General features: G+C 51.7%; 5 protein-coding genes, 5 non-coding genes and 2 pseudogenes across 18 annotated transcripts; 7 read left to right on the top strand and 5 right to left on the bottom strand.

The window, feature by feature from the left end:
* Positions 1-34506: 34506 nt before the first annotated feature.
* Positions 34507-80608, bottom strand: AACS (acetoacetyl-CoA synthetase). Of its 6 annotated transcripts, XR_009534811.1 has the most exons (19): positions 80340-80607; positions 75779-75882; positions 73804-73924; positions 73135-73248; positions 68544-68641; positions 65546-65660; positions 65280-65361; positions 61485-61632; positions 56384-56464; positions 52570-52694; positions 48369-48433; positions 48111-48233; positions 46144-46257; positions 45316-45441; positions 40720-40789; positions 40093-40151; positions 39064-39266; positions 38017-38187; positions 36236-36374 (listed from the first exon to the last, which is right to left on the bottom strand). XR_009534811.1 is itself a non-coding variant. In XM_060121471.1 (18 exons), exons 1-18 carry the CDS (start codon positions 80470-80472, stop codon positions 36237-36239), a joined length of 2019 nt encoding a protein of 672 aa, XP_059977454.1. In that variant the 5' UTR covers positions 80473-80602; the 3' UTR covers positions 34507-36236. The 6 variants fall into 6 exon arrangements, 5 of the variants coding, with proteins under 5 accessions (XP_059977454.1, XP_059977456.1, XP_059977458.1 ...); XM_060121471.1 differs by lacking the exon at positions 38017-38187 and having other exon boundaries at positions 34507-36374; positions 80340-80602; XM_060121473.1 differs by lacking the exons at positions 38017-38187; positions 39064-39266 and having other exon boundaries at positions 34507-36374; positions 80340-80606.
* A 19198-nt stretch (positions 80609-99806) lies between these two features.
* On the bottom strand, positions 99807-118169 carry BRI3BP (BRI3 binding protein). The gene is made up of 3 exons (XM_060121477.1): positions 117843-118169; positions 105937-106039; positions 99807-100560 (listed from the first exon to the last, which is right to left on the bottom strand). The coding sequence occupies exons 1-3, from the start codon at positions 118041-118043 to the stop codon at positions 100139-100141; spliced, it is 726 nt and encodes a 241-aa protein (XP_059977460.1). The 5' UTR covers positions 118044-118169; the 3' UTR covers positions 99807-100138.
* Positions 118170-121027: 2858 nt separating this feature from the next.
* Positions 121028-151482, top strand: DHX37 (DEAH-box helicase 37). 2 transcript variants are annotated; one of them, XM_060170620.1, is made up of 27 exons: positions 121028-121227; positions 124929-125098; positions 127922-128034; positions 129620-129950; positions 132071-132219; positions 133388-133480; positions 135490-135586; positions 136475-136588; positions 139269-139370; positions 139593-139707; positions 140293-140388; positions 140593-140675; positions 141240-141372; positions 141827-141903; positions 142226-142458; positions 144290-144401; positions 145765-145871; positions 146024-146212; positions 146629-146753; positions 146848-146964; positions 148229-148401; positions 149189-149303; positions 149427-149564; positions 149764-149858; positions 149951-150024; positions 150673-150770; positions 150925-151482. In XM_060170620.1, the coding sequence occupies exons 1-27, from the start codon at positions 121122-121124 to the stop codon at positions 151008-151010; spliced, it is 3441 nt and encodes a 1146-aa protein (XP_060026603.1). In that variant the 5' UTR covers positions 121028-121121; the 3' UTR covers positions 151011-151482. The 2 variants fall into 2 exon arrangements, 1 of the variants encoding a protein (XP_060026603.1); XR_009544357.1 differs by lacking the exon at positions 149189-149303 and having other exon boundaries at positions 150925-150965.
* A 1435-nt stretch (positions 151483-152917) lies between these two features.
* TRNAA-UGC (transfer RNA alanine (anticodon UGC)) lies at positions 152918-152989 on the bottom strand. The gene has a single exon. It is a non-coding gene; the product is annotated as a tRNA-Ala (tRNA).
* A 248-nt stretch (positions 152990-153237) lies between these two features.
* On the top strand, positions 153238-153309 carry TRNAD-GUC (transfer RNA aspartic acid (anticodon GUC)). The gene has a single exon. It is a non-coding gene; the product is annotated as a tRNA-Asp (tRNA).
* A 1985-nt stretch (positions 153310-155294) lies between these two features.
* Positions 155295-155367, top strand: TRNAF-GAA (transfer RNA phenylalanine (anticodon GAA)). Its single transcript has one exon. It is a non-coding gene; the product is annotated as a tRNA-Phe (tRNA).
* A 463-nt stretch (positions 155368-155830) lies between these two features.
* TRNAD-GUC (transfer RNA aspartic acid (anticodon GUC)) lies at positions 155831-155902 on the top strand. The gene has a single exon. It is a non-coding gene; the product is annotated as a tRNA-Asp (tRNA).
* Positions 155903-159040: 3138 nt separating this feature from the next.
* TRNAA-UGC (transfer RNA alanine (anticodon UGC)) lies at positions 159041-159112 on the top strand. The gene has a single exon. It is a non-coding gene; the product is annotated as a tRNA-Ala (tRNA).
* A 6140-nt stretch (positions 159113-165252) lies between these two features.
* On the top strand, positions 165253-167689 carry UBC (ubiquitin C). Its single transcript, XM_060170576.1, has 2 exons — positions 165253-165422; positions 166243-167689. The coding sequence occupies exon 2, from the start codon at positions 166246-166248 to the stop codon at positions 167617-167619; it is 1374 nt and encodes a 457-aa protein (XP_060026559.1). The 5' UTR covers positions 165253-165422; positions 166243-166245; the 3' UTR covers positions 167620-167689.
* Positions 167690-172560: 4871 nt separating this feature from the next.
* Positions 172561-183737, bottom strand: LOC132532255 (large ribosomal subunit protein uL11-like; annotated as a pseudogene).
* On the bottom strand, positions 173019-173129 carry LOC132504565 (U6atac minor spliceosomal RNA; annotated as a pseudogene).
* An 18051-nt stretch (positions 183738-201788) lies between the features above and the next one.
* Positions 201789-281163, top strand: SCARB1 (scavenger receptor class B member 1). Of its 3 annotated transcripts, XM_060170206.1 has the most exons (13): positions 201789-202062; positions 244139-244296; positions 246782-246923; positions 250292-250495; positions 252871-252966; positions 254830-254945; positions 256881-257047; positions 263401-263519; positions 268266-268339; positions 271794-271845; positions 272746-272892; positions 276010-276138; positions 280191-281163. In XM_060170206.1, exons 1-12 carry the CDS (start codon positions 201937-201939, stop codon positions 276136-276138), a joined length of 1530 nt encoding a protein of 509 aa, XP_060026189.1. In that variant the 5' UTR covers positions 201789-201936; the 3' UTR covers positions 280191-281163. The 3 variants fall into 3 exon arrangements, with proteins under 3 accessions (XP_060026189.1, XP_060026188.1, XP_060026187.1); XM_060170205.1 differs by lacking the exon at positions 280191-281163 and having other exon boundaries at positions 201790-202062; positions 274078-276105; XM_060170204.1 differs by lacking the exon at positions 276010-276138 and having other exon boundaries at positions 201791-202062.
* Positions 281164-282492: the final 1329 nt, after the last annotated feature.

Here is a 282492-nt window from a genome sequence, read left to right as displayed (position 1 = left end):
TGGGATTAGCAGATACACACTCCTATATATAAAACAGATAACCAACAAGGACCTACTGTAGAGCAGAGGGAACTATGCTCAATATTTTGTAATAACCTGTAAGGGAAAAGAATCTGAAAAAGAATATACATATATACACCATATACATATATGGTATAACTTTGCTGTACATCTGAAACAAACACAACACTGTAAATCAACTATACTTCAATTTAAAATTTAAATTTTAAAAAATTATGTAATACTGGGGCTTCCCTGGTGGCGCAGTGGTTAAGAATCAGCCTGCCAAAGCAGGGGACACAGGTTTGAGCCCTGGTCCGGGAAGATCCCACATGTTGCAAAGCAACTAAGCCCGTGCACCACAACTACTAAGCCTGTGCTCTAGAGCCCGCGAGCCACAACTACTGAGCCCACGTGCTGCAACTACTGAAGCCCACGTGCCTAGAGCCCATGCTCCGCAACGAGAAGCCACCGCAATGAGAAGCCCGTGCACTGCAAGGAAGAGTAGCCCCCAATCGCTGCACTAGAGAAAGTCCGCACGCAGCAACGAAGACGCAATGCAGCCAAAAATAAATAAATAAATTTTCAAAAATAATTTAAAAATAAACTTTTAAATCCTAGAAAACATCAAGTGTTAATAAAACAATATTTTGGACCAAAAAAAACACCAAACCCCTCCTTGTCGATGCACCCCTGGACTCTAAGCCGACTTTAGAGGGGACAAAATTCCCCAGAACGGTTTCTCAAAAAAGACCCAGCTCTGCCCACAACTTGAAACACATCCCTGGACCCAAATTAGTCTCAGAATCCATAAGCTGCCCACGAAACTCAGTGCCTACAAACGCAGAGAAGGTAGCAGCAAAGAGCCCCGACTCTGAGAAGGTTACACTGTGGGTTCACATCCACGGCCCATCCCTTTGCGGCTGTGTGACCCTGACAGGTCACGGCACCTCTCTGGGCCTCAGTTTCCTCATCTGTAAAATGGGGCAAACACAAGTCCTTACCCCACGGGAGCCACTGAGGACTCAATGAAGTAAAATCAGCAAAGGGCTTAGAACGCACAGTATGTGTAGATCGGGGTTAGTTGCAGTGTTGCTTCTGATTCTGAGCCTCACTGACGCGGGAGAACCAGCGCAGGAGACCAAATGGCAAGGAGGGGGGTGTCTGCCTGCCAAAGTCCCACCCTTTAACGTAACCGTCTAATCCCTCGAGGGCACAGAACTCAAAGGACTCCTAGTTGCCTGCAGAGCTGACTCCAATCTGTTTGATTTCTATGGCTGGAAACCTTAGCTCGCGTTTATAGGTGTATCTGTTGCAAAGAGAGAGCAGAAAGGAAGTGAAAGGGACTCCATAACCACCCACCATCTTGGAATGTCAGTCTGGCTTGTCCAGGAGTCTGTCCACACAGTTCTGTGCAAGGCTGTGGAGGGGAATCTGGCTGTGAGGTGGTGCGTAAGGCACAGACCAGCACCTGGGCTGGAATCCTGACCCTGTGTGACCTCAGACAAGTTATTTGGCATCTCTGGACCTCAATATCCTCATCTGTAAACTGTGAATAGTGAGGGTGTCCATTTGCCAGAGTGGTGAGTATTTCACCCTGTTCATACAAGGAAATGCCTGGGATGGTGCCCACAACACACGGAGTGACTTCAGAAGCATGCGTGTCCATCATCACCCCATCATCCCATCACCATCAACATCACATCACCATCATCATCATCACCATCATCATCATCACCATCATCACCACCATCATCATCACCATCAAATCACCATCATCATCACCATCATCATCATCACCATCATCACCACCATCATCATCACCATCAAATCACCATCATCATCACCATCACATCACCATCATCATCACCATCACATCACCATCATCATCATCACCATCATCATCACATCACCATCATCACCATCACATCACCATCATCACCATCACATCACCATCACATCACCATCATCATCACCATCAAATCACCATCATCACCATCACATCACCATCATCATCACATCACCATCATCACCATCGCATCATCATCACATCACCACCATCATCACCATCACCATCACATCACCACCACCATCATCACCACCATCATCACATCACATCACCATCATCACCATCATCACCATCATCATCACCATCATCATCACCATCAAATCACCATCATCATCACCATCACATCACCATCATCACATCACCATCACATCACCACCACCATCACCATCACCACCATCACCATCACATCACCATCACCATCATCACCACCATCATCACATCACATCACCATCATCATCGCCACCATCACATCACCACCGTCATCATCACATCGCCATCATCACCATCAATCATCACCATCATCATCATCACCATCACATCACCATCATCACCATCATCACCATCACCATCACATCACCACCATCATCACCATCACCATCATCATCACCATCACATCACCATCATCACCATCACCATCATCATCATCATCACCATCACATCACCATCATCACCATCATATCACCATCATCATCACCATCACATCACCACCATCATCACCATCACTATCATCATCATCATCGTGATGATTTGCTACCTGCCTTTCTGAGTTGACATTTGCTATTTTAGCCACCTCCCAGTGGCTGCCTGTCTCTTGACCTTGGGCTCCTTAAATGAAGTCACAGTCCTCTAAAGGACCAGACAGTAGAACTCCTTGACCAGAAAGGCTCCACTGTGTAGGGTGGGAAAGTCCTGGGCAAGCAGTTTTTAAAAAACGGAGAAATTGTGAGAGCCACGAGCCCTAGTCTGACACCAGTTCACCGTGTGACCCTGAGCGAGTCACTTCCCATGCCCAAGTCTCCTCTGCCACCTGCAGGGGGAGCTGTTGGAGGAGATGCTTTAAGACACTTCTTGCTCTCCAAGTCCACTCATTTACTCTGGGGAAGAGGTGGTGGTACCACGACCACCCCATCATGCTGCCTCTCGTGCCAGGGTGCCTCCGTCTCCCCACTGTGATGGGAGGCGATGCATCTGCTGAATCCCGTCGCTTCAAAGGGAACTGCACCCTCTCCATCCCCATTCAATTTCTGAGCCAGGAGAGAAGAAAGGAGGTGCCCATCCGCACACAACGCAGGGGGCACAAGGCCGCTGCAAGGGCTTTGCTGACCCAGAGACCACCCTCCCCGACTTCACACCCACCCACAAGCGAGGGCTTTCTTGTGCTCCCTTGGACCATGGCAACCACCACGCTCATTACTGGCTTCAAGCATCGCAGCTCATGCAGAAGCCTCATGCCTCCCAAGTTCCCTGCATCCAGGGCAGGGGCGGGGCAGGGACGAAATGATTTACTCTGGGAACCTCCACGGTCCGGCCATTAAATCACCCAGGGGGAGGCGACAGCATTGGTACACGGCTCCCCGCCAACCCCAGTGCCACCTCTCTGAAAAGAAACACCACCCATGGGCACCCCACACACACATCACTGTTGCAACGAGAAAGAAATATACCACACACCACGCCAAGGTGCCAGGAACGGCTAAGAGCATCTCTGCCTTGAAGCCAAAGTCTCACCGCTCCCTCCAACTAGCAGGCTCTGTCGCTCACAAGGACCCTCTGTCGGGGGCTCTCCACCCACCCTGACTTTATAGACCTTGAGCATAATGGGTCAATGGAGCAAGGCGCGTCCATTTTCCCCAGCAGGGACAGTAACAGCGCTGCTGATTTGCAAAGCCATAGCAGGCACAAAAGTGGCTTGAATAATAGGGGCCCCCTGGTCGCCAAGCTGAGGGATTTGTGCTGACTCTTACCAAGTACAGTTCCATATGTTTAAGCGCTTGCAAGGCTGAAAGAAATACACCCACCACACTCTTTACCATGGCAGCTACCCACGCGGGAGGGGGGAGGGGGCACAAAGCAGACAGTCCCTGTGTGTGATGGGGGACAGATCGCGTCCTTCCTCGCCTCTGAACTCTTCCAGCCCCTCTCCGGGAGCCTCAGCCAGACGTGGTCGGGAAATCATGGCAGAAATTATCCAGAAAATCCAACCAGCTCTGAAGGATGCTCTAGCTAATTCCTCCGAACCTTTCAACCAACGGCAGGCAGTTAAGTACCTTTCAGGAATTTCAGCCCTGTTTTTTTTTTCCCCCAGCTCTCCTAACTGGTGCTAAATATAGAGTTATCAAACTGTCGTCTCTTTGTGTCCCTGGTGGGGGCCGGTGAAAGGCTTCCATGTGCTCGCAAGGACCTGGCGACGGCACTGGGGACTCTGCTCTAGCAGCACCTGCCAGAAGGAGCTGCCCAGCTGAGACCCTCCCGGGGAGACTCTGGAGCCGGGCCAGCACCAGGTTTCCGGGGTGGCATACCTTCCCAACCAGGACTGGGCCGCCCAGAGCCAGGCACAAGCTCTTCTGTTGCTAGGGAAGGGGGGAACGGAGGGTTCAAATGTTCCAACAAAGCACGAGGCAGGCAGCTTCTCTGAGAGATTTCCGATATTCACTTAGGAGCACTGACCCCCGTGCAGGGACAAAATCAAGACAAAACTGCAATTTTCCAGTCCAAGGGACTGTGCACTATGGGGAACGGGCTCCAGGGCTTCAGCTAAGAGGAAACAGCCTCGGCTCCAGCAACGCGGAGAGCAAAACAGCTATCAGAGCTGCTTATTAGACAAGCAGATTAAAGATTCATCCACGTCAAGCCCAGCACCGCTCTCTACGTTGAGCCAAAGCTGAATGCCGATGGATGCCTCTGACAAAAGGCTTTCTCCGAGGGGAAGGCTTTATTAAGTATTTTGGGTCACTTAAGGGCATCTGGAAGGAAGACAGTATTTACTTTTTCCACGCAAATACGTCACACATTAAGTTGGCATACGAGGCTTGCTCCTAACTGCAACCCTCCAAGACAGTTAAAGCTGAAAAGTTACAGTTGTATTCTGCTGCTGCGTTCTGGGTGGCTGTGTGGTTTGTTTATTAAGAAGATGAGAAGAATCTTCTCAAGCAAAAGCTACCTGCTCCCAAATCACGGGTCCTGATGTTAACAGGTTTGGAGAACTGAGCTCTCCAAATGCACATGAATGGTGCTGGTGACTGTTCCCGGTTCCTCTGAGCCTTTAGAATTTTCTCCGCGGCTTGGGGTGGGAGGCAGGGAGGAATTGGCATTTTAGGATAAACGGCCTCTAGGACCAACGTGTAGCCACACCAAGGTGGTAGAAAGCTTTCCAAACTCCAGCGGAGACCCAAACTACCTGACTGTTTTGCCTTTCCCACTCGCTAGGTTTCGGCGACAGCTGCGCCGGTGCCAGCGAGGAGCCCGGCTCCACGGCACCCAAGCAATGGCTCTGGCCAGTACCACGTTCCAGGCGGCCCTGCGCGCCCTGAACTGCCTGGCCGCCCTGGGGTCAGGGCGCTGGGGCAGCCCGCGTTTCCAGGAGGCGAGCAGCGGGCTACGCAGCAGCCGAGGGGAGGCCACTTGGGGAGGGGGCACCTTCGGCAGGGATGTAAAAGCAGGAGGGTGGGGAGGGGCTGCGGACCAGCCAGACGGCTCCGACCGAGGCGACCTCAAGGTGGGGCCCCGCAGGTGTCCTGGGAAAGCCGGCGGTGCGTCCGCGGGCATCAGGAAACCGGCAGAAGGGGCCCACCGACTCCCTGCCACCGCAAAACCGCCGCGGGAACCGGGTCCTGGGGGGACGCTGCCCCAAGGCGGGGCGGGGAGGGGACTCGGTTTCTGGAACCCGCCTGGTGAGGCTGAGCGCACCCGGCCGGTTGCCCCCCTTGCGCCCTGAACGGATCCGCAGGGGAGCTGGAGGTTTGGGGAGGAAGGCGGGCGGGCTCTCGCGTTGGGCAAAGGGGTACGGGCTGGAGACCCCTGGGTTCCCAGAGTCTCCCCAGATTTGTGCAAGTCCGGGAGACGCAAGCTACCGGGGACTTGAGAAGGAGGTGGCCGCCCCTTGCGGGAGCCAACTTTATGCGCGGCGACCGGGGTCGGGGATGGGGTCCGGGGACGCGCGTTACCTGGGCACTGGAGCGCCGTCAGCGCCAGCAGGAGCCCGAGCGGCGGCGCCCGGCCCGGGGGCGGCATGGTCCTCGGCGCGCGGTGGGCCCGGCCCGCGGCTCCCGGGAGCGGCCCCCGCGGCTACGCTCGGGCGCCGGGCATGGCTCGCTCCCAGGGCGCCGCTCTTCCCCAGACGCAGGCGGCCGGCGCTGGCGGCGCTTCCCGGGCTGCGCCTCAGCGCGCTCTCTCGGGCTCGGCCGTGCGCGGCCGGGGAGCCGGGGGCCGCGGGGGCTCAGCGCCTGGCGCCCTGGCTGGCGGCCCCGCACTTGGCCCGACTTGCTCGGCCCCCGCCGCGGCCGCCGCCGCGGCTCCCGCGCCCGGGCGCCCGTCCCATCCCGGTCGCGCCGCCGCCGCCTCTGCCCGCGCCAGCTGCTGGCCGCCCCTCGAGCCAGCGAGAGAGTGAGCGAGCGCGCGAGCGCCTGGGAGGAGGGAGGCGAGGCGGGAGGGGGGAGGGGCCGGGGAGGCCGGGGGAGGGGCCCGCCGCCGGGAGACGGGGCACCAGGCGGCCGCCCGGCGATAGGCGGCGGGACGTGCCACTTCCCGGCGTCCCCGGGGGAGGGCGCCTGGCCGCAGAGGCCTGGGGAGCCCTGCGGGGGTGGTCAGGGCGTTGGCGGGGACCGGGACCGCCGGACGGATGACCTACTGGGCAAAGTGCGGACAGATCCGGGCGCGTTCGGGCCGTAGGCGGGAGTTCCCAAGGTCGCGGGATGAGGGAGACGGGGAGGGTCCTCGGAATGGGGCAGCGACGTCTGGAGGGGCGGTGTCTGCGGGGGACGGACTGGGAGACGGAGCGCAGCCCAGAGGTCCTGGGGTACATCTGGCACAGCTTGGGGGTGCCTGTGGGGAGGGGAGGACAGGGGTGGCCTCCGGGAGTCGGGGGCTACCTGAGGAGTTCCTACAGAGCCCTAGGATCGGGGCTGGGTGCGTTGGCTGGGCGCGGTCAGGGGTCCTGAGCGAGACCGATGGCGCCTCAGGGATGGCGCCCCACGGGTGGCGAGAAGCGGAGACCCTCGGGGGCCCTTCTTTACCCGAGCGAGAGGCCACGCCTGCCCATTTCTCGCAGGCCCTAAGAGCGCGCGGAGGGAGGGGCGCGGGCCAGAGCGGTCCCCGGAACGAGTTCCCGGCGGCGCGGGGTCAAACAACGACCGCGCGGGGGTGTAGCAGAGGCGGGGGTGGGGACCGGGTGATCGGATTCCTCCAGCCCGTGGGCAGGGCCTCGGCGGGGGCCACAGTACCCGTTTTCCGGAAGTCCTAGATTCCCCCCCTCCCCCGGGCGTCCCAACCCCCAACCCGAGCTAGGCCACGGGGGCGAAACAAAATTGATGAAGCAGAAGCATGCTGGGCGCACGTGCGGACACCGCCCGCAGGCCTCAGATGCCTTGAAAGTTGCCCCACAGCCAGAAGAGCGGGGGCCTGGCGGGGGGGGTGGGGGGGGGAGGGGTCCACCTGCGTCGGAGTCTTTGCTCTGCCCCCAGCCCCATCATAACAGCCACTGGCTCCAGAGTCTCGGTCCTCCGTGAAAACAGTGGGTCCAACTCTTTGGAAACAGTCAATAAGGCAGCGTACGGAGGGTGAGGCAAAGACGAATTTGGGGAAGACTTCAGAGTCATGGAGTCCTGGCAGAGAATCCCGGCTCTGCCACTCTAGCTGTGCCCTGGAGGGAGTCATTGAACCTCCCCAGCCTCAGTCTCCCCATCTGAGAAATGGAAGCCATTGCAGCATCTGCCTGGTGTCCCAGATCACGTATGTAAAGCCCCTGACCTATGAAGTAAGAGCTCATGTCAAGGGATCCGCTGTCCACATTATCATTCTCATCATGATGGTCATTATTATTATGTATCTGGTTTTTCTCTGTGGGCCCAGGGCGCACATCAGAACAATCCTCTGCCCCTCCCAGCTGGCAAGGAGAGATTGGAGTGGGGGGGGGGCGGACAGGGCATCTGCTTCATTAGTACAGACAAGCTCATTAGCAGAGGCAGTACTCAGCTCTTCCTAAATAAAAGAACGAAGAAAGAACTCGGGGCAGGTGGCCAGTCGCAGGCCCAGGTTGATTGCGAGACATAAAGGGATTTTCCCCATAAGCTAATAGACTCCCTATGCAAGGAACCCATGCCCTGGCTGAGCCCCCTTTGGGCTCAGAGCCTGGGATGCAGGGAGAGCCACATGACAGGCTGGACGGTGGGCGGTCTCCTTGGGACTGGGGTGGCCTTGCATGGGGCCCGCCTGTCCCCTCTCTGTGACCATCTCCCCTGAGACACTGGCAGACCTTTCTTGGGATCCTGCGTGCCCAGCTGCCAAAGCCACCTCTTCTCTTTCCCACTTATTCGTTCATAAGTATTTGCCGAGTGAGCACCTACTGCGTGCCAGGCCTGTGTGCGGTGATGGCAGGGGTGAGTTCTCTAGCTCATAAGAGGGGAAAACCCAAACTCAAGGGATCTCGAGGGACAGCCACCGCAGGGGCATAAAGTAGGAGTGACCCACGGTGTGGACGTCAAGATGCCCCAGGCATCTTGACTAGGCAGCAGGGTTGGGGGAGGGGCTGTGGCCAAGGAGGAGAAGTCATTTTCTAGCAGGGGTGCATGGGGAGGGGTTGAATGGGTCCAGTGAGTCCCCAGGCCAAGGGTCACATGGTATCCCAGCGATGACAGACAGTGATCGCCTGCCTCCGCCCACTCAGGACCACCCTGTCGCACCCCACAGAGCCACCCGCTGCGTCTGCACCCCAGCCGGCCCCACCTCTCTAAGGATCCTGGGCTCGCCCTCTTCCCACCTCTACGCCTTTGCTCTCGCTGTCTCCTACTCTTGGCCCAGCCTTCTGGGGTCTTCCCGCCGCGGCCTCTTCTCCCTTCAGATCTCAGCTCAAATGTCGCCTCCTCAGAAAGGCCTTTCCAGACCACACCACCTAAAACAGACTCCTCCACACAGCCCACTCCCTCTGGAGCCCCGCTCACGTATTGTTCTAAGTCCTGCTGTTCAGGAGCTGAGGTAGACACGGTTCCCCCACTCCCTGATCCAGGCTGACGATGGTGGAACCAGAGGCTGAGAAGAAGGATCTGGTTTTGAAGGTGGCTTTTCCATGCCCGGGCTGTGTGACTTTGGACAAGCCCCTAACCCTCTCTGAGCTCATACGTCAGTAGAGATGAGAACTCCATCCCTGCCTCAGCCTATCCCGCGGTTGGGTGAGAATTTCTGCATATTAATCAGGCCCCTGAGTCTCTATCTAATGGGAGTATTTCAGGGGTTATTCTGAGCAGAAAAGGCCTTCCTGGATCCTGAAGGTGCGCGGGCAAGGCGGGAGGGACTGGCAGTAGCGACCTAGGAGATCCCAGGCCTCCCACCCCATCCCCCCACCCAGCAAATCCCGGAATCTCACCCCCAGCCTGCTGGCCTCAGAGCTTGGGGCAGGATCATAAGAATTACACAGTTCAAACTCTCCCCTTGTGTACAGATGGGGAAACTGAGGCCAGGAATGGTCCTGCCCTACGTTCTGTAAATGTGGGGAGGCAGATCCAACTAGGAGCCAGCCTCGGCCCCCGGCCCAAGGCCCTCTCCTCCGGGCTAGGCTCCCCCAGGCCCCACCACCGCCTACCTACCCGGCAGCCGCACCCAACGCGGGCCCTCTGGCGCCCTTCCCCGCCCCGCCGCTCTGCTCCAGCTCAGCCCACGCGCCCGCCGGGCAACAAGCGTAGAGCGACATTGCCATCTCGTGGCTGTCGCTGGCACTACGGGCCTGGCCTGAGCAGCGGAAAAAAGACTGCGGAGAGGTCGGGGGCAATGGGGGCACTAAGCAGAGAGATTTCCCCACCACCCCCAACTCGGAGAAGCTTTAAAAGACCCCGTATCCTCTGCACCTCCAACGTTTCCAACCCGCGGGCGGCGATCCCCATCGTGACTCACTAGTCAAGATGTTCTTTGCAAAGAGTGACTGTCTTTGTTTTCCAATGCAAATGCTCACGGTTACCTGAACCGTCGCTGGCATTCTCTCCAGGGAACAGAATCGACTCAATCACTACTCCGCCATCCCGTAAATGGTGGGGCAGGGGAGCGTCTCAAAAAAGCGATCGGGGCTTCCCTGGTGGCGCAGTGATTAAGAATCCGCCTCCCAATGCAGGGTATACTGGTTCGAGCCCTGGTCCAGGAAGATCCCACATGCCGTGGAGCAGCTAAGCCCGAGAGCCACAACTACTGAGCCTGCGCTCTAGAGCCCGTGAGCCACAACTACTGAAGCCTGTGTACCTAGAGCCCGTGCTCCGCAACAAGAGAAGCCACCGCAATGAGAAGGCCGCAAACCGCAACAAAGAGTAGCCCTGGCTCGCCACAACTAGAGAAAGCCCGCGCAGCGACGAAGACCCAATGCAGACAAAAATAATAAAATAAAATAAAAAAGCTATCAAACTCACTTATATAGGAAATCAAGAATGATACCATTCCTGGATATCTGGACCAGTGATGGAAGGAAGGGCGCCCGTTTCTGACAACCTTTCTGGGGACCCAGGACCTCAAGTACCCCATCTCTCTCTGTCCCCTTTCCCCACTTAATTTTTCTGCATAACAGTTACTACTGGCATCATGTGTACAGGAAGTAACTTCTTGACTGCTGGTCTCTTCCACTGCCCCTGTCTTTTTCACCAAATGGCTGGTGTCAAGAACAGTGCTGAGCGCAAGGGGAATGTCCAATAAATAGTGGTCAAGGGGCTTCCCTGGTGGCGCAGTGGTTGAGAGTCCGCCTGCCGATGCAGGGGACACGGGTTCGTGCCCCGGTCTGGAAGGATCCCACATGCCACGGAGCGGCGGGGCCCGTGAGCCGTGGCCACTGAGCCTGCACGTCCGGAGCCTGTGCTCTGCAACGGGAGAGGCCACCAACAGTGAGAGGCCTGCGTATCGCAAAAAAATAAAAATAAAAATAATAGTGGTCAAATGAGCAAATGAATGAAGGACAGTTGATTAAGGGCTGAACCCAGGGAGGCTGCAGAAGCCCTGATGAGCATGTGAAAATGGAGAACAGACGGGCCTGGAGTTCACTTTCAGGTAGTGCCCCAGAGGGTGGGGAGACCCCCGGGGAGCATCCTAGAGTGTTTATGCAGAAAGCACCATAAACAGCTCGCCCTGTAACTTCCAGCACGGCCTGGAAGCAATAGAAAGTTCCCTGGATGCCCAGGAGCAGTGGGGGGAGTGGGTGTGAGAAAGGTACCAGAGGGGTGGGAATTTTTAGCAAGATTAAAGATGCTAGGGTAGGGACTTCCCTGGTGGTCCAGTGGCTAAGGCTCTGAGCTCCCAATGTAGGGGGCCGGGGTTCCAGCCCTAGTCAGGGAACGAGATCCCATATGCCGCAACTAAGAGTTCACATGCTGCAACTAAAGGATCCCGTGTGCTGCAACTAAGACCCTGTGCAGCCAAATAAATAAATATTTTTTTTAATTTTTGAAAAATAAAGATGCTAGGGCAGAACAAAGACTCATCAGGAGCAAGAACATGGTATTTAACACCTGCCAGGCAGGGACTGCTCAGAGTGCTTTGCATGGTTTGTTTTAATTGTCGTAAAATATACATAAAATTTACCATTTTAACTATTTTAAAGTGTCCAATTAAGTGGCATTTAGTACATTTACGATGCTGTGCAGTCATCACTTATATTCAGTTCCAGAACTTTTTCATCACCCAAAGCAAACACCCTGTACCCAGCTACTCTCCCCTCTCTCAGCCCCTGGCAACCACCTGCTCTCTGTCTCTAGGGATTGACCTATTCTGGACATTTTACATGAAAGGGAGCACACGACATGTGATCTTCCGTGTCTGGCTTTCTGCACTTGTTTTCAAGGTCCATCCACATTGTAATATGGATCAGTACTTCATTCCTTTTTATAGCTGAATAATATTCCATTGTGTGGATATGACACCTTTGTTTACCCCTTCAGCTGTTATTGGATATTTGGGTTGTTTCCACCTTTTGGCTGTTATGAATAGTGCTGCTGTAAACACTTGTGTCTAAGTTCTTGTTGTAACACCTGTTGTCCATTTTGGGGGCTGACATGTTTTAACTCACAACCATGCATTTGTTTTCTGATCGAAGAAACTGAGGCACAGAGGGATTAAACAATTTGCCTACGGTCACACTGCCAGCAGGGAGTGGCCGAATCAGATTTGACCCCAGGCAGTCTGACTCCAGGATCCATTAGCCCCCGAGAAGGATGGGTTTCACCTCCTCCACCCACTGTTGCCCCAGCACAATCCAGGACCCCCAGAAACTCAGCATAGCCCTATCTTCCTTCTCAACAGACTCCCAGTTGGTTTGAGTGGCAGTGTGTCCAGCCCTGGGAGCAGGGGTATGGATTCTCATAGGTCTCAACCAACCACAAAGCCTCACACCACGGACTCTTCTGACTGAGGCATATGACCCAGTGTTGACCAATGAGATGTAAAGCAGAGTTGTGGCAAGATTGCTCTCCCTGATCGGATGAAAGAGGCAAAGGGCCCTTCTTCCTCTACACTTCCTTCCTTCTTCTTGGTGTCTTGTAGAGTGAAGGTGTGATAGGAGGGCTCTGGCAGCCTCTTTTGACCTTGAGGAACTGCAGGACCCACCACCAACTACAGATGGCAGAGCAGAAAGACAGAGAGCTCCTGACGACCCTTGAGCCACAGTGTCAGCCCCAGAAGAGCTACCTGCAGGCTTCCAGTGCGTTGAGATGATGTGATAAACTGGGTCGTTTAAGAACTGCCATTTGGACATCCATTACTTGCAGCCGAAAGCAGCCTAATTGGTAAAGTCAGGAAAAACCCAAATAGACTGATATGCACTTACCACTCAACAAAATAACTTAAGTCAAATGGTAGAAAAAATACAGAAAATTGTATTTCCCTTATGCTGACTTTGTGAGGGTTAAATTATTTTTCAAATTATGTGTTCCTGGCAGAAACTCAAAAGATACGAGGATTGAAAAATCATAACCCCCCCCCAGAGATAACCACTCCTAATATCTTAATGTTTTTCCCACTAATTTATTTAAAATGGGCTCACATGGCAAGTATTGTTTTAACTTGCTCTTTGCACTTAATTATACATTACGAACATCTTTCCACGCCATTTAAACATTTTTCTACATGACAGTTTTAACGTGTGCAATCCTATCATTGGAAATGCCATCATTTGTTTAACCAATTTTCACGTGGCTAACATTTGAGGTCATTTACAATTTTTCACTGTTCAAAAGCAACAGTCCCATTCCTACACCTTTATACATGCTCATAATTACCTCTTCAGGGTGTAATCCTAAAAAACAAATTGTCAATGAAAATCTGTGCAGTCGAGGGATTTTCACATCAAGTGCCTCTCGGGAAAGTTGCACCCATTGAAATTCCTATGAGTTCACGGCAGTGCCCATTTGCTCACATCTGGATTTGAGGTCTACAAATTCAACCTTGTTTGTTTTATTTAATTCATTTTTAATATACATTCTCTGGTGTATGCAATTAATGAAAGATTCCCCCTTCAGATTAGTTCTTTATACATTATGAATTTGTAAATACCCAGGAGATGGTGGCCATGAAATTTAGAAATTTAATGAAATCATCACTAGTTGCAATGTTATCATCACTCATTATCATATTTTAAGCCACTCCTCTTTGGTCGAATCTGTGTGGGAGGGAAGATATGGTACCAATGTCAGGAAAATACTGGGCTTGTCCTGTCTGTGTAGCTCTTTCTCCTGACCACGTATGCCTGTGTACACTTTTAAATACTTTTTGTTTCTCTCACAAATTATATTTAGTCTTTGTTTAGGGGAGCTTCCTGTGGGAAAAGTAGAGAGCATTTAGAACCACACCAGGATTAATGTTAATTAGCTTCTCGGGTTTTCAAAGCACAGCAGGTCCGCAAAGGTACAGTAAATGATTCAACACAGGACAGGCTGTGTGTCCTTCAACACAGGACAGGCTGGGGTGGAACTGTGGAAACATCAATGGAAAAACGAGACCAGTGCTTGGTGGACGTGGTCCTACCCTTAGAGAAACCAAGTTGGAATTGATTGTCTTGTCAAATCACTGCATTTAGCCTGCAAAGGGCCAAGAGATTTCTTGTCTGAGACCGTAGGGCTCAGAGCAGTGTTACATTTTACAATGACACAAGCTTAAGTTAAAAGCGATTTATTGGCTCACACAAAGCGTCCATGGCTTCAGGCTTGGCTGGTTCCAGGATTCTAGGTCAGCATAATGGCAGGAAAGGAGTATCATTGACCACAGCGAGGTCACATGCCTATTTCTGGACCGGTCACTGTGCCCAAGGGGATGGGATATGCTAATTGGTTAATTGTGCCCAAGGGGAGGGGATATGCTAATTGGCCAGGCCTGAGTCATGTGTCCAACTGTGGAGCTGGGAGGGGCCTCAGCTTGCCCAAACCGCACCCCCATGGTGGGGAGAGGTGAGTGTCCCTAGAAGAGCCAAGGTGCTTTTTCAGGAGATGGATACATAGAGAATCAAAGGACAGATGTCCACTGCAGGTGGATTCCATGTGAAAAACAGACCTGGAAAGGACACTGCTCTGTTGATGAGGGAGCTTCCGCCTCACGCTTACAATCCCCAAATGCCCGTTCATTCAGCAGGCGGAAGACGGAGGTGAAGGCATGCTTATGCTCTTAAATGCGTAAAAACAGAATTTTAAATGTGGTTGCATTTCCTTAAGCATATTTGCGTTGAGCAAGTCCTGCACTTTGAACCCTAGAGCTGGAGTACCCCAAGTTTTCACAGCAACACCTGTTAGTAAGGCAGGAGGTCTTGGTTAAACATACAAGCAGAGAAAAACGCAAACCAGAGCATCATTAATGAAATTTTCAGCATGTTCGGGTCCAGTCATTACCCTACCCCAGAGGAGGAAACCCGCCGTTATGAGCTCAAGTGCCCAGGTATGCGTGCCCTTTAATATCTGATCAGTTGAATATGATCATCTTTGTCTTACTGTTTGTTAAGACCTTCCAATGTAACAAACCGTTTAACCATCCCAGTAAAGTCAGAGGGGGGGTTTATCCCCATTTTACAGATCAAGAAACTGAGGCTCAGGGGTTTAATCAGTTTGCTCCAAGTCATTCAGAAAGCAGAGCTGGGGTTTGAACCAAGACCCAGCTGTCCCCAGAGTCCTGTCTTAGGCACCGCAGTGCGCTTCCTCTGTCTCGTCAGAAAGCTACCCCTGATGTCAAGACGCAGAGTTGCCTGCCAGAGGGATAAAGCACTATCTCTGGGTCACATCCACCCCTCAGAAGAACTGCCTCGCTAGCTTGGTCACACAGTTAACTACTGAGAACTGCTTAAACTTTTCCACCACGTTGAACTTGAACAGGAAATAACAACCGGCGCTATTAGGACTGATGTTGGAACCTCACATACAAAAACCGATTGGCTGGGAAAGCAGGGACCTGGCATGAAAATTCATGTGCGTTAGAGATGCCAAAGTACTAAGCTCCGCGGTGGCCTCAGGCAGACCCAGCACCTGTTCTGGGGCAGGGGAGGCCACCGAGTTTATTAAATGCAGCTGCGGAAGTCCCCCTGGGTATGGCATCCTTGGAACCACACCATCTAAATTTCACGGCAATCATCTCCTTGATAGTCACAAATTCATAATGTATAATGAACTAATCTGAAGTGGAAATCTTTTATTAATTGCATAAAACAGAGCGTGTATATTAAAAATGAATATATGAAACAAATGAGGTTGAGTCTGTAGATCTCCGATAAACTGGCCGTGGAAGGAACCTTCATACACATGACTCCTTGGGATTTGAGGAGTGGGCCACTGGCTGAGAAGGCTCTCGAAGAGGCTTATGCCTTCCGCTGTCGTTGGGTAGGTCCCCAGGCAGGGTGTGAGCGCTCCCGCCAGGACAGTGGGCACTGTTTTGTGTCCTGGCTTTTGCTAATGTCTGCTGCACGTTTCAGAAACACAAGTGAGTCTCCGAGTTGGAGATGCTGTGTTGCCTGAATCCACAGAGACGTTGGGATATCTGAGGGCACTCAAGGACACACAGCTAACAAGTGGCAGAGCTTAGATTGGACCCCCATCACTCTCTTTCCACGCTGGCCCTCGGCTTCTCCTATCTTTGTGATTTACAGAACAGAACTCGCCTTCCATCCCTAGAGGTGGAGGCTCTGAGCATGACACTGGCCATGGGCTGATCTTGAGGTCAGGGCTGCTGGGCCACCACCACCCACAAGCCCCCCGTCAGCCCCCAGGGCCACCTTGCCTGGTGCCAGGAGCCCTCTCTCCCTGCTGAAGCAAGGCCTAATTTCTGAGGCTCCTCGGGAGAGCTCATGCAGCTGAAATGGGAGGCTGGAAACGCTAAGTATAACCGCTTGAAGCAGTGCTGACAGCTTCTTGCAGAACGAAGGTCCTGATTATATAACAGGCTGCCTGGGGAAGGAGGACTTGTGCCTGTTCAGGTTTTGCCAAAAAAAGGAAAAGGAAAAGGAAAAACAAATGAAGAAAGTCAAAACTGTCCTCCTTAACCCTCACTCACTCATTCTTTGGACAAATATTTATTGAGCCCCTACTCTGTGCCAGGCACTGTTGTGGGCATTGGGGACAGGACAGAGAATCAGACCAATTTCCCTGCTCAGGGGAAGCTGACCTTCTAGCGTGGGGAGAGAGACTATAAACCAAATAAACTGGCAAAATATATAGCAGGTCAGATGAAAATAAGTGCAAAGAAGAGAAATAAAACAGGTAAAGAAGTATTTTTAGAGTGGACGGGAAGGGAGTCAGAAAAAGCTTCACTACAAAGACAACATCTGAGCAAATATTTAAAAGAGTGAGACACGGGTGCTGTGGGGTGAGCCTTTCAGGAAGTGGGAACAGGGAGTGCAAAGGCCCTGGGGTTGGATGGTGCTGCTATTAAAAAGGCACAAATGGAGACCCATAGCCCAGATTGGGGCCTTTGCAGACACCATGGACCAAAGAAGGTGACTCCCAGCAACCAGAAAACAAAAGGTGCCGCTGCCAACGAGGACACGTGGTTGGGCCGGAAATGGCTTCCGATGCGGGCGGAAGAGTGAGGGATGGGGGGTGGGGGGTGGATTCATTCATGCGTTCTTTGGTAGGCAGAATTCTAAGATTTGGGCCCTGTAAAATCCCCAGCACTGTGAATATGATGGATTTGAGTCCTGGATTATTCCTGTGATTAGGTTATGTTATATGGTCCAGTTGACTTTAAGAAAGGGAGGTTATCCGGGACTTCCCTGGTGGCGCAGTGGTTAAGAATCCTCCTGCCAATGCAGGGCACACGGGTTTGAGCCCTGGTCTGGGAAGATCCCACATGCCGTGGAGCAACTAGGCCCGTGAGCCACAACTACTGAAGCCTGAGCACCTAGAGCCCGTGCTCTGCAACAAGGGAAGCCACTGCAATGAGAAGCCCGCGCACCGCAGCGAAGAGCAGCCCCCACTCGCCACAACTAGGGAATGCCCGCGCACAGCAACGAAGACCCAACGCAGCCAAAAATAAATAATTTAAAAAAAAAAAAGAAAGAAAGGGAGGTTATCTCAGGTGACCCCTTAAAAGCAACTGGAAGTGGGACTTCCCTGGTGGCACAGTGGTTAAGAATCCACCTGCCAATGCAGGGGACAGGGGTTCAAGCCCTGGTCCGGGAAGATCCCACACGCCCCGGAGCAGCTAAGCCCCTGCACCACAACTACTGAGCCTGTGCTCTAGACCCTGCGAGCCACAACTACTGAAGCCCGCGCACCTGGAACCCATGCTCCACAACAAGAGAAGCCACCGCAATGAGAAGCCCGCGCACCGCAACGAAGACCCAATGCAGCCAAAAATAAATAAATAAGAAATCGTAATTTTTAAAAAAAAGTGACTGGAAGTGAGATTCTCCACTGCTGGCTTTGAAGCCTCCCAAGCCTCTGCAGCCCCGTCTCCTACTGTGCTCTTCCCCTCTCTGTGTGCTGGCCAGCTGGCTCTCCTTCCCTTCCTAAACACACCAAAAGCTCGCTCACCTCAGGGCCTTTGCACTTGCTGATTTCTCTGCCCCAGATCATCACATGCCTGGCCTCTTCTCATCTTTCCAGTGTCTCCTGAAATATCACCTCCTCAGAGACCTTTGCCAGCCAGCCCATCTGAAGAAGCCCTGCCCACCCGCAAATCTATTTACTCGCCTAGCTTTACCTCTTCATAGCATGTATCATTCTCATATGTTATCTGATTTATTAATTCGCTTGTTGCTTATCTTTTCCACTGGAATATAAGCTCCAGCACTGCAGAAAGCATGTCTTCCTCTATTTCAAAGAGTTTAGAACAGCTCTTGGGGCACAGAAGACACTCAGTAAATATCCATTGACTGAATGATTGGAAAATTCCTCTGATTAGTCAGTGGTTGTTTTTATTTCTTCCAAGGGGTGGGGGGAAAAGCACTGAATAAGGAATAATTCATGGAAAAATGAAAATCCTAAGCTACAGCAAGACAGTCATTTGCATAATGACAAGCTTCTGATTTTTTAATAAAATTCCACCTCCAAAGTAAAATGTTAGCTATTCAAATGAAGCCAGGCCCCATGAAAGGGCTCAAATAAACAGGAGCGGGAATCACAAGGGTGGAAATCAAAATCCTTCTGTGGTTGTTTCCCCTCCATCACAGAACGATTTTAGTTTTTGCCGTCTAGAACTTGCCAGCTTTTCCAAGCACTGTTAGCTATCTAACCCAGCGTCCATTCCCAACTTCTTTCTCTCTTTCCTCCTCACTCTCTTAGAGATGAGAAAGCTGAATAGTCATTTTCCCAGACTCTCTTGAAGATCTACTTCTATCCAGTAAGATGGAATGGAAGAGATCTAGAGATAGTCTGGGAATGCCTTCACCTCCCAGAAATAGGAACAGAGGTACCTGACCAGGCCCTAGCCCTTCTTCCTGCTTTAAATGTCACCATGATGGCTGGAGTTGCAGCAGCCATCTTGTGACCATGAGGAGAAGGCCAAGAGAATCAGAGATTAGCCCTTAAATTACTGAGCAGCTTTATCATCATCCAAAGATAACCACCTCTAGAATTCTTGATATATGAGAAAAGTAAATCCTTATTAAGACACAATAGTGAGGTTTCCTGTTACCTCCAAGCAAAAATCATTTCCTAGGGCTTCCCTGGTGGTGCACTGGTTGAGAGTCTGCCTGCCGATACAGGGGACACAGGTTCGGGCCCCGGGTCGGGAAGATCCCACATGCCGCGGAGCAGCTGGGCCCATGAGCCATGGCCGCTGAGCCTGTGCGTCCCGAGCCTGTGCTCTGCAACGGGAGAGGCCACAACAGTGAGAGGCTCACGTACCGCAAAAAAAAAAAATAATAACAAGCTGTGTGGTTACAGACAACTCCCTGTAAGTGAATAAAATTTTGTCAAAGCAGTTTCATACCCATGATCTCATCTTACCATCACAACACCCCTCAGAGTTTGAGTGAACAGACTCTAGTCTCCCCATCTGGTAGATTAGAAACTCTGAGATTCAGAGAGGTGAAGCGACTTGCCAGGCATCACACAGCTACGTGGTGAAACCTGAGACTCAGAACTACAACCTGGGCTTCCAAATTCCTACTCCAACACATGGAAAGACAAGAACCCATCATATCAAATAGGATCCCTTAGAAGAAAACCTTCATCATAAACCTATGTTTTATGGTTTTAGACCAACAGAAAACTGTCATAAGCCATTCAGAAACCCAGGACCCAAGTGGTCCAGTCTCAGAAGAGTAGTTGGCCCTCCAGATCCACAGATTTCGCCTCCCCAGATTCAACCAACCATGAATCCGTGGATGCCAAACCAGTGAACGCGAGGGCAGGCTATTCACTGTACTAGGTCACTTTATACACAGGACTTGAACGTCCAAGGATTTTCGTATCTGCAGGCGCTCTAGGAAGCGAGCTCCCCTGGACACTGCATTGTGGGATGACTACACTGTGGCCAGATTAACACTGCCCATCAATCATAAAGAAATTCCAAGATAACCCAAGGTCCTTTTTTTTTTTTTTTTTTTTTTTTAGTAACAACCTCCTGGTCTCTTTTTTCTTTCGGCTGCACCAAACGGCATGCGGGATCTTAGTTCCCCCACCAGGGATTTAACCACTGGACCGCCAGGGAAGTCCCAGGGTCCTTATTTACATTTGCAGTTACTTTACCATAAAGGACACTCCACAGAAAAATATTTCTTAAAATTCTCCTTTCCCTGGTCCACATCCCTCCTACTTCATGCCTCCTCTCCTTCCTCCAGACCTTCCTGAAACCTTCTCTCCCAGACTCCCAGGTCTTTCTCCCTGAGCCAGTTGTCACATGATTATCTCTTAGTCCCAAACCCACCCTTCTTTGCCCTGCTTCAGGACACTGGAGCTGGCCCCATGAGCATTTCTCCTCTGCCAGCTGGTAGAATGTGGGGCTCTGTCCATAGAGGCATTAGGTGGGCAGTCCCTGCTCTTTTATTCAGAGCAGAAGCCCAGCTGCTCTCACACAGGAGTTTCAGCAGCGCTGCAGGTCCTCCTCTCCTCACCTGGCAGCCCGAAGTACACCCTCAGGCCACACTCTCCCCAGCCTGTGGGCCACTCCCAGAGAGCAGCTCACACCCTCCAGCAGTGGAGGACCGTATATACGGACCAGCTGCAGCCTTCACCTTCTGACACGCTTCCTCACTCCAGCAGCCTGCGTGGGGTTTTGTTTGCTTGTTGTTGGTTTTTTTCGCCGCACCACACAGCATGCAGCATCTCAGTTCCCAGAGCAGGGATTGAACCCACGCCCCCTCCAGTGGAAGCGCAGAGTCTTAACTACTGGACCGCCAGGGAAGTCCCAGACTGCGTGTTCCTGTGGTCGCTGTGCCCTCTTCAAAGAATCTCAGCCTCAGGAAGGAGGGAGGGGCTGTGGTCCGTTCATTACCCTCTTTCCTCCAGCTGTTCTTTTGTACCTGCTGCTTCTGGACCCCTCAGGGTCTTCTTTTACCCCCCCCCCACTTTCTTTTTCAATTTGGCAGTGCCGTGTGGCATGCAGGATCTTAGTTCCCCCACCAGGGATTGAACCCGAGGCCACTGCAGTGGAAGCGCGGAGTCCTAACCACTGGACCGCCAGGGAAGTCCGTTCTTTTACCCCTTTAGTTAGTTAACCACCTCTTCAGAGCTAATGATTCTTTGTAGCCAGCATTTCCTGTTCAAATTACTGATGTCATTTCTGTCTCCTAGTTGGATCTTGACTGATACAGAACTCGCTGTGGGAATGATTCCAGGACACAGACCCTGAAAGATGGGATTTTGAGCTTATGTTGTTCGTCTCCTTGGGGTTGAGGGCAGTACAGAGATTTTGGCAATGTGTAATATATATACCCATATAGGGCTGGATAATATTGTGTACTCGTTTTATCCTCTTCCTCCTATCTAACAGGTGACAGACACTGGCTTATTATCTCAAGGAGGGGATGTGGCGTCCATGAAAGTAGATACAAAAGCCTTTAGGTTTTATCCTTTTGTCTTCCAAAACCCCCAGCTCTTTAGTGCTAGGATGCTAAATTCAAATGCCCACAGGAATCGAGCTAAGTAACATAAATGAGTGAAACAGCGCAGTTGCAGAGCAATAGGGAGTGGTATGGACTGTGGTAAACTGGAGGATGCGTGATCTGCTTAACGGCATTCACATTTCATTGTTAAGGAGCAACCCTGGGGAACAGGTAGGCATGTCCCCGGATTGACTGAGAAATCAGGAAAGCACAGGGGAATCGGGGCTCAAAATAGAAATACATTTGAGCAGTAGAGAAAGGAAAGGGAATTATTATGGGAAACATCTGTCACATGGATCATCCTTTCTACATGTGGGAAATTCCCCACCGTCCGAGTCTTCATGAGAACAGCAGCTGCCTTTCATCATCAATGACAACTGATAAATTTAAAAGCATAATAGTAATACCTCAAACTCAGAATGCTTGCTCAGTTACTTCTTCGACCTACTCCACGTATATTCTGTCATTTAATTCGCACACTCCTGGGGGGTAGGCACAGTTATCATCCCCATTTTGCAGATGAGCAAACTGAGGCATACATGGCACCCAGGGTCACACAGATAAGTGGCAGAGCCTAGATTTGAACCCACCCAGTCTGTCTCCAGAGTCTGTGTGCTTAACGCCTGACCTGCCTTTCAGCAAGGCCGCGAGTGTGTGACAGAGCCTGGCTGACTCGACTTTGAATTGAGAACTCCTGACCTGAAGAAGCAGAGACATGGAGAAGCTATTCTGGTGGCCGCAGCCATGTCCAGTGTCCGGGGGCATCCAGGTCCAGCAGCAGTGGCCTCATCAGACTCTGTGGCGTGCTTCTCTCTGTCTGGACATCCTCGTTCTATGTATCCGGGGAGTATATTTTTGCAGCTTCTCAACAACCCTGTGAGCTCCCCTGGCATGGTTACAATAAATTCCTCTTCAGCTTGAAGCAGCTGGACTCTGTACCCGGCTCACTCACATCCGGGTACCCTGACAGGTACGACTCTATCTGATGCACACCTGTGCTCTGGGGACGCTGCACTTACAGTAAGCTCCCTCGGGACCTGAGCCTCTTTAAGAGATATTCTGGTCTTTGCAACTCACCAGTCCTGGATTCAGATGACCCTGGCTTTCCAAACTCTGAGGCCGTACCAGGAAGGGACCGAGACTGCAAGGTAAGCTCTGCTCCAGAATGATCACAGCTGTCCTGGTGACAGCGGCCAGGACCGCAGTGGAGTGTGTGGTTTGGAGCTGATCCAGATGAGGTACCTCGAGCTGATCCAGATGAGGTTTTTATCGCAGTTCATCATTATTAAGAATTAGCTCTGTGTCATTAGCACACCAAGCTATCGACTCAAATCCATCCCACCATCTGGAAGGGGCTTCTGCAAACAGCATGGGGCTCAGATGGATTTGTTAGGAGAGCCGTGAGCGGAGATCAGCTGAGAGGGAGGGACAGACAGAGCGAGAAAGGGAAATAAAGCGAGAGACAGAGAGAGAGACAGAGAGTGAGAAACAGGAACAGGGTGGGATCCGCTTGCCATCTGCCCATGTCATAGATGCGGCTGCTGAGTCCCAGAAGAGGTGATGTGACAGGCTGGCTGAAGGCCAGGCCTTCTGATTCCACAGCCTTCCAAGGCAGACCTGATGTTTGTGCCTGACCGGCAATGATCCCCCTTCTATTCTGGCAAGAGGACCCGGATTTTCCTTTGGGGGACTACAGCTCTCTTCTTTGGGTCAAGTTGTTTAGACATGGATGACCCCGCCCACAAGTGGCCACATGACCCAAGTCTGGCCAATCAGATTCACAGGGAGGGTTCCAGGATAAGCACGTAACCCAACTTCAACCAACAGAAGCAAGGCCTGAGAATTGTGCTGTAGCTCTTGGTAAAGTTGTGTTCCTTGTCCCTGGGAAGTCCAACCTCTTAGAAAATGACCCTGGTGTGTTAGTTGGGTGGTCTGGGACGCAGACACTGAGATGAGGTTAGGAGAGAAAGAGACTTATTGGAGGTGACACCTGTGAAAGATATTGAATAGAAGTGGGGGGGAGGGAAGCAGGAGTGGGCAGAAGCTTTCAGACCATCATGCAGATCTGACCACACAATGCAACAGCATAAGCACTGAGCAGAAACGACCAAGCCCTCATCCCACCACCATTGGCTGGGGTCACCTGGGATCAGCAAGGCCGGGCCTCAAAAGCTCAGGCAGACCCTGAGGGAGCTACAGCAGGAGGCTGTCAGCAAACTGCACTCCTGGTGCTGATGGCAGACTCCTCCTCGAAAGGAGATCCAGCCGCACGCCTCCTGGTGGGGACACATGGAACTGCGGGTGGCCTTCTTGCCCGACAGTGACTCCAATGCTGAGGACAGCAGACCCTTGGTGAGATGGACGGAGAGCACTGGAACATTGTTGGAGCTCCTGGATCCAGCCACGCTTGAAATCCGTTCTCGGACTTCAGTCGTATTAACCAATAAAGTCTTCCCTTTTCCTTAAGCCAGATGTGTCAAGTTTCTGTCACTTGCCCTCCAAGCATCTGACTAACATTCTTAGTCAAGTCAGCTTCTTTAAGTTCAACAAGTGAATATTTTAGTTAGTGGAATCCCGTCAAAACATCTTCACAGATCAAACTGTCTGAGCAGGAGACCATAGCCTGTTGTGTCAACACATTCTATCCCCTCAGCCCTAGCGACTGGGTCAAGCACGGCCATGTGACACAGTGTTGTGATCTAGCTCTACAACAAATGTTAGGAAGTTACATTCACATTTCTGCCTCTGAAAGACATTCAGATATTAACAATTAAGTGACTAAAATGAAACTACCTCATTGATAGTCTTTTATGGGATAAAGTAGGTAATCACATTTTTCTCTGAGATCCAATAATAAATTCAAAGTGGTGGCCCAGAGTACAGACCCTGGGGCCAGCCCACCTGGGTTTGAGCCCAGCTCCAGAACTTTCGGGCTGCGTGACCTCAGGCAAGTCACTCAGACTTTGTGCCTAGATTTCTTCATCTGTAAAATGGGGGAAATGATAGCACCCACCCCAGGGACCTGGCAGGAAGATTAAATGCGTTACTCCGTGTAAGTGTGCCTAGGACAGTGACTGCTGTGTAATAAGTGTTACATATAACCGTCATCATCTAAAACGTTTCCAGCGCCACCCTTACACATTTCCGTTTTCCCGAACTTGACCTTTGTACAAAAGCAAAGGCTGCTCCCCACCCCCACCCCCCCAGATTGGAGGGAGCCGGTGGGCAGAGCGAGCGCCAGCCACCACCTTCTGTCTGTCTTCCTCTGAGGAAGAAAACATGCAAGCAAAGATGAGGCTCTGTAACCCATCTGAGTGTCTCATTACAATTATCTAATGCTATTGCAGGCTTTGTGTTCTATTTGGCAACTTGTTAAAGTAATTGAACAAATTATAACTAAGGAACAATTATAATGAAGTTTGTAATTAAGTCCTTAAAACAATTAATATGGAAAATATTTCAGATGCTTTTTCAAAAACGGTACTCAAGTGAGGTGAGGCAGATTCAGAAATCAGAGAAAGCTAAGGATGCTTTCTCTGGTTTCTAACGAATAAAGTCCCCCCCAAATCATTATCTGGCATCAATAGGCTAATTTGAATGAGACAGTGGATGTGAGTGTGTAACCCAAGGCATGGCACATAGTAGGTGTACAAGAAATATTAGTTCCTTCCCTCCCATTGGCAGGAAGGTCAATGAGGGAAGACAATGTCATCTATTGCTGTCTGCGGTTTTTTATTTCTTTTTTCAATTTTTATTTTATTCTGGAGTATAGTTGATCTACTATGTTCTGTTTGTTTTAGGTGTACAGCAATGTGATTCAGTTATACACAGACATATATCTATTCTTTTTTGGGTTATTTCCCCATATAGGTTATGATAGTGTTGAGTAGAGTTCCCTGGGGTCTACAGTAGGTCCTTGTTGATTATCTAATTTATATATATTAGTGTGTACATGTTCATCCCAACCTCCAAATTTATCCCTCTTCCCCCGCCATTTCCCCTTTGGTAACCAGATGTTTGTTTTCTAAGTCTGAGTCTGTTTCTGTTTTGTAAATTAGTTCATTTGTATCAATTTTTAGATTCCACATAGAAGTGATATCAAATGGTATTTGTCTTTCTCTGTCTGACTCACTTCACTTAGTATGATCATCTCTAGGTCCATCCATGTTGCTGCCAATGGCACGATTTCACTTTTTGTCCTGTCATCTGTGTTATATGGGGCCTCGCAGGGAGCTCTACAGTGGAGAACCCTGTCAGACCCCACCTCGGCCAAGGGATCACTCTGCATCATGTTTCCAACGTTTACCCATGTTGTAGCATGTATCAGAATTTTATTCCCTTTTATAGCTAAATAATATTCCACTGTATGGAGAGACCACGTTTTGTTCATCCATTCATCTGTTGATGGACATTTGGGTTGTTTCTACCTTTTGACTACTGGGAGTAATGCTGCTATGAACATGGGTGTACAAATATCTGTTTTGAGTCTTGGCATTCAGTTCTTTTGGGTACATACGTAGGAGCAGAATTGCTGGGTCACATGGTAACTCTGTGTTTAACTTTTTGAGGAACACTGCCAAACGGTTTTCCAAGCAGCTGCAGCATTTTATATCCCACCAGCAATGCAAAGGGTTGATTTTTCCACATCCTCACCAAAGCTCAATTTTTGCACACACATAGATAAGCTCAAGTAACTACCACAGGGATCAAGATATAGAACATTTCCTGCACCCCAGAGGCCAACCTCGTGGGCATGCGTATTGGTGAAAAGCTCCCCAGCAACCGGGTCCGAGAACCACGCCCTTAAGTCTTTGCGGCTGACTCTCTGGGAAGGCTGGCTGATTCCCAACCTAAAAATAAACCTCAGGTCTGAAGATGGAATATTAAAAATGACATTGTCACCTTGACAGAGTGGCTAATAATGCCACAGTGGGCAGAAGCCCGTCGATCATGGGCTGCCGCCTTCCTCTGGAGAGCTGAGGAAGACCCGGGGGTGCAAGGGGTTGCGGGACGGATGCAGGACTCACCCGAGTGGATGGCCGGCTGTCCATGCCCTGCACAGAAATCTCCGCCTGCAGCTCCCCAGGCCTCTCCCCAAACTGTGAACGTGAAATCTAGCAGCCAGGCAGAAGGGCTCACCTCCCCAAATTCAATTTGCAAGGTCAACCATGCAAGAACCCAGGCCTAATGGAATTGTCACATCTGTGTCGCAGCCATTTACAACATGCTCTTGCGGGGTCTGAACATGAAAGCAATTATGTGATACATACTTTGGCAAGAGCCTGAGGTCCCCATCTGGGGGAGAGAGACACTGCCGAGTGAGGTTATTTAAAAAGAAAGAAAGAAAAGAAAAGAAAAGGAAAAAAGCCACAAAAACACAATCATTATGAAAATTTGAAAATTTCCGCTTCCCCAGAAATCACATGTGAAGACCCAAGAATCAGAATCCTTTTAAAAGCTCCATTGTATTAAGAGTATAAATAGCATGCTGTGAACAAGCCACAACTTCAATCAAGCTGGAATAACGGGAAGGACCATTCATGGAACGTCGTCTTTTAACATTTCATGACACATGAATTGATTCTCCTCCAAATCTAATTAGAGGCTCAAACATATGAGAGGGTTTGTGACGGCGTCAAAGTGACTTGGAAACCGTATGTGGCAACTGATCCTCCTCACTGAGGTGTGATTTTTTTTTTAATCAATCTAGACACGCAAGAACTACCCACCCCACCCCCCAAAAAAGAACTACCCAAAAAAAGGACCACACAATGAGGTTTTGATTATCAAGAAGGGGATTCTCTCCACTCTGCAAGCCCTTTCCAAAAGGTTCAAGAGGAAGGTCAGGACCAGCGCCTGGCATCCAGCCCTGAGTGACCTCGGGCGAGTTCCTTGAACTTGGTGCCTTATTCCCCATCTGCAAAATGGGGATAATGATGACACTGACCTCCCAGGCTCACAGTCAGGATCACGCCCTTGCAACAGTGCCCAGCACATGGGCGATGTTGGCTATCATTAGCACCAGCCAGCCTAAGGCCCAGACAAATGGCTCCAGGCACTGAAGCTGTGGTCCCGAGCCCCACATCCGTTATAGAAGGACAGCTAAACAGACAACCCCGCAGGCGCTACAGCCCTTGGCCACCGGGACAGCCCAGACTGACGAGAAACAAGCTCGCTGCCTTTGGCACCTGCCACCTGGTTCAGATGTCGGCGCACAGAGGGGACCCAGGCCGTCATTATCAGCACGTTAGGCCCACCGTCTGCCTGATGCGGTGTGACGTTCATCAGCTCCTTCCAGCGCAGCCTGGGTGGGAAACGAGCACCAGCTGCACCCTCCGGCAAACACCTTTGCTGTTTCCTGTTCCCACCAGTGGTCCTTAATCATCGCGGCAGGTTGAGGACCCCTGCTCACGGCGACCCAGGCCTTCCTTCCTACATGGGGACCACACTCCAGCAGGTGTGGCCAATCAGAACCTTCCATTCCCCTGGTCACAGTGACTGTGCACATGACCTCGGCCAGACCGGGCCTTTTGTTGGAACTTAGGCAATAAGTCAAAGATTAACACCTATGCAGAAGAAAGTAGGGACAAGATTTTACAGCAGTAGATGATGTTTATTGAGTGCCTACTATATGCCTGGCACTATCTATAGGCAATGTGCTTACTTCACTCTCACCACAACTCTGTGAGTGCATAGTCTTTTAAATCCTCACTTTTATAGATGGGGAAATGAGGCTCAGAGAGGGTAAGTAAATTCTCTATGGTCACACAGACAGTGGAAGAGCCATAATTCAGATCTAGGCAGCTGGTTCCAGGGTAAAGGCGACAGACTTAGTGAAACAGAATGCTCAGTTAAGTTTGAATTTCAGATAAACAATGAATATTTTTTTGGTATAAATATGTCCTATGTAATATTGGGGACATACTTACACTAAAAAGCTATTCACTGTGTATCTAAAATTCAAATTTAACCGAGTTTCCTGTATTCTATCTGGCAACCGAATTCCAGAGCCCACGCTCTTAACCACTACACCCTACTGCCCTTACAAGATGCCATGAGAGCATGACGCTGAAAGCTGATCACATTATCCCAGCTCCTGGATCCCGCTGTACCTGAAGCCTGTGTTAAGAGATGGCTTTTTGTCACAGTGCCAGTCCCAGTTCAAACGAGCATTTTATTGAAGGCTTACTCTGTGGTTGGGACTGAGGGGTGGACATACAGAGGAGGAGGAAGAGTCCCATCTTCGAGGGCCTGAGGGAGGCTGAGGAGACAGGTCTCACACACAGAGAGGTGGTAAGTGGGGTGTGATCACACCTGCTGAGGCCCGGGCCATTGAGAGGGTGTATTTGTTTTCTATTGCTTCATAATAGATTATCACAAACTTAAAAGGTTTAAAACAAGACACACAGGGCTTCCCTGGAGGCACAATGGTTAAGAATCCTCCTGCCAATTCAGGGGACACGGGTTCGACCCCTTGTCCGGGAAGATCCCACATGCCACGGAGCAACTAAGCCCGTGCGCCACAACTACTGAGCCTGCGCTCTAGAGCCCGTGAGCTACAACTACTGAGCCCGCGAGCCGCAACTACTGAAGCCCATGCGCCTAGAGCCCGTGCTCCGCAACAAGAGAAGCCACCGCCATGAGAAGCCCGCGCACCACAATGAAGAGCAGCCCCTGCTCACCGCAACTACAGAAAGCCCACGCACAGCAACGAAGACCCAACGCAGCCAAAAATAAATAAATAAAATGAATAAATTTATTAAAACACACACACACACACACACAATCTTACCATTTTCATTGGCCAGAAGTCCAGGCACTGCTTAGCTGGTTCACAGCTCATGGTCTCACAAGGCTCCATCAAGGTCCAGGAGGTCCAGGGGAAGTCCCTGGTGGTCCAGTGGTTGCGACTCTGAGCTTCCACTGCAGGGGCACAGGTTCAATTCCTGGTCGGGAAACTAAGATCTCGCATGCTACGTGGCGCAGCCAGGAAAAAAAGGAGGAGGTCCAGCTGTGTTCTGTCTGGAGGCCTGATTCGAGAAGGCTCTCCTGCCCAGCTCTCTCAGATGCTGGCAGAATTCACTTCCTGTGGCTGTAGAGTACATGGTAGCTTCCTTTTTTAAAGCCAGAAATTTCTGCTACTTGGAGTCTCTGACTTCAGGGAAGGCCTGGAACTTCTTTTAAAGGACTCATGTCATGATTTCAGGCCCACCTGGATAGACTTCTTTTTGATTAATGCAAAGTCAACTGATTATGGACCTTAACTGCATCTGCAAAATCTCTTCACCTTTGCCATATCCTATTGGTTAGACTCAGGTCACAGGTCCCACTCACATCAAGAGGGGTGGGTAACACACAAGTGTGGGTGCTAAGGGTGGGAATTATGGGGCCATTGTAGGGTGTGTCCACTACAGATGGGACATGTCAGCCCAGACTGGTACAGCAGGACAGGCTTCCCAGGGAGAGGGGAGGTGAGTCTGTTTCAGGCGTGGTGGTCTGAGGAGTGAAGAACTTCAGGCAGGTGCAGGGTTTGACCTGAGTGATTCTGGTGCCTTTGTTTATAGTGATTTCTATCTCTGGCCTCACTGCAGCCTCTCCCAGCCATAGCAGGTGGTTGTTTCTTATCATCCCACCTCTTGAGTGAGGAAACTGAGGCACAGAGAGGGAAAGTGATTGGTCTAAAGTCAAGAGATAGGAGGGGTGGGGAGAGAAGGGGGAAGAGGGGGAGGGGAAGGGGGAGGGGAGGAGGAGAGAGGAGGAAGGAGAGGGGAGGGGAGGGGAGGGGAGGGGAGGGGAGGGGAGGGGAGGGGAGGGGAGGGGAGCAGGGGCCCCAGGTGTGGGCAGGAGGAAGAGTGGCACTGCGTCAGCCCCCCAGGCGGGCTGAGCCCACCTGCCCACACCGCAGCCCCTGGCCCAGCACCTGGGCTGCAGAGGCCTCAGAGGGGGGGCAGCTAAATGTTAACCCAGAGTCTCACAGACTTTTAAAGGCAAACATAAGATTTCAGAGCTTTACTTTGCAGAGTTTAGTTTATGCAAAAAACAGAGCACATTTCTCCCCAGCCCACCCCTATTTTCTTAATCTGGAAATCCATTCTAAGTCACCAGGACCCAGCTCGCTTTCCAAGCAACCTGAGATTCTGTCGAGCTGGGGAGGGGCCCAGGAGCAGGGAGAGAGACACAGGTGAGAGGGAGTCTCTCCTAGAGAAAGAAGGAACCCGGGAGGAAAGAAGAGAAGGGCTGACACCTAAGAAAAGATGAAAAGAAACAGAGGGGCTGGTTGCCGCCTCTGCTGCTTTTTTTTTTTTTTTTGGCCGTGCCCACCCGGCTTGGGAGAGCTTCGTTCCCCGACCAGGGATCCAACCCGCTCCCTGCGCAGTGGAAGTGCTGAGTCTTCCTCGGAGTCTTAACCACTGGACCACCAGGGAAGTCCCTGCCTCTGCTTCTTAAAGCAAAGCCACACGCTCCTCCAGGACCCACCTCCCTCACCCTCAGTCCCGCTTACTGGAAGGAGCCGGCTCCACGCCTGCCGGGGAGTCATGTGACCCAGGCTTAGCCAATCAGCATAGTCTCTCCTCCTGGCCACAGTGATTGGCTCAGGTTTGGGCACGTGATCCAAACAGTCCAATGAGCTTCAACATGGCCACTCACGTTGGAACTGCTAGGGGAAAAAAATGCTTCTCCCCTCTCAGCCCTGTGAGGACATAGCCTGGAGCTGTAAGTATTCACCTTGCTCTCCTGAGAGGAGAAGCCAACTGAGAATGTGATCAACACAGAGGAGGGCAGAGCTGATATGGGGGCAGAGAACACTGATGACATCACGGAGCCCCTGGATCCTGCCACACTTGAAGCTAGTCGCAGCACTTGAGTTTTCAGAACTGTGGGCCAATAATACCCTTTTTTCGCCTGAGCCAGTTTGGATCGGGGTTTCTGTTACACGTAGCCAGGAAAATCCTGAGTCACGATTGAAAAATGCAAGCGGACACCAAAAGGAGTGAGACCACGCTCAGCAGGTAAATGGTGAGCAGGACTGATGAGAGCGGCAAGCTCGAAGCCCATAAAATGAAAACTGGGTCCAGGCTGTCCCTTTTCCTCTCCCCAAAACCTAGCCTGACTCATGAGTTACAGTTCGAGCCAGGGAAAGAAAGAGTAGGAGGAAGCACAGGGAGGGCGTCCCAAGATGAAAAAGTTTGGAAATTGTTCCAGAGCGTAATGAATTGACTTAACAGCGGTTTCTCCCCTGGAAGTCATCTAATGAAATTATAAAACCGTCCACTTACTGCTGGGACGGCCAAGGGCACGCTCCAAGATGATCAGCCGTGACAAGGAGCCAGCACGTAGCTCACAGTGCATTTTAAACATCATCTAAGCGGGCCTTTTCTTTTCCATTTATGACAGCCTTCAAGGCCTGGGGACATGATGGCAACAGGCTTTTAGAATGAGTTTGTGTTGATGTAAACGGCAACTCGGCTCATCAACGCCAGCTTGGGCTTCCCGGCGGCATCCGACAGGCTCCCCATCACCTTGGCTGTGTGTTCAACACCTATTTGCTTGATGAACCCGAACCGTTCTTGTGTTTTGTGCACGATGGTGCTCGGGGTGACAGGGTGGCGCTGGGGGAGGGCGGGGGCGGCAGGGAGGGTCTGGATCGGGCGCCGGGTGGATGGAAGAATTTTCCAGAAGTCAGCTTGCCCGTTTTCTCCTTCCCTACTCTCCTCTGTCACCCGTGGGAGGCGACCAGGGGCACAGAACTTCACAGCCCCGGCCAGGCCGCGCTGCAGGTCCTAAGGCTCCCTGGAGCTGCTGCTGGGACACGGGTGGTGTGGGAACGGGAAGGACAGGAGCAGGGAGGAAGGCTCAGTGCAGCTGGCCGGCAGGTGCCGGGGTTTTGAAGAGCGATGCTGGGGCCAAGGCACTCCACGGGAGAGCTGGCTCCGCGGGCGATGGAGTGGGCTGTTGTTCAGCCCATCTGTCTCTCGTTAATGAAGTTGTCCACCGCGGCTTATTAATAAGGACGCGTGAGCTCAGCCGGCCCGGGACGTCTTGCCAGAACTAAAGGGCAGGGCGAGTAAGCCCTAACGACTCCTCAGGCACAGCCAATATGAAGTGGCTTCCAAGCACCCGGCCGGAGAAGAGGGCCGGGGGTCCCGGGTCTGACCTTAGCCCTGGGAAGGAGGCTGGCAGGCCGGTCACACGGGGAGGATGAGCCCCGCCCGGGGGCAGTCAGCAACCAGGGGTCCCGACTGTTCACTCCCCCGGCTCGGGGCTCACGCCTTCCTGACCACCACTCTTCCCTCTTTCTGCCCTACAGCACCTGGCGGAGTTTGCAAAGCCAGGTAGGAAGAATAATCCCACTCCCACCCCCAGAAGGATGCCCACATCCCAATCCCTGGAACCTGTGAAAACGTTAGGTTATGTGGCCAGGGGCATTTAAGGCTGCAGACAGAATTAAGCTTGCTAATCAGTAGGTGTTAAAATAGGGGATTATCCTGGACTATTTGAGTGAGGTCTCTGAGTGAGGGTAATCACAGAGGTCCTTGTACGTGGAAGAGGGAGGCGGGGGTGTTAGACTGCTGCAGCCTTTGAGGATGAGGGATGAGCCACCAGCCGAGGAGGGAGGTGCCTCCAGAAGCTGGACGGCAAGGAACGGGCGCCCCCTAGAGCCCACAGAAGGAACACCACCTGCCGGCGCTCTGATTTTAGCCCAGCGAAACCTGCGTCACACTTCCGACCCCCCAGAACTATAATAAATTCATGCTGGTTGAAGTTTGTGGTAATTTGTTACAGCAGCAGCAGGAAACTAATACAGGCATACTTGGGAGACATGGCCGGTTCTGTCCCGACCACCGCAATAGAGCGAGTCACACGAAGTTTTTGGTTTCCCAGCGCGCATAAAGGTTGTTTATACTATACTGTAGTCTATTAACTATGCGATGGCATTGTATCTAAAACAAAAATGTACGTTCCTTAACTAAAAAATACTTTATGGCTAAAAACTTCTGTCTGAGCCTTCTTGCAGGTGGAGGGTTCGAAATATTGCGAGAATTGCCAAAATGTGACACGAGGACACGAAGTGAGCAGACAACACCAACAGATTTGCACAGGGTTGTCACAAACCTTCAACTGGTAAAAAAAAAACCAAAACACAATATCTGCGAAGCACAATAAAGCGAAGTGCAATAAAATGAGGTATGCCTGTACACAAAGGTAACAGGCCCGGTTTAAAAACACTTAGCTGTCCAGCCTCCCCCGCAGGGAGAGGTGGCCTGTGGCCAGTTCTGGCCTCTGAGGCATAAGCAGATGTGCACTGGGTGGGCTTTCCAGAAAAGCCATTGTTTTGCTGATACAAACGGGGCATGCTGAGGAGGGACAGGCTCTTTGCCTCTCGCCCGGCCCTGGTCACGTCCTCCTTCCTGCCTGGGACGCGGGCGGGGTGAGCAGCCCCACGCGAGCACGGCGGAGCCCAGGGCACAGGAGCCGGGCACCTATCGCCCCTACACCCACCCTACAGCGGCCTCTAACCTGCCATGACGTGAGAAAAATGAGCCCTGCCGGGGGCAGCCCGGATGCTACGACACAGAGCCAGGCACAACCCAAGTGGCCCCCGGCTCCTGCAATGATGAGAAAGTGCTGTCCAGAACCCCGGCGGCCCTGAGCCCTGGGGGAGCCCAGGGTGAGGAAAGTCCTCGTCCTCTGGGGGGTGGCTTCACACTGAGAAGGGTTCTGGGGCCATTCGGTCACCAGGCACGGCCGCTAACTCGCAGGGACCCAGGACATGCCCCTGCCACCTGGGCCAAACATCTCCCAGCGGGTTGCGGCTCCTGGCTGCCCCATCTGCACCAGCTTTAGGCCCTCAGATCCAGCCCTGGCTTCAGAGAAAACACGCAGCACACCGCTCGCACGGGGGTGTGCACATATACGTATATGCTTACTGTATTAAATGCCTCATAGCACCTGCCCCGTTTTTTTTAGGAAGTTTGAAATAGTTTATTAAACATTGTGTGTCTGCCTTTAAGTTGGCAGAGCCCTATCCAATCTCTTACAATACCCAGTTTATACTTGACGTTCACACTTGACAAGAAGCAATCCATCATTTAGCCATGACGGACACTGCTGGCCAATCCTGATGCATTTCTTTTCAGCTGAGATTTGGCTTCAGAGTCCTTCTGAATGGGACACTCTGCCTATCACCAGTTTATCAGAGCTGCCACCTGAGGGGAAACCTCTTTACTATCCCGGGATAGAATCACTTTTCCGGACTTTACTCTGCATTTAAAATGTGGTCATAAATTAACTCCAGTAAACTCAGTGCTGCCCCTTTTCTATAATCCATGAGAAAAAGGGTTCAAGAAAGCTTTCCACTGTACTCGGTTTCAAAAAATACAGAAATGAACATTATGATGACAGGAGTGTGTTAAGAGCCTGAACTGAACAGTACATTCAAAAGTACATACAGCTGCTGGCGGCAAGCTTTTGATGTGCAGGTCCCGGCCCCCTGTGCAGTGAGGCCACGTCCCCTGAGGCCCAGCGGCTCTGCTTCAGCAGGACCCGTGGCCTGGGGGCTCGTCCGCATCCCTGAGTGACACTCCCCACGGCGTGGACATCACCCACGCCTTCAAACACCCACACACCACACACTTAATTAACATTAAAAAAATTTCAAACCACTCAAAGCCCGTGAAATTAAGAGATCCTATTAAAACGTGAAACCCACTCATTCTCCAAAGGGAACTGGAACTCTATCTGCTGGGGAGCACCGGTGGCTGGGTGTGACACACGGTTCCCCCAGGAGCTGCCCAGATTCTGTCCGTGACACACAGAGAGCAGGAGCGGTCGGCCCGGGGTCCTGAGAATCTGCCGTGAGATGCTGTAAAGTCACCCTGGGACGGGCGCCGTGACAGGTAACGTGCCACAGCAGACAGATGGGCCCTGAAGGGTGGCAGCCAGAGCCGGGAGACGAAAACAAAGGGAAGAAAGAGATCTGGGCCTTAAGAGAGGGAAATGGAACCACAGTACAAGGCTGCAGGCTGGTCACTGCCCTGGGGTGAGCCGTCACCAAGATGCCTGCGGGCCCTGGATGGAGACCAGGAGTCGGCCATGCCAGTGCACGCACAGGAGACCCCAGCTCCTCCCTGCGAGTATGCAAAAACATACACTCTCCAGACTGCCACACACACAACCCAAACCCTCCCTTTCGGCCCCTGAAGGTCAGGATCCCCCTGTGGCGGGTGGAAGACTCAGGGATCCACCAGACGAAACCGCAGAGCAGAGAATCGTTCTTCCCCAGGCCTACAGACTTGGTGCAAACTCCTTTTCTAAGAGCCGTAGGTTTCTAAGTCATTTCTTTTTTTTTTTGTTTTTTTTATTCATTTATTTATTTTTGGCTGCGTTGGGTCTTCCTTGCTGCCCCCAGGCTTTCTCTAGTTGCGGCGAGCGGGCTTCTCATTGCGGTGGCTTCTCTCGTCGCAGAGCACAGGCTCTAGAGCACAGGCTTCAGTAGTTGTGGCGCACGGGCTTCGCTGCTCCGCGGCATGTGGGATCCTCCCGGACCAGGGCTGGAACCCGTGTCCCGTGCATTGGCAGGCGGATTGCTAACCACTGCGCCACCAGGGAAGCCCCTCTAAGTAACTTCTTGAACGCACAGAAGTGACAGTACAGACGTGTGTGGCTCAGGGACATGCCAGCTGGCCTGGTTCAAAAGTCCTGCAGCTCGGGGACGTCCCGGTACAAATCCAGGGTCTCGGGGTTCGAGAAGGCTTTGTGGTGCTCCACGGTTTTCCCAGCGATGATCTGCTTCACGGCCATTTCCACTTTCTTGCCGTTGAGGGTGTACTGCCAGGGGAGGGGAGGAAGCAGACAGGAAGAGCGTTTAGACCCGAAGGGGAAAGAAGTCCCTCAGCTCTGACATCTGGGCACGTCCAAGCCGAAACGACCATCGTGACCTGGGGCGACCAGAGCGAGCGATTCTCGGTGGGTGACCGTGAGCGAGTTCCTTAACCTGGGTTTGTCCCCTGGAACATCACCTGGGGACCAGAGCATCACCCCGAGGCTGTGGGCAAGCTGATGAGTGAAGGCACACACAGCTCTCGGACGTGCCTCGCTGTTACGCTGCCTCTTTCTTACTTACATTTACCTTCTTACACTGTTTATTATATTAGAAAGACTAGCTTATTTCAGGAGTGGGCTGGCTTCCTGTGACTGTCCCTGACCACCGGAAAGTGAGCTACGTCCAAGAGCCTCGCCAAACTTCTGGCAAATCTTCCCCCAGAACCGTCATCTGAATGAGATGGGGCACTGCTTTTCCCATAGTCGGACTCTGTCCAAATGCTCAGAGGCCCCTCTAAAATTCATAGCACGCGTTTCATCTTTAACCCCAATGGTCATTTGGCGGCTGTGCTGGCGTGTTTAGGGACCAGGAAAATTCTGGAACAAACAGAGAGCCCTTTAATGAACCGCCAGTGCCCTGATCTCTCCTCACACTGGCATTTTTTTTTTTTTTATCCTGAGATGTAATTAAAATTCATTCATTGAAAACCTCGGTCTACGTGTGAACTAATTAAGGATCTGAGCACCGGCTTCTGAAGGACCACCTGTCACTGGGGTGTTGTCAGCCCCTCTTGCCCTGAAATGCAAACGTCTCACGTGCTTTCTGTGCTTTAAAGCCCCAAGAACAGCCTGCATCAGCTGACAAAACAAACAAGACATCGTTTTAGAAGAAATCCTTCCCCTGGGCTTCCCTGGTGGCGCAGTGGTTGAGAGTCCGCCTGCCGATGCAGGGGACACAGGTTCGTGCCCCAGTCCGGGAAGATCCCACATGCCGCGGAGCGGCTGGGCCCATGAGCCATGGCTGCTAGGCCTGCGCGCCCGGAGCCTGTGCTCCGCAACGGGAGAGGCCGCAACAGTGAGAGGCCCGCGTACCGCAAAAAAAAAAAAAGAAAAAAAGAAATCCTTCTCCTGCTTCTTGGTGAGAAGGGCTGGGGTGGGGCAGAAGGTCCTTGGACTCCTGCTTGGCCCCCTCCCTACCCCCCTACCCAGGAGATAAGGCACAGCCTCCCGTCAGGATGGGCCAGCACATCAGCTGTGACCAGTGACAAAGACCTGCTGAGATCAGGGCAGTCATGGCCGCCGGGCCCTCCAGCCTGGCAGGGCCTCAGATGCCCGTTTGTGTTCCCCTTGGTGTGACCAGACGCCCGGCCGTGACCTTGGCCGTGTCCAGCCCCGAGCCCCTGTGGCTGGGCCAGACCCCCCACCCCCCAGCCTGGTGGCACAGGGCGAATCCTCTCCGAAGTGCTCCATTAGTTTGGACCACAGGGATCTGAGAACACGAGGGCGCTTGAAAAAGCCCCGGGAACCCTCGAAACGACTTCACAGGTCAAGCGGACGGAGGAGGAGAGAGCTGAACTGAGTGCCCGGAAGTCAGGGGACAAGAGCCAGGCTGAGGACAGAAAGAAAGACAGGCCGGGGTGTTCCTAACCTTCCAGCAAATCGCTCCACTCTTCTTGTGAGCAGATACAGTTTGGGAATCACCATTTCGGCAGCAAAGGACACAGATTCATTCTCAACAAGATAAAGCCAAGGGGACTCTCACATCCTAGTTCCCCAAACTGTTCCAGATCCAGACAGAACTGACCCACTGAAGGGAAGCCTCAGACCCTCACCAGGGAAAAGACAGTGAGTGTCACTGACTCAGGAAGCCCCTTCTCTCCCTGAGCCACTGTCTGCACAGCGTCACCCGGAGTCACCCGCCCGCCGAGTGAGACAAGAGAACTCCCAGGCCGCAGGGGCCCTTCCTACGCGTAACCAAAGTGGAAAGGAAATATGTGGACGGTATAAAAAGCCCTGGTTCTAACTGCACCTCACATGCCCGCCCCTGCTCGGGGAGCGACATCCAGACTCTCCTTCCCCTGGTGGCCCGGTTAACCCGTTCCCGTCCCCGCCTCTGTGAACAGCTACTCTGCGGGCTTGGCTCGGCTGTGCCCTTACACTGCTGTGTGCGCACACGCGTGTACACGCAGAGGCCTTCTCGGCTGACAGAGGCCTTTGTTTTGTAAGCGGCCGCAGGTTAAAGCCGCGATCCGACCTGAGCGCATCTCCTCCCGCACTGAGAACCTAAACAAAGTATTGGGCGGGGGGGGGGCAGCTTTCTGGAGCTGCGCCTCTAAATAGATTCACATTTTCTTTCTGCAGGCAGAACTTAAGATTAAAAGGCAAGAGGAACGGCACCCCAGCGACTCTTTAAAAAGTTAAAACTAATTTTTGCATTAATAATGTGAGCACATGCTAAAACCACACAGAGGAAAAGCCAGCTGGACGTGCCGGGTGGGGCCTGCTCACCCTCTGAAGACTGGTATTTAGCAGAAGTTGCTTTACATGCAATTTAGGAAGAGTAAAAAAAAAGAGAAAGGGAGATGGCCGAAAACAGGATGGGGTTGCCAGGCAACGGGGACCAACTATATATAAAGCCTGAGCAAGCGTCTAGATGAGAGCTCCGGAAGCATGCGGGCTCATGGGGGGGCCGTACCGGGATGCCCTGGGTCTCCAGGACGAGGCTGGGCACGTGCCGGGCAGACAGGCCCAGGCGGATGGCGCTGCAGATCCTCTTCACCAGGTCGGGCCGGAAGGTGTGGCCGGAAGCCATCTTCAGGAAGAGGATCACCCTCTCCTGCCCGTCCTTGTTGTACTGGGGGACACACAGGCTGTCCAGGACCTCCTTGAAGGCCTCCACTGCAGAGACAGGGCCAGGGCCTCGCTCTCACACCATCCCACCTTGATGGGGACTGCCGTGGCTCCCCTGCCCCCGCTGGCAGGAGCCCCGGGGAATAGGCAGAAGGACACCTATCACCAGCAGAGTCAGAGAGCCGTAGCTCGCGCTGGAAGGGCTGACGTCTTACAAGGAGCCGGGCACCCGCCTTACTTACTCAATTACAAATTTAAAAATAAGAAAAGGAATCAAGTGCCGCGAGGGTACTCCAGTGCTGGGAGGAAGAAAGGCTGGAATCACATGGATCGAGATTCCACCCTGATTACACAACCCTGACATGACTTTGGGACTCTGTCATCCGCATGAGGCCGCCTCCCCGGGAGGCTGATTTCGTGGCCCCGGTGGGACATTTTAAGGCTCACAGGTGACTCTACTGTGCACCCATAAGGCCCACTGTCTTTATTCGGCGTCCTGGATGGTGGTGCTGTGTGACTGCCAGCAATCACACAACCTCTCTGTGTGTCTTTCTCCACCCATAAAGAGTAGACACAGTTGACCAACCTGATGGAGCTCACCATGAGCTCCATGAGGATGAGATGTAACGGAATGGGGATGGGCCACGGGACCTTAAGGATCCTGTCCTGAGGTTTTTTGAGCTACAAGCAGTGTGGACAAGGATGTTCTAGAAAGAAGGACACCCTCATACATGTCTATTCTCACGCCCGGAGGCCAAGGGGCAAGAGTTATGCCAAAAGGTGGCATCTTTGGAAAGCAGGTCCCCGCTGAGACACTCCTTGCGCCGCTCCTGGATGACTTGAGAATAATGCCGGGACAGAGGAGAACGCTCACCGATGTTATAGATTTCCGAGCTGCCGAATCGCACTCCGTTGGGGTTGAGTGTGCTGTCGCTGGAGAGAGAGACGAGGTTGTGGACACGTGGCGGCTCCAGAGTGAGGCCCGTCGCGGGGGCCCCAGGGACAGTCACCCCGTTTCCACGACCACGTGCCGTCAGCACCGGCGCCTCCCCAGCTCCTAGTCCCAACCACCCCCTTTCTCCCTCTAAACTCAAAGCTAGCTATCAAGGGGGTCCCCTCTGTGTGGGGACATCGGCCACCTCCCTGCCCCTCCCCCCGCACAGGTGCCCCCTCCCGGGTGCGGGCACCCCTCCCCCCTTCACTCCAGGAAGGGCCGTAGCGACGGCAGACAAGACGTGGGGCGCACGTCGGCCGCAGGCCTCCCACCCCAAAGCCCCCCGACCCACCACTGCAGGGCACAGAAATGTGGGTCAGGCCCAGACCCACCCCTGGGAAGCTGACACAGGAAGAACCCAGGAAAGGCCCCAAATGGGGCAGCCAACCCACCCCGCAGGCCGAGCAGATGGAAGGGTCCAGGACACGGGAAGCGCCCCCCTCTCCCTGCCCGGATGCCTCGGGAAGCGGGGCCCCAGGGAAGAGAAGCCAAGTCCGCGGCCCTCACCTTCGGCCCAGCATGATGACGCCCCTGGTCTTGGGGTTGATTCTGCAGTAGTCGCCGTGCACCCAGACACCTGCCGGGGGCGGGCAGAGGGACTCGGTCACCCCAAGGGGACAGGATCCTGACCGGCTGCCTGGACAGACGCCCTCGGAAGGCATGACACCAACGTAACTCTCGTCAACAGACACACCCGAGGCCCAGAAGCAGGTGTGATGTGGGGCTGGGGGCGGAAGTGAACCAGACAGCTCCCACCCCCAAGGGCACACCTTCTAGTGGGGTCCGCCCTACACCCAGGTCTGAGATGCGGTAGCGCGCAAGAAACACCCCTCCCGCAGGTACCAACGAGGGTTGCGGGAATTCACGGGGCCTGAGAGCAACCCCAGCAGTGAGGATGTGAAGGGGGGGACTGGGGAGATCAATGGAGCTTTGAGGGGGGCCTCTGAATGGAGGATGGGAAAGTACAAGCCCCGCTTGGGAAGAGAGGGTGGTCTGGGGCGGCTGAGGGAGCAGGTCCGGAGGGGTTGGGGCCCACCTTGTAACAGAATACACAGAAGGAGCATGACCAGGCGGGAGGCTACTGCAACAGTCCCAGTAACCTAAGCCTGAACTAGGGCACCAGCCACGGGGACAGAGGCTTAACGAGCAGCTAAAACCCGGGGCACGTGGAGGGCGGAGACAGAGGCAAGAATCAGGTGACACTGACTCCGCGCGCCCTGAGCCACCCCGACGTGGCCCGCAGCGTGCAGCTGGGCCCTTGGGCTGGTGTCGTTCATGGGGAGGCCCCCGTCCTGGATGCCCCAAAGCAACAGATCCAAGGGATCAGGCCCCAGCTTTGGACACATCCTCCACCCGACACGGAGCAGCAGAGAGGAGCCACACCTCACAGGGGAACTGCCTGGAGGCCTCCTCCCTTGGCAGGTCCCACAAATAGAGAAGGCACCCCGGGGGAGGGAGCGGTCAAGAGCACAGCTCTGCCGGCTCTGCGCAACTCGGAACTCATTTGCCTGGCCTCCTGGAATAAGCCCCAGAGCCCCTGCGATCCAGCCAGGGGAAAATGGCAGACCAAGCCAGCGCAGGGTCCTCACGGACGCCATCTCTTCCTTCCGCGTTCTTGACACACGTTCCAACTGTGAGTGCTAACAACCCAGTCAGCCCGTGACTCTGAGCTGCTACCCCTCCAATGACAACATACTCCGTTGAGGCCCTCATCCCAACACGTGGCTACAAGCCACGACCAAGGCTTCTCCGGAGATGAAGCCCAGGTCCCCCGCCTGCAGGGAGCGTGCAGTGCGTGGGAGGCCATGGAAGAGACGGAAAGGCCTCATGAGCTCATTTATTCTGAGCAAAGAGGACGGGAGGCCTCGAGGGCCTTCTTCCCTCCTCCCCGAGCTAAAAAATAAAACCTTTTCTTTTTTTTCCCCACTAGGTATTTTATTCTTTTCGGTGCAGCTCTAAAGGAATTGTTTTCTTGCTTTCTCTTTCCGATAGTTCATTATTAGTGTACAGGAAAACAACACATTTCTGTATCTTAACCTTGTGTCCTACAACTTTACTAAATTCATTTATTAGTTCTAATAGCTTTTTGGTGGAGACTTTAGGGTTTTCTACATATAGCATCATGTCATCTGCAAACAGTGACAGTTTTACTTCTTCCCTTCCGATATGGACGCATTTTCTTTCTTTTTCTTGTCTGATTGCTGTGGCTGAAACCTCTCCTTTCTAATTGGATATTTAAAGGGTTCCCCTACACAAACGGGTGGAAAAGTCATTCCTAGGCTTGCAAATGACATGCCAAAGTTTTGCAGAAGCACATCTGTATGGCTACACAGAAAACCAGGCTTATACACGGTGGTCCCAGGAGACAGCAAGCTGCAGACAGAGCAGCAGGGCCTGTCCCACCCACCTCCCGGGAATCCTTGTTCATTTTGGAACTTGGGTGCCAAGATCCACACACAGTCTGGCTCATATGGAGTCAGATCTCCCATGAGTCTGATCCTTACTGAAGCCCTGGAAATGCAAAGAAAAAGGAAGATGCAAATCTCCCAGAAGAAGTTTTCATTTGTGAAAATGAAATGACATGCTTCAACCTCTTGCAAAACCAAAGCTGAGGGGATGAATCCACAAGTGGCTGGAGGCTCTGGTGCCCGGTTGCCACGTCAGAGAAATTGAGGGTTTCCTTCTAGGTTTCCATGCCCCTGGGCCTGCAGTTCAAACTCTCTAGTTTTCATGGCAGGTGATTTTGCTTCACTCTGATTTTCCTCGTGTTCTCCCATTTCGGTGATGGAACCCGTGAACAAATACACCAGGATCAATGGGCAAACCCAGCCTTTCTCCTGCTTTTAATTCCTGGAGGTCTACTGCCTGAAATCTTTTTAGAGTGAGCATGTATACCTGTACATTCAAAAAAAAAAAAAGATGGCCCAGCCTTCCATGTACATAAATGTAAATATAAATAAACAACACATTGCACATACACGCTTCTCTTATTAAAGGACCTGTGACCACTGGACCTGTTTAGCTAACGAGGGCCAATGGAAGCTCTGCCTGCTCCATCTCATCAAGCTCAAAATCTTGATGGCTCATGGGCAGGCCTGGTCTCCTATTCGGAATTTACTATCTTCAGTCACCTGTACCCATCATACTTCCATTTTTGCCTTGGCTACCAGGAAACTCAGAGCTGAAATCATTGCTTTGAAGGATCAGAATGATCTAAATCTTTCTAAAGTCTGCTTTTAATTTCCTTTTAAATTTTTATTAGGTTTTTAAAGATAATTAAAAGTCACAAAGAAAATCAAAATGGCTCATATTATTCACACACATACATTTCCTTTTAAAAACTCACACAGAAGGCATACAACGCCCTCGGTTCCACACTCCTATTTGTCACTTAATAAATTCTTGGATACTTCTCCATATCGGCACCTTGTCAGTTTACATTTTCACTGGCCTAATTTTTCAGGGTAGTGATGTCTGTAAGTCGGATGCCTGTTGCAGAAAGGAAGACCTTGCTTCTTTGTTGTTTTCTTTTATCATCGAGCCATGTCCTATACAGTCCAAGAATCTCTCAGTGCTGGGCCTGGAGAAGTGGTCTAAGTTCAGCCTGTGTCCACCCTGACCATGACCAACAGCTTCAGATCCCATTATCTTATCTGCCCTTATTTCTCCGTATTTATTCGTATGTCACACCTACTTCCAGAAAGTATTTGAGGAAGCTACCTATAAAGCCAACTATATGATAGGATTATTGAAAGGATCAGAAACTCTGCACTGGGGTGAGAGGACTGCTACAACAAAGCAATGATGGCAGCTCTGAGCTTCCTGGCAGCCAAGGCAAAAATGGAAAATATAACAGGTCACCAAGTATTTGTTTCCTCCAAGAAGGAATATCAGAGCTTTGGAAATAAAGACTTTTTCTGAAATTAATCCTGAGAGACATTTATCATGCGAACCCTTGCATATATAACAAAAAATGACAGAAAAGAGTTTTCAAAGAGCAGTGCTGCAGAAGATGAAGAGATGTCATTTCTTAGATGGATCTTCAAGCTGAGGTTCTAATCCCATCCTAGGACAGGAGCCCCGACTCCTCTTCAAGGTCATTTGAGGAACTTCTCTCTCTCTCTAGTCTGCTTTAGTCTGTCTGAACAGCTACACACTGGCAGGACCCAAGGTGGGGCTTAAATGCAGAGGCATCCAATGGAGGCCAGGCCACATGGCGGGGAGGGATGCTCCCACTACCCTCAAATGCGACGTGCTATGCCAGGTACGATGGCTTTTACGTGGGACATTACACGGGAACACGCAAGGCCGAGTAGAGAAACGGGACGGACCCGTGGCACCTTCTACCCCCGATGGTCACCTGCCGCTTTCTGATTCACCACGTGATTTATGCAAAATAGAAGTACCTTTCTAGAGGTTGAAGACAGCAAGTGCTTAGGTGTAAATAACTCTGGAGCAGAAGGCTCGCTACATTATGAGTTACATAGCTGCGATCACTCGAGGTTGCTTATGAAATAAAATAAGGAGGCAGGAATCAGAGCTTTAAATAAAGAGACTTTCCAGCTCTGGGGCAAGACACCACTCCGAAGATGAACGGAGGGTGGCAGCCTGAGTGAGTGACGGCCTGGAATTAATCATCCCACTGCAAAAGCTCTCTTCTCCCATCACCTCCACAAGGACTGGTTGATGGGGTGTGAAACAGAGGAGACCCCAGCCAGACACCTCTCGCACACGCATCTCTCCCCGAACAGGCAGACGAGCCTGGGTAAGCGAGCGGGCCTCCCGCCCCTACGCAGCCAAACCAGCGGGTTGTGCCGGCGGCCAGGAGCAGGGCTCCGGGCCAAGGGGCTCCGGGCACAGAGGGTGGTTAAGAGTAATCTACACCCAGATTAGGGTTTCATAAGATGGCTTCAAGCTGACAGTGACCAGATACTGATCAAAAATTCATCATTGCCCCCCTGGCGGAATGAGCTGCGAGCAGCCTCACCAGGCTTTGCGGGGGGGGGGGGGGGGGGCCGGCAGGGGGCAGGCGCATCCAGAATTAGACACCGAAGGCCCAGCCCAGGCGGGAATCTGGGCAGCTCCACCTGCATCCCGACCCACCTGGGAATTTGGAGAAATACGCCTTCCGGTACTTGCTGCCGTTCTCATCGTTCCAAAAGTGCGTGGGCTGACAGGGGAGCGGCTTGGTACACACCAGTTCACCGCTCTCCCCCCAGACTGCCTTTCCTGGCCGGGGAAAAAAGAGAGCTAAACTGAGCACACGCCACAGCCAAACGCCCCGGCTCTCTTTCTCTCCTTCTCTCCTTTTTTAAGCTATGAGCTATCACAGAGTATTTCAGACACATCCAAAGCCATGCAGCCGGCCCCGCCCACATGCCCATCAGCCCGGCGTCACCAAAAGCCATGCTACTGCTCCCCACCACGCTCCCCCCGCTCTCGCTCAACTTCAATCCTGTACCGTTCCCTTATGTGGATTAATAATTTTACCACACCTACATACACCTGAATAACATGTCATTTTGCGTGTTTCTAAACACCGCACAAACGGTATTGCGCTGCCCCTCGGGTCCTGCATCTCGCTCTGGGTCCTCGCCAGGGTCAGGGCACGAGGCTGCTGAGGCAGTGGGGTGGCCTCAGCAGCGTCCCCAAAGTTTGCATGCCTGCCTGGCGTTACAAGCACGTGGCCCTCCGTCTGTGCTGCAGGCCAACACCTACTCCCCTCAGCCGGACGGGCTGCAGGAGGCCGGGGAGCCCGGCGGGCGTTCAGCCAGGCTCGGGGGCCGTCAGTCTGCGAGCGGTGGCAGGGGCCGGCCCCTCAGATGGGGCAGTTTTGGAGAACTGGCCCCAAGCAGTTACATACACATCCAAGCGTATCCAAGTTACCACTCACACCTCGTCACAGAGAGAGAAAGGGTTTGGAGCCATCACCTTCCTCGTTCCACACCTCCACAGCCATGCCCAGGTTCCGGGCCTGAATTTCCCCTTTGTACACAGGAATTGAAGGATTCTGGCCCACGAAGCAAGACATGATGTCGGTGCCACCTGCAAACAAAAGGAGATTCAAGATTCGAAGACCGGGACTTCCCTGGCGGTCCAGTGGTTAGGGCTCCAGGCTTTCACTGCCGAGGGCCTGGGTTCGATCCCTGGTTGGGGAAGTAGGATCCCACAAGCCACACGGCACAGCCAAAAAAAAAAGAAAAAAATTTCAGAAGACTGAGACAAACTGTCCATGTTTTTTATTAATGAACAATATAGGAGAAAGACCCTGGAGGACAAATATATACTACTCTTTCTCCAAATACAGAAAAATTCCCAGAGAGCTGAGCTTCTCTTCAGGAAGGGAGCGGGGAGGTGACTTAGAAACTGGACTGAACCTCCCGTGTCCGGGTGATTTATCGTTCTGACCAGGGATACATGCTGAAGGAGACACCAAATAAATGACCTCTTGTGGTCGCACGGAAATCCTAGACTCAGGTTCACGAAAGTGGAAGCTTCGCCCCATCAGGCCTGTCTGCAGGAACTGCCGCGGCAGACGGGTCCCGTGCACAGTCTCTTTGCTGTGGTTTATGTTCACTTAATCATTGGAGAAGCAGAAACCCTGTGGTCCCTGGAGTGCGAGTCTCCCGCACTAGGGCACGTGCTGGATGCGAATCACTCCGTTTCAGGGAGGGGCTCGAAGAAGAGTCGGACCCCAGGTGTCATCAAGAGGGAGTGGCATTAACGCCTGAACCTGGGCCCAGCCGGTGACAACTGCCCCCTCGCACGTGCCCGCGGTGCGGGATGCTCTGTGGGCACAGGGACACGCACGGAGCCCACCGGGGTGCACAGGGGTGGGAGACGGCAGCCCAGGGAGGAAAGGGGGGGAGGCTGTGGGCAGAGGGCACACACGGAGCCCCGACTTGGTCCCTTCCTAGACTCGGCGATCCGGACACTGGTGTCCGTGCTCCCCTTTACACCTGTTTGTACACCTAAAAAGACAGCCTTGTGATTTAAGAAGGGTCTTCTCCCTGCTCATGCTCTGTGTATGTGAACGGGGTGGGGCAGGGTGATTGAAACCCACATAAAATGCTTCGACGCTTCAACAACTGGCAGGATTAATTCCGGGCAGAATCGAAGCGTGCTGACCTGCCTCCCTCCTCCAGACACCTCGAGGTACCGGCTGGCACGTCCCATGAAGACGGGAGAATTGCGTTCATGGCCGTGACCAGCAAGCTCGGGGCAGTCTCGCGCCCCAACGAAGCACAGCGCTGGGAGCAGAAGTGCTGCTTCCGCTGCTTCCGGATTGGAGCTGGGGCGCTTGGGACAGCGGCAGGAGGACAGGCCGAGAGCCTAACAGACGTGGCTGCCCCGAGATGAGCTGGGCCGGCCCGGCAGACAGCCCCACGCCCATCCGACAGCAGCACCCCTGCCCACCAGGCGGGCTCTGGGGAGGACCAAGGGATGCACTGGGCGGGCGGGAAGCTCGGCTCTGAGGCGGCAGGACTGGGTTTGAATCCCACTCTGTACCCAGCTAGTGGGTGGCCTCAGGCCAGTCACTTGGCACGTGCGGACCTTGTTTTCTCTTTTGTAAAGAAAATAGAATCTACCAGGATGAGCTGTTTAGGATCTAAGGTTACGATCAGGGTGCGGAGTGTATGTACGTTCTCCACCCCCGGCAAAGGTTCAGCAATGGCTAACTCAGTGTTTGTAGCCTCTCCCTAGAACATAACTACCGGGAATAAGGAACATCGACCGTGCAAACGCGCATGCCCTGCTGACTGTTCACACAGATAAATTCAAGCCGGTGGACTCGCTGGGCCACAGGGGAAGCACGCTTAACGGCCAAGCCTGGTCCCCAAGTCCTCTGGCTCTTCCAGAACCTTCTCCACGGCACAGGCACATGGCGGGGGCCGTACCTGAGATGGAGCCCAGGAGGACGCTGCTCTTGACGCACCTGTAGACATAGTCGTAGCTCTGGGTGCTCAGGGGGGAGCCGGTGGACAGGATCGTGCGCAGCGTCTGCAGACTGTGAGTTTCCACTAGAACCAGAATCACGGAGAGATTAGAGCCAGACCCCACACCCTCTGCCTGGCTTGCAGGAACCAGGTAACAGAGTGGATCTGACTTCCGCGGCTGGCGAGACAGGGAACGGACACCCTGGGAGGCACGCTTACCTGGCTTCACGTCTTTCTCTTCCAGCACTGACAGCCACTTCGCACCCGTTCCAAGGATGGTGATGCTGGAGTTAAGAAGACACCGGAAACTCGTCAAGGCTCCTGCATATTCCAGGCACCGAAGCTTTCTCAAATTAGTGACCCATTTCGGACGAGGTTGCAAAATCCAAGACACGTCATTTTTCTGGGTTGAATTAACGCTTAATATGTAGTTGAAAGCCAATTACAACACCTGCGTTACTCTGAGGCCAGCACTGACACGTCTGCAGAGCACCCGGGCTCCCTTTAACCTTTGGCTCTACTTAAAACAACTGTCTGCACATAAACCCACCATCTTCCCAGCTGCAGGATGTTTTCTCTCGGGGGGACCAAAGGAGGACACAGAATCAAGACCCCCCAAGTTCTGAGCGCCTGCGATCGTTTCCCAGCGAAGTGGAGAGGCCGTGGGAGCTTCTGTTAGGACAGGTGCCATGCCTGGGATTCCTGACCCATCTCCCTTTCTTAGATAAGCTCACATTTTTATGAAACTTAGAAAACCACTCTTCTTCTCTTTTTGAACATTTAGAATCTAGTCCTTTATCCCCAAGTTTGCATTGAGAACAACACGTTATGCTGAGTATAAGTCATTGTGTTTTCAAGGGGAGAGTGTTTCTTCATGTTCTGTTTCCTTCCTAGAAAGCTCTACCTTCCTAACTAATGGCTGTTTTCTCCTGGGGGCTGAAGGAGGCCATAAAATCCAGGTCCCTCCTGCCCCTCTGGGCGGCAAAACCCATCCCTTCGCACCTGGCTGGCGAGATTCATTCCAGGGAGACAGCCCTGTGCTATCTGGCGCTTGACAGAGCTCAGAGGCACAGACACACAGAACCAGGGCCGGCTGGGCTGGGAGGGGCAGAATCCACGGCTCAAAACTACTGTCCTTCATGCCTCCAGTCCCTTTCTTTTCTTCACTTCACCGGGACACCCTGCAACCACTAAAACCGCGGACACTTCCTGGGTCGCTGTGTCCTTGGTGAAGGCTGTTTTGGGAGCTGGGAGGTCGTGGGGACCAGGAAACGTATACAGTCCCCACCCCCTCCTCACTTACTCCATAAACTCAGGTAGTCTGATTAGCTGATTCCAGATCCTCTGAGAATGAAGGCGTCACCCGTATTTCAGCAGGAGACCAGGGACCCATCACATGCTGACGGACAGCAGGGACAGCCTCAGCCACAGGTAGAGATCTCCAGCCACCAGCCACACAGCGCAGCACGCGGATTTCTGCTCAGCCCCCATCCGCCCCCCCTCCCCAAGTCGCAGGTGTCTGTCTGCAAACTGCACCCTCGGCGATGTGTAAAGACTGCCACGGTGTCCCCGGGGCTGGGCCCCAGGCCTGCTTGTGTGAAGGAACGGCCAGGCCTCCCCGTCTGTCTCCAGGCTTGGGTAAGGCAGTTTAAAAAACACAGAGCTCATGAAGCGCAGGCGCCCGTGCCTGTGTGCTCGTCACGGTGCCTTTTTCGCGAGTGCTGCTGGGAAGCACCCCACGAGGGACGAGGCAGCTCCCCGGCTCGCCCCAGCCCGGAGCCCTGCAAGGAGCCACCTGCAGACGCGGCTCCTCCACGGCTCCGCCAGCCTGAGCCCCGGTCTCCCCGGTCTGCCCTCGACCCCGCAGTTCGCGGGGGGATCGTGTAGCGCCCCCAAGTTCAACGCCCCAACGGGGTGCCACGTCACACGGAAGACACCCACCCCGAGGCACAGCCCCGAAATCCCTGGGGGACCCTGCCCTCCCCCCTCATCCAGCTCCACCGCCTGAATCGACTGCCCACATGCAGCCACGAGGGCCTCCTCCCAGCCTCCGCACCACCCCCATCTCGGTCCCCTTGGGGCCTCAGCACCCGCCGCTGCCCTGGCCTGCAACACGCGTCCCGCAGTCCTAAACGTGAACTGCCTGCCCAGTTGCAAACCCGGACAAAGACCCCAGAGTTCTTCCCTGACCCCAACCAGAATGTTCCCCAGCCCAGACCTGGAGAGCCCAGAAACACACCCAAAACAAAGAGGACAATCCGTCCTTTAACCTTGTTCACGTCTGCAAAATAACTGCTCAGTTACGAAACGTGTTAGTAAGCCCGTGCGCTGACACGATGACAATCAACGAGGATTTCGTCCCTAAGCGCATCAACGTTATTTTAAACATGAGGCCCTTAAATCGCACTGCGAGGCCCCTGCCCGCCCTGCCAGCGCTGAAGCGTCGCTCCTCCTGCACAAACCCGCAGAATTTTAGGTGAAAGCACGTTTGATTTGGTGTCACTTCAGCGTCGGGAGGTGGCAGAGCTGGAATGAAGGCATCCCGCCCCGTCTGACCTGCCCCCTCTCCTGTCACCCGCATGGACGGCTGGAGCGCCGTGCTGCCCTTCGGGCGCCCCTCACAGGCCAACGAGTGGCACCTGCCTCGCTGACCTCAGCAGATGAGCCCCCCAGCCGGGCGAAGGGCCAGGCCAGAGGGGCCCTGAGGACGGCCAAGGCCACGGCTCAGCTGGCATCCGGGGCACAGGCCAAACCGGGATGTAAGGCGGAGGCCCAGCACATGCGTTCTACACAGACCCAAACCACAGGGCTGCGAACGCACTCCCACATGCACGCTTGCACACACACCTGCACACAATCACATGCATGCACACACACTCATCCACAGGCATGGGTGTTCTCACACCCACGTGTGCACATACTCTCACACACCCACTTTCCTGTGCACATAAGTGTGTGTGCACCTGCATATACACACGTGCGCACATGCACATACACATGTGTGCACACGCACACCTGCACACATTCACAGGCATGCGTGCTCACATTCGTGCACCTGTGCACATGCACATACACACTCACACGTTCGCACTCAGGTGCATCCACACTCACACATGTGCACGTACACACACGCAAAGCTGGGTCTGCCTGGGCCTTCCATCCTTCAACTTCATTAGCTCTAAGCCCCGGGGATGTACCTCTCTCTCTCCATCCCTCCTCCCGTGGCACAGGCATACGCGTCCAGAGTGTCTCCTCCTGAGCGCGGCTGACAGGCATTCAGGGCAGAGATCTTCCCAGGGATTTGATTAACCCTTCACTGGCAACAAGCTCATTAGGAAATAAATTTCCTCGCTAATACTGTGAGCCAAATGTCAGGATTTAAATATCACCCAGGCCAACGTTATACTTCAAATATTAATGCCCAAGGATTTAAGAACATTAGCGGCTCCTCCTGTTTCCCCAATGTAAATGGACTCAAAGGTAACGTAATTAGAACATTTCAGAGCGTGGCTAACTTCTGGGCCACAGGAGCCCTGCCAACTTCCGTGTTCTCGTTCTTGGAAACACGATCATTAGGCCAATGGCGACCACCAGCTGCAGTGGCGAGAATGCGTCAGCCGCCTATGATTAATTCATCAGCAAAGAAAGTGCCGACGGAACAGGGTCTCTGGACGGTTCCTGACGATGGCAATGAGGGGCTGGGGGAGAAGAGGGGCCACTCCACCCTTCCCCCGACGCTGCCCCTTAGCTGGCCGCTGCCTCTGCCATCAGAATGCCCGCTTGCCGTCCTGTTCACAGGACTGCGGGGAGGCCCTTCTGCAGTACCGGCAGCGGGGCATCTGGAAGCACCCTGCTGAGTCTTGGGAGACCCTCGAGGTGCTGGCCAGCCCTGAGGGCTCGCAGAAAGGCGGGTGGGAAGGCCAAACGCTGGGAACACCCCAGAGACAGACCTGCCCTCCCCTAGATGAGCATCTCCACACCGTCCCCCGAACAGGTACGTATGTTCAGCCTGGGTCATTCTCTATCACCCTTGCGGCCACGGGCCCCGCGTGAAACAAAGCTCTCATCAGCCCTCAGTCTGCCTCTCTCCTGGGTCGCAGCTCTGCAAGTTCTTAGAATCCAGAGTTACAAAAAAAAGACCACGTTCCCTCTCCCGGTGCCCAAGGTTTCAGAGCTCACCCCTGGGCCCTGAGGGGCGGGGCAGCCCCCTCCGCACTACATGGGTCTCCATGGTCGGTCCCTGTCAGGGGCGCCCGCCCCTTCCCACCCTCCTTGACAGCTTCACCTACTCCTGGCACCTCCGCACCCTCACACAGCCACCCCCACCAAGAGGGGGACATCGAGGGTGGCAAAGCGTTCCAGAGACGGCACCCAGATCCTCAGAGCGGCCGCCCTGTGTCTGAGTGTCCCGGGTACCTACCCGATCCTGTCGACCAGGTCCCAGAGCACATTGGGGGTGGGCACCAGCGGGGAGCCGTCGTATAGGACCACGGCCGCCCCCGTGGCGAGAGCAGACACCATCCAGTTCCACATCATCCAGCCGACCTGGAGCAGACAGAAGGGAACACGTGTCAACCCAGCGCCGGGCCAGCTCCCCTCGGCCCCGTCACGCAGCCTCTCATCCCTAGAAAACCACCCGATGCTGAGCCAAAGTAGCCAGGAACTGCCCGGCCCAAACGCACAATGCTCTGCCCCAGCAATTCCCCGTCAACAGTTTACGGTAAGGGGCTTCCCTGGTGGCATAGAGGCTAAGAATCCGCCTGCCAATGCGGGGGACACGGGTTCAATCTCTGGTCTGGGGAGATCCCACGTGCTGCGGAGCAACTGAGCCCGCGTGCCACAACTACTGAGCCCGCGTGCCACAACTACTGAGCCCGCATGCCACAACTACTGAAGCCCGCGCGCCTAGAGCCCCTGCTTCGCAACAAGAGAAGCTACCGTAATGAAAAGCCCACGCGTCGCAGCAAAGAGTAGCCCCCACTCGCAGCAACTAGAGAAAGCCCGCGCGCAGCAACAAAGACCCAATGAAGCCAAAATAAAAATAAAAATTAAAAGAGTTCATGGCAGGGATCAACGCACACGTGTGCACTAAGACATGTCGGAGAATGTTTCCTGCAGCCTCACTGATGACAACAAGGGACCGAAGGCAACAGAGATGCCCGTTGCGTGGTCACGTGGTGCACACGTGCAGGGAACCCTGGGCGCTGCAGCGCAACCCAGGTCGGACGTGGGAAACGGCGCCTGGCACCCAGCAAGCACTCAGGAGTTAGCCACTGCGCAGCCATCAAAAAGAACGAGGCCTGGCTCTGTGCAGAACAGTCTCGATGACAGACCGTAAAGGGGCAGGGCCAGCCCGGCAGAGGGTGTGCAGCGCCCCATTCGTACACAGAACCCCCAGCCCCACCCCTGGGCCTGCAAAGGGGCCCGAGGGGCAGGGCAGTGAGCAGGGCGGACGTGGCTGCCTCTGGGCCCTGGAAGACGCCAACCTCTCACCAAGTTCCCATGTGTTGCATGAAATGCTTACCACGTGTAAGTACAGCATTTTTTTTTTTAATTAAAAAAATTTTCACAGCCAAAGAGTGTGCTCATAGCCCCACTGACAATGGCACTCCCATCCACGCTGGGAGAATCTGTAGGCGATTCCGGCCTAAAGCAATATAGCGACAGAACAAGGAAGCAGGAATCTCTGTCCAGAGGGCAAAACAACCCAATTCCACCCCGTAAGCAACGAGGGCAGGCAGATGCCCATCCATGAGCCTGGAGCAGATGCGGCCCAGTGTCCCAGGTCACCCGGTGTCCCCAGGTCAGAATCCCGCCATCGGGGACCAGGCGGCCACGTGAGGTGGCACCCAAGTGGCAGTTAAGAATCCCCAGACAGGTCACAACAGTGTGAGTGACGCAGATAAAAGCACAATGACCAACCTATGCTCCCCCTTTGGCACCATGGAAACAGCAAAGGGAACCAGGGGGTCTCACGAGAACCTCCATTTAGTTGAGTTGCCTTTTTTTTTTAAGGGTTTTAACATCCTAAGTTGAGTTTCTTCTAATAAGGAATCTTTTTTACTTTTCTTTTTTTTTTGGCCTCACAGCACGGCTTGTGGGATCTTAGTTCCCCAACCAGGGATTGAACCCGGGCCCTCGGCAGTGAAGCTGTGGAGTCCTAACCACTGGACCGCCGGGGAGTTCCCAAGGAATTACTGTAATAGGCAGCACTGCATCCCGGCCACCTCACTGTCCAGCTGTTAAAGTGAGTCAGCAAGCGACAGCACAGGCCTGGCTGGGGCCGGCTGGGGGCACCCGAGGCTGCTATGGCACCTGGCATCCTCCACCGAAAAATGCAACGGCCCCGTCCTTCGTGGGCAGGATGCTTCCCAGAAAAGTGAACTGCTTTCGAGAGAACTGCTCTGGATCCTTGAGTCCTTCCATTGTCCCCTCAGCGTGTCCCAGGGAGGCAGCTGAGTTGGAGGTCGGCGTAGCTGTGCCTGCCCCGGGGGTGGGGTTCTGCAATTCAAAACGCTGCTCCATTAACGCCCCAGGGCTGGGCTTCCTGTCTGGAAGGGCCGGAGCCTGGCAGAGCCTGGCGGGGACCCAGCACCACTCACTGTTCACGATGGTGGAGGGGGATAGAAGGAAAGCCTGCAGCTGAAAGAAACCCAAATCATTTGGCCCAAAGCCCTGGATTTACGGCTGGGCACACAGGGCGACCTGCGCCTGGTCGCACGTCAGTGCTCCCTCCCGTGTCTGCATCGGGTCCTGGGGCCCTGGCACCAGGGAAGCAGCAGGGCCTGGGCCTCGACCTCCCAGGTTAGGAAGATGCCTCAGCGTTCTGCTTCCTTGAGAACTCGGACCGGAAATGGGAGCCAAATCACTCTGGAGCCCCTGGACATCTGCGGTCTTGGAAAAAGCTGACTTTGAGTTTTCTTCCCTTGGGACAAACAGCACTTCCTTCGGCTTGTTAACCTTTCACCGTCCAGGGTTCAGCGGCGTCGGGAACAGCTCCAGCGCCTTGAGCGCAAGCTCTGGTTCGATGACGCCCGCTCCACACTAACCCACGGGAAGGGCTGGAAGCAGGGCCACCTCCGTCCTGGGGGCAGGACCGCGGGCCGCCCGCAGGCGCTGCAGTACAGCGGCGGCTCTCGGCTGCACGCGCAGGCCCGCAGGCCCCGCCTGGTCTCACGCCTGGATCCCCAGCCATGGAAGTAACTGCTCGAGCCAGCCTGCATGCCCTTCCTCTGGCTGCTGTAAACAACGGCCACAAACCCAGTGGCCTAAATGTACTGTCTGAGGGCCCTGAAGGTCGGGTGTCCAAGCTCAGGTGTCAGCGGGGCTGGGAGTTCCTTCTGGAGGCTCCAGGGGAGGGTCTTTCTTTGCCTTTTCCAGCTTCAAGGGGCCCCCGCGCTCCTTGGTTCATGGACCCACTGCGCTCTGGCCTCTGCTCTGTCGTCCGCCCCCTCTGGCTCCACCGCTCCTGCCTCCCTCTTGTAAGGACCCTGGTGATCACCCTGGGCCCCGGATAATGCAGGACACTCTCCTGGTCTCCGGAGCCGCAGCCGAATCACATCTGCAGAGCCCCTTTGCCACATCAGGTGACACGCACAGGCTCCAGGAGCGAGGACATGGGAACCTTTGGGGCCATTATTCTGCCTCTCAGCACGCCACCCCACGGCCTTCCAGTCAATTCCTTTTCCACCTCAACTGGTCAGAGTCCCTTTACTATTGCACACGACTAAGAACTGACTGCCCTCATGGCATCTCTGGTAAGTTCCTGTCCCCCAGGTTGAGCCACAGATTTCGTCACGTGACACTCATCCCCACCTCCACAGGCTCAAGAGACTGAATTAACAGTCTCCTCGGTTTCTCTAGATTTCCCCAGAGCTCCAGGGCTCCCAGTGGCAACCGAGGTCAACACAGGGGGACGGGCCAGGCTGGTGCTCGACCTTGGTCCCGAGATTCAAGTGGGCAGTCGCCAGGAGGGAGAGAAAGAGAGCAAGAGCGAAGGATCCCGCAGGAGGGGCTGCTCGCACGCGGCCCGGGGTCTGACGCACGCGGCCCGGGGTCTCGCGCACGCTGCCTGCGGCTCGAGCTGCGCTTCTGGCTCCTGACATGTGCAAAGGTGGAGAGGCAAAAAGAAGAGTAAAGATAAAGTCCTCCCTACCTGAATGAACCAAAGCCCGTCCTGGGAGGGGCGCGGAGGAGGGGGAGGGCACCCGTCTCAGCACAGCACCCGCACTCACCGTGGTGTAATACAGGATGATGTCACTGCTGGTCATGTTGCCGTGAAGAATGTGCTCCTTCAGGTGCTGGATGAGGGTCCCCTGGGGAGAAGCGGGGGAATTCCGCGTGAACCAGGCTGCTTCCTCCGAGGGCACAGAGGCGCGCGCAGCCCAGACGCTCGGCCTTGGGGCAGGAGAGGTCAAGGAAGAGGCAGAGCTCTGAGCACCCTCACCATGACGAGCAATGCTCCCGTCCCTCTGCCACCTGACCCCTAAGACTCGCTGGGGACACGAGAAGAAACCCTGACCCGACCCTGCCGGCCTGCAGGCTCTGGGCGCCAGGTGATCAGAAGCACAGGGGACCCACCAACCTCAGGCAGAGAGAAGTGAAGATCACGGAGCGGAGAGTCACGAAGATGAAGGTAAAAGGCTGGGTGCAGGGACACCTGCCCCCCCCAGACCAAGGCACTACAGGCCAGCCTTGCTCCCTCGTGGTGGACGGGGAAGACTGGATGCCTGAGCAGGACTGTCCCCGGGGTGCACAGCCGCTGCTGGGTCTGCAGCTCCAAGAGCCTCGGATCAGAGCTCAGGGACTCCTTGGCCGAGGGGTAGCTCAAGACCCTGCTTTCAGCGCAAACGCCCAGTCAGACCCCTCTCTCCCAACCCCGACATGTGATCTATTACTTTTTATTTTAATGTTCACTGGGCAGTATATTCGCTTGGACCGAAACTCGAAAGCATACACCATGACAAGCCCCCGTCCCCTCCTGCAACCAGTAACCGTATGTTTCCCGCATACATTTCCAGGTACGTTTCTTGCCTATCTGCATGTATTTATTTATGCTGGTTTTTTATTTGGACGCACTGTCCTGCAGTTTGCTTTTTCCATTTATCAACACAGGGAGTTTCCCTCATGGTTTTTCGTACAGCTGTATAGTATTCCACTGCCCAGACCCCACTTGTTCCAAATGACTCTGTGTCGCCTGTGACTCACAGGGAGGACAGGAAGCTTCCCAGCCCCAAGCACAATGCAGAGAGCAGAGCAAGGGGACCCTGAACCAGCTGTTTCATCTCTCGGTTTTCCCATCCTTTCAATGGATCTCACACAAGATCCTAAGGCTAGAGCAGGGACGCGGCCCCTCTGAAGCCCCTGGAAAGGCCAACCACTGCGCTCAGTCTGGCCACAGACGGGAGCCGCCAGCTGACGGCAACGGTGGCCCTGGTTGTTTAGGGACTATCGGGACCCACGTATTAAAACCAGCCTTGATGACCCTCATTGTACCCAAGGGAAATAAAAAACAAGCCAGGGCTTCCCTGGTGGCGCAGTGGTGAGAGTCCGCCTGCTGATGCAGGGGACACGGGTTCGTGCCCCGGTCCAGGAAGATCCCACGTGCCGCGGAGCGGCTGGGCCCGTGAGCCATGGCCGCTGAGCCTGCGCGTCTGGAGCCTGTGCTCCACAACGGGAGAGGCCACGATGGTGAGAGGCCCGCATCCCACAAAAAAAAAAAACACAAGCCAGTAAGAGGAGATGATCCCTTTCAAAGCTCAACAGAAACAATCCTACCTAGCAAATTCCCTGACTCCAGAGCCAGCGCCCCTATTCCCAAGTCTGTCCCGGACGGCACCCCGTCACCAGGCCCGCAGCGGGGACGCCTGCCCTGGGGACGGACCACACAGGGCTCGGAGAGACAGCGGTAGAAAGGCTGCTGGGAGGGAGAGCCCGTTCTGAGGGCTCCCCGAGGCCACCCTGGGTCTGCACGCGGGAGCCAAGAGCCCGGTGGCTTCACCGTGCGTGCGCTGCAGGGTCAGGGACAGCACACCCGCGCCCACCCAGGACAGTCACAGGCTTCCTCAGAAAGTCCCTCAACACACGCTGCTCTCACTCAGAGGAGGCGGGCGACCACGTGGGGACAACAAACATTTCAGGAACCCTTTCGATGAAGGCTAAGTGTTCACGTGGCAAATCCACAGAAAGGACTGGGAGCTCCTGGATTACAGGAACCCGTGGCAGATCCCCCTCGACTTCCCTTTTCACTTAGATTGCCTTTAAAGGGCATCTTCGCCCGTACGGTCTGCCTCTATGAGCCCGGCCTATTCATAACCCACCACGTGCTCACCGGCTCAGCAACCTCACTCTCTCGACAGCACAAAACCCTCCTTTGCTTCTCTCTGTGTGAACCTTAACGAGTCGCGTCAACAGCTCGGCCCTTAATTTCTAAATATTTATGGCAAGTCTGAATGCTCTCCCTGAGCGTCAGGAAGTATCAGCAGCGTGGTTTCTGAATCTCAAGCAAGAAGAGTAATTTAAAAGAAGGCAGAGGGAAGCCGTTTTCTGGGCTCTTTTGTGGGCTTAGAAAGCACAAAACAGCAAACGGGGATCACAACGTCCCAGCCCAACCCTGACCCTGCTGCCAGCCCCAGGGGCACTGTCGGCGGTCCCACCGCGCTGTTTCCAAGTTTCCGCTCGAGATAACGCTTGAAAACAGGCAAGGTGCTTAGTCACTTCTCTGGAGATGCAAGAGCCCAGCGAAGCCAGAATTAATATAATTTTTCCTGACTTTTCCATATTCTGAATATACCAAGCACAATGATTTTATGAGCAAACTACATTTCATCTAATACATTTTTATGTTCCACTCCCAAAAAAGGGACATTCGCTAGGCAAAGAGCACTGAAAATAAAAGTACAGTCGGGCACGGCAGGTTTTCCTAAAATGTGCTGTTTTCCCACACACACCCCCCGCAACGCCCTCGCCTGCCAGGTTTCTAAAAACACTCATCTCTGTGGCCGGATATCGGGCCTCCGACCAGGCACACCAGGGGTCCCCCTCCAGGCAAAACGCGATGCCAGCAGCTACACCTTAGGCTCTGAACACGCCCGACTCAGTGTGATAAAACAGGCTGGTAAGCAACAAGCACTCGCTCCTACAAAGAGGCCACTCTTCCAGAAATCAAGGCTTTGGCCCCCGATGTCCCCTCCCTCCCACTCCGTGGTTCCTGAGAAGTCACCCACTGTCTGTGAACACTGAGAAGTCACCCACTGTCTGTGAACAGGCGCGTGTGTACCTGGCGGTTATCATTCCTAACCTGCCATCGGATCTTCCTTGGATGCAAATCCAGGTGATGACAAAGTTGTGTTAACCTCTTTCCACGTTCTCATGAGAACACGGTGTAAAGAGCTGTATGAAGACGTTAGAGTGATTCTACGGCAGGGGTTCAAACAGCTTCTAGATGTTCTAGCAGAGAACAGCTGTAAAAAGCTGAATGAGCTGGAATAAGAGAAATTCTGTATTTCATGTTCAAATACCGCCATCTGACCAAGCGATGGCTAGAAGGCTCTTAGACAACGTGAGGTTTCTCCACTCAGATAATCCTCGGGCCTCCTAGAGGGGAGGAGGTTAAAACGAGGCCGATAGGGTGGGCGCTCGTCCACCGCGATGGATGTCCTTACGAAGAGAGGAAAATTAGACCCCAAAGAGACGCCGGGAATGTGCGTGCAGAGAGGAAAGAGCACGTGAGGACAGAGCGAGAAGGCAGCCCCCTGCGAGCCGACGACAGAGGCTCAGAGGGAACCAACCCTGCCCACACCCCGGTCTTGGACACCCAGCCTCCAGAGCCGCAAGGAAGTAAACCTTCGCTGTTTAAGACCCGCCTCAGCCCGTGCTATTTTGCTACGGCAGCCCAAGCTGACTCACACAGCACGGTAAGTCCTCCCTCGGTTAACCGCACTTTATAACATAACCCGGCGGCTTTCAAACTTTTTGACCCCAGCCCACGGTCAGACAGAAGTTTGGCGACGCTGCCTGGCACGTGCACCGTCCGTACCCACGCTTACATGACAGCTTTGAGAAAACACACCAACACCTCTTAGGACCCTTGATGAGCTGATATCTTCTCTTCTCACCTAACCTGTTTCCTTCTGTTTAAAATGCCGGCAGATGGCCAAAAAACACATGAAAAGATGTTCACCATCACTAATTAGAGAAAAGCAAATCAAAACTACAATGAGGTATCAGCTCACATGGTCATAATGGCGATCACCACAATCTACAAACAATAAATGCTGGAGAGGGTGTGGAGAAAAGGGAACCCTCTTGCACTGTTGGTGGGAATGTAAATTGATACAGCCACTATGGAGAACAGTGTGGAGGTTCCTTAAAAAACTAAAAATAGAACTACCATACGACCCAGCAATCCCACTACTGGGCATATACCCAGCGAAAGCCATAATTCAAAAAGACACATGCACCCCAATGTTCACTGCAGCACTATTTACAATAGCCCGGACATGGAAGCAACCTAAGTGTCCATCGACAGAGGAATGGATAAAGAAGAAATGGTACATGTATACCATGGAATATTACTAGGCCATAAAAAGGAACGAAATCAGGTCATTTGTAGAGACGTGGATGGACCTAGAGACTGTTATACAGAGTGAAGTGAGGCACAAAGAGAAAAACAAACATCGTATATTAACGCACAAATGTGGAATCTAGAAAAATGGTACAGATGATCTTGTTCGCAAAGCAGAAATAGAGACACAGACACAGAGAACAAACGTATGGACACCAAGGGGGAAAAGGGGGCGGGGGGGGGAGGAATTGGGAGATTGGAACTGACACACATACACTATTGATACTATGTATAAAATAGGTCACTGATGAGAACCTACTGTAGAGCACAGGGAACTCTACTCAGTGCACTGTGGTGACCTAAATGGGAAGGAAATCCAAAAGAGAGGGGATATATGTATAACTGATTTACTTTGCTGTACAGCAGAAACTAACACAACATTGTAAAGCAATTCTACTCCAAGAAAAATTAATTTAAAAATAAATAAATACAATAAAATGCGGGCAGGGCCCACCTGTTGGACTCACAATACCCTAAGGGGTCATGACGTATAGCATGACTGTCACCGGCTCGCCCAGCGCAGGCCTTGCCCTGGTGGCGCTGTGGAGTCCCGGGACCCCGTGGCGACGGGGCCACGGCAGCTGGGGCAGCAGCCCCCCACCGCCTGGCTCGAGGTCGGATCTCGGCGCAGCACCCCACCTGGAGAGCGGGGACGGGGTGCCGCCCTAGCCAGCAGGAAGCCCCCAGGCAGGGACGGGGTGCAGACCTACCCCGGCCGAGTGCACCATGCACTTGGGCGCTCCGGTCGTGCCCGACGAAAACATGATGAAGAGCGGGTGGCTGAAGGGCAGCTGCTCGAACTCCAGCTGAGGGGCTTGCGCACCTTGCCCAGTGGCCAGGAAGTCCTCCAGGAACACGCTGTGGGCAAAAAGGCGTAGGACACAAACGGTGAAGGTTCTAGAACGCCTGGCAGGGCGGGGGTGCAGAAATCTGTCGAGTTCGCCCGTTCACCCCCCCGCCACGTCTACCTGGGTGACGACCTAGATTCCAGGGACCTGCCTTGTCTGGAAGCTCCCCAAGAGAGAAGGGAGAAGTCGGGGCTCAAGGATTCATGCTAATTGAATAAAAAGTAACTGAGTGAAAATTTCCAGTTGCTTTTTTTTTCTTAATATTTACTTATTTATTTTGGCTGCTCTGGGTCTTAGTCGCGGCAGGCATGCGGGATCTAGTTCCCGACCAGGAATCGAACCCGGGCCCCCTGCATTAGGAGCTCGGAGTCTTAGCCACCGGACCACCAGGGAAGTCCCGAAAATTTCCGGTTGCTTTATTAGCACCGCTGATGGGGCCAAGGGCTGTCTCTCCAGAGAATCTAAGCGCTTTAATAAACGCTGTGGAGAAGGACCCCTTGCATTTAACACGTTGGCTGCTTGTATGCAAACTCCGCGGAGCGGCTCTGAAGTGATGCTCAAGTCCCTGGAGCCCAGGCGCACCTCCTGTTCGCTACTAACCGTCTGATTAGCAGATGCCTGGTTTCCCCAGGTTCCCCAAAGGCAAGCTAGAGCCCAGGGTGTCTGAGTCCTTCCCTTTCCCCCCAGGAGAAGCGGGGGAGGCGGTTCCGGGTTGTAAGCTCTTCTGACACCTGAAGGGCACAGCCAGAAAGCGGTGCCAACCTGCGGGGCAACTGTTCTCACTGCTTCCCTGTATCCTGAGGTTTACGATGGCCAGATGCAAGTATCTGTCCAGGAACAAACACAATTCAGCCCAGCTACCGGCTCCAGCCCGAACAGCCTGCCCTGCCCTGCCCCCAGAGCTGCCGTAAAGCGCACTGCACGTCACCAAGAACCGCCGAAGGGGCTGTTTTCTGAGCAGAAACAGGGTAGCGGAAGCCACAAAGCCACCTTGGGAGAGAGGTGGTTTCTCTATTTTGAGATCGGCGGAAACATGGATTCCAAAACCCCGGCCCTGTTCCTCCACTGGTTTAGAAGGGAGAAGAAAGGGGAAAAATCGAAACTACTGCTTTGTCAAATGGAACTTTCTTTCAAGGAAGGGGGAGAAGTCAGTTAAACGCGGCCTGCAGCCAACTGCCAAGGAGAATTACTCTGAAATACAAACGGATGCACACGAAAGTGAAGAAGTGTGCTGTCTTGCATGGAAAGGCCCCCTTAAAGATGAGGATGTGGGACTTCCCTGGTGGTCCAGTGGGTAAGACTCCGCACTCCCAATGCAGGGGGCCTGCGTTCGATCCCTGGTCGGGGAACTAGATCCCGCATGCATGCCGCAACTGAAAGACCCCAAATGCCTCAACGAAGATCCCACACGCTGCATCTAAGACGCAGCGCAGCCAAAATAAATAAATAAACACATAAAAATAAATCTTTAAACAAAAGAAAAGATGAGGATGTCTCCTGGGGGAGGTGCGGCCATTTGAAATGGGCACCCCAAATAATTCTGAGCGGTAAACAAGCAGACCCTTCCTCTCCAGGGCGTCAGGAAGATTATTCACTGTGGAGCCTTCCAGCCAATGAAGCCCCAGTCCGCCTCCACCTCCCATCCGAGTCCCATTTACACAAAGGGCCCAATCGAGACGAATGCGCCACACAGAGAAAAACGTTTTCTTTCCATCGGTGTATAAATCACAGTAAACAGCAATTACTTTTGTTGCTTTTTCTAGAAAGGAAAAACCCAAAGGGCAGTCCCCCCACAGACGCGCAGAGGCGCTCTCGGTTTATCTGCGGCACCCAGGAATCAAAAGCTGGAGAGCACTGGGGGCCTGCTTCCCCGGGAGGGGGGGACCGGGGCTGCAGAGCTTTCCGCACTGCCTGAAGCTAAACGAAGTGGTTAACGTTACTTCTGGATGCTCTCGCTTTCTATCAATCACCAATAAACACATTCAGAAAAATAAAAGCCGGGCCACCGCGGGGCCAGCAAACCGTCCTGTTTTCCTCCTGGCCTTTGTGCGTACGGCCCCATCAATAAAACCAGGGGAGCTACATTCACGGCAGGGGTGTAACTTATCAAGGTCGGCAGGGTTCCCACAGTCTAGGGGACAGGCCACGCCCCCGGACCTGCCGGTAAGGACCTGCACACCCTGGCCCGGATGCTCCAGAGGACACAGCGCACTCGGGCCTGCAGCTGTCATCTGCCCATAACGACAGACGACGTTACTGAGAGCTAACTCCATGCACACTGCTGGGCCTGCGGGGAACGCACTGGTGTCCCCGTTCTACAGATGGGGAAAACAAGGGGCAGAGAGGTTGAGCACTGGCCCAGAGCCACACAGCTGAGATCTGACCCCGAGCAGTGTGGCTCGAGACCATGGCCTTAGAGGGACAGTCACTTTGCTGCAGCTCCCTTCAGCCTCTGGAGCCCTGGTACTGCAGCTGTCCCCAGACCCTGCTCACCTCTCAAGGTCCCTCGGGTGTCACCTCCCCCAGGCCCCACAGAGAAGCAACCACGCCCCTCTCTCACCTCCTGGGCACTTCCTGTCCCCAACTCAGTGAGCATGGCTGTGTCTACTGGGCCGAGCGGTCACAGCTCCCCCTTCCTGCAGGCGTGTCTTGTCCCCCCAGCTCGACTGTAAACGTGGGGGACAGCACATGAGCTTTAGCCCCCTCAGTGCCCCCCAGAGGGCGCCTGCACAGCGCCGCTCAGCCACGCGTCCACCCCGTCTGCCTGAGTAGCAAGGCCTCCTCGCCGCCTCCCTCCCCACCACGGCACACCCAGGATCCCCACCTGCGGCTCTGCCGCCGCTTCTCATGGGGCCTGGGGCCACTCAGAGACTCCTGCCTGCAGCCCAGACGCAAGGCTAAATGGACGGGTTTACCTGCGCAGGTAAACACGCCCGACCTCAGAACTCGTTCCTCTATGATGGCTTACAGAGAGATGAAAGGTGTATAACAAGAACTTTGGGAAGAATCTCAACTTGGACCGAATCATGATCCATTTTCTTAACTTCTGTTCAGAATTAAGGTGCTCACCATTCTGTTCCACGTCAAGGCCTGTGGTCTACCGGCTTATAAACGTCAGAAAAGCAAAGGAAGATGCCATGAGCAATGGCAACAAAAAATAGGTTGTAAAATCAAAGAAAAACCCCACATATTACGTATGTGTATACCTTTGTGTGGCTGCGTGTGTATACATACATGCATACAAATACACATACGTATGAACCACGTACACAGAGGTGTACGTGTGTGTGTGCACATACGCACATCCACACACATACGCACCTGTGGATACACATGAGTCACTGTTCAGAACTGCTGTGGCCAATCCGGGGAGCCAGCCTGGCCCCATCCAAGCCCACCACTTCCAAGGGACACGAGACAGGAAGAGTTAGGATGCCTGGGACAGTCTCTGTTCTGCCACTAAGTTACCACGTGGCCCCAAGGGATTCCCCCTGGGGCCCTCGGGTCCCCATCTACAGAATGACGATTTTTAACCAAGACATCTTGCACCTCTGAAACACTCCAACCCCAAGTGCAAAGATGCACAGAACCTGCAGCCCGGCTGGGACTCTGAGTGGGTTTCACATGCAACCAGGGATCAGCATGCGGCTGGCTTACCTATTTGGAATCTTGGAAATGTCTATCTTCTCTCTGGAGGAAACGTAAGGAATCACCACCACTTTTTTCAGGTCTGCTAGTCCTGAAAGCGGCGGGGAGGAGAAAACACAAGCTTACAGGACACAACATACCAGCCGCTAATCTTTTTCTTTTTTGCTGAAACGTAACACGACCTAGGACTGAGACTACTCCATTTTTGCAGGGCTCTTGGGACCCCTGGGGGGGCTCTCGCCGCTGCCCCCTGCCCCCCACGCCAGCCCACGCACCTCTAACGACCTGCTGCAGCTTGTCCACGTGGTCGTGCTCCTTGCCATTGTACACGACGGCCTCCACGGAGAAGATGAGCTTTGGCTGAATCTGAGAAAACCGGTCCAGAACGCCCTAGAGTGGAAGGAAAGAGTCGTCATTGTTCATCCAAAAGGCAAAATCCTCCAGCAGCCAAGGGCACGGCTGCATCTCCAGGGATGCACGTGAGCAAGCGCCGTGCCTCGTGACCCGGACCAGGGCTTCCCGGCCAGGAGGGCTCAGCCCTGGGAGCTGGCAGGTGGTACCAGCAGCCGGGGGCCCTCAAGTCACCAGGCTGATGCGCTAACCGTCATTCACTGCTCAACAATCACTCCAAAGGATCGCGCACACGGCTACCTGCCTCTGGCTCTACACCAGGGTCCCGGCGAAACGAGGACCGCTTCCCAGAACTCAGGGCAGAGCGAAGCATCTTAGTAGAACGGCGTTTGGCCCTGTCACTTTCTGACTGAATAGAGGGCTCTCCTGAGGCCCAGGCCATCACGCCCTCAAAGATCTCCCGCAAGCAACTGTGCTGAAGGCCGTGGCCAGGGCGGAGCCAGGCTGCCATCTAGTGCGTGTGCGCTTCCAACGAGAGCCGCCACCCCGGAAAACCCGAACCAGCCTCAAACCAGGGAAGGAACGCCAGGGATGCCGCTCCAGGGCCACCACTGGCCGCATCCTCTGCACAACAGGACCTGGGGCCAGAGTCAGCCAGAGTGGCCTGCGGTGGTGACATTTTGCATAAGACAGACCCACAAGGATGGGCGCAGGGTCAAGGCCAGCTGCTGATGCTACAGGCAAGCAGGAGGCGGCTGGGCCCCAGCCCGTCCCCTAAGCCTCCCGCCCTGCACCAGGTGGCTCAGACCCACCACCCGAGGCCAACCCAGGAGCTCTGCTCTCTGTGAAGCACGCAGGCAGGGGCTTCGTTCGGGCCCTAGAAGCCACGCCCACGCCCCCATGCTGCACAATGCTTCTCCAACATCACAACTGCTTCCAAGTTCCAATTCACTCAAAAACACCCACTCCCTCCTCATTAGGAGCAGCTGACGTTCACCGAGCTTGGGGGGTAGGTCTGAGCGCTGCCCAACCCCAGATGGGTGTCGATGGTGTTGCCCTCACAAGCCCTCCTACGGTGTGTCCCCGAGGACACAGAGACAGGAAGCGGCAGAGGCGGATTCAAACCCAGGCGAGAGCCTGCCTGCTGGTAACCTCCACGCCACATGCCTTCTCCAGCCCCAAGGCTCCTTCACCGCCTCCCGGCAGCGCAGCTCAAGGCCTGCTGAGGGATCCAAGGACAACAGCGCCCAGGGACGGGGTCCCAACCCTCCAGGACCCGCCCCCCCCCCCCGAGGATGGCCTGGTCCCAAGCAGCTCACACGGCCTCACAGAGGGCCTTGGGGACCAAGAGGCCCCCTGGAGCTCCAGGCTCAGGTCAGTCCTGCCTGCCCTGGGTGGTCAGGGGTGGAGGCGATCTGGGAGAGGCCCAGCAAAGCCCCAGGAGGCACAACCACGGCCACCAGCAGTGAGGTCTGGGGTGACCACCCCCTCCCCGAACTCAGCAGGGCCCAGTCCTCAACCCATGGGGCCAGGGCCGGCCTCAGCCAATCGCCTCACTGCTCCAGGCCTCTGTGTTGCAGAAGCACGTCTGTCCCTCCTCCGCACGGTGTGGGAGGAGATGAGAGATACCTTGAGAGACCTCCCTGGTGGTCCAGCAGTTAAGACTTCGCGTTCCCAATGCAGGGGGCCCAGGTTTGATCACTGGTCAGGGAACTAGATCCCGCCTGCCGCAACTAAAAAGATCCCGCGTGCCGCAACGAAGATCCCGCGTGCCACAACTAAGACCCGGTGCAGCCAAATAAATAAATAAATATTTTAAAAAAGCAAAGAAATACCTTGAAAACCTTTTCCAGAAGAGCAAGCCTCAAGGCAGAGGTTGAGTATCAAGCTCACACCCAAAATGCCCAGCCTGTGGACAAGGCACATGGACCGCAGAGCACGGAGCCGGAACAGCGCCGTCCCTGCACCTGTATCCTAAGTGTACCAATCCTCCCGCGTCAATCACAGGCCCACGCAGTCTACGCTCGTATCATGAGACTCTCTCTTCCTGATGCCCCTGCTTCGCACGTGAGGATAAGTAAGTCACCCAGGGATGCACGGCCAGCAAAGCCAGGCCAGCCCTTAGACCCTGGGCTGCACTGACCAGTGCCCAGAGCAGAGGAAGAACGGTCGGGGACGTGGATGCCCGGCATGTCCTCTAACAGGCCCGGCCTCGTGGCTCCTGAGGGTCCCTCATCCCCGAGGTTCTGCAACCAGGAAAGGTCGCTGATCAGGAAGTGGGGGCCCCAGTAAGTCCTGCTCTGCTGCTTCTTCCTTCCCCACGGTGGGGCTCAGTGCGTGCTTTCTGCCTTGCCTGGGCCACGCCGCAGCTGGTGCACCCTGGTCCCTGGTGCCCCTGGGGCTTACGGGGACAAAGAGGCCCGCCGCCCTCCCGCACAGAGCACAAAGCTCAGCCCCAAAGGAAGGGATCAGAAACGGCAATTACGGAGCAAACTCTCCGTAAGCAAACCTTCCACGAGCAAACCTGCAGACGACGGACATCGGAAAACCTCACGTGGTCGTGAAGTCACAAGAGCCGGGACCGGCGTCTCCTGCTGGATACTCGCAACACCGCCTGTCGCACGTAACACACACTAACGCACAACGCACACGGCTGGGTGTGGGGAACATTGGAAAGGAAGCCAGGATCGTTCACTTTTACACTTAGAGAGAGATCCCACTACTTCTGGCTCCTTCTCTCCTGCTGATTGCGAGTCACCAGCCGGGGAGACGGGAGGCCATCGTGACACCGTTTCCTCCCAGCCTGGCTGGTCCTGCCCCGCAGCTGCCCACACCCCGACCCAAGATGTCATGGGGAAATCACACGGAATGTTCCCCTGCGGGGGCCGCACACCCAGGGCACTTGAGGGGACCCCGACTCACGTTCACGCCGAAGTCTGGGGACGTGGAGCTCCAGATGGCGCCAATGCTCGTGGCCGCCAGCATGGCTTCCACGGCGTGTGCACTGTTGGGTAAATAACCTGTGGGGGGGACACAGGGAGAAAGCTTGGCTCAGGGTGTGAGGATGCCGCGGACTTCCAGAAGCACCTCCCGGAGTCATGGTGGGAGTGGGGAGAAGGGCTGGCTGTGAGCGGCTCACAGAGCAGGGCGAGGCCCAACCCAACCACCTTGACATCTGCTCGGATGACCCGATCACTGCCGCCAGCCTGACCGCTTCCTGTCATCACCCCCTCCGACGCATTCTGATCAGGGATCCCTACACGATCCTGGCCTCTTCTCGCTCCGTTCCACCTCCCACCGTGGGCTCGGTCACAACAGCCTCCCTTCAGTTCTAAGCTCCCCCTGCCTCAGGGCCTTTGCACAAGCTGCCTGCGTTGCCTGGACACTTCCACCCACACCAGCACCCCCTACTCATCCTTCAGCTCCAAAGGCAAATGGAACTCCCTCAGGGAAGCCTTCTCCAAGGCCACCCCAAGAACACAGGTCCCCATGCCAGTCACCCAAAAAGCACACCGTATTTCTCCCTCACCAGATCTAGCATAATAATCACCTAAGTATAATCATAACTGGCAACTTCATATCTGGTTCTCTCGTGAGGGCAGGGGCGTTGCCTGTCTCGCTCCCTGCTTTACCAAATGCCATTTGGTATGCCCTGCAGATCAAGGTCCGCAGATATTGGTCTACTGGCCGGCTGGTGGGAGGATGCTTGGATGGAGGGAGGGAAGGAGAGGCTGCAGGGGAATGAAGACTGAGCAGACCAGTCAAGACATATACAGTCCTGCAAGGGACTCAGCCTTCCATCTAGTAGGAAGCTGAGTTTGGTTTGGTTTGGTTTTTTGGCCGCACCACTTGGCCTGCGACCAGGGATCGAACCCAGGCCCCCTGCAGTGGAAGCGTGGAGCCTTCACCACTGGACCCCCAGGGAAGTCCTCTGGGCTTTTATGATAATACAGGCAGAGACTCTTTATGGACGAAAAGACTGCGATCGGTTACACAGACCGTCCTAAATGCTCCAGAGGGAAAAGGATTTGTGCACAAGGCACCAGGGAGCAGGTCCAGGGCCTGCCCTGAGCACGGCTCCCTCCCTGGGCGACACGAAAGCCCTCTGGGCTCCAGCACCCCGCGGTGCCCTGAACAGCTCTCCCGCTGCCCCTCCTCCCACGGCTCTGGACGGCCTACTCGGCCACAGCGGTGGGGACTTCGTTTCTTTGGGTTCACGGCATCTTCCCTGCTGGGTGTCCCGCGGGGCAGGGCCACGCATCGCTCCCACGGCCCGGGCCCCGCCCAGCCCTGGCACACAGCAGGCCCGCTGACGGACGCCGGCTGCCGAGAAGAGACCTGGCTGTGAGCGCACTGCGGTGTCTCCACGGTGCCACCGCCCCAGGCAGGGCGGGACTCACCACCCAGGGAGGCTGGGTGACCTGCTGGCTGTGGGGACTGACACGCAGCCAGGAGATGCCCGCTTCGCAGACGAGGAACAGCGCCGTGAGCAGCGAGCAGTTGCAACCGCATCTCTGAAGGCCTCCAAGCGCCTCCCCGTTCAATCCCCCTCTGCACTCTTCCCTAGCGCTCTCTTCTGGGAAACACAGTCCCCTGTCCTAGTAACTGTGATCAGGTCAAATTAGAATCCAAGATGTGGCACTCAAGAAGGGGGTGTCACCAAGCACCAGCCTGATTCTGAGGAGTGAAGGGCAACGGAGCAGGCGTCCCCCACGTAAGCACGGCCGAGCGGCAGCCCCAGGATGTCCTGTTCTCCGTTTCTCCTTCTCAGGAAACGTTTGCTTCAAAGGGAGATTTTTAAAAATGAAAATTGGAGGGAAGAAAAATTACTGGAAGGTAGAACCTTTTGAATTCCTTTTCTAGACAAATTAAATTGGACCACGAAGAACCCAAGATATTGAGGTTTCAACCACAAAAATGCCTGCTCTGACCCAGCACTCTCATGCATTCATCCAATAAACACCCGTTATACACCTACTATGCGCCAGGTACCCACAGACTGAGATGCAGCAGTGAACAGAAGACAAAGCCCCATCCTCTGGTACTGGAGGACAGACAGACGTGCACACACACACGCACACACACACGCATAATCCTGTGCTTTCAAGGAGGCAGCAGGCGACAAAGGAAAATAAAGCGGGGTGCAGAGAGAGTGGTGATGGATTTTTCCACAGGACAGCACGGACAGCTTCTGAGCAGAGACCTCAATGAACCAGGGTGAACCCTTGGATCTGTAGAACATTCCATCCAGGGCCGAGACAGGCGATCATGCGGCACATCCCCTACCCATCCTTTACTATTCATTCCTCTCCAGTCAAGTAACACAGTGAGCGGTGGCTCCATGCCCAGCTCCATCATCTGAGAAGGACACTCGGGGTCTGGCCCCTTCACATGGTTTACACAGGGTAAGGCTGCCCTCTGCAAACACACGCCGAGCGCCCACTTGCAGTGAGTCCCACGGGAGAGGCACGGTCACGCCAACATGCCGGTGGCTTCTCCTGCTGACGGCCCGGCCTGCAGCCCTGGTCCCATGGCCCCCGGAGGTGGGGAGGGCAGCCCAGCAGCCAGACCCCCAGGCCTCATGGGTTTTAGAGCCAAACAAAGGAGACTGATGCTCAAATAATCACAAAACCAAACAGGTAACTACCAATGACGCATCCTTTGAAGAATGAAAACGAGATGCCGACAGAGGGTCCAACAGGAGGGCCTGGCTCAGGGGCAACCAGGGGGCTTCCCTGAGTGAGGCCATCTGGGGACAGAGCTGGGGGCAGGCGGGGCGGAGGCCGGCTTCCCAACAAAGGCTCTGCCGGACCCTCTTAGGAGGACAGGGGCCGGGAGGGGAGTGCAGAGGCAGGAAGGAAGCGAGCGCGCGGGGCCGCCGACCCAACTGCAGGTTCTCATCCCCACCCTGGAGGCAGCGGGGGTCAGCAAGCCTCCAAGCAGGGGACGGACACCATCGATGCCACTGGGGTTGATGCCACGAGTGAAGTCGTGCAGCCAGAGGACAGAGAAGCCCTCTTCTTTGGTTTAAGAATTAGATCTGATGCCTGATCCCGGAAGGAGCAATTTAAACTCTGACCCCAGCACTGCAGCAAAAAGCACACAGAACTCCAGCCGGACCCAGACTGGGAACCGCCTCTGGACACCTCCGTCATTGTCACCAGCCCCTCCCGGGGTGTGTGTGGATGGGCGGGGCCGAGAAAGCCCACCTAACTTCTCTGCCCACGGGAGACTCTGCATAACAAGCCCCTCAGCCTCTCTGCTGCCCTGTTTAAAGATGCAGAAGCTCGAGGTCCAGGGAGGAGAAAGTCACCCAAACCCACAGGCCCACAGGCAGCGCCAGGCACCGAGGGAAGGTCTCCTGACTCCAGAGAGTGGATGCTGCTAAACAAGTTCTCACCAGGAAGAACTAAGTGGAAGAAGCCGCACTGAGTGAGGAGGCCCAGGTGGGGGTCCCAAGGAACAGTGTGGCCTAGGGCCACCAGCCGGGCACCAGGACACTCGGGCCCAGGCGCACGCTGCCGTATCGCGGCCCCAAATAATTACAACCCATCATCCAACAGACGTGCGATGAAGTGTCCCGCTATCAAATTTCATGCCTCACTAACTCTCAGGGAACTTCCTGGCAGTCGAGTGGTTAGGACTCTGCGCTTTCACTGCCGAGGGCCCAAGTTCAATCCCTGGTCGGGGAACTGAGATCCCACAAGTGGCTCGGCCAAGAAAAAGTAACTATTTATTATCTCCAGAGGCTGAGTATATCCACATACCTTCAGTTAACGACCTTATGAACTGAAATTGTCTATACTGTTTAAATCAACACCCGTTTTTTTTAATAAAGTTCTTTCCAAGTTTAAAAAAAAAAAATGATTAGTTTACTTTTCTCTTCTGGGCCTCAGTTTTTCATCTGGGAAACAAGCAGGCTGGTGGCACCTGCCCTGGCGTCTATGGGTCAGAGGAAATCAGTCTAGTGAGTCTCTCCACTGATAAAACTCCCTCTGCTGGGTTTTGGGGGTTAGGAATCAATCTACAATCATGTCAGCACAGATGGCGAAAATCACAGAATGGAAACCAGCCCTCAGGAATTCCTCAGGAAAGCATCGAGTTGGAGGCGGGCAGACCCAGAAAACGCAGCAGCTTCTCCCGACCCTGGAAGGGGTCCTGGCTTTGTCATCAAGGACCTGATGAACTTTCTGGTTTGTGTTTAGTTTAAGGACCACACTTCATTAAAAAAAAATAATAACTAATTCATTAAAAAAATTATTATTAATAATAATGTAGACGTCTGTGAGCACTGGCTCAGGAGGACGTGCCCACATGGAGGCCGGGAGGCGGGGACCCTCACAGCCCAGCTCACTCTGGCTGGGCCGCACTTGCAACGATCGTCCCTCTTCGTCTGGTTTGTGCCGCACGTGTACACACGCGAAGCCGTGTGCGTGCAACCTGACCCGACGCCACCTCATTCCTTCCAAGCCACTCCCCTGCCCCCACTGTGACAGGCACCAGAAGTACCCACCGACGACCCGGTCTCCTCTCCTCACGCCCATCTGCCTCATCGCCGCGGCGTACAAAGCCACCTGTCGCCGCAGCTCTTCAAAACTCACCTTCACGATCTCCTCCCTGCCTTCCCCTGGGAAGAGAAAAAGGACAGGTCATCCTCGGACCATCCTAAAAAGAGAGGTTCTGAGTCACAGACACGGGTGAAAACTCACACCTGTTCAAACACAGGTTAGAGATACGCGCCCAGGAGACGCTACACAGGTGCACGGGATGCAAACCAGATGCAGGTTTACCCGACGTTCCAGAAAAGAAAGGCTTGGGAAAGGGCATCCTTGAGACGCATGCCCAGAATCCTTTGATTTGGTTGTGATTTTTTTAATATAATTTTCCAAGGGCTGGGGGAGGAGATGGGGAAATCAGTGTTTAGTGGGTACAGAGCTTCAGTGAAAAAGTTCCAGGGCTACTGCACAACAATGTGAACATACTTAACACCACTGAATTGTACATTTAAAAGTGGTTAAGATGGTAAAGTTAGTATTTTGTGTTTTTCACCACAAAAAAAAAAAAAAGTGCCAAGCTATTGTTTGGAATCATATACTGCAGGTTCTGAGTGCTTCAGAGCCTCTCGGAACACGTGGCCCCGTCACACTAAGAGAGGAAAATCCGAGTAGCTGTCGGGACTCACGTGCCACGTAAAGGGCCACTCCGTCATTTTCCCTGTGTTGCAGGAGGTTTTCCGCGTAGTTGAGGCGACTGCCTTTGAACCACTCGGGGACGTCCGCAATCCCTTTGGACGTGTCCACGACCTACAGAGGACAACAGCAAACCAAGACACACACGTGTGTGAGAGCAACATCAGATGCAGAGAAGGGATTCCGCATCACAGGAGGCCAGCTAACTCGCCGGCCCAAGGCATCACTAGATCGCTGTACAGACTGAACGCTGACCTGGCCCAAAGGCTTGAAACTGAAAACAGAAATGAATGCGGTATTGTGTACCTGACACTTGTTGAGAGTAGATCTCAAGCATTCTCACCACAAAAAAAAAAAAAAAGAAAAAGGTAACTGTGTGAGGTGACAGATGTGTCAGTTAACTTGGTACTCATTCTGCAAGGCATATGTATATCAAATCATTCACGTGTACCCTTGAAATAGATACAATTATATGTATCAGGACCTCCCTGGTGGTGCAGTGGTTAAGACTCCGTGCTCCCTAGGCGGGGGCCCCGGGTTCAATCTCAGGGAACTGGATCCCACACGCATGCCGCAACTAAGAGTTCGCATGCTGCAACTAAGGAGCACACCTGCCGTTACTAAGACCCAGCGCAACCAAATAAAAAAAACAAATTAGATGTACCAATTATTCCTCACTAAAGTTAAAAAAAATTAATGCCAAGGGAAAACTCCGCCCCACTAGTTTAGTCTGTTAATTATTAAGCACCTACTTTATGAGTGATGCTGATGACAAAAGGACAGACAGACAGACACGGCAGCTACCACACGTTCCAGGGCTGACCAGAGCATGGAAACCAGGAGATCAAAGGGCACGGCCCACCGGACACCCCGCCACAGTTTTTAGGAAGTTGGATCCGTGCCTCCTCCATCAGGGCTGGAACCTTGGTTTCTTCTTCAGGTGAACCTTTCAGAATGGCTCACCCCATAATCAAACCAAACATACAACAGACTTCTTATTCCCCAGATATTTATTGAGGGAATAAATAAAAATCTCTAAAATCCAGGTAAATAACAAAACTACTAATAGTTTAAAAAGCAATTACAGGGGGCTTCCCTGGTGGTGCAGTGGTTGAGAATCCGCCTGCCAATGCAGAGGACACGGGTTCGAGCCCTGGTCCGGGAAGATCCCACATGCCGCAGAGCAACTAAGCCTGTGCACCACAACTACTGAGCCTGAGCTCTAGAGCACGTGAGCCACAACTACTGAGCTCACGTGCCACAACTACTGAAGCCCACATGCCTAGAGCCCGTGCTCTGCAACAAGAGAAGCCATGAGAAGCCCGCGCACCGCAACAAAGAGTAGTTCCCACTCGCTGCAACTAGAGAAAGCCCACGCGCAGCAATGAAGACCCAACGCAGCCAAAAATAAATAAATAAATAAATTTTATAAAGGAAAAACCACTACAGTATGAGGACTTCCCTGGTGGTCCAGTGGTTGAGACTCCACACATCCACGGCGGGGGGCCCAGGTTCCATCCCTGGCTGGGGAACTAAGATCCCGCAGGCCGCACAGTGCGGCCAAAAATAAATAAATAAAACAAATAAATTTTTAAAATGTGAGTGTATGGAACATCACTGAACTGTACACTTTAAAATGGATAAAATGGTAAATTTTGTATTATGTGTATTTTACCGCAATTCTGAAAAATTTTAATAAAATAAAAATACAGCGATACCCTACTCATTGGATCACTCAGATTCCCAGGACAAGGCCTGGGTCCACACACATCGGGGGGCCCGGAGCCTGCAGAGTCCCCATGAGGTCCGTGACCCCAACACAATTTCCTGCCAACTCTCTAGGGCAATGATTTTTTCCCGCTGATGTGGGGATTTAAAAGAAGATATGATTTAGTCTTCCTCAAAATTAACACTTCATTTTGGATCAGAACCACGAAAAGATAACGTGTAAGCACAATCTCTTCTTACCTCATCATACGTGCGTGAGAAGACAATTCCACTGAATTTCCAGAACTCTGCCCAGAAGTCCGAATATGACTCAACTGACCAATGATATAAGTCATCATAATTTTCTGAAACCAAAAAGAAAGAAAAAAAAGGCACATGACTCCAACAAATCTTAGGAGGAAAGTCTTGGTTCAGTGATAAGATGGATACACCTGAGGAGTTGTGTGTGTCTGAGGGGTTCGAAGGCACCTGATGAGAGAGGGTCTTGGGAGCGCAGGGCATCTTAGTTTCTGTTAAAGCAAACCCACCACCGCTACTCCCCAAATGAATAAAAGTCACGAGGCGGTGATTTTATACCTTAACCACCATGCCTAAAAACCATGGACTCTGGACCCAGAAGGCCTGGGTTCAAATCCTGGCTTGGCCATGTATTAGCTGTGAGGCCTCAGGCAATCTATGTAAGTGCTTTTTAAGTCATCTTGGTCCTCACAAATTGCAAAGAGCTCCAGCACCAAAAACTCCTCCGGGCTGACACGAGAGATGGCGCAGGGCCTCCCCTGAAGACCTGGAAAGCCCATCATCACCAAGGGCGCCACCACAGCATCCGCGAGGGCGGAGGATGTAACCAGCCTGCCAACCCGGGGAGCGAGCAGTCGCAGCAGCATCTCAGCACCGCGAGGACCCCCGTGGACGGCGGAGGAGTGGGTGGGCTTTGAGCGGAAACTTTCCCACCGTCCACGACGCAGCCAAGGGATCGACACGATTCTCCAGTCGAGCAGGGGCTCCCGGGGCTTCTGCCCACACGTGTCCCCCGCCGTCCCCCGCCCAGCGCAGAGGCTGCGATCTGGAAGCCTGGGGGACGGACCACCGGCGCGTTTAGTTCAGTCTGCGCGAAGCTCAGGAAATGAATGGGCTGACGTTAAATTCGGTTTCCAAATAAAGTGCAGGATTTCTGGCTTCTCCTGAGAGGGCAGGACATCTGGCCATGGAAGCCGGCCAACGAGTGTCACCTCCTGGTATTTACATCCCTGTGTCGTCCCCTCCCCCCGCTGAGCCCGGCCGGGTCACAAAGTCCTAAGGACACCGCAGCTTCCGCCTTGATCACCTGCTCTGCAGGAAGCCAGTGGCCATGTTGTGAGGACACTCAAGCAGTCCTAGGCGGCGTGAGACGGAGGCCTCCCGCCCACGACCAGCACTGACTCACTGCCACGTGAGCCGGCCCCTGGGAAGTGGGCCTCCAGCCCCAGCCCACGGGTGGATGCAGCCATGGGAGCCCCAGAGCCAGAACCACCAGCTAAGCCACTCCCAGAAGCCTGGCCGGCGGAAACTGAGAAATACTAAACATTTACCGTCGTTTTATGTCACTAAGTCTTGGGGTGGTTTGCAACGCAGCAATAGATAGCTGGTGCCCTGTCACTGCACACGGTGACAGTCAGCTGAAGCAGCTAACAGCTGCCCCACCTGGCCCTTCACACCCACGCGAGAGGCAACCTAACCCGGCGGTGACGAGCACCGAGCCCAGCTCCACGGCTCACAGCTGCGAGATCTCAACCAAGACTCTGAGCTTCCACTTTCTCAGCTGGGAAACGAGATCAAAGCTGCAGCTACTTGGCCAGGTTACTGAGGATTGAGTGAGTTAATCCGTGTAAAGTTCCCGAATGGGGCCTGGCGTGCAGGAAGCGCTCACTAAACATTAGCTGTTATTAATACCCCGTCACCTGCCTGGTCCCCGCAGGCATCCGCGTTTGTAAGCCTCGCTTGCCACTTCACCTGCTCCTTCCTCTCCATCTGTGAGAATTCTGACCAGCCTACACCTTCAAGTCTCAGCTCAAGATCCTGCCAGCCCTCTTCAACAGCATCCTGATAGACCCGGAGCTCAGAAGGCGGACAGCACGCACCCCTACTCCCGCTGCTCAGCGCTGCTACCTTTGCACGAGGCTTCTCCCCACAAGTACACCTGAGCTGGAGAACTGCTGCTGGAGAACAGAGACCAAGCCTTCTGTTTGTTGGCCAGCTCTGTCCCAGATGCTGGCATGCAGAGGCGAGTTGCAGTTTGTGGTATAAAGACACTTGAGGACTTCCCTGGCGGTCCAGTGGTTAAGACTCCACGCTTCCACTGCAGGGGGCACAGGCTCGATCCCCGGTCAGGGAACTAAGATCCCACATGCTGCGCAGCCAAAAAAAAAAAAAAAAAAGCTCACAAATAAATGAACAGGCAAGACAGGCTGAACGTCCGAATTCCATGCACTCGGAGAGCAGAGGAGAGGAGAAAACGGTCAGAGAGAATAATCAGACAGAAGGCAGCATTTGAGTTGGCTCTTAAAGCAAAGACCAAAACGTCCGGGGCCAGGCCCACGGAAAGGAGAGAAGCAGGGTGGGTTAACCACCAGGCGTGGGAGAGGAGGAAAGAAAAACACCAAGGTCTAAGTCACCCCCAGACCAAGAGAGGAGCCCCACTCAGCTCAGCTGATGCCCTCACGTGAGCACACAGACCCAGCAGCACGGGCCTTTGGGTTTTCAAAAGAAGCTGCAAATCTTACTTTTCCTATGCGGTCTTTCGGTGTGTGAGCCGCCCGAACTAAGTCTGCAGGCCCGACACGGCCCGCAGGCCACCAGTCCCAGCCTTGAAGGGCAGAGAGGAGCTGGGCAGGCAGACGGGGAGCTACTGGTGCCTCTGCCAGTGTCTACTCAGCAAACCCCAGAGGCCAGGTGCGGGCGGGCACTCCGCCCGATCATCTGTCACCCAGCGATACGGGTCCTCTCATTATGCCCATTTTACAGGTGAGGAAACCAAGGCTCGGGAGATCGGGTGACTTCCTTCTGATCACACAGCTAGTAAGTGGTGGAGCCACTTCAAAATCCCGGCAGTCAGATTACAGCTCAGTCTCACGCACCTCACAGGACTGCCCTTCTGTGAAATCATTCTGTAAAGCAGCAGGCGGAACAGCTGGCAGAGGAAAGAGAGACGGAACCACGGCACGGTAACACAGAAGAATGCAGTTCCACTCCTGGCTCTTCTTAGGAATCAAGTCTGTCCCCCAGGGAATTCCCTGGTGGCCCAGTGGTTAGGACTCCGTGCTCTCACTGCCGAGGGCCTGGGTTCAATCCCTGGTCGGGGAACTAAGATGCCACAAGCCGTGCGGCGCGGCAAAAAAAAAACAAAAAAAAAACAGTCTATCCCCCAATCCAACACACATTACCAACTACTACCTGAAAGAAGGCCCGGCGAGTAATAAGCCACACCTGTCTACAGGGGTTCACCGTCCAGGGGGCAGGAGGGCGGGAGAGGGGTGCAGCTGGGCTAGCCAAAGGAAGGGGCTCCGTGGAGGCTACGACACCCACCGTGCTGTGGAGGACTTGGAAGCCGCCAGGCGGCAGGGTTTGCAAATCCTCAGTCAACAAGGAGCCGCTGTGAGCCCTGGAGCCCAGGCGTGACAGAGTCGGGCCTGTGCATCAAGGCTGCTCAGTGAGGGCAGAGGGAGGAAAAGCAGGAAGCAGGGAAACCAGCCAGCTCAGGGCAGAGGAAACGAGGGCCCCAGGGGAGATGCTGGCGCTGGGCTGGAAAGGGGACGAGGTAAGAAGTCAGACGGCCCACGCCTCCATTTCTGTGAGGCTCCCTGAGAACTGTGATACCACCAACAGAAACACAGGGGTCCCTGCAGCCAGCGGAGGGGCCCGAAGAGGAGAGAAAGGGCCATAATGAGTTGCAAACCCCTGAGGCGGGGAGGGTGAAGAAGATATAGGTAGACCAGCCAGGTGGATGCGGGGGGGAAAGCGTCTCATCCGGAAAAGGGCCTCCTCGCCCAGGTCCACACCCAGCCAGGTGGCTCCCGAGGCCAGGGCGGCAGCTGGAAGGGGGGCCCTTGACTAGGTCCGGTTCGGGGCTGGGAGTGTAAACACGTGAGGGGACGGAGTTCGGCCCCAATCCCAGAGGCAGACTCCTACCTGACCACCCTTCTCCCCAGTGCCCAGAATCCATGCTGGCCTCTAGCAGGGTCAGCCTGGGGAGGGGATGAGGGGGCAGCACGAGGTACTGTTGGCTGACAAGTGACTCCCCACCAACAGAAGGGAAGAGCTAAAAGCCAGAAAGGCCCTGGGTCGGGGAGGAAGCCCCCAAGGCTCGACGGCAGGACCCCAGGGAGCACACCTCACAGGTAGGAACGCCTAGCAAGGGACCTCTCTCAGTCCACAGGGGTTCCAAGACCAGATGGGGAACACTCTCAGGGAGACGGATGCTGCAGTGAAGAGGGGACCGGCTCCCTGAAAGCAGAGGAGGTGACAACCCGCACAGATAAGGGGGCAAAACCGCACAGTCAGAAGATGTCCCACCCCTGGGGAGGGGCCCCCAGTCCAGCGGCTCGTCCAACCCCCAGAGGAGGGAGACTGGAAATCAGGAGACCATTCCAACAACTAGAAAGGACCCTGACACCAACGCCCTGGAAAAGGGGGAGCCCGGGACCCCAGGAGGAGGGTCCCTCTGTCAGGTGGTCCCTCGGACCCCCAAGGGGGGCGCCCGATTTCTGGAAGCTCCTGGCCCCGGGAGGTGGCCGGGGAGCCCCCAGGACGCGCGCCCCGCACTCACCCAGCGCCAGGCCGTAGGCAGCGCCCACGACCGCCCGGAAGCGGTCCATCTGCGTGTTCTTCTTGCTGTCAGGCTCCCACATCACCTGGCACTCCAGGATCTCCTCCCGCCCACCCCGCGGCTCCTTGGACATGGCTGCGACGGGGACGACCGGCGGAAAGGCCGGGGCTGCGCGGGGATGGGGACCGGGCCGCGGGACACGGGGCTGAGCGGAGCGCCCGACGTGGATCAACTTTTAGAGGAGATGCAGCCCTAACTGGGCTCTCAGCAAGCCCCGCCCCCGAAGGTCCCGCCGTTCGGCTGTGCGGCCCCGCCCCGAATGTAACCCTCCGCGGGAGCCGCGCCTCGCAAAGGAGTGCTGCCGCCGCCGGGACTAGAGCCTGAGCCCGCCGACCCGGTGGGGCTGCGCAGGCGCGTTGGGCCAGGGCTCCCCGACCTCACCTGGAGAGCGAAGGGGTTAAAGCAGCGCCGGAGGGCAAGAGCCAGAGGCCGCAGGCTCGTTCATGTGTTCATTCATTCACGATTGATTTATTCTTCCTGCCCTTATTTACCGAGCGCCTGCTGGGTACCGGACACTGTGCGGGCTTTGCAGATACAACACAGAGCGAGGCAAAATTCCTGCCCTCTGTCAACAAGAGATAAGGGGTGGGGGACAGGTGTGGGGAGAAGCGGAGTCAATCAACAAATATTATACATTATATACATGTCATACATCGTATAATATATACAATAAAAAACAGTATACCAAGGAGTATCATAACATACATAATAGAGTAATATGTAGATTATCACTCATATAATAAAAGGTAATAACTGCTATGAAAAATCAGGGGAGGGTAGAAAACATGGGAGGAGTGTTTCTATTTAAAAAAGGTTGTCAGGGAAGGTTCCCATTAAAAAGGGTACTTCTATCAATAACTTGAAGAAGGAGTGAGCTATTTAGTATCAGGGAGAAAATTTTCCAGGCAGAGGGAACAGCAGGTGCTAGGGTCCTGAGGCAGGAGAGTGTTGGACGTGGTTAGTGAACTAGCAGGGAGGCCAATGTCTTTCACTAGAGAGACCTAGAGTAGAGAACAAGGTCAATAAAGGAAGAGGTGGAAGCTCAGGTGCGTCCTGGAGACTGTTGAAGACTTTGGTTTTACCCTGGGTGACATGAGAACACTGGAAGGTGGTGAACAGAAGGACATGCTCTGACTATAGCTGTCATAGGAATCCCTCCAGCTGCTGTGTTGAGAATAGCCTTCAGGAAGTAAGGACATAAGCAGGGGGGCTGGTTACGATGATGTTGCAAGAGATGATGGTGGCTGTGGAGAAGGAGAGAAAAATGGGATGGGATGTATTTTGAAGTTTTATTTACTGTAATCTTACTGCACGCTGGCACTGTGCTAGGGACCTTCCCATATTCCTCATCGTTCTTTATTCTAACAGCAACCCAATCAGCTTCCCCCAATACAGTTTTTCGCAGTGTTGGAGTTTTAGGAAGCCACCCCCTACCTCCACCACTTAATCCTAAATAGTGTCCATCTCCCAGTCACGACAAAGAAACATAGATTCTAACTTAAGACAGGGTGCTTCCAGAATATCCCCCTCCCCTGACCTCCAAGTTCTGGACCAATTCTAGCTCCGTCTGCAAGTCATCTCCTTTGTGAAAGCATGAGTCCATCTCAACCCAGAAGAAGACTCATCTGTGAGGGATTCATGTATGTATGTTCATCCCTTTAACACTGGAATGCACATTCCACGGGAGCAAAATCCCTGTCTAACTGGTCACCACAAGGTCCCCAGAGCCCGATCCATAGTAGGTTTCTTTCTCCCCACCTGCCCTGCCCTAGGACCCTCCCAAACATGCGTGTGCAACTTCTTTCCAACATGGATTACAGCCCAGACGCTTATACGACGACCTTAGCATCACATATTATGGGGTGGTGTCCCCTCCTTTTTGACCCCCAAGGAGCTTTTCTGCGCATGTGCAATGTCTCCCTTGCCCCAAGGATCAGAGATGTATGACCTCTTGATCTTTTAACAGGATTTAGTCCCACTCTGTTCCTGCCATAAAAATGTCCAATGTCCGGTTATTTACCCTATTTCTCTTACTGGTTTTTATATCAAGGTGCAGATCTCAAAATATAGACAGGAGTCCAGTCATAAATATGTACTCCTAGAGTCCGTTTATCTCTTGCTTCAGGAAATGTAAACAGGGGACTGGTAATGAATGTCTGGCCTGGAGCCCATCTTCTTCTCCCCTCAGGAAGTGTGAACAGGAGGCCAGTTGTAAACGTCTAGCCTGGAGCCCATCTACCTCCTGCCTCAGTGTGATCTCCTATGAAAGCGCCAAATAAGTACTTTTCTCATGATTTCGTTCAGAACTGAGAGCTTTCATGGATATGCTGAATTTGACATACGCTTTGATGAAGGTCAAATACATATAAAAGAAATGAAAGGTGGGTGAATATTTTCTGTGGCATACAGAGGCATGAGCTGAGGCATGGGAAAATGCAAGGCTCATTTGGTTACAAAAAGCATGAGTAGGAGAATGGGATGAAATTTTATCAGTGGTTTTCACATAAAACCTGCTTTTTGATAAATTGGTAAATCTGGCCAATTCTGCTGACCCAGTGAATTGCTTATTTGGCACATTGGTTCTGGATGAATTGGACCACTTCTGGTATCACCTGACATAGACATTTGTTATTAGTTCAACTGTCATCCCCTCCCTTAGGCCCTCCCCAGCCAGCCAACAATTAGATACACCTTCCTTCCCCTTCCCCAAGCTACAAGTATTTCGCTCTGCTTCCTTCATAGTCTAAGTCTAAATCATTCTGCTTATTAATTGCTTTACTTTTTTCTATTCTGTCTTCTCCCACTGCCATGAAATTCCATGAAAGCAGGGTCCCTTCTCCTTGTGGTGGCACATGGCAGGCAGGAAATATGTGTCACATGAATGCAAATGTCCCCTACAGCTCACTGATCTCTACCACTTGATAAATGGAATATTTATAAATGGAATATTTCCTGCCATATCAATAAACAAAGGATGTCACAGTCACCAAAGAGTGCAACCCTCTAACGTGAGCCCGTGAGCCCTGAGGAAACTCAGGATGTGAAAATACAGGATACTGGCCCCAGAGAGCTGAAGTGCATCTCAAAGGAATGATTTCAGTGAGCCCAGACTCTTGCATCTTCCCATACATAGAAAAGCCCTAAATCCCTTAACTTGAGATGTCTGGTTTTCTTTAATTAACAAGAATCTTTTGACATTCCCGGCTACCCGCCCTTTGTTGCAAAACTCCTATATATCCTGGCTCCCCCCTCACCTCCTTGGAGCAGGTTCTCAGAGTTATCTGAAGCGCTGTCTCCCGGGCTGCAGTCCTCATTTTGCCCCAAATAAAACTTAACTCGCAACTCTTAACGTTGTTCATTTTTTTAAGGCAAACACCCAGAGGGCACAGGCCACTTTCTTGTGTTTTCTGTATGACACTCAGCCACTCAAGATCACGCACAACTCAGCGATACACTATGTACTGGGTGTTAAGACAGCCCTAATCCTCCTGAGCCAAGTGCTTCTGGTGAAAGAGGTATTCCTGCAAGCAGAGGCCTCATTTAATCCTACAGATTTAAAACAGCCGTACAAGTCCTCTAAGTCTTGCCATGGTTTCCTCTCTATACTCTCTCTTTTCTGTTGTTGTTGTTGTTGTACGCGGGCCTGTCGCTGTTGCGGCCTCTCCCGTTGCGGAGCACAGGCTCCGGACGCGCAGGCCCAGCGGCCATGGCTCACGGGCCCAGACGCTCTGCGGCACGTGGGATCTTCCCGGACCGGGGCACGAACCCGTGGCCCCTGCATCGGCAGGCGAACTCCCAACCACTGCGCCACCAGGGAAGCCCTCTATATTGTTTTCAACAGGGCAAGACACGAGGACCAGATGAGGTGATTTGCCACCCTCTGGCTCGATTTGGCTTCTTATGTATTTGCAAAGTTCATTCTTCACGAGCCAGGCTCCCAGGAGAAAGATTGTATTTCCTGAAAACTTGTCTCTAGTCAGGGGGCACAAATGGTGAAGGGGGGGATAGATGGTGTAATAAGATGCAGGGAAATCTTATTTACACACACAGACACACACACGCACAGACACACAGAGACACACACACACACACACGCTTCCCCCACCATCTCATTGTAGGTGGTTACAATTCAAAATACTGCCCAGACTCTCCACCCTAATGGCCGTTTTTTCTCACCCACCGCGCTAATCACCATCTGAAACTAAGTCCTTGGTGTGCTTCCAGGGCAGCACGGTTGCCGGGACAAAGTAGCTGTTCAATAAATACTTATGGGGCGATGAAAGATACTGAGGGTTCAGAATTTGGCTGTCTGTATCATAAGTCTCTACTGGGCATTTCTTTTGGAAATTTCGGGCAATTGAAATCTTTTATTTTTATTAGCGTTCTTTTACTTATTGTGTGCATTTGTACTCGAGATTCTTTTGTTTTTGTTTTTTAAACTTTTAGAATGCCACGAAAGAGTCTGAATTTGCAGGAGGGGGTCCTTAGAAGGAGGGAAAGCGCCCTCTGGACAAAGCCGCCGGCCTCCGTCCCTTTCTCCTCCAGCTAGCACGACGGCACTCTCTACGCCCTCTCCCAAGATACCGGACCCCGCCCCGACCCTAACAGAAGCCTAACCGGGTGCAACCAGCCCCGCCAGGAGGCCGCGCCCGCGGCGGCGGCGGCGGCGGCGGCGGCGGCGGAGGGATCCGAGTCGCACGGTCGAACCACACTCAGGTCGCACACTGATTGGCTGGCAGAGACCTGGCCTCGCATCAGCCCAGTACGTCGCACCGAGGAAGGCGGGCCAGAGCGCCACCAATCGCAAGGCGTTGCGGTGCATCGAGGCCGCGCCTCTCAGCCAATCGAAAAGGGGATTCGGAAAAAGCCGTGCGCAATTGGCGCTGGGCCGCGGGGCGGGGTCCTACTTCGACCTCTGAGGCGGAGTGCTGTCACCTTGATACCTCAGTCCTGCAGCAACTGTTTGTCTCCCCCAATGCCAGAATATTCACCGTTCAGTCGAGCCCCGAGCCGATCCTGTGGGGCTAAAGGGGGGATTTGCGTCTGAAGTGTCTGAGACATGCTTAGTCCTTCATGTAGATGTTCAGATGTGTATAGTGGGCTCCTAGTATGTGCGAGACTCAATGCGCTGGGGGAATCAGAGGGAACCCGACAAAGTCCGGTGGGAAGAAAGTGAACAAATTCATCAGATCACTCAAGTTAGTGAGAGGTGCCCGAAGATAATAAAGTCACAGATTAGAGAGTGGCGGGGGGTGGAGGTGAGGAGGGGGCTACTTTTGATGTGGGCATGGTCTGAGTTAACCTTTGGGCTCTTCAGAATTACAGATGTGATCCGTGCCGGAGGCATTTGAAGCTTTCCCTGCCCCAATTGGTCCGCCCACACTCATTCCCCCTCCTGAAGACAAAATGAGCTTGAGAAGCTAGCAGCTTGCCTCTTTAGGGCAGGACCAGGATATGTTTGTGTTTCGTACACGCACATATCGTAGGTCTCCAAGGTTGTGCTGCCTTGGGGTGAGGTCTGAGGAGCTGAGGGATCTTGCAAGGGTGACTGCGGTCGGATCCCATGACACGACTAAGCGATGCAGGCATTTCAAGGCAGGCCTGTGTCTTGTTGGAGACTTAGATCTTCACTATCTTGCGGAATGTCCCACCGCCCCAAGGACAAAACCTTAGAAAAATGACTCTGCTTTTCCTTACAGGAATTCAATCTTTCAACATTTATGGAGCATTTCTTCTCTAAATAGTAATACACTACCTACCCAAACTCAGAGGCTGAGAAAGAGGACCAAGCCACTTACATTTTTTTGTGTATAGGATAAAAAAAGTGAAGAAATGCTGGAACTGGGTTATGAGTTAAATGTCTCTCTTTTTTTCTTTTTGCCACCCAGCTCGTGGGATCTCAGTCCGCTGACCAGCGATTGAACCCATGCGAGGGCAGTGAAAGCACTGAATCTTAACCACTAGACCACAAGGGAACTCCCAGAAATGCCTATTTTAAATGTTTATATTGAATAAAGTAATGCTTTCAATTAATGCTAATTATTTTAATACAATGTTGGAATATATACACAGTGCAATGCTTTGTGCTATTCGGGGGGAATTTTTAGGATTTATTAAAGATTTTGATTATTGTGTACTTACAACAGAGGGTGTGTTTAAAGTCGTGTGATGAAAATGGTATACTTGCAAAACAGTGAATCTGTGACTGTAGAAATAATCACTCTTAGAGATAAGTTCACAGGCTAACTTGAGACTTTTGTGAAGGTGGTAGCTAGAGCCAAATTAAAATAAATATATACATGTGACTGAAAATACTAAAGTAGAAGGAGTAAAGTGACACTCCAGTCATATAACTCTAGAAATAAAAAGATAATTTAACCTGAGTTCAGAGCTTCTAGCTCTGGTAAGGCTCCATAATGATCTGTTTCCTTTTCTGTTATTTTCTCCAGTTCTGTTCTTTGTCTTTTTTTTTTTTTTCCATTTTTTGGCCATGCCGCGCCACTTGCAGGATCTCAGTTCCCCGACCAGGGATTGAACCCAGGCCCTTGGCAGTTAGAGCACCGAGTCCTAACCGCTGGACCACCGGGGAATTCCCATCCAGTTCTGTTCTTTGAAACATTTTCTAAACATACAGATATGTATAGAATATGTATGTATAGCTTATATTTGCATTCTCAGATTTTTAAAATCAGCACTTTTTAATGGTGGTATTATTTTCTGACCAGCCTTATAAACAGAGACTTGCAATCACTGAAATAAAACACTTCCAGAAGAATTTCGACACAGAAAAACAAATGTAAGAGAGGAGAGAATTCATTGTCATAATGCAGGGCAAAGTGTAGGCACTCAATACGTATTTATTCACAGATACATTTTTACCCATAATCTGATAGGGGCCTTTCTGACCTTTGTCTAGACCTGAACAGGTTTCATCATTAATCCTTTCTTTAGATTCCTTTTCTTTCTCCAATTGGTTGACACTTAAATGTTGATTTCATTCTCTTCTATGAGATAACTTTTTTTTAATAAATTTATTTATTTTATATATTTATTTTTGGCTGCATTGGGTCTTCGTTGCTGCACGGGCTTCCTCTAGTTGTGGCGAGGGGGGCTACTCTTTGTTGAGGTGCGTGGGCTTCTCATTGCGGTGGCTTCTCTTGTTGCGGAGTGCGGGCTCCAGGTGTGTGGGCTTCAGTAGTTGTGGCACACGGGCTCAGTAGTTGTGGCTCGTGGGCTCCAGAGCGCAGGCTCAGTAGTTGTGGCGCACGGGCTTAGTTGGTCCACAGCACACAGAACACACAAAATCTTAGTGCATATACACCACTGAAGAATAACCCCAAATCCCTGGGCCCTGAATGAAACTGGCCTGCCTTAAGGAGCCCTGGGATTAAATACTACCACTCTTCATTTCACTCTGGTTAATAATGCTAAGCCTCACTGTGTTGCAACTGGAATAGATGGGACAAATGACATGTTTGGGGGGAAAAAGAAAGCAAGCTTATCCATTAGACCAGGGTCCCCAACCCCTGGGCCATGGACCGGTACTTGTCCTCGGCCTGTTAGGAACCGGGCCGCACAGCAGGAGGTGAGCGGAGAGCGAGTGGAGCTTCACCTGCCGCTCCCCGGTGCTCCCCATGGCTCGCATTACCACCTAAGCCATCTCTCCACTCCCTTGCCTTTTGTGGAAAAATTGTCTTCGATGAAACCGGTCTCTTGTGACAAAAAGGTTGGGGACAGCTGCATTAGACTAATGATGTAAATGCACCTTTTTGTTCGATCACCACAGATTGGTTTCCGATTTTCTGCACCAAGGGAAAGATGGGTAAAATGAAATTAACAGCCTAGTTTCTAGAAGACTACCGGCAAAACTAAACACTCAATAACAATATATTGTGTTAGGTCATATAAGTGTTACATTGTGTCATATAATAATGTTACATAGTTTTATATTTGCACTAAGTGCAGCCACTTGCATAAAAATCACAGAAACACAATGGGCACATAAGGTAAATAAGTCAATTTAGGAAGTGCAGCCATTGATCAGAACAAATTTACTAATATCCTTAATAAAGGAATAAAGGAATGGTTAAATACATTGTGGTATATCCATAAAATGGGGTACTGTCAGCCAAAGAATGGTACAGCAAACTGAGGGGTATGTACAAAAAAACAAACAAAAAACAGGGACCAGAAAAGTGTGTATAATATACTATTATTTGTTAAATAATGGTATACGCATATCTACTACTGCAGGCATTTGTCACCCCTAGCAGGAGTCATAAGAAACTGATGAAGGGGTCGCCTTGGGGAGGAGAATGTGGTGGTCGGGGGCAGGGCAGGAGCAAGACCTGGTGTTCACCCAACACCCTTTTGTTCCTCTGAACTGTGTACTATGTGATCGCTTAACTTTGCCAGCAGGTCTTGAACTTTCTGGTTTCAGGACTGCTATAGATGGAATGTCTGTGTTCCCCCAAATTCACATATTGCAACCCAACCCCCAATGTGATTGTATTTGGCAATGAAGCCTTTGGGAGGTGAATTGGTCATGTACGTGGAGCCCTCATTAATGGGATTAATGCCCTTATAAGAAAAACTAGCTCTCTTTTTCTGCTATATGAAGACACAGAAAGAGGACAGCTGCCTCCGAAGCAGGAAACGGGTCCTCACCAGACAGCAAATCCGAGGCTGCCTTGATCGTGGACTTCCCAGCCTCCAGAACTGTGAGAAATAAATCTTGAAGCCACCGAACTGATGGTATTTTCGTTATAGAAGCCCAAACAGATTAAGGTGAGGAACTTTATATATTCTTTGACTGACTGAAGACCCCAAAAGCTTTTGTTTCTGTGCCTATCAATTAGAATTCGAATCTGTCAATTAGAATTAACAGTCAAGTTAGAAATAATTACCAAATTAGAAATAAAAACTGAGAACCAATATATAGGTATGTGTATATATATATATATATATATTCATTTAAAAATAATAAAAAGTTCATTACATGGTACCATAAATAACATATTTTTGGAAAAATAACTATACTTTTCAAAACAAAAAAAAATTAGTGAGAAGAGTGTCATCGTTTTCCGTTTTTACAAATCTCTAATATCTCCCTTAACGAAAACAGCTGAATCTTCATCTCAGATGCAGCGGTCTATCTATTATGATATCACACGTCTTGCAGCCTCTGGAAAACTCCACTGTACATTTGTGAGAAAATGAGGGTGAAAAATGCAAACAACTTACGACTAATAGCATTTTATGTAATTAGAACCCAGACCACACTCTGAGAACCGCAGGCCTAGGTCAATGAATGAATAAGGGAATAAAAGAGTGAACACTTCTTCCCCCTCCACCGCCCACCCAGCCACACCGCGCAGCTCGTGGGATCGACCCCAGGCCCCCTGCTTTGGGAGCATGGAGTTTTAACCACTGGACCAGCAAGGAAGTCCCTTCTTTTTTGTTGATTTTTTTTGAACATTTTTAAGCATCCAAGTCTTCCTCCATGTGAGAAAAAATATATATGTGTCTATATATACACATATATTATGTATCTATACATATACACACACACACATATATATATACACATGCTTGTGGGATAACATTCAAATGATTTTACGTAATTCACACAGGGTGTTCTAAGCAATATAAGGAAAGGATTTAAAAACTAAGTCAAGGCAAGGGAAAAGCAACAAATAACATACAAGGGAATCCCCATAAGGTTAACAGCTGATCTTTCAGCTGCAGAAACTCTGCAAGCCAGAAGGGAGTGGCAGGACATATTTAAAGTGCTGAAAGGGAAAAACCTACAACCAACATTACTATACCCAACAAGGATCTCATTCAGATTCAATGGAGAAATTAAAACCTTTACAGATAAGCAAAAGTTAAGACAATTCAGCACCAGCAAGCCAGCTTTACAACAAATGCTAAAGGAACTTCTCTAGGCAGGAAACACAAGAGAAGGAAAAGACCTACAAAAACAAACCCAAAACAATTAAGAAAATAGTAATAGGAACATACATATCGATAATTACCTTAAATGTAAATGGATTAAATGCTCCAACCAAAAGACATAGACTGGCTGAACGGATACAAAAACAAGAACTGTGCATATGCTGTCTACAAGAGACCCACTTCAGACCTAGGGACACAAACAGACTGAAAGTGAGGGGATGGAAAAAGATATTCCATGCAAATGGAAATTGAAAGAAAGCTGGAGTAGCAATTCTCATATCAGACAAAATAGACTTTAAAATAAAGACTATCACAACAGACAAAGAAGGACACTACATAATGATCAAGGGATCAATCCAAGAAGATATAAAAATTGTAAATATTTATGCACCCAGCATAGGAGCACCTCAATACATAAGGCAAATACTAACAGCCATAAAAGGGGAAATCGACAGTAACAGATTCATAGTAGGGGACTTTAACACCCCACTTTCACCAATGGACACATCATCCAAAATGAAAATAAATAAGGAAACACAAGCTTTAAACGATACATTAAACAAGATGGACTTAATTGATATTTATAGGACACTCCATCCGAAAACAACAGAACACACTTTCTTCTCAAGTGTTCATGGAACATTCTCCAGGATAGATCATATCTTGGGTCACAAATCAAGCCTTGGTAAATTTAAGAAAATTGAAATCGTATCAAGTATCTCTTCTGACCACAACGCTATGAGACTACGTATCAATTACAGGAAAAAAAACTGTAGAAAATACAAACACATGGCAGCTAAACAATATGCTACTAAATAACCAAGAAATCCAAGAGGAAATCAAAAAGCACCAGAGACAAATGACAATGAAAACAGGACGACCCAGAACCTACGGGATGCAGCAAAAGCAGCTCTAAGAGGGAAGTTTATGGAGGGAGAATGACCAAATGCATGCATTTATACGTTCTCCAACTGTCAGGAGAAAAGCTTGTTATACGTAAACTTTGATGATACAGAGGACACACTCTATGCCTCCGCACACTCCATCCAGTGGAAAACTGGACGTGGAGTCTGCAGTGCTGAGTTTCGGTCCTGGCTCCCCACACTTCTTTTCTTTTTTTAAATTTTATTGGAGCATAGTTGATTTACAATGTTGTGTTAATTTCAGGTGTACAGCAAAGTGAATCAGATATATATATATATATATCTCCACTGTATCGTCAACATGAATCAGTTATACATATATCCACTCTTTTTTAGATTCTTTTTCCATATAGGTTATTACAGAATATTGAGTAGAGTTCCCTGTGCTCTACAGTAGGTCCTTGTTGGTTATCTGTCTTATGTCTAGTCGTGTGTGTATGTTCATCCCAAGCTCCTAATTTATCTGACCTCTCCACCACGTTTCCCTTTTGGTAACCATAAGTTAGTTTTCGAAATCTGTGAGTCTGTTTCTGCTTTGTAAATAAGTTTATTTATATCACTTTTTTAAAAAAATTAGATTCCACATGAGCGATAGCATATGAGATTTGTCTTTCTCTGTCTGACTTAACTTCACTTAGCATGACAATCTCTAGGTCCATCCATGTTGCTGCAAATGGCATTATTTCGTTCTTTTTTTATGGCTAAGTAATATCCTCCCCACACTTCTTATTAGCTGTGCCATTTTGTCCAAGGAGCTTAACCTCTCTGAGCTACATACGAAACAAGAATTTGTTGTAAGTCTTAAATTTTCTCAGAAAATGGTAAACTGTAAAACAACAAAAACTATCTATCATTATGCCCAGCCGCCACTCTTCAGCACAGAGAAGATGGTTATTATTTGAGGTTTTCTGGTTGTCATCTTTTATAGTCATTGTTTTGGTGACTAATGAATATCTTTACTGATACAAGTTTGGAAAAAAAACCTCGAAAGCCACAACTTCACCAGGAGAGAGACCATAAAGGGTATAATGACTTCTGCCATTTGATGTTGGACAGTATTCCTCAACATCTCTGAGCCTGGGTTTTCTCGTTTGTATTACAGAGATAATCCCTTCTTGGCAAAGAGAGTGGGTAGCTTCAACAAGCCAGGGCAGGTAGAGCAGAGCTGACACACAGAAGGCTCTGTGTATGAGAATTACTGCTGTCACTTACAGGGACCATGTAATCACCAACCCTCTCCTCCTGTTACCTTTCTTTTCTTTCTTTTTTTTTTTTGGCCACGTGTGAGGCTGTGAGGCTTGCAGAATCTTAGTTCCCTGACCAGGGATGGAACCCACGCCCTCGGCAGTTGAGTGTGGAGTCCTAACCACTGGACCACCGGGGCAGTCCCTCCTGTTACCTTTCACGTCAACCTGTGGGATCCTTGGTCTTAAAACTCATCTAAGAGAAAACTATTGAACACTCTGACCACCAAATGCGTGGAGTTTTCCCTCACATTAAGTATTCCTGACACCAGCTACCAGAAGTTAGTGCAGACCCCACCGGTTAAAGGGTCAGTCCCACAAGACTGTCCCCCCCTAACTTCAGATGCAGATCAAACGTAGGTGGGTCCCCAGGTTGCCCACACTTCTGTCCAGCCTGGCTACGAATCAGAGTTTCCATGACACCCTCCTCAGGTTCAATAATTCGCTAGAACGGCTCAGAGTACTCGGGGAAACAGTTTTATTTACTATCACTAGTTTATTACGGAGGATGTGACAAAGGATAAAGATGAACAGCCAGCAGTAGATAGGGCGAGGTCTGGAAGGGTCCCAAGTATAGGAGCTCTTGTCCAAGTGGAGATGGGGGTGCGCCATCCTCCCGGTACAAGGATGCCTTCCCCAACCTGGAAGCTAGGGGCTGGGGAGCTGAAAATTCCAATCCCCTAATTGCACTGTTGGTTCTTGTGGCAGCCAGCCCCCATCCTGGGGCCTGCCGAGAGCCACGTCATTAGCATAAACTCCAGTAAGGTTGAAAGGGCGTGTTACGAATAGCAAAAGACACCCCTTTCGCCCCCATCACTCAGGAAATTCCAAGGATTTTAGGAGCTCTGGGTCAGGAACCAGGAATGAAGACCAAATATATATTTCTTATTATATCATAAAATCACATCATCGCTCCCTAGGACCACTCCCCGCATTTCTCTAATTCCAGCTCGATAACTGGAAATCCTCCAGCCTCATCTTTGTCTGATGCTCTGGCCATTCCACGATGGTGTGCAGGACAGAGGACCACTGTCAAGCTGGAATTGATTAACCTGAGGGTTATCAGGGTAGATTATCCTAGGATGAGACAATTTCTAGGCCCAGACTCAAGTATACTTTGTATTGTGCAGATGCATTACTGTCCTGAGTTACAAGATTCATTTGTTTCCCAACAAATATGCATTGAGCCCCTGCTGGGCATAAAGATCCCTGAAGTCATACTTCTTCCCTCCCCAGGGGCCACATAAGCCCGCAGAGCCAGGTATTACCACCGCTATGCTTCAGGGTAATGAGCACCTGAGTGATTGAAGTTGGCCCTGTTCCAGCGCTGTTTATATAATTCAGTGAGGTCTGGGGAAAATACAATGAAAGCCACAAATGCAAACCACGTGTGTAATTTAAAATTTCCTAGTAGGGACTTCCCTGGCGGTCCAGTGGCTAAGACTCCGCACTTCCACTGCAGGGGGTACCAGTTCTATCCCTGGTCTGGGAACTAAGATCCCACATGCTGTGCGGCAGGGCCAAAAAAAAATACGTAAATAAAATTTCCTAGTAGCCACATTTTATTATTATTTTTTTAAAAATTTTATTGGTGTCTCGCTGACGCACACTGCTGTGTTAGTTTCAGGTGCACAGCAAAGTGAATCAGCCATACACATGCTCATATCCGTCCTTTTTCAGATTCTTTTCCCATATAGGTTACTACAGAATATTGAGTAGAGTGCCCTGTGCTATATGGTAGGTCCTTATTAGTTATCTATTTTATTTTTTGGCCACCGCCGCAAGGCATGTGGGATCTCAGTTCCCCCACCAGGGATTGAACCCTGGCCACAGCAGTGAGAGAAAGCACCAAATCCTAACCACTCCCTATCTATTTTATATACAGTAGTGTGTATATGTTATTCCCGACCTACTAATTTATCACTTCCCACCCCCGTTTCCCCTTTGGTAACCATGTTTGATTTCAAGATCTGTGAGTCTGTTCTGTTTTGTAAATAAGTTCATCTGTATAATTTTTTACTAGATTCCACATATAAGTGACATGAATCATATTTGTCTCTGACTTACTTAGTATGATCATCTCTAGGTCCATCCATGTAGCTGCAAATGGCATTATTTCATTCCTTTTTATGGCTGAGCTATATTCCATTGTATATATGTACCACATCTTCTTTATCCATTCATCTGTCGATGGACAGTTAGGTTGTTTCCGTGTCTTGGCTATCCCAAGTAGTGCTGCTAAGAACACTGGGGTCCGCGGATATGTCTTCTTTAATGTACTCTTGCAAGATGATTAATCAGATGTATTTAACTCACTCAAATGGGCAATGTTGTCATTCCTCCTTCCCGTCCCCACTTTCTCACCCAGCACTGATGCTGTGACTCACTGCTGCGTTGTCCTCCATGGTGTGAGGTCCCTGCTGTTCGCTCTCCCAGTGCTGGGCCAGCCAGGGGGCCTCCAGATAACGTCACCATGACTGGCCTCAAACTGTCCCCTGGAGACCCCTGTGAGATTTTCTTGGCAACATAAATATTCCCAGGAGCAATACTCTCAGGTCAAAAGTGTATTTAACGTCTCCGTTCTCCTCTTACATTTGTTCCTGAATGTTTGCTAAGGCTAGGGAACAATTTTTAGTACCCACAAAAGCATTCCAGTTCAGGGTGGGGTGGAGGTGTGTACATCAGTTGCTATATCCTGCTAGGATTGCCTGAATGAGCAAATAAAAATATACAATGCCCAGCTGAATTGCAGATAAGCAACAACTCTTTTTTGTTTTTCCTTTGGTGTAAGCGTGTCCCAAATATTGCACAGGACATACTTACATTAAACAAGCATTTGTTGTTTATCTGAAACTCAGATTTAACTGGGTGTCCTGTATTTTATGTGGCAACACTACCTCCAATCAAACAATTAAATTCAAGATTGTATGACTCTCCTTGGACTGGGGAACAGAATCATGGAATCAGCATTACAGGTCAAGATTGGGAAAACTCCACAAGTGCTTGGTTGGAAGTAATGAAATACATTTAGGAAGTCTGTACAACAAAATTACCATAAACATTTATTAAGCTGTAATTTTCACAATATTTTAATTCTGTTCTGAAATCAGTCTACAAATATCTCTACATAACACCAAAGCCAGTGATTTAATAAATAAGAGGGATGTACGGATCGCTCTGCCAAAAAAATAAGCCTTATACATTTATGTCTATTTATGATATTTGTAGAATCAGTTTCCCAAGGCTCATGAAACTAAAGTGCGCACACGCCACATACGCACACACACACACCACTATATTCAAATCAAGTGGATTTATAGTATCAAATTAAATGCTACGTAAAATTTATAACCAGATACACAAAATACAAATTTGACTCATGAATACACTGTGGATGATGGGTACCATACCTCACAAATGTGATTTCCAGTTAAGAGGGAAATAATTGCTTCGCTGGATTTTAAGTGAGAGCTAATCACCACCACAAGAAATCAAGTTAATTACAGTATTCAAAGATTTAACACACATGCGGATATTAAACTGACACTACAATAAAACCTTTAAGTATGCAAAAAGACATTAGAACATATGGTTCATAATAACATTAGCTGCCGCAGATCTTCAGTAGACGGTGCAAAGGACGATCGGCTTTTTATGCCACCACCAGGGAAAAACTGGTCCTGGGGTATCTCCTACCTATCAAGGAATCAATGAAGAGCAGAGCACAGAATCGAGTACGCTGGACAAGGTTTGTTTATCCCCGATACTATACATCATATTGCTGGTCATCCAATACTAATTTGAAGGGTACTGTATTAGATCCTGCAAAAATATATACTTCTCTTATTCACAAGTGAGGAGGAAAGGTTCAACTACTCAAATGGCCATGAACAAAAATGATGATGTCTTATTTTAAAAAGCTGGGGGAGCAGGTTGACACCTTTAGGACCTTAAAGAATTCCTTTTATTTTTAATTTTCTTTGGCCGCGCCGAGCAGCTTGCAGGATCTTAGTTCCCCAACCAGGGATGGAACTCGGGCCACGGCAGTGAGAGCACCGAGTCCTAACCACTGGACCGCCAGGGAAGTCCCAGGCATTCCTTTTAAAGTGAGCTGGCTGGATGGGAGAGCTGGTTTTTGGATTAAATCAGCCAATTCAAAACCCATCAGGGAGAAGTGCTCAGGTGTCACGTTGTAAGGCAGGTATCGTTCCTCAAAAGCATCTTAAGAAGCAGCCGGAAGCACGGAGATGAAGTAAAGCGGGATTCCCACTAGTGAGAAGGGATTCCTCACTAGTGGGAATCAGATTCTGCACTGGACATCTGACATGTTATTCCTAACCAGAAGGCTGCTGAATCACAGGGCCAGACTAACGACCAAAGTGATTTGCATCTTTCCTGCAAGTCAGCCCTCGTGGGTGTGCAAAAGTCCTATTATAACCCTCCCAAGCACTGACCGCATCCTACATGTTCACCCTTAGTTCCAACAGGTGATGTCCCCAGCTAGCTACTTCCCACCACAGTCAGAAGAGCACAGACCCAGTTCCCCTCCGTCTGCTTCCTGACCCTGCGCGTATCAGGCTTCCTGTGGTCCCACGTGGCATGGTATGCTTGTTGTCTCCAGGAACCTGTGGGTATTAAAAGCCTTCTTTCAACGGCACTAACCTCTCTCGGTGCTGTCACTCGGTCACCTTCATAAGTTAAGACCCCTGGCATAAGTCACAAGGCTAGCTTTCAGGAAATTCTGTTGCTGCACTTTGTTACCAGAAATGATGTGGGGTACAAAAACAAAAACGAGCAAACCAAAAAACCCGGAAGGCAGGTAACGCGGATTGGTACTGGAAAATATATTTACAGAAGGCTGATTTGCCAGGAAAGCATCTTTGCTAGGATGTCAAGGAAGAGATTGCTCCAAATATTATCCCCAAACACCCACAGAAATCCAGCAATCTGGAGGTAGCTGGTCCTTTTTCTCTTCTGGACTATTTTCTGTTCTCGGTATTTACTGTGATACTGAAGCACTGGGCAATTAACATTGATGACTTGAAGGTATCTAAAAAACTGAATCTTAACTAAAACAGAGATCCACAGTAGTTTTCGTCAGGATGTTTACATACCACGTTGAAGGATGTGTTACACTAATATATACTACAGCCCTGAAGATATAAAAAAGGTTTCTCTTCAAGGTATGAGATATGGTACAAAAATACATTTCTCCATGTACAAAAGAGAGAAAAAAGGAAGAGATGAGGAAGGAAGCTTACCCTACAAGCTTCCATGGAATGGAGAAAGCAAAAAAAATAAAAAACCCGAATTATTTGGGGTTAAGAACACACCCAAGCAAAAGTCAAATTTACGCATTAAAAAGCAGGCGTTATTCAGATCGAACATCCATGATTTCTATCAGAATTTCAAGGACTGTTCTACCCTGAAGTGATACCTCTAGTGAACTGATTAACTATTTAACTTTTGTTAAAAATAAAGACATCATTCCATCCCTTTGAGTGTACTGAGCTATAAAACTGGCTTCACAGCCTACACTTGGCCAATCTGGAAAACAAGGTGCATATTCTCGACAGCAATCTCCAGTTGATGCTGTGGCCTCAGTCCACCAGCACCTAGACACGTGAGCCTCCCTCGATCTACTAGAAGTTAAAATGGTTTTCCTGTCTGGATCTCAGTACAGCACAGTGCCCGTCAGGTTTCCATGTGTGAGGGTGGGTGAGAGAACAGAGTGGATGTTAGACCCGGACCCGTAATTTAAGACTTAAAAGCTTTGCGCAGAGAATGTCAATTTCCCTTCTGGCTAACAGGAGCAAATACCTAAATATGCCAGATACACAGAAGCTAAATGCACAAAAGGAAGGAAGGCAAAGATGACCTCCCTGGAGTTCTTCACACCCTGCGCTAAAATAGATTTGTCCGTAAATATCTAACTGACAAAACTGGAACGGTTCCAATGCAAAAAACACGGGGGTCAAATGCCCATGGGTAAAGATTTGCCCAAGCAAATTCTAGAGAACGTGCGTTTCAGGAAGCGAACTGAATGCAGGAGAGTTTGGGTCCCGTTATTGTGCACCTCAATAACAGAAGTTTCATAAACATCCTCAGAAAACATTTGCTTCCGTTTTCCAGGTACTTGTAACCCCAAGTAAAACGTCACAGAAAGGCGGCACAGGAGGAGTTGGCAGGCAGCTGAGTTTTCCCCCAAATGATACCTGGACCAAAAGGTCTTGGTCTTACCTGATCTGACAGGGGTGTCTGCAAACCTGCGTAGGGGGGCTCCTGTGAGGGGGCTGCCAGGGCACGACGCAGGTAGGCAGGGAAAGACAGTCACGACCCCCGGCAGCATCCTTTCCTTGCTCTCCTGTGCTTGTTGGTACCCAGAAAGGGGCATCTCCACTAGCCCCTGATCCAAGCCTTGTAAAGCCCCCTCTGTCCAGGACCCCACAGCTGTCTGCCCTGCACATACCTCTCTCTGCCCCTAGGGACCAGCTAAAAATGAGGTCACCCCAGACTCCAGGCAAAAAGCACCTAACACATGTACCGTAAAAATTTCAGGAAAAATAATTCAGATCTTCTCCAAGTCTGGCTTATTCCTGCTTCCTGTTCCTGAGAATGCGTTATAAGCAGCAACAGACTCGAAAATGTTATTAGCTGCTATTGGTTTTCCTTCTAAGGTCCTGAGTCACCCAAAACCGAGATGAAACAGATAAACAAAAAACCCCAGAGAGTGTATCTTTCCTGTATCAACCTAGCTGGCAAATGGCGAAATTAGGACATCAAATAGATTCCTGAATGAGCTTACCCAGGCGGCTCCCGGCATCAAACCCCAAAGACATTTCTTTGCCCGGTCCTTGAATTTCCCTTTACAAAATGTTGAGGTTAAGATACATCAAAGTACAGAAGGGGGAAAAAAATCTTAGGTTTTCTACAAATAGTGATTTCTTCATTTAGAAATAGGATTGAAGGGGGCTTGGCTGGGGTCACTAGGATCCAAAAGATGTTTAGTTTCATCCTTGAAACCCAATGGCCCACATTCAGAAGCGACAACATTCATGAAATCGACATCCACGAAAAACAACGTGAAATGAAGGTCACAGCTTTGGAACCTGAAAAGACTGCACACAGACCTCACCCACCAATCCCTACGCTGCAAAAACAAATGCTTGCCTTGAAACTCTTCCAAAAGGTCGAATTAGCAATTTCTTCCCCTCCATGTAAAGTTTTAAGTTATTAAAACTTAACTCCATCTGCCTGTGTTAAAAAACCTTACAAAAGGTGTATTTAAATGCTTGAAAAAATTAACTTTATGCTCTATGCACAGATAAACTTCTCTTCCTGTACAGCTAATATGGTTATATCCTTTGTTTAAAAAAGATTTTTTTCCACTAATGACACTTGGTGGGTAGTTCTACACCAACGATCTTGTCCCATTCTTCTCGGAAGATGTCCTAAGAGTTGACACGTGGCTGGAAACACCCTCGCAAAGCGCCACTCTCCTGCTCAGACATGTTTATTAAGATTGTTTGGGGTTTGGCGTTCTTTTTTTTCTTCTTCTTTTTTGTTTCCGGAGAGAGGGCGCTGGGAGGAGGGGACCCGGCCGGCTGGCTGGTTGTCACTTGCCGTTGGAGCGGTCAAGACTCTCCAGCACTCGGTTGAGACGGATGTTGAGCAGTCTGACCTGGTTCTCCAGCTGTTCCAGCTTCTCCTCCACACTGGGGCCACTGGGGCTGCTGCGCCAGTAGAAACCCATGGGCCCGGTCACGAAGTAGATGGCCACCACGAAGCACAGCGGCAGCACGGCGTTCTCGGGCTCACCCTCGTACTTGTGCAAGATGTACACGCACGACATGGAGAACAGGATGACCCGCACCACCCAGAAGAAGCGGCCGAACACCACGTGCAGGACGCTGAAGGTGAAGCCCAGGGTCAGAGACAAGAACCAGTAGGCCAGGAGGACGACGCCCACCAGCAGGAGGGCACGTGTGGGGCTGTTGGCCACTGAGCTTGGATTGAAGTACTGGGACAGGTTCGAGACTGCAGGACAGAACAGAGGGACAGCGGCCGGTTACATGGGGTCAGGGGGTTCTCTGCAAGCTGGGGGTGGGCAGCTCAGCTCACTGGCTGCGCCTCTGCTACACCCAAGGAATTAAAGTTGGCTGCCTCATTAGCCTTTATACCAAGTCCTGGGAAAAGACAAGGCAACGCGGTCATATCGTGGGTTTGAAACACCTTTCAGGTGGGGCGGAGCCTGAAAACTGGCCTTCAATTTCCTTTCTTCCTGTCTTCCATAGTAATAAATGCCCAGCATTAGGCTGGGCACACGGCTGCCTAGGATAAGGGCGTTTCCCAGCCTCCCTTGCAGCTACATAACTAAGCTTTGGTCAAGGAGAGGTAAGCAGAAATGTTTTGGGGTGGCTTCCTAGAAGTAGTGGGAATATGCCCTTTACCTCTTCTTCTTCTGCCTGCTGGAATGTGGATGTGATGGCTGGAATAGAAGCAGCTGTCTTGTGTCATGAGGGAAGGGAGGTCACATATTGGGGAGCAATAAGATGGGAGGGGCCTCGGACCCGAGGAGAATGTGCTACAAAGCCACCTACCTGCCTAACCACCTACCTGTGAACTTTCACATAAGAGAAATAAGCTTCCATCTTGTTTAAGCTGCTGTTATTTGGGGTCTCTGTTACTCACAGTCAAACCTAATTGTAACTGGTACCCACACATGAAGTTCCATCTTAAGAATGGAGTGAGGGCTTCCCTGGTGGCGCAGTGGTTGGGAGTCCGCCTGCCGATGCGGGGGACATGGGTTCGTGCCCTCATCCGGGAGGGTCCCACATGCCACGGAGCGGCTGGGCTCGTGGGCCGTGGCCGCTGGGCCTGCGCGTCTGGAGCCTGTGCTCCGCAATGGGAGAGGCCACAGCAGTGAGAGGCCCGCGTACCGCCAAAAAAAAAAAAAAAAAGCATGGAGTGAAATGGAAGACTTGCATCTTCTGTGTGCCTGACTTAAGAAAATTTTCAAATAGAAAATTTCAAAGGATAGTAAAATAAATACTCCTATCAAAACCACCTAGGTTTAACAATGGTTAACATTTTGCTCCATCTCTAGTCACATATCTTTTTTTTTTTTTTACCAAACCATTTGAAAGAGGCACACATCCTACTTCAGCATGCAGCTTTCTTTCCTAGTTTTACTGAGATATAACTGACATACAGCACTATATAAGTTCAAAGTGTACAGCATGACTTGACTTACATATATTGCGAGATGACCACAAGTTTAGTTACTATCCATCACCTCATATAGATACAAAAAAAAAAAAAAGTTTCTTCCTTTTCCTGAGAACATTTAGGATCTACTAACTCTCCTGATAACTTTCAACTATACGGTACATAACTTTCAACTATAACGGTACAACTATACTACACATCATGTTGTACATGACATCCCCAGGACTTACCTACCCTAAAACTGCAAATTTGTACCTTTTGACCATCTTCCCCCAATTCCCCTGCCTCCCACTTGCTGTCTCTGGCAACCACAAATCTGATCTCTCATTTTATGAGGTTTTGTTTTTTTTAAATTCCACATATAAGTGAGATCCTACAGTATTTGCCTTTCTCTGACTTATTTCACTTAGCTTAATGTCCTCCAGGTCCATCCATGTTGTTTCAAATGGCAGGATTTCCTTCGTTTTATGGTTGAATAATACTCCATTGTATATATACACACACCAAAAATTCGTTGTTTTTGTTTTTTTTTATTTATTTTTGGCTGCGTTGGGTCTTCGTTGCTGCCCACGGGCTTTCTCTAGTTGCGGCAAGAGGGGGCTCCTCTTCGTTGTGGTGCACGGGCTTCTCATTGCAGTGGCTTCTCTTGTGGAGCACGGGCTCTGGGCGCACGGGCTTCAGTAGTTGTGGCTCGCAGGTTCTAGAGCGCAGGCTCAGTAGTTGTGGCGCACAGGCTTAGTTGCTCCGCAGCATGTGGGATCTTCCCGGACCAGGGATCGAACCTGTGTCCCCTCAACCGGCAGACAGATTCTTAACCGCTGTGCCACCAGGGAAGCCCACACCAAAATTTCTTTATCCATTCACCTGTCAATGAACACTTAGGTTGTTCCCACATCTTGGCTATTGTAAATAGTGCTGCAATGAACATGGGTGTGTAGTTATCTCTGTGACAGGGTGTTTTTGTTTCCTTCAGATATATTCACAGGAGTGGAATTGCTGGATCATATGGTAGCTCTATTTTTAATTTTTTTTTTTTTTTTTTTGGCCACACTGCATGGCTTTTGGGATATTAGTTCCCAGACCAGGGACTGAACCCGTGTCCTTGGCAGTGAAAGCGTGAAGTCCTAACCACTGGACTGCCAGGGAATTCCCTATTTTTAGTTTTTTGAGGAACCTCCATACTGTTTTCCGTAGTGGCTGCACCAATTTACATTCCCACCAACAGTGTACAAGGGGTTCCAATTTCCCCACACCCTCACCAACATTTGTTATCTCTTATCTTTTTGATAATAGCCATGCTAATAGGCATGAGGTAATTAATATCTCATTGTGATTTTTTGTTTGTTTTTTTTTTGTTGCAGTACGCAGGCCTCTCACTACTGTGGCCTCTCCCGTTGCGGAGCACAGGCTCCAGACGCGCAGGCTCAGTGGCCATGGCTCACGGGCCCAGCCGCTCCGCGGCACGTGGGATCTTCCCAGACTGGGACACAAACCCGTGTCCGCTGCATCGGCAGGCGGACTCTCAACCACTGCGCCACCAGGGAAGCCCTCATTGTGGTTTTGATTTGCATTTCACTAATGACTAGTAATGTTGAACCACTAGTAATGTAGTATCGATACATTTTCTTGTACCTGTTGGCCGTTCATATATCTTTTTTAAAAATTAATTAATTAATTAATTTTTGGCTGCATTGTGTCTTTGTTGCTACGCCTGGGCCTTCTCTAGTTGCGGCGAGCAGGGGCTACTCTCTGTTGCGGTGTGCGGGCTTCTCATTGCGGTGGCTTCTCTTGTTGCAGAGCATGGGCTCTAGGCGTGCGGGCTTCAGTAGTTGTGGCACGCAGCCTCAGTAGTTGTGGCTCATGGGCTTAGCTGCTCCGCGGCATGTGGTATCCTCCCGGACCAGGGCTCGAACCCATGTCCCCTGCATTGGCAGGCAGATTCTTAACCACTGCACCACCAGGGAAGCCCAGGCCTCCGATTCTTATTAACGATGGGCCCCTTTGTGCCAAGGCAGAGCCAGGTCCGAGGTTGCAGCCTGGAGGAGGTGGGCAAGACCCCACTCATGGGATCTCAGAAGGGAGATGTGTAACACACGCACACGGAAAGGAGATGTTACAGCTGAGGGTGAGAACTGAGGACCAGGTTCCTCACACAGGGTAGTCAGGAGGGGCCTCTTGAAGGAGGTGTCACGTACCAGAGACCCAAGCATGGGAAAGATGGGATCAGGCAAAGGGCTGGGAGGATCACCCCCAGCAGGGAACACCTGGAGGGACTAGAAGGTACCAAAGACCCCAGCGTGTCCAAGAACAGGATGTCCTTGCTGCTTGCAGTGTCCTTGGTGTGAACCTGGTCGATTCCAAGTGCAGCAAGAAGTCGCTGGGCAGCTTTAAGGACAGTGACCTGACCTGCCTTCTTTGTTTTTTTTTTAAATCACTACTATAAAAGCAGTAATAAAAAAAATTGCTCTGGCTGATTTGCTGAGAAGGGACCCTAGTTAGGAGCTGTGCAGGGAAGAGCTCACCCAGCAGGCCTGAGGCCACTCTTTAGAAACACCTGCTGGCAAGGGGGGCCCTTGGCTGGCATCTGGGAACTAGGGTTTGTGGAGTGTGAGGCTGTGGCGCATTAAGACACGTGTATTTGGTGTCCATCCCCATTTCTGGCACAGACCCCTAAGACCCTTGGAATTCCCTAAGTGACGAGGGCAATAAAAGTATCTTGATAATTCACAGCCCCTTTCACGCACACCTGTGCTTGTTAATCAGGTGATTCTGGAAAGCCTCTCAGGATGTAGGCTGGTTGCCAGGGGAACCAACCAGATGATTAGAGGCTTGGGCCCTCTAACCTCCAGGAGGGGCTGAAGGTTGAATCCATCACCAGTAGCCAAGGAGACAAGAGAACTCAGAACTGGAAGCTCCGAGTCCCTGCCCACCAACCCTGCCCCAGGCATCTCCTTCACCTGGCTGTTCCTGAGTTATATCCTTTCATAATAAACCAGTAATCTAGTGAGTGAGTAAACTTGCCTGAGTTCCGCAAGCAGCTCTAGCAAATTAATTGAACCCACGGTGCGGAGGGGTCGTGGGAACCTCTGATCTACACTAGTCTGTCAGAAGCACGGATCTGTGACTGGTGTCTGAAGTGGGGCCGATTGTGGGACTGAGCCTGTGACCCGTGGGATCAGATGCTACCTCCAAGGAGATAGGGTTAGAATTGAGTTCAACTTGGGGGCTCCTGGTCGGCGTCCTGGAGAGCTGAGTGAATTGCATACACATTGCAGTGAGGGCTCCCTCCTCTCACCAAGAACAGGGGCTCCCTGGCTTGGAGGTTTTTACAATCAGTGCGGTTCACGCTGACACCTGCTTTCCTTCGGGGAGTCGGGAATTTGGAAGGTGCAGGCAGAGAGCGCCTACATGACCAGCTGCCAATAAACACCCTGGAGGCTGAGCCGCTATTGGGCGTCCCTGGTAGATGACACCTCATTCGGGGAATAAAGGGTATCCTGTGTGACCCCCCTGGGAGAGGGCTCTGGGGGCCTGTGCCTGGTTCCCCCAGACTTTACCCCGTGAGCCTTTTCCCTTTGCTGACTGTGCTTTGTGTCCTTCACTGTAATACACCACAGCTGTGAGTACGACCACATGCTGGGTCCCGGGAGTCCTCCTGGAGATGCACAGAACCTGGGGATGGTCTAGGGGACCCCGACACAGACTGCTGCAGGCTTCCTGGAGAGAGGCAGCAGATTGGACCAGGGCCGTGAGCTTGAATTCAAAGGGTTCCAGCAGCTGCCGTCCAATTCCTAGACCAGGGCAGCAACCCCCTGGGGGGTCACACATCGCTCCTTCAGCCCTTTTGATGATTGTGTGAGCGCCGCATTCCCTGAACTAAATCCCTTTCTGTCTAAGTAACTGGAGTAGCTGGTCACGGACTCCAACAACCTAGAGACTCCACCTCCAGTCCCCGAGGTTTGCCTGGGGGCACACAAGTTGGCACTGCCCACCTGCACCTTATCCTAAATAGCATCTGGGAATCTCAGCTATTTACACACGCAACAATGACAATAAAAAGGGTCCTCTCATATCCTCACTGCCCCCCTAGTTTTCTCTTGTGCCACCCGCCGTGGGTACCACTCCCATAATTTGACCAGCACCAGAATGAAACAGTGCCTTCAGATGAACGCCCCCCACACCTACCGTCAAGTCCAAGGACGTCCAAGAGCTCTGCCCAAACTTTCCACAGGGTTTCCACAAACATGTCTACTCCCAGCACGAACCTCTCGGTCAGCCTCGTCAGGAACTGCAGAAACGAGAGAGAGATCATTACCGACCCGGCCAAAGCTCCCTCCTGCCTAGTCCGGCCAAGCTTACACTTGGACGAGAAAACACAGCCGGCCGATGACGAAGGCCACCCCAGGACTGGCCGAGTAGCCCAGGGGACTGACGGAGCTCGGGACTAAGTGTCCAGGTGCCAAGAACCAAGCGAATCTAGACAAATCTCCCTCCTACAGGGGAAGGGATGCATCGGGGGAGCCGGGAGCTCTCTGCAGAGCTGCTCACTCCACCTCCGATTCCTCCTGGAGTCCTCCTGGAGCCCTTCTAGGTCGACTCTTTTGTCAAAGTCTCTGCCTGATTTCTCATTTTTAAACAGTGGGAGGTGCTGCAACCAACCTATTTCCCCTGGAGGCTGGGACATTGCTGCATGGGAGCAACTCTGAAGGGCGAGAACTGTGGTTCTCACACTCAAGTCCCATCAGCATCTCCCTAGCGTGTGCAAACAGTAGAGAGAGGCCACGTCCATCCCAGCTTTAAGGACCCAGGGCTACTGAAGCTCTCCGGGGATGAATATGAGGTGCAGCTTCATTTCACTGTATTTAAAAAAAATATTTATCTTTTTGTCTGTGTTGGGTCTTAGTTGCGACACGTGGGATCTTTCGCTGTGGTGCCCGGGCTTAGTTGCCCCCACGGCCTGTGGGATCGAACTGGAGTCCCCTGCATTGCAAGATGGATTCTTAACCACTGGACCACCAGGGAAGTCCCATTTTGCTGTATTTTTTAAAAATAAGTGATATTAAAAAAATAATAATAGTAAGTGATATTCTCGGACTTCCCTGGCAGTCCAACGGTTAGGGGTCTGCGCTTTCACTGCTGAGGGCCCGGGTTCAATCCCTGGTCAGGGAACTAAGATCCTGCGTGCCGTGCAGTGCGGCCAAATTTTTTAAAAAGTGATATTCTATACACATGGTATAAAGTCTCACTCCCCGCAACCCAAACCCCCTTCCAGTGGCAGCGCTGTTACCACTCGCTTGTGGATCCTCTCTTAGATGCACCGGGTGAGGAATGGCAGAAATATTTCCCCCATAAACGGCAGCATATGTGTACAGTTCTGCCGTGTTTCTCATGGAACACTCAGCCTTGATTATTCAACTTCAGGCAGGACAGAGAGGCCTCATTCTTTGCAAAGATGGCACACCTGCAGCTGCTTATCCAATCCCCTATGGATGGGCACCTAGGTTATTCCCAGCTTCCCAGGGGGACCAGAGTGTTGCAAGGCTCACGTGTAGAGGTTAAATGCCTCGAAGTGAATTGGTTACAGCATTTAAAATTGGATATCCTGGTTGGAGCCATCCTCCAGGACAGGAGGAAAGAGGAGTAGTGTTGAATCAGTGGCCGGGAGAGCAAAGGATGCCATTGACCTCTGTGCTACTGCTGTCGCTTGGCTGACAGCATGCGGGGCTGGGAGCTTAACTGTCTGGGTTCAAGTCCCAGGTCTGCCCCTTATTTGCTGGGTGGCCATGGGTAGAATACATATGTGTTACATACCAGGGCTCCACCTGACAAGTGGAGTTATTAATAGTACCCATCTCAGCTGGTTGTTGTGCGCGTTAAACGAGATTTGTGTGAAATGCTTTGACGCACCCAACAGAGGTTCAAAATGTCTACTGACATCCGATTTTTTTAAAAATTTATTATTTATTTAGGCTGCGCTGGGTCTTAGTTGAGGCATGAGGACTCTTAGTTGCGACATGCATGGAGGACCTAGTTCCCTGACCAGGGGTTGAACCCAGGCCCCCTCCAGTGGGAGAGCGGAGTCTCACCCACTGGACCACCAGGGAAGTCCCTGATCTTCTAACAGAAGCTTTGGCCCCAAGACTCTTCTGCAAGGACATCATCCTTTTAGCCTTAAATTTCCTAGCTGCAAGCACCAAAGGGATTTGTATGTTTAAAGACCACATGGATAAACCTGACATATCCACACAATGGGATATTATTCAGCCATAAAAACGAATGAAGTACTGACACATGCTTCGACAAGGATGAAACTTGAAAACCTTACACTAAGAACAAGAAGCCAGATACAAAGGACCATAAATTGTGATTCCATGAATAGGAAATGTCCACAAATACAGGAAATGTCCACAGTAGGCAAAGCCATAGAGACAGAAAGTAAATTAGCAGTGGCTGGGGTTAGGGAGAGAGGTTGGGAGCTAAAAGATTTCTCTTCGAGGTGGTGAAAATGTTCTACTGTTGACTGTGGTGATGGTTACACAACCCTGTGAATATACGGAAATGATATATGAACGATATACTTTAAATGGGTGAACTGTATGGTATGTGAATTATACCTCAATAAGCTGCTATTTGAAAACTGGAAAGGTACTAACATAACACCGTAAATCAACTGTACTCCTATCTAAAAAGAGGTTTTTTTAAACTGGAAGAGGAAAAAAAAATAATGGAAGGGTTGATGTAAAAAAAAAAAAGGAGGAAGTATGTGTGTCTGAGAGAAGAGAGGGTCACTGTCCCTCTCTTTGGCAGTGGGTGAGGGGATTTCAGAGAATGTATCATCACCTGGAGAGAAGGCACACTGGTGTTGGTTTAGTTATAATTCTTTTTTGGTTAGAGATTTACTGACATATCATTTACATACCATAAACTTCCTTCCCCATAATCTAACGTTAGAACATTTTCATCGCCCCAAAAGGAGTCTTGTCCCTGTCAGCAGTCACTCCCCATCGCCTCCCACCCCCAACCTAGGCAACCACTAATCTCCTTTCCATCTCCATGGATTTGCCTTTCCTGGACTTTCCATACCAGTGGAATCAGGCAATCCGTGACCTTTTGTGCCTGGCTCCTTGCACTCAAAATAACATTGTCAAGGTTCACCCGTGTTGCAGCATGTATTGGTACTTAATTCCTCTTTCTTGCCAAAGAGCATTCCCTTTCAGGGCTCTACCGCGTTGCTGCTCCTGTCGTAATTCTTTAAAGTACGCGTGATTTGTACACGTTTGCCAATAAGTAGCAACTTGTACATTTTGTTCAAGTGGAGGAAAGAGGAAAGAGCTCCACACCAAAAGCTACCGGGCTTTTCAAGGGCACCAGCTCTCCTAGAAAGGGTGTGAGGAAGTACTTATTTGGGGGGGAAGAGACAACAGTTGCTGCTGTTGCTGACCCTGTCTGTGCCTCCACTTTCTCAGCTGTAAAATGGAACTAAGATAAGACAGCCAGAAGAACCTGTAAAGGCCTCAGGACATGGGAGCTACTTGGGTTGCTTGTGTCAGACCCGAGGATTTGCTGGGTGGCAACCCAGCGCTCCCAGCAAGGATGGAGGTCCGGCCCTCTCTCCAAACGGAGCCATCCCCTTCCCACCTAACAAACGTCTTCAAGCAGGTGCTCAGAAACCCACAGGCCCAACCAGGGTCTGGCCTGGCTCAGAGGAAAGTCAGGCCCACCCTGGGGACCGGCCAGGGCAGGAGAGGGTGTTGCAGGGACAGACCCATTGTGGGCCTTTTGGACTGAGCGGTGGGAACCACACTTGCTCTCTGCCCCGGGGGGTAGCACCACTCACTGTGGCTTCCCCTTGGGCAATGTGACTCCTTGGCTCCCTCGTCTGTGTGAAGACACAGGAGCCCTCAGGGAGTGTTGCGGGCTGCACCGTGTTCCTCCAAATCTCAGCAAGGGTGAAATGGGATCAGTATGAGGGACCCTGATCCAACAGGACTGGTGGCCCTACAAGAAGAGATGGGGACATAGACACATACAGAGGAAAGACCACGTGAGGACACAGGGAGAAGCCGGCCATCTGCCAGCCAAGGAGAGAGGCCTCAGGAGAAACCAACCCTGCCAGCGCCTCGATCTCAGCTTTCCAGCCTCCAGAACTTCCAGATGATACATTTCTGTGTGAGCTGCCCAGGCTGTGGTCCTTCCTCACGGCAGCCCTGCCGACTAAGACGGGGGATCGGCGGAGCCCAGAGCCTGAAGCAGTTCACAGAAATCAGGTGAAAAGCTGAACCTACGGCACAGGTTGTATGTTTTCTACAACCTATAAAATATGGCCAATATCTTATAATAACTCTCAATGGAGTATAACCTGTAAGAATTGTGAATCACTATGTTGTACCCCTGAAATTTATATAATATTGTACAATTTGTATAATATCGTACATCAAGTATACCTCAATAAAAATTTTAATAATAAATAAAAAATTTAATAAAATTAAAACAAAACAAAACAAAACTTGGGAGTTCCGTGGTGGCCTAGTGGTTAGGGTTCTGCACTTTCACTGAAGAGGCCCGGGCTCAATCCCTGGTTGGGGAACTAAGGAACTAAGATCCCACATGTGCGCAGCAAGGCCAGAGAAAATAAATAAATAAAAATGAAGAGAGAGAGACTTAAAAGACAGACCAGTGAAATGCAAGTGTAGACTTTGGATATCCCAATTCAAACAAAGCAGTTACGCATAAAGACGTTTTGAGTCGATCAGGGAAATCGGAAAATGGACTTGGGTTGGTTATTAAAGAATTGTCGGGGCTTCCCTGGTGGCGCAGTGGTTAAGAATCCGCCTGCCAAAGCAGGGGACACGGGTTCGAGCCCTGATCTGGGAAGATCCCACATGCCATGGAGCAACTAAGCCCGTGTGCCACAGCTACTGAGCCTGTGCTCTAGAGCCTGCGAGACTCAACTACTGAAGTCCGCGTGCCACAACTACTGAAGCCTGCGCGCCTAGAGCCCCTGCTCCACAACAAGAGAAGCCACTGCAGTGAGAAGCCCACGCACCACAACGAAGAGTAGCCCCTGCCCGCCGCAACTAGAGAAAAACCCACGCACAGCAACGAAGACCCAATGCAGCCAATAAATAAATAAATAAATAAATAAATAACTTTTTTAAAAAATAAATTAAAAAAAAGAATTGTCATGAGCTGTGACGATGGTACTATGGCTACGATCTTTGCAAAATGTTCACCTGTTAAAGACGCAGACCGAAGTATTCAAAAGTAAACCATTATGTCTTGGATTAGCTTTAAAATACTATGCCAGGCTTCAAAAACTTTTTTGATGGGGAGAGCAATGTAACAAAAATGGCAAAACTGAGTGATCGGAACTGGGGTTCATTATACATTTCTTTCCCCGTTTGTGTCTGTTGGACAATTTTCAGGATGAAAAGTTAAAACGAGGGAGATTCAGGTGAACCAACTCAGGAGGCCTGCGGCCGTGGCCATGGCTATGGGAGAAAACACAATTACTCCAGCTCAGGGTTTCATCACCCTCCTCCTAAATCTGGAGGACGTCCCGCATCCTAAGTTCTCCTCGCCCCTATCATCCCCAGGCACGTGCAAACTGGCTCCCAGGAAATCAGGCTGTAAGGGCACATGTGTCTTCACGAACAAGGCAGAGAAGGGGCGAGTTTCTGCAGTTCAGAGGTGGCCCAAGCATCTGAGGAACACAATGAGAGATGCAGGTTACATGAACTGAAGGTGCTGGAACACACGTGCAGACCACCTGCACGAATGAATTACAAAGCGGAAAAGGCACCTCCAGGATGGAAGGCCTCAACTGAAGATCAAAGTCATGGGACAAGCCGACACCCTGTGCCTTGATGTGCTGCCCCAGCAAGGACACAAGACCCTTGCGTAGAATTCCTGCTGGAATTGTAATTCCTCAATCTAACCCTGGGGATGCAATCAGGTAAGATGCATCGTGCGAAAATTCAAAAGTCAACTGGCCTGTCCCAACCCCACGGAGATACCATGTCAGCCCCACTAAAGTGGCTACACTAAAAGAGACAGACAACTATCAACAGATGAATGGAGAAAGATGTGGTTCACGCACACACACCTCCCACACACACATACCCCGGAATACTACTTGGCCATAAAAAAGAATGAAATTTTGCCATTTGCACCAGCTTGGATGGACCTGGAGCGTACTACGCTTAGTGAAATGTCAGACAGAGAAAGACAAAAACTGGGGCTTCCCTGAAGGTCCAGTGGTTGAGATGCCACGCTTCCTGTCAAGCAGAAACAGAAACATAGATGTAGAGAACAAATGTATGGATACCAAGGGGGAAAGGGGTGGTGTGGGAGGAACGGCGATTGACACATACACACTATTGATACTATCTATAAAACAGACAACTGATGGGAACATACTGTAGAGCACAGGGAACTCTACTTAATGCATGTAGTGTCCTAAATGGAGGGGATATGTGTATATGTATAGCTGATTCATTTTGCTGTGCAGTAGAAGCTAACACAACATTGTAAAGCAACTATACTCCAATAAAAATTAATTATAAAAAAAAAAAAAAAGAGGGCTTCCCTGGCGGCGCAGTGGTTGAGAGTCCGCCTGACAATGCAGCGGACACGAGTTCGTGCCCCGGTCCGGGAAGATCCCACGTGCCGGGGAGCGGCTGGGCCCGTGAGCCATGGCCGCTGAGCCTGCACGTCCGGAGCCTGTGCTCCGCAACGGGAGAGGCCACAACAGTGAGAGGCCCACGTACCACAAAAAAAATAAATAAATAAAATAAAATGAGACTCCGTGCTTCCATTGCAGGGGGCGCAAGTTCGATCCCTGGTCCAGGAACTAAGGTCTTGCACGCCGGGTGGCTAAAAAGTTAAGGAGAAAGAAAGACAGAAGGAAAGACAAATACTGTATGATAACTGTTATATGTGGAATCTAAAAAAATACAACAGTGAATATTACAAAAAAGAAACAGATACAGAGAACACACTAGTGGCTACCAGTGGGGAGAGGGAAGGGGGAGGGGCAAGATAGGGGTAGGGGTTTAAGAGGTACAAACTACTGTGTATAAAATACATAAGTTACAAGGATATACTGTACAGCACAGGGAATACAGCCAATATTCTAAAATAACTATAAATGAAGTATAGTCCAAAAAGATATTGAATCACTATGTTGTACACCTGAAACTAATATAATATTGCAAATCAACTATATTTCAATTAAAAAATAAACTAAATAAAATGCATCCAAGGGGTGGGGGGAAGACAATATGTGTTGGCGAGGATGGGGAGAAAGGAATCCTCATACGCTGCTAGTGGGAACGTAAAATGGTACAGCTGTACAGAGGTTCCTTGAAATGTTGAGAGCTACCGTATGACCCAGCAATTCCACTCCTAGGTACATACTCCAAAATACAGAAAACATATATTCGCATAAAAACTTGCACATGGGGCTTCCCTGGTGGCGCAGTGGTTGAGAGTCCGCCTGCCAATGCAGGGGATACGGGTTCGTGCCCCGGTCCGGGAAGATCCCACATGCCGCGGAGCGGCTGGGCCCGTGAGCCATGGCCGCTGAGCCTGCGCGTCCGGAGCCTGTGCTCCGCAACGGGAGAGGCCACCACAGTGAGAGGCCCGCGTACCGGAAACAAAAAAAAAAAACCCAAAACTTGCACATGAATGTTCAAAGCAGCACTATTCATAGAATCCAAAAAGTGGGAACAACCCAAATGACCATCAACTGATAAATGGATAAATAAAAAGCCATAAGAAGGTATGAAATACTGACACAGGTTACAAAAGGGATGAACCTTCAAAACATGATGCTGAGTGAGAAAGAAGCCAGATGCAAAAGACCACACTGTATGATTCCATTTGTAGGAAACGCGCAGAACAGGCAAACCCATAAAGACAAAGAAGAAGATGGGTTGTCAGGGGCTGGGGGAGGTGGGGTGACCGCTAATGAGTGTAGGGCTTCTTTGGAGGGGGGTGAAAATGTTCTAAACTTGACTGTGGTGATGGGTGCACAGCCCTGTGACTATAATAAAAATCACTGAACTTTCAGGGAATGAATTGTATAGTATCTGAATTACAGCTCCCTAAAGCTATTTAAAAAAAAAGACATAAATGGCAATGTCGTAAAAGCCTCCCTTACCCCCAGATGGGTGGAGGGACTTTGACAGACTAAAGGGAACTAAAGAGACAAGCGTTGATTGGGTGCTGGCTTTTTTTAAAAAAGCTATAAAGGAAATGCAAATATGGGCTGTATATTACAAAATATTATTGTACTAAATTTAAGTTTTGGGGTGGAGGGGCCACAGTATTATGGTTTTGTAGGAGAAAGTGTCATGATGTCTGCAATTTACTTTCAAAAAAAGTGTGTGTATGTGTGTGCCTGTTAGTGAAAGAGAAACAGTTTGGGGGGGGGGAAATGGTGAACCCAGGTGGAGTTTCTAGTTGTTCCTTATTCAATTCTTTCAGCTTTTCAAAATAAAAACGAAATATTATTTTGATTGTGGTGATGTTTTCAAGGGTATATCCATATGGCAAAATTTACCAACGTGTGCACTTTTGTCCCACTTTAAATATGTGTAGTCTATGTCGACTACCTCTCAATAAAGCTGTTAGAATGTTGGTGGGAAAAAAAAAAAGACTGGAAAGTGTCAAAGTTACTCTGCTCAAAATATTTGCTTACAAAGCAAAAGAATGTAAGCCTCTTAAAAAAAAAAAAAAAAGACCAACAGTTCAATAATGGCAAAGGAAAACAAAAAGCAGTTCCCAGAAAAGAAGACGCCAATGGATTCTGGATAAGTGAAAAGACCAGATATCTCACAGTAAAATAATAAAACCAAAAAGTTTACTGACACTTCGTTGGAGAGGGTTTGGGAACCAGCCCTCACACGTATGATGGGAGTATAACTGGAAAGCAATTCAGTAACATCTCTCAGTACTAAAAAAGTACATGCACTGGAACTGTGCATAAAGGACATGGCAATCAAAACTAATTTATGCTGTCAGAGTCAGGAGAGGGGTTGTCTTGGGGCAGGGGGATTTCGACCATACTTTTCTAGGTCTACATGCTGGTCACATGGGCGTGTTTGGTGTGTGACAATTCATTATGTTGTATAACTTACACAGAAAAGTGCACCAATTTTATTTCAATTAAAGATTTTAAAACGCACAGATCCTGTGGCTCAGCAATGACATTTCTGACAATTTACAGATGAACTTGTCTAAGCGCGCTCCACAAAATTTATACAGGAGGACCTGGACTGCAGCCAGGATTCACGTGGCAAAAGACAGGAAACTAGTGAGACACTGGCCATCAAGAGTAGGTTGAACGACGGTGCTTCCTTACACTAAATTACAGCAGGCGAATCCTTCTTATATAAATATCTTCTACCATTTACTAAATGCTTATGAAGTGCCTGGTATTGTACAACCTGACTAATCACATTCAACCCTCCAATTTACCTCCTTTGCACAAATGAGACACACAAAGGTCAAGCAACCGGCCCAAGGTCACAGAGCTAGTGAGACGCAGAGCTGGGATTCGAACCCATGTCTGTTGGAGAGCAAGGCCCATGCTCCAAACCAGAAGAAGGTCAGGGGTTAACTTTAGACAAGTCCTAGATAGAACATGGAGTGTTTCATTAAACGCCCTCAAACTTCACAACCCACTAAGCAGGTCTGGCTCGCTGAAAACTACAGTCGCTAGCAGATCCAGTTTCTTTTAATTAAGATTAACAAAACAATCTCCCCCAAGCCTGGCCGGTCTAGGCTACACCAGGCAGGAAGTATCGGGGCAGCCTCATTCTAGATGCCACAATGATTAGGGGAATCAGGAAGGGTCATGATGCTGGGAGACCAGTGAGGGTACCAGTGTGGTCCCCAGACCCACTGTGCCTGGTTCAAATCCTGGCTCTTCCACCCAGTCGGACCTGAAGCCAGTCACTTCCCCACTCTGTGCCTCAGTTTCCCTATGTGTAAAATGGAAACATTAATAGTACCTACCTCACAGGCCTGTTCTAAGGATTAAGTGAGTTACTCTACCTATAAAAGGACTTAGAACATTGGACCACCTATTTGCTAGAAGGGATGCTGCCCAGTTCATGAATTGCTGAATAAAACCAATTAGCTCGTTTTTAAAAAGGCGCATTTGGGGACTTCCCTGGCAGTCCAGTGGTTAAGACTCTGCGCTTCCACTGCAGGGGGCTCAGGTACAATCCCTGGTCAGGGAACTAAGATCCTGCATGCCTCTTGGCCAAAAAAAAAAGGAAAAAAGGTGCATCCTAAACAAATAAATTAGTATTATTGTCATCTCTACTGAAGGCACAAAACTTCATTTACCACAAAACTTCAGTTCTGACCTCGAGATTCTCAGATTCTTTGCCAGAATACAGCTGTCTTATTGGCACCAACCCATATTAAACTCTTAAGTATCTATTTTGTATTTCACGTCTGCGGACCTTATATTCTCAGATAGGACCGTCGGCCAAGACATGGGTTACTTGTGCTTACCCTCCTCAAAAAAAGTCACACTTCTTTTTGCTGTAAAAGGAATGATTTCTGCCTTCAAACGGCTCAGGCACATGGCAGGAGGGAAGTGCAGATTCACCCTTCACACTCAGGCAGACCGGATGGCCACCTTTCTGCACTCAGGTGTTTTTGTTTTCTCCCTCCGTGGCCACCTACAAAGAGATCCCGCCAGAAGCCACAACTTCTACGGAGGCTCAGAGCACCCATAGGAGATGGTAGTCAGAAGTTAGTTTTCCCAACAAATTAACTTGTATTTCACCTCATGCAATGTGAATATCCAGCCAATCTGATTTGGGCTTTAATGTTCTTTTCTTTCCCCTCCACCTCAAGCACCAGAAAACTTTTTTTAAACCCTGAAAGCCCTTTCAGCGGGGCTTCACAATGTTGATTTGCTCCTTGGCCAGGATATTAACTAACAACAGTAGCTCACACTGATTCTGCCATTACTCTGGGCCAAGAAGGTACCAACGATTCATAACTACAAACTCATAACCAAGAGGATATTATCATTAGCCCCATTTAAGGAATAAAGAAACGGAGGCTCAAAAAAGTGAAGCCACTTGCCCAAAGCTATCCAGTAAAAGCTGGAACTTAAACCCAAACTTCTCTCCGCTCCAAAACCCCAGGACTAGTGCAGAACAAAGGAACTGGTGCAGAGCAGTAAGGGCTGCACTCAAGGAACCGCCTGACCACAGGTAACTGTCCCCCTGTTCACTTCCCCTTTCTCGGGGGACTTTTACCCCGAATGGCTACCGAGGGCAAAGAAGGGAGAAAGAACTCCCTGCGCTTCTCCGGAGCGCTCAACACCATCCCCAGGGGTCTGAGGCTCCTCAACAGCTCCAAAGTAAACAAAACGTTCCAAGTGAAAGGCCCAGCACACAGTAGGTGCTTAAAAGGGTTGTTACGGTGCCAGGTTGCCAAACCAACAGAGCAGACTGCATTACTCCCATCCTTAAAAAATAATTTAAAAAGTAAAAAGCCTAAATATCTTCAAAGCAGAAGAAGGAGGGCCTCAGGTGCTCAGGGGAAACGGGTCGGGTGCAAGGCTACGGGAAATTCGGGGTTGCTGGGGAGAGCGCAGCAGCGTGGGGACAGGGCGCGGGCGCTGGCTGGCAGGGCGCCCCCCCGCCCCTCCCCCCCGCACCGGGCAGCCGCCACGATGCCTGGCTCACAGTAGGCGCTCATTCAAACGTGTTGAATGAATGAATGAGAGGCGCGGCCGGCGTCAGCGCCGCCCAGAGGAGGCCCGGGCCGCGCACCCCCGGGGGCAAGGTCCAAGGAGAAGTACCGCGTGGCACAGAGGGCGCACCGAGGCCCTGCGCCGGAACCGGCCCCCAGACCCGACGCTGGCTGGGCAGGGCCTGAGCGGCAGGCGGAAGGCTCCGAGGCTCAGACCGGGCTCCCCCGCCCCAGACCCGGGCCCCCCTCTTCCCGCGCCCCGGCCGGCCTGCAGCCCCGGAGGCCGCGCACGGCCCAGGCGGGCCCCGGGTGCGCGGCGGCTGCGGCAAGGTGACCGCGGGCGCGGGCGCGGGCGCGGCGCCCACCTTCTGAGCGGCGCGCACGTTGTCCTCGCCGAACAGGCTGCTGACGCTCTGCGAGAAGGTGTTGACCGTGCGGCGGTAGCTGTTCTTCTCGGTGCCGCCGCGGCCCCGTGCCCCTTGCACGCCCGGGGCCAGCAGCCCGAACAGCAGCAGCAGCAGGAACCCAGCCTGGGCCCGGGGTCCGCCCGAAGAGCGCGCGCCCATCCTGGGGCCGGTGGGATGCGGGGTCCGGGAGAAGGGTGAGAGCCGCACAGTGGGACGCCGCGGCTCCAGCGGGGACCGCGTTGGCGCGCTCGGTGGCCAAGCACCGCACCTCTGCCGGCGCTGCCGCCGCCGCCGCCGCCGCGCCACCTGCCCCGCCCCGCGCGCACAGGCTCGAAGGCCCCGCCCACGCCGCGCCCCGCCCCCGGACGCGGGACCCGCCGGCGACCTGGCCGGAGCGCCGGAGGAGGCTGTGAGGTTGATGATCTCCACGCCCCCACCGCCCGGAAGTCTTCCCTGACTTGGCGGGGCTTTAACCTTTTCTTTTTTAAAAAATAATTTTTATTTTTAACTTTTCTATAAAAAGCAACCCAAGCTTGTAAAAGTGGAAACAGCCCCAACAAGGACGAGTGCAATTGATTGGAAAATATGAACTGTAAACATTTTGTATATCAATGAATTTATAATGACACCCCAAAATTGGCCACCGTTGCCAATGGCATGGGCACGAGCTTATTCATTCATTCTGAAATGTTTAAAAGAAAAGCATTAAGCATCCCTCCTGCCCTTCTTCAAAGAACTCTATTTCAGAGTCACAAAATAGTCGAGGACCGAAAGTTCTTTTTAGGAAAGTCCCGCTAGTAAATGAGGAGGGAGTGAAAGAGATTAGAAAATTAAAAATTAGAAAATCCGTTTGCACTCCTTAATGAAATGACGGGTCCAGGCCACAATCATCAAGACACTAAAACCAAAAGGTGGCAGGTCGGTGGGGAACTTGAAAAAGGAGGGGCCAGGTGGTCAGGACCTGGACCCGCCAGTCTTAGTGGCAGAAGTACCAGCGCCACCTATGATGGATTCTTGCCAAACACTTTGGACCCAAACTTGATGTGGCCTCCACATCTAACCAACAGTTTACAGGAAATATGGGGGATGGAGGAAAAAAATTAGAAGCAGCAGAAGCAATCAGCTAAAGCCAGAATGTGGAGCATTCAACAGGATTAACGACCCAGTTTCCTCAATAAGTAAATGACATAAAAAATAAAAGCAGGGGGGCTTCCCTGGTGGTGCAGTGGTTGAGAGTCCGCCTGCCATTGCAGGCGAAACGGGTTCGTGCCGCAGTCCGGGAAGACCCCACATGCCGCGGAGCAGCTGGGCCAGTGAGCCATGGCCGCTGGGCCTGCGCGTCCGGAGCCTGTGCTCCGCAACGGGAGAGGCCACAACAGTGAGGGGCCTTGTTTGCATCCTAAATCAAACCATGTCTAACCAGACATTTTTTGAGACCACCAGGAAAATAAAACTTAACTTTTGTCAACCCAAAGAGTGAAAAATTGCCTCTTTCTGAACTTACATTTTTCTAGATTCCTGGTGAGGTTTTTATATATTCACTGGCCTTATACTTCTTTTTTTTTAAGGAAACTTTTTTTTATATTGAAGTATAGCGTACCAACAGAAAAATACACAGATCATAAGGTGCCTCTCCATGAATTTAAATGACACACAAGGTGACCAGCACCCAGGTTGAAAAAAGGAACATTACCAGCTTTGCAAAACGGCTCCCTTTGCCCTCTCCCATTCGCTATGCCCCCTCCAAAATTTAGGGGATTCGTTTTGCCTGTTTTTGAACTTTATGTAAATTGGATCATAAAGTATGATCTTTTGTGATTGGCTTCTTTTGTTCAACATTATATTAATGAGACCCATGCTGTTGTGTATTTGCCTTTTCTCCTTTTGCTTTATAAAGTGTTCTTTATAACTTTTGGAGATAATACTTTGGTATATAATATTTTAGAAGAAAATATAAGAGAATGTTCTATTACCTACCTAATAATTTGAAGATGAACACACTTTTTATTTACTTAAATAAACATATTTAAAGAAGAAACTGTAGATCACTATCATCCTAAGCAATAAAACCTATGAAAACACAGGTTTGATTTGCTCATTATAACGTTTTCCCCCCAAATCCTTTTTACTTAATTAAAAGCATGTTCATATGTATACTATGTAAATCCTCTCACGCACCACCTGTGTGTTCGTGGGGGCTTTTTTTTTTTCACACACACACTGTATTTTATTTTTACAAGAGATAAATAAACTGACACCAAGCATTGTAAATGGATGATCGCAACAAAAGGGGGGTTTGTTTTTGTCTTTGGGGGGAAGAGGGGAGCTCATCCAAATTAATCACACTCTTCATTCATTCATTCAAACCAACAACAATTTATTGCTTACCTGCTCTGCAGCATATCTTGTTCTGCGTTGGCTCAGGGGCCCAGCCGCTCCACGGCATGTGGGATCTTCCCGGACTGGGGCACGAACCCATGTCCCCTGAATCAGCAGGCGGACTCTCAACCACTGCGCCCCCAGGGAAGCCCCAAATAAGTCTTAAAAATAACTTTATCCTTTCTAAAATTCTAAAATAACGCCTAGTGTCTTCACTTTTTTTGTGATATAATTTAAATGTTTGCCTTTAACCAATTAATGCTTTTAACAGAAAAAAGGAGACACAATATAGATGTTCTAGTCGCAAGATACAGGATTCAGAAAATACATTATTTCCCAGTGCTCTACAGACAATGGGTTGTGGTCATGAGAATTCAAAGTTGTCTAATAGATGCCTTCTTTTAGTTCTACCTGTCACTGTAATGGAAATATTTAGGGCCTTTTTATTACACAACTGTTTCTTGTAGGAATATCAGAAAATGCAGATAAGCAAAAAAGAGAGGGAAGAAGATTGTATTGGGGCAGGGTTATATTTTTAAAGGTGACAGAACACTCCCATTCCCAAATAGCCAAATTAATATTAGTATTTAGAGACTCAGACCAAACCTCTGTGAGAACAGTCCTGGGCTTAAACTGAGTCCCTCCTCTAACTTGGTCCCGCCTCCGCCGCCGGCCGGCCCTGGCTTTCAGCGTGGCCCCTCCTCCAGCCCCGCCCCCAGGGATTCCGTTAGTTTCAGCTCTCGCGAGAACTCAGCCCGGAAATTTTCCGGCCGGAACATTCGGTGGGTTCCCACGTGGGTTGGGCTTCGTAGTGTGCTGGTCGTAGGACCTGCGGGAGCAGAACAGGAGCCGGGCGCCATGGGGAAGCTGCGCCGGAGGTACAACATCAAGGGGCGTCAGCAGGCGGCCCCTGGCCCTTTGAAGGGCCCTCCCGAGCCGCCCCCTGTGCGGCTGGAACTGGAGGGTAAGTAAGGCGCCCCCGGACGAGGGCTGGGATTCGGGGGAGGGACCAACCAGGGCCTCGGGGCAGGGCTGGCCAATGGGGGCCGAAGGGCTCCCGGACTATGCCCTGCCTCCGCGACTCGGGCGGGCGACACGGAGAGACACCCCTCTCCCAGATGATACAAAAGAAGAGGGAATAGTGACAGTTTCGTTTTAACTGAATTTGGAACAATACCTGGAGTTTTTTTCCAGTGGGATCCAGCCCAAGTACAGCTTTAGGGGGAGTTTGGGCAAGGAATTACAAGGTAATTCCATCCATTCTGATGGCTTCGATTATAACCTCCCTACCAGCGACCCCTAAGTTTGTATTTTTCAGCCCAGACCTGTCTGCTTAGCTCCAGGCTGCTTAACATTTCTGCCCAGACTCCTCCGTTTTGTTAGGAATGGCCACGGTGTGCCAGGCACTATTCTAGGAGAGTAACAGAAGAGGAGATTAAGGGAGAAACTCCCTGCCCTGCAGAGTTCAGATGCTTCTGGGAAGAGACAAGCAAAGATAAACACAAAATACATAGGACGTTTTGCCTACATTCATACTAAAGAGATAAAGCACAAGAGGTGTTTGGGCAGGTTGCAGTGTTTCATGGAGGTGGGGGGGCGGCGGGGAAGGCCCTATTGAGAAAGCGTTGAATCCTTTTTTAAGACCTGAAGGCAGTCAGAATGGCTGAGTGGAGATGAAATTTTAAATGGGGCAGAAAAAAATAAAATAAAATGGGTGCAGGATCTTGTAGGGCCTGGTGGGTCATGGTGAGGATGGTGGCCCTGCAGAGTTGAGAGCAGAGGAGGTACACAGGATGGGCTTAGGGTTTTTTTGTTTTTTAATAAATTTATTTATTTATTTTTGGCTGCGTTGGGTCTTCGTTGCTGCAAACAGGCTTTCTCTAGTTTCGGCGAGCGGGGGCTACTCTTCGTTGTGGTGCGCGGGCTTCTCATTGTGGTGGCTTCTCTTGTTGCAAAGCACAGGCTCTAGGCGTGCGGGCTTCAGTAGTTGCAGCACGCGGGCTCAGTAGTTGTGGCTCGTGGGCTCTAGAGCACAGACTCAGTAGTGGTGGCTCATGGGCTTAGTTGCTCCGCGGCATGTGGGATCTTCCCTGACCAGAGCTCGAACCCGTGTCCCCTGCACTGGCAGATGGATTCTCAACCACTGCGCCACCAGGGAAGCCCAGGGCTTAGGTTTTAACAGCATCACTTTGCTGTGTTGAGGAAAAGCAGTAGAGGGCAGAGAATCTGGGCGATCTGATAGGAGGCTGCTGAGTACATTGACTCTGGCAGGAGTTGGTGCTTGGACCAGGGAGGCAGCAGTAGAGATGGTGAGAGGTGGTGGATTCAGGATGTATTTGGAAGATGGAGCTTTGTCCTGGCTGTGCGCAAGAGCAAAGGACACGTCAAGAACAAATCCCAGGCGTGCGGCTGGAGGCTGAGAAAGCAGGCATGGGCAGCTTGCGGGGAGGCCAGGAGCTTGGCTTTGGACATGAGTGGTTTGGGGGACCTGTCAGATACCCAAGCAGAAGGGTCAGCAGGCAGCTGCTGAGTCGGACGCTTGAGAGAGGCAAGTCCAGGGGAGAAGCAGTTTGGAATCATCTGTGTATAGATGATATTTATTTGAAGTCTGAAGACCAGACTGGCTCGCTGAGGCAATGAGTCCGGTCCAGTGAGGTGGGAAGAGAACCCTGGGAGAGTGTGGTTGTCCGGGGACCAAGAGGAAGACCTGCCCTCTGTGTCAAATGTGGCCGTGGGATCAGGCAGGGAGAGAAAGGACCGTGGATGTAACACTGGGGAGGCCATCGGCGACCATGATGGGTCCAGTTTCGGGGAAGAGTTGTGCAGAAGTGATTGAATGGGTTCAGCTGTCTTGCAGGCCCCTGAGACTGAACACATTCCAAAGTTGGACTCATCCAGCTGCTTGTATAGGATCCCTGAGGGCCAAGCAAATTTAGGTGTTAGGGAAGAGTGAGTCTAGATTCAGGAGGTGGAGGGAGGGAGAGAGAGCCGGGGCCGCTGGGGAAGCCTGCTTCCCTCGACCCGCTAATCAGCTTCTTCTTCCACACTCTCCTCTTGGACCCGGAAGGCAGTGGGGTTATAGGAAAGATTGTCAGAGTGGGAATCTGGAGTCCGAATTGCCTCCTTGGAAGTTTCAGGGATAGGCTGGGAGTTGAAGCAAGTCGCCTGACATCTCTGTGCCTCAGTGTTCTCAGCTGTCAAATGGGTCCCGCAGTAACAGTCATCCTACCTGCTCTCAGAGTCATGGAGGTGGTATTTTGGGAGAATATGTTTGTGACTGAAACGAGAATGCTTTGAAAAGTAAAGACAAGCTGTGGAGATGTGATGTTGTCCTGTGATGGGCGTCATCCATTGTAACAGCAGTGACAGCTCAGGAAGTGAGATGGCCCCTCTAAGAGGGCAGAAGACCCCTGGACTGACAGTTGGGTGAGAGCAGAGGGACCTGAGGTCTCTTAGACTCAAAGATTTGGGGAAAGTTGTTTCTCACCCCAGAACAAGACATCTCTGTCTATCTCTGCCTTTCTCAGGGGCCAGAGGGATCTTACAAGAATATAAAGCAGGTTACCTTCTTCAAAGAGCTTTCCCTGATCCAATATCACCCTTTTTCTTATTTTTATTTTTAGCACATCTCCCCCGCCCCCTTTTTTTCTATAGCACAGTGGTTCTCAAATTTTTTGCACCAAGAACCGTTGTACATTCCTAAAAATTGAGGACCCCAAAGTGCTTTTGTTAGTGTGGGTTGTGTCTGTCGATACTTACCGTATTAGAAATTAAAACCGAGAGATTTTGAAACACAAGCGCATACAAGCACACACTCCTTTAGCTGTCACCATGTCACACGATTTGGAGCCTTTGGAAAATGCTGCTATACACTCTTTTCTTTTTCTCCCCCTGCTTTTAATTTGTTTGAGAACTGCAGAATGGATGGCTTGCATTGCTTAAAATAGTCTCATTCGTCTTACTGAGGAGCACACAACCTCTCCTACACTTGGTAATGTCATAAAGTTGTACAAAGCCTGAGCAGTTAATAAAAGTCAGACACTGCCTGTACGGGGACTCCAGCGTTGGGTGTCAGGCAGAAATAGGTGCTCCGCAAGCCCCCTCCTCCCCATGGTGCTGCAGTAGGTTGAAGCAAATCGCCTGATTTGGGATCGGCTTTTGGGATCTTAGTTCCCTGACCAGGCATTGAACCCGTGCCGCTGGTGGTGGAAACGCGGAGTCCTAACCACTGGACCACCAGGGATGTCCCAGACTCCACCATTTAAAAATAGATGTGACGCAAGCTTGGTACTCAGTCCACTGTACACGTGTGAGAGAGCGTCTTTCAGAGTTATTGTAAAGATGGTTTATTATAAAGATGGCCCCGCTGAACACAGGGCCCTGCTGGGAGGGAGGCGCTATTGCAGCCTGTTCCCTCTTGCTGCGCCCCCATCCCTCTCCCCGCAACGCGAGGACGGCTGACCCGTGGCAGGTGCTGGGTGGACCGGTGGAATGAAGGTGTGACGGGCCTGCGCCCCCGTTCCTATGCGGGTGCCCGGGTGGCTCTCACTGTGGGCAGGAGGGTCAGCCCAGAGGAAAACGGCGTTAACGCAGCATCTTGAGACTCGCAGGCATCCGCGCTTTCTATCCTCCAGGGCTGTGGGTCAGGCAAGCGTGTCTTTTCAGATAAGGGCACGTTGAAAGGAGTCGATGCAAGCAACGCGCTCGTCCTGCCCGGCAAGAAGAAGAAGAAGACCAAAGCCCCTCCCCTGTCCAAGAAGGAGAAGAAACCCCTGACCAAGAAAGAGCGGAAGATGCTGCAGAGAATCTTAGACCAGAAGGAGAAGAAGCACCAGGTATGCACACTCTGTCTGCACGGCGAGGGATGGGTCGGGGTGTCTGTGACCCCCGACGTGATCCCTGTGGCTGGACTGTCGGATAGAACTTTCCAGAAGGAGGGACAAGTTCTGTGTCTGCAATGTCCAGTACAGTGGTCACCAGCCACATGTGGCTGTTGAGCGCTTGAGATGTGGCCAGTGTGGCCGAGGAATTGGATTTTTAATGTGATTTGGTTTTAATTAACTTAAATGCAAATAGCCACGTGTGACTAGTGCCCCATATGGGACACACAGATCCAGAACCTTTCCCGTCCTTGGGGGATGTGCTACTTGGGTATCTGTCAGTCTGGGACAGGTCCAGCTTTGTGGAGGCCACATGATTGTTGAACCAGGAGTTGGTCGATCAACATGCTCACTTTTTATTTTCCCCCCTCATTCATTTTGTTGTTTATTTTTTAACTTCATTCTGGAGAATTTTAACCTTTTTTGCTTAATATTTTTTTAAGGAGAAAATTTTGTAATGAGAAATTCAAACATATATAAAGGTAGGGACAACAGTGTCATGGACTCCAGTGTACCTGTCATCAGCTCCAACGGTTGTCAGGCTCATGGTCAACCTTAGTCATCTCCACGGCCGGTCACTTTCCCACCCCCTGGGTCAGAGCCCAGGCAGCATCAATCTGTACTAGTTTCTGTGGCTGCCTTGACAAGTGACCACAAACTGGGTGGCTTAAAACAGTGGAAATGTGTTCTCTCAGTGATCTGGAAGCCAGAAGCCTGAAATCGAGGTGTCAGCAGGGCCGTGCCCCTTCTGAAGTCTCCAGGGGACGGTCCCACCTGGCCTCTTCCAGCTCCTGTGGCTCCAGGTTTCCTCGGCTCATGGCCACATTGCTCCGGTCTCTGCCTCTGTCTTTATGTGGGCTGCTCCCCTGTGTGTCCCTCCTCTGTGTATCTCTGATAAGGACACTTGTCTTTTTCTTTTTCTTTATTTTTTTTGTTTTTTCTGTTTGTTTTTCTGTTTTGTTTTGTTTTGTTGCGGTACGCGGGCGTCTCACTGCTGTGGCCTCTCCCGTTGCGGAGCACAGGCTCCGGACACGCAGGCCCAGCGGCCATGGCTCACGGGCCCAGCCGCTCCGCGGCATGTGGGATCTTCCTGGACCGGGGCACGAACCCACGTCCCCTGCATCGGCAGGCGGACTCTGAACCACTGCGCCACCAGGGGAGCCCTTCTTTTTTTAAAAAAATGTTTTGGCTGCACCATGTGGCATGCAGGATCTTAGTTCCTGACCAGGGATGGAACCTGTGCCGCCTGCAGTGGAAGCGCAGGGTCTTAACCACTGGACTGCCAGGGAAGTCCCAAGGACACTTGTCTTTGAATTTAGGACTCACCTGGATAATTCAGGATTTCATCTTGAGATCCTTAAGCTAATTACCCTTAACTTAAAAAGGCCCTTTTTCTGAATAAGATCCAATTCTGGGACATGGATATATGTTTTCGGAGGGCCACCATTCAACCCATATACGTATCCCTGAATATTTCAGTTTGCATCTCTAAAATAAGGACCGTTTCAAATTACCACAATGCCATTAGCATGTCTAAATTTTTTCAAAATACCATTAGATATCCAGTGAATAGTCAAATTTCTAATTGTTTCATAGATGCTCTCCACCGGCATCTCTTGTCTTTCCTCCTTATATTTGTTGGAGAGATTGGTTTGTTTGTCTCAGAGACTTTCCCACGGTCTGGATTAAAAACTTTTAATCTCTGATATAAACATGGTCTTCCACCCTCCGAATTTCCTATAAATTGGTATTTGGGTCTGGGGCAGTGACTCTCAACTGGGACCGTTTTGCGCCCCCCCTCCCGGGAACATTTGGCCAAATCTGGACATATTTGGGGTTGTGACGATTTGGGGGACGCTACTGGCATCTGGGGGGTAGAGGTCTGGGATGCTGTTAAACAGCCTGCAGTGCTCATAACATCAGAAAAATGATCCGGCCCCAAATGCCAGTAGCGTGAAGACTGAGGAGCCCTGATCTAGAGGCTTCAGGAGAGTCTCTCTCGTTAGTCCTTCTGGTACGGTGACCACACGGCGTGCTGTGTCCACCAGGGGACACACAGGCCTCCCGCTAGCAGCTCTGACGCTTGGTCCCTGGAGCCTTCATGCAGGGGAGGCTCACTGTCCTGTGCGTGTGTCCTATTTGAATGCTGTGAGCACCTTTTCTTGCTGTTCTGTACGTTGTTTTTTATCGATTACGAAATGTGTGTGTGTGTGTGTATATATATATATGTGTATATATATATATGTATATATACATAAACATGTATAAAAGCAGATATAAAATATCTGTGTAATTTCAAGAATAACAAAACAAAGACTCATGAATTGCTCACCCGGGGAAAGGAACCAACTGGACCCGCCCCCGCTCACTGCTTTATTCAAGGCGGAGTGGGGACCACTTCCTGTCACATACTCAGCTCTTCTTCCCTTGTACTAACTGCGGGAAGTCTTGCGTTATACAAATGGGCCCTACTTTATTTATTCCATCTCCCGTTGATGGGCATCTGGATAGTCGATGATCTTCCCTTACGACACACCGTGGTGCAAAGAGAGCCTTGTTTATCCAACCCCAGACTCCGTAAGGGGGCAGAAAGCCACCCTAAGCTCACGCATCTGTCGGCGTTAAGAACTCCATGAAGGATGGTAATTGCAGTTTGACCTTTGGTTTAAAAAAGACTGTAGGTGTTAGTGATGCTGGAATTTTATTTAGAGTCTCAGCTTCCCTTCTGAAGAGGGGATCATGATGCCAAATGTGTAACACACTCATTTCCTTCCCCAGCGAGCAGAGATGCTCCAGAAATTGAGCGAAGTCCAGGTTTCGGAAGCTGAGATGAGACTGTTTTACACCACGTCCAAACTGGGCACTGGGGACCGCATGTACCGCACCAAAGAGTGAGTCGGCTGGCTCCTCCCTGAAGCCCGTCCTTCCCGCCAGGGCTCCCAGGGGGGCTCAAGGGTCATGGCGTCTTCTGGGGTTATGAGAAAATACATTTGCAATGACGCGTGTGCTAAAATGCCTCAAACGGGTAGAGGCCTCAGATAATGCAAACTATCCTACCGCGCACAGGATGGCAAAGTTCTTACTCCAGGATGCTGGCGTTTTCCTGCAGCGCTGAGTCCTGCCTTACAGGTCCTTCCAGCTTTTGCAAGGACGAGTAGGCTAGAAGTTGTCATCAAGGAGGTCAAGGATTTGATTTAGCCCATTAGCAGGTTTGTTTGGGTCACGTAGCATCATTAGACATTTGGATCTTCTGCACATGTATGAGTCTCCTAGGGCTGCGGTAACAGGTCACCACAAACTGGGGACCTTGAAACAAGAGGAATTTATTCTTGTGGTTCTGACTGCCAGAAGTCCAAAGTCAAGGTGTTGGTGGGGTTGGTTCCTGCTGGAGGCCAGAGAATCTGTTCCAGCCTCTCCCCCAGCTTCTGGTGATGCCAGTCATCCTGGGCGCTCCGTGGCTGGTAAACACGTCACCGCAGTCTCGGCCTCGTCGTCACGTGGCATCCTCTGTGTGTCTTCCATGGCCTTCTGTCTGTGTCTGGGTCTCTGTTTTCTTTTTGTTTCTTTCTGGCCACGCAGCATGCGGGATCCTAGCTCCCCGACCAGAGATTGAACCCATGCCCCCTGCATTGGGAGCATGGAGTCTTAACCACTGGACCACCAAGGAGGTCCCCTGGGTCTCTGTTTTCTTATAAGGACACCAGTCATTGGATTTAGGGCCCATCCTAATCTAGTATGACCTCATCTTAATGACATCCTGAAGACCCTGTTTCCAAATAAGGTCACATTCTGGGTAGCCATGAATTTTGGGGAGATGCTATTCAACAGTGAACATTTAAGAATTAGGAGATTTCACATTAAAATCCAGGGTCCCCCCGGTCTTGACCAGTTGGATGATGTGGCTGCACCAGCTGGCCTTCCCACAGAGGAGCCGGCGCTAGATGGGGCCAGTGTGCTCCCCCCAGCCCATGCCCCTGCCCACTGCTCTCACACTTGGCCCTCTCTGCTCATTTCCAGTACTGGCCTGTTAAGCCTTGTGCATTTAACGACTGCTTATCAAGTGCAAACTGCATCTCAGGCTCTCCTGTGGGCCCTAGGAATAGAGCAGTGCACAAAAGTTAAATTTCTTCCCTTAAGAAGCTCACATTCTATGGTGGGGAGATGGGCAGTGGTCCAGTGAATACATATATATTTAGTGCTGGTGAGCACTAAGCAGAAAAGAGCAGGTGGAAGGGGATGGAGGGGGTGGGGGAGGTGATTGAGGCTACACGGTAAGGGAGAGTCCTCCTGAGAGGCGTCCTTGGAATCAAGTAAGGGAGCAGTTGTCTTCAGGGAGCATGGACAGCGGGTGCAAAGGCCCTGCGGCAGGGAGGGGCGTGGCCTTTGCGTCCTGGCCTCTGAGGAGCCTGCAGCAACCCAGAGCTGCCTCAGGTTGACTGGCCCGTCCTAGGCTCTGACTTCTGGCTCTCCCGGCAGGAAGCCCGACAGCGTGGCAGCCCAGGGTCTGGAGAAGGTCAGCAGCCTCAGCGGGGCCCACCGGAAGCGCCACCACCAGGAGGCAGAAGAGGAGGAGTCTGAGTCCTCAGCGGAGTCTGGACCCGAGGAGACCCCAGCGGACGAGCCGGCAGAGGCCGGTGCAGGGTCGTCCCCAGCGCATCTGCCACCAGCTCCGCCCGGGGCCAGGGGCCAGAGCCCAGTGCCCAGCGGTCTCCCTCCACCAGCTCCTCCTGCGGCAGCCTCTGCCCTGGCCAGGCCCCCGGCGAAGCCTGCCGTCTTCGTCCCCGTGAACCGCTCCCCTGAAATGCAGGTTGGCCTCTCTGGTGTTTAATTAAGGGCTTAGGTGCTCAGGTCAGTGCTGTGAGGGGGCTGAGGGTGCAGAGAGAGGGCATCCCAGGATCTGAGCAGGTTGCATTGCCTTCTGTGCCTCAGTTTCCTTGCCTGGAAAAGGGGGATAGCTGTACCCACCTTGCAGGGTTGTTGTAGGGCTGACGAGCGGGTGCCCGGCACGTGGTCGGGGCTGCTGAGATGGGTGTCCGCTGCCCTTATCATCGTCTGGTCACCGTCACCTTCAGCCTCTGACCACAGGTCCTGGTCCAGGCATCTGCTCACTGGGACAAGAGCTTGGGCTCTGGAGTCAGTTGACCTGGAACGGAGTGCTGGTGCCCCCACCTTCCAGCTCATTCTGGGCCTCGTTTTCGTCCGTAGCATGGGGGTACCCGTCTACTCACAGGGACTCCGGCTCTCTACACTTCGTATCCTTGTCTGGTAAAATGAGGGTCTCACAGGGTTGTCATGACAACAAGATTCAGGGAGGTGAAGCCCGAGGCCCATGGAACGCACTTGGGGAGCCGTGAGGCTGGTGATGCTGCAGGGTCTGGCTCGTCACCGGTGGTGGTTCCGTCCACACGTTTCCACGGAGCACGTGCTGTGGGACAGCACAGGAGGTGGAGCGATCTGCAGTCTCGGAGCTCTCGGTCCAGCAGGGGAGACCGAGGTCGACCACACGTGGGACAAGAGCCACGGAGGGCAAGATCGGATACCATGAGCGGGGGTCACAGGAGGGCCTGGCTTCATCAGGGAAGGCATCCGGGTCGAGAGCTCAGGGACCAGATGAGAGCATGGGGCCGTCCCACACCGAGAAGTGCATGAGCAAAGGCCTGAGGCAGAGGGTTCCTGGGTCTTAGAGCAGCTGTTTAAAACCACAGATTGGATTGTGGGAATGAGGTGATTTCAGTCACGGGTACATTTGTGTGCTCATATATAAGCGATTAGGGTGAGCTGACTGCTCTAACAGACCCTGATGTGCCACTGGCTTCACGCCACAAAGGTTTCCTTGTAGGTGACGTCAGAGCCCCATGCCGTCCTCTGCGAGCTGGGGTGTGAGATTCTGCTCCACACGGCCATTCGGGAACCCGGGCTCCGCCCTCCAGTGTCCCTGGTGCCCCCTGGGGTTCATCCCCGCCTTTTTCTGTGGCTTTTCCACGTGCATGTTTTTAAGCCTAGGTTTGCCTGTTTTTATAAGCGGCCTCACACCATATATATTTTTCAGCACTTTGCTTATTTGTTAGTCGGCATGGTGTTCCTGAGATGTGTTTATCTGTGTAGAATGTGCGTCACCAAGGTCCGTTTGGGTTTTGTTTTGTTTTGTTTTGTTTTCACGGCTATAGAGCATTACGTTGCGTGAATAGAGCCCATTTTAAGGACCCTTCTCTGGCTGGGCATTTGGGTGGTTTTAGCTTTTCGCTACCATCTTCACTGCTAATTTAAACATTCTTGCCTTTTTCTCAAAGCCACAGGTACAAAAATTGGGGGGGAGCAGCGTTTACAAACTGGAAGTCACAGCCATTGTGGAGTCATGAGATGGCCGCACCTTTTTTTTTTTTTTAAACCAATGGAATGGAATAGAGATAGAGAACAGAATGTTTAAAATTAGCGTGCTAGCATGCTTCACACATAACAAGGGCAAGCAGGGGTTCATGAAACTTCTCCCTCACTGTGTAATACTTGTGTGAGCATGTGTATGTGTGTGTGCACGCACACCCACGTGTGAGTACCTCGGAGAGGAATCGCTGTATCTCACATTCTCGATTTTGGTAAAATTAGCACCCGGTTGTTTGCCAAAGTGATTGTGCCGTAAGTGTAGTCTCCCCCCAGCAGCAGGCAAGAGTTCCTTGTGCCCAGAGGGGCTTCTCTGCACCACGCTGTCCCTGAGGACCCAGCCCATGTCTCTGCCCCTCCCCAGCCGTCAGGGCTTCCAGCGAGCGCACCTGTTCCCCTTGGCTGGATGCCGACTGCTGCCTTTATAGGAACCACATCACCCTACGTAATCTTGCTTTGAGCAAAGCCCCCCATCCCCTCTGCCCTTCTGCAGGGGACGACAACCCCCCACCCCCATTCTGTGAGCGCTGACTTCCCCTCTCTCGCCAGGCAGAGCGGCTGAAGCTCCCGATTCTCTCTGAAGAACAAGTGATCATGGAGGCAGTGGCCGAGCACCCTGTTGTCATCGTGTGCGGCGAGACCGGCAGCGGGAAGACCACCCAGGTGCCCCAGTTTCTCTACGAAGCAGGCTACAGCAGGTGGGGGCTGGCCACAGGGTCCCCACAGGTCCCTCAGGTGACAGTGAGACGTGGACCCTGGAAGTTGTTAGGAGCAGGGCTCCTGGGGATCTAATTCCGGCTCTGCCGTTGCCGTGCTGTGTGACTTGGGGCAAGCTCCTTAACCTCTCTGGGCCTCAGTTTCCTCAGCTGTGACATAGGGTTCATCACTGCACCTACTTCACGGGGTTGTTATGTAGATGAAATGACTGAATTTGTGTAAAACGTTTAGGTTGGTCCCTGGTGGGAGGGATGGCGTGTCAACTCCTGTTGGCCCTTCCGACCCATGTGTGTCAGGGTCCCCAAGACCACCCCCAGGTTCAGCAATTTGCTGGGAACACTCCCAGGACCCAGCATGTAATCGTACTCACGGCTGTGATATATTACAGTGAACGGCACAAAGCACAGCCGGCAAAGGGAAAGGCTCACGGGGTGAAGTCGGGGGAACCAGGCCCAGGCCCCCAGAGCCCTCTCCCAGGGCGGGGGTCACACGGGACACGCTTCATTGCCCGTGTGAGATGTCATCAAACAGGGGCGCCCAGTAGAGGCTCAGCGCCCAGGGTTCTTACTGGGGCTGGTCACACAGGCGGCGTCTGCCTGGTACCTACCCAATTCTAGACTCCCCAAAGGAAAGCAGGTGTCAGCGTGAGCCACCTTGTTTGTACAAGCAGTTCAGGCACAGTGAGCCCCTCTTGTCCGTCAGGGAGAGGCGGGAGCCCTCCTGAAATCCAGGATCCCAGACACCAGCCAGGGGCTGCCCTGGAAGCAGAGCTTTGTAGGGAGAGCAGCCTCGGGCCTGCTGGGTCAACTCTTTCCTGCCCAGAATCCACCACCCGTCCCCTGGGTAGGTTCTGTGGAGGCACGTGCGCTCGGCTGGGTCAGACAAGCCCCCCGGCTGCAGGCTCAGGACCACCCAGGCCTCGTTCTTGTTGCGGCTGCCTGGACCCCTTGGCCCCGTGATTATCGGAGCGTCTCCTGTAGAATGCCCTGTGGGCCGTTCCCTTTTGCTGTTGTTAAGTGATGCTGTGGTGCCTTGCTTGGCGCCCGTGTCCCGTCACCCCCAGTGAGGGCCGCTTCCAGAGCCGCGTGTGACTTCGGGGCAGACGGGTGGGGCGGAGCCCTCCTGATGCCTTGTGTTCTCCTCCCCCAGTGACAACAGCATCATTGGCGTCACGGAGCCCCGCCGAGTGGCCGCCATGGCCATGTCCCAGCGAGTGGCCAAGGAGATGAATCTGTCACCACGGTGAGGGCTCTGCCTCCTATGGGAGAGTTGGGGGTGGCCCTCTGGCCCCACCAGACCTGAGCCACGGCGCAGGCCCTCGTTCCCCCGGGGGGCGCCACGTCTGCATCTAAGCATAGGGTGGTTCCCTACATGCCAACAGTAGGACCCTCCTGCCAGGGGCGTCGTGAAGCAGGGACAAGCCAGCCAGGCCCTTAGTGAGGGGACAGAGTGGCCCTTACGGGCCTTGAGGGCAGAGCAGAGCAGCAGATGGCCGAAGGCAGGCAGGAGGTGAATAGCGTGGCCGGGTTAGTTTACAGCCCAGGTTTCCAGGAGGAAAGCCCTCTCCCGGCAGTAAGGCTGCAGGACTTGCCTCGGGAAGCAGTTTGAACACAGCATAGCCCTGGCCTGAGGGTGGCTCCGCGCCGTGTTGGTAACGCAGACGCCTGCGTCTCAGCCCAGACCGTCCAGTTCAGACTGGAAGGGGCGGCGTGTCCAGTGTGGTCTGACCTGTAGGGAATACCCTGGCGGCCCAGTGGTTAGGACTCCACGCCTTCACTGCCGAGGGCCTGGGTTTCATCCCTGGTCAGGGAACAAAGATCCCACGAGCTGCGCCACGCGGCCAAGGAGAAAGAAAAAAGAAAGCACAGAATCGTATAGAGGCAGAGTGCCCGCCATCCACACTGGCATCAGATGTTTACCGACCAGGACCTGCCATGGGTCAGGCCCGTCCTGGCTCTGGAGACAGAACCCTGCCCCCGCTGGGCCCAGCACGCAAACTGGGGAGCCTTGTTCTGTTCGCGTCTTAGGTGGGCGAGGCACCCCAGCTCCCCTCCCCGGTGGCAGCCACTACTGCACATTTCCTGTGGCTCCTCCTAGACAGTTGTGTGCACAGACAGGCAGTTCTGTGTGTCTGTATTTCTCGCTGTCTGGCTGCTGCGTGAATGGTTCATACGGTTCACGCCCTTCTGTATCTTTCTTGTGGCATTTCAATGCGTACCTTGAAAGTTACAGTACATACAAAGCTGCCCCTTTCATTCTCTTCAACTTAAATTTATTTATTTATTTATTTGTGGCTGTGTTGGGTCTTCGTTTCTGTGCGAGGGCGTTCTCTAGTTGTGGCAAGCGGGGGCCACTCTCCATTGCAGTGCGCAGGCCTCTCACTATCGCGGCCTCTCCCGTTGCGGAGCACAGGCTCCGGACACGCAGGCTCAGCGGCCATGGCTCACGGGCCCAGCCGTTCCGCGGCATGTGGGATCCTCCCGGACCAGGGCTCGAACCCACGTCCCCTGCACCGGCAGGCAGATTCTCAACCACTGCGCCACCAGGGAAGGCCAATTCTCTTCAGCTTTTTAGTGTAAAATCTTCAAGCGTGTACAAAAGTGGAGAGGCTAGTATGATAAGCCCCCACGTACCCGAGACCCAGTTTGGAGCAATTCTCAGGTCTTGCGTCATCTCAGCCTCAATGTTTCACTGTGCGGGGCTGAAAGATCATGAGTCTGGGGTTTTTTTGGGTTGTTTGTTTTCTTGGCCACGCCCCAAGGCTTGGGGAATCTTAGTTCCCTGACCAGGGATCGAGCCCGTGCCCCCTGCAGTGGAAGCGCAGAGTCCTAACCACGGGACCACCAGGGAAGTCCCTGGTTTGTTTTTTTTTAAGAATAGGATTCTGAAAACATAACTGCAGTACCGCCACTAAAGAGTGTATCATAACTCCAGAGTGTGCTCCGGTCCGTGTTCCCATTTCCCGGGTTGTCTCCTAAACAGCTTTTACAGTTGGTTGTTCACATCGGACTCCAGCCAGGGTCCGTGTGTGTGTTTGATTGACGTGCTCTTCACTTGCCCGTGACAGCTCCTGGAGAGGGAGGCGGGGTGGGCCTGTGTCCGGGCCTTGCTGGGGGAGCCGGTGGGCCCTCCCCTCGGCCGCCTGCCCAGCGGGGCCAGGCCTGCTCCTCTGCCCACCTTGGAGTGGCTGCACGGCTGCAGCCCCAGGCAGCTGCAGCTCTGGGGGACCGAGCCGTAGCCTGTGCCCACAGGGTCGTCTCCTATCAGATCCGATACGAGGGAAACGTGACTGAAGAGACCAGAATCAAGTTCATGACCGATGGCGTCTTGCTCAAGGAAATCCAAAAGGTTGGTTGCTCATCTGGTGTCACAAAGCAAGGCTGGTAAGCCTGGGGGCGGGGGGCTAGGCTGTCACCTGGGGTGTGAGCAGTGAATGTTGGCAAACCACTGTATTTACCACCGTGCTGCTGTGTGACCTTGTGCAAGTTACGCAACCTCTGTGATCCTTGGTTTCTCCATCTGCAAGCTGGTACCTTCCTCCTAATTGCTTTGAAGCAAAAATCGTGTGACACACGAAAGCACCTTAGCACACCACCTCGTAAGTGCTCGTGAAACGTGAACTTGTATTTTCAATGTGGTTTGGTTCACAGACTGTGTGTTAGCCAAATGCATACTGCTTCTCTTGGGCTGTATGACGTCCCCCGGGCAGGGGTCACTGGGAGAGCAGAGGTGACTCCTGCCTCAAGGCCACCTGGGACGGTGGCTGTGAGTGTGTTGTGGTGTCGATGGCCCCTTCCTGTATGGCATGTGCTGAGCTCTTGCCCCTGGTCCCCAGCCAGCATCCCCTCGTTCCTGTTTCCTGCCTGCCCTCCCCGCCCCATGGGCATCTGCATTTGGTAGCTCAGCTCTAAGAGATCGTAGCTGTCTTTTCTCTAGAAATTTCTCTGCCAGGGCCCAGGCCCCATGCTGTGTACTTTACAGATAGTAGTTGTCATCGAAACTTCACCATTGACCCCGTGAGATGGGTCCCGTTGTCCCATTTGACAGATGAAGAAAGAGGCCCGGGAGGTGAAGCAGCTGGCCCGGGGTCATAGGCCAGGACTCCCCGCAGGCCAAGCGCTCTCAGATCTGTGCTGGCTACCAGAGGGGCTCCTTGAGCAGGCACCTTGGGGTGCACAGTGACCCTGGGGTGCTCAGGCCCGGCTGGCTGGCCTCACCCCCGACCTCCCCTGCCAGGACTTCCTGCTGCTCAAGTACAAGGTGGTGGTCATTGACGAAGCCCACGAGAGGAGCGTGTACACTGACATCCTCATCGGCCTCCTGTCCCGCATAGTGTGTCTCCGGGAGAAGGTAGGTGAGGGTGCCGGGGAGCCCCGAGTCCCAGGCCACGGCTCCCACAGCCCACGGCGGTCTACACCCAGGCTGCTGCCGTGAGAGGGTCTCCCGGGACAGGACCCCCCAGGCCCGGTGCTGGGCTGCGGGTCTTGGTGTAAACAGACCTTGTGTGGTCCCTGTCCTGGGTCCAGCCTCATCCACTGTGACCCTTCCCTCTGTCCAGAGCAACAGGCTCAAGCAAGGAGACCGTGGTGGGCCAGGCTCCACTGCAGCCGGCTCTGAGACGCCAGCCGGGTCTTCAGAACCCGCAGCGCTGGTGGGGCCACCCAGCCAAGCCCTTACGCTCCACGTGCTCTGAGATGCTTGCCCTGCGCCCGGCCTGGGGTCTGCCTCTGCCTGCATCTCCCCCACGCCAGGTCAGGCAGGGGCGGACGTCAGAGGGCTGCTGCCCTGGGATGGGAGCTCTGTGGAGCAGTCCTGTGCTGGCCCCTGCCAGCCCCGCCGAGAGGTCAGCACTTCACCACGCCCAGAACCTTTATCAAGTAGACATCCGGTCTGTGTGTGCTGTGTGCCAGGCACCGAGCACATCACAGTGAACAGGACAGAGGCTCCTGCCTTTGTGGGGTTTCCATTTTCATGAGGGCAACTGACAGTAAGCAAACTCAGGAAACCTGTGAGCTGGTGACGGACAAAGCCGGGGAGAGGGGGCAGTGCCAGGCAGAAGGTGGAGGGTTGGTAGTGAGAGAAGACTCACTGAGAGGGTGACCTTTGAGTGGGGGGCTGGAGGAAGTGAGTGAGTGAGGAGGGGTACTGGTGGGAGGAGATTCTGAGAACTGAGAATAGCCGGTGCAAAGGCCCTGGGGCAGGTGTTATCCTGATATCTTGGTGGGGGGGGGTTGGGACTTTATTTTACATAATGGATGCCCTTACAGTGTACGATTCAGTGGTTTTTAGCATATTCAGAGTTGTTATATCATCACCACGATCGACTTTAAAATATTTCTGTCACCCTGAAAAGAAGCCCTGTGCCCTTTGGCTGTCACCCCGTCCTCCTGCACTCCCCCATCTCCAGGTGTCCGTCAGGGCACTTTCTGTCTCTGTGGATTTACCTAGTCTGGGTATTTCATGTAAGTGAAAAGACACAACATGTGGCCTTTTGTGACTGGCTTCTTTCACTTAGCACATTTTCACAGTTCATCTCCATTGTGGCCTGTGTCAGTGCTTCCTTCCTTTTCATGGCTGAGTCATCATGTGTGGAGGGACCACATTTCATGTATCCATTCATCTGTTGGAGGACAGTTGGGCTCTTTCCGCGTTTTGGCTCTCGTGAACGTCCGTGTCCGGGTCTCCGTGTGGACTTGTTTCCTTTCTCTTGGGTCTGTGCCCAGGAGCAGAGCTGCCAGGCCCCATGGGAGCTCTGCGTTTAACCATTTCGACCATCCCAGACCATCTTCCGCAGCGGCTGCGTCCCTTATGTTCCTGCCAGCAGGGTACAGGCTGCCAGTTCACGTCCTCGCCCACGCTTGGGACTTCCCGTGATTTTAGTCCTCGCCATGGTCTGGATTTGTGTGTTGAGGCCTGTCAGGCAGCCTAGGGTGGCGGAGCGGAGTGAGGGAGGTGGGGAGAACAGGAGATGCAGGGAGGTACGCGGGCTGGGGCAGACGGGGAGGTTGCTGCAGGAAGGAGACGGGGCCTTTGGTCTGCGCCGTGCCTCTCACCTTGGCTTCTGTTCGCCGAAAACGCTGAACTTCGGGGTTTGGACCTTACGAGCCTCAGAGGACAGCTTCCAAGGGCTTGAGAGCAGAGCCCGCCGGGGGCACAGTAGGTGCTGCCTAGGGGGCTGGGAACCAGGCACCCGCCACCGCAGTCACGTCGAGGGGGAGGGAGGGCTGAGACCACCACACCCATTGTGCCGGTGTGCCCGGTGGACCCCAGGCTCGGCCCTCCCGTCTCGTCTCACACCATCAGAGCTTGACTTGGAGGAATCTTTTTTTCATTCCTTTTGGCCACGCCGCACGGCTTGCGGGGATCTTAGTTCCCTGACCAGGGATTGAACCCACGCCCTCGGCAGTGAAAGCACTGAGTCCTAACTACTGGACCACCGGGGAAGTCCCTCGGGGCTATTTTTTTTTTAATAAATTAATTAATTTGTTTATTTTTGGCTGCACTGGGTCTTCGTTGCTGCGCGTGGGCTTTCTCTAGCTGCGGCGAGCAGGTCTACTCTTCATTGCGGTGCGCGGGCTTCTCATTGCGGTGGCTTCTCTTGTTGTGGAGCATGGGCTCTCGGCTCACGGGCTTCAGTAGTTGTGGCACACGGGCTCAGTAGTCGTGGCTCTTGGGCTCTAGAGCGCAAGCTCAGTAGTCGTGGCTCATGGGCTTAGTTGCTCCGCGGCATGTGGGATCTTCCCAGACGAGGGCTCGAACCCGTGTCCCCAGCATTGGCAGGCGGATTCTTAACCACTGCGCCACCAGGGAAGTCCCTTTGGGGGTATCTTAAGGGCTCCTTTAACAAGCCACTGCCGCCCACTTCTTTCTTAGATCTTTGGCAACCAGAAAGAGGATTGAGGATTGAGACGAGGTGGGGCTGGAGGGAGGCCAGGAGGGCAGGGCAGGTCTCCCCCAAGGGCTCCCCCTGCCCCCCATCAGTGTTCCTGACCCCGGGCGGCTATGGGTTCCCGGGTCTGTCGTCCCCCAGAGGCACTTGCCGCTGAAGCTGCTCATCATGTCGGCCACGCTGCGGGTGGAGGACTTCACCCAGAACCAGCGGCTCTTCGCCCAGCCGCCCCCCGTCATCAAGGTACCGCCCAGGCCGGGGTCTCAGGGTGCCGGGGGAGGCCGGGCCCCTCTGTCGACTGCGACAGAGCGCAGGACGCCTGCTGCGGGGGAGGTGGGTGGGATCGTAGCACCAAACGGAGACCTTCGTGGTCAGAGAGTTCAGGGAAGGGGAGGGCCCGGGCCTGGGCTCAGGTCACCCCTGACCCCCGACCCCGACCCCGTGCTTCCCTGGGCATCCTCGTAGGTCGAGTCCCGGCAGTTCCCGGTGACCGTGCATTTTAACAAGCGGACGCCGCTGGACGACTACAGTGGGGAGTGCTTCCGAAAGGTCTGCAAGATCCATCGCATGCTGCCCGCAGGTGAGGCCCCGGCCGGGAGGAGGCAGCGGGACTCGGGGTCACTCGGCCTCGCTGTGCCTCAGTGTCGTCACTGGTCCAGAGCGCTCACAGCACCTGCCCTGCCGTGTTCCGCCCCAAGGATCACGAGGCTTCAGGGACTAACTGGGTGGGGGGTGGGGGGGTGGAGGGTGCCTTTTGTCCCCACAGACACAGGGCAGGTGAACAGGTGCGTCCCACCTGAGTCTCACTCCTGACCCCCTCACAGTTCTCACCATATCCCCGTGGCACGTGCTCCATTAGTTCCGTTCACCAGGTGGTGGACCCTTGGGTTGCTCCCACTTCCCCGGAGGAGAGCTGCTTTCCCCGTGTTTTGGGCTCATAGCGGGGGATGGGATGCCGGCTCCCACGGCAACTGTTGAGCTCCTTGTCCCAGCGCCCTCGGTGTGCGGGCAGCTGCCCGTTGCTTGTCTGGGCCTCTGCAGCCCTGGCTTGATCAGCACTTCCTTGCGCCCCAGCTCTCAGATCAAGGCCTGGCACACGGTCACGGCCAAGGCAGCGTCTGCTGCGTGAACGAGCGGGTCACGGCGGGGCTGGTTTTCCCCACAGGCGGCATCCTGGTGTTCCTGACGGGGCAGGCAGAGGTGCACGCGCTGTGCCGCAGGCTGAGGAGAGCCTTCCCGGTCGCCAGGCCCAGGCCTCCAGGTAAGCCCAAGCTGAAGCCCCTCACCCAGGAGGCTGCGGGCGGTCAGCCTGGGCTTTGGAGCCTCCCCAGAGAGAGCCGGCCCTCTGCCCGCCTTCCCATCCCCTCAGTGCATGGTGATAGATGCAGTGACCCTAACCGGGACCCTGATGACCTGGCACCAGCCACAAGATGGCCTGCTCCCTAACTTGCTCATCTTTTCCCAGAAAAGGACGATCAGAAAGATTCGGTAGAAGAAACACGGAGGTTTAAGAAGTCGCAGGCTCGGGCGAGGAAGGCCAAGGCCACAGTACGTAGAGGCCGGAGGGGGCAGCTCAGGCTCTGCAGCCGCCTTGTCCATGTGGTGGCCGCTAGCCCTGTATGGCTGCACAGATATAAATTTAATTAAAACCAAATAAAATTAAGATTCAAGTCCTCAGTCGTGTTAGACACACCTGGGGCTGTGGGTGGCCTTGCTGGGCAGCAGGGGTCTAGAACCTTCCTGCCGTGGAGGGAGGGGTTGACTGGTGCCGCTCTGGAGGCTGCAGGGTGGGCTGCGACTTAAAACATTCCAGGCTCCCGGTACTGGGGGCCTGGAGGAAGTTTCTGGAAGGCCCAGCCCCGAGCCCTGAGCAGGGCCTGCGTGGATGCCCAGGGCAGTGGTCTCAGGGCTGCACGTGTGTTAGCTCATAGCGTCCTCACGGCAGCCCTTCGAGAAGTCCCGTGATCATCCCCAGCTCTTAGATGAGGACACCGACGCAGGACGGGGCCGAGTGACCTGCCCAGGGTCACGTGGCCGCAGGCGCTGCTCGCAATGCCGCTCTCTACGCAGGGTCCCTCGCAGCCCGCGGTGCTGATGTCTTGTTTACCGTAGATGCTGCCCCAGATCAGTTTGGACAATTACTCGGTGTTGCCAGCGGGCAGAGGTGACGAGGACAGGGAAATGGATGAGGAGTCCCTGGGCTCCGACCTGGACCTGGACTTAGGGGACGACGGGACGGACGGAGGTGGGACCCGCCGCGGCCTCTGCTCCCACCGCATGGGCTTGGGTCGAGCGATGGGCCCTCTCCAGCAACGAGCCCCAGGGGAGCTGGGGTTCCTGCTTGCTCTGCCCCCTGCTGTCCCCTGAGCTCCTGAAACCGCCTGACACAGAGGAGGCCCTCAGGTCTCTGTTGTGCCGGTTGTAATGGGGGCGCCAACCCCGGGTTTGGCTTTGCTGGGTGAACGCAGGCCTTGGGGGTTTGCGGGGGGGCAGAATCAAGCCCTTAGGGGTCCCCACACAGGGCCTGGGACTCTTCCGAGGAGGAGAGGCTGCAGCGTGGCTGGCTTTGCCGACCCTCTCTGCCAGTGCCCAGGGTTGAGCCCTGGCAGCGGGGCTGCAGGGGGGCCTCCCCGGCGGAGCGGGCAGGGTTGCTGGGCAGCAGGGGAGCTGGGAGCCGCAGGCCTCTGCCTCCCCTGCAGGTGAGCAGCCCGATGCCTCGCTTCCCCTCCGTGTGCTCCCTCTCTACTCTTTGCTGGCCCCGGAGAAGCAGGCGCAGGTAACCGTGCGGGGCCTGGGATGGATGCCCGGTGGGGAGCGCCCAAAGGCGTTGAGGTGGGAGCAGGTCGGGCGCCGGGTCACCCTCTCCGTCAGCTGTCTGATCAGCGCCCCAGACTTTTGAGAGGGTATTGGGATCTCCTGCTCGGAGGACGGAAACGCTTCCCTCATTTAGTTGGGGAGCAGTGGCCCAAGGCGAGGAGAGTCACCTCCAGGCCCTGCCCTGCCTGGCTGACTTCTTCTGACCTCTGTCCCACAAATTCTTCCCTGACTCTGGTGGGACAAAGGTCAATTTTATTGTTGCTCCCGTCCCCCCATCCTAGGTCTTCCAACCTCCCCCAGAGGGGACACGGCTGTGTGTTGTGGCCACCAATGTGGCCGAGACGTCCCTCACCATCCCAGGCATCAAGTACGTGGTGGACTGTGGAAAGGTCAAGAAGCGGTACTACGACCGTGTCACCGGCGTGTCCTCCTTCCGCATCACCTGGGTCTCCCAGGCCTCGGCCGATCAGCGGGCAGGACGCGCGGGCCGGACGGAGCCCGGCCACTGCTACAGGTGGGGCTCCCGGGGGCCCCTCCAGTGACGTTGGGGCCACTGTGCAGTGGTCACCCACCCAGGGGCGAGGAAAGGGGGGTCCCGTGTCCCGCTGGAAGCCGTCCTTCGCACCCCCTTTTCTGTTGGCTTTCAGGCACTTGTGTTATTTCTTTATTCTGCTGACGTCAGGCCCTGTGTTTATCAGCACCTCGATTTTTGTTTTGTTTTATTAACACCTTTTTTGAGGTAAAGTTCACATACCATAAAACTCACCATTTAAAGTGTGCAATTCTGTGGGTTTTAGTATATTTACAGTGTTGTGCAGCCATCGCCACTATTAATTTTTAAACGTTCTCTTCACCCCCAAAGAGACCGCATTTATCAGTTGTACCCATTAATCAGTTTCTCCCTGCATCTCCCTACCACTCCCAACCCACCAGCGCCCGGCAGCCACTCATCTACTTCCTATCTCTACGGACGTGCTCATTCTGGACATTTTCCCTAAATGGAATCGGACAATATGTGACCTTTCGTGTGTGGCTTCTTTCACTCAGCATCATGTTTTCAAGGTTCATCCACACTGTTGCCTGTGTCAGTGCTTCATTCCTTTTAATGGCTGAGTAACATGCATTGGCGTGGAGGGACCACATCTCACTGTCCATTCATCTGTGGATAGACTCTTGGGTTGCGTCCACATTTTGTCCACTGTGAATAGTGCTGCCGTGAACACTCATGTACAAGTATTTGAACGTCTGTTCCCCTGCCTCTCGGGTATATACCTAGGAGTAGAATTGCTGGGTTGTACGATGACTCTGTGTTTCACAATTTGAGGAACGACCAGACTGTTTTCCACGGCGGCTACTCCATTTTATCTATACATTCTCACCAGCAGCGTGCGAAGGTTCTAATTTCTCCACATCTCACCAATGCTCGCTATTTTCTACTTTATAAAAATGAAAGTACGAGGTGGTATCTCACAGTGGTCTTGGTTTGCATTTCTCTAATGATGTTGAGCATCTTTTCACGTGCTTACGGGCCATTTGTGTGTGTTCTCTGCAGGGATGTCTATTCAGATCCGTCATTTCTTTTTTTCTTTTTATAGTATTTGTTATTTTATTTTATTTACTTACTTGGTTGTGCCAGGTCTTAGTCGCGGTAGGCGGGCTCCATAGGCAGGCTCTTTAGTTGAGGCTCGTGGGCTCCTTAGTTGTGGCTCGTGGGCTCCAGAGTTGTGGCGTGTGAACTCTTAGTTGCGGCATGCACGTGGGATCTAGTTCCCTGACCAGGGATCGAACCTGGGCACCCTGCATTGGGAGCATGGAGTCTTAAGCACTGTGCCACCAGGGGAGTCCCTATCGTTTACTTTTTGGTCAGATGGTTTGTGTTTTGATTGGTGAGTTGTAAATGTTCTTTCTATAATCCTAGTGCTGGGTCCTTGTCAGAGGCATCATTGGGAAATATTTTCTCCCAGTCTGTATGCTGGGTTTTATTTGTTTGTTTTCAATAGCTGTATGCTGTTCTTTTCAACGTTGCTTTACGTTACAAAAGAAAAGAAAATCGAGAAACTATGCCAAGAAAACTCGTAAGCAATAAAGTAGTTAAAACGTCCCGAGTGCCGTGTGCCAGGCAGTTCTAAGCAGTCTTATGTGAAGATACCTGAAGTATCTTCACCAATCCCAACGGGGCAGCTGCTATGTTCGCCCATTTCACAGGTGAGGAAAGTGAGGCAGGAAGAGGGTAAACCCCTCGCCTAGTGAAGTGGTGGAGTCAAGATTCAATGCCAGGTAGCTGGGCTGAGTTTCTTCCTTATTCACTTAACATTTCCTAGTCTCTCGTGCTTCCTTCTGTTCAGACTGTATTCATCTGCGGTTTTCGGGGACTTTGAGAAGTTCCCCCCTCCTGAAATCACCCGGAGACCTGTTGAAGACTTGACCCTTCAGATGAAAGCTCTCAACATTGAAAAGGTCAGTTGCAGCCCTAGCCCTGCCATCACCCCACTGATCTGCCAGGGTACCTGTGTCCGATCTGGGGGGCAAGGGCGACCCCAGCCCCTCACGGGCTGTTCCTCCTTCCCTGCGGCCCAGGAAGCTCGAGGAGCTGAGCCCTGTGGTGCTTGCCCAGCCCCCTGCCGGTTTCTTGTGGGCCCCCCACCTCCTCAGTGCTGCGCCCACTGAGTGTGTCCAGGGGTGCCCGCCTCTGCCCTGCTGCGGGAGGGCTGGCGCAGGCAGAGAGAACCGCCCCCATCAGCAGTCAGTCCCAGCCCTCGCTTCCCCGCAGCCCCTGACACCCACGAGGCTGCTTTCTCGCTGTCCCTACGGATTGTACATTTTGGACGTTTCATAAAAAGGGAATCATATGATATTTGTCCTTTTTTGTCTGGCTTCTTTCACTCAGCATCGTGGTTTGTTTTTTTCGGGGTTTTTTTTAGCCAATGTAAACTTCATTTATCAGTTCAATACACAGTAAGATGATAGAAAAGATAGGGTCATGCTTTTCATTGCTAAAAGTTTTTACATTAGTTATGTTTGGTATTTTATTTTCAGTGTCAAAGAACCTAGCTGACAGTTTGAATCAGAGTCAGTTTATTTCAGCAAATATTATAAATCGATACCTGTTTTATATTTCTGTTGTTTGGACCATCCACAGCTGAACTTAGCAGCGTTGTGTTTTAAAGGTTCGTCCACACTAGCACGTGTCAGAATTTCGTTCATTTTATGACTGAGTCACACTCCATCGTAGGGATGGACGCTGGTTTATCCACCTATCGATGGATGTCTGGGTTGTCCCCACCTTTCGGCTGCCGTGCCTAGTGGCGCTGTGAACATCTGTGTACAGATGTTTATTTTAATGCTTGTTTTGAGTTGGTCACTCTAAGGTGCCACCCCCCCTGACCCCGGTCACTCCCCGTCCCTGATCTATCCCCTGATCATCTCACTGTCTGGGCACATTTTCTCCTGTGATGACGTTTATTCTCGTGTGTACTCACGGGTCGTCTGCGGCCCCTTCTGGCTGAATGAAAGCTCAATGGAGGCTGAGTCCTTGTCTTGTTTTTCTCTATCTCCATCGCCAAGAACAGCGTCTGGCGCACACGAGGTGCTCAGTACATGCTTCTGAGTGAGTGGATGATGTGAATGAATGAAGGAAGAGGGCCGGTGGAGTTTCCCCGGCACGTGGACTTTGCGTGTGTCCAGGCCCCCGTGTCCCATGTTCTGAGTGTGAGTGGTGCTTGGAGGGCAGGCGGTAGGAGCCCCGTCCTCCTGCCAGGCCTGGTCCCCTGCTTCCTCCTCCGCATTCACCTGTCTCCTGCCATGTCTCCCTGTGTCCCAGGTCATCAACTTCCCCTTCCCGACGCCCCCGTCCGTGGAGGCCCTCATCGCCGCCGAGGAGCTGCTGATCGCACTGGGTGCCCTGCAGGCGCCCCCAAAAACAGAAAGGTAGGGCAGGAGCTCGGGGGAAGTGGGGAGCCCAGGTCCCGCCCCGTTCCCTGCCCTCTCCCCTCTCCCAAGCTGACGGAGCACCAGGCCTCTTGGTCCGAAGGCTTCTCGTGGAGCCTTCCCCGCACCCATCACAGACCTCCATCCTCCAGGGTGAAGCAGCTGCAGAGGTCCCGGTGGAGCTGCCCCATCACTGAGCTGGGCAGGACCATGGCCACGTTCCCCGTGGCACCGCGCTACGCCAAGATGCTGGCGCTGAGCAGGCAACACGACTGCCTGCCGTACGCCATCACCATCGTGGCTGCCATGACGGTCCGGGAGCTGTTTGAGGAGCTGGACAGGTGGGGGACGGGGGCTGGGCGTTCGGGGGCTGCCTGCCCTCGGCTGAGCCACGATGTGGAGCCTCCTGGGGCATCACTGACCTGTTGAGTGGTCTTGTGCGAGACCCTCGCCCGTCCTGCGCCTGGCAGTGTTCTCATCTCTACCGATCTCTGTTTCTGTTTTTGTTTTTGTTTTTGGCCGTGCTGTGTACCTTGTGGGATCTTAGTTCCCTGACCAGGGATCAAACCCATGCTCCCTGCAGTGGAAGCGCAAGAGTCCTAACCACTGGACCGCCAGGGAATTCCCACGATCGTGGGCATGTTGATCAGTGACCCCACCAGGCATTTTGGGGCTCACCCTGGGTAACTGGCGTGTTCCCTGCCTCTGCAGCCGTGTGCGGCCAGGGCAACAGCCTGGGTGGTGTGTGTGTTCGCAGGCCAGCTGCCAGCGACGAGGAGCTCGCCAGGCTGAAGGGCAGGCGGGCCCGGGTAGCCCAGATGAAGAGGATCTGGGCGGGGCAGGGAGCCTCTCTGAAACTCGGGGACCTTATGGTGCTGCTTGGTGAGTGCCCTGCGTGGCGTGGAGTGTGGCTGGTGGGGAGGTCACGCGGGGTGGGACGGGGCAGCGAGAATGAGTGACGCCCCCCCATCCACAGGCGCCGTGGGAGCCTGCGAGTACGCGGGCTGCTCTCCCCAGTTCTGTGAGGCCAACGGTCTGCGGTATAGGGCCATGATGGAGATCCGGCGCCTGAGGGGTCAGCTGACCACTGCGGGTACGGCCCTGCGCCCGGCAGAGAACTTGACCCCGTTGACGTTTAAAGTCGCTTTTGAGCGACGTCACCCATGTACAGTCGACCTCCGTTATTCACAGAGTCCACATTTGCGAATTCACCTATTCGTTAAAATCTGTTTTAGTGCTCGCCACTTTGGTGGTCCTTCGAGGACATGCACACGAGCAGGGCAGTGACATGTGCACGCTCTCCCGTCAGGCTGTCTGTCCGTCTCATCCTTTCCTTGATGACATCCCTCTCGTCACCCTTTGTCCCGGCTCTGGCCTGGACCAACTGCTGGCTGCACCTCCTGCCCAGCAGCCTTGTGCAGGGGTCCCTGCTCCTGAGTAGGGTCCGGCCCTGGTTTGCTTCTCCAGCAGTGGAAGGGGCCCCTCTTGTTGGAGTCGGGGAGCAGCGGACGGTTCAGCCCCTGCTTTCCGCTCCTGTTGGTCTGAGTGGTGGTGGGGACCGGACCCGTTTGAAGCCACATCAGGGCTGGGCGTGGGTGGCAGGTCCTCTGCGTCCTGTCCGTGTTCTGCCTTCTTCCTGTTTCTTTCCTCTACTCTCGCTTTTTAACAACATAGGTGTCACTGAAGGTTTTGTAGGGAAGACAGATTTACATTGCAAACCTCAGAACAGAAAGCCCTGGACTTCCCCGGCGGTCCAGTGGTTAGGACCCCATGCTTCCACTGTAGGGCCACGGGTTCGGTCCCCAGTCGGGGAGCTAAGATCCGCAAGCCCACTCTCCCCACCTGCGTCCCCCGTCCTGCTCCTGTCGTTTTGTCCCTGCCGCCTCCTCCCGCCACAAGCAGCAGGGCCCAAAGCCCCACCTCCTTTCTCCCCACCTGCCAAGTGTTCCAGAGCTTCAGATCCTTCTCATGCAGAAGAAGGAGGCCTCGCCCTGCGTCTCGCGCCTGGGCTCAGCAGCGCAGGGCCCTCGAGGGGAGAGGTGGCCTCCACACTTGTCCTGCTCAGAGAGCGTGCCTCGTCTGTCACGTCTCCTGGCTGGGCGTGCTCCCTGCCCCAAGGCCGACAGGGAGTCAAGTGCGGGCTCTCGCGGCAGCACGGTCCGCTGCCCGCAAGGGAATTGGGGTTTCGTCCCGAGGACGAGGCAGGCATGGGTGTGGGTGGGCATCCTCGGTGGACGGGGGCCGAGATGCGCAGGTCGCTGAGGCCAGAGCTCCGAGCTGATCAGCGTGGGGCCTTCCAGAAGGCCGGGCGGAGCCAGCCCCCGCCTCGCCTTCCTCACGCCTCGGTCTGCCCCCAGTCAACGCCATGTGCCCCGAGGCCGGGCTCTTCGTGGACCCCAAGATGCAGCCGCCTTCCGAGAGCCAGGTGACCTACCTGCGGCAGATCGTGACGGCCGGCCTGGGTGACCACCTGGCCCGCAGGGTCCAGAGTGAGGACCTGCTGGACGACAAGTGGAAGAACGCCTACAAGGTTGGACGCTGGCTCAGGGATGGGCAGCAGGGCAGTCGCTGCGCCCGGGCCCCCCGCCCTCCCTGCCCTCCGTCTCACGTCCTGGCAGCTGGGGCACTCCAGACGCCCAGCTCTGGGCAACGTCAGGACGCCTGTGAGGGGCAGCCGGGGGGACCCTTGGGTGTGGGTGGGCCTATCCTCCTGGGTCACGGGTCCCGCTGCCTCTGGGAAGGCCCCACCCAGGGCCAAGGTGGGGTGACGGTGCAGCCGCTTCTCCCTTGGGCGTGAGCTTCACCCCAACTTCACTGAATGGAGATAGAAGCACATCTCATACAACTGGCCGCTGTAAAGTGTACAATTCAGGGGGTTTTAGTCCATTCAGAGTTGTGCGCCCAGCACCACAAGTAATTTCAGAACGTGTTTATTATCCCAAAAAGACTCCGGATAGCCATTGTGGTCACTCCCCATTTTCTCTTGAGTCTCCCCACCCCGTGAATCTGTTCTCTGTCTCTACGGATTTGCTGTTCTACGCGTTTCACACGAGTGGGATCCTCCACTGCGTGGCCTCTTGGACTGGCTTCCTTCGCTCAGTGCTGCGCTTTTTGGCGGGTCGCGCTGCTGCCCGTGTCAGTACCTCTCACGGCAGGGTACGCGCTCCGTCGGCGGACACTCGCCGCCAGGGTGGCCGTTCGTCGGTTGACGGATGCTCTCCTTTCCTGGCTGAGGGTGTGACTGGATTCAGGGGGTCAGCCTCACCTGGCGCTCACGCATGCCCCAGGCTCACGCCCACCCGCCGTCTCTCTCGCAGACCCCCCTCCTCGACGACCCAGTCTTCATCCACCCCAGCTCCGTGCTCTTCAGGGAGCTCCCCGAGTTTGTGGTCTACCAGGAAATTGTGGAGACCACCAAGATGTACATGAAAGGTAGCGCAGCTGGCCAGCCCCTCGCCTGACCCGCGTGGCTCTGGTGAGCCGTGTCGCTGGGCCCTTGAGGGGAGAACCCACGAGCCTTCGCCGAGCCCCCACCCCTTCTTTCCGGGCCCCCAGGCGTCTCGACGGTGGAGGTGCAGTGGATCCCGGTGCTGCTGCCGTCTTACTGCCAGTTTGACAAGCCCCTTGAGGAGCCGCCCCCCGCCTACTGCCCCGAGAAGGGGCGGGTGCTGTGTCACCGGGCCAGTGTGTTCTGTGAGTCGGCGTGACTTCCCGGCGGCCTTGGGCTCCACTGGACACGTGGTCCCGCCTCCCGCGTGCCCTGGGCGGTGTGTGTGTCCTGCGCCGTGTCATCCCAGGCTGCGGGCCCCCTTGGCAGGCGGGGAGGGGACTGGCAGGGGAGGATGGCGTGGGGCTCCATCGTGGCCCCTGCTCACCGGCTCACGCGCCCCAGGTCGCGTCGGCTGGCCGCTCCCCGCGGTCCAGGTGGATTTTCCGGAAGGCCTCGACTGCTACAAGCACTTTGCCCAGGTTCTGCTGGAGGGGCAGGTAGGCGACACAGCTCCCTCGGCGCCTTCCTTGGCACCTCGGGTGGGACGTGAGCCCCAGATCTCTCACCCCATCCTGTGGTCTCTCCCCAGGTCTTCCACAAGCTGGCCTCGTACAAGGGCTGTTTGCTGTCCAGCCCCAGCACGATGCTGAAGACGTGGGCCAGGTACAGTCTCTCCCGGGGGCGTCGGCTCCGCAGGTGGTGGTGGAGGGAGCTGAGACTAGTGTCCTGGGGCCGCCATAACAGACCCCACCCACTGAGGGCCTTAGGACGACAGGAGTCTCTTCTCTCGTGGCACTCCTGGGGACTCGGGGTGAGGCTGTGGGTCCAGGAGCCCCTGCCAGCCAAGTTCTCCAGCCAGCACTTGGTTCTGAGCATCCGCTCTGTGCCAAGCACATCCTCGTGTTAGGGTCGAGCCATGACCCTGTCCCGTGGCATGTCCCAGGGCAGGGAGGTTGTCCCCAAACAGAACTAGTACAAGTGGCGGGAGTGGCACAGCTACGAAGGGTCAAAGCAGGATGTGGAGGTGAGGCGGCGGGCGGGCGGGCTCAGTCAGGAAAGGCTGACAGGGCTGCGAGCCGGGCAGGAGTCTGGAGGAAGGTTCCAGATGGACAGGCACCGTGTGTGGGAGCAGCCTGGGCCGGGCGGGTCAGAGGTAAGTGGTGGGAGGCGATGGAGTCTGGATCCTTCGATCCGGCCAGCACCTCCAGCCTGCTGGAGGGAAGGGGACTTCCTGCAGTTCCTGGGCAGGCCTGGCAGTGGTACCAGCATGTGGGCCTCATGACGCCCCACGTCCTGCCTCCCCACCCGCAGGCTGCAGCCCAGGACAGAGAGCCTCCTGAGAGCCCTTGTTGCTGAGAAAGCCGACTGCCGAGACGCCTTGCTGGCTGCTTGGAGGAAGAACCCCAAATGTGAGTCTGACCAGGAAGGGTGCCCCGTGGCGAGGGCATCGTGGGGGGACAGGGTGGGGCCACCGAGGGAGCCCAGGCTTAGTGGGAGGGTGTGCCCTGCGGCAGGCGGGCGGGCACAGAGCCGCTCTGACCGTCCTCCCTCCCACCCCTGCAGACCTGCTGGCCGAGTACTGTGAGTGGATCCCGCAGGCCGTGCACGCCAACGTCGAGAAAGCCTGGCCGCCCACTGCTGACTGCTGACCCGGTGCCGACCTGCAGGGCCGAGGACTGGCCTGCGGACCCAGGGGGCTGGCAGTGGCCGGTGTCCGCCATGGGCACCCTGACCCCAGACTGCGCCCAGCAGGCAGGTGGAGCCCCTGGACACCCGTGGTCGTCTTGGCTCGGTTCTGGGCACAGCTCGCTGCCGCCCTGCACAGTCCCACACGGGGTGGCTTTTGTAACTCTTTATTACAGGGTGGGTCATGGTTTCATCTCCCATGCTGATCTTGCTTTAAACGTGCTCTGTGGACGACATTAGTCCCTTGTAGAGCAGCAGGCGATCACGGGCCCTTCCTCCGCTCCCTGTTCCCTGCGGCTGTGGTGCACCCTGCCCACAGCCAGCGAGGTCTGCCAGGGCTCCCGCCGGCTCCTGTGGAGTGGGCGTCCCCTCCCCGGAGTCAGCTCCCCGCTGGCTGCGTTGCTGTAATAAACCTTGACTGTGACAACAGGTGTATACCGCGTCTCCTGAGTTCTTTGGGCCAACCTCTGAACATGGGGGTGGCCCGGGGACAGCCTGCACGTGCGCGTACACACACGTACGTGGAGACTAGTTTGGATGGATGCTCATGAGCGTGTTAGTGGTAATCCTGTGGCGCCGTGAGCCTGTAGACGTTGATCATTCTTCTCATTTTTACTTAGGTATTTTTCCTGAATCCGTTTGTGTTAATATCAACACATAAATTCGGGAATTTCCTGGTGGTCCACTGCAGGGGGCACGGGTTCGATCCCTGGTTGGGGAACTAAGTTCCTGCAAGCCGCGCAGCACAGCCAGAAAAGTAAAAAATAAACACAAATTCTGTAATATAAACACACACGTAAGACAAAACAACAGAGAGACGTGTTTAATATTCCAAAACTATTCACTTTCTCCACAGCCTAGCTACTAACCCTACTGTTCCCCCAAACTAGGCGGTCTCCCCTACCCCACTCCCCCCGCGTTTAAGCCATCTGCAAGGTGTTGTTAGTCCACGTCCGGGATGTGTCCAGAAGCCCCTCGTGTTCCCCACTTCCCCTGCTGTGCGCTTCCAGCGAGCCTCCAGCAGCTCCCGCTTGGGCCACGGCAGTGGCTTCCTAGCGGGTCTCATGTCCACTCTTCCCGCCTATGGTGGACTCCACATGGCAGCCAGAGGGAGCTGTTTTAAAACCTAAGTAAATCACGTCATTCCCCTGCAACAGGCCTTCCAGTGTCTTGAAAGATTCAACCCTCTCCTTCCCTCATTCATTAACCCTGCACAGGGCTTTTTTCTGTCCCCTCAATGCAGATTCCTCCCCCTACCCCCCTTCAACCTCAGGGCCTTTGCACCTGCCATTTCCCCTTTCTGCAGACAGGCCCCCCTGACACTTCATCTGCGGCAGCCTCCACGTCCTCCCCCTTTAGTCTCCATCTCATCACAATTACCGTATTCATAAAGCTCATTGCTACTTGCTTATTGCTGGTTACCTAGACTGGAATACTGAGGACAGGAGGGCTGAGAAACCTTGCCCGGGGTATCCAGGGATACAAGGGTACTTGACGCTACCTGAGCACACAGTAGGCGCTCGATGTGTCCACATTTCTTGGCACTAGGTGCTCAGGAGTTACGGAATGAATGGACAGTTGCAAAACCCTCCTTAGAAATCCAGTGTTTCCTAACTGCTTGATGACGTGAGTCACTAGGAGTGTTTGTTTAAAAACGCAGCCCACTGCTGACCTGAATCCGAATCTCCAGGGGAGAGGACACGGGCATCTGTGATTGAGACCAAGGGCGTTTGACTAGCGTCGCCCTCTCCAACGGAGCTCCCTTCTTAAGCCAGCTGATGCGGGGGCTTTGGGTCCCCTTCCCTGCTTTGCCTTCTGGTCGTGTGGCTGTGATCCAGACGGGGAAAAACTTAATTCTAAGCGAAAAACATGGAGATGCCGGGGATTGAACCCGGGGCCTCATACATGCAAAGCATGCGCTCTACCACTGAGCTACATCCCCAGACCCGCAGACCTGCGTGCTGGAAGTGAGGATATAGGAAGTAGCGACTTCGCTCCTCCACGTCTCTTCCGTTCTAGTGGCTCAGCGCCTTCAGAGACGCAAGTAAGTCTTTCCCGTCCCAGGAAGCCCACCAACCAGGGGCGCGCGTCACTGCGCCCGTGGAGACCAGTGTTCGGAGTAGATGGGTGTAGCAGCCGAAGAATGGTGTTTCTTTATGGGTTTGGCGGGAGAACCCGTGCCGCGGCTCATCCTCGTTAGTATAGTGGTGAGTATCCCCGCCTGTCACGCGGGAGACCGGGGTTCGATTCCCCGACGGGGAGGCTGCGTGATCGTTTTAACTCACTCCAACACACACACAAGATATTTGGGGCATCTTCTCCGAAATGATATGACTATGATAGACAGATATGCGTGGAAGCGTGTAAATTTGGTTTTCGGAATACGTCCATTTCCTCAAGAAGAGAGTGGAGGATACTGTATACTCAGCCATGAGCACTATAGGCTCCCTTCTGTGTAAGAATAAATATACATAGTGAGTATATTCGTATTTATGATCGGATTACAGCCACAACTAGAGCGAACTAGCTCCCATCATGCACCAGGCAGTATTCGTAAGCGCTTTACAGGTGTGCACCCACAATAAGCCTAGGAGGGGCTATTTTATCACATCAGACAGATGAAATGCAGGCACAGAGCGTGGATCCAGTAACTTGTCCGAGGTCACATGAATCAGTCTGGTCTAGACCCTGGTTACTTCCGGGGAGAAGGACTGGGATAAGGTGGGAGTGACTCTGCCTTTCCGTTCGGTAGTTTTCTGGACTGTTTGAATTTTATTTTATTTTTTTTTCGCTCTCCTTCCCTTCCTTCCTTCATTTCTTCCTTACTCGATTTTTATCACATTGGTACACTTAGTTTTTCAAGAACTACTGACTACGCTTTCGTGAAAAGCAGCAGTAGGGTCCCCTGCTGTATCCCCTTGCTCCTGAAGGAATTTAGGACATCCCGTTTTGGTGTACTGTTTATTTTGAGCTGTCAGCACCTCACTGGTCTCCTTGCTGCCACTTGAGCCCCTCCTGTCCATTCTCTATACAGCAGTCAAGGGAGACTTTAGGAGGTAAATCATATCACTCACTCCCCAGCAGCTTTCCAACACAAGAGAAAGTACAAACACTTCACCGTGGCTTTCAAGGCCGGCACGATCTGGTCTCTGCCCACCTCTTTGTCCTCGCCTCCTATCTTCTGTCCCCTCACCCTCTTCACCTCTTCCACGCTGACTTTCTTTCCATTCATATAACTAGCCGGACTCTGTTTCAGCCTCAGGGCCTTTGCATCAGCTGTTGCCTCTTTTCCAGAGGCTCTTCCCCCAGCGGGCTCTTCATCCTCCAAGTCTTCTCAGCACTCTCTCCTTCTCTTACTGCCCCATCCCAGGTGTTCCATCCCATCACTACCATTTATTTTGCTTCTTAGCATTCCTATTAAGACGAACTATTTTGTTACTGTATTTGTGACTGGGTTACAGGGTCATTAGGTGCTTAGCAAACGCTTATTAAATGACTTCACATCATGAAGGACGTCCACGCTTGTTCATCCTGTCCCAGACGACACTCCCCAGCCACCCATCTCCCAAAGGGCAGGGAAGCAGAGAGAGCCAGCCTGGATGCCGACCTGCTGAATTCCTCATGCCTTGAAGCTGAGCAGTTGCCACAGGTGGGGTGGCCATGCTTGGAGGCCGGATCTCAGTCACTGCCCCAAGGAAAGCCCATACGGCCTCCCACATGCCCTGGCGTGGTCAGCATCCCTGCCATGCCTTGGGCTGCTTGGTGAGCTGCACCCAAGGGGAGACCTTGTTCAGTTGCGCAGAGAAGGGAGCCTGAGAAAGCGGAGCTCTGAGCCAGGTAAGATTCGTTCTTTCCTTAATTCAGCAAATATTTTTAAGCACCTATTAGGTGCCAGGCACTGTTGTCGGCCTTAAGCGATACAGCAGTGACAGAGGCTGATGAGTTCCCTGCCCATCGTGGGTCTGTCATTCTAGCCGGGGGGGGGGGGGGGGGACAGATAATGGACAAGGAAAACAATACCTAAGCTAACAGTAAACAATAAAGGGCTGGGGTCGCGTAGGGAGGCGTGATCAGGGAAGGCTTCTCGGAGGCGGTGGCTTTGAAGGACGAGAAGAGGCGGGCACGGGGCGAGCCTGGCAGGCATGCGTTCCTGCCGACCCTGGTTCCTCAGCAGCGGATCCTCAGATCGAGGACCCAGGGCCATTAGACGACGAGGAGGCCGGAAGCGGAGGTTAGCGGCAACAGTAGCCGAAATAGCTCAGTTGGGAGAGCGTTAGACTGAAGATCTAAAGGTCCCTGGTTCGATCCCGGGTTTCGGCAACTTAGTTTTTCTTCCCATGTGTCGGGGGAAAACAAAACAGACAAAATGATTCTTTCAAATGAATAAAGGGGTTTCATTTTCTTTGTTTAAAACATCTCCGAGCAGTATCGAAGGGAAGCCAGAGGGTATGGGAACCTCTTTACAACTCCCCAACTGGAAAAATCCGACAAGACCAAGAGTTCCTTAACTCCGTTTCTTTCACTTCATAGGCATTTAACCTCTGTTAGATGTCTGTTAGTTAATTTTTGCTGTTTACTAATTTTTGCTCTCTGAACCCTCACGGCTAAATCATGGACCAGGGAGGAAAAGTATTCTTTAAGATGGAATTAAATAAAGTGGGATTTTTCCTTCTTTTGTTTTGTAGGAAAAGATGAAATATTTAACCTTTTGGAACATGTGACCATTTGGGGAACGCTGAATGTACCTTTAAGAGGAGAGCCGAAAGGCAACTTACAGAGCTCGTCCTCGTTAGTATAGTGGTGAGTATCCCCGTCTGTCACGCGGGAGACCGGGGTTCGATTCCCCGACGGGGAGACGCGATCTCTTTTCGAGCTGTAGTACATTTTCTCATTTCTCTTCCAAACAAATAACTTTCATAAAAATTCCTTATTCTTTGAAGGAATCAACCTGGCAGGCAAGCGAGATTTGCACCGGCGGTTGTCTATCATCCGCTTGGTCTTAGTCACGGACGAGCGTCCTCCCGTCACATGGTTACAAGAAAGAAAAAAGGCAAAGTTCTCACGTTGAAGTGGAATTTTCCACTTTCTGCATGCCACAGCGCCGCTGTCAAGTGTTTGATTTATATAATGATCTCCCAGAATAAAACTGTCAACTCCTAAGGCCAGGAAATGCTCATTCGCCTGCAAATTTTTTTTTTTTTTTTGCAGCAAATATTTCGTCTTCTTATGTCTTGCACTGGCCCAGAGGTTGGCCCTCAGAAAATGTCTATGGATTTGAGACAGGAGGTAGGGTGAGTCTAAACTGGACGGTTTTTTTGTCTTACTTCAGTTGCAGACTCAGCTTCCTGAACATGCCTATATCACCCTTCCCAGGCTCCTAGTCTTCATTCATTTATTTGTCTGTTCATTTATTTTTTTTCACATTAATTCCATACATATTTACTGAGTGCTTATTATGCGCCAGGCACTGTTCAAGGCTCAGGGGATAGAGCAGGAAACAAAACAGGCAAGGCTCTGCCCTACTGAGCTTAGGACCAAGGCATGGACACAGACAATCAGCAAATTGTATAAAAACAGGTTCTGAGAGTGATAGATGCTATGGAGAAAAAACAAATCGAAGTGATGCGATAGCGAATGCATGGGATTCACAGGTCCCTTCTTTTTTTTTTTTTTTTTTTTTACTTTTTTTTTAAATTAAAAAAAAATCTTGGCCACACCGTGCAGCATGCAGGATCTTATTTCCCCGACCAGGGATCAAACCCTCAGCCCCTGCAGTAGAAGGGCAGAGTCTTAACCACTGGACCGCCAGGGACGGCCCCATAGGTCCCTTTAGAGAGGTGGCCAGGAAGGCCTTCCTGAGGACCCCGCCAATGAAAAGAAGCCAACCATGAGGAGATCTGGGGAACAGCTTTCCAGACAGCGGGAAAGGCAAGTGCAAAGGCCCTGAGGTGCATAGCAGCCTGGTCGCCTGAGGAACAGCTAGGAGGCAGGTGTGGCTAGAGTGCCCATAGAGAGGAGCAGGAGCGTAAGGGAGGGACGTTATGGGGGGTCAACAGAGGCCAGATCACCGAGGGCCTTAAAGGCCAGAGTTAGGAGCATGGATTTGATTCTAAGTTTTACGCAGAAAGCAAACATAATCGGGTTTGTTTGGAGCAATCAGGAGCACCTGCTGAACTGACTACAAGCCCTCAGCTCGCTCCCGAACCACGTCCAAAATACCACCACTTATGTTGCCGTCCTTCTTCCGTTCTGTGGCTAAGGTCGCTTGCTCTCATGGCTGCCCTCTGGAGCTAGAACGATAAGGAGAGAGGATGGCTTTCAACGGAGCCCCATTCCACAGCTCACCCCATCGCCCTCCTGCTCCTTTCCTGTTTCACCCAAACAGTATCAGCAAAGCGTCAGTTCACACACGGGGTGAATATGAGAAGTAGTAGGTCTTCGCTGGAGTTCATATAATAACAGCATTTTTAATAATGGGAACTGGCATTTCAGAGCACGGGCCTCGTACCAGGCACTGTTCTACACCTTCTCTGTGTAACTCATTCAGTGGTCACAACCACCCTGTGAGGAAGTTACTATTCAAATCTCCATTTCACAGGTGAGGCCCAGAGAGGTGAGGTAATGAAATCACAGCTGCTGGGTCCAGTGTCCCGGGCACCAGCTCATTTGGGACTTGACTATGAGGGGTTTCAGGTACAGGCAGGCTGTAAGGGAGATGATTAGTTAAAGACTGAGGTGGCAGTGTATTTTGGGGTGCGTTCTCCACATCATAGTAAAGTGACTCTATTTCTTGCCAGGAAATCTCAAGTGCTGGTGGAAAGAGGCGTAGCCTCAGTTTTTGGTGTCTCCTTGTCTCTCACCGAACCAGTGAGTGGCACCTTGATGACTTGAGGGACACTCCATAGCATTGTGACTTCTCTCCCCTTGGGGAGCACTCTGGAAAAGAGGTGCTAATTGACAGCTAAGGAATGGCTCTTTTCAGTGAGCTATCTCACGGAGATTCCTTCCTTCCTCAGCGTTTTAGTGGGGGTGGATCTGTTTTTTTTTTAGTTTGCTGTTTTTTTTTTAATATACCTTTTTTAATTGAAGTGTTGCGTTAGTTTCAAGTGTATATATGTATATATTCTTTTTCAGATTCTTTTCCACTGAGGGTTCATGTTGACATTCAGAGCTCTTTTTTTTTTTTTTTTGTCTTAGTTAGGTCTTCCTTGTGGTGCGCGGGCTTCTCATTGCGGTGGCTTCTCTTGTGGCGGAGCATGGGCTCCAGGTGCGCAGGCTTCAGTAGTTGCGGCTCGCGGGCTCAGTAGTTGTGGCTCACAGGCTCAGCAGTTGTGGCTCACGGGCTCTAGAGCACAGGCTCGGTAGTTGTGGCTCATGGGGCTCAGTAGTTGTGGCTCGTGGGCTCAGTAGTTGTGGCTCACGGGCTCTAGAGCGTAGGCTCAGTAGTTGTGGCGTATGGGCTTAGTTGCTCTGCAGCATGTGGGAATCTTCCCAGACCACGGCTCGAACCCGTGTTCCCTGCATCGGCAGCTGGATTCTCAACCACTGAGCCACCAGGGAAGTCCCAATAGTCAGAGTTCTTGTTGGAGAAAAATAAAAAGAAAAATAAACGGTCTGCAAACCTCACAGTCACCAAAGGTTGGCATGGTTTTAAAGACCAGGAAACCGGAGATTTCTGGGTGGAGGTGCGATGCGGGCAATGTCCTTATTTATTGGAAAGAAACCCTTTTATTTTCTGTTCCTTCTCTTCTGTCTGTGAGGAGCAACATTCAAGAATAGGTCTGTCTCCCTTTGCTCCTTGGCTCCGGTATCAGCTGGAGTTTCAGCTGCAGAGCTGTGAACGACGGGTCTAGTTGGGAAACATAAAACGATTGATTTCGGTTTGCTTTAAACTTTAACACCCATTTAGGTATACAACATTTTAATTTAGGAAAAAAAAAATCTAAAGAATAGACTATAGCAGAGAATTTCAGAAAGCGAAGAGAAAGGGGAGGGGGATGTAGCTCAGCGGTAGAGCGCATGCTTTGCATGTATGAGGCCCCGGGTTCGATCCCCGGCATCTCCACTGTACCGTCCCTGGTTTTTTATTTATTTATTTATTTTCCCTCAAATTTCTGCCCCTGTTCATCATACAGACACCCTGGACGTGATTATAACGGGTATTACTCCTCCGGTCACTACTTGGAAGTGGGATTTTCACAATAGGTGGGATCTGCCCTTCTTGAAGTCCCTAACACTCCAAATGTAATTTTATTAGAAGAGGCAAAGGGAAGCAGTTACAAGAAACATGTAAAGGCAAAACCTGACATGATGACTGAAACCACGGAAAAAGTGAGAATGATCATTTAGGGAAGGTAGGCTAGGCTTCCTGGCATTGTGACTGCACTCAAAGGCCTGGGGGCCTGGCGACTCACTCCCGGCCGTCAGACGGCAAGCGCGGGCGTCATTCAAAGGTCTGAGCGTCCGTGCGGGCCCTTGCCCTTCACTTGTGCTCTCAATGACTCCCTCTGAAAATGAAGCCATTTTCGGAGGGAGCCACCCAAAAGGAAACCAGCAGACACGGCAGGCGGGACCATGCTTCCCGCTTCCTCAGCGACAGGCCACGTATGAACGCACGAATGGCTGCGGCGCACATACTGTTTAAACCTATGTTTATACACTGTACTTTATCATTAAAAATAAAAGCTATTTTATTAAAAGAAGGGGTCCTGTTGCACTCTGGGTTCACTGGTTCTTTGCGGAAATAATGAATTCCTCGTCCATCAAATCCTGTCTCTCATTTGATTTGACCTCATGTTTTAAATCATAAAAACATCTCGTCTTAGAGCTGGAGGGATCTGACTCTGCACAGTCTTCGTTTTTTGAGATGAAACAAATTCATGAAATGACTCCCAGTTAGGGAGTGGAGTACTGGTGACAGCTTCTCTTTGTAATGAACTTCCATGAAGGTTATTTCTCCCTAAATGTCAACAAGGTTTTAAGAGAACAAAACGTTGAGGTTATCTCTAAAGTTATCAGGCCTCACGTGAAATGAATCATATGATTCTGTTTTACTTTGTATCTTACGCTTAAATATTTCTAATAGCACAATGACAAGGAAAACACCATAAGGAAAAAAGAACAAGGTGTGCTGAGAAATGGAGCTTTCTAGAAAAGATGTCATAAATCTTTGAAAAAAATGTTTTCCAATGATTAGATTTGATTTTACAATGAAAAAAATCAAAATCCATTATATGAGGTACCAAAGGTAGTCACGTTCTTGCGACTTCCCGGCGGTCTAGTGGTTAAGCCTCCGCGTTCCCACTGCAGGGGGACCCAGGTTAGATCCTGATCTAATGTCTAAAATTTAAAAACTAGCCAAATTCATAGAAACAGAAAGAATGATGGTTGCCAAGGGCTGGGGGTGAAGGGTTAGTGTTTAATGGGTACAGAGTTTCAGTCTTGCAAGATGAAAAGTGGAGATGGATGGCGGTGATGGCTGCACAACAGGGTGAAAGTTGAAAGGTAGCAGAACATGCCCCTGACGTTATTTTGAGCTACCAGCACTTGAAAAACAGCAAATGCAAAGTAAGGCTTTCACTGAACTCCCCTTCTCCGCCCAAAGACAGATCCTTCCAAAGGAACTCCATGGTCCTACATCCCCTCCCCAGGAGTTTCACCAACCAGGGAAGATTGGCTCTTGACACAGGAGAGACTAAAAGTTGACACCAAACTGTGTCACAAGCTATCATATCCCTATCCATTCTTCTATTCTCCCAGTAAAAATCATTTACTCTCCCTTAAGAGGACTTTCCCTGTTAAGATGGTATTTAAGCCTAAATTCTAAAGTCACATCTTTGAGTGACACATTTTCCCTCCGGGGTATCTCCCATATATTCAAGACGTGTGCATGTTAATAAATTATTGTGCTTCGTTTTGTTTTGTTCCTCTTGTTAATCTGTCTTTCATTACAGGCATCTCAGCTAAGGACTCAGAAGGGTAAAAGGAAAATTATTTTTCCTCCCCTACAATATACTTAACACTACTGAACTGTACACTAAAAAATGGTTGAGATGATATATTCTGTGTGTATGTTGCCACAATTTAAAGACAACAAATTAAAACACAAAACAAAGGCCCAATAAGTTAACTAACTTCTTAACGTTCCTATACTAGGCAAAATTGGGGACTGGAACTTTCTGACTGGGGGGTGATGAAATGGGTTATTTTGAAGCCGGAGCAGTTTGTTTTCTGCCACACAATGCAAATACACAAATGTAAGCAGGAAAAGGAACAGAGCCTCTAGGGCTTCTTCTTCTTCTTCTTCTTTTTTTCCCCCTCTAAGGCGCAGATTCCCTTGACTTCCTTTTATGGTTATGTAACTGATGACAACACAAGGCAAACCTTTCCCATCCAGCTCTCCGATTTCACCCTTTCCCTTAGGAGGAAAATGTTTGCTGGTCGTTGTGCGAACATTCTCATGATGCTGAGTTAAGTCCCATACAAGGTTGTGTGACCTTCAGGGGAGCTGAATCCTTTGGGGGAAGGAGGAAAGGCAGGCGGACAAACAGGCACCAGTCCGACCCCCTGCAGCCCAACACCCAGGCCCTTTGTGAGCTCAGCTCATCACGTGCTCACGCCTGCCCACCAATCCCGCCTTGTTGCTGGGTCTCTGTCACGCTTCCATTGGCGCCAGCTCTGACGCAATCCCTTCTGGGGCGCCTGCAAAGGATGGGTCAGGGGATGAAGGAGCTGAAAATGGATCCAGTGACTCAAGCTGCTTCTAGCGCGTTCTAGCACATTGCATTCCAGGTCAGGGGATTTTAGGAGCGTGACTTGATACCCGATTCCTGAATCCAAGTGGGACATTCAGACTTTGGGAGCCCTTCTCAGCAAATAGAAAAGCAGTTGTAACAACAGCAACAAAAATCCCCTGTACAGCAGGGTTTATCAACCCAATGGATTACTGACATTGGGGACCGGGTAATTCTGTCTTATGGGGGACCGTCCGCTGAAGGATGTTTAGCAGCATCCCTGGCCTTTATCACTGGGTGCTAGTGGCATTCCTCACCCCCAATACCACAGTATGACGACCACAAATGTCTCCTGGGAATTCCCTGGCAGTCCAGTGGTTAGGGCTCAGTGCTTTCACTGCTGTGGCCTGGGTTCAAGCTCTGGTCAGGGAAGTAAGATCCCGAGAGCAGAGAGGGGGCAAAAAAAAAAAAAAAAAAAAGTCTTCAGACATGGCCAGATGTCCACTGATGGGCCAAATCACTCGTGGTTGAGAACCACTGCTCGAGGTAAACGGCAGCCACCTGTCTTTGGGGCAGTCATTTTCCCCTCCCCTCCCCCTCACCTCAGTGCCCTTGGACAAATGTTTATTTCTATGTGCTTCAACCGAACCCACAGTTAGACTTAAGTTAGGGACCGCAGGGGTGGGGCAGAGAATTTTTCTGCTAGAGACAACACAGTGTTCTCAGCTCGTAAGAATGTTGTTTTCTCTTTGGAGATAACCCTGGGCCCATTCCCCCACCCTCTGAGCCTCTCTTCTCTCTCCTCTCCCCCCTCTTTCTCCTTCTTTCCCTCCCTTGCCTCTGAAATCAGGCCTGTTTTTCTCTGTACCTTTTGGACCATGAAAAAAACTATGTCACAAAACTCGTGACTCAGCCTTTAAACAACAGGAATCACAAGGTTTGCAGGAAAGGAACAGCCCAAAGCAAACAGGGTGTGGTTTGAAGCCAGGTCTGGTCACCTGAGAACGTGTCTCAGCTTTTTGTTCCTCTAAAAACTTCTTTCTGAAATTTAGGGAGAAAAAAACTTTATAAAGAGCCTTGATGTTCTGTTCCTTTAAACTCCCTTTCCAAAAATCTAGAAATAACTTTCATGGAAGTCTGTATTGGAAGTCACTGTGAAACGGCAGAAATGCGTCTGGGGGGCGTGGGAGGCTCCGAGGAGCTCCAGTTCTTTATGTCTCAGCTCAGAAAGAATTCAGCGAGAGGCAAAGTGATAGCTAAGGAGGGATTTATTAGAATAGGACGCTTGTGAGGCTTCCAAGCGGGTGGGGCTGCACCTCGAGAACTTAGTGGGCTACAGTTTTAGAATCCAACAAAAAGTGGGGAGGGGGAAAAGACCACCTTCTTCCTCATTCTTGAGTAGATCTTAAGCTTCCATCATCAGTTCCTCCTCCATGTCAGGCAGGGGAGTTTTCTTGTCCCTCCATAGTCAAGTCAGGACTGTCATGGCACAGTGGAAATGAGCAAAAAGGTGGTAACATATATTAAAAATGGTAAATCATCTCAGGTTTCAGTATAAAGTCACCCTCTCCTTATATGTTTGTTTTTAGTACGCCCAGAGGAGCATGTCCTAGGGATCATTAAATTACTGAGCTCACTGGGCACCATATGGGTCTCCTTCCACCGTTGTTTGTTTCGGGGCATGTCTCATGCTTCTGTTGCATGGGTTTTTTGTTAAGCAAGCCTGCTGGTTCTGTGGTTAAGTAAACCTGCTTTCTTGAGTGAAAGACCCCTTAACTTACATACTTTTTTCTCTACTTACATACAATCCCCTAGTGGGATTAACTATAATGTTTAACCACCAACTTTGTCTCTTTACTCTGTCCCTGTCAACTGGGGTCTCCTGCTAACCTGAAAATTGACATTTTATTTTTATTATTCATTCTAATTTCCCAGTAATAAATTCATTCTGAAAAATGTTAAAAATGATAGAGGTTAAAGTCTGTTTTGAAAATTGCTCAGACCTTTTTCATAAGTGCATACCCTGGTAACCAAAGAAAATATATAGCAGTTTTGTTCTGATTCACGTTTTAAGTATAATGTTTAAATAATATAATGTTCATAATTTCAAGCAGGAATGTAGTCTTTTCCTAACGGCAGAACATTTTTTAGTCAGTTGCCCCTTTTTCTCTCTATATATTTTTGAAGGCTTTAAGGGTAAAAATTAAAAACACCCTCCCCTCATTTGTACAAATAGGGAATATTTCTACAAGAGTCCAGAAAGAACGGTGGCTGGGGAATTGAAGGCATGAGGAAGATTTTCCACTGCAAACTTCAAAAAACTCTGTTGGCATCATGTTCGTATATTTCAAAATACTTGAAAAATCTGCTGGAGAAAGGACATAGAGATCATAAAATGCATTGTCATATAAAAAGGAAAAAGATCTAACTGACGATCTTTTTCTCTTCTTTTACCCAAAGGGAATTTGCCTAGGGAATTAAATTTTATATTTGGGATATTAATTTTTTTCCCCCAGGAATAAACAAAACTTAGATTCAATAAGTATCTTCTTAAAATCTCGGGCTTAAATAGGTTTGATTTCTGATTTCTGAGTTCAACTAAATGTCAACAGAATTCAAATTCCAACGCCTCCCTGTTGATAATCAAGCACAAACCAGGAAGGCTGAAGAACAATCTGGAAAGTTCTGTCAGCTTTCAAGTCCAGCGCAAAGAGTTTTACACAGCTATGTGGAATTTCTGCTTTTCTTTTCAAAATTCAATGTAGACCTGCCATAGGCATTTCTCCCTTGGAAACTTAGTTTTCACTCCTGTGTTCTGAGGAATTCCTGAGGCTCCTGACGACTCGTCTGAGGCGGGCTTGAGGCCGCGGCCCTGGGATTTGTCGAGTCATTCGTCTTGTCTAGGTGCCCGCCCGGTGGGGGATGGGCGCGGCCGCCGCAAGTTCGGGGGCTGGACTCCCAGAGTAGGCCTCGCGACGGGCTGAGGATGAGGGGGGGTTCAGGGCAACAGAAACACTACCCATATCTAAACACGACTCACTATAAACACCCCAATTTATTCGCGGGGGGTAGGGGCGGGGCGGGGTGTGCGCTGGGGGAGCGGGACCCCGACTCGGTGTGAGGCGCTCGGCCGGAGCCCTGTACGCCTAGGGCGGGCCTCGCGCACGGCGGGGCCCGTCCGGGCCGGGGGGAGGGGGCATCGAGGCCGGGCGGTGGAGACGGCCCGCTCCGGACGTCTGGGCGACTCCACGCTGGGTTTTCAGGCCGCCCGCTCCCCACTCTCCCTCCCCCCAATTCGAGCCCCGGGCAAGTCCGCGGACGCAGCGCTCCACGAGCGCGCTGATCCCTCCGCCAGGCCTCTCGGGACGGCGGCCCGCTCCGCGCCAGATTCGGCCCCAAAGCTCCAGTCTTCACAGGAGAGCATTTTATGAGTGGAATTAGTTGAGCCTGGGGTTTCTCTTCAGAGGGCAGGAGGGCTGCGAAAAGTAGTCCCTTCTCGGCGTTTCTGCGGAAGGATCTATCGGAGCGGCGCTACCTGTAACTATATAAGGCAGCGCCGGCGGGAGCGGTGCGCAAGGAGCTTCGTGAAGTTTGGGCGTCTAGTTGCCGTTTTTCTGCGTTCGCTGCCGACACTACCATTTGGTAAGGAGGGGGCCCGGGGGTCTCGCGGCCGCGGGGGGCGCGGGGTGTCGACTTGCCCGCTGCGGCAGAGGGAGCAGCCGAGGCCTTTAGTCACCCGGGGCCGGCTAGCAGCAGGGTAGCCCTGAGAGGGAGGAACGCGGCAAAATGGCGTCCGTTCCCCGTCTCTCGGTGGGAGAAGCCGGACTCCGAAGCGGGCTGTGAGGTGGGAGAGAGAAGATGGGGGGCGGGTGAAAAGGAAACGCGAGAGGCCCGTGAGGCCTCCATGGCGGCGGGGCCCAGCTTTTTGGGGAACGGGGTTGGGCGGCGTGTGAGGGAAGCGAACATGAGGTCACGGTTTGACTCGAGCGAGAACTCGGTTTCCCGTCCCGGTAAGGGGACAGTAACTGCCGATGCCACGGAGCCGTCCTGCACCCGCGGTGGGGGAGGGGACCCGCTCGCCACCGCGGTTCCGAGACGTCATCCCTTCCGTGGGCTCATAATCGAGGGTGGGGCCGCCTGCTGGTATGTGTGGAGGGAGAGTTTTTCTGGTCTCGGGGCACAGGGTTTGGGCCTGGGGTGGTCGCTGTCGTGTTGGCAGGGGGCAGCCAGCCAGTGAGGGGGGAGGGTAAGTGAGGCCCGCGAATTGACTGCTTTTCTTTCGTAAGTGCGCGTGAAACGTTGCTTTTGACCTTATTTGCCAAGCTTCTGAGTTTTGGGGCAGGTTAGTCATTTGGTTAGTATATAGTGACGTATAATTTTGTAGGATTAGGTATGTGTTGACCTCTGAATTACCTGTTAAACGCTGGGGTTATTTTTTGTGTTAATTTTGTTGTTGCAACAGACAATGCAGATCTTCGTGAAGACCTTGACTGGTAAGACCATCACCCTGGAGGTGGAGCCCAGTGACACCATCGAGAACGTCAAGGGGAAGATCCAAGAAAAAGAGGGCATCCCCCCAGACCAGCAGAGGCTGATCTTTGCCGGGAAACAGCTGGAAGATGGGCGCACCCTGTCTGACTACAACATCCAGAAAGAGTCCACTCTGCACCTGGTCCTTCGCCTCAGAGGTGGGATGCAGATCTTCGTGAAGACCCTGACCGGCAAGACCATCACCCTGGAGGTGGAGCCCAGTGACACCATCGAGAACGTGAAGGCCAAGATCCAGGATAAGGAAGGCATCCCCCCAGACCAGCAGAGGCTGATCTTTGCAGGCAAACAGCTGGAAGATGGCCGCACTCTCTCTGATTACAACATCCAGAAAGAGTCAACTCTGCACCTGGTCCTCCGTCTGAGGGGTGGTATGCAGATCTTCGTGAAGACCCTGACCGGCAAGACCATCACCCTGGAGGTGGAGCCCAGTGACACCATCGAGAACGTGAAGGCCAAGATCCAGGATAAGGAAGGCATCCCCCCAGACCAGCAGAGGCTGATCTTTGCAGGCAAACAGCTGGAAGATGGCCGCACTCTCTCTGATTACAACATCCAGAAAGAGTCGACCCTGCACCTGGTCCTCCGTCTGAGGGGTGGTATGCAAATCTTCGTGAAGACCCTGACCGGCAAGACCATCACCTTGGAGGTGGAGCCCAGTGACACCATCGAGAACGTGAAGGCCAAGATCCAGGATAAGGAAGGCATCCCCCCAGACCAGCAGAGGCTGATCTTTGCAGGCAAACAGTTGGAAGATGGGCGCACTCTCTCTGATTACAACATCCAGAAAGAGTCGACCCTGCACCTGGTCCTCCGTCTGAGGGGTGGTATGCAGATCTTCGTGAAGACCCTGACCGGCAAGACCATCACCCTGGAGGTGGAGCCCAGTGACACCATCGAGAACGTGAAGGCCAAGATCCAGGATAAGGAAGGCATCCCCCCAGACCAGCAGAGGCTGATCTTTGCAGGCAAACAGTTGGAAGATGGGCGCACTCTCTCTGATTACAACATCCAGAAAGAGTCGACCCTGCACCTGGTCCTCCGTCTGAGGGGTGGTATGCAGATCTTCGTGAAGACCTTGACTGGCAAGACCATCACCCTGGAGGTGGAGCCCAGTGACACCATCGAGAACGTCAAGGCGAAGATCCAGGACAAGGAGGGCATCCCCCCAGACCAGCAGAGGCTGATCTTTGCCGGGAAACAGCTGGAAGATGGGCGCACCCTGTCTGACTACAACATCCAGAAAGAATCCACTCTGCACCTGGTCCTGCGCTTGAGGGGAGGTGTCTAAGTTCTCCCTTTTAAGCTTTCGACAAGTTTCATTGCACTTTTCTTTCAATAAAATTGTTGGCATTCTCAAATAGTGTAATTTATTTCTTTTTAATAAGTGTTTGCAGAAGATTCTCTTTAATTAGGGGTGGGGTGTGAGGGATCAAAGTTTTGGTCTACCAGATGATTCTGTGGTAACCTAGAGGTAAGCAGTGTCAGTAAAAGGTGGCCTTAACATAGAACTGTAGTGGGTGAGTATAAATAAAACCCAGACAAGTTGGAGGTTGAAGTTAGAATTTTCCATGTGGACGCTTAGATGTAGATTTACTTGTAACCTACTGACTTTAAAAATACTGAGTTTGGGTGTGGTCCCTGAGAGTGGGAGAGTTTCTGGAATACCAGCAGGGAGGAGCTATTAGAGGGCCGCGGTGGTGGAAGGGAACCTACAGAAAAATCAGTTTTAGTACATAGCTCTGTTTAAATTCACATTGAGCTACATAGAAAGTCATTTGACCAGATGTGTTTTAAAAAGGATGTGGCAATGTTTTTTTGAATTTTATGTTTTATACAGCAGGTTCTTACTATCCATTGTATACATATTAGTGTATATATGTCAATCCCAATTTCCCAATTCATCACACCACCACCCCCTGCCACTTTCCCCTCTTGGTGTCCATAAGTTTGTTCTCTAGGATGTGGCAGTTTAATTTTTACTAAAGTCTCATTAGGCGTTATGCTAGAAAGTTTAGGAGTTAGTAGTTAGAGAAGTAAAGCTATTGTCATAATTTTTGCTAAGATAAAGTTGTCAAGATTCCTTAATTTTCTGTGACTAGGTGAAAGATTTGTATATAGCTAAATTGGTGGGTGAAGCCATTGGCTCTTGGCCTTTTATAGTAGTGACTTACCAATCAGATGCTACTGGTAAGTATCTTTGTATGTCATAACTAGAGCCGAAGGTGAAAGTTGCAGGGAAGCTGATTTAATATAAGGAGCTGGCACTGGTTGGTAGGTACCCCAGAAGTCAGAGGCTTATTTGAAGGACTCGAAATAAGGGATTGGTCTCCAAAGAGCATCACTCCTGCTAGCTTCTCCCTTCCTCTCTCCCACTTTTAGGGTATGCATGTGTAACTTCTGATGCAGAGGAAATTCTGTATTACTGCCAGTCCTAAAATACCTGAAGTCAACAGGCTTAAGTCCTCGCTTTAGGGCATCACAACTAGGAAATGCCATTTGAAAAGTTTGTCTTAGGCAAATCTGTTTCTTATTGTGAGTTTTCACTTTATTGACACCAGAGCATGTATAGTTCACTGGATTTCCGTGATTCACCCATGCAAATGAACATACAGGTCGAGAAGCAACATTACAAAAATCCCTGGAACTCCACCAGCACCTGTAACCACGTCCAGTCGCTGTGAGTAGTTTTTGTGTAATTTTATTGCTCATTAAAAGTAAGTGGTCATAGCATAGGGGTAAAACGTCAATAGCATCTTGAAAATGACCGCCCTGCAGGACAGGCTTTGCAAGCTTCCTAGGGCGGTGTTAGTGATGAGTGCTTTGTCTTCGAGTGTGAGGCGGTCAGTGGCTAGTGATGTTTCAGAATGTGGGGCTGGGTCAGCTCATGGGGGGAACCATGTGTGCGACACGCAGTTAGAAGGATCTTGGCATTAGAGCATAAAGCTGTGTGGGTGTCCTAGGGGTGGGGATGCTCAATGGAGAACTTGCTGAGGAACACTTGGCTCCTTCCTGTCAAGTTTAATGAAAGAAATTGCTAACTACAGGTGTAAACACTAGAAAAGATTTGAAAAACAATTAAAAACACTAAAATCAGTGATGGTACAAACTATATGTAAATATATTAAATATTAAAATATGCACAAGATAGTACAAACATTAAAATCATGATAAAGGAAGTGAAAGTTACACATAAGCTTACTCCCAGGAAAATGAGTATATTTGCCTCTTACTGTATCTAATTACAATGTATACATTGTTTTATAAAGTCAAAGGTAGCCCACCTAAGTTCCTAAGTAGTTAACTAACCATATTCCTTCCCAGTGATAACTAATTTTAAAGTTCGGTATTCCTTTGGGCTTTCCTCCTGTGTAGTAAATACATATAGATGTATACATAAATACAAATAGGACCATTCACAGCATAGTGTTTCTCAGCTTTTTCTTTTAAACTAGGTAATTATGGACATCTTTCCATGCCAGCATATCAGGATCTCCATCATTTTTAATACTCCAGCTAGTATTTCATTGTATAGATGATCTGTGACTTAATTTAACTTGTCCACCAACATTTGATTCTAGGTTTTTGCTGTTACAATCCTGCTGTAAAGTACATCCTTATACACATATCTGTCATATACTAATATTTTGAAAGGATAGCATAAAAATACAAGATTTCTATTTAATAAGGCTCTTGGGGATAATTTTAAAAATCAGCCTTAAAACATTTTTATAAATAATAATTACGGTATTTGTTACTGTCTCGTATTTTCCTACTTTTATTTTTTTGAGTAGATAATACGTTCATGTGTTTCAGACATATAAAAAGTTTAAAACAGTATATAATGAAAAGTTTTCAATTTTGTCTCCCAGCCACGTGGTTCTCCACCTCCCCTAGTATGTGCTTTCAGAGTTTCTCTATGCATGTACAAGCGACTGCTAATTATTAATTCCCCTTTATGCAAAAGGTAGCATACTGGCTTGCAGTCTGTCCTGCACCATGCTTTTTCACTTTATGTCCTTTATAGTTTTGACAGAGTTCTAATATCCTTTCATTATAAAGGAAAAATACCTTTCATGTAATTTTCTCAAGAATAAAGACCCCGAGAGCAACACAATCCCTAGTGAACATTTACAGGACCCTTCACCCAACAAATACAAGCATGACAGGAAAAATAGTGATATAGTGATGAACGAGAAGCGTTTCTATCATCAAGGGATTCTGAGGCTGAAGAACAGAGATGCTAGACTTGCTCAGTTTCGTTGAATGATCTTAAAGCACCCCAAAGTTTGGTTTCACACGTGAGTTAATACTACGTAAGGATTCATTTACATAGATGTGATTGTGTGAATCTTGAATAAACCAGAAGAAAAATGCGTGGCTCATTTGTTTAGTGTTCCTTTTTATGTTTCGTCTGAAAGCACGAAGTCCTCGTCAAATTATTATAAATACGGTCCTCAGAGAGGTATGCTGTTTAGAGATTGGCAAGCGCTTGTTAACTCAAGGATGTCAGCCTTAGTGTGCAGTGATATCTCTGCCGGAAGAGGGAGCTACTGGAACAGACTTTGGTTTAGTCATGAAGCCTGCAGCGCCCCCAAGCGGTGTGGCTGACTAGGCAATGTGTGCTTTTACTTTTCTATTTCTCACAGTGGGTTGTTTACTCATTAGTAAAAGTTAATTTACTGGCCTCCCAAATGCCTTTTACTTTATCCTGTTTCTGCCGGTCCTGAAGCCATCTCCATTTTTAAAAAAAATTATTTTTTGGCTGCGTTGGGACTTCGTTGCTGCATGCAGGTTTTTCTCTCGTTGCTGAGAGCAGGGCTACTCTTCATTGAGGTGCGCAGGCTTCTCATTGCGTGGCTTCTCTTGTTGTGGAGCACAGGCTGTAGGCGCACGGGCTTCAGTAGTTGTGACGCACGGGCTTAGTTGCTCTGCGGCATGTGGGATCTTCCCGGACCAGGGATGGAACTCATCCCTGGTTCAATTGCATTGGCAGGTGGATTCTTAACCGCTGTAACACCAGGGAAGCCCCAAGCCATCTCCTTTTCCATTCCAGCTGGAATGACTCCTCCATAGCATCTAACGTAGCTATTATTCAACGTAGATTCTCTGTTTCTTACAGCATCTCATCAGATCTAACCCCTCAAAATGCCCTTCTCCCTGATTCTCTTATCTGCTGACCACTTTCTTTTTCCCCATATGCTCCCTGACATTTTCTATGTCCTTGTTTCACTCCAGCTGCTCCCTCTTTCTAAAATACCACCTTTCCCCTATGTCTGACTTTAATAAAAACAAGTCTATAGCCTTGGCTGCAGTAAGGAAAGAGCTGGGTTCCTGGGACAGCACAGAGAGGTTGTATTGCAGCCCAGAGAAGGCATGTATAGGATGGCAAGAGGTCACTGGCAGAATTTCCTGAGGCAGGAGGCTGGCTGAGCAGCAAGGGGCTATCAGCACAGATTTGTGGAAAGTGTAAGCATTCCTCAGAAACCCCCAAAAATACCAGGGAAGGGAAACTGGTCAGTGGACTTCCTAGAGGTGGTCACACACAATGCAGAACAGACCGGTCATATGGGGTTTAAAGGAAATGCTGACTCCTCCACACTGGCCCACACAGATGCTGGGTCACAACTCCCTGCCCCCTCCCTGTTGGTCATTCCCCTGGCATAGTCCAACCTGATGGGCTTCACTAGAGTTTTCAAAGGCCCCCGTCCAAATGCTTGAGACTGTAAAAAATACATTGTATCCAATATATGAAAATTGCAAGATTGAATTTAAATATTTTAGAATCTTCAGAAGGTAACACAAAGTGGCACAGACTTCAGTGCTGACATAGGGACTTGTATTTAATGGGGGTACTTCCTAATGCAAAATAGAATATGAAATGCTGTATATTTGGCTGCGGCATCCAAAGTAAAAATGTCTAGAGCCTACATGGGTCTTAAAATGGCCCTGTTCTTTTCTTTCATTTAAAAAGAAAATTGAAAACAGATTAGACATTTTTTTTTCAAATGTTTCCCTGCCAAAAGAGAATTTTGAACGTTTTTGGAATAAATCATCCCAAGAATGTCAGTATAGCTGATTTATTTTTTGATCCAGGATCCAGTAAAGATTCATGCTTTGCATTGGTTATTATATCTCCTTTATGTTTCTCTCTCTCTCTTTTTTTTGGTTTGGTTGTGAAATGATTCTTTATTTATGTGCTCCTTTATTGAAACACTTCCCTTTCTAGTTTTTAACTAACTGGGCATTGCCTGGCACCACTGTTGATGTCATCTTTGATGTCGTGATGGTGGTGGCCATCAGCACAGACTGGGCAGTGCTCAGGGTCTCTTGATGGTTCCAAGAGAATTCTCTCACCAAAGACTGGTGCTGCATCTGTCGAGCAATGTTGACAGTCCCATCAAAGTGATACTCCCACTGTGCTTAATGTTTTTCTGCTTCTTTCCGTCTCTTGGCCGTTCCTTGAGGACTTTGATGATCAGTGCAGAGGCAAAACATACCACCTCAGTCTGAGCCTGTTGGTTCTGAATGGTCAGTTTCGCTGTCATCCTCAGACGCTTCCAGTCACTGGTTGCCTTGGTAATGTCATCACCAACCTTTTTTGGAGACAGACCTACGGGGCAGATCTCAGGGGTCACGGCAGATGTGGCACTGAATTCTCCACCAGTGTACCTCAGGCACACAACTTTGAGAAACCGTGGGTAGGTGGCTGTACTTTAACCATATCTGTGTTGTCAGGCCTGAGGGCCTCTTCTATCCTAGTCCAGGGGAGAGCTAACCTTCTCTCTCTTCACACAACACCTCTCCTCTGTCTCTCTTTTTCTTTGGCTGTTCAGCGTGGCCTGTGGGATCTTAGTTCCCTGACCAGGGATTGAACCCAGGACCTCAGCAGTGAGAGGCAGAGTCCTAACCACTAGACTGCTAGGGAATTCCCCACACCCTGTCTTTCTCTTAATCTAGAACAACCCTATGTCTTTTGTATTTCCTAGGACACTGACTGAAGAACCAGGCCAGCCGATTTAACTAATGTCTCCCGTTGTGGATTTGTCTGATTGTTTCCTCATATGTGTGTGCCGTTTTGAAAAATATATATAATAGAACACATTTATTGTCTCCCAATTTGCACTCCACCTGTCTGTCCCTTCGTCTTTCTGTCTCAGCTAATATCTCCTCTGTGTCTTCCTGTTCCAGCCAAAGTCTCAACCTCTCTTTCATCCATCCAGTCCAATTCATCAGCAAATCCCATCCACTCAGCCTCTAAAACATAGCCAGACTCTTGTGGCTCTTTCTCCAGGCCAACACCCTGATCCGAGGCACCCATTTCTTTCATCTTAACCCCCGAACTGGTCTCTGCTCCCACTTGGGCCCTGGATGACCCACCCTCCTCCAAATAGTGTGGGATGTGCAGATTTCCAGAAAGTTGATGGCTTGAGCCTATGTTCCTCATTCCTCATTTCGGACTCTCTCTTTGGGCAAATACAACAATCAGGAGGATGTGAAGGGCATGGGGAGGGGGATGAGGCCCAGGGGACCCCCAGAAGGTGACAGTGTGTCAGCACATGGACCGCCGGCCCTCGTGTCCAGGTCTTCCTGCTTGCTGGTTTGCCATCCCAGTTAGTTATTGAAAACAAGAAGCCCTCCCCTGCGTAAAAATCCCCAAAGACCAGCCGTCCTATCTCTTGGCCTCATTGCTGCTCTTCTGCCCCTATTCATTCTCCCTTAGCTGCACAGTTTTCTTTACGGCTTAGGAACAGCCCGAGGCTTTTCCTGCTTCAGGGCCTTTGCACTCAGCTCTGCCTGGAATGCCCTCCCCTGGATCTTCCCATCAGAGGACCCACCTCCTCTCTCAGGTCTCAACTCCAACCTCCTTTCCATGACCACCATTTTAAACTAGTCCACTGGCTTTCAACTAGTCTCATCCCATGATCCACTCCTAGGTCCTTCATAGCGCTTTTCAGTATCTGGAATTTTCTGACTGGTTGGATATTTGTCTACTGTTAGTTCCCCTACCTGTTAGCATACTGATAACTCAGTCCTCATCATGCATGGCACTCCAATCCGAAAATTCTTCGTTGTCCTTTTATTTTTTTAATTTTTTTGGGCTGCTCTATCTGGCCTGTGGGATCTTAGTTCCCGACCAGGGATCGAACCTGTGCCCCTTGCACTGGAAGCTCAGTGTCTTAACCACTGGACCGCCAGGGAAGTCCCAGTCCGAAACTTCTTAACGACTCTGAGACCAAGGCACGGTGAACGTCCAGATTTTATTGATGTAGAAGCTGAGGTACAGGGAGGGCACCAGGCAGTCTGGCCCCAGTTCCACACTCTTTTTTTTTTTTTAACGTTATAGAATATATATTTGCATAGATTTTTATTTATTTTTTTGTATTTTTAATTTTTTAATACAATTTTAAAGGTTACTTCCCATTTACAGTTATTACAAAGTATTGGCTCTATTCCCTGCATTGTACAGTACATCCTTGAGCCTACCTACTACACCCAATAGTTTGTACCTCCCACTCCCTCACTCCTACATTGCCCCATCCCTCCCCTCCCTACTGGTAACCACTAGTTTGTTCTCTGTATCTGTGAGTGGGCTTCTTTTTTATGATATTCACTAGTTTGTTGTATTTTTTAGATTCCACATTTAAGTGATATCATACAGTATTTGCCTTTTTCTATCTGACTTATTTCACCTAGCGTAATGACTTCCAAGTCCATCCATGTTGCTGCAAATGGCAACATTTTGTTCTTTTTTTATGGCTGAGTAATATTCCATTGTATATATATGTACCGCATCTTCTTTATCCATTCATCTGTCGATGGACACTCAGGTTGCTTCCATATCTTGGCCATTGGAAACAAGGCTGCTAGGAACACTGGGGTGCATGTATCTTTTTGAATTAGTGTTTTTGTTTTTTCCGGTTATATATCCAAGAGTGGGATTACCCTGCTCCACGGTCTTAACCACTATGCTCTCAGGTCCCCGTGGAAGCACCGCGAAGATTGGGGTTTTTTCTGTTTTATTGCTCTGACTGCAGCTCTCGGTGCTTGGAACCCAAAGCGTCTGATTCAGGCTCTGATTCCAAGAAGAAGCCTTTTATCTTCTTGCTGGGCTGGGTGGTAGAGCCATCACAGCAAGCCCAGGGCCTCAAGAATGGTCTGTTGTGTCTCACATTTAGGAGCGGCAGGATGAACGGCTTCAGGGAAGTCTCAGGGATGATTCATTGGCGTGGATAAAAGAAAGACAAGGCCAAGTTGTTAGAAGTTCATAGCTCGATTCCAGGAAGCTAACCACACATGGCTATTTACATTTAAATTAATTAAAATTAAATAAAATGTGTTCACCCATTGCACTGGCCACATGTTAAGAGTCTAGTAATGGGGGAATTCCCTGGTGGTCTGGTGGTTAGGATTCGGCCCTTTCATTGCTGTGGCCTGGGTTCAATCCCTGGTCGGGGAACTAAGATCTGGCAAGCTGTGTGGCGAGGCCAAAATTTAAAAAAAAAAAGTTTAGTAGAAACATGTGACTAGTGGACATGTTTCCATCATGGCAGAAAGTTCCATTGGGTGGGGCTGGTGTAGGTGGACCATCACTTAGTTAAGCATCCTTCTGCTGTTGACTATTCACGTTGCTTCCAATATTTTTCTACTATAATCAGTGGAACAAGATAATAAGACTATTCTTTTTTAATTTTTTTTAAATTTTTAAAAATTAATTAATTAATTATTTATTTTTTGGTACGCGGGCCTCTCACTGTTGTGGCCCCTCCCGTTGCGGAGCACAGACTCCGGACGCGCAGGCTCAGCGGCCATGGCTCACGGGCCCAGCCGCTCCGCGGCACGTGGGATCTTCCCGGACCGGGGCACGAACCTGTGTCCCCTGCATCGGCAGGCGGACTCTCAACCACTGCGCCACCACGGAAGTCCAAGACTATTCTTTTTTTAAATAAGGTTTTGTTTTGTTTTGTCCTCACTGCGTGGTTTGTAGGATCTTTCCTCCCCGACCAGGGATTGAACCCAGGCCCTCGGCAGTGAGAGCTCAGAGTCTCAACCACTGGGCTGCCAGGGAATTCCCTATATGGCTATCCTTACACATAGATCTTTGCCCGTGTGCGCATGTATATCTGATAGATACGCTTCTCAAGGGAACTTGTGGGTCAAAGGGCACATGCTTTTTAAATTTAGACAGACTTTGCCAAGTCCCCCTCCAAAGAGGTTACACAAATTTACACTCTGCCAACAATAATCAACAGCCCCTGTTTCCCCACACCCTGGCCAGCACTGGGGCTTTTCAAACTTTGATCTTTGCTTGTCCGCTAGGTGAATAATGGTTTCTTACAATAGTTTTAATTTGAAAATTATTTTAAGTTTCCCCTAACCTTATTCATTATTTCACTGGCAAAAGCACTTTCAATATGAAGAACATTTCTCCAAGTTCTCTGTATCTTAGTTGGGGACTTTGCCCTTCAGGGCAGCGTCTACCGTTTATATTGATTGCCTCACCCGTCACTGGTGTTGAACTGTGTGCTGCTAATTATTAGCTATGGTGGATTCAGAAGGAAGGGTAGAATTGGATATGGAACGCCCAAAGCTACGACAAATTATAAAAGGGCCCGGCTGTCACTTAAAAAAAAATATGATGTTTCTCATAAGAGACTCCATCATCAGGTACAGATTGTTCATTTAACTGCACAGGTAAGGGGCTGTCACTTAGTCCTTTTCCTCATGAGTAATTGACTTTTTGCTCTCGGAATGCAAATCTGCAGTGGCAGATACACAGGACTGTTGACTTTTAACTATATAACATTTAAAGATAATTTTGGTCCACCCATGTTCGGAGAAGCACTATTCCATAGCCAAAAATGTGGGAAGAATACAAACGTCTATCAACGGATGAATGGATAAACAAAAGGTGGTGTATCTATACATTAGGATATTATTCAGCCATGAAAAGGAAGGGAATTCTTTTTTTTTTTGGTACGCGGGTCTCTCACTGTTGTGACCTCTCCCGTTGCGGAGCACAGGCTCCGGACGCGCAGGCTCAGCGGCCATGGCTCACGGGCCCAGCCGCTCCGCGGCACGTGGGATCTTCCCGGACCGGGGCACGAACCCGCGTCCCCTGCATCGGCAGGCGGACTCCTAACCACTGCGCCACCAGGGAAGCCTGAAAAGGAAGGGAATTCTGACACAGGCTGCAACATGGTTGATCTTGAAGACATTGTGCTAAGTGCGATCAGCCAGTCACAAAAGGGCAGATAACGTGGGATTTCAGTTATATGAGGTCCCTGGAGATGTCAAATTCATGGGGACAGAAAGTAGAATGGGGGTTGCTGCCAGGGGCTGGGGGAGGGAGATGAGGAATTGTTTAAGTGGGACAGAGTTTCAGCTGGGGAAGATGGAAAAGTTCTGGAGATGGATGGTGGCACAACAATGTGAATGTACTTAATGCCACTGAACTGTACACTTGCAAGATGGTTAAAATGATTAAAGAAAAACAGTGCACACATGGAAAAGTGTTTGGGAAATAGGTGGAGAAACAAAATAGTCATAGAGGCTCCCATTTGGGAACTTCTTCTATTAGGGATTGAACCCATGCCCCCTGCAGTGGACACACAGAGTCCTAACCACTGGACCGCCAGGGAGTTCCCTGTTATGTGTCTTTTTATTTATTTATTTATTTTTTAAAAATGTATTTATTTTTGGCTGCATTGGGTCTTCACTGCTGTGCGCGTGCTTTCTCTAGTTGTGGTGAGCGGGGGCTACTCTTCATTGCTGTGCACGGGTTTCTCATGTTGCGGAGCATGGGCTCTAGGTGCGTGGGCTTCAGTAGTTGTGGCACGCGGACTCTAGAGCACAGGCTCAGTAGTTGTGGCGCACGGGCTTAGTTGCTCCGCGGCATGTGGGATCTTCCCAGAACAGGGCTCGAAGCTGTGTCCCTGGCATTGGCAGACGGATTCTTAACCACTGAGCCACGAGAGAAGCCCTCTTATGTGTCTTTTTAAAATCACAATTTAAAATGTTTAAAAAGTATTTTTAAAAAACAAGCGCACCAAATATGTCATAATATTAAGGTTCAGTAGAGCTGGATGCTGAATATGTTATTCCCTATCCTTTCATGAATGTTTAAAATATTCCACAATCAGGAAAAAATTCTGAAAGTAGTTCTTTAGGATACATGGGCAAAAAAAACTATGATGTAGAATCTTTTTAGCTTTTATGTAAATCTTTAGACTGTAAAAGCAGCAATAAGGCTTTATCTTTTTAAAATTATAAATTTATTTATTTACTTATTTATTTATTTGGCTGCGTTGGGTCTTCACTGCTGTGCGCGGGCTTTCTCTAGTTGCGTGAGCCGCGAGTGGGGGCTGCTCTTCGTTGCAGTGCATGGGCTTCTCATTGCGGCGTCTTCTCTTGCTGCAGAGCACGGGCTCTAGGCGCACGGGCTCAGTAGTTGTGGCGCACGGGCTTAGTTGCTCCGCAGCATGTGGTATCTTTCCAGACCAGAGCTCGAACCCGTGTCTCCTGCATTGAGCACAGAGTCTTAACCACTGGACTGCCAGGGAGTTTCCTGTTACGCGTCTTGTTGCAGAGCACGGGCAGATTCTTAACCACTGTGTCACCAGGGAAGTCCCATGTCTTTTTTTTTTTTTGGGATACGAGGGCCTCTCACCGTTGTGGCCTCTCCCGTTGCGGACCACAGGCTCCGGACGCGCAGGCTCAGCGGCCATGGCTCACGGGCCCAGCTGCTCCGTGGCATGTGGGATCTTCCTGGACCGGGGCACGAACCCATGTCCCCTGCATCAGCAGGCGGACTCTCAATCACTGCGCCATCAGGGAAGCCCCCCCATGTCTTTTTAAAATTAAAAAAATACCTAATACATATACACGATTTAAAAAAATTCAACAACATTGCTTTGATTATCTATTGCTGCTTCATAAACCATTCCGAACTTAGTGGTGGAAAACCACTATGATCTATTACGATGATCTCCCATGGTTCTGGGGTGAGTGGGCTCAGCAAGGTGGTCGCTGCAGGGATCTCTCCTGTGCTTGGGGTCAGAAATGGCTGGAGGAGTCGGGGAGGCTTCCTCCCTCACTCGTTTGGCATCGGGAGCTGGTTTTGGCTGGGACCTCAGTGGGGGCTCTTGCCAGAACTCTACGCAGAGCAAGTTCATGTGGTTAGGGGTTCCTCCCAGCATGGCGGCTGGGTTCCAAGAGCCAGCAGCCCTTGAGAGCCAGGTGAACACTGCATCACTTCTGCCACCTTCTATGCATGAGAAGCAAGTACAGCTAGAAGGTACAACTTCAAGGTCATGTTATTAAAAAGGAACCTGGTTGTCCTTCACTCACTTTCCCTCTGCCCTCGGGCTTGAATGGGGACGGCCTGCCAGTGAGCCAGCTCTGACTCTCTGGGCGGGGTGTGTGTATGGCAGAGCAGCGAGACAACTGCCTAAACATTCAAGGGGAAGAGAATTAGTTTCTGCCTTTTTGTTCCGGATTTTGCTTTCTTTCCCCGCCCCCCGCAATGTGGTTAAAAAACACATAACATATAATGTACCATCTTAACCATTTTTAAGTATGCAGTTCAGTAGTGTTAACTATATGCACATCATTGTACAACAGATGCCCAGAACTTCTGCATCTTGCAAAACTAAAAGTCACTGAATAACAACTTCCCACCCCACTCCACCCAGCCTCTGGCAACCAGAATTCTACTTTCTGTCTCTATGAGTTTGACTACTCTGGGTACCTCATATAAGTGAAATCATACAGTATTTGTCTTTTTTGCGACTGGCTTATTTCACTTAGCATAATCTCGTCAAGGTTCATCCATGTTGTACCATGTGACCGGATTTCCTTCCTAATTTTTAAGGCTGAATAATATTCCATTGTATGTGTATACTACCTGTTGTTTATCCATCCATCAGTGGACTCTTGGGTTGCTTCGACCTCTTGGCCGTCATAAATAATGCTGCTATTTGCATGGATGTGCAAATATCTCTTTGAGATCCTGCTCTGAATTCTTTTAGATGTATACTCAGAGATGGAATTGGTAAATCATATGGTAATTCTATTTTAATTTTTTGAGGAATTGCCATACTGTTTTCCATAATGGCTAAACCATTTTACATTGCCACCAACAGTGCCCAAAGGTTCCAATTTCTTCGCATCCTTCCCAACACTTGTTATTTTCTGTTTTGTTTGTTTGTTCATTTTGCTTTGATAGTAGCCATCCTAATGTGTGTAAGGTGATATCTCACTGTGGTTTCGATTTGCATTTCTCTGATGATCAGTGATGTTGAGAATCTTTTCATATGCTGGTTGGCTATTTGTATAACATCTTTGTAGAAATTTCTATTCAAGTTCTTTGTCCATTTTTAAATTGGGTTATTTGATTTGGGGGTTGTGGAGTTGTAAGAGCTCTTTATATATTCTGGATTAACCCCTTAGTAGATATATGATTTGCAAATATTTTCTGCCCTTCTGTAGGTTGCCTTTTCGCTCTGTTGACTGTGTCCTTTGGTGCATAACGGGCTCCACCTTTTCATGGATAAATGTCAAAGAATTCACAGGCATGTTTTAAAGCTACCACAAGCATGAAAGTGTTCTGGGGAGGGGAGGAAATGTCTCCCTCTGCTCTGACTGCCTTCCACAGAGATAACCTCTGTCACTGGTTTCTTGTGCAGCTTTCCAGAGGTTTTCTTTGAGGCTTTGTGATGTAAATTTTCCATAGAAGTTGTGCACAGTTTGTATTTATGCAAAATGAACTATGAGGTGGACCTTGGATCCTCTGGAACAGGTTTCTCAGGACCTCATAACCCTCATTTGTAACATAGGACAGTTGGAGTGGGTGATTTGCAAAGACCCTACATCCTGGATGAACACGGGCCACATGCTGGAGAAGAGCACTTTCCCACGTGCTCTTGGAGCCTCCTTTCACTCAGTTTATGGAGGCTTGGTCTTGCCTTTCGCTCTGAGCAGAGTCTGAGTTGCTCATTCACGGGAATCTAAGAGTTTGTGTTTTGTTTCACTTAAATAAGAACACATTTCCTTTTGTCGGGCTTCCGTGGTGGCACAGTGTTTGAGAGTCCGCCTGCCGATGCAGGGGACATGGGTTCTGTGCCCCGGTCCGGGAAGATCCCACATGCCGCGGAGCGGCTGGGCCCCTGAGCCATGGCCGCTGAGCCTGCGCGTCCGGAGCCTGTGCTCCGCAACGGGAGAGGCCATAACAGTGAGAGGCTCGCCTACCGCAAAAAAACAAAAAACATTTCCTCTTGTCAGTTCTGTGCTGGGCAAAACTCTAATTTCAGTTCTTACTTTTCAAAAATTGCAAAGGATGTGAAACGTGGCACAGGAAGAAACAAATTTGCTCTCTTGGCCTAAGATTCTTCTCCAATCTGAGATTCGTAGTGTTGAATGAAGAAGGTTCTCAGACTCCAGTGAGTGTCATGATGGGCTGGATTGTGGATTAACAGTGCAGAATTCTTGGAGTTTCAATCCATACCTGCTGAATCAATCTTTGGACTTGACTATAAAAACACAACTTTACTTATCATGGAAGAAAAGATCCAATTTACAATAGCAACCATAATGATGTAATATTTAGCAGCAAACTTCTCAAGAAATGTGGAGGATATAAATATAAAAGGTGTTAAAATTCTGCTATTAAATATAAAAGGAAGCTTGGATGAGTGGCGAGATGATCTTTGTTCTTAGAGAAGAAGAATCCATTTTGGAATGATGTCAGAGTTCCCTAAATATAGCCAGAAATCAGTGCAATCCCAGTTAAATAACCAACAGGAAATTATGGAGGACTTTGAGAAAATGGTGCTGAAGTACACAGAAAAAAATGAATACGTGAGAATTGTCAGGAAAATTCTGGAAATGGAGACTAGAGAAGGGAGATTAGCTTTACCAAATATTATAATGAATTATAAAGGTGGAGTATTAGATACAGTTGGCCCTAGAGAAGGAATGGCTGGATTGAGCATTGTCGAAAGAGAAAAATCCAGAGAGAGATGAAAGTATATAAAGAAACTGGCTTGTTAAAGATGGTGACTTCATTCAGTGGAGAAAGGACTTGTAATACATTGGATTGGCATAACTGGATTCCTTTCTTACTCCATAGCTGAAAACAAATTAATTCCAAATGGAGCAGAGATATAAAAATAGAAACACCTACAAATCACTGGAAGAGAATGCAGATTTTTAAAAAATGCTTGGTTTGGGAGACTTTTCTGAATATAACACAAAACTAAGAATTCATAGAAAAAGTAAATCTGATCACGAGAAAATAAAATTTCATCTTTTGCAAAATATTGAACGCAAAGCTGACTTGGAAAATATATTTGTAACTCTGATGTTAGGCAAAGAATTGGTGTCCTTCATATACAAAGAGCGAGTGCTAACAAACAAGACAGTAGAAGAAATGATCACAGGAGGTCAACGTGAAGTTCACAAATGGCTGATAACTATACGAAAAAATGTTCGGCCTCATTTATAATGAAAAGAAGTGCAGAGCCAAGCAATTAGTCATTTTTCACCTCTCCAGTGTGAGAAAATGAAGAGTTTGATAATACCCAACTGTTGAGGATACAGAAAAGGTTCTTGTGTCTACTGTCACTGGGAGTATAAATGGTGATACTCTTTTTGGAGACTGGCTTGGAAAAGCTTTTCAAAATGAAAAAGGTGCATACTTTGGATCCAGCGGGCTCAGGGCTGGGTGTTCAATCCCATGGAAATGCAGGTGGCACTGGTGGTTGCCCTGCCAGGATCTTTCTCCTCCTTCCTCCTCTGGGGCAGAATCCCCTCCTCTACAACGCACGTGTCCTGCGTGAATGCTGATGGGCCCACCCAGCAAGATGTAGACAGGGCCTCCAGCAAGCCCCTAAAATAAGACTTCTGGTAATTTTTTTTTTTTTTTTTTTTTGCGATACACGGGCCTCTCACTGTTGTGGCCTCTCCCATTGTGGAGCACGGGCTCCACACGTGCAGGCTCAGCGGCCATGGCTCACGGGCCCAGCCACTCCGCGGCATGTGGGATCTTCCCAGACCGGGACACGAACCTGCATCCCCTGCATTGGCAGGTGGACTCTCAACCACTGCGCCACCAGGGAAGCTCTCTGGTAACTTTTAAACAGAGGCTGAAGTCAAAAGGACGGGGAAGCCGCAGCTGGTCGGAGAGTCTTTCCAGGCGGCGGGAACAGCATGTGCAAAGGCTCGTGGCTGGGGGGAGCTGCAGCCGTAGGGGTGTGGGTTTCTGGGTCATATCACTTTGAGGGCTCTGGGTGGTAAGTAAGGAAAAATCCAATCAAAAGCGACTCGAACAATAGAGACCTTTGTTACGTTGCGTAACAAGACGCCAGAAGTGGGGCTGCTCCAGTAGGGGTTAATTTAGTACCTGAACATCGCCACAATGACCCAGATTCTGGCTTTTCCCGTTGGCTGTCAGAGCCCAGAACTGAATGAACTGTAATCCGTGGTTCGCACCCCAACCTCATCATTTGGTCCATTCAAGTCCTGCTTACGTTCTTTTTAACAGTTGATTGGATTCCATCTATATGAACTGTGCGAATAAGCAAACCCACAGAAACAGAAAGCAGATGAGTGGTTGTCGGGGGCTGGGGGAGGGGGAGCAGGGAGTGACTTTCTAAAGGGCATGGGGTTTCTTTTGGGGGAGATAAAAATGTTCTGGAATTAGATGGTGGTGAGAGTTGTCCAACATTATGAACGTACTAAAACCCATGGAATCCTATGCCTTCAAAGGCTGAACTTTATGGTGTGTGACGCAATAAAATAGTTTTTTTAAAGAGGAAGTTAAGGGACTTCCCTGGTGGTCCAGGGAAGACTCTGCCCTTCTACTGCAGGGGGCCCGGGTTCAATCCCTGGCCGGGGAACTAAGACCTTGCATACCATGCGATGGGGCCAAAAGAGGGGCAGGGGAAGAAAAGTTAATTGGTTACTTTTTTAACGAAAAAAAAAATTTTTGGCCACACCGCACAGCATGTGGGATCTTAGTTCTCCCACCAGGGACTGAACCTGTGCCCCCTGCAGTGGAAGTGCAGAGTCCTAACCACTGAACCGCCAGGGAAGTCCCCCTGTTATTTTATTTTATTTTTGCCGTACGCGGGCCTCTCACTGCTGTGGCCTCTCCCGTTGCGGAGCACAGGCTCCGGACGCGCAGGCTCAGCGGCCATGGCTCACGGGCCCAGCCACTCTGTGGCATGTGGGATCTTCCCGGACCGGGGCACGAACCCGTGTACCCTGCATCAGCAGGCGGACTCTCAACCACTGCGCCACCAGGGAAGCCCTCCACGGTGAGTTTTAAGAAGCTCTGCCTGCCTGCGGGTGGAGGATGGAGAAGACAGTTTAGGCCAGTGGGGGGATGGGTCTGTCGTCCAGGCAGGATGGTGGTGTTTCAGTGATTCTCAAAGTGTGGTCTCCAAAATAGCAGCGTCAGTGTCTCCTGGGAACTTGCTAGAAATGCAAAATTATAAGCCCATCCAGACCTACTGAATCAGGCCCCCTGGTTGCGGGGGGCAGCTCTTTGGGTCCCCCCTACCACCATCCCACCAGGTGATTCTGAAGTGCCTCAGGTGTGAGAACCACTGATCTAACCAAGGCAGTGGAAATGGTGCATTCACTTGCTCGCGCTGCCGTAACAAAGTACAACAAACTGGGCAGCTTCAAACAACAGAAATGTGTTTCTCAGAGCTCTGGGGGCCAGAAGTTGGAAATCAAGGTGTCGCATGCTCTCCAAAGCCTCTACCGGAGGAACCTTCCTTGCTTTTTCCAGTTCTGGTGGCTGCCGGCGTTCCTTGGCTTGTAGACCCATCACTCCAGCCTCCCCTGTGTCCCCTCCTCTTACAAGTACACCAGTCATTGCATTTAGGGCCACCCCAATCCCGGATGACCTCATCTTCACTTGATCACACCCGCAAGACCCTATTTCCAAATAAGGTCACACTCACAGGTCCTGGGGGTTAAGACTTGAACATACATTTTTGGGGGGACACAATTCTTCACTTGATCACACCTGCAAAGACCCTATTTCCAAATAAGGTCACACTCACAGGTCCTGGGGGTTAAGACTTGACCATCTCTTTTTTGGGGGACACAATTCTACCCACTACAGATGGAGAGAAATAAAAGGATTCGAGAAATATCAAGACAAGAGAAATCTTAATGGTTAGCTGGGGGTAGGAGGGAGAGAAAACAGAACGAAGAGGAAAAACGACTCAAATGCTTTTACATCAATAACAAAGCCTGGGCTGACGCTGGTGTCTTGTTGCTCTCTGAATGAGTTCCTTCGGGTAGAGTTTCAGGAACTTGATTCCAGTATCTTAGGACCGGTAAACACCTTGCTGAAATAAACTCCTTCCCGCCTGAGAACCTGTCTCCCTTCCCTGCGGGGCAGGTCTGGGGAGAGAGGAACTGGAAGAGAAGATGCCCTTTGCCCATGGAGCCCCCAGCTGATTGCACTAACTTCAATTCAGGCCACACTTGAGAGCCAAAATCAAAATCAAGGTCACAGAGCCCGGGGACATCTGAAGCTGCTGCAGATGTCAGCGGCCTCAGAGGAAAGGATGGAATGGGAGACCATGGGCCTGTCTCCTGGTAGAGAAGCTGGGGGACCCGTCAGCGTGGGAGTCCCTCCCTCCCAACCACAGGCTGCACTCAAAGCATTTGTTCTTCTGGAAGATTCTTCTCCTCCCTTCTCACAGTCCCCAGGAGTTCTGATCCCCTGGACGGCTTGTGAAGACCCAGATACTGGGCCTCGCCCTAGAGTGTGTGACTCAGCAGGTCTGGGGTAAGGACCAAGAATTTGCATTTCTATCTTGTTCCCATCTCTCAGAACGGAGAACCACAGCCCGAGATGAATGGCTCTGAGCCCCCGTTGCATGTGGGGGTCACACAGGGAGTCAAAAACACCAACCCCGGTGCTGGACCCCGGACCCCGAAAATCTCCGAGAACGGGGCATGAGCTCTGACTTTGAAGCCCCCCAGGATTCTAAAGGTCAGCTAAGTTTGAGGTTGACACCATTCCCTCACTATGATTGGCTGAGAAGTGGACACATGACCAAATTTTGGCCAATAAGACACGGGGGTGGTGTGCTGGGGGACTTCCGGGTTGATGGCTGCCAGCTTGCATTGCAGCAGATGCTGGGGCAGGAAGATGGAAAGAACGTGGGTACTCAATGATGTCCATCCTTGACCACGGAAACTGAGAACCCCAAAGTTGCTCCGTCTCAGGACTTCCCCCTTTTGTGGAAATAATAAATGTCTTCATTGTTAAACGGCTCAGGTTGGTGCTTTCTAGTACTTTCAGCCAAAAGCATCTCAATGGCTGCAGATGTGAAACCCTCTGGCAAGTAGCCAGCAGCCGCAGTCAACAGCTTTATTGATTTACTTATGCGGTGAATGTTTACTGAGTGTCTTCTATGTGTCAGGATGGTTCTGGGTACTGGAGAGCATGAGAGAGGTCCCTGCTGTCGTAGAGCTGCATTCCAGCGGGGGGAGACAGACACAAAAGCAAGTCCACAAATAAACCAACAGAATAATTTCAGACAACGTTCAAGAAGGAAGATAGAGTGGTTTGCTGGAGAGTGAGGGAGGGTGGCGCTTCTCTGGGAAGGTGACATTTGAGCAGAGAACTGAATGAAGAAGAGCCAACTATGTGAAGAGGGGCAGGGGAAGGATTCCAGGCAGAGGGCACAGCAGGTGCAAAGGCCCTGGGGTGGGAGTGAACTTTGTTCAAGGAACTGAAATGTGGAATGTGAAGGTGGCATGATTATGCCAGCAGCCTTCAGGGAAGTATCTAAAAGCACACAAAAGCCCCACAGTCCAACTTTTTCTCTCTCTTTCTCTCGATTTCTTAGGGCTTTTGTTTTCAGGTCCAAAGTGTACTAGCGCTGGTTTGTTGAAATCTGAGTGGAGTTTTTCAGGCTTCTCTTCCTAACTCAAGAGAACCACTTAACCTCTCACCGTGTGTGGCCTGCTGTACACTGGCTTTCTTCAATGAAAGCCAAGGGTTCGTGCTTCAGCCTAACTAAACAGCTCTCTCTGCAGCAGGTCCCCATCTGTTTTGCTGTTTCTCCTGACAGAACATTTTCTGTCCTGCCCAGAAAACTGCAGCTCCTGTCACGGCCCCTTCCTTTACAACACCCACCTTGTCTGCCTGGGGCCTGCCGATGCCTGGGGACACATCCCACAGCATCAGAGCAAGAGGACGGCCGCTGTGCCGCCAAGCAGGAGTGTTGTTGAGGCCAACGTTGGTACAAAGAATCCTTTAGGATAGAAAAGGCCTTTGCCCTTTTAAAAAATTCACTCAACTTTAGAACAGCAAAGTTGCAATTTTCTTTCCTCAGTGAGGACACTGCTTCTGGACACCAGGTTGAGGTGTGTGCCGGGGGTGGCTGAAACCCAGGTCCAAGCAGGTTCTGGAAATATTCTTTGGCAAGAAATGGATGGCAACACCATTCTGCACACGGCTGCCAGCAGCAGAAAGTCCTGTTTGGGCAGACATGGGGTGGTGCCGAGAGGGACCACAGGACACTCACTCACAGGGTTCTTTGTTTAACTGTGTTTACTGAGAGTTTCCTGTGAGCAAGGGGGACACGGTCTCACACAGGTCCCAGACCAGTGGGGACAAAGATATTATTCTCACACCACTGGGTCTATAATGCCACCTGCACCTGAGAAAAATGCTCTCAGGGAAAGGAATCCGCTTCTGGGAGGGTGTATTACAGAGGTCACAGAGTGAACCTTTTTCAAAGCAAACAGGATCGAGTTACTTCCTGCTTAAATCCTGCACTGTCTTCCCATTGCCCAGGTATAAAGCCCAGACCCCTCTCCAGGGCCCACAAGGCCCTGCAGCTCTGGCGCTGGTCCAGGTCCCCCACTTCTCCCCCTGCCACTCCCTGAGATGCAGCCTCCCTAGCCTCTTGTGGATCTTCTGATGTGTTCAGCCTGTGCTCACCCCAGGACCTTGGCGCGTGCTATGCTCACTGCTCTAAGCACTTTTCACAGGTCCCCGCATTCTCCCTCAAAGTCTGGCTCCGATGCCACCTCCTCAGAGAGGCCTCCCCTGGCCGGCCCATCTCAAGTAACTCTCCTTACGACGTCTTCTTGTTTTATTTTCATGGCACTCTAATTTTACCCAGCCTGATTGCTTATGTCTGTGCCCCCCACTGCTATGAAAGCACCACAAGGGCAAAGACATTGCCTGTCTTCACAGCAGGGCCCAATGCATGCCATGGTTTGTGGAATGAATGAATGAATGATTGAGGGACCTGACCCCATCTGGGCCAGCCAGTGAAGGCTTTCTGAATTGACATATGGTGGAAAAAGAGGGCCTCACCTCTGCTTTTTTTGGGGGGCCTCACCGCGCGGCATGTAGGATCTTAGTTCCCTGACCAGGGGTTGAACCCGTGCCCCCTGCAGTGGAAGCCAGGAGTCTTAACCGCTGGACCACCAGGGAAGTCCCACCTTTGCTTACTTTTTGACCTCACATCTCATATTCTCACCTCTCCCCTCTACCAACCTGAGATCTTTCAGTTTGTTTGTTTTATTAAATAAGCACGCTAAAGTTCTACGGGCTTCACAGATAGGAGCTCACTTGGTTCACACCACAGCCCTCTGAAATATGTATTATTAGCCCCATTTTACAGATGGGGCAATTGAAGTCCAGAGAAGTAAGTATCATGCCCACACGTGAGCCGAGATTTGAACCTGGATTATCTGGCTCCAGACTTGCTGTTTTTAATGACTATTCTTTCTTACTTCCAGGCTTTTCCCCAGAATGCTATCTCTAGGATTCTCTTCCTCTTCTCTAATTAGTTCCTTTTTCACCACAGAATCAGTTCTCATATCTGTCAGGGTCCAAGCCGGAAGGGGACAGTGCATTAAAACTGGGAGATTTTGAAGAGGTTTTAACACAGGGACTGTTTTAAAGGTGTGAGGAAAACAAAAGGAGTTGTGAAGCTGTTCTCACTCCTAGGGCTGAAGGTTGGAGGGGAGGGAATGACCTTGGAACCTGGAAGGAGAGGGGCTGCCTTACTTGGAAAGGGTCGTGGCCAGCCTGAGCATTTCTGTTATTTGTTGCTGCAAAAAAAAAAAAGCAAAACACCCCAAAGGTAGTGACTTAAAACAACAAAAATTTAGTATTTCTTATCACCTTCTGGCTTGAATAGTTCTGGAATGCCAGGGTGCCGGGCAGGTCCACAGATGCTGGCTGCCAGCTGGGCTGGTGGCTGGGGGCATGGTCCTCACTCATGTGGCTTCTCCACACAGCTGCTTGGGCTTCCTCACAACATGGTGGCCGAGTTCAAGAAGGAGTGTTTTAGGAGGTGAAGGTAGAGCTGCTGATGGCTTAAGGTCCGCTCTTGGAGGCTACCTAGGGTCACTTCTGCCACAGTCAACCCGTGGCTGACAGAGGTCACAGTGTCAGCCCAGATTCTGGGGGAAGGAACATGGATTCTCAGTAAGCGGAGTAGCAAAGGAGCATGAACGGTATCTTTACTAAGAACATACCACCAGAGGAGGCTGGAGAACGTCTCATTTTCCCTCACTCAGCTTCTTCAGATCTCCTACCTCCCCGTGGCCAGAGCCAGCTAGAAACCAGAGGACAAGGGAGGCTGCTGACCTGGCTTCTGAGGGTCACCTTCTTGGGGAAGACGTCAGGATGGAGAAGCAGAAGGTGGTCCTTGAGGGACAGAACAATATCCTGGCGTAGGACCTCCCACTCTCAAGCTCTGCGAGAACTCTCTCTTTTTCCTTTGTTTGTAATTCTAGACCTCTGTGGTTATCTATTGTCAGTCTCTCCTCCAGTACGGTGAGCTCCGAGAGGGCTGGGATCACGGCTGCTTCGCCCACCACTGGATCCCCCAGCGCAGCACTGTCTGGCACAGGGTAGGTGCTCAATGAATCTTTGTTGAATGACTGAGCCCTTCCTGATATGACACAGATTTCTTCCCTGGCTTTACCCCTCACCCCGATCCATCCATCCCAAATACACCTTCCATCCGTCCAGGTCTCCCTGGCTTCCCCAACCCGAGTCACTACAACCCAGGCTGCGCAGGGCAACCTCATTCTCATCCTAGCAGAGCCACACTTTTTACTCTTGACCCTCAAGCAGCAGTCAGGGAGAAGTATTTTTATTCTTTAAAGAAAAAAAGGGAAATTGTCTTAGTTTGCTGTGTCTGCTGTAACAGAATACCGCAGACTGGGTGTCTTATAAACAACAGATATTTTTTTTCCTCATGGTTCTGGAGGCTCGAAGTCCAAGACCAAGGGGCTGGCAGATCCTGTGTCTGGCGACAGCCCACTTCCTGGTTCATAGATGTTATAGGTTCCCTGTGTTCTCATGTGGCTGAAGTGGTGAGGGAGCTCTCTGGGGTTTCCTTTATACGAGCACGAATTTCATTCAAAATGGCTCCAACCTCATGACCTAATCACCACCCAGAGACACCCCCATCTCCAAACACCATCACGCTGTGGCTTAAGATTTAACATATGAATTGTGTGTGTGTGTGTTGTGTGTGTGGGAGGTACAAACATTCAGTCTATTCTAGGAACAGACACAAAAGTAGAGAAAATCGTACCATGAACCTCCATGGACCCATTTTTCAGATTCAACACCTATCAAGTTTTTTTGTTACAGCTGCTTCATCCAGCCTCTTCACTTTCTCTTTTAGTGAATTATTTTGAAGCTACTCTCCGTCACGATGGCCTTTCTCCCCTACATCCTGCAGTACGCACCTCGAAAATGCTTCACGTAACAGTTATCACCCCTTCAAAATTAGCAATCATTGAAAGCTTTGTTTTTTTGGTCGCACCGCGCAGCACGTGGGATCTTAGTTCCCCAACCAGGGCTCGAACCCGCGCCCCCTGCAGTGGAAGCGTGGGGTCTTAACCACTGGACCGCCAGAGAAGTCCCATATATTTTTTTTTATTTTTTATTTTTTGGCTGTGCCGCGCAGCTTGTGGGATCTTATTTCCCCGACTAGAGATTGAACCTGGGCCCCGGCAGTGAAAGTGCAGAGTCCTAACCACTGGACCGCCAGGGAATTCCCTGAAAGGTATTTTAAAATCTAAATCAGATCACTCTGATTTAGGTTACTCTTCTGCTATGAGATCTCCACGGCTAAAATTGGAATTCTTTACCATGGCCTAAGAAAAACCTAACAATTAATTTATTGCACAAAATTTGAGAGTAAAAGGGGGAGGGTGCTAGTAATAATCATACTGGGACAAGAGATATAAACTGGGCGGTCTTGCTATCTGAGGGGCCTGCCCTTCATGGCACCGTCTCTGCTTACCTGTTCCTTGAGCAGATGGGACATCTCCTTGCCACAGGGCCTTTGCACTTACTGGGTATTTTGTCAGAATGTCCTCCCCAGTCTCACCCTTCTGGTGTCACCCCTCCACCCCCTCATTTCTCTGTGGTGTTACCTCATCTGTTTCTCTCACTGGCACTTTAGCATCATACAAAATCCTTATTTATTTGCTTAGGTGTGTTTTGTTTTGTTTTAAAATCTCTCTCCCCCGCTAAAACGTGAGGCCAGGACAGAGGAGACCTGTCCGTCTGGTTCACTATTCTATCCCCTGCCCGTAGCACACAGTAGGCCTGGCACAGTGTGGGTGCCGGGTGACTATCTGCTACATGAATGGATGGATGGATGTTCATCCCTGCAGGTCCGGCGGGGCCAGGTGACCTCAGAGGAGCCTCCTGCGTCCTGGGACTGGAACCATCCTCACGTCTCCAGCCGTCTGGGCTGTGGGAACAGGCAGAGGCTTTTCTCTTGTGATCCGGCAGACACAGAGCAGAGTTGTTAGCTCCTGGTTGCCAGCTGAGCCCTCCCACTTACACTTACACCTTTGAGATGGAAGGTGGTTTTGCGTTGGAGACTTAGCTCTTGCCAGAGAGACATACATGTCTCAAGTCCTGAGATGCGGGGGCAAAGGTGAAGTTCAACTGGCAGCTTTTAGTGAAGGAAGACGTCTGGAGACTCCCGAGGTGGTGGGTGATTCTGCAGGGAGTCAGGGTTTTGTAGGGGCTTGGCTGAGTCTCCTAGGGGGTGTGGTGGTGGTGCTGGGACTCCGGAGACCTCCACTAGCATTAACATGCGCACAGCTGCGAGGGTCTGCGTGTTTCCAAAATGGCGGCGGTGATGGATGTGGATACCTGGGGTGGCACCACCATCAGTGCAGGCAAGAAGCGCTTTGGCATGAAAAGGGGGAAATGCCTGGGCTAGCCCTCTGAGCCTGGGCTAGCCCTCTGAGCCTGGGGTAGCCCTCTGAGCCTGGGCTAGCCCTCTGAGCCTGGGCTAGCCCTCTGAGCCTGGGGTAGCCCTCTGAGCCTGGGCTAGCCCTCTGAGCCTGGGCTAGCCCTCTGAGCCTGGGGTAGCCCTCTGAGCCTGGGCTAGCCCTCTGGGCCTGGGCTAGCCCTCTGAGCCTGGGGTAGCCCTCTGAGCCTGGGCTAGCCCTCTGAGCCTGGGGTAGCCCTCTGAGCCTGGGCTAGCCCTCTGGGCCTGGGCTAGCCCTCTGGGCCTGGGCTAGCCCTCTGAGCCTGGGGTAGCCCTCTGAGCCTGGGCTAGCCCTCTGAGCCTGGGCTAGCCCTCTGAGCCTGGGCTAGCCCTCTGGGCCTGGGCTAGCCCTCTGAGCCTGGGGTAGCCCTCTGAGCCTGGGGTAGCCCTCTGAGCCTGGGGTAGCCCTCTGGGCCTGGGCTAGCCCTCTGAGCCTGGGGTAGCCCTCTGAGCCTGGGCTAGCCCTCTGAGCCTGGGGTAGCCCTCTGAGCCTGGGCTAGCCCTCTGGGCCTGGGCTAGCCCTCTGGGCCTGGGGTAGCCCTCTGAGCCTGGGCTAGCCCTCTGAGCCTGGGGTAGCCCTCTGAGCCTGGGCTAGCCCTCTGAGCCTGGGGTAGCCCTCTGAGCCTGGGCTAGCCCTCTGGGCCTGGGCTAGCCCTCTGGGCCTGGGGTAGCCCTCTGAGCCTGGGCTAGCCCTCTGAGCCTGGGCTAGCCCTCTGAGCCTGGGCTAGCCCTCTGAGCCTGGGCTAGCCCTCTGGGCCTGGGGTAGCCCTCTGAGCCTGGGCTAGCCCTCTGAGCCTGGGGTAGCCCTCTGAGCCTGGGCTAGCCCTCTGAGCCTGGGGTAGCCCTCTGAGCCTGGGCTAGCCCTCTGGGCCTGGGCTAGCCCTCTGGGCCTGGGGTAGCCCTCTGAGCCTGGGCTAGCCCTCTGAGCCTGGGGTAGCCCTCTGAGCCTGGGCTAGCCCTCTGGGCCTGGGGTAGCCCTCTGAGCCTGGGCTAGCCCTCTGAGCCTGGGCTAGCCCTCTGAGCCTGGGGTAGCCCTCTGAGCCTGGGCTAGCCCTCTGAGCCTGGGCTAGCCCTCTGAGCCTGGGGTAGCCCTCTGAGCCTGGGCTAGCCCTCTGAGCCTGGGCTAGCCCTCTGGGCCTGGGGTAGCCCTCTGAGCCTGGGGTAGCCCTCTGGGCCTGGGCTAGCCCTCTGGGCCTGGGCTAGCCCTCTGAGCCTGGGCTAGCCCTCTGGGCCTGGGCTAGCCCTCTGAGCCTGGGGTAGCCCTCTGAGCCTGGGCTAGCCCTCTGAGCCTGGGGTAGCCCTCTGGGCCTGGGGTAGCCCTCTGAGCCTGGGGTAGCCCTCTGAGCCTGGGCTAGCCCTCTGAGCCTGGGGTAGCCCTCTGAGCCTGGGGTAGCCCTCTGGGCCTGGGGTAGCCCTCTGAGCCTGGGCTAGCCCTCTGAGCCTGGGGTAGCCCTCTGGGCCTGGGGTAGCCCTCTGAGCCTGGGGTAGCCCTCTGAGCCTGGGCTAGCCCTCTGGGCCTGGGGTAGCCCTCTGAGCCTGGGGTAGCCCTCTGAGCCTGGGCTAGCCCTCTGAGCCTGGGGTAGCCCTCTGGGCCTGGGGTAGCCCTCTGAGCCTGGGCTAGCCCTCTGAGCCTGGGGTAGCCCTCTGGGCCTGGGGTAGCCCTCTGAGCCTGGGGTAGCCCTCTGAGCCTGGGCTAGCCCTCTGAGCCTGGGCTAGCCCTCTGGGCCTGGGCTAGCCCTCTGGGCCTGGGGTAGCCCTCTGAGCCTGGGCTAGCCCTCTGGGCCTGGGCTAGCCCTCTGAGCCTGGGCTAGCCCTCTGGGCCTGGGCTAGCCCTCTGAGCCTGGGGTAGCCCTCTGAGCCTGGGCTAGCCCTCTGAGCCTGGGCTAGCCCTCTGAGCCTGGGGTAGCCCTCTGAGCCTGGGCTAGCCCTCTGGGCCTGGGCTAGCCCTCTGAGCCTGGGCTAGCCCTCTGGGCCTGGGGTAGCCCTCTGGGCCTGGGCTAGCCCTCTGAGCCTGGGGTAGCCCTCTGGGCCTGGGCTAGCCCTCTGAGCCTGGGCTAGCCCTCTGGGCCTGGGGTAGCCCTCTGGGCCTGGGCTAGCCCTCTGAGCCTGGGCTAGCCCTCTGAGCCTGGGGTAGCCCTCTGGGCCTGGGCTAGCCCTCTGAGCCTGGGCTAGCCCTCTGAGCCTGGGCTAGCCCTCTGGGCCTGGGGTAGCCCTCTGGGCCTGGGCTAGCCCTCTGGGCCTGGGCTAGCCCTCTGAGCCTGGGCTAGCCCTCTGAGCCTGGGCTAGCCCTCTGGGCCTGGGCTAGCCCTCTGGGCCTGGGGTAGCCCTCTGAGCCTGGGCTAGCCCTCTGGGCCTGGGGTAGCCCTCTGGGCCTGGGGTAGCCCTCTGAGCCTGGGCTAGCCCTCTGAGCCTGGGGTAGCCCTCTGGGCCTGGGCTAGCCCTCTGGGCCTGGGCTAGCCCTCTGAGCCTGGGCTAGCCCTCTGGGCCTGGGGTAGCCCTCTGGGCCTGGGCCAGCCCTCTGGGCCTGGGCTAGCCCTCTGAGCCTGGGCTAGCCCTCTGGGCCTGGGGTAGCCCTCTGGGCCTGGGCTAGCCCTCTGAGCCTGGGCTAGCCCTCTGGGCCTGGGCCAGCCCTCTGGGCCTGGGCTAGCCCTCTGGGCCTGGGCTAGCCCTCTGAGCCTGGGGTAGCCCTCTGAGCCTGGGCTAGCCCTCTGAGCCTGGGCTAGCCCTCTGAGCCTGGGGTAGCCCTCTGGGCCTGGGCCAGCCCTCTGAGCCTGGGGTAGCGCGGCTGGTAACTCTGCCACCTGCAGGAACCACGTTATGAATCTTTGCATAGAATGTCAAGCTAACCAGGGGTCTGCTACTTCTGAAGATGCACCGTTGCGTGGGGGAGTTTAAGCACTTCCCCTGCAACTCCTGCTGCCTCAAAACACGGTAGTTGTGTCCGCTGGACAAGAGAGAGCGGGAATTCCAAAAGTATGGGCATTAGAAAAAGAGCATTCTTTGATCAAGCTCAACTGTTTTGTTCTTCATTTAATGACCTGCGCTCTGTTACTTAATTGTTCAATAGAACTGTGTCTCTCCTGCTTTGTCTTTTCAGTTTGCTCTTCCTGCAGCCCTACTGTACTCTGTGTCAAATAAAATCTACTTTCCTAAATTCTAAAAAAAGTGTTCTGGGAATTCCCTGGCAGTCCAGTGGTTAGGACCCTGTGCTTCCACTGCAGGGGGCATGGGTTCAATTCTTGGTTGGGGACTTAGGATCCTGCAAGCAAGCCGCCTGCCATGGCCAAAAGAAAAGGATTGTAAAAAAAAAACTGCAGGAGTCATTTTCACCTACTGAAGAAAAACAGCTCCTAAGAAGTCATTTGCATCAATGGGATATCACAGCATCTTAAAGAGCATCTATCCAGGCACACTCCTGCCTCAGGACCTTTGCACTGACTTGTTGCCTGGGCCTGGAAAGACCTTCCCCAGATATCTACGTGGCTCGTTCCTGCACTTACCTTAAGTCTTTGCTCAAATGGCATCCTCTCACGGAGGCCCTCCCCCAACCACCCCATTTAAATTGCAACCCTGCCCAATGGGGGCACTTACCCTGTTCTCTTATTTTTCCTGCTAAATCATGTATCATCCTCTAACACAGTGCAGTCCAACAGAAATGTGCAATTAAAAAAAAAATTTTAGCGGCAGCATTTTATTTTTTTTTTTGGCTTGTGGTATCTCAGTTCCCCAACCAGGGATCGAACCCGCACCCTCAGTAGTGAAAGTGTGGAGTCCTAACCACTGGACCACCAGGGAATTCCAGTAGCTGCATTTTAAAAAGTAAAAAGAAACAGGAGAAATTAATCTCAGTAGTATATTTTTAATTAGCCCAACATATCCCAATGTTGTCATTTCAACGTGTAATCAACATCAAAATGTTGAGATATTTTATGATCTTTATTTCACAGTAAGTCCTTGAAACCTGGCATATGTAGGGCACAGCAGCTCTCACGTGAACATCATTTCGAGTGTCTTGTCGCCGCGCGTGGTCAGTGGCTACCGTATAGGGCAGCGCAGCCCTGGCATGTTATAAAATTTACCCATGATTATGTTCACCATTTATTGATCTTGTTTGTCTGCTGGAATAGAAGATCAGCAAGGCTTTGTATGTTCACTGCTGGGTCCCCAGCACCTAGCAGAGTGCCTGGCGCATAGTAGGTCGATATCGGCTGAATGTATAAGAGCAGCGAATGTGAACTCTGAGTCTGTCTTCACCCGGTGGCGACCTAGGTGGCAGACGTGGCCAAACGTGATTGTTTCCTCTTCCTCGCTGGCTTTTTCTTTTTTCCCTGTGCTTTCTCTCACTCTCCCCAACTACTTCCTCTTTCCCCTCTCTCCACTTTTTCTTCAGCAAAGAGAGTAATGATTCATGTCTGGGCTCTGGAGCCAAGCGACTTGCTTCCATCCCTGTCCTGCCACTAACCAGCTATGACTCTTCTGAATCAAGCCATTCAGCTTCCATGCAATACCGCTCATGCATTGCCCCAGGTGGTAATAATAATTCTCCCTGCGCTGAGGTGGGGTGGACCAGGTGTGGCAGCCTGCAGGCAGTGATGATCCCATGTAAGGGTGGCACCTCGATAAGTGTGTAACCAGGATTAGCTCATTTAATCCCATGACTACGCCAGGAGGTGGGCGCTGTTGAGATGATCTCTACTGCATAGATAAGGAAGAAGCCAGGGCACAGAGAAGTTAAGCAACTTGCCCAAGGCCACACAGCTATGTAACCTGGCTGCAGGTTCTTAACCATTGGGCTCTTATAGCTGTTGTTTATCAACGCCTATTGATTAAGGACCTACCGTGTTCCAGGCACTGTTCTAGGAGTTGGGGATACAGCAATGAACAAAATAGACAGATTCCTGCCCTCGTGGAGACTTTTTCATTCCAGAGGAGGAAGAGAACCAATAAAACAAGCAAATACAGGAATAATGTAGTGTTGGATGGTGGTAAGCATAATAGAGAAAAATAAAACAGGGCAGGGAGATGGGGGGATTGTGGGTGTGGTTGTAATTTGAGAAGGTTGATAGGAAGGAAGTCTTTGCTTTGAAGATGACATATAAAGAAGGACTTGAAGGAAGGGAAGGTGACCACATGGAGGTTTGGAGAAGAGTGGTTTAGCAGAGGGACCAGTAAGTGCAAAGGCCCTGAGGCAGGGGCAAGGCAGCAGGTTTGAGGAACACCTAGGAGGTGGAGCAGAGTGGGCTGGGGGAGCGGGGGACGCGAGGTCAGGGAGATGAGGGTGACCCACAGAGCTCACAGAGGGGGCTGTGGTGAGGACTCGGGCTTTTACTCTGAGTGAGGTGGGAACCACAGGAAATATGCTATACTTCATATAGCACACAACCCACTCGTGTAGAATGTACAATTCAATGGGTTTTAGTCTATTCACAGAGCTGTACAACCATCCCCACAATCAATCTTAGAACTTTCCATCACCCCAAAAAGAACCCTTAACAGTCACTCCCGATCCTCTCTGCCCCCAGCCTAGGCAAACACTACCCTGTTTTCTGTCTCTGTGGATTTGCCTGTTCCGGACATTTCATGGAAATGAAATCATACTGTGTGCAGTCTTTTTTTTTTTTTGCGGTACGCGGGCCTCACACTGCTGTGGCCTCTCCCATTGCGGAGCACAGGCTCCGGACACCCAGGCTCAGCAGCCATGGCTCACGGGCTCAGCTGCTCCGTGGCATGTGGGATCTTCCCGGACCGGGGCACGAACCCGCGTCCGCTGCATCGGCAGGCGGACTCTCAACCACTGCGCCACCAGGGAAGCCCTGTATGTGGTCTTTTGTAACTGCCTCTTTCACTTAGGGTAATGTTTTCAAAGTCATCCGTGTTGCAGCATGGATCAGTACTTCATTTTTAAATATTAAATAATATTCCATTGTGGGATATTTCATGTTTTATTTATCCATGTGTCAGTGGGGGGTATTTGGGTTGCTTCCACCTTTTGGCTACCGTGAAGAGTGCTGTCATGTACACATTTTTGTGCGGACACAGTTTCCATTTCTCTCATGTGTACCCGGGAGGGGAACTGAGGGGACTTATGGCAACTCTGTGTTTAGTCTTTCGAGGAGCTGTTTCCAGACTGTTCTCCACAGTGGCCGTGCCATTTTACAATCCCACCAGCAGTGTATGAGGGTCCCGATTTCTCCACCTCTTTGCCAACACTCCTACTAACTGTCTTTCGATCGTGGGAGGGTTTTGAGCTGAGGAGGAACGTCATCTGACTTGGCGTTTACAGGATTTCTCTGACATGCACGTTGATAATATTTTACTATCATTAATCTTTCTTTTCCTTCTGCATCATTGTCTTGCCTCATCCTGGCAAAGCCTCTCTCTGAAACACGATGAAGTCTTTTCTCTGGCTTCTTAGGTCACCGCCCCCTACTCCCCCAGTGGATGTGACTCCCCACAGCGAGGTCACGGCTGGTCATGTGTCTCAGACATCCTTTCATCTCTGCTTTCTCTCTTGTCAAGTGACAGTGTGGCGTGACATGAGAACACTCTTGCCGTGGCCTTGGGGGCTCTCTTGGGTAAGCATCACGTACATTTGGACCTTGAAGACTTGAAAGTTAGATTGGGTGAGATGGTCAAGGCGAGCCAGTCCTTGCCGAGGGAAGCTGGGTATCAAAGAAGGGGGTGGCGTCAGGGCGAGCACAGACCCCAGATTTTAGTTAATTAGTTAATTCCCAAGAACTACAAAAGTCAGCAAACATAAAACAATCCCCACAGCTGATGGCCGCTGAAGGCCTTAAGGAATTCAATGAAATTATATTAATTAATGAATGAGTTGGTTGATTAATTAAAGGTTAATTATTTCAAGCCTTTATTGAGTATGTACTAGGTGCCAGGCATTGTTCCAGGTGCTGGGGTTACATCCATTCGCAAAAACAGACCAGCTTCTGTCTCTTGGGAGCTGGGGAGAGAAAGAAGTAAACAGATAAACGAATAAGACAATTTTAGATAAAATGGGGTGATTTGATAGAGAGTGACTGGTGGGTTGGGACTTTCATTTTGGACAGATTACACAGGGAAGGCCTCTCTAAGGAGCAGGCTTTGAAGTGAGACCTGCAGGAGGAGAAGGCGTCAGGTGTGGGGAAGTGTATTCTAGGCAGAGGGAACAGCAAGTGCAAAGACCCTGAGGCTGGAAAAAGCTGGGGCTGTTTAAGGAACAGAAAGAAGGCCCAGAAGCCTGGGGTAGAGAGGACAAGGGGCAGAGGTTGGGACATGGGGGCAGAAAGGTGAGCAGAAGCCAGGTCAGTTAGGCCCTCGGGGCAGCAACAGGAACAGCTAGCCCCATGGCGCTCACCTTGGGGCCCTATTCTACGCACTGGCATGTCTTCCCAACTCATTGAGCCCTTGCGATAGCCCTTGGAGAGAGGCTCTTATCATCCCCATTTGACAGGTGAACAAACTGAGGCACAGAACGGGCCAAGCCACTTTCCCCAGGACTCTAGGGTAGGAAATCCTGCAGCATGGACTTCTTGGAACCTGTCCCCATCTGACACCACAGCCGCCTCATCTAGCCACCTTTGCCCCAGCCATCTTGATCTAGGTCAGGGGTTGGCTCCCTGCTCCCGGTACCCTGGACAATGTCGGGTCTCCCAAGGGGAACACAATGCCAGGCAAGGCTCTCTGGCTAGTCACAGCAGGTGCCTGATAAATACTGACTCGGGCCAGGCTGCGTTGCTTAAGTGTGGGCCTGGGAGAAGGCTGCTTCCTTCCAGGGTTGAAGAAGAGTTTCAGAAGGCCTCATTCTGAGCCCTCAGGGACTGGCCTGCCTTACGCAGGGGCTGGGGACACTGCCCTCCTGTCCCTGCGTGGCCCCCACTAGAGACTGAGGGGACTGGTCTACATCAGGGATCCAGAGGTCCAGGTGGGGTGGAGGGCTGCAGGCATTAGGAGCAGGTGGGGCTTGAGGACTGCAGCGGAGCACACACCCAGGTTTCATTTTCTTGGAGCACTTATCTGCAATCCATCGTCCATTTGTTCACTTGCCAATCGTCTGTCTCCCTGTTCGTTAGAAAGCAGGGACTTGGGTTTGTTGACCTAACCCTCTGTGCCTATTTCCTTATCTGTAGAACGGAGTCGCTGTGGGCCAGGCACTTAGCACAAGGACCCCACCTAGAAGGCTCCTTGCCGATTCATTCTAAAATGTTCCTTGGGAGCAAGCGTTCCCAGCCAGGCAGCGCTCAAGCTTTGTCTGCCTGGAGCATTCTAGCGCCTGGCGATGGTCAGAACGCAAGAACATATGAACGTGGAACAGGCCAGGTGGTGGCCCGGTGATAAGGGTGAGGGGTGAGGGGAGAACTGGCCGCTATTTTATTTCACACAGGGTGGCAGGGAAGAGCCTTTCTGATAAGGTGGCGGAGCAGTCGTGAAGGAAGGAGCCGGGCAGATATCTGGGGGGGACAGAATTCCAAGTCGTAAGGTACAAGGTCCTGAGGCGGGAGTCTGCTGGGCTTGTTCCACGGAGAGAGAGGCTGCAATAGCATGTGTGTGCGCACACGCGGGAAGGTGTGTGTGGCGCCCTGGGGGGAAAGGAGGTCGCAGAGCTGGGGGCGGGCGCTCTGGAGTCCCTGCCAGAGTTGGGCAATTCGTACTAAATACGAACAGTGACGACGCTCAGGACAGAGGAAGTGGGAGGGGAGGAGGGCAGAAGAGGGGAGGAGGAGGGTCTGGGAGGCAGGGGGAGGAAGGAGAGGCGGGGGGGGGGACGAGGAGACAGAGGAGGAGGGGGAGGAAGATGGGGAGGCGGGATCAGGGACAGGGGTGAGCGGGGAGCAGCTGGGAGTGAGGAAGGGGAGAAAGGTTACGAGGTGGAGGGGGTCCAGGCGCAACGTTGCACGTAGCCCACGAGAACTCCGCGCCTCCCTCCCGCGGAAACGGAAGCTAGAGCTTGGGGCCGGCGGCCGTGGCCCCGCCCCAATCGGACCATCTCTCCGCGCCCCGCCCCGGCCACGCCCCTTGCTAGCTTAGGCCCCGCCCCTCAGCCCCCGTCCTCTGGCGCCCGCCCAGATGCTGGCGCCCGCCCAGATCCTGGTGCCCAGGGCGTCCCGGGGGCGGTCCGCCCCGGCGATGGCACATAAAACCGCTGGCCACCTGCCGGGCCGCTCCTCCGTGCGCTGCGGACCGGGGCCCGCCGTGCCGCTGCGGCCCGCGTCCGCGGAGTCGCTGCTTCAGTCACGTTCGTCCCCGCCTCGGTCCCTCCACAGGCGCGGAGCTCCGCGAGCACCGCGCGGGCGCCGGGGCGCGCAGACATGGGCAGCCGCTCTAGAGCGCGCCGGGTGGCCGCGGCGCTGGGCTTCGCCGGGCTGCTGTGCGCCGTGCTGGGCGTTATCATGATCGTGATGGTGCCCTCGATCATCAAGCAGCAGGTCCTCAAGGTGGGTGAGGGGCCCGGCCGGAGGTCAGTGCACGCGGGCCCCTCAGGGACTGGAGGGCGCTGGGCGCCGAGGAGGGCCAGGTGTCCTGGGCCGGGGCCCCTGAGCACCGGAGAGCCCAGAGGGCATGAGGAGGGGCAGCAGGCCACCTTCCCAGGAACCTCCCCGACCCAGGACGCAGGCTGAGTTTGGGGGCCAAGGAGGGCATCCAGGGCTTTTGCTGGAGGTGCAGGCCCGGGTTGGGGAAGCCTGAATTAGAGACCACCTGGGAGCCTGACCTCACCTTACGGGTCTGGGGTCCGAGGCGGTCCTGGAGCGTGGCCACGTTTCTGGTACTGCCTGGAGGAGCCCAGGAGCGGGCTCACATGCTTCTTGCCTCTTCTGTGGCAGCCTGTGACAGTGTGTGGTAAAACTAGGGCTGCACTTTGCTTGTTTCCTGTGAGCACAGGAGGACAGGAACCCTCCATGCACGTGCACGTGAGACTCACATGGGTGCCCAGGCCGGTGGGTGCTCAGGACAGCGGTCTCTGCTGTCCAGAGCCTCCCCATGCAAACCCCTTCTCAGAGGCAGAATGGGCTGCTCTGTCCTTCCCGGACGCTGCCTTCCTGATGCAGATTGGCAGCGATAAGCCGCTTTTCTCCCCAGATCCACACAGAGGCAGGCATAAGCCCAGGGCTGCATAAGCAGGGTCCTCGGGGAGTCCACAGCCTGAGAGCTTTCCTGCGATCCTAACTTTATACACCACTGCCCTTTCAACCAGGGAGACAAATGAAGGCTGTCAGCTGGCCTTCAGACCGTCAGACTCTGCCCTGGCTGTCTGGCGGCATTTTTGAATGAGCCTGGAGTTACTGAAGGACAGGGAGATTGCAGAGTATCACACTTGAGGTAAAAGCATTCAGCTCTTTGAAGGAAAGGCCAGCACCTGCAGGGCCGGGAGGGGAGACTGAGGCTCCCCTTGGCCCAAGAGCCAGCCAGACACATGAAGGTGTGGCTGTCATCACTTGCTAGTTGATTTCTCTTTTCCCCTTAACTGGCTTCTTTAGGCGAGTTTTTTGAGAACGGGGACTTGTCCGCATTCCGTGTCTGTGCCCCGTGCCCAGCGCAGGATGCCTGGGAGATGAATGAATGAGCGAATGAATGAAGGCTGCATCTGCGTGGACCTGGCTGCCAGTTTTTGGCTTTAAAGATGGAGCAAGTTTGGTTTTTCTCGAGGTCTCTGGGTGAGCAGTTGTCTGAGTCATCTTGGCCACACTGTGTCCTTTGTTTTGTTGTCAAATCTTGTCCCATTAAATCCTGTAATCTGATTGCAAGGAGATCCTGGCCGATGGTGACATTGAGCTGCAAGTTTCTCTTAGTGTTTTTTTTTTTCTTGCCCGTGAAGTGGCGGGAAAAAGTTTCTTGGGGAAACCTGAGAGCGGCCAGAACTGCTTCTTTCTCTCCCGTGGTGGCCAACGGGTGTATCTGTTTTGCTTTTCAAAGGAGCTGTGAGAGCTTTATCTCAGTGAAAGCCGGCCGTAAACACCCGCCAAATTTGTGGTTTCTGTACTGTGTGAGCCCTGGAGAGACCATCACTTAGGTGCTGTAAGCGTGGCAAGCCCGTCGTGATCCCGTGCAGAGAACCTGTTGCTTTGGGGGTGTGGGGATGAGTGGGATTTATAGCTGATGCAGAATCTTGTCAGCCCAGTCCTTCTTGGACTATAATTCAGGTGTTTTCTTTTCACGGCTCTCAATCAGATGAAGGATGTCTCTCTCTCTCTCTCTCTCTCTCTCTCTCTGTGTATGTGTGTGTGTGTGTGTGTGTGTGTACATGCACACCCTCATGCCCTACCTAATTTCCCACTCCTCCTCAGGGCTTCCAAAGAGGAAAGCGCCACTGTCCTCAGTTGTCCCGGAACTAAGATTTCTGGGCTTAAACTTGAGTGAGAGCCAGCCAGCGTCCTCCGTGAATATCCCAAAGGTGATTGGTTTGTGGCTGAGTGGCGTGAAGGCACGGAGGCGAGTCCAGCCTGTGACAGTTTCTTCTTGGACAGCTCAGGCTGAGCCCTGGCCAAGATCCTTCCCTTGGAAGAAGGGCATCTGTGTTCAGGGGACCGAGTGGGTGGGATGCTAGGAGAGGGAGGGACGGCCTGCTGGTATTTTCTTTGGCTGCACGTGTCCATGTGCAACTTGAATGGGAGGGCTTGTGCTTTGATTTCTACTTTTTTTTTTTTATGCTTTGGGGTTAAAGAAGTCCGTGTATATAAAATACATGGATTCTTGTTTGTAAAAAAAAAAAAAAATTCAAGTGGAGGGAAAAAAAGGTTCCCTCCATTTTATTCCCCTCCTGGGATAGTACCACTGTCATCCGAGAGTATCTTTCTAGATTTTTATGAAGATACACATCACAAGCATGATTTAGACACATTAATATATATATATTTACATATATTGAACTATAAACTACATCGAAATAGCCTGCAGTTTGCTTTTCAGTTCACAGATATCACTTGGGAATTTTTCCATGTCAAAACATTTAAATCGGTCACACTTTTCACTGCTGCATAGTATTCCTTTGAATGGCTGTACACTTAATGACTTACCCGTTTGTCCGTTGACTGATAATTTTCTCATACATACTTCTCTGTGTACCTGGATGAACATTTCCACTGGGTACATTTCTAGAAGGGAAGCCTCTAGTCCAGATGGTGTGTCCAGTTTGCATTTGGACACAGACTAATGGCCCTTCTGAAGACTGAGGGCATTTACAGTCCCATCCACAGAGTATGGAACTAGTCACTCCCTCACATCTCTGCCGTTATTGGGATTACCGATTTCTTCTTATAATTTTTTTGGGGGGGTTAATCTGATGTGTGTGATTTACATTTCTCAGGTTACTGGTGGGGTTGCATAGGGGTGTGGCTCGTTTTGAAACCGATGTCAGTTTCCAGAGCTCAGGGTTTGCAGACCTGGCTGTACCATTTGCTGACTGGGGGCCTCAGGCCAGTTACTTCACCTCTGAGCCAGGGCATGTGTCTTCAGCTCTGAGGCAGGGGGTGGATTTAGTTTGTTTCCTGGCAAGATGATAAAATACAAAGGCGGTGACCTGTGTGTGAAACTGCTCTGGAGGTACCCGGTTTACACAGCTCGTGGCAGTTTCGGGCAGGAATCCTGACCGCCAAATCTGGTCTGCGTTTCAATAGGGGCATAGGAATTAAAGCAGGAGTGCTTCATCCAGTGGAGTTCTAGGTAAAAGTTAGAGAGAAGGAGCTAGATATTTACGTCTGGGCACAGAAAAGTAGAAAAAACACATTACTAATTGAAAAAAAGCTTTGAGGCTACTCATGTTAAAAAAAAACAAAAAAAACTCCAAAAAACCTCCACAAAACGATACTCTGTCTTTTCACTGGGTTTCTATCAGTGCATGTAAAGGCACAGAAAAAGGTGTGGAAGGGTGTGCACCAGACTGACAAAAGTGGTTACTCTCAGGGGACTGGGGGTGTGGCAGGGGGAATATTTATGCATTATCTGGAAGGCTCATACTTTTTCTTTGTAAATAAGGAGAATGTATTCACGTACTGTGTGTTTAGTTAAAAATGAGTAACGAATCCATAGCTTTCCCCAGAGAACGGCCAAATGAGCTAGATGAAGAATGCCAGGAGGCACACAGTGGAGGGGCCCTGGAGACAGAGGTCGCTGGGAGAGGCCCTGGGGGAGAATGAGACTCATTTCTTCTCCTTTCCCCCAATGGGTGGGGTTGGACAAGAGGTGTGCAGACCAAATGCACTCTGGAGTATAATCGAGGATGATTGTGCGCCAGGCATCTTTGTAAATGTTGATCATCTCGTTTAGTCCTGGGAGAATTCTGGGACACACATCTCACTGTCATCATCCACAGTTAGGGAAACAGAAGTTGAAGAGAGTAATTTGCCCAAATTACCTTGCTGGGGTGTGTGTGTGTATGTGTGTGTGTGTGTATGTGTGTGTGTGTGTGTGTGTGTGCATGTGTGTGCGTGTGTGTGTACGTGTGTGTGTGTAAAAAAATCCTGAGGCAAACCCCAGGAGGATGGGTGCTCTTATATCCACAGCCTAGAACAGAGCCTGGCATGCGTGGCCCTCTGTGTTTGCATGGATTAGGAAGCACAGTCCAGGTCCCTGGGCGTGTATTTCCAAGTTACTGGGTGTCTCTGGTCCACCAGGGAAGGCCCCGCTGGGCCACAGGGGAAGGGGTTCATTTGCTGGGCCACCATGTGCAATGATGGGCCTGGTGGCCTTCTCCACGGCCGGGGGTCGGGGGGGAAGCTGAGTCCCCCCTCTGCTGTCTTTTATGTTTTCTAGTTGGAATCAGCCTTGGGTGCTATATCCGTGAATTTTTCCAGCTGCCAAAGCCTTCTCCCATCCGTGTCCCCATCTCAATAAGTGATATCTCCATTCGTTCCCTCCAAGGGTAGAGGCAAAAACCTTGGGTCATCCTTGACTGCAGGCTTTCTGTGATACCCCTGTATCTGGTCCATCGGCAAATCTTATCGGCTTACCTTCAAAGGCATATCTGCATACTGACCCCTTCTCAACGTCTCCACCACTCTGCCCTCCTCCATCCACTGCTTGGACTAGTGCAATAGTCTCATCTCTGGTCTCCATAGACAACCAGGTCATGTGCCCCCTCTGCTCACCACCCACTGAGGTTTCCCGTGTCACCCTGAGTGAATACCAAGGTCATTTCAGTGGCCTGAAGTCCCCCCGCCACCATGCAGCCCTCCTTCCCTCTGTCACTGCACCCCCTCTTGGCTCCTTTGCTCACCTGCCATGCTTATCTCTTCGACGTCCTTGAACCCAGCAAGCCTGGTCCCACCAAACTCTGGCTTGCTTTCTCTACCGCCCGGAAGGCTCATCCCCAGATATCTGTACAGGTCACCCCTCATGTCCCTAAAAGTCACCCCCTCATGTTATACGTTGACTTGTGCATTCTCTTTCTGCCTCATGAGCCGGGGCGCGGGCTGTCCTGTCGCTGTCCCTGCAGTGTCCCCAGGACCAGAGCAGTGCTGGGGTTCGCAGTAGGATGGTGGGATGGGCGGGCGCTGAGCGCTCTGAGGTCGGGCTGTCTCCTTAGCCCCTCCCACCGCCGCCCCCAGCCTCCGACTCTATTTTGCCCCCCCCTCCCTTGGCGAGGGCCACCCAGAGAGCCTTCAGGAGCAGTGTGCCCTGCCCCCGTGCTTCGGGCCCTCTGGCGAATCTCCTTTGCCCATCAGTTCAAAGGCAGGGGCTGGGGAGGGAGAACAGTCAGTGGACGCCGATTATGCACTAGACGCTGGCCTACGTGTTTTACCTGTATTCAGTTGCTTCATTTCGTATCTAAATAGCTCCCTCTGCCTCTCTCTTATTGAGGGAAATGGAAGCACAGAGCCGGCAGGACACTTGCCCCAGGTCACACAGCTGAAGTGGCGGAAACAAGATTCCAGCGAGTCTGCCACCTGTGGACCCCGTCCTCCCCACTCTCTGTGCAGTATTTCTGAGCAGCTCGACTTGACGTGGGGGGCAGGGCAGGCCCTTCCCCTGTTCTCTGCTTGGGTCCACGTTTCCTTGTCCTTTTCCTGCACAGACAGTGGGGCAGCGGGGTCCTTCCCAGGCCTTTCCCCTGATAATCACCTCCCCCAAACTGCGAGTACAGAGTACGTCCTGACGTCTTCCCTCCAGGGCTGTCTGCTAGGCCCGGGCAGCTCTAGAATCGCAGATGCCAAGGGAAGCTGGGGAGGGCAGCCTCTCCCTGGCCCGTGGTCCCAGCGACCCTCAGGGTGACCCCGCCTGTCCTGCAGGGTCTGCTCGGCCAGCTCTGTGCCCTGCCGTCCGTCTGGGCCTCCACAAGGCCCCAGGGTTGCGTCTCAGAGGGCGTCACGGCGTCGCGGGCTGACCGCCTCTGACCACATCAGGCTCCATCTGGCCGCGGACTTGACCCGTGGCCGCGGACGGTGGGGCGGTGCTCCCTTCTCGGGGGGCAGTGGGGTCGCAGGTGCGCTCCGATTCGGCTCTGTTTTTCTTACTCTTTCCTGCCGGGGGCGTCCTATCCCTCCAGAGCCACAGCTGAAAATACGGGCTATTTTTAGTCTCCCCGAGCGTTGGTTATTTTTGTTCCCCTCTTTGCTGCTGACAGATTCGTTCCTCTGGCTTCCTGTGTGTGCACACGTGTACCGGCTGTACACGCTGACTGGTGACACGGGAGCAGGTGTTGGCATGCGCCGTGCACGCCTGCGTGTGGCCACGTGCTGAAGCACGCACACACAGACAAGTGTTGCGTGTCAGCGTGTGTCGGCGTGGAGCACAGTGTCTCTGTGATGGCATACACGTGCATGTGAACGAGCACGCGTGCACTCTCATGATGTGTGCCCGCGTGTGGTAGCCTGGCACACGGGTTCACACGTGCGGTTATGTATGTGTCTATGTGTGGGCTCACACGTGTGTTGACACCTGTTGAGTGTACAGTTACACACGGGGACATGTGGCCACACGTGTTAACACGTGTCCGCGTGTGTTGGGGTGTGTGCACAGACGTGTGGCCATGTGTCCCACCATGGTCTGGCCTTCCCGAGGCCCGGCACGGGGCTGTGTTCGGTGCGCCTGGCTCTTCCCATTTCAGGACATGTTCCCCATCCCTTCCTAGAATGACTCATGCTGGCTGGGCCTCTGCTCCGTGACTCGTGATTAGCTAGTATTTGGTGACACTCAGCTACCTGGAATCATCCCGTTCTGGCTTCAACTTCTAGCAAACGGGACAGAAGCGAGTCTGTGTCGAGGACCTGTTTGTTGAAGAGCTTCCCCTGGGCAGTTTGGTCCCGCTGGAGCCCTGGCACAGGCATGTCTGCTCCGTCAATGACCGTGGGTCCTCCCGGCGGTCATGGTGCCCGGAAGGGTGATCCTATGCCCTTGGCCAGCAGCAGAGAGGCCCCTGGGGTCATAAGCCGCCCCAAGGCTGGTTTCGGCCACAAGGCTGACTTTTCTGGCTCATAATCTTAGAACTAGAGAATTCGGTTATGGGGAGTCCTGCCTGAGCACCCACCTCCCTCCCACACTCCCGGCCCTTCTGTGCCACAGAGAGCTAGCAGCTTCGTCCCCATAAACACATTTATGGTGCAAAGAATTCAACTGTAGCAGTCGGCCAGAAATACAAAAGCAAGACAAAAGGTGAAGTCCTTTCATGTGCCTCGTCTCCCTCCCCCTTGGTCAAATGCGACCTTGGCCTCCACTGGCTCTGGGAGTGGCCACCAGAGCTGAAACGCAAAGAGAAACGAAAACAACGCACAGAAGTTCACTCTTGACTTTGGAGACTTCCAGGGCCCAGGAGCTGCTGAGTTATAGGTGGTTCTGATTTGAAGCTCAGGATCGTTTTGCTCAGAACCTCCCCAAACCCAGAGGTCCGGGCCCCTGATGGCCCAGGGCACAGCTGGCTTCATTGTCTTGCTTCCTTCCCCCACCTCCGCCCCACTGTTTCCTCCTGTTCCCCGATTGCTTCGTGCTGGGGGGGAGGAAGGAACAGGAGTGGCCTGACCTGTGCTTACTTCCTGGTATTTGGGGTGAAGTTCCTTCCACCTTTTCTGGAAGCTTCTAGAAGGACTCTTTTTTTTTTAATACAGCAGGTTCTTATCAGTTATCCATTTTATACATATCAGTGTATACATGTCAATCCCAATCTCTCAGTTCATCCCACCACCACCCTCCCCCCGCTCCACGTTCCCCCCTTGGTGTCCATATGTTTGTGCTCTACCTCTGTGTCTCTATTTCTGCCCTGCAAACTGGCTCATCTGCACCATTTTTCTAGAAGGACTCTTGAGACGCTTTAATGTGTGCTCTCTTGGGCCGCTCTTGGACTCAGATGCTGGTGTCTCCTTATCTCCCTGACCGCCGGCCATTGGCACGTCCCAGGGCTCAGGCCTTTCCTGGCCGCGCTCACCCGGTCTCACGTGTCAAATGCCATCCCTGTCCTGGCACCTCCCAAACTGATATCCCAGGCCCGGACCTTTCCCCTTGAGCTCCAGCCTCAAGCATCCAGTGGCCAACTCCATATCTCAACCTGGGTGGTCAAAGGCAGCTCACGCTTACCCTAGCCAGCGCCTGACTTCCCATCACTCCCCGTGAAACCCACATTCGCATCTCAGGCCGTTGCTTGTCCATTCTCCAGCTCCCCGGGCCGAAAGCCTTGGAGTCAGCCTTGACTCTCTCTCACTTCTCACACTGGACCATCAGGGTTTTTTATGACTCCATCTTCAAAATAGAACCAGAATCCAACTTCTCTCCACACCCACGGCCACTGCCCTGGTCCAGGGTGCCATCGGCTCTCACCTGGATTCCTGCAGGGTCCCTGTGCCCACCTGTGCTCCCTGGTCAGGTTTTTCAGCACAGCAGCCCAAGGAATCCTATTAAAATTGCACCGTCCTCCTCTGCTTAAAGCCCTGCCGTGAACCTGCCCCATCCCTTCCGAGTCAAGGTGAGCCCTTATGTTGTGCCTTGAGGCCTTTGCCATCCGATCCTGACCCCTTTCCGTCCTCCCCTCACCTTGACTTTGCACATGGCCCTTGTAGCACTTCCCTCTGCCCACATGCCCACAGCTCTTTCCCTGATGTGACATGTGCGTGATTCACTCTCCCACCTCCTTTAGACCTTTGTTCGGATCTCACTTGCCCACGGATCTCTCTTTTTGAATATTGCAAGTTCCCTTCCCATTCCCTGGTGCTCTGAACCCTCCTTACCGTGCTGTTTTTTTCTGTAGTCCTGTCACTTGCTGAGATACCGCCGAATTTACCTATGCACCCCGTTTATCATTTATTGTCTGTTTCTCCCTGTGAGAATGTCGGGCCCACGAGGGCAGGGACCTTAGTTTTTGTTCATCGCTGTGTCACAAGCTCTTGGAACGACGCCTAGCACATAGTGGTAGGTTCTCAAATAGTTACTGAACGGATGTTTAGAAGACGAGGGTGGTCTCACTGGGAGGTTCGCGATGAGTGTCAGGTTGTCGTCCTGGGCGGGGACCTGGGGACCGCGCCCCTCCCCCTGTGCGGCCCCCACTCCACATCCAGCCCTTCCCCCTCTCACCTGCCGCAGGAGCTTCCTCTCCTGCCTGTCCGCTCCTATCCTTGCCACTCTGTTGTCAGTTTCCCCTGTCGCAGCTAGAATGCTCTTTAAAATAATGCACATTGGATCATTTCACAGCCCTGATGAAAACCTTCTTGCGTGGGGTCTGAAACCCGTCTGCCCACCATGGCCTGTAAGACACTTACCTCCACTCCCTGCACTTCCGCCCTGCTACAGCCTCACAGGCCTTTCTTTTCCTCCAATACACTATGTTCTTTTCTGCCTCAGGACCTTTGCACAGACTGTTCCTTTCTCCTGGCTTTTATGTTTGGTTCCTCTTATGTTTCAGCTCAAATGTGACCTCTTGAAGAAGAGACCCCCCTCCCCCCATGAACCATACCCCATCTATGTTATAAGCATTCCGTGTTACTGTCTTCCAAGCCGTCACCATGCTCTGGAATTATATTGTTCACTTGCTTGAGGTTCCATGAGGCAGGGGCCTATGTCTCTCTCCTTCATGACTGTGTTCCATGGTTGGGGACCCTGGTCCAGGGCAGAGACCTGGCTGGGGTGGGACCTTGGGTCGAGGCAGTGAGACGATTCCAATCGGGATCCTCAAAAGCATAGATTTTTGAAGCCAGACTCCTTGGCTTCCAATACTGGCTCTTCCCCTCCTATCTGTGTGCCCGGCACCAGGGAGCACCCGGGAGCCTGCTGTCCATGATGTGTTCGTGGATTCAGGGCCTGAGTCTTAACAAGCCCTGCCTGGATTCCAGAGACGTCTCTCTGATTCCAGTGACTGGGTGTTTCTACTGGCTGAGTGTTGATTGACCCCTCCTCTGTCCCAACGTGAAGGCGGAGTCGCCAGAAGGAAGGGACACAGGTTTACAAAGATGTCATTGGGGCCATCTGGGGATGGTGGGTAAAGAAAGAGCATCTGTCCTGTCCAAGGGGCCAGCGGAGGCGTGGAGGCTGGTCTGGGGCTGCCTCGCTCTGCCTCTTGGAAGGAGAAGGGATCCTCATGCTGGCATCTTGGCCTCAGCTGGGTGGCTTGGGCTGGGGGTGTGGCGGTGTTTCCCTCCTGCTGCATTTAAGCCCAAGTTCAGCCTTAAAGTGGAACCCCTTGCGTTTCCTGTCCTTAGGAGTGGAAACCTCGTGAGGCTGGAGTCAGGAGACCCAGGTCCAGTTTGCTGGTGATACGTACTTGCTCTGTACGTACAGGATCGCACATCAGCTCAACCAGGCAAAATCTTTTACCTGCTCTCAGGAAACCACAAGTCGACTGGGTTAGTGTTGGCCTGGAGAGTGCAGAGAGGGTGGGGAGCGAGCTTCTTGTGGCTCTGCCCTTCCTCCTGTGGGGTCCCATAATGAGTCCAGCTTGAATGCAATCCAAGAGTTAAAAATTCATTTTTTGTATGTGTGCTTTCGTATCAATGGCCAGCAGCTTTATCTGGGGCTCAGATGGCCATCTGTACCACATGGGGGAGAAACTGGCTCCTTTGAATTTCCCCGGAGGTCTCCAAAGGGAACCTTATGGAGGGACCTTCAAAGATAATTAGAGAATTTTCCCAGTGGCTGGGAAAAGTTGTGGTGTGAATGCTCTTGGGCTCTGATTGGCTGGGCTTGTCTCTCATGCTTATCCCTGAGCCAATCACTGTAGCTTGAGAAATGGACTGCTCCGATTGGTCAGGCTTGGATTACATGCCCATTCTTGGAGCTGGAGAAGGAGGACTTTTCTTCCCCAAAGCAGAGGGACTGAGGTGGGGTGGGGTGGTGCCCTAAAGGAAGAGGTGTGTGTGGGGGCACTGTTAGCAGAAGGAGGAAAGGGTGACAGGCAGCAAAAATGATTGATGTGCCCTTTTCCCCAGGGTAGCTTTCTCACTTCATCTCATTGCTTCTTGTTATTATAGTATTAGAGATTATTTTCTTTGGCTAGACCCAAGACCTCTGGCGGAGATGGTAGCTTATCAGCTAATTGTTTTTATCAGGGAAGGTTTGATACACTCAGATTGTTAGATCTGGAGCTTGGATTTTACTCAGTTCCATCTTTTATTTTTTCTTTGGGGAAACCAGAGCCCAAAGGGAGCAAAGATTTAAGTAAGGCCACAGAGAAAATTAGCAGTGAGTACTGGCAGGGAAGACTGTCTCAGGTGGGCGGGGGAAGTAGGTGGAAGTCAGATGGGCCCCCGGAGCAGGGCTTGGAAGAAGCCAAGTAGTTGTAAAAGCAAGTCATTAGTTAGCATTCTTCAGGCAGAAAGTCCCCAGGGTCCCCTGTCTGCATTCCTGTCCGCCCACCTCCTGGCAGGATGGGAAGGAGGTGTTTGTTGTAAACTGGGAGAGGTGTCAGGGCTGGGGTGTGCCAAAGTGCAGGCTTTGTCTGCCCCTGGTGGGAGGCGCCAGTGGTGTGCCCTGGAGGGGATGGGGCAGAGGAGGGATGAGTAAAGACTCTGACCTTTATCAGAATCTGCCCAGGTACAGTTGCAGAGGAGTTGATCTGGAATCGCTGTTGCCAGCAGGTGTGTTCTGCAATGTGAACCAGCACACCTGTCATCAACAGTGCCCCGGATGAACGGCTGCCAGCTTGTTGGCCCTTGCCCCAAACCCTGGGGCACACCCTTCTTCACCTAGGACAGCAAGGAGCTGTGTGTGAGAGGGACCTGCCTGGACAGCCAGGCCCCCAGGGCCTCTGGGAGCATCCCTTTGTGTGCTGAGAGAGCCCTGTGTGCCCACATGAGAACCTTCCTCCTGAGTGAGAGGCATGAGGCAGACTGGAACATGGGGAGCTGGAAGGCAGTGGTGGCATGTCACCGTCTTAAGGTCAGGCATGGGTTCTCAAACCCGCATGACTCTCTCTAGCCCTTGGCCAGGGTTTTGGCATCCAGGAGTTTAGGTGGACCCAAGAGCATGGACTTTGGAGCCAGACAGCCTGGGTTCAAATCCTGGTTCTGCCCCTTCCCAGCTGTGTGTCTTTGGACAAGTAACTTAACCTCTCTGTGCCTTATTTCCCCCACTATAAAATGGCATTAATGGACGTATCTCCTGTACAGGGCTCTTATGAAGATGGAGGAGTTGGCACATGTAAGCACGTAGAATAACAGCTTGGCAAGTGTCACATAAGTGTTTGCTGTTGTCATCATCTTAGCCTTATACACACACCTATAGTAGGATTAGTTAGTCTGTCATTTTACCGAAACGGGACCATACTACGCCCACTTCCCCGCATCTTGCTTTTCTCACTGCGTCTCTTCTCTAAACTTTCCCCGGTTGCTTGGGTAGCTCTGACTGGGTGTCTAGATGACTGAACATCCCACGGTGTGGATGTACGAGCCATTCCCAGGAGGGAGCTTTCAAACTTGTGAAATAATCCATAAAGCAGCCGAAAGTGTTCTTCTCCCACCTCGATGTTTCAGTTTGAAAAATTTTATTTTGGAAAAATCGCAAGAACAGTGCAACGAATTCCTGTAAACCGTTTCCTGAGCTCCACCAATGTTTACGATTTGCTGCATTTTCATTCTCAGTCTCTGTCTGTCTGTCTCTCTCGTTGCCAGACCATTTGAGAGTTGCTTGCAGACGTCAGGACACCTCGCCTCAGAATACTGCAGCGTGCGTGTCTTAAGGACAAGACTATTTTTTTCTGTAACCACAGACCACAGTCACACTCAGGAAAGCTCGTAATAATTTACTTCTTTGATGCTCAGGTTACATTCAGAGTCTCTTATTGACCCAAGAGCACCCTTTAGAGCAGTTTTTTGGTTTTTATTGTTTAAATCACGTCCTGTGTCCAGTTGCCTTGTTTCTTTCTCCTCCTTTAATCCAGACCAGTCCTCCAGCCTTATTCTTTTTGCTGGGTCCTTCACAACACTGGCGTTTATTAAGGGACCCGACCAGTTTTTCTGGCGGAATGCCTGTCGATCTGGATTTGTCTAATTGTTTCCTCGTGAGTGCACGCTTTCTTCCGACAGAGTCCTACACAAAAGCCTCCTTGTGTGAGTCAGATGGGAGTAGAGCTCTCCTGGCTGAGGTGGGATGGGCGCCTGGACCCCACCCCCATCCCAGCTTGGTGACCCCATCCCATAGCCGGCCTGCGCCCCCAGGTGAGTTTGAACCTCCCCTCGGACTGGAAGAAGCCAGTGATTCCATCAGGCCTTGCCCCGCTCAGCTGTTCCTCCATCTGCTTCCTCATTTTCTCAGCTCTGGTTCCTTGCCCTCACGCCCAGGCGTGCGGATCCTTCCAGTGGCCCTTGGCCAGCCTGTCTCCTCCCCTCCAGGCCTCCCCATCTCCCAGCGCCATGGACTTGGGGGCCATGGGCTGGGTCGGATGCCGCCTCATCCTCTGGGCTGGAAAGGCGTTGCAGCCCTGGGGTGTCAGGGCCTGTCTGGTCGAGATGGGATGGCAGGTAGGAGGGCTTCTCATCTCCGCCGCCTGTCCCTCTGAGGCTTGAAGAAATCCCTGTGCCAGGTCCCCCGGCCCCATCTGGCCTCTTGGGTGGCACAGGAAGCCACTGTGGCTTTACTCGGCCGGGAGCCCGCTGGAGCTGGAATCCCTTGGCAGCTTTGAAAGACTCTCTAAGCCTCAGGACTTCCTTAGACCGCCTGTTCCCAGGATCCCTGGATTCCACCTGCTGCCGCCTCCTGCTTTGGACTTTCAACTTTGATTTCTTTTTATTGTGAAATCTTATGCACTTCAAGGAAAGTGCCTAAGACACACACAATTAAATAAATAACTATAACGAACACCAGTGTGATCATCCCCAGATGAAAAAGCAGAACCTCAGCTGCCCTCCAGAAGCCCCTGCAGAGGAGACTTGTTCCCAGCTCGCTTGACTTTTTATTGTGTTACCCCATCTACATCCCTAAACACTGGGCTTAGTTTTGTCTGGTTTTGAGCTTCACTTGAACGGAATCACATTGCTATGGTCTGAATGCCTCAAAATTCATGCATTGAAATCCTAATGCCCAAAGTGATGGTGTTAGGAGGTGGGGCCTTTGGGAGGTGATTAGGCCATGAGGGTGGAGCCCTCGTGAATAGGAGTAGTGCCCTTGTAAAAGAGACCCCAGAGAGCTCCCTCACCTCTTCCACCATGTGACGACATAGCGAGAAGTCTTCAAGCCAGAAGAGGGCCCTCATTTGACCATGCCAGCACCCTGATCTCAGACTTCCAGCCTCCTGACCGAACGAGATAAATATCTGTTGGTTATAAGCCACCCAGTCTGTGATGTTTTGTTACAGCAGCCCAGCCCTGACGGAATAAGGCACATACTCTGTATTTTTTTATTTTGTCTTGCTGTTCTTGCTTCCCATTATATTTGTGAGACCCATCCGTGTTGTTGCAATAAACCGCACCCCATCTTTTTAAAAATTAATTAGTTAATTAATTTATTTGGCTGCGTCGGGTCTTCGTTGTGGCGCACAGGCTTCTCTAGTTGTGGCGTGTGGGCTCTGTAGTTGTGGCACGCGAGCTTAGCTGCCCTGCGGCATGGAGGACCTTAGTTCCCGGACCAGGGATCAAACCCATGCCCCCTGTGGTGGAAGCATGGAGTCTTAACCACTGGACAGCCAGGGAAGTCCACAAGTTTTTTAGTGAATAACTTATAGAGATGAAACTCAAAGAACATAAAATTAATCATTTTGAAGTGATCCATTCAGTGGCAGTTAGCACATTCACAGTGTGAAGCATGACCTCTTTCTGCTTCTCACATGTTTCTGTCGCCCCAAAGTGAAACTCCACTCCCCATCTTTTCTTCCTTCCAGCTCCCCCACTCCCTGTCAGCCATTAGTCTGCTTTCTGTATCTGTTCCGGACATTTCCTATAAATGGAATCCCACCCTGTGTGGTCCTTTGTGCCTGGCTTCTTTCACTGGGCATCACGTTTTCAAGGGTCTTCAGATTGTAGCTTGTGCCGGTGCTTTACTCCTTTTTATGGCTGAATCGTATTTCACTGTGCGGATGGACCACATTCTGTTTACTCCTCCACCAGTTGAGGGGCACTTGGGGTATCTGCAGCCTTTGGTCACTGTGAAGCGTGCGTACATGTGCCTGTTGATCTATTTGCCCTCATCTCCTTCTATTTCCTCCTCTTCCCCTTATCCCTCTCATGTCTCAGCCCTGCTTGCCCTGGCACCCATCCCCTGGGTGGTGTGTCTTTAAACAGGACGTGTGTGTCCTTGTGCCACAGGCGGTGCCGGGAGTCCTGCTCCCAGAACAGCGGGCTGGCTCAGTTCTGGAGCCAGGCGGGCGTGGGGGCCAATCCTGGCTTTGCCACTTGCCTGCGGGTGACCTGGGGTAGGTTCCTCGGGTCTCGCGTCTGGATAGGCTCCTGCAAAACGGGACAAACCGCACCTTCCCGTAGGGTTGAGGTGAGGATTGCGCAGGCTGATAAGTGGTAAGTGCTTTGAGCTGGGCATGGCCGAGCAGGCCCCACGCGCAGCACATGGGCTGCCGGAGCCTGGGGAGAGGGCGACCTCTGACTCCTGCTCTGAGCCCTACTCTTCTCCCATCACGCCCTCGGAAATCTATCTATGGTGCCGTGTTCTCATCTGGTCCATGGCTTCTTGCTACTGCCTGGGTTTCCGAGTTTACATTCCTCATGTTTTGTTTATTCCTGGTTCCGTCCACTCCTTCCCCCCCAGACAGCAAACATCCTGGAACCTTCCATCTTAAAGTTCCCAAGAATTTCCTCGGGATGTGCGGGGAGTGGAGCTGCCAGGTCGAAGGGCACGGGAGGGGGAGGCAGGGAGCCAGTGTCATCAAATGTGCCTTCCAGAAGGGCCGTTGCCGTTCCCTCCCCCATCTGCTCCAGCGCCCGATACCGTCCGGCATTCTAGGCTGTGTGTGGTTGTGACGGGTGTACATCTGAGTTGTGTGTTTGAGCCTTCTTCCTTTTCTGAGTCAGTGGGGGGATGGGGTCTGAGGCTCAGAGAGTTTGAGGGGTTTGCGGGTGGGGGGGCACACACAGAAAGCTAGGGATAGATCCCGGGACTTGGACTTGGTTTAATCAGAAATCTTTGGACCCCGGTGACTGAGGTCAGCTGCAGGGAGAGGACAGAGGATGTGAGGGGCCTCTCTTCAGCTGAAAAGGCTCAGAGGGAGACGTCAGCCTTGTGCAGGACGGAGAGGGAATGTGGCTGACCCCGCATGCCCCCCTGCTGTCTGCAACCGGCTTAGGGGTCCCCTCCTGCGAAGGGCGGGACTGTGGCCTCCTTGCTGTGTAACTGTAATGTGTGTATTACTTTCCGAGGCCTTTGTCCTCACATGGCCGTCCCCTCTGTGTCCTTGCCTCTTCTTTTTTTTTTTTTTTGCGGTACGTGGGCCTCTCACTGTTGTGGCCTCTCCCGTTGCGGAGCACAGGCTCTGGACACACAGGCTCAGCGGCCATGGCTCACGGGCCCAGCCGCTCCGCGGCGTGTGGGGTCTTCCCAGACTGGGGCACGAACCCGTGTCCCCTGCATCGGCAGGCGGACTCTCAACCACTGCGCCACCTGGGAAGCCCCTTGCCTCTTCTTATAAGGACACCTGTCATTGGATTTAGGGCCCCCCCTAAAGCAAGGATGATGTCATCTCGAGATCCGTAACTCGTTCGCATCTTCAAAGGCACCATTGCCAAATGAGGTCAGCTTCTGAGGTTCCAGCTGGACGTGAATTCTGGGGGCACCATTTGACCCACGACCAAGTGTTTGCCCGACCTGCAGACCCACAGAACTCCGGGCTCAAATCCAGGTCCTAGTTCTTGGGTTCTCTGGGAACTTGATTTTCTTTAAAAGCCGATGTCCTCTTTTGCAGTTGGGGCTGATTTCCTTACCTCCCACAGACTAAAATTCAGGTAGAGCAGCCTCGGATGGTCGCGTCACTTATGACAGCTGGATGGGATGTGCTGGGCAGGGCCAGCTGTTGCCCAGAAAGCCCCCACTGGCATCAAAAATAAGGGAAGTACAATAGGGGTACAATGAAAAAAGATGGAAAGCGTGCAGAGAGTTACAACCTCAAAAAAAAAAAAAAAAGGCACAATGTGAAAAGTCACCACTGCCTCTCCCCACAGTGGGTCTTGGCTCCAAAGGCAACTTGGGTTAATAGTTCCTTCCTGAAAAACATTGTTTGTGTCTACAGGGACCGGGATATCCTCCTGTCCCAGGCCCACCCTTGAGGACCCTGCATGCCTTTTTCCACCTTGGGTTTGGCACTGAGGGGTGGGTCTTGGAACCCACCCTCCTGTGGCCTGTGGGCCTGCCTCTCTGCCCTGAGGGTTTTGTACACAGAGCGCTGCAAAGGACGGGGCTGTTTCCCTGTTACTGCTGGAGCAGTGATGAAAGGCCTGCGCGGGAAGCAGTCCTCGTTCGTTGGCAAGGGAAGGTGCAGGTCGGGATCTATTCTAGAAAAAATCTTCCTGCTGGAGACGCCTGTGTGTCTTCTGGAGCTTTCTCAGGGAGCATATGTTTCCTGGGGCTGCCGTAACACGTCATCACAGACGGGTGGTTTAGAATAGAGATGTATTCTCTCCCGGTTCTGGAGGCCAGAAGTCTGAAATCGAGGTGTCGGCCGTGCTCCCACTGAAGGCTGTAGGGGAGGATCCTGCCTTGTCTCTTCTGCTCCCAGTGGCTCCAGGCATTCCTTGGCTTGTGGCTGCATCCCTCCAATTTCTGCCTCTGTGTATTCTCTTCTAAGGACACTCATCGTTGGATTTAGGGTCCACCCGCAAAATCCAGGATGATCTCACTTTGAGATCCTTAATTAAATCGGCAAAGACCCTTTTTCTAAATAAGGTCACATTCATAGGTTTTGGGGCAGAACTTAGTATGTGCCAAGCTGCGTGTGGTACAGGTTCATTGTCTTCATAACCCCCTCTGAGGTGTGGTTGTGCTTAGTTTCTGGCTGCAGTCCTGGCGGCTCAGAGAGGTTGAGGCACCTGCCTGAGGTCACACAGCTGGTGGTAGAAGCGGAACCTGGAACCCTCACTTTTGTCCCAAGGTTACAGCCCAGCCTCTCCCAGACCCAGACCTGGCTGGAGAGGTGTTTTGTGTGGCCCACGCTGGTATTAAAAAAAATTATATCGGTCGCCAGCATTTAAAGACAGGCAGATTTAGATCCAAATCTACATTTTGAGGCACTCCTGACAGTTTGGAAACTCTACATGGCCGCTGTTGGCCGGGGGCTGCCCCCGTTGGATGAGGTCTGTTCCTCGGCAGACCTCATTCTCACCAGGTTGATGCTTCCCAGCTCCTTGGCCGTGGGCAAGTGACTTGGCCCCTCCAGACCTTGATTTCCTCATCTGTAAAATGGGGATAATCATAGCCCTGGCCTCATGGCTGTTGCTGCAAGGGATCAGTGGGCTGATAAGTGGGGAGTGAGTGAGCGCTGCTACGTCAGGCTGGCCTTGTGGCTGTTACTTACCAACCTTCTTTCGGAATAAATTCAGACTTAGTTCATGGAGGCCATCCAGGGTCCTGGGTGATGGACGAGTTCATCACAGAGGAAAACCGGGCAGTCGGGAGCCCCTCGGGGTTCTAATGCCGCTTATGGCCTTAGGCTCATTGTGAGCCTCCTGCCTTAGTTTCCTCATCTCTAGCAGCACCTGTTCTTTCTACCTGCTCAAATGAGAGAATAATGAAAAGAATTTAAAAATATAATTTTTTTTTTTTTTTTTTTTTGCGGTATGCGGGCCTTTCACTGTTGTGGTCTCTCCCGTTGAGGAGCACAGGCTCCGGACGCGCAGGCTCAGCGGCCATGGCTCACGGGCCCAGCCGCTCCGCAGCATGTGGGATCCTCCCGGACCGGGGCACGAACCCGCGTCCCCTGCATCGACAGGCAGACTCTCAACCACTGCGCCACCCGGGAAGCCCTAAAAATATAATTTTTGACTGTAATTATGAATATATGTGGCAGTATATATAGAGTTGAGGATTCAGAAAACTGGCCATGCTTGGGCAGTGACCTAATCTCCCTGAGTCTCAGTTTCCCCAACTGTAAGGTGGGATGATGTTAGCATCCAGGGCATGGAGCCGTCGTGAGGACTCAGGGAGCAAAGTGCTTCGAGTGTTGCCCGCTCCTGGTGAGAGCAGTGGGGATGGTGGGGGTAGGGGTGGTGGGGCGGTGGTGATGAAGGGTGTGTCAGCACCTGGAGCGTCATGGCCTGGGGGCTTGGGAACGGATGTGGCTGTGGCCATAGGCCTGGGTGGGAGCCTGTCCTTGGGGGGGCAGCCGGGCCCTCCCTGTCCTATCCTGCAGGAGAATGACGTCACCTCCGTGCTCCCTTGGGCTCCGGCAGCTTGTGTGTGGCCACGGAGCCCAGATAAGTGGGGTACAGCTGTCAGCAGTCCTGGCCATCTGTGTCCTTGGCGGGGGAGGGAGAAAGGCCGGGGGCTGGGGCAGCGTCCAGCTGAGGTTTCAGAAGTCCTTCAACCCGGGGAGCAGGTGTAGGGAGGATGTTCTTTGACTCCTCTTTGTGGTTTGGGACGTAAGCAGCCTTCGGCGTGTGTGTTCTGAGCTCGTACTGTGTGCTGGGCATTGTACCAGGCAGGGGAGCTGCAGTCCTGGACACCCCAGGCCGGGTCCTTCTCCTTTGGGTGGGTGGTCAGGAGGCCCTCCCTGAGGAAGGGCCGTTGGAGCTGCTGAGGAGTTGGGCGTAGGAACAGCGCGCCAGGCACAGGGCACAGCAAGTGCAAAGGCCCGGAGGTGGGAAGTGGCTTGTCACATTGGAGTGAAAAGCAACCTATCACTCCAATGTGATTAGCAGGCCGTGGGCTTGGGGAGAAGTGGGTGGTGAGAGGGGAGAGGCGGGCCGGGGGCCTTGTAGGACATGGGGAGGAGTTGAGATTTGGGTTTCAATTCCTTGAGATGCCAGTGGAGGGTTCTGAGTGGGGGGCGGGGAACGATCTGATGCGTGTCTTACAGAGCCCTCTGGCTGCTGCGGCGCCGGGAGGCAGTGTTGGGGGGTTGAGAGGAGGCACGGGAGGACGGTGGGTGCCTCGGGCCAAGGCAGAGGCAGTATAATTGGAAGGAGGGAACAGAGTCAAGGTTCCTCTTGTAGGGAGCGTGAACCAGGGATGCCGATGGCTTAGGCTCGGGATGGGAGGGGAGGAGAGAAGTAAGTCTCTTGAACTTCTATCTGAGGGATTCAGTGGCTGGCGGAGCTGTTTTCTAAGATGGAAATATCCGGGAGGGCAGTCAAGAGCAGATGGAAAGTGTGGGCCGTAAATCTGGTCCTAAATTCTTGGTGGGACAACTCATTCACAACAGAAACCGACCCGATTAGAAAATGCGCCGAGGACTTCATAGAGATTTCTCCGAAGAAGACACGCAAGTGGCCAACAGGCACACGAGGAGGTGCCCCGCATCACTCATGATGAGCGGAGTGCAAATCCTAACCACAGTGAACCATCACCCCGTGCCCACCGGCCTGGCTGCTGTCAAAAAATGACAGCGATTAGTCAGGATGTGGAGAAACTGGAACCCTTGTACAGTGTTGGAAGGAATGTAAATGGTGCAGCTGCTGTGGGAAAGTCTGGCAGTTGCTCAGATAACTGAACCATAGAATTACCATCGGATGCAGCAATGCTACTTCTGGGTACATATCCAAAAGAATTGAAAGCAGGGACTTGAAGAGATATTTGCACACTCATGTTCACCGCAGCACTCTTCACAGTAGGCAAAAGGTGGAAACAACCCAAGTGACCATCACTAGATGGATGGATAAACAGGATATGGTCCCTCCATACACTGGAATGTGATTGAGCCTTAAAAAGGAAAGAAATTCGGACACAGGCTATAACATGGATGAACTTTGAGGATATTATGCTAAGTGAAAAAAGCCAGTCACAAGAAGACACATATTATGTGATTCTGCTTATATGAAGTCCCTATGGGGGGGGCAAATTCATAGAGACAGAGAATAGAGGGTGGGTGCCAGGGGCTGGGGGAGGGGAGTTAGTGTTTAATGGGAATGGAATTTCAGTTGGGGAAGATGAACATTTCTGGAGACCGATGGTGGGGATGATTGCACGACAGTGTGAATGTACTTAATGCCACTGAACTGTACGCTTAAAAATGGTAAAGGTGGTACAGGTACTGTTATGTGTATTGGACCACAATTTTAAAAAGTGATGGGGGAAATTCCCTGGTGGTCCAGTGGGTAGGACTCCACACTTCCACTGCAGGGGGTGCGGGTTTGATCCCTGGTCGGGGAATTAAGATCCTGCGTGCCGAGTGGCCCAGCTAAAAAAAAAAGGAAAAATAAAAGTCACGATGGGGTTTAACCTGAGGGGAGATCAGTGCCGGTCCCCCTCCCGCCCCTCCCCACCGCCCCGCCAATCGGGGCGTCAGGGATCGGGTTCGGGTTCGTAGGTGGTAGACCGGATTGCCCAGCCCCTGGCCAGGGTGATTACAGGACGCTGAGCCTCTTGCAAAAGATCGAGCTTTTGGAGGAGACAGCCCCTGAGCCTCTGACTCCTCCGGGCTCAAACCACCGTTGCGCCATCTTACGAGACCTTGGCAAGCTTCCGCTCGCGTTCTGGAACGAGGGCCAAGGTGAGTGGCGGAAAGCTCATTTAGCAAGCGTCCTTGTGGCCCGTTTACACCCGGGTGCTTTCTTCAGATCAGTGCATGTCCTTGTCACTTGATTCTCGGTGCTGCCACCGAGGAGGAGGGGGAGGTGCTCACGTCTCCATGTGGCCGGTCAGGGGACCAAGGGGCAGAGGGCAGGGGTTGGCACACTCTCTGTAAAGAACAAATAGTAAATATTCTCAGCTTTACGGGCCAAACAGGTTCTGCCTCAGCCTCTCACCTCCGCAGCCGTGGTGCAGAAGCTGCGTGGACCATATATCTGTGAGGGGGCTGGCTGAGTGCCACACAGCTTTATTTGTGGACACCAACATGTGAACTTTATGTAACTTTCATGTGTCTTGCGTTAGTAGTCTTCTTTTTTTTTTTTCAAACATGGAAAAATGTAAAACCGTTGTTAGCTCCCGGGATGAAGGGAAACAGGCCGGATGTGGCCGCAGGCTGTAGTTTGCTGAGCCCTTTCTTTATTATTGGGGTGAAATTGTGGTGTTTGAAGGAAGGGCTGTCCTCTGCCTGAATTATGTGGAGAAAGTGGGGCAGAAGTCAGCCCTGGGGGAGACTGTGCTCGTCCTAAAGAGCACAGACAGGTAGACTGCCTGGAGTTCCCATGATGGTAGTGTAGTTGGTGGGTCCAGGTGAGACCCCGGCTTACAGGTGGAGGGTGAGATTGTGCTTGATTTTCCTGGGAGCCTGGGATCGGAACTGCGTGCGCCTTCCAGCAGTCATCTCCCTTCCCTGTGATCCTTATCTGTCCACACCTGCGGTGAGCCTTTATGGAGGCAGTAGAATGTTAGAGCTCAGGCTCTGGGGGCAGACTGGAGTTGAGGACCCTCTGTCACTACTGGGTTTGTGCCCTTGGGCAAGTAAGTAGTTTAATCTCTCTGTGCCTCAGTTTCCTCATCAAAAAAAACAAAACAAATAATCGTACCTACCTCATGGACTAATTGTCATATTTAGATGAAAGCAAGCATTGCATCGAATGAGATGTTTTGGGCTGCAAGCAACAGAAAAGCTGCTTCCAAGTGGCTGGTATAATACAGAGGTTTATTATTGTGCTTCATGGGAGACCGGAGGTGGTGGATGTCTCCAGATTTATTCAGCTGTTCAGTGATGTCAGGGGACTGGGTCAGTGTCTATGCAGCTCTCTCAGCCTTGCCCTCATAGCCTCATGATGGCTGCCACAGTGCCGGACATCACACTGTCACACACATCATTCAAAGCCAGAAGGAGGGATGGTGCCATGGGAGGGCTCTGTTCAGTTCTTCCTCTTATTGGAAGAGGATCTTTTTTTTCTCAGAAGCTGCCAGCAGACTTCCTTTTCCTTCTCATTGGTTAGACAGGCTCATGGGCCTGGTCTACTGTCTGGGCCCATTTTCTCTGAGATTTAGGGCTTTCTCTCCAATACTAGAAGCAAGTCAGGGTTCACTTAGTGGGAGGAGGGGATAAAGGTGGCCTTTGGGCCTGCCACATCGAATGCTCATTTAGCGTATGGCCTGGCACCCAGTAAATGCTGGCATCGTTGTCAACGTTAGCCTAGTACATGTCGGGCAGGCAGAACTTTCACAACTGAACATCCCCAAGTAATCAGCAGCGCCCCCAGAATCCCCTTGCACTCCCCCCTGTTGCTACCCAGCCCCAAGGGTGACCGCTACCCTCACTTCTTCCAGCATAGCTTAGTTTATCGAAATGGAATCACCCAGCGGGTACTGTTGTGGTCTGGCTTCTTTGCTCAACATTAGGCTTGTGAGATCCACCCACGTGGCTGTGCTTTCTCACTGCTGTGTGAATGTATAGTGATGTCTGGTTAATATTTGGGTTGTTTCTGGTTTGAGGCTACCAGGAGTAAAGCTGCTGGGAACACTTGTGTACAAGTCTTTGTGTGGGCATGTGTTTTCCTTTCTCTTAGGTGATACCCCGGAATGGAATTACTGGGATGTAGGGCATGGACTTTAGCTTTAGTAGCTAAAGTGCCCCAACAATATTCCAAAGTGGTTGACAGTCCTGCCAATGTTAAACGATGTTCTGGTGCTGGCCAGTGGTTGCCAATAAATACCTTTGATGAGCTGAGCTCTTCCTATTGTGTGTCTGAGTCATTTGTGAGTAACCTGTCATTTTTCCAATCCCTGCTCAGCTCCTCTCCGATGAACTTTGCCCCCCATAGCACTGAGGACCAGCTTTGAGCATATTAGATGCTCAGGCAGGGTTGGAATGAATGAATGAATGAATGAGTACCATGTTCTCATCCTGTGTTACTGTAGGACAGGCATTGCAAACTCAGATACCGTGAGGGCCATGCAGCAACTCCAGTGAGTGAAGCCACCTGGTGTGAGGTGATAGGAAGCAGTGAGGCCTGTGGTAACCTGGAGGGCAGATCCCACGCCGGGAGCAGCTGCTACTCAGCTCAGCTGGGCCATGCGGGGAGGCCCAGGCCCGTTGCTGGCACGCCTCCTGGTTTTTCAGAAGAAGCCGGAAATCCAGAATTTATCTGCCATTTTTATTTTTATTTTTAAAAATTATTTATTTATTTATTTTTGGCTGCGTTGGGTCTTCGCTGCTGCGCGCGGGCTTTCTCTAGTTGCGGGGACTACTCTTCCTTGCAGTGCGTGGGCTTCTCAATGCAGTGGCTTCTCCTGTTGCGGAGCACGGGCTCTAGGCGCGCGGGCTTCAGTAGTTGTGGCACGTGGGCTGAGTAGTTGTGACTCGCGGGCTCTAGAGCGCAGGCTTCAGTAGTTGTGGCACTTGGGCTCGGTCGTTGTGGCTCGCGGGCTCTAGAGCGCAGGCTCCGTAGTTGTGGCGCACGGGCTTAGTTGCTCCGCGGCATGTGGGATCCTCCTGGACCAGAGCTCGAACCCGTGTCCCCTGCATTGGCAGGCGGATTCTTAACCACTGTGCCACCAGGGAAGCCCTATCTGCCGTTTTTAAGATGTTGTCAGCAAATTCAAATATTTTGAAATACCATGTGATCTAAAACTCATCCACTGGCCAAATCGGACAGTTTGTGGAGTTGGCTTCAGGAAGACAGAAGACCTGTCTTTTTCTTTGGGGGTGGGAGAGGGGTTCGAATCTTTAAGTGGTTTAAAAGAAACTTGTTATGAAAATTTCAAATGTCCCTGAAAAAAAAAGAGAGAACACGGGACTTCCCTGGCGGTCCAGTGGTTAAGATTCCGCGCTTCCACTGCAGGGGGCGCGGGTTTGATCCCTCGTCCACATGCCGCGGGGTGTGGTCAAAACAAAACAAAAAAAGAGGGCTTCCCTGGTGGCGCAGTGGTTGAGAGTCCGCCTGCCGATGCAGGGCACACGGGTCCGGGAAGATCCCACATGCCACGGAGCAGCTGGGCCTGTGAGCCATGGCCTCTGAGCCTGCGCGTCCGGAGCCTGTGCTCCGCAACGGGAGAGGCCACAATAGTGAGAGGCCCGCGTACCGCAAAAAAAAAAAAAAAAAAAAAGAGAGAGAGAGAGAGAGAACAGTATGATTGCCCTGTGCCACTCCTCTGCGTTAATGGACATTGAGTCCCGTGCCCTCCGGTTTCATGTGTACCACCACCTGCATCCATTTCTCCTTCCCCGAGTTACTGTGAAGCATGTATAGAGGTTAGTCTGAGTCTCTAACACGGTGGTTCGCTAGCTGCCTCCTGCAGCAGAAGCCCTGGAGGGCTTGTTAAAACACAGATGTCTGGGCACCCCCCCAGCGTTGCTGAGTCGGCAGGTCTGAGATGGGGCCTGAGAGCCAGCTTTTCTATCAAGTTCCCAGGTGATGCTGGTGTTGCTGGTTCAGGGACCACGCTTGGAGAACCACTGCTTGAACAGGTCCATGGTAAACAAGGACATGAAGCAGAAGCCCCCCTGCCCCTGACGTTGCCCCCATGCTGTTATCCCGTGAAAACGAATTCCAAGGAGTAGCGATGAGTTTTTGAAATGAGGAACCTGATCAGCTATTCAGAAATGCCCTGCGTCCCCACCCCCTGCAGTTGGGTCCCTTTTGGGGGGCTGAGGAAGTGCGGCTCAGTGGTCGATCGGTCTTTGCCCAGCCAGGAAGCTTCCCGAGGCCCCCTAGAATCCCGAATCGCTCTGTCCTCTGACCTTTGCTCCCCCCAATCTGTCCTGTGGGAACCTGTTGGCTTTTGGAGGCCTGCTTTGGGGAGACGCCCCCCTGGTTCTGATGTTGCCCCAGGAGAGGGGAGGCTGGCCTTCTAGGGCCCCTCAGTCCCTCCTGCGCCGTGTTCCCAGCTGACACTGCAGCTGGCTGAGCTCTTTGGGGGGTGTCTCAGTTCCTGTTCTGAGGGACACCCTTGTGTCACCGTGAAGCCAGACTGTCCTTTGGTCTTAGAATTCGGGAGGAGGCAGGGGCCCGTCTGCAGCCCAAAAAGGGCTTCTCTGCAGATCCAAGCTTTGAGAACAAAGTCCCTCCCACCCCGCACTGCAGCACTTGCACGAAGTCCCACGCAGACTGTGTTCAGCCCTGTGTTTCTTTTAAGGAGGGTTGGACCGAGCGTCCTGGGCTGGGCGTGGGGCTGCACTTCAGGACAGGGGGCTTCCATGGCGGGACCTGGTCCACCGTGTCCCCGGCGGGGGCCCCGCCTGTTGGCTGCAGACAGCGATGCTCTGGAAAGGAAGCGGTACATGAGGAACAAATGTCCCTCTGCCGCGGCGTTTGGGTGCTCCTGGGTGTGGCAGGGGCTGTATGAGAGGAAGCCCCGCATCTCTGAGTGGGTGTGGCAGGCGGGACGATGGCCCCCCCAAAGACATCCTGATCCCGGGACCTGTGAATGTGTTGCCCCACGTGACAAAAGGGACTTCGCAGCTGTGATTAAATTAAGGATTTGGGGGATGGGGAGATTGTCTGGGATTATCTGGGTGGGACCAGTGTCATCCTAAGGGTAAGAGGGAGGCAGGGGGGTCAGAAAGAGTGTGATGATGAAAGCAGAGGCTGAAGGAATGCGGGAGGATTCTAGAAGCTGGAAAATGCAGGGACTTGGATTCTCCCCGAGAGCCTCCAGAGGGAGCGGGCCCTGCCGACACCTTGATTTTAGCCCTGTTTCGGGGTGAGACCTATTTTGGACTTCTGACCTCCAAAGCTGTAAGGTACTAAATTTGTGATGTTTTAAGCTGGTACATTTTCGATAATTTGTTACAGTGGCAATAGGAAACGAATGCAATGAATTTGCTTCCATTAAAGCCAGGGAAGTAAAATTATAACAAATTCTGGTTCCCGTTTAAGTAAAATAAACGTAAAATCATATTCTTTTAACATATCTACTTTTTTTTTTTTTTTTTTTTGCGGTACGCGGGCCTCTCACTGCTGTGGCCTCTCCCGTTGCGGAGCACAGGCTCCGGACGCGCAGGCTCAGCGGCCATGGCTCAGGGGCCCAGCCGCTCCGCGGCATGTGGGATCTTCCCGGACCGGGGCACGAACCCGCGTCCCCTGCCTCGGCAGGCGGACTCTCAACCACTGTGCTACCAGGGAAGCCTAACGTATCTACTTTTAAACATTTCAGTATTTTTTCAATGACTTTAATGTTCTGGAAAAAAAATGTATCTAGGGGCTCACATTCTTCCTTTGCTTCAAGCTCTGTTGTGACTTGGCCAGGCACTGATTTGAACCTCACGGTAGCCCCGTGAGATAGGTCCTGCTTTGTGTTTCAATAGCTTCCTATCTTAGAACAGTTTTAGATTTACAGAAAAATGGAGGCGATAGTGCAGAGTGTACCTCACACCTGGTCTTCCCGTTGTTAGCATCTTTAATTAGTGTGGTCCGTTTATTACAGCGCATGAACCAGGGGTGATACATTGGTATCAACTAAAGTCGCCACTTCGTTGAGATTTCCTTAATTTCTATTTCACCTCCCTTTTCTGTCGCAGGATCCCGTCCGGGACACCATGTCACACTTAGTCACTGTGTCCCCTCAGGCTCCTCTCGGCCGTGCCCGTTTCTTAGACCATCCTTGGTTTTGGTGACCTAGGCGATTCTGAAGAGCACCGGTCAGCGCCTTTGTCACATGCCCTTCTATTGGGATTTGTCAGATGCTTCTCATGATTCGACTGTGGTTTCTGGGTCTGGGGAGGAAGTGCACAGAGGGCGAGTGCCGTGCTCATCCCGTTATGTCAACATGACGCCCCTGTTGAGGTTGGTCCTGTTTCCAATCCCTTTTTACAGATGAGGAAACCGAGGCACAGGAAGCTGTGTCGGGCCCCTGCTGGCAGGAGGAGAAGGGCAGGAAGTTGGGAAGTAGGGAGCAGCTCGCTGCAGACGTAGGGCTGGGTCTCCTTGCTTGTAGGGGGTCGCTCCCGGCCCCCTCACCTCCCCGTGCCCCCATTGGTCTCCACGCTGTTCTCCGGGGGCAGGCGGAGAGCTTCCGAGGTCAGATTTTTTTTTTTTTTTTTTTTGCGGTACGCAGTCCTCTCACTGTTGTGGCCCCTCCCGTTGCGGAGCACAGGCTCCGGACGCGCAGGCTCAGCGGCCATGGCTCACGGGCCCAGCCGCTCCGCGGCACGTGGGATCTTCCCAGACCGGGGCACGGATCCGTGTCCGCTGCATCGGCAGGCGGACTCTCAACCACTGCGCCACCAGGGAAGCCCAGAGGTCAGATGTGATGGAACGCAGCCCCCTTGTTGAGCCTTTGTGGGCTGAGGCTCCCCTTGAGGGAGTGATAAATGGCTTAAAAACACTCACCTCCATATTAAAATTTTTTGCTTTAATTTTCTTTTTCATTAAAAAAAATCTAAATTTAGGGAATTCCCTGGCGGTCCAGTGGTTAGGGCTCTGTGCTTCCACTGCAGGGGGCACGGGTATGATCCCTAGTTGGGGTACTAAGATCCCACAAGCTGCGCGGCTCAGCCACAAAAAATAAATAAATAAAAAAATATCTAAATTTAACATCCATACAGGAAAGTGCACAACCTTAGGTGTGGAGGTTGATGAATTTTTACGTGGGCGTGCACACTTGCCATGCTCACCTGTAGAAGGCTCTCCTGCACCCCTTTCTGTCAACGCCCACCCCTATCACCAGAGATTAGCTTTGCCCGTTCCCTGGAACAGCACATAAACGGACTCATACAGCGAGTTCTCCTGGGTGTCGAGCATCTCTTCGTCACGTTGTGCTCGTACGGTTCATCTGTGTCCACTCCCTTTCTTTGCTGGGTGACGTCCCATTGTACGAAGGTGCCCCCACTTGTCGTCCATCCACTTGTTTGTGGACGTTTGCGTTACTTAGCTTTAGGAGGTGACGCCACAGTGCTTTCTATGGCAATCGTACCGAATTACACTTCCGCCAGCCGTGTGTGAGCATTCGTGGTCGCTGCACATCCTTGCTGACATTTGTTATTGTCAGTCTTTTTCTTATCCTTTTTTTCCCTGTTATATATATATGTATTTAATTATTATTATATGTGTATTGTTTCAGATTATTTTCCATTATAGTTTATTATAAGATATTGAATGTTGTTTCCTGTGTTATACAGTAATCCTTGTAGCTTATTTATTTTATATATAGTAGTGTGTAACTGTTAATCGCATAGTCCTTATTTATCCCAGTAGGGTTTTTTTTTTTTTTTGGTCAGTCTTTTTCATGTTAGCCTATTTGGTGTATGGTGTAGGATCTCCTTGTGAATCTAATGGACCTTTCTCTGATGACTACACTGCCCAGGGCAGGTGGGGTGGCTCTGTGAAGCCACGGGGATTGAGCTTCCTATCTTTCTACTCTACCATCCTTTGTGCGTGGCTTCCATTCTCAAGACTGCCTCATGATCCAAGGTGGCTGCTGTAGCTTCGTCCATCATGTCCACAGTCCAGGCAGCAGGAAGGGGGACTTGTCAACAAATACGTAGGAACTGCCGATGTTGATAATGCTGGGAAGACAAAACAGGTGATGGATAGAATGTGATGGGGGAAGGGCTACTTTAGAAAGGGTGGTTTCTTTGTCCATTTCATTCACTGCTAGAGTCCCCAGACCTAGAACAGAGCCTGACATGCAGTGAGAAACCAGTTAATGTTGTTGAGGGAAGGTCTCGTTGAAAAAGTGACTTCAGACTTGAGAAATGAGGGGGTCACCTATGTGGGCATCGGGGGGAAGATTGCCCTTGGAGGAGCAAACAGTCAGTGCAAAGGCCCTGTGGCAGAATCTTGCCCAATGGGCTCAGGAACAATGAGGCCAGTGTGGCTGGACCAGAGTGAACGAGGTGGAAGGCAAAGGGAGCTACGACTGGTATAGCTGCCGGGAGCCAGATGGTGCAAGACCTCGTAGGTCACTGTCAAGAGATTTGGATTTATTTCCAAGATAAGTAGGGAGCCGTGGGAGGTGTTTGAGTGCGGGGAATACCATGATCAGATGTACCTTTTAAAAGGGTAACTCTGATCTATGCGGGAAATAGACTAGGGACAAAAGCAAAAGTGAGAAAACCAGTGAAGAGGTGACTGCATCTGTCGAAGCAAATGATGATAGGAGCTGGGGTGGTTGGATGGATTTTTTGTGCATCTTAGAGCAAGACTTCCTGATGGATGGTTTTTGGGTGGGAGAGAAATGGAGGAGTCAAGCATGACTCAACTTCTTAGCTTAAGCAACTCACCCCGCTGTTTCAGCAACGTGCTTGGGTTTTCTATAAAAAACCTTTTCTTTCATTCTTCTTACCTTTAAAATCAAAAGAAGTTGGAACATTAGCCAAGGGTGTGACGTTCCCAAATTCCAGACTGAATCAGCCCCTGCTGCAGTCTTCCCTGCGTTCATGGGCCCCACGGGGCTGGGGACATCTCTGGAGCCCTCGGATGCAGGGGGTAGGAAGTGAGTGGAGTGGGAAGGGTCTGGTCCTGTCCCAGAACCTGGCCTCAGACAGGTGAAGCAGCCTCCTGGCTCATCTGGTCAGCGGTGTGTTGCCTGTTATCACTGGGGGAGGGATTGGGTTTTGCAATTCAATGGCCAGGTCAAAATTAATGATTAATTTGCGAAACTCCTGTCCTGTGTGCTCTGAGCTCGGTGGGAGAGAAATGTGAGGGCACTGGCCTGCATGTTGGTGCAGGACCTGTGGCTTGGTCTCTTCCTGCACCTGTGACATCGGGGTGAAAATTGGTCCTCGAGCTTCAGTGTCTGTTCCATGGGCCTTTGAGAATGTAATGAGGTGAGGTAGGTGGAAGTGTTTTGCTACCTGAGTAGTGCTTTACAGATGGTGGATAGGATTCTCCAGCTCCCCGACCGTCCCCCAGCTTCTCAGGGGCCCCGTCTTGTTCATCTTTAAATTCAGAACATGTCATCTAGCACAGAGTGGGTGACTGTCCACAGAATGACCTGGGTCCTAATTAGGTCAGAGCAGGCTCATCGTAGGTAGTTCCCCAAAGGCTTCGTGGAGGAGGTGGCACCTGGAGAGTGGGGTTTTGGATTTGGCAGTCAGGGCCATCCTGGGAGCAGGGAGAGTGCCGTGGGAGGGCAGTGGCCACTTGTGGGTTCAAGCGACACCCTGATCACTTCGCTTTGCCCTGGCTTTTTGCCCCTGGGTTGGGCTGAATAGGGTCCCCCCCCAAAAAATGGTACTTCCAAGTCCTGTCCTAACCCCCGTTACCTGCGAATGTGACCTTATTTGGAAATAGGGTCTTTGCAGATGTGATTAAGGTAAGGGTCAGGTGGGCCCTAAGTCCAACAAGAACATCCTTATAAGAAGAGGACACATAGAGGGGGGGATGTGATGACAGAGGAAGAGGTTGGAGGGGTGCGCCTAGGAAAGCCTGAGACCACCAGGAGCTAGAGGAGCAGGTTAGGAGCCTGCCCTGGAGCCTTCTGGAGGAGCGCGGCCCTGCCCATGCCTTGATTTCGGACTTCTGGCCTCCAGAACTGGGAGGCGTTACATATTTTAAGTCACCCAGTGTGTGACTTTGTTCCAGTGGCCCAAGGGGCCTAACGCAGATGCTTTACTGCTCGGGAGATGGGCGAGAAGAGATTTCCTGGTAGGTGGTTTCACCGGGGGTCACGGACTTCCTGGCCCTCGAGACCCGGCAAGAGATGCTTTTTCTGGCCTCTGTGAGCTGAGGTCCCGTGCTCTGGCTGCTGGCTCCTGAGGGTGAAGGTAGAGGTCCCTGGAGTCATGGGGCCCCTCTCAGCCTCTGCCTGCTTCTCTACTCCAAGCTCATCCCATGCGTGTGCAGGAGGCCTGCCTGGCTGGCCTGAGGCCCCTGGAGGGACAGCCATGTGAGGCCTGGGCCTCTCCCCTGCCTTCCGCTGGCCTTTCTGTGAAACAGAAGGCTGGTCTGCTGTCCCTCACCCTGCATCCTCTGGGCCTCAGGACATCTGCTCTGCCCCTTCCCTAGGCAGGGTCCTCACCGCCTGGCCTGGAGAGGAGATGGGGTCTGTTGGAGGTGGGACCACCCTTGGATGGGATAGTGGTCTGAGTCTCATCATCTGTCTACCCCAGTCCTGAGGCTGTGGCCTGGCCTGTGAGGTTGCAGCTCACATTTTTTTTTTTTTTTTTTTTTTGCGGTACGCGGGCCTCTCACTGTTGTGGCCTCTCCCGTTGCGGAGCACAGGCTCCGGACGCGCAGGCTCAGCGGCCATGGCTCATTGGGCCCAGCCGCTCCGCGGCATGTGGGATCTTCCCGGACCGGGGCACGAACCCGTGTTCCCTGCATCAGCAGGCAGACTCCCAACCACTGTGCCACCAGGGAAGCCCGCAGCTCACATTTTTATTAAAATGGTAATTTTTAAGATGTATTTAATTGAAACATGAAATTTGCATTTGTTCCATCACATGTCCACTGAGCTGCTTGGGCCCCAAATAGGCCATGCTCTCTGTGTATTTAAAAAAAAAAAATTATCTCGGGAATTCCCTGGAGGTCCAGTGGTTAGGACTGTGCGCTTTCACTGCTGTGGGCCTGGGGTTCAATCCCTGGTCAGGGACCTAAGATCCTGCAAGCCGCGCAGCACTCCCGCCTCCCCACGTTCCCTCCATTACGAGCTTTTAAAAACATACACAAAGGAGAAAGCAGATCGCCGCTCCCTAGATGTTTCTACTTGGATTCTGTTTGTTCCCGAGCTCACGTTGCTGAGCACCTGCTGAGCGCCAAGCACCGTTCCAGGCCCTGGAGAGACGTCAGTGAGTAGCTGAGGATCCAGTCCTGGTGGGTTTCTGATCTAGCGGGGCAGACAGATGAAGAACAGTAGACACAATTAATTATAATTATGCCGGAAGGTGACAAGGACTATGGAAAACCCAGAGCAGGCTGGGGGGTGTTCAGGAATTTGAAGGTAGATGGGGTGGGTCTTCCTGAGAAGGGGCCATGTGAGGGAAGATTAGGAGGGGCGAGAGATTTGGCCATGCTGCTACCTCGGGAAAAACATTGAGGGTGGAGGGAACAGCCCATGCAAAGGCCCTGGGGCAGGAGTATGCCTGCATGTACAGGGGACAGCAAGGAGGCCAGCATGGACGGGCTGAGTGACAGGGACATGTAGGATGTGGGGCCTGGAGAGGCCACAGGGGCCAGACCAGATGGAGGGACTTACAGACCAATGCTGAGCTGGCAGCTTTTAGGTTAATAGCATTTTCAAGAAATAAAATGTTCCACATTATTTTGTGTGTTTGAAAAATTCATGTGAAGAGCCAATAGTGACTGTTACCTTTCTGCAGCTTGCCTTTTTTTTCACTCAAGATTCTTTCTCTGAGCCTTATCCAGGTAGACCCGGTCCTTTCATTCATTTTGCCTGATATAGTCGTGTGCAGAAGCCCGATTTATCTCTGGCTGAGAATCTGCTGAACCGTCTGTTCTGTTTCGAGATTCGACGATTCTGAGGCATGCAGGATCTTAGTTCCCCGACCAGGGATCGAACCTGTGCCCACTGCAGTGGAAGCTAGGAGTCTTAACCTCTGGACTGCCAGGGAAGTCCCTCGACGATTCTTCTGCAGCCCTCTCGCACACACGTGGGACAGCCTGTAGGGCAGAGTTGTCCAGCTGTGGGCTGTGATCCGAGAGAGGGATGTGAGACGATTGGGGTCAGTGGGGGCCAACACTGTAAAAACAGAATGGACTGGGAGAGAATATCTGAGGAGCAAATAATCCGTTGGGAGTGGAAGTGGCATCATATTGGAAAGGCGGGTGTTCTTTCCTGAAGCTTGTTTCAGTCACCCCAGGTGTGTAGGTCGTGGTCCTGGGCGGGGCCAGCAGTGTCTGAGAGCCAGTGTGCAGAGCAGGGGACCGCAGGGTCATGGGGGCGTGCCGTGCTCACGTTCTGGGGCACCTCCGTTTCCCCACACCTTTACCCGCACTTGGTTTTCTCAGGTGACTTAATTTGTGTCCATCTTTGGGGAAATACCTCGTTTTAATTTGCAGCTAATCTTTTTTCTTTTTGAAATTGTGGTAAGATTCACTTAACGTAAAGCTCACCATTTAAACCGTTAAAAAGCGTACAGTTGAGTGGTATTTAGTACATTCACGATGTTGTGCCGCCATTACCACCGTCCGGTTCCAGAACATCTTCATCACCCCAGAAAGAAACCCTATACCCGTTAAGGAGCCCCTCCCCAGTGCTCCCCTGGCAGCCACCAGGCTGCCTTCTGTCCCTATGAATTTGCCTATTCTTTTCTTTTTGGCTGCGCCACGCCGCTTGCAGGGTTTCAGTTCCCCGACCAGCAATTGAACCTGGGCCACAGCAGTGAAAACCCGGAATCCTAACCACTAGGCCACCAGGGAACTCCCTTGCTCATTCTAGACACTTCACATAAACGGAATCATACAGTGTGTGTCCTTTTGCGACTGGCTTATGTCGCTTAGTGATGTTTTCAAAGTTCATCCATGGTGTATAGCCTGGGTCAGAATTTCCTTCCTTTTTAAGGCTGAGTAACACTGGATACACCACATTGCATTTATCCACTCATCCATCGATGGACACTTGGGTTGCTTCCACCTATTGGCTATTGTGGATAATGCTGCTGTGAACATAGATGTGCTCATATACACCCTTTTAAAAAAGGCTTGATGAAAACGTCCCATCTCTTGATTTTAGTTGCCACACCGGTGAGGTATATACATTGGATAAAGTTCAACAAACTACACATAAAAAGGATGAGTGATCAGGACCTCGATAACCTTTTGCTAAGTGAAAGAAGACATATGTGGCCTTTTGTGTCTCTGCTTGTTTTTAAGAAATAGAGAATCAGGGACACATTTGAAGACTTGTATGAGTCTCTTTATCTGAGAAAAGGCAAATCCATAGAGACAGAAAGTAGACTGGTGGTTGCCAGGGGCTGGGGGAGAGGATTGAGTGCTAATGCGGTTTTGTTTTGGGTGATGAAAATGTTCTGAAATTAGATGGTGGTGATGGCTGCGCAACTCTGAGAATAGACTAAAAACCATTGCGTCGTACACTTTGAATGAATAAATTGTGTGGTGTCTGAATCAGATCTCAATAAAACTGTCAGAAAATCTTAGTGTCGTGTTTTCAAGGTTCATCCGTAACATGCATCCTTTTTAAGTGTCGTTCGATGAGCTTTATCACATGTATACATCTCTCCTGTCTGGCAGCCAAAATCAAGGGATGGGACATTTTCATCACCCCAAGGAGCTTCCTGATGCCCTTTTGCAGTCAGCTTCCTCCCTCCCCCGAGCCCCTGGCAACCACTGATCTGGTTTCTGTCCCTAGAGTTTTCCCTTTTCCACAGTGTCATATAAGTGAAATCATATAGTATGTAGCTTTTTGTATCTGGCTCTTTCAATTTAACATAGGCTTTTTTATCTAATTTTTTTTTTTTTTTGGCCTCGCCCTGCAGCATGCAGAATCTTAGTTCCCCGACCAGGGATCGAACCTGTGCCCTCTGCCTTGGCAGCTCAGAGTCTTAACCACTGGACTGCCAGGGAAGTCCCTAACATAGGCTTTGAGGTTCATCCATGTGGCATTTATCAGCAGTTGGTTCCTTTTATTGCCGAGCATTTATTCTGTTGTGTGGAGGCACAGCAGTTGGTTTATCCATTGTGATGTTTGAGTTTTAAAAACATCTTTGTGATTGATGGACATTTAGGTAAGTCATGCTCTTAAAGGCTTCCTAGCCTTTGCAGAGGCGGGGCCCCTGCCAGGACCGCCCTCCCCATCTTCTTTCCCTGGCAAAGCCCAACTCCTTTGTTCAATCCCCAGCTCACATGCCCTCTCTTCCAGGCAGCCCTCCTGACTGTCCAGAATGAGCCTGGAGAATCTGGTTGGATAAAAGGGAGTGGCGTCCAACGAGGGATCACCTTGACCTTCTCTCTCAGTCTTTGTTTTCGGGCTGTGATCTTTGACCTTAGGGGAGGGGGCAGGGATAGAATCAGATGTTAGTCAAAAGGCCCTGAGCTTGGCCTGTGCACTGTTATCTAATCAGCTTCCTGGTCCTGATGCCTGTGGTCCGGTGTGACCGAAACAAAGTTATCCTGTGGATCGCAAGCGGTGCAAAGTCCAACCCCCACTGGAGGTGGGGCAGTGACAGGGGGAGGAGGAAGGGCTGGTCACTTCGTGCCAGGTAACTGCATGGCTGATCTTCTGGGTCCCCAGGATCTACTGGACCCTGTTCTAAGCACTTTACCTCTACATACCCTCTTATTATCATTACACCCATTTTATGGATGAGGAAACTGAGGTGCAGAGAGGATCAGTGACTTATCCCAGAAAGCAGAGCTGGGTCACAGGAGATTGCCCGATGAACAGGGGTGGGACCCCAGGGCCCCAAAACCCCTTCTGTTGCAGGGAGAGACACATGGCTTCATCTGGTGACTCATCGGTTTGGCACTGATTTATCCCTGAACTGGGTGGGCAGGCCAGGAGATTAGGAAAGCACAGAGGGATTCCGGAATTCCAAAAAACCCTTGTCCGTGTCCAGACCTTTGCCAAGAAACAGGGCTGGGGGAGGGAGGCAGGAACTGGAAACTTTTTAAAATTTTAAACCACTTTATTGAGGTATGATTGACATTTTAAAAAGCTATATGTATATAATTATGCAACTCGATGAGTTTGGAGAGAAGTATACACCTGTGAAACCATCCCCAAGTGTACACCTGTGAAACCATCAGCACGATCAAGATGTCCATCACCTCCGAAAGTTTCCTCCCAACCTCTTTATTTATGTTTGTTATTATTGGTAGTAGTAGTAACAGTAGTTTTGCATGATGAATAGGAGTTAGCAATACTGCATTGTATATTTAAATATTTGCTAAGAGGGTAGATCTCAGGTTATATATTTTTACTACCGAGTCCAAGCTCGCTCTGCTTGCCGCACGACCGGCCAATAAATTGGAGACGAGGTGTTGAGGCAGGGAATACGAATTTTTTTTTAAACATTTTTATTGGAGTATAATTGCTTTAAATGTTGTGTTAGTTTCTGCTGTATAACAAGGTGAATCAGCTATATGTATATGTATATCCCCGTATCCCCTCTCTCTTGCGTCCCCTTCCCACCCTCCCTATCCCACCCCCTAGGTGGTCACAAAGCACCGAGCTGATCTCCCTGTGCTATGAGGCTGCTTCCCACTAGCTATCTGTTTTGCATTTGGTAGTGTATATATGTCCATGCTACTGTCTCACTTCGTCCCAGCTTACCCTTCCCCCTCCCCGTGTCCTCGAGTCCATTGTCTATATGACTATTCATTCGTAAAGCCAGCAGACGGAGAAGACAGCCGACTAATGTCTCAAAGTAACCATCTTACAGGGTTTGGATGCCAGTTTCTTTTCTAGCACAGAGAGGGGGAGGAGATGAGGAAGTAAAGTAAAAAGGCCATAAGTTTTGCGAATATCCCCTGGAATGGCCAGCCCCGGGGAGGGGATGTGTTCATTTCTTCTTTCTTGCAGCCGTGCACAGGTGGACAGGGTCCGGATGCTTCCCTGAACAAAGGCATTTGGTTTAACATTTAGGCAGAGGGACAGGGTTCCCCGAGGCAGGCGGTTCAGTATAGACAGTCCTTTTAGTGAACAAAAGCAGCGGCAAGCAAAGGTTAAAGTGAAAGAAACAGGTCCAACATGGAGTCAGATTTGGCTCTTCCCTGTTACATTTTATCCCAAACACGTCAAAAGAAGGAAACTGGATCGATGTCGCTTTTCTTCTGGCCGAGTGCGCTGACTGAAGCCAGGACAGGCGGGCCCCCTACCTACTAGCCCCGGGTGTATCTGTTCTGTGGATGGGGGATGGAGAGAGGGCGTGATGGCACTGCCCCTCTGTCGCTCCTCCCTGTGGGCCTGTCTTTGTTGCTTTGGGTTAAAGATTTCCGTCCTGCATGACTAACAACCCCGCCCCCCCACCTGCAACCCCACGAGCAGACTCCAGGCTGACGTTTGAATTCCACTCTCCAAGCCTTTGGCTGGTGGGGGTGGGGGGTGGGGGTGGGGAAGTGGCCTCTAGGGTGGGACCTGTTGTGGGCCAGTGGGGAGGGGGAGAGCTACCCAGCCTCGCGGGCCCCAGTCCCGCCCCCGCCGTAACACGGAGAGGTCCCCCCCTCTGGGAGATGGTGCAGGTGAGGTGCTCCGGCAGGCGTGGCAGAGGGGCATCCCGGCGGTCCAGCCGTGGCCTTAAGATGTGTGACCTGCCTCCCGGGTGTGTTTTTTTTTAAATGTGATGGAACTGCACATTTTAAAAAAATTTTTAATTTATTTTAATTTTTTGGCTGTGTTGGGTCTTCGTTCCTGTGCAAGGGTTTTCTCTAGTTGCGGGGAGTGGGGGCCACTCTTCATCGCGGTGCGCGGGCCTCTCATTATCCCGGCCTCTCTTGTTGAGGAGCACAGGCTCCAGACACGCAGGCTCAGTAGTTGTGCCTCACAGGCTTAGTTGCTCCGCGGCATGTGGGATCTTCCCAGACCAGGGCTCGAACCCGTGTCCCCTGCATTGGCAGGCGGACTCTCAACCACTGCGCCACCAGGAAAACCCCCAGGTGTGTTTGATTTTGAAAAATAAGTTGCTGCCATTGAAACAATTGGGAGATGCCATAGAAGCATCTGGATTTCTGGCAGCTCACAAAACATAGGAGGAGCTGGAAAAACCCAAGCCCCGGGGACCTCAGGGGCCCAGAGGGAAGTTGCAACTGCTGCCTTTGTTTTAGGGGGGGTGACCCCTTCCGTTCACCATGTCCTCCCCCTCCTCCGTGCTCACCCGAATTGCCCTCTCGGTTGTATGTGTCAGGACTGAGCTGGGGACAGGCCCTCCCTACAGCTGTGCACGGGGCTGCCACTCCGTCCCTCCTCCCCTCTCCTGGCCGCCCCGGGATGTGCCCTCACTGGGCTCTGCAGCTCCAGAGCTGGGGGCTGGGAGGCCCGGATGCGGGCTTCCCCCTCCCTGCATTAAACTTGGGAGAGGCGCGCTCAGGGCCGGCCCCCACCAGGGTCTTGTGGCCTTTTCCCTCGCACTGAAGAGGTCAGCTGTCACCTGTCACAGTGGACCCTCCTGCACCCTGCACCAAACTCCCTCACTTACGTCTTCATTAAAACTGACAAAGGAGACCAATAATAATAATAGTAATAATAATGATAATAATATTAATAATAGTGGCTGCCTCGAAGGATCGTGGTGCTAGTCAGGGAAGTGACAGTGCAGTGAAGAGTCTAGAGCAAGCACCTGACACACAGGCCCGCTCGAGAAATGCTCGTGTTTTTTTTTTTTTAGTTTTATATTGGAGTATAGTTGACTTACACTGTTGTGTTAGTTTCAGGTGTACAACTAAGTGATTTATATATAGTAGTGTCTATATGTTAATCCCAACCTCCTAATTTCCCTTTGGTAACCGTAAATTTGTTTTCTGTGTCTGTGAGTCTGTTTCTGTTTTGTAAATAAGTTCATTTGTATCTTTTTTTTTAGGCTCCACATACAAGTGATACGTATGATATTTGTCTTTGTCTGACTTACTTCACTTAGTATGATCATCTCTAGGTCCATCCATGTTGCTGCAAATGGCATGATTTCATTCTTTTTTATGGCTGAGTAATATTCCACTGTCTATGTGTACCACATCTTCTTCATCCATTTGTCTGCCAATGGGCATTTAGGTTGCTTCCATGACCTGGCTATTGTAAATAGTGCTGCAGTGAACACTGAGGTGCATGTATCTTTTCGAATTAGAGTTTTCTCCGGATACAGGCTCAAGGGTGGGATTGCTGGGTCATATGGTAGTTCTATTTTTAGTTTTTTGAGGAACCTCCCTACTGTTCTCCATAGTGGCTGCACCAATTTACATTCCCACCAACAGTGTAGGAGGGTTCTCTTTTCTCCATACCCTCTCCAGCAGGGAAATACCCGTTTTTGTTGCTTTGTACGAACCATGTTTACTAGTCACCTTTATTTGCAGGTACTGGATGCTCGGGTTATAAAAATGATCCTTGTGACTCCTGTAGCTGGTAGGAAGACGTGTTTATCAATAAAGGATTGTTACACCTGAAGGCAAGTCTCTGATCTCCTGATATTTTCAAGAGAACCCTGAAGTCCAGGTTTTATGTTAAATCTCCCAGTTTTTTGTTCTTGGCAATGAGTTCAACTTTTCTTCATTTAAGTGCCACGTAGGTCAAATGAGGCACAGCTGAGGCTATAGAGTCACTGGCCCCATTGTACAGATGGCAAAACTGAGGTTCAGGGCCGACTAACTTGCCGGGAGGGCCCTCGGGTCAGACTCCCTCCAAATCTGCTCCTTCCCAGAGCCTGCCGGTTGGGTACATGGGGCTGAGCCTGATCTCCAGCTCCAGCCTTCTGCCTTCTCTGGGGCTGCTGCCCATTGGTTCTGGGACAGTCTGTTTGGGGACAGTGGGGGTGGCTGTCCTTGTCCTGGAAGATCACGTTCAAAGAAAGGGTGAGGGTGACGCAAGCTGCCCAGACATCTAGGGCTTTGCAACATTGAGCATCTATCTGATGGGCTGGGTCAGGCTGGGCGGGGGCAGGGTTGGGTGGCACTGGGGGGACCTCCTGTGTCACTGGGGCAGGGAGCTCAGAGCTGAAGAGCGAAGCAGGGATTAGAGGCCAGTGTATCTGACAGACTCTCCGAGTGAGCTTCAGACCTGTTATCTTCCGCCGTTTAAGGAAATCAAGTTCTGGCCAAGCTTTATAAATCTGGAGATTTATAGTTTATATAAATTTCTGCCTTGCTGGCTTTTCGTGGAAAACTGCTTCTGTTCTCATCTCCTTCTGCTCTTCCCCTCATAGACCCTGCTCTGGCCATGCTGGCCTCCTTGCTGTTCCTGAATGCTCTGTCTCAGCTCCTCCCTGCCTCAGGGCCTTTGCACGGACTGTGGCTTCTTCATAGACTTACCCACCACCACCAAATACACGTGTTCCCCTCAGTGCCCTTAGTTTTTAATTTTGGTTTAGTTTTGGTCTTTCGTTTTTCCTTACATTTCACCTGCCTTACTCCTCTGTTTAAAATTTCAGCCTTCTTCCCTGTCCCTGCTGTGTTCTCACTATGCCCTGTCACCTAGCGTGCACTTTACCGTAATTATTGAAGACCTTTCCCTTACTGGAATAAGAGCCCCACGACGTTGGAGATCTGGGTCTGTCTTGTTCGCTCTCCTATCCCCAGCTCTTAGAAGAGGGCCCGACTTGTAGTAGGTGCTCAATAAATGTGTGTTGACAGACATAGAAAACAAACTTATGATCACCAAAGGGGGAAGTGGGATGGGGAGGGCTAAATTAGGAATTTGGGATTAACAGATACACACTACTATATATAAAGTAGGTAAACAAGAAGGACCTACTGTATAGCACGAGGAACTATATTCAATATATTATAATAACCTATAATAGTAAAGAATCTGAAAAAGAATATATATATGTAAAATTGAATATTTTGCTGTACACCTGGAACATTGTAAATCAATTATACTAAAGTTTTAAAAAAATGTGTGTTGAATGAATGAGTGAATGAATGAATGACGCATTTGGCACACAGAGCCCACTTTCCGCTGGGTGCCAAGTGCTGTGGTCAAGCAGCGGCCACCTCCTGGTCCCCCAATCAGGCTGCCGTTATGAAAACACATTTTAAAAATAACACATAAGGGCTTCCCTGGTGGCGCAGTGGTTAAGAATCCGCCTGCCAATGCAGGGGGTACGGGTTTGATCTCTGGTCCAGGAAGATCCCACATGCTGCGGAGCAACTAAGCCCGTGTGCCACAACTACTGAAGCTCACGTGCCTAGAACCTGTGCTCTGCAACAAGAGAAGCCACCGCAATGAGAAGCCCGCGCACCGCAACGAAGAGTAGCCCCCGCTCGCCGCAACTAGAGAAAGCCCGCGCGCAGCAACAAAGACCCAACGCAGCCAAAAATAAAATAAATAAAAAACAAAATAAATTTATAAAAAAAAATACCACATAAAAATAATATTACCTATTAACATTAATTATGTCAACTCCAGAGCAGCGTTCCCACCTCCTCCTGCCCCCAGAGCACCCCCCTCCAGGGAGCCCCTTCCCGGATGTGCCTGTGGAGTCTGCAGCACAGGCTGGCACCAGGCAGCTGTTTGGGAGCCGGGTGGGTAGGTGGGCGGGGGCCCTGGCCCTCCTCCTCACGGACCTGTTTTTCTCATCCCCCACAGAATGTGCGCATTGACCCCAGCAGCCTGTCCTTCAACATGTGGAAGGAGATCCCCGTCCCCTTCTACCTCTCTGTCTACTTTTTCGATGTCGTCAACCCCAATGAGATCCTCCAAGGCCAGAAGCCGCAGGTGCGGGAGCGCGGACCCTACGTGTACAGGTGAGGATGGAGGGGGCTGGGCTGGGACTCAGGTCATCACCCCATTTTACAGATGAGAAAACAGGCCCCCGCAGTAGTGTTCAGGGTCAATCTGCTTCTCCCAATCTGGTGCTCTAGCGCTTGAGACTTGGAGAGCGACCGCCTGGCTTTGCCACTCAGCAGCTCTCTGACCGTGGTCACAGGCCTTTCCTTCCCTGTGCCTCAGTTTCCCGCTCTGTAAAATGGGGATGACAGTACGCACTGTGGGTGGTTATGAGGATTGGATAAGATGCTTAGCGGAAAGCCCAGCACAGTGCCTGGCATGTAGTAAGTGTTCAATAAACATTAGCTGTTAACATACTATTGTTACCTGAGTTCAGCTGCTCGCTGCTCAGAAGGCAAGTGTTGGGACTTCCCTGGCGGTCCAGTGACTAAGACTCCGAGCTTCCACTGAAGGGGGCACAGTTCCCCTGGTTGGGGTGTTAAGATCCTATGTGCCGTGAGGCCAAAAAGTAAAAAAAAAAAAGGCAAGTGTTGGTTGGAAAGGAAAGGTTGCTTTACTCAGGAGGCCGGCAACCTGGGGAGAAGGCGGACTCATGTCCAAAAACCAGTTCCAAAGATTCTGCTTGACCATGGAAGTTTTTAAAGGGAAATCATTTGGGGAGCGGGTCAGAGCCTTCATCACCTCCCACTGTGTGCAAAACTTTCTTCTGATTGGTTGGTGGTGAGGTAACTGGGTGGTGTCCCAGGAATCTTGAGCTCGGCCTGAAGTTACCATCCTCCACCTGGGTGGGGGCCTTAGTTCCTACGGCACAACTCCAAGATATTGTTCTGTGTATCCTTTGAGGGGGAACCAGGACCCTGCCCCAAGGTGGCACTATTGTCTCCTGACTGGTCCTCCTTTGTTTCTGTATCCCCTCCCTCCCCTGATTAGCAACTGTTTGAATCTACCCTTTGGAACTCAGGGGAGGTCAAGGAAGCTGAATGAAGCCTATTTCCTACAAACACAAAATGGGGCACATGGAAAGGATTTGTTAGGGTCCTGCTCCGTTCCATTCTGACCACTGCTGCCACAGCCTCTTCGTTTGATTGTTTTCTTTGAGACGGCGCAGATCTCCGGTGGCTACTGGGCTCGTTGGATTGGCCCGAGCAGTTTTCCGAGAGGCAGGGAGGCCTGTCGGAATACGAGGCCCGATTTCTTGTTCTGCCTGTTGTGCGCTCAGGAAACTGTGACCCTGGCTTAGCTCACCCATGAAAGGCTTCTGTGTCAGAGCTGAGTCTGGTTTGCCAAAGTTCCTACTGATTCCTTCATTCCGTAAACGTTTATTGAGTGCCTCTGTGTGCCAAGCACTGTGCCAGGTCACTGTTCTTGTTTTGTTTTATTAAATATTTATTTATTTATTTGGCTGCACTAGGTCTTAGCTGCGGCAGGCGGGCTCCTTAGTTGCGGCATGCAAACTCCTAGTTGTGGCATGCATTTGGGATCTAGTTCCCGGACCAGGGATCGAACCTGGACCAGGGAATCCCCCTGCATTGGGGGAGCAGAGTCTTAGCCGCTGGACCCCCAGGGAAGTTCCCCCGTTCACTGTTGAAGGCAGACAAAAGCTCCTGCCTCACAGAGCTGACATTTCGATGGGGAGCGGGGAGGGAATAAACAAGTGGACAAGTAAGGTAAAACCAAGCAGCGTAAATGCTCGCGTGTTAGGAGTGAGGGGGGTAGTGGGAGAGAGGAAGCCCGAGAACGGGATGGTGTCAGATGGTGAGGACCCCGGAGGCCACAGTAGGAGCTTGGTTTTTTATCCTGTGTGCAAAGGAGGGTGTGGGCGAGAGGATGACGTGATCTGATTTCCCCTTTCCAAAGATTCTTCTGGATGCTCTGTGGAGAACAGTTTGCAGAACAAGGGAGAATAATGACAGCAGAGCAGCAATGAAACTTGCCGCTGATTTGTAATGTTTTCAATGCATCTGACAACCATTAACTCACTTAATCCTCACAAGTAGGGGCCTAATGAAGTAGGTTTTGTTATTACTCCCATTTTATTTTATTTTATTTTTGGCCTCGCCCTGCGGCATGTGGGGTCTTAGTTCCCGACTGGGGATTGAACCCGTGTCCCCTGCAACGGAAGTGCGGAGTCTTAACCACTGGACCGGCAGGGAAGTGCCATTACTCCCATTTTATAGGTGGGAAAACTGAGGCTGGGGTAGTAAATGATGGAGACGGGATTCAAGACCCCACCCTCTGTCTTCAGAGTGCATATTCCTCACCACCATCCTCCCTGCCTACCCCGGAGGAGCAGGGAAGCCCGGGAAGAGACTGATGAGGGACAGCGGCGGCTTGGCCAGGGGGAGGGGGCGTGTTGGGATTTGGTTACAGAGGCTTTGGTGCCGTGTCCTGCAGTGGGCAGGTGGCGGGAGGACAGATGGAGGGGAGGCGGCCAAGCCTGGTGCAGACATCCGAGGGCCTCTGGCTCCCAGGCAGCTGACCTACCGGCTTCCTCGCCCACAGGGAGTTCAGACACAAGAGCAACATCACCTTCAATGACAATGACACGGTGTCCTTCCTCGAGTACCGCAGCTTCCAGTTCCAGCCTGACAAGTCCCGCGGCCTAGAGAGCGACAGTATCGTCATGCCCAACATCCTGGTCTTGGTGAGGCGCCCCTTCTGTCTCTCTGTCTGCCCCCTGCACCGGTCAGTCCCTTGAGGCACAGCCTGTGGCCCCTGTGGTGACATTAAGCCCAGTGGGCTTCCTGGGTGCGTCCTGGGCTCTGGTTTGGGGATATTGGCCAAAGTCACGGTCTTCCTCTTTTCAATTCTGCAAATCTAAAATCTCCAAAATGAGGTACTGGCGGGGGGGCGCTGAATGGGGGTCCGTGTCGTCGTCTGTGGTGTTTAGGGGGAGGTTAAGGGCAGGGTGTCTGTTCTCTGCAGGTGAGAGTCATTGTAGTAGCTGGATTTACTGCCTGCCATGAGTGTCAGGGTCCCCAAGGCCACCCCCAGGTTCGCTGACTCACTAGGAGGGCTCACGGGACCCGGCAGATGTGGTCCTGCTCTTGGCTGGTTTGGTAGAGTGGAAGGAGACAGAACAGAATCCGCAGAGGGAAGGGGCACGTGGGGTGGAGACCAGACACAGGCGTCCAGAGCCCTGCCCCAGGGGAGTCACACAGCGCACGCTTCGTTCCTTCAGCGGTGACTTGTGACAATACAGGTGGGTGTCCTCCACCAGGAACGCCCACTAGAGACTCAGCGTCCAGGGTGTTTATTGGGGGCTGGTCACGTAGGTCCAGGAAAGCAGGTGGTCCGCGTAAACCACGTTGGTACAGTCCAGGCGCAGTGAGCTCCTCTTAGTTACGGGATGGTGAGAGCCCTCCTAAAGCCAGGATCTCAGACACCAGCCAAAGGCCGGCCTGGCCAGGAGGCCTTTCTAGAGAGAGCAGTCTCAGGCCTGCTGGACGAGCATCTTGCTAACACTGCGTGTTAGAACTTGTACTTAAGGCTGTACACATGTTACCTTGTTTACTTGTCAGCGATCGCATGGTCGTTAGGTACCATTACTTTCTCCATTTGTAGAGGAGGAGAACTGAAGAACAGAGAGGTTAGGTGACTTACCTAAGGTCGCTCAGCTAGTGAGTAGCAGATTAGGGTTTTGAACCTACGAAGTTTGGGCTATGAGTCTGCCCTCTGTGGCACGCAGACTTCCATTCAGTCCTCTGTCCACCCAGTTGAAGGTCATCATGCATTTGCTCTGGGCCTGGCCCAGGGCTGGGCTCAGGATCAGACGTAAAGGCACCTGGTAAGTCCGTTGGGTGGACAGAACAGAAGCTCAGAAAATGCAGCCCAAAGCCTTGCAGCTGCCCCCCTCAGAGATACACATGTTTTGGCAGTGAAGTCATTTTCTCCCACCGAGCCGGTTGGCAAAGACTGTGTGATAACGCCCAGGGCTTAGGAGCGTGTGTGGAAACAGATACCGTCGTTAGGCACGGAACTGGTATGAGCTGTTGGAAGGTAGTGATTTTCAATATAAATTGCATGTGCCTTTGACCTCAGAAATTTCATAGGTAGGAATTTGTCCTCTTGACAGAATAACACATGTGGGCAAAGATGTTTGTTCTCAAGGATATTTATTTCAGCAACGTTTTCAGAGCAAACATCTAGAAACAACCTAAACGTGTGTTATGTGGAGTTATGTTGTGATAATCTACTGTGGGCGGGCAGTAGACTAGTATAAAGCCAGCAAAAGGAGGCAGGGCTGCAGGGGGTGTCATGGAACAGTCTCTTAGTCATATCTAACTGGGGAAAAGCAAGGTGCAGAACACATGTGTGAGGCCCCTACTTCAAATATTTCTAAAGGAGAAATACTTGCACGCACGTACCCACTTCCACGCAAGCGCCTTTACGTGCCTAGACCAGGGTGAGCTGCTTCTGTAAAAGGCCAGATAGATATTTGAGGCTTGGACGCCTAGATGTTCTCTGTTGCAGCTGTTCAACTCTGCCAGTATAACACAAAAGCAGCCCAAGACAAAAACATAAATGAGTGGGTGTGGCTATATTCCAATGGAACTGTTTCATGGATACGGAAATGTGAGTTTCATATAATTTTCATGTTTTTCAGAGTAGTCTTCTTTTGTTTTCCTTTCAACCATTTGCAAATATAAAATAACATTCTTAGCTCCCGGACTGTACAAACGCAGGCCGTGGGCTGGCTTTGGCCCACGGGCCGTAGTTTGCTGACTGCTGGTGTAGATTCTCTCTGCAGGAATACTCAAGAGCCCAGAGCAGTGGGTTGCCTTGGGGGAGAAGAATAGGAAGAGGGGGGTCAGGGGTCGGAGAGGGACTTTTGCTTTGTATCCTTTTATGATTTTTAAAAACCATCTATTTATTACCTTTAAAAAATCATAACGTAAAGGAGACCCTTGTGAGTTCCCATGGAGTCAGACCTCTATGTTTTAGGAAATGCTGGCTCTGTTCCCTTTTCTACAGGTGGAGATTAGCTTTTGGATGAGGTGCCTTTAAAACATAAACCAAGTGCCAAGACAGTATCTCCAGAGGAAAGCAAAGATTAGAAAATAAATTCACCTAAATTCTAAGCACCCAGATGTTGGGTAGAACAGGTGCTTGGGGTCTTGGAGTTTGGGAGGCGATGCCAAGGAAGTAGAGTCGAGTCTCCATGAAGATTCTTTTGGTTACAAGGTTATAGTAACAGGTGCTCTGAATTGGCATAAGCAAAAAGGGCATATGTGGGCTCTTGTTACTGAAAGGGCAGGAGTCGGTCTGGTTTCAGATGTGGCTTGATGCAGAGTGCAAACAAGGTTGCCCGGGTCTGTGATGGTTCCATGCACTGGCCGACCTGCCCCTCAGGGTGGCTACGGCCTTGCACACCCCCCGTTCAAGGACAGCCACAGGCACTTCCCCTCTCTACCCCACAGTCCCAGCCGACTGGCTCCTTGGGGCTTGTTGGCTGTGATTGGGCTACGTACACATAGAGAGGAACGTTTCTTTCTTACTGTTTTTTTTAAAAATATTTATTTATTTGGCTGCATTGGGTCCTGGTTGCGGCACGTGGGATCTTTCGTTGCAGCGCGCGGGCTTCTCTCTAGTTGTGGTGTGTGGGCTCCAGAGCGCACAGGCTTAGCTGCCCCGCGGCATGTGGGATCTCAGTTCCCCAAACCAGGGATCAAACCCACGTCCCCTGCTCTGGAAGGCGGATTCTTAACCACTGGACCACCAGGGAAGTCCCGAGAGGAACGTTTCTGATTGGCCAGGCCTAAGCCACATGCCTGCCTGTGGGGCTAGGGGTGGAGTTAACTCGGCCTGAACTCAAGAGCACAGGTGGTCCTATTCCTGAAGGATCAGGGAATGGTTCCGGATGACCCAGACGCCCCGCGTGTCCACTGCAGGGACCCTTCTAGGCCTGAACGTTTCTCTAGATGGGCTGTGCCTGGAAGCCTGGCTTGAAGTTCAGGGAGGACAGACCAGCTGTGTCTGGCGTCTAACCCGTGGTGTCCCCTGGCTCTGCAGAGTGCAGCAATGATGATGGAGAATGGGCCCATGAGCCTGAAGCTGATCATGACCTTGGCGTTCAGCACCCTTGGCGAACGTGCCTTCATGAACCGCACTGTCAGCGAGATCATGTGGGGCTACGAGGATCCCCTCATCCACCTCGTCAATAAGTACTTCCCAAACATGTTCCCCTTCAAGGGCAAGTTCGGGTTATTCGCTGAGGTAAGTGTGGCCCAGTGAGACGTTCAGGGCCTCTGTCTTGTCCTCCACTGACACAGCCTGGGAACCGGTTACCAGCTCGCTTTTGGAGCTGGTTGGGGGCCCAGGAGCTGTGGGTTGTAAATTACAGAAAACTCTAACTCAAACCGGCTTAAGCAAAATAGAGAATTCATTGGCTTATATAATTGAAAACTCTAGGGGTGGTTTCAGATGCAGCTTGATCCAGGCGCAAATGATGTGACTGTTGCTGAAAGAAAGGGGCGTGGCTGCTGGGGAGGGAGGCGGGTCACAAATGTCAACTATAGCATTGCTCTGAGTTGCCTGCTTTTTCTTAACCTTGACCCCTGCTGACCTGGTAGGGTCAGTGATTGGGATCCTGAATCATGATCTGATGTAGAGGCAGATCCCTGACCTTGGCTCCCTCAACCACAAATTGTAAGCAGCCCTCTGAGTTGCTCCAGCTTCAACCTCCTTTTGGGGCTCCGCTGATCTGGTGTTGGGGGCAGTGGGAGGGAGGAATCGTGATTCTGTTCTGGGCACGTGATAGCTGCTCAGTACATTTTTGACTAGGATGACAGGTTCTGGGTGTGTGGGTAAGTTGGCAAGTTTAAGGTAAGTGACATGATTCTTGTCAAAGCAAACTGTAAACTTGTAAACAAATGAAAGTTATTACCAACTGAGTAGCATGTTAAAACTTATTTTTGAGTATGTATAGTGGAAATCCCAAAATAACAGTCCAGCAGTGACTGTTCAGTGTTCCTGTGGTGGTTTCACACTCTTCAGGGATCTAGAATTCTTCTACTCCTCTGCTCTGCCCTCCTGAGGGTGTGGTTTCCATACTCAAGATTACCACATGGTCCAAGATGGCTGCTAGAGCACCAGCTATCACATCCACATTCTAGGCAACAGCAGGAAGTATGAAGTGGTGGGAGTTTTAGGGGCAGTCAGGGGAGTTGAGGACAAAACAGCATGTCCCAGCTGTTTCCCTCTTTAGGAGGGAGAAAACCAATTTCCACTTGCTTTCCATTGCCCAGAACTTAGTCATGTGGCCACACTTAGCTGCAAGGCAATCTGGAAAATGTTACCTTTTAGCTAGTGTGTTGATGCCCTGAGTAAGGTTCGGGTTTTGTTAGGAAGGAGAAAGGGGAGAATGGACTTCGGGTAGTGACTAGCAGTCTCTGACACACTTTGTCTATTATAACTATTGTGTTAGTATCCTTTTGGGTGAGCATTTATTAATAATAACAACAACAACAATAATAATAATAATAAAGCATTTTGAGTTCTTATTATCTCTCAGACACTGTGCTCAGCAGTTTTTACACATTAGCTCTTTTAATATTCTCAGTACCTCTTTGTAGAGGCTCCTGTTACTGTCCCCTTATATTGGCTAAAGTTTGGGTTCATGAAGCTCTAAATGGACGGATGACAGAATACGCAGATATTAGGAAGCCAGAGCAGGCTTTGAACTTGGGCCCTGCTGGCTTAACCAGTCAGTAATCGATGTAGCTATTCGGCCACTCAACAACCCCTATTGAGTTCCTAATGGGTGCTACACCTTACATTGTATGGCGTCCTCGGAAGGGTGCTTTCTAGATTCGACCCAGCAGTCACTCATTTCGTTGTACGCTTTGCATGTTTTCGCTCTGAATTAGAAATCTTTTTCTAAGAAATACCCTCAGAGTGCCAAAGCCTGCGCTTCCTGCCTAGAAAGCACTTGATAAACGTCAGGTGCTGTGTGCCTGTGTGCTTCAGGATATGCCGGGTTTAGCAGCCCCCAGATCTCAGTGGCTTAAAACAACAAAAGTTTATCTCTTGCTTATATGCCATGTCCAGTGCGGGTGGCCAGTGGGCCTCTGCTCTTTGTGGTCACTCAGGGACCCAGGCTGAGGGAGGCCCCAGCTGGACACACTTCCCTGGTTTCCGTAGCAGCGACAGAAAGCACGGTGAAATTGCATGCACTGGCTCTCAAAGCTCCCACCTGAGGTGACAAACCACTTCTCTCCTCATTGATCGTTTTCACTGATCAAAGAGGTCACGTGGCCATGCTTTATTTTAATTTTGGGGGAGTAATGGGGTGACCTTACTATTCACCTAGGAGGAGAACCAGACTCTCCTAGAGTCTGGGAGGGAAGGTGGGACTCTTTCTAGGACGGATGCTGTCATCAGGGGAGTGTCCCTCCTAGAAAGCCCCCAAGTCTTCCTCCTCTTGACCCCCAGTTGCTGGGGATGCAGCGGTGAACAAGATAACGAGGCCCCTGTCCTCTGGGTGAAGAGGGAGCCGCCTGTAACTAAGCGGGCTGGCTTGACTACTGGTCCCCGGGTCCTTTGCCTCCATCCTGGGGCTTAAAGGTGTCATTCTCTGCCGTTGTCTGCAGCTCAACAACTCTGATTCCGGGCTCTTCACCGTGTTCACGGGGGTCAAAAACTTCAGCAGGATCCATCTCGTGGACAAGTGGAACGGGGTCAGCAAGGTGAGGGCAAGAGGCGCTGGCCGTCCCGTACAGGGGCCGGGCAGGGATGGCAGGGGCTGCCAGGGCAGGCCACCCAGTGCACCTTCTTCCTCTTAAAACAGGGGTTTGGGATTGACATGTACACACTGCTATATATAAAACAGATAACCAACAAAGACCTACTGTATAGCACAGGAAACGCTGCTCAATATTCTGTAATAACCTAAATGGGAAAAGAGTTTGAAAAAGAATACGTACACGTATATGTATAACTGAATCACTTTGCTGTACACCTGAAACTAACACAACATTGTTAATCAACTGTGCTCCAATTAACAAAACAAAACAAAACAAAAACAGGAGGGGGTTGCATCCGCAGGGAAGATGCTCTCAGAGTTGGGGATTTTACCTATGTTTAAGGCTCAACTAGGACTTCCCTGGCGGTCCAGTGGTTAAGACTCCGGGCTTCCACTGCAGGGGGCACGGGTTCAATCCCTGGTCGGGGAAGTTCCACATGCCGCAAGATGCGGCTAAAAACCAAACCAAACAAACAAAAAATCCCCCAAATCTAGCTCTTTGTTCCAGGTGTGTGTGGGGGGCATAGACACTGATTATTTACGTGTATGCCGGGAACAGAACTGTTTCTTTGATGCCTCACTTACGAGAATGCTTCAGATATTACACTGATGATATAACCATCCATTGCAGTAAAAGATTATTGAGTAAAAAAAAAATGACGCTAGAAACGCAGGAAGACATTCGCATGAAAAAATAAAATAATAGATATAAAGTGCACTTTGTATGATGTCACACATCCAGCCCCACTCCCACCTGAGTCACAGAGGAAACCCAGAGTTATCAGCGTTGGGTATATTCTTCCTGTCTATTTGTAGCGATTTGCACGTGTGTTTTGTTTTTTTTTTCTCCTTGGAGCAGGGTGAAATCATCCTATGTGCATAGTTTTGCAACTTGCTTTTTTTACCTGGTGGCCTTTTGTTATCATGCACGAGAATGATTGTGCGGTGGTGGTGCTCACACCTTCCAAACGCTTATCTGGGTGATGGTGGCAAAGACCTGAGCGGGGGGAACAGGTTATTCCCCATCAGTGCCTAGAGCGGCAGGGTTACCATTTGCAACCATTAGTAACCGTTCCGAATGGGCGCTACTGAAATTCTCTTTGGCTTGCTTTTTCAATATAAAAATGTACAGGGACTTCCCTGGAGGGACGTTGGTTAGGACTCTGTGCTTCCACTGCAGGGGGCCTGGGTTCGATCCCTGGTCGGGGAACTAAGATCCCACAGGCGGCCCAAAGGAAGAAAAAAAAAAAAAAAAAAAATATATATATATATATATATATATATAAATGTACACATGCTTAAAAACCTTCTCCTAGGACAGAGGGGTAGAATGTGAGAAGTCTGTTTTCTTTCTGTGCAGGTCTCACTCCCCAGAGGCAACTACTGTTTTGAGATCTGGTAGCCACCATCATTATTTTAAATATTTTGCTTACTGGGCTACCTTCTAACCTGATCTGTTCTCAGGAAGTGTCCTTCCTCTCTGAGAGGTGAGGAGGTCAGTGTCCCCTGCTCACCGTGCTCCTTGGAGATGCGAGTGATGGGTCCATTTTACAGACGAAGTAACTGAGTCCCCAGCAAAGTTGCACATTCAGGGATCCATGGTTAGGGAGCGGGGAGCTGCAGTCGACAGTGTCTCTGGCTGTCTACACAGCCTGCTCACCTTGCACCAGGCTGTCTCTCCGAGGGGACAGGCTTCTGTCAAGTGGGTAGTGACATCCCCCAGGGCACACGGCCCGTGAAGTCACAGCTCCAAGTCAGGTAGGAAATGCCCGAGAGCATTTCTTTACGAGGCCTTGCGTCCCCACAGGTCAACTTCTGGCATTCCGATCAGTGCAACATGATTAATGGGACTTCCGGGCAGATATGGGCGCCGTTTATGACTCCTGAATCCTCGCTGGAATTCTACAGCCCCGAGGCCTGCCGGTAATTGCCCTGACGTGGGACATTCTGGGCCTCCTGGGAAATCTGCCTTGTGGCCGCTCAGAGCAGAATCAAGCGGCTTGTGGTGTGAACTTGCAAAGCGCTCGTCTCTCTGTGTCCAGCGGCCTTTGGCGCCATCTTGGATTCTCTTTGGTTGCACCATGAAGGGCAGACGCCAATCGCTGGTGATTTTGCAAGGCCCAGAGAGAGGCTGCTGGCGGTTGTTGGAGCTCGGTCGTGGTGGGCAGGAAATGGGCAGGACTGCCGGGGACCGTGCGATAAGGCAAGCGATGGGCCCCCTGTGCTGTTTGCTCGGCTGCCCTAATTCCCCATTGGGTGCTGTGACATCTGGGTGCCTCTCCTGCAGCCCCTCCAGTCTCCAGAGTAGCAGCCTCGGTCAGCTTGGGGCTGAACAATGGCGGTGGCCCCGGCCGAGGGGTGAGAAGAGACAGTGGCTCCTAGAGCTCTTCTCTGGGTGCTGTCCTGTCCTCGGCTTCTCTGTTCAGGCCACTCTGGAAAAACCCTTTGCTTGGGATCTCACTGATGTGAACTCTGACCCACCTGCCTCCCCAGCAAACCCTGATGGAGCCCTGTCTGTGCGAGACACTGGGGTCCCCACAGAGACAAGATGGTTCCCTGGGAGTCATGTCCTGGCGGGGGACTCAGGCCCACGCACCCCAGGGGAGCGTCAGAGAGCGGAGGCGCTTTTGCTGTGCGTGTGTTCACTTCTTAAAATTAGGAATTTCAACCTAGAGGAAAGTTGCGAGAATGTGCAACTTTCTCCGCATCGCCTTCCCCGATTTCCCAGTGGTTTCTCTTTGGCCCCTTCTGCTTTATCCTCATCCCACACTTCTCTCTTTCTCTCTCTCTCCTTCTGTATATTTTTCCTGGACCCTTTGAGAGTACATTGGACGCCTAAATACTTCAGTGGGTGTTTTCTAAAAATGACATTTTCTTGCATAACCCCATCATGTCACCAAAATGAGGAAATTTAGCATTGACGTGATACTATTGTCTAAGCCAGCACTCTCCAATAAAAATATAATTCAAGTCCCATCTGCAGTTTAAAACTTTCTAGTGGCCGCATTAAAGAAGAGTAGCGAGAAATAGGTGAAATTAATTTTAATGATGTTTTGTTGGACCCAGGAGATCCAAAATGGTATCATTTCACAATGTGTAAACAGATGTAAAATATTGAAGAGCTGTTTTCCATTGTTTGGGGGTATCAAGTCATAGAAATGTGGAGTGCATTTGACACGTAGAGCTGCATCCTGACTTGGACAGGCCCTGTTTCAAGGGCTCTAAGGCCACGTGTGCTGAGTGGCCCCCGTGGACAGCACGGGTGGAGCAGTTCTGATCCACAGCCCATGTTCAAGGTTAGACGTGCCTTTGAGAAATACGGCAGGGTGAGCAGAAGAGGGAATAGGGTGTCGGCCACGTTGCTGCTGCCTACGGAGCTGACAGCCGCACCGTGACCTGAGTGAAGAACTGAGGTCTGATGTGGGGATGAGGGAGGAACGTTCCAGGCACCAGGAGTAGCAGATACAAAGGCCCTGGGGCAGGATGGAGCATGTGGGAGGAATACCACCTGTGGGGTGCAGTACAGGTAGGCAGGGGCTGGACCCTCTACAAGCTTGTGGGCCATGGTGAGGACATTAGATCTTATTCTAGATTAGACTGGAAGCAATTGCAGTTGTAAGTGGGGTCGCGATATAGTCTGACCTTGTTTTAAAGCTCCGTCTGCTTGCGGAGAATGGATTGGCGTAGGCGGGGGAGGCAGGGAGACCCATAAGGGAGGTCGTTGCAATTCGCCGGGCGAGAGACGGCGGCTGCTGGGACCCGGGGGGTGGCCGTGCCCGTGGGACGTGGCTCAACTCGGGCCACCCACTTCCAGCCACCTCATTCTGGGGTGTCATCCTCCATCGTTTGTCCCCGCAGGTCCATGAAGCTCATCTACAAGGAGCAGGGGGTGTTCGAAGGCATCCCCACCTTTCGCTTCGTGGCTCCCAACACCTTATTTGCCAACGGGTCCGTCTACCCGCCCAATGAGGGCTTCTGCCCCTGCCGGGAGTCCGGAATTCAGAATGTCAGCACCTGCAGGTTCAGTATGTGTCATTCCCCACGGGAGGGTGGGAGGGTGTGGCCCGTGATGAGGGGCTTATCTGTCTGTTTACTCCGTGGCCTCCATACTCTTGATAATCCCATTAGGCTGGAGATAAATAGGGCAGCAGAAAGATAACCAGAAAAAAAAAACACGCTTTGGGTATATCGGTTGCTGTCGTAATAAATTCCCAAAAACCTGGTGGCCTAGAACAGCACAAGTTTATGATCTTAAGCAGCTCCGTAGTTCAGGGGTCGGACACAGGCCTCTCCAGGCTAAGATCCAGGTGTCAGCGGGCTGCGTTCCTTTCTGGAGGTTGACGGGGACACTGCGTTTCTCTTGCCTTTCCCAGCTTCTAGAGGCCCCTAGAATCCCTTGCTCAGGTTTCCCTTCCTCTGTCTGCAAAACCAGCAACATCACAAGTCTTTGATCCCACTCCTGTGGTCACATCTCTTTTTCTGAAGCTCTTCTGCTTCCCTTGTCCAGTTTTAAGCGCCCTGGAGACTATATCAGGCCCACCTGGATAATCTAGGCCACTGCTCTCTATTTTTAGCAGATTAGCAGCCTTCATTCCTCCTGCGTCCTAATTCCCTTTGTCGTGTAACCTAACTTATTCACAGGTCCCGGGGATGAGGGTGCGGACATCTTCGGGAAGGGCATCGTTCTGCCTCCCAGGTCATGATAGGTGGCTTGAGAGGGAGGCTTCATGGGGAGGACCTTCCACCCCACCTGGGGATGGAAGGAAGCTGGCGGCAGCCTGATGGTTCCGTGAACTCTTGTTCTGCAGTTGTGGGCTTGGATGCGGCCCCTGGCGCTAGCACACTGTCCTCTGACATCGTCAGTGTTTTCCAGCTGTGTACCAGTCCCCGAGACGGCCCCGCCTCACATGCTCAATTTGCACACTCGGATGTCAGCTCGATTCCCTCTCCCAACCCTCATCCAGGTCGCCAGCAAGCCCCGTGCGCCCTGCCTGCATCCTTGCTTTCTTCCGTTCCCCCGCCGCCTCGTGGTCCAGGGCCCTTTAGCTGGCCCTCCTCTTGCATTGTAGCCGCCCCGTGTACCATCCGTTTCCCAGACTGTCCAGTGCGGTCACCGCTGGCCTCGTGTGGTTATTTAAATTGAAATCGGGGACTGCCCTGGCGGGCCAGTGGTTAAGACTGCGCTTCCACCGCGGGGAGCACAGGTTCAATCCCTGGTCGGGGAACTAAGATCCTGCAGGCTGCACAGTGCGGCACCCCCGCCCCCCCCAAAAAAAAAGATAAATTGAAATTGGTTTGAATGAAATCAAATTAAAAAGGCAGTGCGTTCCTTGCACCGGCCACATTTCAAATGATTCCCACCCACACGTGCCTAGTGACTGCCCTGTGGGACGTACAGTGAAAAAAGAGAACATTTTCATCATCGTAGAAAGTTCTGTTGGACACTGTTCCAGCAAGCAGCCCAGGGGACCTTTCAAAATCTCGGATTGCCACCCAATCCTTTGCTTGAAATGTCTACTAGCGCCCCGTGCATGTAGAGCAAAATCCCTACAGAGGCCCCAGTGCTGTCGGGATCTGGCCTCTGCCAGTCTCTCTAATGTCATTTCTTCCCGTACTTTCCCCACTGATGTTCTTCAGCCCCACCCCTTCTCCCTGTTTCTAGGATATAGCTCGTTTGGTCCTGCCTCAGGGCCTTTGCATCAGCTGTTCCCCAGGCTGCTGTAGATCTGGGTGAATCATTCCCTTACCCGCTTCTGGTCTGTTCAAATGCCACCTCCTCCAGGAGGCCTGCTCTCTGATTTCCATCCTGAAGCTGCCCCCCTGCCCCGCCTCCCAGCTGCTCCTGTCGTTTCACCCTTGATTGTCCCCAAAATCACTGAGTGTGTCTTTTATTTCACTTATTGTCTGTCTCCTGTATTGGTTTGTAAATACTCCATGCAGGTCTCTGTCCTTAGCTTCTAGAATTGGGCCCAGTATGTAGTGGGTGCTCACACAGTATGGGAACGTATGGATGTGTGGGTGTACCTTGCACTGAGGGAATTGAGGCTCGAGGCTAGGGTGTGACACCCTAGCTGGTAGGACAAGAAGCCACGCCTTATCTTCCGAGGTCTCGCCTTCTGCGGCCTGTTTGGTTGGAACCACATTTCCAGCTGGAGTTGGGAATTTGGGAGGGGTAGTTTGCTGCAGGGTTGGGAGGAAGGACCGCCATCAGGTTGGATGGTTTCCCCAAGTTCAGGCAGTGAGGTGCTCCGTGGGTGAAGGGTTTGGAGCTGGGGCCTGGAAGTGCCCCCCTCTGTCGTGGCCTCTTCTGGCCCACCTGCCCTTGTTCCCTGTTCGCTTCATTCTTTCTTCACTGGTGTTTACGGGAACTTCTGCTTGTAGGTGGGCTGACAGTGCAGACACCTGGTGGGCTGTGTGGTACACGATTGCCGTGTAGGTGGGCTGACAGTGCAGACACCTGCTGGGCTGTGTGCTACACGATTGCCGTGGTAAGTGGCAGGTGCTACACCAGCCTGATTAGGCCTAAAAGGGTACTTCTTGGTTTACCTTTGCATTAGGCATAGCTCCAGAGCTCAGCTGTTGTCCGAAGCCGCCTTTCGCCATGTGCTAGCTCAGTTTTCCTCCAGACCGCTTTGTTGCGAGGCAGGCTCTCCCCTCCAGCCTCCAGGCTCACCTCCTCCCAGCTCTGGGTCCTGCAGAAAGGGGACAACTGGCTCCTTTTCACTCCAGCAAAAGTTCTAGAGTTTGCTCTGATTGGGCTGGCTTGCGTCACACGACCAGCTGTGAACCAGTAAGTGGCCAAGGGTGGCCTATGCTGATGGGCCAGGCTGTGTCACATGCTCAGCCCCTGGCTCCAGTGGGTGGGGCCAGCACCCACGTGACAGGCGGCTGAAAATAGGGGAGGGGCTTTCTCGGCGTATAGGTTCCAGGAGAAAGAGTGGGTGCTGGACAGGCAGAAACTACATAGCCACCCACTGCCAAGGGCTAGGGGTGAACATCGCACGGCCTCATCTTAGCACGCATGCCTAAAGCACTTCAGAGTGCGAGGGAATTATGTATGTATTATGTATGTATTATGTATGTATTATGTATGTATTATGTATGTATTATGCAGATAAAAAGTTTTCTTTTACGTTGAAATAGACGTATATACAGGGAGAGGCCCAACCGACACGTGCACTTTGAGATTCCACCAAGTGATGGGGAAAGAGGACAGGAGTGACCTCCCCCCCGCCGTCACTGGCCTGACTGCTGGCAGCACAGCTTTGCTTGCCTTTGGTGTTTATGTGAGCGGAATCCTACAGCATATATTCCTTCTTCTCTACTTATGTCCTCTTTCGCCCACTTTTGCATTGGTGAGGTCCGTCCCCGTGGTCGTGGGTGCCCTCTTCCTTGCTATACAGTATTCCACGGTGGGACCACACCTCCATTTCCTCACCTCTTTTGCTCCTCATGGGCATCCGACGAGGTTCTGCTGTGGACAGTTACCCCAGCGCTGTTAAGAACATTCTCTCATACGTGTCTTCGGGTGCACCTGTGTCTGTATTTCTGTGGCATTTTATCTGAAGATAAGAAATACCCACACATTTCCCTTGCTGGGCCTTGAGTAGTTCTCGGACCCAGAGAACTCTTCCTCCTCCAACCTCTGTGCTGTGTAGGGTCCTGAGGCTTGCTCAGTGGAGGCCCTTAATCTGTGGTGATCCCGGGCCATTAGGTCTGCTTAGATGCTCCATAAAGCTATAAATGAATTACCATTTATTACCTGGGTGTTGTCTCTCAGTCTGTTTGGAAATAAAATAGAAAGAAACACGTACATGCATGCATGCTATTAAAACACCAAGCAAGTTGGGCTTCCCTGGTGTCACAGTGGTTGAGAATCTGCCTGCCGATGCAGGGGACACGGGTTCGAGCCCTGGTCTGGGAGGATCCCACATGCCGCGGAGCAACTAGGCCCGTGAGCCATGGCCGCTGAGCCTGCGCGTCTGGAGCCTGTGCTCCGCAACAAGAGAGGCCGCGACAGTGAGAGGCTCGCGCTCGCCGCAACTAGAGAAAGCCCTCGCACAGAAACGAAGACCCAACACAGCCAAAAAAAAAATAAATTAATTAATTAAAAAAACAACCAAGCAAGCTGAAGCAAGGGAAGGTGACGGCAAGTCGGTCCAGCCCATGTCAGTCTCCCCCCAACCCTGCCACCCTGGCCTTGGAGGCAGGATGGAGCTTGTTTGAGATGCGCCGCCTTCAAGGGCCTGGCTCGGTGACTGCTTCCCTTACCGAGGGAGGGGGGCGGTCCTTGTGTTTGCTCTGTTGATCTCCTTTCACAGTGAGAGGGGAGAATGGGAAACAGGGTTTTCCAAATTGTGAAACATTGTCCCTGGTGGTGCCCAAGACTTCAAAGGTCCAAAGACGTAGCTTTAAATAACATTGACTTACGTGGTGAGAGAGGTCTTCTGCTTTCCATTCTCTCTCTGTCCTGATCACTTCCAGAAGAAAGTACCTGTCTAACACTCGTCTGTCTTTCTTTTTGACAGAGAAAGAGAAAGTCTCAGGGTCCAAGTCTCACGTAGGTAACAGTCTCTCGTTAGAATCTGCAACATTCATTCATCCGCATTGTATTTATTCCTATATTTATTTTCTGATTCTGGCAAGTGTTTGCCAGTTATGCCTCAGATAGCAAGCTCGTCCTTGAAAATATAGCTGTTTATGTAGAGCAATAGCAGTTGCTTCAGAGAAGCACATTGTGTAACAGGGCAGGGGGTAGCTGAATACGGCAACACATCAAAGAGGTACTAGGATGAATAAATTAATGTTGAGAAGCATTAAGGCAATGAATGTAAAAGGACTCTGGGAAAACTGAAGTCAGACAGCAGTTAAATCTCAGCTTTTATTCTAAACCAGTGCTTGGCTTTGCTAAGAAAAGCAGAAACAATCTAGACATTTGAGGTTGCCAGACACACAGAAACAGGAATGCGGGTCACCTGGCTGGCAGCAGATGGGCTGCTGGTTTTAGGGAAGAAGACCTTGTGAGTTTTGTTTGTTTTTTCTTTCTTTTTTTCGTATCGAGGTGAAGTTCACTAATCCGCAATTAGCCTTTTTTTTTTTTGTGGTACGCGGGCCTCTCACTGCCGTGGCCTCTCCCGCTGCAGAGCACAGGCTCCGGACGCGCAGGCTCAGCGGCCATGGCTCACGGGCCCAGCCGCTCCGCGGCACGCGGGATCCTCCCGGACCGGGGCACGAACCCGCGTCCCCTGCATCGGCAGGCGGACTCTCAACCACTGCGCCACCAGGGCAGCCCCGCAATTAGCCATTTTAAAGTGCACAATTCAGTGACATTTAATACATTCAAAACGTTGTGCAGCCACCACCACAATCTAGTTCCAGAACATTCTCATCAACCCAAAAGGAGACCCCGTACCCATTTACACTCACTCCCCATCTCTCTGCCCCGGCCCCTGTCACCGCCAGTCTGCGTTCTGTCTCTGATGTGCCGGTTCTTGATCCTCGTCAGTTTTGAGAGAGGCTTATTCTTTTCCCCGTTGACTTGTTGTCCATCGGGCCTGTTGTATGTTGTCCTGAGCACACGAGCATGCATTGGTGTTTGCCTCGCTTGGTCAGCTGATGGAGACCTTCAGCCTCGGGTGTCTGGGTGTGAATTTCCCACTCAGAGGGACCCAGGTCAGTCCCTGTTCTCACACGTTGGCGTCCCTCCCACAGACCAGCTGCTGGGAGAGAAGGAGCAAAACAGGTGTGTCTTCACCCCTCCCGTGGACGTTAGGGAGACCTGGCTGCAGGTGTGCACACCTGAGCATCTCTGATCATTGCCGTGTTGCCTGCAGAAGACAGTCCGGGCTGCTTGGCTTGGCGATCCAGATGCCCCTCCTCTCACCCAAGTCCAAGTCTTTCTATCCTCAGCTGCCATCATTCCCCTCCAGGCGCTGTCTGCTCCACATGCACCGCGCATTTTCCCACCTCCCTGCGTTGGCTTCTGCCATCCCTTCCACCTGGAACGCCATTCCCTCACCTTCTCTGTCTGGCATCTTTGAGCCGGCTTCTTCTCCTTCCTTTGATGTCTCCTGGCAGAAGCAGCAGCTCCTATGTTACCACTCCTGTGGCACCGAGCTTGTCCCCTGCTGGGTGGGTTCCAGTCCCTGGTGCCTCTTGGGCGCTTGGTAAATATTTGCAGACTGAACGAATTCTCTCTGTCTAGTTATTGTTGTTTGCATCTTGTCATCATCATGAGGGGGGTGCACTGCAGGCAGTGGCTGTGTTTCATCACCTACGCATCCCCTTGCCCAGCTCAGGGTGTGACAGGGGCAGGTCTCTGGATGTGCCAACATGCTGTCTTTGTCTGACATCCCCTCTCTGCCCCTCTGCCTTCTAGACGCACCCTTATTTCTCTCCCATCCTCACTTCTACAACGCTGACCCAGTCCTGGCAGAGGCAGTGTCTGGCCTCCACCCTAACCCAGAAGAGCATTCCTTGTTCCTGGACGTCCACCCGGTGAGCCCCTGCCTGTCAGCCTGTGGGTGGGCGCGGGGATTTCTGTTTGGTGCACACCTGGCTTTCTCCTCTCCCCACTAGGCACCAAAATGTTCCAGTGTGGGGGTGATGGGAAGCCTGGATTTCTTCGGCAGTGATAGCTTCTAGGCTATCAAGCCTTCAAAGTTTGCCCCGACTTCATAGTGCAAGGACTTTATCTCTTTATAAGGAAATTGTCTCTATAAAAGGATTATAAGAAAGTAAATTAATTAGGAATTATCAGCCTGCAAATTAGCCAGAGGCAGCCCTCTGGCTGCACCAGCATACCGTAAAGATCTTTAGGTGCGGACGAGAGCCTGGAACATCTTGTGGATAAACTGGGTTCTGGGGAATTTGTCCTGCGTGTTGTTTTGTCTGCGAACAGGGACCAGGAGGGTATCAGACCTGTACGTGTGGCCCTCCCGTGGGCATGTTTTTACCCAGTTGCTTCTTTTCTTAGTGCCTCCGTTCCCTGGAAATTTGCCCATTTGGACTCGGTGGCTTTTTATCATTGATTAAATAAATTCTGTGGGTTTCTGTTTCCTGAGTGGACATTTGTGGTCTCCCCCACAGGCCTTTTTGGAAGCTCTTCTACCCGGTGCCGTTCCCTGCCGTTTTCCTTGGTACTCCTCAGATTTTCTAAGCCGCTGACTCAATCCCCAGCCCCCAGCACTCCACCTTCTAGCTCTCTCTCTCTCTCTCTCTCTTTTTTTTTTTTCACTAAAAATGCAAGCTGAGCCTTTCCTGGCGGTCCAGTGGTTAGGACTCCGTGCTTTCACTGCCGAGGGCACGGGTTCAATCCCTGGTCGGGGAACTAAAATCCCGCAAGCTGTGCGGCTCGGCCAAATTAAAAAAATAAACAAAATAAAATAAAATAAAATAAATAAAAATCCAGCTAGTGAAGTCAGCTATGACTGCACACACTTCACATTCACCAAATATTTATAGAATGTTCATTATGCTACAGGCATAATTCTAGATGCTTCCACCCACACCAACTCATTTAATTTTCACAATAATCTGAGAGGTGGGCATTGCTATTCCCATTTTACAGACGGGGAAACTGTAGCCCAAATAGGTTAAGTGCTACAGCTAGTAAATGGGATTCTTGCTCCGTAAGGGAAAGGTCTGTTCTGTCTTGTTAATCGCTTGGATTCTAGTAGTTACCACAGAAGTACTAGCATCTCAGTAAATATGGGTTTGATTTACTGAGATATTAGTGCTTGAGAGTGAGTAAGGGATGAGGCCGAATTCAAACATAGGTCTTCTTTGTTTTTTTTTTTTTTTGCGGTACGCGGGCCTCTCACTGCTGTGGCCTCTCCCGTTGTGGAGCACAGGCTCTGGACGTGCAGGCTCAGCGGCCATGGCTCGCGGGCCCAGCCGCTCCGCGGCATGTGGGATCTTCCCAGACCAGGGCACGAACCCGCGTCCCCTGCCTCGGCAGGCGGACTCTCAACCACTGCGCCACCAGGGAAGCCCCATATGTCTGTTTTTTAAAAAAATTAATATACTTTCATTTTTGTTTGTTTGGCCGTACCATGCGGCACATGGGATCTTAGTTCCCCGACCAGGGATCGAACCGGCACCCCCTGCAGTGGAAGTGCTGATTCTTAACCACTGGACCTCTAGGGAAGTCCTTACTTTGGTTTTTAGAATAGTTTTAGGCCTACAGAAAAACTGAGCAGAAAATACAGAGAGTTCCCAGACATCGTTTTCCCCGGGCACGAAATCTGTCGCAGTCGATGAATGAACGTTATTATTAACTATAGTCCATAGCTTACATTAGGCTTCATTCTGTGTCGATCAGGTTTATGGGTTTTGACAAATGCATCATGACCTGTATCCACCATTACAGTCTCCTGCAGAATGGTTTCGCTGCCTTAAAAATCCCGTGTGTTCTACCCACTTATCCCCCTCCTACCTTCACTCCCATCCAACCTTTGGCAGTGACTGACCTTTTACCGTCTCTGTAGTTTTGCCTTTTCCAGAACGTCATATAGTTGGAACCGCAGAGTATGTAGCCTTTTTTAAAAATTGAAGTATAGTTGACGTACAATATTATACAAGTGACAGGTGTGTAATGTAGTGATTCACAATTTTTAAAGGGTATACTCCATTGACAGTTATTTAAAATATTGGCTGTACGAACAGTTGTTTTAATGCCCACTACGTTCTGTCCTGTATTAATATGTAGTTAATTAAGTGGGTATTAATGAATTAAGTTGATAGTAATTTATTAATAGGAATCTATTGCGTGCTCTATGTTAAATTCATCCTTTATTGTTAGTTATGTTAAGGCTTTTCCATACTGTCTTAAACTTTTAACCAGTTTCTAAAAGGCTTTTATTATAAAGCTAACAAATGGTTTTCCACTTTCTCTTTTAGTTCATCCACTTCACTGCTTCTCTCTCTCTCTCTCTTTCTCTCTCTCTGCTGGCTTCTGGGTATTCCAGCAAGAGCAAGATCTTTTCTCTGTTCTCACTGGTGACTTGCATTGTGCTGCGTGGATTTTCTTTTTTTTCCCCACATTGAGAGAGAAACAGTTAAGTTTGGGAGGCTGGAGAGATGCAAACAGCTGTTTTGCAGCAGCACATCAGCTGACGCAGAAGTAGACTTCTACTTCTCATTTCAGGTCAGGGGCAGACGGGGAGAGGAAGTGACCTTGGATTTTGTTGTCGATTTGGGGAGGATGGTCATGGGGTCGATTTGCTGATTTCTGATCTCATTAGCCCGGAAAACAGAATGCCTGCTGGAAGCGGCTTCTCTGGTGCCTTCTTTCCTGCTCCTGAAACCGGTGTGTGTGTGTGTGTGTGTGTGTGTGTGTGTGTGTGTGTGTGTGTGTGTGTGGTGACAGACGTGGGCTCACGGGTCCAAGTTTCTGTTCTGAGATTGCGGGGTGGTGGGGGATAGGCGGAGCTTTGCCCAAGAAGAGGGGGCTGGACAGTCAAGGAAGGAAGGAGACACATTGCCTGGAGAAGGAAGTGGCCTGAGTGGAGACCCCAGAATGTAGAGTCTAGAAAGCAGGATGTGTCGGGTCTCCAAGATCACCCCCAAGTTGGAGGATTTGCTAGGAGGACTCCCAGGACCCAGCATATGGTGGTACCCACAGCGGTGATGAATTGCAGTGAAAGACACAAGGCACAGTCAGCAAAGGGAAAGGCGCACGGGGTGAAGTCTGGGGGAACCAGGCACAGGCTCCCAGAGCCCTCTCCCAGGGCAGGGGTCACACAGGACACCCTTCATTCCCCGAGTGAGGTGTCCTCTACCAGGGGCGCCCAGTAGAGACTCAGTGCCCAGGATTCTTACTGGGGCTGGTCATATAGGCGCTGTCTACCTGGCACAGACCGAAATTCCGGACTCCCAGAAGGAAATCAGGTGTCAGCATAAACCACAGTGTTTGTACAAACTGTCCTGGTACAGTGAGCCCCTCTTATCTGTCAGGGAGAGGTGGGAGCCCTCCTGAAATCCAGGATCGCAGACACCAGCCAGGGACAGCCTTGCTAGCAGGGCAGCCTCACCCCTGCTGGCTCTTTTGCACACGGGTGATCTCACTCCCATCCCACCGGGTTCTCAAGTTCAAACTCTCCCCCGTCCTGGGAGCATGGCCTTTGGCCAGTTGCTCTGTGCCCCTGGGGTCCCAAAGGACCTCAGGATGCCAGGCTATATTGGAAGATAATGCCCTCTCCCACTGGTGTATGTGATAAAAACACAGCATTTATAGCTCTGAGTGTGGCTGTCTTGCATCCCTTATTTTGCCCTTGCAGAAACCCTGTGAGGTGGGCAGAGTTGTCTCCACTTTCCAGATGAGAAGAGTCTCAGCTAAGAAGCAGCAGTCTGTCCTCAAACCTAGGTTCCTTTCCACTCTCATTTCCTGACATCATTCTGGAAGCACCTTCCTGGTTTTGGTCCTATACGTGTGTCACTTTTTGTGTTATTGACTTACTACTTAAAAAAAAAAATCTCATAAAAAAAAATCCTGCGCAAAGGAAGCTTTCTATCATGACCTCAAATCGGAAATTAAAAATGTCTCTGAATAGGGAATTCTCTGGCGGTCCAGTGGTTAGGACTCTGCGCTTCCACAGCAGGGGGCGCGGGTTCGATCCCTGGTCGGGGAACTAAGATCCCGCAAGCTGTGCAGTGCAGCCAAAGAAAAGAAAAATCTCCAAGTAAAGAACGCAAAATATCACTAGGCTCTCTGTAAAATAGCGTCGCCTGCCCTTGGCACGAGCCTGAGGCCAGCTCTGCTGAAATGGAGATCGGGTGGAGGTGTGTTGCAGAGGCACTAGGGGCCGAGCCAGCTCCCTGCAGACTTTCTCTTTGAGACGCTGGTGGGGAGGGAATGGGGGGTGAATGGAGAAGATAGTGACTTTATTAACATGTAAATCTACTTTACTTTATTTGGAGGCTGGAGGGAGGGGCGATGACTGGGAAACGTCCTTCTGCACTGGGGGATGCATTATGCAAGAGAACAGATGGAAAGGGTTAGTTCTTTTTCCATCCAGAGCGAGGCTGGCTCACCAGAGGGGATCCCTCGAGGTCGTGGACATCAGAGCCATTTGGGGAACATGTGTTTACCCATCAGGGCTTTGAATGGGTAGCGGAAGCCCCATCGGATGGGCAGTTCATTTGGGATACGCACCCTCTTGAGCGTGACCAGGGAGAGGGCTGTTTGAAGGGGTCCCCAGGGCTCCCGGGAGGCCGGGCCCCTCACTGCTCTTGTCACTGCAGGTCACCGGAATCCCCATGAACTGCTCTGTGAAACTGCAGCTGAGCCTCTACATTAAGTCTGTGAAAGGCATCGGGTGAGTGGGGTCTGGGAGCCCCGGGCTGCCTTGCTGTTGAGAGATCAGGGACTCGGGACTCTGGCCACGTCCTTGGGAACCTGGCATCTGGGGAGAGAGATGGTCCTTCGGGATATGGAATCTGGTCCCTGCCCCTTGAACCCCTGAGGGGGGTCTTAGCTCTCAGCCGAGCCCGAACTGCATCCTGACATCCCTGCCCTGTACTCTCTTGACATTTGTCCCCCAGATTAGCCAGACTCTTCCATCCAAGCTGTTTCCCGTTCGACAGAGTAGCAAAAATTAAATCCTGCCAAAACCAAGTGTCTGTAAGTGGAAACTTAGCAAACAGTCTTCTGAAGTGAGACCGTTCACTTGACGGGAGGAATTCTTTAAGCACTGGTTTTCTTTTTCTTTTTTTGGAGTTGGTTTTCGGTAACCGCTTTATCAAGATTTAATTCACACAGTATAAAACTCACCCTTTAAAAGTGCACAGTTCGGTGATTTGTAGGACATTCACGGAGCTGGGCAGCATCACCCCAATCAATTTTGAAACATTTCCATCCACCCCCTCAAAAGAAACCCCACGCCCTTTAGCAGTCACTGCCCATTTCCCCAGCCCCAGGCAACCCTTAATTTACTTTCTGTTCCTGTGGGCTTACCTATTCTGGCCATATCATGGGAATAGAATTATATAATATGTGTCTGGCTTTTTTCACTTAACATGATGTTTTCAAGGTTCGTCCATGTTGTGGCCTGTGTCACTGCTTCATTCCATTTTATGGCTGAATAACATTCCATTGCATGGAAAGACCATGTTTTTATTCATCAGTTGATGGACATTTGGGTTGTTTCTACTTTGGGGCCATTATGAATAGTGCCGCTTTGAATATTTAAAGTTTCTGTGTGGATGTGTGTTTTCTCTTGGGTAGATACCTTGCAGCAGAATTGCTGGGTCATATGGTGACTCTATGTTTAAGCGTTTCAGGAGCTGCCAGACTGGTTTCCAGGGCGGCTGCGACATCTTACACCCCCACCAGCAGCGTGGGAGGTGCCAGTGTCTCTGCATCCTTGCCAGCTCTTGTTATAACGTCGAGTTAGGGTAGAGCTGGGTGAGGGGGCACACTGGGCGTTACGTCAGGGTCTGTACTTCTTTATTTTTAAAAATTTTTTTGGTCGCGCTGTGTGGCATGCGGGATCTTAGTTCCCCAACCAGGGATCGAACCCGTGTCCCCTGCCTTGGAAGCACAGAGTCTTAACCTCTGGACCACCAGGGAAGTCCCCTGTACTTCTTAGCATATTTGAAATAGTTTCATTAAAAAAAAAATTCCCCCAGAAAGATTCCTGGGCTGCAGGAATGTGAGCATCTGTTGGGCTTTGTGAGACACCTCTCAGCTGGAAAGAATAACACTTTGTCTGAGCTGGTGAGCCTGTCAGTGCGGCTCATCCTTACTCCCCCACTAGCTTTTCATTTTTACATTTTGAGGCTGCTCAGAGAGTTTGTTCCTGAAGCGTTTGTGGCTGGTGAAACAGCCCCACGCGTGCATTAGGTGTGTGCTGCCCAGACGTGAGCTCCACGGGGCTCCCGTCCCTCAGCGCCTGGGCTGCTAACTTGGATGTGCAGGGCCGGCAGGTGACTAAGTGGAACCGGTGGGGATGGGACCAAGGGCCAGCCTCTGTCCAGCGCCAGGGCCCACGCACTCAGTGTGGCCACATCCTATGCATTTGCAAATGCATTTTTCAAAATCTGGATGTTAACACACATTTCACCTGTTGGGAGTTCATTCAGATTTTTGACAAATGCTGCTCAAGCCAGCAGTCTATCTGGGTGGCTGGATTCTGCCTGCTGGTGGCCCTGAGCCAGCACCCTGATGTCTCTGGGCCTCTGTGTTCCCATCTGTTCGGAACCAAGGCCACACAGCTGCCAGGCTGCCCCTGTGGGCTGGGATGGTGGTCTCAAGGGCGGTGGTCCAACAGCAGTGCTTGTCAGCATCTCCCAGGGCTGTCGAGGAACCTGTGTGGGAAATGTCTGGAGACCGCCGCCCGCCCGGAAGCAGAGCTATCTGGCTGTGACTTGTCTGAGGAACTTTTGTGCTGTTTGCTCACAAGATAAAGGCAGCAGGGTTGCATACTCTGTGCATTCAATTGACATCGGTTCTTACAAACTCAGATTAAAGAGGCTGAAGTGAAGGGGATGCGCCATTGTATTTCCAGAGCGTCCTCCGTGTCTGTCTCCTCTGTAGGTGATACGGTGTAAATTCATTTCACTGCACAGTACTCTATTGAACAAGCGCTTTTTGAGAACTGTGATTGAGGATTTTGACCTTCTGTGCTGACTCTGGTGCCTGTCCCCTGAGAGAGTACCAGCTCCCCTCCAGCTGTGCCTTCTTTAAGCAGACCCAGGAATGGTGAAGTTACAGAATATTTGTTTGTCCAGTTGTTTGCAGGCATTTGACGACAAGACAACAATAATAAACATCGAGCACTATATGTCTTTTTTTTTTTTTTTTTTTTGGCTGTGCCACACGGCTTGTGGGATTTCATTTCCCTGACCAGGGATTGAACCCAGGCCACAGCAGTGAAAGCCCAGAATCCTAACCACTAGGCCACCAGGGAACTCCCCTAGAGCACTTTTTATATGCTGGGTTTTTTTCATGGTGTCGCGTTCCGTCCTCACTAGAGCCCTGTGAGGAGTTCCATTATAATCCCCATTTTACAGAGGAGGAACAGAGAGGGTAAGTAGCATGGCCAAGGTCACACAGCTATCTAGTGGCTGACTGTGTCGGGGGTCCCCAAGACCACTCTCGGGTTTGATGATTCACTGGGAAGACTCAGGGGACCCAGCACGTAGTTAATAGTCACGGCTGTGATTTACTACAGAGAAAGGATTCAAAACATAATTGGCAAAGGGAAAAGGCTCACGGGGTGAAGTCTGGGGAAACCAGGCACAGGCTTCTAGAGCCCTCTCCCAGGAGGGTCACACCAGGACACGCTTCATTTCCCCAGTGACAAGTTGTGACAACATGTGTGAAATGTCCCCTACCAGAGATGCCCAGTAGAAACTCAGCACCCAGGGTGTTTACTGGGGGCTGGTCACGTAGGCGCCTTCTGCTTGGCACGGACCCAGATTCCAGACTCCCCAAAGGAAAGCAAGTGATCAGCATAAACCGTGTTGTTTGTTGTCTGGGCGTATTGCCATCCGGAATAAGATCGGGATTCTGTTTCTAAAAAAGAACACATGGATATCAGCTAGGTCCCTGGCAGCCCCTCCACGTAAGAAGTTTTCATTTAAAGAGATATTGTTGGGTCGTCAGTTTGTGCCCCGTCGGGAGATGCCCATCGCTCAAGCCCATGCCGATGAAGTTGCTGCAACGTCAAATCCCTCCTGACCCTGGGGCTTCCGATCACAGGTCCAGAGCTGCCTGATCTAAGACACCCTGACATAACTTCTCACTTGCTTGGTCTCGCTTATTTCCAGACAAACTGGGAAGATCGAGCCGGTGATCCTGCCACTGATGTGGTTTGGAGAGGTAAGGCTGCTTCCCTCTCCCCGGGTACTGGGCACCCGAGGGCGTGGTGTCTGATGCCTCAGTGAGGAGTTGATGTGGGCATTTGGGGCAGGAGGCTGTGTGTGGTGGGGAGGCTAGGCTGGGGGAGCTGGACTGAGTAATGCAGAACCATCTGTTAGAAACTTCGCCCTCTCCAAGCACTTTATGTCAGTTATCCCACTGGGTTGAAAGGATCACACGAGATGAGGAACACAGGAGCTGCATGAAACTGTAAAGTCCCTGGTCAGGGTGTAAAATAATTTTGTTAACGCACATGGCCCCTTCTCCTGAGACGAAGGGAAGTTGGTTTTCAGGGTGTCAACTTTTTATTGAAATTTCTTCTCTCCCAGCTTTTCAGGGTTCCTTCTGGCTTAGCTCGTTTTAAATCAGGGTGAGCTAACCGCTGGATCAGACAGGCTTCAAATGTCAAGTTCACGTCCCACTCACATCACAGTCTGATGGGGGGCAGGCGGAGCTCTGCTCCACGCAGGCATTCAGGGACATCCAGGCTCCTTCCATCTTCTGGTCCTGCCCTCTTGGAGATCTTCAGAATCCGTCTCCATTCAGTAAATTGGGAAAGAGATGGAGAGAATCATATGGGAGCCAGGCATGGAAGTTGCAGGATCACTGTGCCCCCATCCCATTGGCCAGAACAAGTCATATGGGCCTGCCTAGCTGCAAGGAGTCTGGGAAATGTAGTCCTGTTGTGTGGCCCCAGAGGAAATAAGAGGCATGGCTGGCTCCATCCATCGCATGCTCTGGCCATTGGGCTTGAGATGGGAAAGGGGTTGGGGGACAGAGGGGTGTGGTGTGGGGTGGCGTCTGCACCCTCAGCCCACAGTACTGGCACCAGTCCACTTGTTTGTCTTTCTCCTTCGCCAGAGCGGGGCAATGGAGGGTGAGACCCTTCAGACGTTCTACACCCAGCTGGTGTTGATGCCCAAGGTGCTGCGTTATGCCCAGTACGTGCTCCTTGCCCTGGGCTGCGTCCTGCTGCTCATCCCCATCGTCTACCAAATCCGGAGCCAAGTAGGTGGTGGCCAGAGCCTGGCCGGGGCCGAGTGGCCCCTTGCTTGCCTGCTTGGGGGAAGGAGGGGCTCAGATCAGATCCCCAGCAGCCCCTTCCTGCTGTGCCCACGGACGCCTTCAGCCTGCAGCCCTCCTCGGGCGGCAGTCCTAGGTCTCCGCCTGGGCTGGGGAGCCGTTGCCGCATCCTTGCTTCTCTTGCATGTTCTGTTACCACTTCTCTGCCTGTTCTGGGAGGCCTGGGGACCCTCCCTTGGAGGGGCTGCAGGTGGTTGTGGATCAGGAGACCTGGTACTTGAATGGTTTGTTCTTCAGGTCAGCAGCTGCTGGCTTTCAGGCTCTGGCAGGTACAGGGACACGACAGTGAACAAGGCAGTTGCTACTCCCGGGGGAAGGGGGGTGCGGGGACTGGCATTCTAGTTGGAAAGACAGGTGGAAACCAAGTAAATAAACAGAAGAGATGATTTCACCGATGATAATAGAAAATGTGATGGGCTTAGGGCAGTGCTGTCTGATACGAATATAACATGAGCCACGTGTGTGATTTTAAATTTTCTAATAGCCACCTTAAGTAAAAGGGAATTAATTTTAATCATATCTTTTATTTAACCCGAATATATCCAAAATATCAATATGACCATGTCCACGTGTAATCAATATAAAAAATATAAATTTTTTACATTTTCTTTCTGGTTAAGTCTTTGGAATCCGGTGTGTATTTTACATTTACATCACGTCTTGACTGGGACTCGCCCCTTTTCGAAGCCTCAACGGCCATATGTGGCTACCAAGCTGGACACCGCAGCATCCCAGGGCGTTGGCGACAACTATAGAGACAATGTCAGAAAAGGTTTCTCGGAAGAGGTTGAATTTAAGCTTAGAAGTGAATGCGCAGCACAGAGTCAGGGAAAGAGTGCTCCGGGTGGAGGAACGGCCAGTGCAAAGGCCCTGAGGCAGGGGTGGGTGAGGTGTGTTGGAGGCTCCCACAGGGCCAGGGTGGCTGGAGGGGAGTGGGCATGGGGGCAGCGGGGGAGGAGGTGGTGTCTGAGAGGCCGACGTAGGTCATGCCTGGTCCTGTAATGCAGGGTGAGCAGCTTGGAACTGGTTCTGGGGGTGACGGGAAGCTGTTGGAAGCTGTAAAGGAGAGGAGTGACTAGGTCAGTTAACGTGTGGCCGCTTGGTCTTCAGACGGGAGAGCGGAAGCAGGGGGACCAGTGAAGAGGCCCAGGTGAGCGAGGATGGTGGCTTGGACCAGGATAGGAGCAGGTATTTGGGGAAGGGAGCACGGATGGAGAAGAGCCCTGAAGAGCCAGCCGTGGGGCATCTACCATTCAGAGGCAGGAAAAAGAGGGGGTGACAACAAATACCCCCTTTTTCTGGCCGCGTTGTGCGGCATGCAGGATCTTAGTTCCCCAAATAGGAATCGAACCCATGCCCCCTGCAGTGGAAGTGCATAGTCTTAACCACTGGACCACCAGGGAAGTTCCAACAAATACACCTTCTTGATTTGCATCATTCATTCATTCATGGCATTCACTGACACCTTCACAGCTTATGGGGGGGGTCACTGTGCACAGTTTTGGGGATACAGACGTGAGTAGGATGTGAGGTCCAGAGACCAGGGGGCTTTAAGCAAGTTACTGCCGTCACATGGTGACAGGGCCCGTGGATGCAAGGCCCCCGGGGCAGCGGGGATGGGTGGGCAGCTACCTGGTGGACAGGGGACACTGCTCAGTGGCAGGGAGTCTTGAAAGGCCATTTTGAATCCATGAACCAGAACCCCCCCGGTGCCCCCTGCCCCCCGAGTTGTCCTGGAGCCACAGGCCTCAGCCTCGGTCGGGGGCTGCCCGGCTCCCCTGCTGCCCCTCGGGCCACCTGCAACGCCTGCTTTCTTGCTTTAGCTCCGGCCAACAGCGTTTTCTCTTCTTCCTCTTCCTCGGAGGCAGCTCGCACGCTCGCTTGCTAAACTTGCTTGCTTGTTTGCTGGGGCGAGGACAAACCTTTCCAGGCTCTTAACCTGGGCTTTCAGACCCTTAACCTGATTTCCCTTCCAAATTCCCAGTCCTTTGGGGGAAAAGGTTTGCACTGGTGTGAGGGTACCGGGGCCTCTGGTGTTTTGAGCCCCCAGTGAACGTTGGGGGCCCGGTCCTCTGTCACTGCCCCAGCCAGAGCAAACGGGAACTCCCTAGGGTTTTTGGAATGAATCATGCTGGGAGGACAGAGGGGCCAGAAGCCCTAGCCCCCAACCCGTGGATGCCTCCCTGGGGCCAGCATCACCGTGGGTTTCCAGGAGTGAGGCCCAGGGGAGCAGCGGTGAGGGGCTGGACCAGACAGCCTCTGCCCTCTGTCTCTCCTAATGGTCCGTCAGAAGGGGGAGGGGGAGGACGGTGAGGATGAACAATGTGAAAGCTTCCCTGCTTCACATCCCCCATCCGTGTCCCCCAAATCCGATGAGAATATCATCGTCTCTACTGACCGTGGTTGAGGCCCCCTCCCCGCAGGTTTTGCTGGAGGCCCAGTCGTTGAAATTTATCCCATTATGTATTTTTTGGTTTAGCAGGGGTTAGGCCTTACATGTTTTTATGTATCTGTCCTGATAGGGGAGAAAAAAAAAAAAAAAAGAATGGCATGTCGTTAAACTCAACGTATTTTAATTTCTCTTCAAAGACGTTTTTGTCAAGTCATTCTTGAAAGAAAAAAAATTTTTTTTAGACAGAAATGTCGCTGTTTCTGGTCGATTTAAGATGCCACCCACTAGCTCAGTCAGTGGAGCATGAGACTTAAAATGCCACTTGCTCAACCCTCTGAGTCTCGGCCAATCCCCCCTGCCCAGCACGGCCCATCTCCCCTCCGTGATTCGGCTCAAATTTTCAGGCTGCCAAACCCTTTTCAGCTCAGCTTGCCCGTCTGACCAAGCGTGTTTCCTGAAGATGCTCGTCTTTCTGTCTTTGGTGAAAGACACCATCACTCCCCAGGTCTCAGCCAACTCCAGTCACTAATGGTGGTTGGACTCTAGAACTCTGTACCCCACCCTCTGCTTTTTGAAAATCGGAGAACCGTGTAAAAACCGTGTGTGTTCGGCTGCAACGTCAACTATAAATTAGCTTGGTTATCTTCTAGGAGAAGTGCTATTTATTTTGGAGTAGTAGTAAAAAGGGCTCAAAGGATAAGGAGGCCATTCAGGCCTATTCTGAATCCCTGATGACATCAGCTCCCAAGGGGACTGTACTGCAAGAAGCAAGACTGTAGGTGGGTACCAGGTAACACCTCTCGCCCCCCATCCCCTCCCATAGTGAGTAGAACTCTGGCGGCTTGAAACGCTTGGGATCTCACACATCTCTTCAGCCTGAACTTCACCTGGAGTGTCTACAGATTGAAAATGCGTATTTGTGTATTTTGTTGTCTTCTTACGTTCCGAGGGATCCCAGGCGTGGTAGGCGATGGAGGGTGACTAGGGGGCTGGTGTCTTGTTTGCGAGGTTGTCTTAGAAAGGCAGGATCGAGGTTTAGGTCTCAGCTGCTTCTCAAACCTCTGGTGCGATGTAGACTCTTCTGGGAAAGTCTGCGAAAAAATGCAGATCCGCAGACATCCTTCTAGACCTCTTGGAATAGCGTCATGGGTGGGGCCCGGGAATCTGTATTTTAATGGCCCCCTGACAGGATTCTGATGTGGATAAGTTTAAATAAATCCGGATGACTGGCCAAGACAAAAGAATTTAGGCATCACCTGGGCACCAAGTGTAGATCTAGGACTCGGTCTGAGGGTATGGTTGCCAGACTGAGCAAAAACAAGCAGCCCCAGAAACAACAACAGCAAACGGACGCTCCGTTAAATGTGAATTTCAGGGAAACAGTGAATGATTTTTAGCCTAAGTGTGTCCCATGGAATTATCAGGACACGCTTCTACTGAAAAACTGTTTGCTGTTTACCTGAAATTCACATTTAACTGGCTGCCCTCCTTCATCGGGCAGCCCACCTGCGGGAGACGGAGGCTAGTGCCTTTGGGGGTTCACCTCCTGGGCTGTGTTCCTTTAGGTCTGAGGTCTTAGGAGAGCCGAGTCCCGCCAGGGGATGTGACAGGCAGAGCTCTGGGCCCTACGGTTGGGGTTTGGGCGGGGGTGAGTCGCCCTATGCTTATGCCTCGGATTATAGCTTTTGGTTTCTGAAAAATGTACCACCTCTCCAGCTTCTGGGGCTGGGCCTGCTCGGGTTTAAATAGCTTTCCTGAGAGCCACAGGCTGGGGATGAGGTGACAGCCCTACTCTTTGGGACCAGTTGGCGGCTTCCAGTTTGCTTGGATTGCCAGGGCCGGAGGAGGAGATAAAATAGAACATGGGCGCTGGGCGTGGGTGTGTTTGTTGGCAGGTACTGCCAGCCCTGCAAGGAGCGGGAGGGAGGGACCGCTGTGCCCCCAGCCAGGCTCTGGGGGGCTCCTACTGCCCATCTGGGGATAAGAGAGCCCGACCACGTCAGGGCTGGGTGTTAAGGGGGTTGTCTTCCTGAGCTTAGGGGGCAGGGTGTCCTAGCTGGAGACGAGCCCCCCGTTGCCTTCCTCTCTCCCAGAATTCCTCTTGGGACGCCCTTCTTGTGTGCAATTTGGCCCCATTGGCACCCCTGCCCCCTTGCAGCCACGATTCCCTTCTGCAGAAACTTGCCTGGCGTTCTCGCGGTGCAGGGGTGGGGTCTTCAGGCACAGAGATGGGGGTTATTTGCTTTTAGCATAGATAGAGCTGGTGTTTGTGAGGGCTCAGCCCCATGGCTGCACCTCCCTGGACACAGCCAGGATGTCCTGCTCCCTGCCCCCCCCAAAATAAAAATAAAACAAAACCAAAGCTGGAGTCTCTTCGTGATTTACCAGCAGAATCCAAATGTCAAGTTATTAGGGAAGTTTTTGATTAAAGAGATGCTACTGCTCTGTCTTCTGGAAGACAGGTCAGCCTTCGGCCTGGATGAGACCCCTAGCCCCCGGTCACGTGTACTTGGGGAAGGCAGTGTCCTGTCGGGTCTGCTTTAGGGGACCAGGCACCTGGGAAGCGGCCAGTGGTCCTGGAGACCTGGAATCCCTGCAGCTCGGCCTCTAGCCTGTGCTGAGTCCCTGGGGACGGTCCTATACCTTGCCCCGCGTCTGGGCATGGGGGTGGCCTTGAGGGGCTGCTTTGCTCCAGGAAAGGGAGGACATGGGGCCTCCACTAGCCCAGAAGGGTGTTTTTGTGCGAATAAGAAAAGACAGCTCCTCTGTGCAGACATGGCCTGCTTTAGGGCTGAGGGCTTAGCAAACAGAGTACACCCCGTTTATACCCACTTGGCTGGGTGCCCTTGTGCAGTGAATAGCCTGGACAATGGTACTGGGCAGCCCTTCAGGGACATGTTCCAGGATCACCTCTTGCAGTCTCATGATTTCTCTCGTTAATTCCAAGTCCTCATTCCTCAGTTAAACGGAAGTGTATTCCCTGAAGGTTTGTACCTGTGTCTTTCTTGGGAAGACAGTTTCCCCTTTGCAATTTTTTTTTTTTTTTTTGTGGTACGCGGGCCTCTCACTGTTGTGGCCTCTCCCGTTGCGGAGCACAGGCCCCGGACGCGCAGGCTCAGCGGCCATGGCTCACGGGCCCAGACGCTCCGCGGCATGCGGGATCCTCCCGGACCGGGGCACGAACCCGTGTCCCCTGCATCGGCAGGCGGACTCTCAACCACTGCGCCACCAGGGAAGCCCTCCCCTTTGCACTTTTTTTTTTTTTCCCGCCTCCCTCGCCCCCCCTTTGCACTTTTGAGCGAGGCTTTCTCCAGTCGTGGCTCTCTGGGCCCACATCGCTAAGAATCCCCCGCCCCCCGACCTCCGCTGTCCCATGCTGCCTCTGTGTCGGGGGGTGTGTCGGCAGAGGCGCACGCCCACCCCTCCTTGCCCCTGGCTGGAATGTGGCTCGGTGCGCGGAAGCCTGAGCTCTGTCCCCGAGGAAAGGAGTCAGGAGTCCCCCAACGCTCCCCACCCAGAGTGGGGTTTGATTTACCCCACCCCGCGGTGAAGCAGGCCCCTGGGGGTTGTGAGCAAAGGCCCAGGTGGGTAGGGGCGTCCGGGGTTTTCCGACCACAGCTGCTGGGCAAGGAAGCGTCTCCGTTCTTCGAGGGGAAGGAAGCCAGGGCCTGGGGGGATGAAAAGTTGCCCCCAATTCTTATCATCATGGCTACCTTTAAAATTTTCCTTAAATTGAGAAACTTAAAAATGTAAAACTAGATGAACTGCACGCTCTGAGTTCCCTCTCACCCAGACCCAACAACCCTGCTAACATTTTGTCGTATTTCACCTTTTCCCTGTGTGTCCTTTGCCCCCCTCGACAAGTCCCACTGCCCCTCCCCCCTCCCCAGAGACATCCATCGCTAGGAATTTGGTGTTTGCATGTTTCTTCCCCTCTAAGTCTGTATATATGTATCCACGAACGACAGATGATAATTTTTAAAAAGCTTACCTCCGTGGTGTCACCTCTAAGTCTGTATATACGTATCCACGAACGACAGATGATAATTTTTAAAAAGCTTACCTCCGTGGTGTCACCTCTAAGTCTGTATATACGTATCCACGAACGACAGATAATTTTTAAAAAGCTTACCTCCATGGTGTCACCTCTAAGTCTGTATATACGTATCCACGAACGACAGGTAATTTTTAAAAAGCTTACCTCCGTGGTGTCACCTCTAAGTCTGTATATACGTATCCACGAACGACAGGTAATTTTTAAAAAGCTTACCTCCGTGGTGTCACCTCTAAGTCTGTATATACGTATCCACGAACGACAGGTAATTTTTAAAAAGCTTACCTCCGTGGTGTCAAACTATATGAATCACTCCGCAGCTGGACTTCCCCTCTTCAGTTTTCTGTGTGACGGCTGTGCGGGTTGACCACGATCTTGTAACTCTGTCTTTTAAATGCATTCTGATATCAGTGGACATTTAGGTGGTTTCCAGCTTTTCTGTGTTAACGGTATTGCTTATATAAGCCCTGGACTCCTTGCTCTGCCCTTCTCACTGTATTAGGCAAGTCTCTTAGGGTCTCAGTTTCCCCATCTCTAAGATGGGTGAGAGCATGGCAAGATGGTGTTTCATGAGATTAGGAGACCCTTTGTAGTGGAGTCCCAGGAGTCTGTAGGTCACTCCAGTCTTCTCTCATCTCGAGCTTGATGGGGGGGGTGCAGATGGGGGCTCCAAGGGGGGTTTCCATGCTGGTGGAGGATGTACGGGGCGGAGCCAGGGTCCGGGCGGGGCTTGGTGGGCGGGGCTTAGTGATGCAGCACCTCCCCTTTTCTCCACAGGGTCCCGAAGATGCCGCCAGCCAGCCCAGCTTGGCTACTCAGCCAGACCAGCTCTCCAGCCCCTACACCCCGCTTCTTCAGGACTCTCTCAGCGGACAGCCCACTAATCCCAAAGTCTGAGCCACCCCCTGCTACCACATGCCTGTCACACACTGCACACACCCCCAGCACGTGTCCACGTGTGTGCACAGGTGTGTGCAGACACTCAGGGATGGAGCCGCTGCTGAGGGGACTTGGGGAGAGGCTCGGCAACAAGGACTGTTCCGGAACCTTCTCTCCAAGTGATCCACAGGCCCGACCACAGGTGTTGTGGGCACAGGGTCCCCTCCCTTGGGTGAGCGAGCCTGAGCTCTTGAGGACTCAGGTCACCTCTCCCCAGCGGTCCTCTCCATCAGTCTCGAAACACTGCAGCCCCCGCCTGGTGGCTCGCCCAGGCAGGACAGGGCCTTTACTCCGAGGGTCTGTGGCCGCTGTCCCGAAACCTAGCCCAGGAGTGCAGACTGCTTGTGCACCAGCCAGGTGGGCCGCGGGCCGTGGCTCAGCGCCCAGCCCGGACCCGGAGCTGTGGCCACTGGACACCCATCTGGGCCTCAAAACGGAGATGCCTCCGACCACATCCTTAACCCCCTGCAGGATCGTGATCTCCCTGAAGTCTACACAGGCGCCGGATTTGGGTGTCTGCGCCCCTTCCCTCCAGCCTAAACTGACATCATCATGTATACTGAGCCGGCCACTCCCTGGCTCGGCTGTGCCCCGAGCCGCCCCCCACCAGGGTCCTCAGCTCTTCGGTGCCGGGGAGGAGGTGGAGAAGCCCCGGGCCCATCAGCCTGGGTGTCTGGTCGGGTGACCCGTCTGCCCGGGGCTCCTGGTCTCCAGGGCAAGCCTCTGTCTCTTTTCTACTGGAAGAGAAATGAATTTTATCATCTTTTAAAAATAATTCACAGTTGAAATAATAAACCTTTTTAAAAAGTGACTGAGTCTGTGACAGCCTGTTTGAGGGGGGATGGGAGGGCCCCCTGGGAAGTTCTGGGCTCTTCTTTTCTTAGCCAGTAGCTCCTTTCTGGTTACTGCCATGAATGTCTCTCAGGGACTGGGCTGCAGACTTGCCTTTCCCTTGTTTTAAAATTTACTTATTTATTTATTTTTGGCTGCGTTGGGTCTTCGTTGCTATGCGCGCGTGCTTTCTCTAGATGTGGTGAGCGAGGGCTGCTCTTCGTTGCGGTGCGTGGGCTTCTCATTGCGGTGGCTTCTCTTGTTGCAGAGCACGGGCTATAGGTGCGTGGGCTTCAGTAGTTGTGGCTCGCGGGCTCTAGAGCGCAGACTCAGTAGTTGTGGCGCACGGGCTTAGTTGCTCCGTGGCATGTGGGATCTTCCTGGACCAGGGATTGAACCCGTGTCCCCTGCATCGGCAGGCGGATTCTTAACCACTGCGCCACCAGGGAAGTCCCTAAAATTTAAACTTGTGTATATTTAACATTTTATATAAATTCTGTGTGAATTCAGTTCTTGTTTAGAAAGCATAGCATCCACGTGGACCACTCCCCCGACCCCGCTTTTGATCGTTGAGTAGAATTCCATCGTAGGCACGTACCACAGGTTTCCAAGCATTCATGAGTTGAAGGACATTTCAGATGTTTACAGTTTTTGACGATTATGAATATAAAGCTACTAAAAACACGAATGTACAGGTTTTTGTGTGAACATATATTTTCTTTTCTTTTTCTTTTGTTTTGCTTGCGGGATCTTAGTTCCCTGACCAGGGATCGAACGGGGGCCGACAGCAGCAAAAGCGCCGAGTCTTAACCACCGGACCGCCAGGGAATTCCCGATTTTCATTTCTCTTAAGTAAAATACCTAGGAGTGAGAGTGCTAGGTCATATGGTAACACGTGATATAGGTCTGTGTTTAACAATATTCACGGTAACTGCACCATTCTGCATTCCCACCATCAAGGTATGATCGTTTCACCTGCTCTGCATACAGGCTGATACCTTGGCACTTCCAGCTTTTAAAAAACTGTCGTCATTTGTAGTGGTATCACACTGTGTTTTTTATTTGCATGGAAATACATCTCCTAATGAGCTGGTGATTTCCTCTTCACCCCCAACGAATTTATGTATCTATGAATGACTGTTACTGCCAGGATGCGACCAATTTTGTCGTCGACTCTATTCTTATTTTGTATAAGTGCAGAGAAGCCTTGTTTACATAAGTACATAGCTGGCAGTGGAAGGAATATCTTAATAGAGTCACCCAATTCTTAATACTGCTGAGTAATGGGCAAAAATCAGGTGACAATCTG

Source organism: Lagenorhynchus albirostris, chromosome 14, assembly GCF_949774975.1.
Source record: "Lagenorhynchus albirostris chromosome 14, mLagAlb1.1, whole genome shotgun sequence".
Taxonomy (NCBI): Eukaryota; Metazoa; Chordata; class Mammalia; order Artiodactyla; family Delphinidae; genus Lagenorhynchus; species Lagenorhynchus albirostris.
This window is presented reverse-complemented; position numbering and strand designations above follow the sequence as displayed.

What these genes read in the sequence shown, in the direction of transcription:
- UBC (XM_060170576.1), top strand. Translation starts at nt 166,246, where the DNA reads ATGCAGATCTTCGTGAAGACCTTGACTGGTAAGACCATCACCCTGGAG.
- AACS (XM_060121471.1), bottom strand. Translation starts at nt 80,472, where the DNA reads ATGTCCAAGGAGCCGCGGGGTGGGCGGGAGGAGATCCTGGAGTGCCAG. An exon ending in TCATCCTGTATTACACCACG is followed by an intron (nt 52,695 to 56,383) that starts GTGAGTGCGGGT and finishes TGTCTGCTCCAG; the next exon opens with GTCGGCTGGATGATGTGGAA. An exon ending in CCTCCTGGGCTCCATCTCAG is followed by an intron (nt 46,258 to 48,110) that starts GTACGGCCCCCG and finishes TTTTGTTTGCAG; the next exon opens with GTGGCACCGACATCATGTCT.
- BRI3BP (XM_060121477.1), bottom strand. Translation starts at nt 118,043, where the DNA reads ATGGGCGCGCGCTCTTCGGGCGGACCCCGGGCCCAGGCTGGGTTCCTG. An exon ending in ACGTGCGCGCCGCTCAGAAG is followed by an intron (nt 106,040 to 117,842) that starts GTGGGCGCCGCG and finishes TCGTTTCTGCAG; the next exon opens with TTCCTGACGAGGCTGACCGA. An exon ending in GGACGTCCTTGGACTTGACG is followed by an intron (nt 100,561 to 105,936) that starts GTAGGTGTGGGG and finishes TCTGTCCTGCAG; the next exon opens with TCTCGAACCTGTCCCAGTAC.
- DHX37 (XM_060170620.1), top strand. Translation starts at nt 121,122, where the DNA reads ATGGGGAAGCTGCGCCGGAGGTACAACATCAAGGGGCGTCAGCAGGCG. An exon ending in TGCTCAAGGAAATCCAAAAG is followed by an intron (nt 135,587 to 136,474) that starts GTTGGTTGCTCA and finishes CTCCCCTGCCAG; the next exon opens with GACTTCCTGCTGCTCAAGTA. An exon ending in CTGTTTGAGGAGCTGGACAG is followed by an intron (nt 146,213 to 146,628) that starts GTGGGGGACGGG and finishes GTGTGTTCGCAG; the next exon opens with GCCAGCTGCCAGCGACGAGG.
- SCARB1 (XM_060170206.1), top strand. Translation starts at nt 201,937, where the DNA reads ATGGGCAGCCGCTCTAGAGCGCGCCGGGTGGCCGCGGCGCTGGGCTTC. An exon ending in AGTTCGGGTTATTCGCTGAG is followed by an intron (nt 250,496 to 252,870) that starts GTAAGTGTGGCC and finishes CGTTGTCTGCAG; the next exon opens with CTCAACAACTCTGATTCCGG. An exon ending in TACAGCCCCGAGGCCTGCCG is followed by an intron (nt 254,946 to 256,880) that starts GTAATTGCCCTG and finishes TTGTCCCCGCAG; the next exon opens with GTCCATGAAGCTCATCTACA.